The 211,476-nt window shown below is 46.5% G+C and overlaps 1 protein-coding gene across 1 annotated transcript; it reads left to right on the forward strand.

Moving 5' to 3' along the window:
* The first annotated feature begins 44,242 nt into the window (after positions 1-44,242).
* LOC115081071 (vomeronasal type-2 receptor 26-like) lies at positions 44,243-178,308 on the forward strand. The gene is made up of 6 exons (XM_029585584.1): positions 44,243-44,319; positions 44,892-45,183; positions 91,406-92,200; positions 121,054-121,281; positions 169,800-169,926; positions 177,404-178,308. The coding sequence occupies exons 1-6, from the start codon at positions 44,243-44,245 to the stop codon at positions 178,306-178,308; spliced, it is 2,424 nt and encodes an 807-aa protein (XP_029441444.1).
* Positions 178,309-211,476: the final 33,168 nt, after the last annotated feature.

The raw sequence follows: 211,476 nt of genomic DNA on the forward strand, positions 1-211,476 counted from the left end.
GTCAGCAAGACTTGTGCAGCCTCCCCCACCATGCCAACAAATTAACCACAGCCACAGAGCAGAAGGAGCAGCTACTTCACAACCTGAAAGATGGGAAGTCCTCCCGCTCTGATTTTACTGATAATTTATTCCGACCTGTGGAAGACGGCCGAGTGCCGATGTTCACAAGGATGGAAGCTGACTTCAGACCCAGGATACCACAGGGATGGGGACATCATAATTGGAGGACTCATAAGTGTGAGCATTTTATCTATAATGGAACCCATCTCCTTTTCATCGCCAAAATTCAATAAACACATCATGTAAGTAGCATTGTGGTTTTGCTCTTATCAGAGATAAACTTCTGCCTTTCTTTTTGAAAGGCTTCCAAAATGATCTGCAGATCTAGATGTGAGAGGGATACTTAGAGACTGGAGAATATATCTTGGGATTCAACATGTTTCTGCCTCTATTCTATGAGATGCTAAAGAGTTTAATATAGAGCTCAGGTTTTATTTTCCCCACAGAGATTCTGTGAATAAATTACTTGCTATTCAGCACATAATTGTTCATATAAACAGAAGAGAAACTAGAAAACATAAAGTCTTACCAACCACGTCATAAAATCTTATTGGCAGGTAATAATTTGTAGATGCTTTTGTCTTTTTTGCTGATCCATTTTTTGGCAATTTTTAAAATAACCATAGGAATTGCTGTCTGATGGGTCCAAAAACCTATTTTTAAGAAAACCTGAGTGGGATTTCCATTCAAAACTCTCAGTGCCCATGGACAAAGGATACAATATATGTAAAGTACAGGTAAAGCAGGGAAAAGATACAAATAAAGAGTACCCACAGGGCTGTCCTTTCCTCAACCTTCCTCTGTCCCGATTCCCCCCTTTGTCTGCTGTGCTTGGCCAGTGAGGTACCTTAACTTGAAGGGGGGATGGGCACATTTTAATGGGGGGGGGGGGGGGTTTATAGCTCTTTACCAATGGAAATAGTTTTGATAATATCCCTGCCTCTGAACTAAAAGTACCTGTGGTCTTCCACTTTTACCCAGACAGTGAAAATGCACTCCCCAAAGGTGAGTTATGTTTGGGCAAGGAAAACAGATTGTGTCCATGATGTTCCCACAAGAACACCCCACAAGAGTCATTGCAAAGTGTACAGCCATTCCTAATGCACCTTTATAGAGTTAGATGCTACCTGGGAGGTGGGTTAATTTGTTTCATGGTTTTGAAAGATCTTCAGAAGTATAGCCTGGTTAGTCTGGCATAGCAAAAATGACAGAGGTTGAGTGGCACCTTAAGTACTAACAATTTATTAAAGCACGAGCTTTCAAGGACAGAGATCACTTCAGCAGTTGCATGAATTGTGTTAGGTTTGTGGACACTTGTGCTGGGATGAGGTTGGCCCAACCTGCAGAGAAGGTCCTTTAGGTCATCTCCGCCAAGTGGCAGAACAGACAGTGCAGAGACTGAGCTGAAGCATCACCTTTACCAGACCCTTTCCACTCGGGTTGAGCCTTTGGGTTCCGGGGGCCAGCAGGTCTTAGGTAGCAGTCTTTCGGTTGTATGATGAAGAGTGGTTTTAATGTCAGGCTTTGGTTGAGGTGGGCGGCAAGCAAGGATAGTCAAGGCTAAGGCTTTGGTCAATATGAGAAATCAGTCCATGGGTAGGCAGTCAAGGAAGGAGAAAGTAAGGCTGAGCTGGCTGAAGACAAGGCTGGATGACAAAGGCAAAGATGGAAGATGATGTAAAGGTTGGGCAGGCTGAAGACAAGTCTGAAAGATGAATGCAAGGCTGGAGCACCAACTCACACAACTGGGAGGGTAGATAACCAATTGCTGAGGTGATGAGGGCAGCTAAGGTTGATGTCATCCAAGGGTGCCATGGCCTTTTCTCACTGCATGCCGTTTAAATGTAGGTGGTTTGGGAGCATGTGAGCCTAAGGAGATTGATGGCGGCATTTTCAGATGCATCCCACTGCACAGGACAAGGTGGCAGCAGCCACAGGATAGGGTCTGAGCGCCGGCATTGTTGGGGTGAGTGTGCCATCTCACGGGGGCAGCCCATGGGGCAGTGAACATAACAAGGTGAGATATACAAGAGATGATTAAAATATATAAAGAACAGAGAGAAGACAATGGATTAGACAGGACATGGTGTGGATAGAGTGTAAGTAGCATTATAGTATAGCCTACTGACAGCTGAGGTAAGTGTGAAAAGACAGAATAATTTGATAACAGATAAAATCGTAGATAGTTGTAGTGAGTCATGAAGCCATTGTCTCTGTTCACACCTAGGGTGATGGTGTGAAATTTTCTAATGTATTCCAATTCAGCAGTTTCACACTGGAGTGCTCCACTTTCTCTGTAGGAGTATGGCAACCCTAAGGTCAAATAGATAATGTTCTGGAAGGTTGACATTTTCTCTTACTGGTTTCTGAATGTAGCCATTTCTAATGCCAATTTATGTCCATTTTTTATTTTTTTCCATATAAATTGGCCTGCTTGACCTATCTAGATAGCAAAAGGACATTGCTGACAGGTTATGGCATTGGACAAAGAGCAGGTGAAGGAGCTCCGGATGCTATAGTTGATGTTCTTAAGTCCTGTGGTGGTGTTGTCTAGATAATATTTGGACAGAGTTGGCAATAGGGTTACTGGTAGGGTCTAGTTCCCGAGTTGGTGTCATTGTTGTATAATCTGTGGTTGCTGGTGAGTAAAGTATCTGTTTGAGGTTGGAGGCTGCTGCTAAGCCAGGCTAGGCTTGCCATCCATGGTCTGTGGAAGGGTGATATCATTGTTCAGGATGGGTTGCAGATCTTTGATGATATGTTTCAGTGGTTTCAACTTGGAGCTATTAGTAAGGGATTTCCTTTGTAGCAGGGAGAGGAGATTTGATTAGCTGGGGATAGAGTTTGTGATTGCTGTATGGAAGTACGGCAATAGGATATTTTTTTCCATGGGATGAAGGGATATGGATGACCTGGATTGGTATTTCTGTGAGAGGAAAGAGGAAAATCCCTACTGCTAACTGTCCTGTTCATTTCATGCATGTTAGTTTATTACATAGGTCCCCTTCTTTCTGTTTAAAGCATGTTTGAATTTTTTTTCACTATTTTGACTTTCACCACTCTGTGTAAAAAAATACTTTCTCAAATTTCTTATTTAACCTCCCTCCTTCACATTCATACAATGACCCCCTAAGCTTGAACTTTCATTCTATGATAAATGTTGCTTTATGGTACTTGACTGAAGCCAACTAATTGTTTATATTATATGTCTCTTTTTTTTATTTTTTTGAGCATCTTGAGAGCTCATCCTTTCTTCCATCCTACTCTGTATATACAGCTAATAAAAGAAGTCTTGCACCATATTGCTACTCTCCTTTGTACTTTTTCCACTGTATCACTCTCTTTTTGTACTTCGAACACTGTGTAATTTGTTACCAGAGGACATGGTGAAGGATAGTAATATGTTTGGTTGTAACAAAGGTTTGGAGAATTTTCTTTAGGACAGATCCCAGGTAAACTTGGAGGAATCACCATCTTTACTTCTGAGTAACTGTTGTTCATGATTGGGATCTGTCAGGTACTTCCTAGAGACCCAGATAGTCCCCTTTCAGAAACCAGATGCTGAGCTCAATGTACTATTGGTCTGACACAGTGTGGCACATCTTATGTTCTTTTGAAACTGCAGGCAGTCAAGAAGGGATCATAGACCATACAGAGCCTAACCCTCATACACTATTCCCAAATTCTTACTGTCACTGAATTTCTTTCAGCTCGCACTTTGCCCTATTTTGTAAGGCTTCCATAAATATTTTTTATGTTTTCTCTTGCCTAATATTCCCTACATGAGAAGAAAATCCTTTCCTACTCAATCACTAAAACATCTATACCGGGTAATGTTTGCCAAGTGTTAATCACTAAGCTTCTGTCATTTGATTTATTACATTGTTTTCATGTTGAAACGGAACCTTAGATATGCACCTCTGGTTTCCAGAATGCATCTGAATATCTCCTAAATGTAATAAATGGAATTCATTTTTCATCTGTATGTTCAGAGCCTGTTCCCCTCTAGTTGTGTTTCCAGTGTGTGCAAACTTCCAGTCATCTGTAAAATCTTGTATCTGAAGTATCTTGTAAAAAGGAGCTGCCTGGTTTTCTTTCATATCACCAGGATGCCAGAATTGTTTGATTTATTATGGGGGCAAACTCAATGTACTATTGGTCTGACACAGTGTGGCACATCTTATGTTCTTTTGAAACTGCAGGCAGTCAAGAAGGGATCATAGACCATATAGAGCCTAACCCTCATACACTATTCCCAAATTTCTTTCATCTCGCACTTTGCCCTAATTTGTAAGGCTTCCATCAATATTTTTATGTTTTCTCTTGCCTAATATTCCCTACATGAGAAGAAAATCCTTTCCTACTCAATCACTAAAACATCTTCTATACCGTGTAATGTTTTCCAAGTGTTAATCACTAACGGGCCGATACAGTAAAAATCGCAGGAGAGCGGTCGAGCGCCTGCTCTCCCGGAGCGTGCACAGGACACTCTCCTGTGCGCGTGATACAGTAAATTAATTTATTTAAATTAGGGTCCACGGCAAAAAGAGGTACTAGGGACACTAGCGAGTCCCTAGCGCCTCTTTTGGACTGGAGCGGCGGTTGTCAGCGGGTTTGACAGCCGACGCTCAATTTTGCCGGCGTCGGTTCTCGAGCCCGCTGATATCCACGGATTCAGAAACCAGACGCCAGCAAAATTGAGCGTCCGGTTTTCAACCCGTGAGCCGCGGCCCATTTTAAATTTATTTTTTTTAATTTTTTACTTTTTTTAACTTTTGGGGCCTCCGAATTAATATCGCCATAATAGTAAGTCGGAGGGTGCACAGAAAAGCAGTTTTTACTGCTTTTCTGTGCACTTCCCTGGCGCCGGCAGAAATTAACGCCTACCTTTGGGTAGGCGCTAATTTCTTAAAGTAAAATGTGCAGCTTGGCTGCACATTTTACTTAATGTATCGTGCGGGAATGATTAATAGGGCCATCAACATGCATTTGCATGTTGCGGGCGCTATTAATCTTGGCGGAGTTGGACGAGCATTTTTGACGCGCTATTACCCCTTACTGAATAAGGGGTAAAGCTAGCGCGTCAAACGCGCGTCCAAATGCCGGTTAACAGTGCGCTCCGTTGGAGCGCACTGTACTGTATCGGCCTGTAAGCTAGCACTTATTGCGTTTGTCATTTGATTTATTACATTGTTTTCATGTTGAAATGGAACCTTAGATATGCACTTCTGGTTTCCAGAATGCATCTGAATATCTCCTAAGTGTAATAAATGGAATTCATTTTTCATCTGTATGTTCAGAGCCTGTTCCCCTCTAGTTGTGTTTCCAGTGTGTGCAAACTTCCAGTCACCTGTAAAGTCTTGTATCTGAAGTATCTTGTAAAAAGGAGCTGCCTGGTTTTCTTTCATATCACCAGGACGCCAGAATTGTTTGATTTATTATGGGGGAAAACTTCAGCTGTAATGTCGCTTGGTTAGTAAGCCAAATAACCATATCTGGCTTACTCAGTCTGTATATTAAGAAAGTTTCACTGGCTAACTTTATGACAGTCCTGTGGCCTGGCCAGACTTATCTGGCTAACTATCTGAGATAGGTTGATAAAACAAGGAGGTAGGCAATCTAAAAAAGCTGTGGAGGCAACACAAAAGATAGATGCCGAGGAATGTCCGTTAAGATGCTTTATTTGGAGACTTGTTGATCCAATACAAAGACGCCTGACTCAGGCCGAGTTTCGCTCCCCACACGGGGGCTGCCTCAGGGGCTACAATAAACAAATGACGATTAGAACTTAACAATACAAGACAAACATGACTCACAAATAAACATAAATATAAAATCATATGAACAATTCAATGGTAACAAATGGAATAAAACATGTAAAATGAAACAAAAAAATTGAACATATTGATGAAGCATGTGTGATAGAAAATGTAGCTTACATTTAGAACCAGAATATGTAATGATGTAATGGAATAGATGATTTTACCTGTATAAGAAATATCTTATGTGTATGATGATTATCTTGTGCCCATGAATTTTCTAAAAGACTGTGAACCATGTAAAAAGTATACATAATTGTGATTATAAATCACACAAAATGCCAACTGGATCAAATGTTAAAAAAAATTAAAAAATGGCTGACAATTGTGAATGTAAAATGGCGCACTTATATTTAAATGCATCACAAAACCACTAAAAAACAAACCAACGAAACCAAAATGTGCAAATAGGAAAGGCTCTCACAATATACATATAACTATAAACCAATAAGCGATGTGATCAAAAAGCAACTAGTAAAAAAGTAATAAGTATAAAGAAGTTAATGTATATTGGGTGAACATGGTATATATGAACTTAGAGTGAACTTATTATTAAAGCGCGTGGGACTAAAACAAATACAGGTGCGGGTAAAATTGATATAAAAGCAACAGTGAAAATAAAAAAAAACTTAAGTTACTATGGTGTCTACGGCTGCATACATGAAATATAACAATGAATCTTACTTGGAGTGGTATATCAACAGCGTAACCGGTCTCCTGCAAGATGTGATTGAGACAGTAATTTTCAATGTGCTGTGATGCGCACCGAGGCTACTAACCCTCAAGGCTGTGGGCATATAGACTGATGAAATAAAAACCATAAAAATAGATTTAAATGAGAACCACAGTTTCAAAAAAAGGAGGGGAAGGCTGCCGGTCGGTGTGAACAAAAAACAAACAGTAATGTGAATATGAGGGACAAAGCGAAAATAAAATTGAAACGCTGTTGGGTAAAAACTGACTACAATCGCGAATGTCTGCACAAGGAGAAATGAAAAATAAAAAATAAAAATAAATAGAAGAGGGAATCATGGGATGAACCTAATCCTAGCAAGAATTGAATGGGAACCACAGTTTCAAAAAAAGAGGAAGGAGGGGAAGGCTGCCAGTTGGTGTGAATAGGAAACAGTGGTGTGACTATGAAGAACTTAGCGGAAATAAATTAAAGCGCTGTTGGGTAAATCTGGCTACAATCGCGAATGCCTGCACAAGGAGAAATGAAAAATAAAAAATAAAAATAAATGGAAGAGGAAGTAAAGCTGAAAATCATAATAAACGGAGTAATGGGATGAACCTAATCCTAGCAAAGCATAATTAAAAATGTAAGCGATGTCAACTTTAGACTTACTCAAAATAATATGTCAAGCGGCGCGCCGGTCTCCTTCTCAATGGAATAGAAAGCAAGAACTAAGCGTTGTGAACTTAAGACGCTGTGAAACGTGCCAAAACTGCTGTCAATCAAACCTGTGGGCGTGACCATGTCTATCCGTGTATACCAACTCAGCTTAATGGACCAGTGTTATTTTAAAAAAAGAAAAACATTGAAAATTACAAAAATTAACAATGCAAATAAATGAACAAAGTGTGGAGAGCATGTATCATGATGTGAATAAAATAAACTAAGTGAAAATGATTATGGACAAATGGAATCACTATTACATTGAAATAGATCCCAGAATGGGCAGTCTGATTGTAGATAGTAGACACAACGGCAGAACGCGTCAAAATAGCTGTCGCTCAGGGCTATGGTAATGCACACGAGCTCATATACTTGTGAATAACTAAAACAATTTAAAAAAATAAAATAAATAAAGTGTGAGCTCCTATGGATGTCAAATTGCAAATCACATAGAATGGCACGGAGAGCAGTCAAATATTTGTATGCCTATTTATTTATTTATTTATTTATTTATTTAGCTATTTAGCTATTTTCTATACCGGCTTTCACGACCAGGGGTCACATCAAACTGGTTTACAATTAACAGGTCGTGCATTAAACATAGAACTTGAACAACTAAACTAGTGCAGGAATTACAGTTACAATGAACAAGGAAGTATACAACTGGGAGAGGGGGAAGAAGAAGAAGAAGAAAGTATAACAATTGATAAAAATACATTTACAAAGGATCTTTACAAAATATGCAATTTAAACGCCCGGTCTGGGTGAAGTCCTGGGCTGGAATAGGTAGCGGATGATTAAGTCTTTATAATGGAAATATGATATGTTCTGAACTTGGGAAAAAGAAATTAAGGGATGATATTAACATGGGTTAATCTGGGATCTGAAAGGCTTTTCTAAAAAGCCAGGTTTTTAGTCTTTTTCTAAAAGTTAGTAAGCACGTTTCCTGGTGCAGCTCGGATGGGATAGAGTTCCATAAACGTGGTCCTGCTGTTGATAGTGCTCTGTCTTCAAGTGATTTGTGTTTGAAGGCTTTGGCGTGTGGAACCTGTAATGCTTCTTTGTAGCAATTCCTGGTTGGTCTGACCGTGGTGTGTTTTTCCAGGGGGATTTGTAGATTTAATGGTGCGAGATGATGAAAGACTTTGAAGATGGAAGTTATGGACTTATACATAATTCTGTATTGAATAGGTAGCCAGTGAAGGGCTTTGAGGATCGGGGTGATGTGGTCGAATCTCCTGGAGTTGGTCAGAATTCTGGCAGCTGTGTTCCGCACCATCTGTAAAGGTTTTGTATAAGAAGCTGGGAGGCCTAGTAGAATGGAATTACAATAGTCCAGCTTGGAAAATATAATTGATTGTAGAATTGTTCTGAAGTCGTGGGAATGGAAGAGTGGTCTGATTCTTTTGAGGATGTATAATTTGTAAAAACAGTCCTTGGTTGTTTGGTTGTTGAATGGTTTTAGGGTTAGGCGGTTATCGAGGATAGCTCCTAGATCTCTTACGTTTGTGGTTTGCAGGTTGGCTGGTGGGTTTGAGGTGATGTTGTTATTTCCATGGGCTATGATGAGGAATTCCGTTTTTGAAGCGTTGAGAATCAAGTTCAGACTGTTGAGGAGGTGTTTGATCTCGGTTAGGCAGCTCTCCCAGAATTCTAATGTGTTTGTAATGGATTTTTTTATGGGGATAACGATCTGCACGTCGTCTGCGAATAAGAAGTGTTTTAATTTTAGTTTAGTAAGGAGGTGGCAGAGTGGGAGCAGGTAAATATTAAAAAGGGTTGGTGAAAGGGAGGAGCCCTGTGGCACCCCTAGCGAAGACGGATGGTATTGAGATTCTTTGTTGTGGATTTTAACCTTGTATCCTCTGTTCTCCAAGAAGGTTTTGAACCAGTTCCGTGCAGTGCCTGAAACTCCGATGCTTGCCAGTTGGTTTAGTAGGATGTGATGGTTAATAGGGATGTGAATCGTGTCCTCGATCGTCTTAACGATCGATTTCGGCTGGGAGGGGGAGGGAATCGTATTGTTGCCGTTTGGGGGGGGTAAAATATCGTGAAAAATCGTGAAAATCGTGAAAAATCGTGAAAAATCGTGAAAAATCGAAAAATCGAAAAATCGCAAAACCGGCACATTAAAACCCCCTAAAACCCACCCCCGACCCTTTAAATTAAATCCCCCACCCTCCCGAACCCCCCCCAAATGACTTAAATAACCTGCGGGTCCAGCGGCGGTCCGGAACGGCAGCGGTCCGGAACGGGCTCCTGCTCCTGAATCTTGTTGTCTTCAGCCGGCGCCATTTTCCAAAATGGCGCCGAAAAATGGCGGCGGCCATAGACGAACACGATTGGACGGCAGGAGGTCCTTCCGGACCCCCGCTGGACTTTTGGCAAGTCTTGTGGGGGTCAGGAGGCCCCCCACAAGCTGGCCAAAAGTTCCTGGAGGTCCAGCGGGGGTCAGGGAGCGATTTCCCGCCGTGAATCGTTTTCGTACGGAAAATGGCGCCGGCAGGAGATCGACTGCAGGAGGTCGTTCAGCGAGGGTTCCGGCGCCTCGCTGAACAACCTCCTGCAGTCGATCTCCTGCCGGCGCCATTTTCCGTACGAAAACGATTCGCGGCGGGAAATCGCTCCCTGACCCCCGCTGGACCTCCAGGAACTTTTGGCCAGCTTGTGGGGGGCCTCCTGACCCCCACGAGACTTTCCAAAAGTCCAGCGGGGGTCCGGAAGGACCTCCTGCCGTCCAATCGTGTTCGTCTATGGCCGCCGCCATTTTTCGGCGCCATTTTGGAAAATGGCGCCGGCTGAAGACAACAAGATTCAGGAGCAGGAGCCCGTTCCGGACCGCTGCCGTTCCGGACCGCCGCTGGACCCGCAGGTTATTTAAGTCATTTGGGGGGGGTTCGGGAGGGTGGGGGATTTAATTTAAAGGGTCGGGGGTGGGTTTTAGGGGGTTTTAGTGTGCCGGCTCACGATTCTAACGATTTATAACGATAAATCGTTAGAATCTCTATTGTATTGTGTTCCATAACGGTTTAAGACGATATTAAAATTATCGGACGATAATTTTAATCGTCCTAAAACGATTCACATCCCTAATGGTTAACCGTATCGAATGCCGCCGAGAAGTCCAGTAGAATTAGAAGGTATGCGTGACCTTTGTCGATGCCGGCTAGGAGGAAGTCTGTGAGAGAGAGTAATAGTGTTTCCGTGCTTGCTGCTTTGCAGAATCCAAATTGATTGGGCGATAGTATTTGGTGATCCTCCAGGTAGTTAGATAACTGTGTTTACTAGTTTTTCCATAATTTTTGATATGAACGGGAGGTTAGAGATGGGGCGGAAATTGCCGGGATCATTGGTGTTCAGGTTTGGTTTTTTGAGTAGTGGCTTGATTGATGCTGTTTTAAGGTCATCTGGGTAGATGCCCTGGGCTAGGGAGCAGTTTATAATGTCGGCTAGAGTTTTAGAAATGGTATCCGGGATAAGTAAGAGTATTTTGGTAGGGATTTGGTCGAATGGGTGTGATGATGGTTTCATTTTCTTCAAGATCGTTAGTATGTCATCAGTAGTGATGGGTTCGAAAGTGTTGAGAGTGATGTCTTTGTTTGGATGAACATATGAAGTATTGGAAGGTCCGCTTGCATTTGGAGTCAGCTTATTTAGGAGGTCGGATATTTTTCTATTGAAGTAGAGAGCCAATTCGTCTGCTTTAGTCTGTGCTAGGTCCTCTGGGATTGCTGAAGTGATGGTTTTTGTGAGGCTGGACACGTAATTGAATAAAGCTTGAGAGTCAAATATGAGGTGATGAATCTTGCGGGCGTAATAGTCTCTTTTAGTTTTTAATGTGCTGTTTTTGTAGAAGTGGAGGGTGCGTTTGTATTCCTGTAGTGATGTAAGTGAAGAGGTTTTTCTCCATTTTTTTTCCTTCTGTCGTAAAGTCAATTTGAGTTTTCGCAGATCCTCGTTGAACCATGGTTGACTCTTAGGTGCATTATGTTTGAGATTTTTTGGTGTTAGGGGACATAGCGTGTTGGCTACTGATTCTGTTATTTTCATTAAGATTTTGCCTATCTTAATGAATCTAACATTCAAGATGAAGAAAGCAAGCAAAATGAATTAAACAGACGGAACAACTAAGGGGTAGATTTTAAAAGGGTTACGTGCATAAGGTACGCGCGTAACCCTTTTAAAACACCCCTGCGTGCGCTGAGCCTATTTTGCATAGGCTCGGCGGCGCGCGGAAGCCCCGGGACGCGCGTAAATCCTGGGGCTTCGCTAGGGGTGTGTGTCGGGGGCATGTTGGGTGGGCGGCGCAACGTTTGGGGAGTTCTGGGGGGCGTGTCGGGGGCGTGGTGCCGGCCCGGGGGCATTCCTGGGGCGTGGCCGAGGCCTTCAGAACAGCCCCCGGGTCGGGAGATGGCGCGCCAGCAGCCCACTGGTGCGCGCGAGTTACGCCTGCCAGAGGCAGGCGTAACTTTTACAACAACAGTAAGGGGGGGTTAGATAGGGCCGGAGGGTGGGTTAGGTAGGGGAAGGGAGGGGAAGGTGTGATACCAAGTTGGGGGCGGAGTTGGCCCCGGAAGAGGAGGAGTTGGGGCGTCACCAGGGCCGACTCCGCGAAGACACTGTGGACGACGAAAAGGTAATGGCCTTTTCGCGTCCTATTTCACGCCCAATAGCTGCACCTTCTATGGTGGTGCTATTGGGTGCGAAACCGGCAGCGATCGCACCACGGCTGTGCGATCGCTGCCGGCTAGTGCAGGACCGCCCCCCGTTTCGACCCCCGACCCTCATTACCTAAAGTATCGCAGGCCTGCGATACTTTAGAAAATGAGGCCCTATATATTGGTAAAACCATCAGACAATTCAAAAAACGCATTATTGAACATAAAAGCAGCAATATCAGAAAATAAGGACACCGAAGGATCTATTTCTATTTCCGTATTACTTCGTGTTCTTTTGGCATTCCTACCTAATTCTGGACTATCATGTGTTCTTTTTTCTTTATTATTCTCATTCATTATTGAATTGTCCTTGAATACTTCATTATTCCCTTTTGTTCTTTGAGTGGAATACTGAGGGAGCTCAGAGATGTGCTGGCAGGTCCGCTGTGTGACCTATTCAATAGATCCCTAGAAACGGGAGTGGTGCCGAATGATTGGAGGAGAGCGGTGGTGGTCCCGCTTCACAAGAGTGGGAACAGAGAAGAGGCTGGTAACTACAGACCGGTTAGCCTCACTTCGGTGGTGGGAAAAGTAATGGAGTCACTGTTGAAAGAGAGAATAGTGAACTATCTACAGTCGGGAGAATTGCTGGACCAGAGGCAGCATGGATTCACCATTGGAAGATCCTGTCAGACAAATCTGATTGACTTTTTTGACTGGGTAACCAAGGAATTGGATCGAGGAAGAGCACTCGATGTCATCTACTTGGATTTCAGCAAAGCTTTTGACACTGTCCCGCACAGGAGACTGGTGAATAAAATGAGAAGCTTAGGAGTGAATGCCGAGGTGGTGGCCTGGATTGCAAACTGGTTGACGGACAGAAGACAATGTGTGATGGTAAATGGAACTCTCTCTGAAGAGAGAGCGGTTTTAAGCGGTGTACCGCAGGGATCGGTGTTGGGACCGGTCCTTTTTAATATCTTTGTGAGCGACATTGCGGAAGGGATAGAAGGTAAGGTATGTCTTTTTGCGGATGACACTAAGATCTGCAACAGAGTGGACACGCCGGAAGGAGTGGAGAGAATGAGACGGGATTTAAGGAAGATGGAAGAGTGGTCGAAGACATGGCAGCTGACATTCAATGCCAAGAAGTGCAAAGTCATGCATATGGGGAGTGGAAATCCGAATGAACTGTATTCGATGGGGGGAGAAAGGCTGATGTGCACGGAGCAGGAGAGAGACCTTGGGGTGATGGTGTCTAATGATCTGAAGTCAGCGAAACAATGTGACAAGGCGATAGCTAAAGCCAGAAGAATGCTGGGCTGCATAGAGAGAGGAATATCGAGTAAGAAAAGGGAAGTGATTATCCCCTTGTACAGGTCCTTGGTGAGACCTCACCTGGAGTATTGTGTTCAGTTCTGGAGACCGTATCTCCGAAGAGACAGAGACAAGATGGAGGCGGTCCAGAGAAGGGCGACCAAAAAGGTGGAAGGTCTTCATCAAATGACTTATGAGGAGAGATTGAAGAATCTAAATATGTACACCCTGGAGGAAAGGAGGAGCAGAGGTGATATGATACAGACTTTCAGATACTTGAAAGGTTTTAATGATCCAAAGACAACGACAAACCTTTTCCATAGGAAAAAAATCAGCAGAACCAGGGGTCATGATTTGAAGCTCCAGGGAGGAAGATTCAGAACCAATGTCAGGAAGTATTTCTTCACGGAGAGGGTGGTGGATGTCTGGAATGCCCTTCCGAAGGAAGTGGTGAAGACCAGAACTGTGAAGGACTTCAAAGGGGCGTGGGATAAACACTGTGGATCCATAAAATCAAGAGGCCGTCAATAAAGAGTGGGTGGCTCGCCAGAATGACGGCTACTGCCTGGAGATAATACCCTTATTCAATAAACATACACATGGTTACTGTGACTCCAACATCGCTCTAAGCTACAACAGCAAGAGGAAATGTGGAAAAAAGGATTCGCACTCACAAAGTGGGGAGTAGCTGGCTTGTTACGGCGGTTACTACCCCAAACCAAATAAGCCTGATACTTCACTTTCAATGCATATCCAGCATAGCTCTCTGCTTCAACGGCAGGGGAGAAGAAAAACTGATACTTCACGCATATCCAGCATAGCTCTCTGCTTCAACGGCAGGGGAGAAGAAAAACTGATACCTCACCCATATCCAGCATAGCTCTCTGCTTCAACAGCAGGGGAGAAGAAAAAAGGATTCGCACTCACAAAGCGGGGAGTAGCTGGCTTGTTACGGCGGTTACTACCCCAAACCAAATAAGCCTGATACTTCACTTTCAAAGCATATCCTGCTTCAACGGCAGGGGAGAAGAAAAACTGATACTTCACGCATATCCAGCATAGCTCTCTGCTTCAACGGCAGGGGAGAAGAAAAACTGATACTACACGCATATCCAGCATAGCTCCCTGCTTCAACGGCAGGGGAGAAGAAAAACAACCAATAAGGGCTGAATAACACAGTCTGGGTATAACAAATAAGCATGGGTGTAGCTTGCTTATTGCGGCGGTTACTTCCCCTACTACCCATAACTAATCAAGCTTGATATTTCACTTGGTTGCAGCTCCATCACTGCTCTCTACATTAATGGTGGGGGTGGAAGGGAAATAGAACCAAAGAGCTAAGAGAAACAGATAAGTATGAGAAAAAAAAATGTGAAGCTTGCTGGGCAGACTGGATGGGCCGTTTGGTCTTCTTCTGCCGACATTTCTATGTTTCTATGTTTCTATATTATTATATGAAGATTTATTTTGCCAATGCCAATTGTATACTCTGTGATTCTTGTAATCATTCTCATCTCGTTTGAATTTGTCAAATTTTACATTTTTCAATTCACGTGTAAAATTATCTAAATTTTTTTTATAGTCCTCATGAATTATATTAAAACATTGATCATTCTTTTCTAAATATTCTAGTTGTTCATCTAATTTACATTTCAAAGTTTCTTCTCTCTTTTTTGAAGTTTTAATAATTAAAATCATCAAATCTAGTGAACCTTTATTTAAAATTGCTTCCCAAGCAATCATAAATTTGGTGTCTCCTTGAAACTTTGTTGGCGGTTTGTTGACCCATAGACCTCTAGGTATTCTTTTGTATCTACAGAAAGAAGACCAGAACTGTGAAGGACTTCAAAGGGGCGTGGGATAAACACTGTGGATCCATAAAGTCAAGAGGCCGTCAATAAAGAGTGGGTGGCTCGCCAGAATGATGGCTACTGCCTGGAGATAATACCCTTATTCAATAAACATACACATGGTTACTGTGACTCCAACATCGCTCTAAGCTTCAACAGCAAGAGGAAATGTGGAAAAAAGGATTTGCACTCACAAAGCGGGGAGTAACTGGCTTGTTACGGTGGTTACTACCCCAAACCAAATAAGCCTGATACTTCACTTTCAATGCATATCCAGCATAGCTCTCTGCTTCAACGGCAGGGGAGAAGAAAAACTGATACTTCACGCATATCAACCATAGCTCTCTGCTTCAATGGCAGGGGAGAAGAAAAACTGATATTTCACGCATATCCAGCATAGCTCCCTGCTTCAACGGCAGGGGAGAAGAAAAACTAATACTTCACGCATATCCAGCATAGCTCCCTGCTTCAACGGCAGGGGAGAAGAAAAACTGATACTTCACGCATATCCAGCATAGCTCCCTGCTTCAACGGCAGGGGAGAAGAAAAACTGATACTTCACGCATATCCAGCATAGCTCCCTGCTTCAACGGCAGGGGAGAAGAAAAACTGATACTTCACGCATATCCAGCATAGCTCCCTGCTTCAACGGCAGGGGAGAAGAAAAACTGATACTTCACACATATCCAGCATAGCTCTCTGCTTCAATGGCAGGGGAGAAGAAAAACTGATACTTCACGCATATCCAGCATAGCTCTCTGCTTCAACGGCAGGGGAGAAGAAAAACTGAAACTTCACGCATATCCAGCATAGCTCTCTGCTTCAACGGCAGGGGAGAAGAAAAAATGATACTTCACGCATATCCAGCATAGCTCTCTGCTTCAACGGCAGGGGAGAAGAAAAACTGATACTTCACGCATATCCAGCATAGCTCCCTGCTTCAACGGCAGGGGAGAAGAAAAACAACCAATAAGGGCTGAATAACATAGTCTGGGTAAAACAAATAAGCATGGGTGTAGCTTGCTTATTGCGGCGGTTACTACCCCTACTACCCCTAACTAATCAAGCTTGATATTTCACTTCACTGTTCTCTACTTTAATGGTGGGGGTGGAAGGGAAATAGAACCAAAGAGCTAAGAGAAACAGATAAGTATGAGAAAAAAATGTGTGAAGCTTGCTGGGCAGACTGGATGGGCCGTTTGGTCTTCTTCTGCCGTCATTTCTATGTTTCTATGTTTCTATGTATGGAGATTGCTTCTTATGAGACGTTTGCTAATGCTGATAGTATTTTCCCATTTCTTAAGAAAGTCCTCAAAGCCGTTATTGTCATCATCTTTAAAAAAAAGGTTCTTCAGGTAAAAGTTCATTTAAATGTCCGTCGTTAAAACTCAATATGTCTTTCCAAGGAGAGAAGGACATTGTCCTCAACAGTGATGGGTTGATAAAACAAGGAGGTAGGCGATCTAAAAAAGCCGTGGAGGCAACACAAACGATAGATGTTGAGGAATGTCCATTAAGATGCTTTATTTGGAGACTTGTTGATTCAATACAAAGACGCCCGACTCAGGCCGAGTCATCATACGCATATAAGATATTTCTTATACAGGTAAAATCATCTATTCCGTTACATCATTACATATTCAAGGATCGATTTCGGCTGGGAGGGGGAGGGAATCGTATTGTTGCCGTTTGGGGGGGTAAAATATCGTGAAAAATCGTGAAAAATCGTGAAAAATCAAAAAAATGTAAAATCGCAAAACCGGCACATTAAAACCCCCTAAAACCCACCCCCGACCCTTTAAATTAAATCCCCCACCCTCCCGAACCCCCCCCCAAATGACTTAAATAACCTGCGGGTCCAGCGGCGGTCCGGAACGGCAGCGGTCCGGAACAGGCTCCTGCTACTGAATCTTGTTGTCTTCAGCCGGCGCCATTTTCCAAAATGGCGCCGAAAAATGGCGGCGGCCATAGACGAACACGATTGGACGGCAGGAGGTCCTTCCGGACCCCCGCTGGACTTTTGGCAAGTCGCTGAACGACCTCCTGCAGTCGATCTCCTGCCGGCGCCATTTTCCGTACGAAAACGATTCGCGGCGGGAAATCGCTCCCTGACCCCCGCTGGACCTCCAGGAACTTTTGGCCAGCTTGGGGGGGGCCTCCTGACCCCCACAAGACTTGCCAAAAGTCCAGCTGGGGTCCAGAAGGACCTCCTGCCGTCCAATCGTGTTCGTCTATGGCCGCCGCCATTTTTTGGCGCCATTTTGGAAAATGGCGCCGGCTGAAGACAACAAGATTCAGTAGCAGGAGCCCGTTCCGGACCGCTGCCGTTCCGGACCGCCGCTGGACCCGCAGGTTATTTAAGTCATTGGGGGGGGGGTTCGGGAGGGTGGGGGATTTAATTTAAAGGGTCGGGGGTGGGTTTTAGGGGGTTTTAGTGTGCCGGCTCACGATTCTAACGATTTATAACGATAAATCGTTAGAATCTCTATTGTATTGTGTTCCATAACGGTTTAAGACGATATTAAAATTATCGGACGATAATTTTAATCGTCCTAAAACGATTCACATCCCTAACATATTCTGGTTCTAAATGTTTGTCTTGTATTGTTAAGTTGTAATCGTTATTTGTTAATTGTAGCCCCTGAGGCAGCCCCCGTGTGCGGGGCGAAACTCAGCCTGAGTCGGGCGTCTCTTTATTGGATCAACAAGTCTCCAAATAAAGCATCTTAACGGACATTCCTCGGCATCTATTGTAACTATCTGAGATAGCCAGATAAATTATATGGCTATGTTGGCTCCTCATCAGAATGCCCTAACCTAATCCACCAATTAACCAGACAACTGTTACGCATCCCGTCTGCGCTCACCTCCATGGTTCCACGGCAGGTCTTGGGTCAGCCTCCCTAGCAGCAACTGCAAATGCCTCCAGGCCTCGGCGTCCCGTGGCGGCGGTTGCTGGGCCTTCCACTGCGCAACAGGCCTCACGCCGGAGCTCGGCGTCCTCGGCTGTGTTGGCCACACCCCTATGCTCACATGCGCGGACCGCCCAGCATCTTGTAGGGCCAAGGGCGGATCCTAGCTCCGCAGTGCACCCTGATTGATTCCCTGTTATAAGGAAGTCCCTGCTTGTACTTCCTTGCCTTGGCAATCGGGTCGGCATTTGTGCTAGATTGTCACTGCGTTTGTATCTTGCTCCAGTCTTGTTCCAAGTCTCATTCCAGGATCCTTCTGTTCCAGTTCTGTTCCTGCCTTGTTCCTGCTTCCTTGTACTCCAGCGTCATTTTGTTCCTGTTCTTCTCCCCAGGTAGTACCTCCGGACTGTCTTACTGGTACTGACCTTGGCTTGTTCCTCTACCTGCCTGCCTGCCGCCTGCCTTCTGACTCCAGCCTACCTCTCGACCTGCCTGCCTGCTGCCTGCCTCCCGACCTCAGCTTGTTACTTGTCTGCCTGCTGCCTGCCTTCTGACCTTGGCCTGCCTGTGACCTCGTCTGACCTCTGGAACCTGACCTCTGCTTTGCTGACTACTTCTCGGACTGACTCCAGGACTCTGACCTCTGCCTGCTTGACCATGTCTCTAGATTCTGGCTCTGTTCCTAGCCTTTTCATTACCTACACTATGCTGATCCTCCTTGTTCCATCTGATCTCCAGTCTCGAACCTGACTGCAATCCCCTTCTGTCCGTGGGCACCCTGGACTTCCATTCTCCCTGGAGACCCTGCAATGCCCACCTAAGTCCAAGCGGCCCGGGTCCCTACGGGCTCCTCCTGGGGGGACCTCGGGCTTCCAGTGGTGAAGCTCTTCCTAGCCTCTGTCTCCTCCAGTGCTCCGCCCCCTGGGGCAGTTGTTTCCTGGTCTTTACCAGGAGGCAGTTCTCCACTGCACTCCCGAGTGCAACAGATTGCCAAGGCCATGGACTCGGCGGAGTCTCCCGCCTCCCGGTCCCTACTGGGTTTGGCCACCACATTTATACAACATCATCAAGCTTTGGAAACGCTGGTCTCTTCGGTGGAAGAACTTCGTTCCCAGCTACAATATACAGCTTTGGCCAACCCTGTGGGCCTCTTTGCCACCATGCTACCCAAAGCATCACTGGCACTTCCTGCACCTCATCAATATAATGGGGACCCACACTCCTGTCGTGGCTTCCTTAATCAGTGCTTTATGCAGTTTGCACTACAACCCTCATTTTTGAAGGAAATCACCAAGGTGACCTTAATCCTGTCTCGTCTGGAAGGGAAGGCCCTTGCTTGGGCCTCTCCGTTATGGGAACGTTCTGATCCCATCCTTTTCAAGTTGTCTGAATTCATTGCTCTCTTCAAGCAGACCTTCAGAGACCCAGGCCGCCAGGCTGTTGCCAGCCATAACTTACTCCACGTCCGTCAAGGGGCAAGGCCCTCTCCGAGTATACGGTGGAGTTTAGGACTCTGGCCACGGAGCTTGGGTGGCAAGAAGATTGTCTGCAAGCCATCTTCCTAGATGGACTCTCCTGTGCTCTTAAAGATGAGCTCTCTGTCCGTGAGACTCCCACGTCTCTAGAGGACCTGATATCCCTTGCCGGTAAGATTGATCATTGTCTCCGGCAAAGATGCCTAGACGTAAAGGCTCCACGCTGTTGCGGTCTCCACCGCTTCCCCCTTGCTAGCTGTGTTCAGGGCTCACCTCCAAGGCCAGGAACGCCGCCTCCGCGGCTCTGCTGAGCATTCAGGGCATCCGCCATTGCTGGGCCGTCTCGCTGCCGCCCCGCGCGCACGCGGGGACGCGCGTTATGGACGTACGCTCACCGGAAGCCTGACCCTGCCTGAGCTGATCACGCCACGCCCCAAGCCCGATATAACCGGCGTCCCTCAGTCCTCTCATTGCCTTGCAACGAGGGTCGCTACAGGGTGTAGTTCTTAGTTGCACTTCCGTTGTTCTGCTTCAGCTACCGACCTCTGCTCGTTCCTGACTCTGCTTCTGCCTGCCGCCAGCCACCGACCTCTGCTCGTTCCTGACTCTGCTTCTGCCTGCCGCCAGCCACTGACCTCTGCTCGTTCCTGACTCGACCGCTGCCTGCCGCCTGCCTCAGTCCACAGCTTCTCTGCCGCAGCTGCTACGCTCCTGTCCCCCGGACAGTGCCTCCTGCAGGCCTGGGCTGGAACTACTGCCAGACTGTCTTGAGTCCTGAGACCTTCTACTTCCTGCCAGGCTCTGGCCTACTCGCTGCTGGCTCCCATCTTGCAGCCTGCAAGTTCCAGTCAAGACATTACTGACTCTGTTCCTGCTTCCGCTTGCTCTGTGCTCCCTGGCCTATTGGCTCTTGCTACTGGACTCTGTGCTTACTCCTTGCCCGGGCCTTCCTAGAGAGACTAACTCTGTGCAGAAGTCCCAAGGGACTGGGACCCTATGGGCTCCTCCTGGGGGGGTCCTGGTTCCCGGGTGAAGAGCTTAGCTGCACTCCCAAGTCCCAAGGTTCTGGGACCCTACGGGCTCCTCCTGGGGGGTTCCCAGTTCCCGGGTGAAGACCCCTACGTGTGTCTCCTAAGTCCCAAGGCTCCAGGACCCTACGGGCTCCTCCTGGGGGGTTCCTGGTTCCCGGGTGAAGACCTGTGCCTGTGGCTCCGCCTCCCGAGCTACTCTACCCAGGGTGGTTCGGCTCAAGGGTCCACTCTCGAACCGCAGCTTCCCAGACTGCAACAGATTGCAAGGCCATGGACTCGGCGGAGTCCCCCAGCTTGCAGGCGATCCCTGGGATGGCGCAACGCCTGCAACAGCAGCAACTCTGCATTGACACGCTTGCTGCCACCGTGGATCAATTGGCCTCCCGCCTAGAGGCTTCTACTCGCCAAAGGTCGTCTGTATCTGGTGCCGCACCCAATACCCAGTTGACAGCTCCCAGCAGGTATGCGGGAGACAGTAAGACCTGCCGTGGGTTCCTGAACCAATGCCAAATACGGTTCACCTTGTTACCCCACCAGTTTCCCACAGAGGCAAGTAAAGTGGCATACATTTTTTCTCTACTGGATGGCAGGGCCCTAGAATGGGCATCACCTTTGTGGGAACGCTCAGACCCTCTGCTACAGGACCTCCAGGAGTTCCTCCTCCAGTTCCGTCTGGCGTTCGATGACCCTGCGCGGCGGTCTACAGCCGCCTCCGAGCTTCTGCATCTCCGACAGGGCACACGCCCTGTGGCTGAGTACATCATCCACTTCAGGACTTTGGCTATGGAGCTGGATTGGCAAGATGACTGTTTAAAAGGAATTTTTCTTGAGGGTCTGGCTGGCCGGATTAAAGATGAACTGGCGGGGTGAGAGATTCCTAAGGAGTTAAACGACCTAATGGATATTGCAGGCAAGGTCGACCGCTGGCTCCAACAGCGCGATAGGGAGACTCGGTCTAGTAGCAGGAGTCAGTCACGTGCCTCCTGCAGGCCTTCTCAACAGAGGCGTTCTCCTGCGGTTAACTCAACCCCCGAGCCCATGCAGCTGGGCAGGTCACCACTTATTCCAGACGAAAGGAGCCGTCGACGCTCGTTAGGCCTCTGCCTGTACTGCGGTGGTAAAGGACACTACCTGTCGTCTTGCACCGAGCGTCCGGGAAACGGTCGTGCCTAGGTTATACCGAGGAGCTACACCTAGGCGCTACCGGATCCGCTCCTCTTTGCACTCTGCCAGTAACCCTCAAGTACCCCGGTGGGGAGGTCCAGATCCGGGCCTTTATTGATTCAGGGGCCGAGGGGAACTTCATTGTGGCAGACCTTGTGAACCAATTGGGTTTGCCCACCGAGCGTAAGAATCCCCCCTTACGCATTTCCTCGATACGAGGGACTTTGTTACCTGGACATATCTCCTGCTCTACGAAGCCCATAACCCTTCAGACGGGGCTATTCCACACTGAGGAGATTTCTCTACTCGTCCTGGAGAGAGCCATGCATCCCTTAGTGTTGGGACTGCCCTGGCTCCGCCAACACTCACCCGTCATCAAATGGGATGACTTCCAGTTGGTTAGTTGGGGTCCTGCCTGCTTTGACCGGTGCTTGAAGCTTCTTCATCCTCCCAGCACTCTGCATCTCTGCTCCACGCCCCTTTTGCCCAAGGCCTATCAAGGATATCAGGACGTCTTTTCCAAAGAGATGGCAGAGATTCTTCCAGAACATAGGCCCTTCGACTGTCCCATTTATCTGGTTCCTGGCTCTACGCCGCCTCGTGGCCGGGTGTATCCCCTCTCTCTCCCAGAGACCAAAGCGATGTCACAATACATCTCTGAGAACCTAGCCAAAGGATTCATTCGTCCATCCCGCTCCCCGGCAGGAGCGGGGTTCTTTTTTGTGGGCAAGAAGGATGGGTCACTACGACCATGCATTGACTACCGTGGTCTCAACGCTATTACTAAGCGGAACCGCTACCCGCTGCCACTCATCCCTGAACTATTGGACCGTCTTCAAGGTGCCCGCATCTTTACCAAGTTGGACCCGAGAGGAGCTTATAACCTCGTACGCATCCGACCGGGAGACGAATGGAAGACGGCGTTCAACACACGTGATGGGCATTACGAATATCTCGTAATGCCCTTTGGACTTTGTAACGCCCCCGCCGTCTTCCAGCACCTCATGAATGAGGTCCTCCGAGAGATGCTTCACTCCCATGTGATTGTCTATTTGGACAACGTCCTTATTTTCTCTAAAGATTTGAACTCCCACCATCAACATGTCTGTCAGGTCCTTCGGGCGCTACGAGAGAATCACCTATACGCCAAGCTGGAGAAGTGTGTGTTTGAGGCGGACTCTCTACCCTTCTTGGGATATGTTATATCTGCTACCGGTTTTCGCATGGACCAATCAAGGTAGCCACCATTACCAAATGGCCTCAATCAAGGTAGCCACCATTACCAAATGGCCTCAACCCTCAGGTCTTAAAGCCCTCCAGCGCTTCCTGGGGTTTGCAAACTTTTACAGACATTTTATTCCCAGATACTCTCACCGTGTGGCTCCCCTTACCGCCTTGACCCGGAAAGGGGCGGATGTCAAGCATTGGCCTGAGACGGCCATCAAGGCCTTCTCTGATCTCAAGGAAGCCTTCCTCTCAGAGGTCTGTCTCCGCCACCCAGATCCGGCGCGGCCATTCATCGTGGAGGTCGATGCGTCCAGCATCACTGTAGGAGCTGTTCTCAGCCAGCACTCCGACTCTGGGCAACTCGTTCCGTGCTCGTATTACTCCCAGAAGTTCTCACCCGCAGAGATCAATTATTCCATAGGGGATAAGGAGCTGCTGGCAATCAAGCTCGCCCTCGAAGAATGGCGGCAGTGGCTCGAGGGCTCCTTACATACAACCACCGTTTACACGGATCATAAAAACCTGGAGTTTCTGACTCAGGCTCAACGACTGAACCCCCGTCAGGCACGATGGGCCCTGTTCTTCAGTCGATTTGATTTCATCGTGCAATATCGTCCGGCGGCTAAGAACATCCGGGCTGACGCCCTGTCTCGGGCCACCTGTGCCGAAGAGGAGGTTGACTCTCCGCAGTTCATACTGGATCCCTCCAAGATTCGGCTCTCTGCTCTGACTACCGTCTCGCAGGACCGCACGGCGCTCTCTCGCCGGGACCGGTTGACAGCACTATGATGGGCCCATGATTCCTTGGTTGGAGGACATGCCGGACGTGACAGGACGTTGGAACTGATTAACCGGTACTACTGGTGGCCTACCATTCGGCGTGATGTCGCCTCTTATGTGGCTTCTTGCCCCACCTGCGCTCGCCAGAAGCCCAGCCCTGGTTCTCCTTTTGGCCTGTTACACCCGCTTCCGGTCCCGACCGAGCCGTGGACCCATATAGCCACGGACTTTATCGTGGACCTGCCTCCCTCTCAAGGACACACGGTTGTATGGGTCACGGTTGACCGTTTTTCCAAGATGGTCCACATGGTTCCGCTACCTAAGCTTCCCACTGCACCAGAATTGGCCCTCCTGTTCACCCAACATGTGTTCAGGCTCCATGGCCTTCCACAGGACATAGTTTCCGACATAGGTTCGCAATTTGTGGCTCGCTACTGGAGAGCCCTCTGCAAGTGTTTCCAAGTGAAGCTTAGCTTTTCTACGGCATTCCATCCACAAAGCAACGGACAGACTGAAAGATGAACCGGACTCTTAAGGCTTATCTAAGGGCCTTCATTAATGAAAGACAGGATAACTGGGCTGAGCTTCTCCCCTGGGCTGAATTTGCCTATAACAACCAAGTTCATGCTACCACGGGCAAATCTCCATTCCATCTCGTATATGGAAAACCCCTACGACCACCACTTCCGCTAGAGGCTCCCAGTGCCTCTCCTGCTGCTCAGGTTACAGCCCAGCAACTTCAGGCCTTGTGGCATGCAACCCGAAAACAAATTCTACAGGCCAATGGCAGGGCCAAACGGACGGCCGATCGCCATCGTCGACCCGCACCGGTATTCCAGCCAGGAGACAAAGTCTGGCTCAGCACCCGAAACTTGCACCTCCGTCTACCTTCAGGACGATTCGCACCGAAGTTCTGTGGTCCCTTCCGAGTAGCTGAGCGAATTGGGCTGGTATCTTACCGACTTCGGTTACCTTCCTCGTTTAAGGTACACAACGTCTTCCATGCCTCCTTACTCAAACCAGTGGTTCTTTCCCGGTATCACCCTGCGCCTCCGGATCCTGTTACCACCACCATTGATGAGGACCCAACGTACCAGGTATGGGACGTCCTGGACATTCGATTTCATAATCGCCGATGGGAGTACTTGCTAGCATGGGAAGGATGTGGTGACGAGGATAACACCTGGGAGCCCAGCCGGAATATCTTGGATAAGGATCTCCTGCGGCAGTTTCACCAAGATCATCCTGAAAAACCCGGTCCTCTCAAGAGGGGCCGTAAAGGGGGGGGTACTGTTGCGGTCTCCACCGCTTCCCCATTGCTAGCTGTGTTCAGGGCTCACCTCCAAGGCCGGGAATGCCGCCTCCGCGGCTCTGCTGAGCATTCAGGGCGTCCGCCATTACTGGGCCGTCTCGCTGCCGCCCCGCGCGCATGCGGGGACGCGCGTTATGGACGTACGCTCACCGGAAGCCTGACCCCGCCTGAGCTGATCACGCCACGCCCCAAGCCCGATATAACCGGCGTCCCTCAGTCCTCTCATTGCCTTGCAACGAGGGTCGCTACAGTGTGTAGTTCTTAGTTGCACTTCCGTTGTTCTGCTTCAGCTACCGACCTCTGCTTGTTCCTGACTCTGCTTCTGCCTGCCGCCAGCCACCGACCTCTGCTCGTTCCTGACTCTGCTTCTGCCTGCCGCCAGCCACCAACCTCTGCTCGTTCCTGACTCTGCTTCTGCCTGCCGCCAGCCTCCGACCTCTGCTCGTTCCTGACTCGACCACTGCCTGCCGCCTGCCTCAGTCCACGGCTTCTCTGCCGCAGCTGCTACGCTCCTGTCCTCCAGACAGTGCCTCCTGCAGGCCTGGGCTGGAACTACTGCCAGACTGTCTTGGGTCCTGAGACCTTCTACTTCCTGCCAGGCTCTGGCCTACTTGCTGCTGGCTCCCATCTTGCACCCTGCAAGTTCCAGTCAAGACATTACTGACTCTGTTCCTGCTTCCGCTTGCTCTGTGCTCCCTGGCCTATTGGCTCTTGCTACTGGACTCTGTGCTTACTCCTTGCCCGGGCCTTCCTAGAGAGACTAACTCTGTGCAGAAGTCCCAAGGGACTGGGACCCTACGGGCTCCTCCTGGGGGGTCCTGGTTTCCGGGTGAAGAGCTTAGCTGCACTCCCAAGTCCCAAGGTTCTGGGACCCTACGGGCTCCTCTTGGGGGGTTCCTGGTTCCCGGGTGAAGACCTGTGCCTGTGGCTCCGCCTCCCGAGCTACTCTACCCAGGGTGGTTCAGCTCAAGGGTCCACTCTCGAACCGCAGCTTCCCAGACTGCAACACACGCTCTCCTATAGCACATCCCACAAGTGCCTCCAATCCTCCAGTGAAAACTTAAGCATCACCACCCCCCTCCGTGGTGGAACCTATGGAGGTGAATCGTGTGTGCTTGTCTCCGACCGAACATCTCCGTCGGCAGAAGGAGGGTCTTTGCCTTTATTGTGGCACATCTGTACATCGTCAGCAGTCCTGCCCAGTTCGGCCGGGAAACTGCAACGCCAGAGCCCGGCGGGGGTCCCGAGCTTGGGCGCAACTGTTACAGGCCCTCAACTCTTGCTTCCTGTATTCCTGGGTATCAAGGCCCACACCTTCGCTACCACTGCTCTTGCTGATACTGGAGCAAGCAGCAGCTTCATTATGGATGACATCGTCAAGCTCCTGAACATTCCTCTCCAGCCATTGGAGGTGAATCTCCGCAATGCCTCCATCCAAGGAGATCATCTTCCAGGACTCATCACTCACCAGACAGTGGCTGTTCATCTTACCGTGGGCACTCTCCACGAGGAGGAGATGTCCTTCTACGTATTAAAGTGATCAACCCATCCCGTTATCCTGGGATTGCCCTGGCTCCAGGCCCACGAACCCCAGTTCGATTGGCATTCCCTGCAGTTGGTACAGTGGGGCTCCAAATGCCAGAAAACTTGTTTGCATTCTATATCTCCAGTAGTTCCTGTCCTGAAGTCTGTTACACTACCTGGTTTGCCTCCACAGTATTCTGACTTCAACGATGTCTTCTTGAATCATAAAGTGGATACCCTGCCTCTGTTACGCAAGTTCAACTGTCCTATTGAACTCCTGCCGGGCACTACGCCTCCCAAAGGCAGAACCTACCCATTGTCTCAACCTGAGACTCAAGCTATGTCTGAGTATATTAAAGAGAATCTAGAAAAAGGATTCATCCGTCCATCTGACTCCCCTGCAGGTGCGGGGTTCTTCTTCGTTAAGAAAAAGGCCGGCAGTCTATGCCCTTGTATTGATTACAGGGGGTTCAATGCAATAACCCGCAAAGACCGATACCCGCTGCCCCTCATTAGTGAACTGTTCGATCGCCTTGAAGGGGCGTGGATCTTCTCCAAGTTGGATCTGAGGGGTGCGTACAATTTGGTACGCATTCAACCTGATGATATTTGGAAAACCGCATTTAATACAAGGGACGGTCACTACGAATGCACTGTGATGTCCTTTGGGCTATGCAATGTCCCAGTGGTCTTTCAACACCTTAGGAATGAAATCTTCCGAGATCTTCTGTATTCCTTCGTAGTCTTATACCTTGACGACATCCTGATCTTTTCTAAAGATCTTGAATCTCATCGAGATCACGTTCGGATCGTCCTCCAATGCCTGAGAGAGAACCATTTGTATGCCTAGCCTGTTTGAGTGTAATCACTTACCCTTCCTAGGGTATATCATTTCTGACCAAGGATTTTCTCTGGACCCTGAGAAAGTCCAGGGGATCTGCGACTGGCCCCAGCCAGTAGGCCTCCATGCCTTACAACGTTTTCTTGGCTTTACCAAATATTACCGGAGCTTCATTGCTAATTATTCTTCCCTGGTTGCCCCGCTCACCGCGATGACTAGGAAAGGGGCCAACACTCGGGTGTGGACACCCAAAGCCCCAGCCACCTTTCAGACGATCAAGGAGGCTTTCTGTTCTAGCCCTTGCCTGCAGCACCCGGACCCTAAATGTCCATTCGTCATAGAGGTCCATTCGTCATAGAGGTTGACACCTCTGCAATCGGCCCAGGAGCCATCTTGAGCCAGTTTTCCCCTAAGGGTAAACTGATTCCCTGCTCTTTCCATTCACATAAGTTTTCTCCTACGGAACAGCATTATACCGTTGGTGACCGTGAACTCCTCGCAGTCAAGTTGGCGCTTCAAGAGTGGCACCCCTGGTTGGAAGGGGCGCAACACAAGTTTACCATCTTCACTGACCATAAGAACCTTGAGCACCTTAAAGAGGCTCAACTCCTGAACCCTAGTCACGCCCGATGGGCACTTTTCTTCGAACGATTTAACTTTGTCCTCTGTTTCCATCCTGGTTCCAAGAACCTCCTCGCTGATGCACTATCCAGATCATTTGAACCTGAAGATGTCCCTGAAGTTCCTAGTTTCATCATTGATCCTGCCTGAATATCCCTTGCTGTTACCACTACAGTTCCTTCTGTGAAAACCGTCGTTCCGCGTAGACTACATGAACGAGTTCTGAAATGGGCTCATGATTCCAAGTTGGCAGGCCATCCGGGTCATGCCCTGACCTTAGAGATGTTGTGAAAACACTATTGGTGGCCCAATATGGTGCAAGACTTCCAAAACTATGTGGACTCGTGTCCCATCTGTGCCCAACAGAAACCACTTACTGGAAAGCCTTGGGGCTTATTTCAACCACTCCCAGCACCTACAGAACCATGGTCTAGCATCTCAATGGACTTTATTACGGACCTGCCTCCTTCCTAGAACAATACCGTGATTTGGGTAATCATCGACCATTTTTCGAAAATGGGTCACTTCATTCCCCTGCTGGGCCTCCCTTCAGCCCCGGAATTGGCGAAGCTGTTTCTGAAGAACATTTTTTGCCTTCATGGACTCCCCAAGGAGATCATTTCTGTTCGGAGACCAAATATTGGCGTTCCCTATATAAGAAGTTTAACATTTCCTTAAGCTATACATCGGCCTTTCATCCACAGGGCAATTGTCAAGCTGAAAGGACCAATTGGACTCTGAAGACATTCCTCCGTTCCAATGTAAATGATCAGCAGGATAATTGGGCTGATCTTCTTCCTTGGGCTGAGCTGTCGCACAATACTCATGTTGCTGCAGCCACCGATGTATCCCCGTTCTCTGTGGTATTCGGACAGCAGCCCTGATTGCCTCTTCCAGTTCCTCTGACAGTTCCCTCTCCAGTGGAACAATCCATGGCTCTCACCATTCATCAAGTATGGAACCAAGTAAAAGAGCGTCTTTCCCAAGCTGCTGAACACTCCAAGTGTAAAACTGACATCCATAGATGTCCTGCTCCACTCTTCTGTCCTGGCCAGAATGTGTGGCTAAGCGCTCGACACATATGATTCAGACTTCCCTCTCATCACTTGGCGCCGAAGTACATTGGACCATTCCCTGTAATCCGAAGAGTGGGAGCTGTTATGGATACCCATGAACACCTCATGCCATGGGTATCCATAACACGTTTCACGTGTTCTTGTTGAAGCTGTTGGTCCTCTCCTGGCCCTCACGTAGAGTTCCCTCTCCTCTACAGGTCTCTACAGAACCTGACTCTTCCCTCCAGGTAAGAGAGGTCCTTGACATTCGACGTCGTCGAGGAAAATGGGAATACCTCTTAGCCTTGGAGGGTTATGGGGCCGAGGAGAATTCGTGGGATCCTTCCCACAATATCCTTGATAAAGAACTCCTGAAAACCTTTAATAGAACTCATCCTGATAAACCACGGCAGTATAGGGGGAGGCCTAGAAGGGGGGTATGTTACGCATCCCGTCCACGCTCAGCTCGCAGACGGGCCTGCTCACCTCCATGCTTCCATGGCAGGTCCAGGATCGGCCTCCCTAGCGGCAGCTGCAAGCGCTTCCAGGCCTCGGTGTCCCACAGCGGCGGTCGCTGGGCCTTCCACTGCGCACAGGCCTGACGCCGGAGCTTAGCGTCCTCGGCTGTGTTGGCCACACCCCTGCGCACGCACGTGCGGAGCGCCCGGCCTCTTGTAGGGCCAAGGGCGGGTCCTAGCTCCGCGACATGCCCTGATTGATTCCCTGTTATAAGGAAGTCCCTGCTTGTACTTCCTTGCCTTGGCAATTGAGTCGGCGTTTGTGCTAGATTGTCACTGCGTTTGTATCTTGCTCCAGTCTTGTTCCAAGTCTCATTCCAGGATCTTTCTGTTCCAGTTCTGTTCCTGCCTTGTTCCTGCTTCCTTGTACTCCAGCGTCCTTCTGTTCCTGTTCATCTGTTCGTCTCCCCAGGTAGTACCTCCGGACTGTCTTACTGGTACTGACCTCGGCTTGTTCCTTGACCTGCTTGTCTACTGCCTGCCTTCTGACTCCAGTCTGCTCCTCAACTTGCCTGCCTGCTGCCTGCCTTCTGACTCCACTCTGTTCTTCGACCTGCATGCCTGCCACCTGCCTTTAGACTCCTGCCTGCCTGCTGCCTGCCTCCCGACCTCAGCTTGTTCCTAGACTGGTCTGCCTGCTGCCTGCCTTCTGACCTCGGCCTGCCTGTGACCTCATCTGACCTCCGGAACCTGACCTCTGCTTTGCTGACTACTTCTCAGACTGACTCCTGGACTCGGACCTCTGCTTGCTTGAACACGTCTCTAGATTCTGGCTCTGTTCCTAGCCTTGTCATCACCTACGCTATGCTGATCCTCCTTGTTCCATCTGATCTCCCGTCTTGAACCTGACCGCGCTCACCTTATGTCTGTGGGCATGCCAGAATTCCATTCCCCCAGGAGACCCTGCGAGGCCAACCTAAGTCCAAGTGGCCCGGGTCCCTAAGGGCTCCTCCTGGGGGGACCTCGGGCTTCCAGTGGTGAAGCTCTTCCTAGCCTCTGTCTCTTCCAGTGCTCCACCCCCTGGGGGTAGTTGCTTCCTGGTCCCTACCAGGAGGCATTTCTCCACTGCCTCAGGACAAGAGTTAACCCCTGAGCGCAACACAACTATTTGCCCAGATACCAGTTATCCAGCTAAATGTCAGCCTTTAAGCAGGGTCAGATATTCAGTCATAACCACTTAGCCAGAAAATTCCTAACTTATCCAGCTACGTTGTGCTGTATATCCCCCTCAAATTGTCTAAATGGCAAAAAAAAATAAAAAATTCAAACACCCCCTCCTCATTGTTCACTGGGGTTTACAGAACAAAGGTAATATGATTACTGCAATCACTGTATCTGTGTGGCCATCCAAGAGTCTCTGTGTCATTTGTCCATCTGTAGCATGTATCTGGAGTAGATTCATATATAGCAGATGGAAAATGAGATAGAGATGTAGCTGTTAGAGCCACATGTATGAAGCCAGGTTATCCATATGACCCAGATAGCATGAGAAATTAATATCTGATGATGAAAGTGCAAACCAATGGGAAAAAAAGAAGAACACTAAATGAATGCAACACCTGAAGGATGCACCTTCCAAACTCTTTATCAGATAAAATTTATGTTCTGGCTCACATAAAACATCCATGTTTTATTACCCAGGCAGCTAAACTTTCACCCCAATCAGTCCTCATGACAAAGATTCTGTAAAATCTGAAATTGTTTATTGCACAAGTAAACTTTACTTACAATTTTTGCACTTCAGATACAAGCCCCAGGCAAGAATCTTTGGTAACTGAAACTATGGCAGGAGAAAGTAGAATGGAGTTTCTTGTGTTGCAGGAGTTAGTTATTGTAGAGGTGGGAAGGATGAGAGGAATATGAGGCTGATTTAGCCTATAGAAGAAGGCAATAAGAGGGAAGGTGAAACCCAATCCATTTCAGGGGGTAACACAGAGCACAAACCTACTCAGAGGCAAGCATGGGGCAACTGCCTCGTGGCCGAGAGCTTCCAAAAGAAATGCCTCCACACAGCTAGAGGCAGACGACAGGGTCCAATGGCAGTGAGCCTAAGAACCATGTAACACAGGGGGAGCATGAAGGGCAGTCCTTTGAACCTATAAGGCACTCTGGAAAACTTAAGTTAGGTTGAATAGGATTCAAGCTCTCCCGATAGTGAGAGAAAGTGGAGGGAGGCCTCTTAAAGACAAAGGCTCACAGATTTTTATCATAGGTTACAAACAGTGCTTCATTATTAAGAATCCTCAGAAGTGAAGACTGCACTAAACACAGTTAAACTACAATACAGACAGATACAAACATGTACCCACTGCTGGGGACAGAACACTCCCCATCTGGTATCACAAGATACCACTATATCAGTTTATATCATTATGCAACAGTGCAAAGATCACTATAACTGGATCCTTTGACGTTCAGGGAGGTTCACGATCATCTCGGTCTCTCAGTCATCCAGGCGATGTCTTATTCAAAGCGTTTCACCAAAGCTGGAATGAGAGACAGACAACACAAAGAAAGAAAGAGTCTCTGAAGTGGACATCGGTCCACGGAGTTCAAGTCTCTTCATGTGGCATGAGAAGCACCACATCATTGATGGGCCTGTAGAAGGTCTTGGTTGTCCCTTGGTTCACAGTCTTTACTTCAATCTTGCAAACATGTCCATCATTTCCAGGATAAGTCTTGACGATGAGTCCCATAGGCCAGCTGTTGCGTTGGGCTTGGTTGTCCTTGAGAAGGACGAGGTCACCTTCTCGGATGTTGGGCTTGTTGGACTGCCACTTGCTCCGATACTGAAGAGTTGGCAAGTACTCCTTGTTCCAACGACTCCAAAGGGAGTTGGCAAGCTGTTGGACTTGTTTCCATTGTTGCTTGTAGAGCTCTTTTCCGTCAAAGTCTCCATGTGGCACAGGAATACTAGTAGTCTTTTGTGTTAAAAGCATGGCTGGAGTTAGGATCAGTAGCGACTCAGGGTCAGATGACACTGGAACTAGTGGTCTTGCATTTATGATGGCTACCACTTCTGCTAGAAAGGTGGTTAAGACTTCATGGGTGAGCCGAGTTGGCTTGGTTTCTGTTAACATAGCGTTAAGGATGTGGCGCGCCATGCCAATCATACGTTCCCTTGATCTTCCCATGTGTGAAGAATGGGGAGGATTGAATATCCATGTACATTTCTGATCACAAAGGTACCTTTTAATGGTAGGATAGTCAATCTTAACAGATGCAATGGTTAACTCTTTACAAGTTCCCATTAAGTTAGTTCCACAGTCGGAGCGGATCTGAGTGGCTGAACCCCTGATCACGAAGAATCTACATAATGCATTTATAAAACTTGAAGTGTCCAGAGATTTGATAACCTCAATATGCACAGCACAAATGCTCATGCAGGTGAATATCACTGCCCAACGCTCGTTATTCATCCATCCATCTCTGGTACGCCTGGACATAAATGACCAAGGTCCGAAAACATCTAGCCTCACATAGGTAAACGGGGGCTCAGTGCTGAGTCGATCTGCTGGCAGATCGGCCATCTGTTGTTGTTGAAGATTGCTGCATAATTTGCGACACTTAATGCATTTGTAATTTACAGAAGTGATGCATTGTTTCGCTCCCACAATTCATAATCCTGCAGCTCTGACCGCTCCCTCTGTAAAGTGCCAGCCTTGGTGCTTGACCTGTTCATGGTAGTGTCGCACGAGCAGGGTGACTATGTGGTGCGGACTAGGAACAACAACAGGGTTCTTCTCACCCCAATCTAGTTCTGCATGGGTAATGTGGCCACCAATTCTCAGCAGGCCATCTTTATCAATGAAAGGGTTCAATTTCCGAAGGGAACTTCTTTGGGGAAGTTTGTACCTCTGCTGATGCATCTACATTCTTCTGCATATGTTTCCTGTTGTACGCAGCATAAGATGGCACACTCTGCTCGGGTAAGCTCATTCACCGAGAGGGGTTCTGTGCAAAGGTGCCATCGATGACAGGTGTCCAGCCTGTCATCAGCTGATTGGTGTCTTGAGAGTGTCATATGAATAAGGTGCGCTATTGCTCTCCTCAGTGTCATCCAACTTGAGAAGCGAAAGAAACGATGAGCTTCCAAATTGCTTTCAGGAACAATACTGGTGAGAAGAGTAGTTGTGGTTGGGAGAATATCTGAGTCGGGGTCTAAAAGATCAAATGAGTGCTCAGGGAACCTGTGCTCTGGTTTCTGGAGAAAATCTGGTCCTGTAAGCAACGTTGTCTTCATTAAGTGGGATGCTGGTACAATTCTTGTAGCGTGATCAGCTGGATTCTGGTCAGTGGGCACATAATGCCATTGTTCTGGGCATGTTGACTTACATATACACTCAACTCTGTTGCTGTCATATACATGGAACCTTCTTGTCTGGTTGTAGATGTAGCCCAGTACTACTTTGCTGTCTGTGTAAAGATGGATAGCATAAATTTGAATGTCCATTTCAGCTGTTATTAACTCCACTATTTCCACTGCTAGCACCGCTCCACACAATTCCAGACGTGGTATGGTGTGGTTAGGCTGTGGTACTAACTTGGCTTTGCCGAAGATGAAACCCATATGCACTATTCCTTCTACGTCTGTCACTTTCAAAAAGGCTACCACAGCTATGTCCTTCACAGATGCATCAGACAAGATGCAGATCTCTTTGCGGCTGGTTGTATTAAGTGGTACTGGAACATAGGTGCGTGGTATGTGCAAATGTTCAAGCACTTTTAGGGAGCTCTTCCATTTTTCCCATTCTGGTTTCATTGCTTGAGGTAGTGGGATGTCCCACTCGGCAGTATTCAATGAGAGCTCTCTTAACAAGGCTCTTCCTTGTATCGTGACTGGAGCCACAAACCCCAGTGGATCATACAGGCTGTTGACTGTGGACAAGACACCTCGGCGAGTATACAGTTTATTTTGGGTTGAGACTTGAAACATGAAGACATCTCTCTTTAGATCCCAATTTAATCCAAGGCTTCATTGGAGAGGAAGTGTGTCCACTCTCAGGTCCAATTTCTTTAAGTCTTTGGCATGATCATCTGAAGGAAATACTTTCATTACTTCAGAACTATTGGAGGCTATTTTGTGGAGCTTTAGATTGGCATCTGCCAGCATTGCTTGTGTCATCCTTATTAAATCAATTGCTTCCTCTGCAGCAGGTAAGGACTTTAGTCCTTCATCTACATAGATGTCCCTTTCTACAAAGTGTCTGGCATCTGTGCCGTATTCCTTTTCTCCTTCTTGGGCTGTCCTTCTGAGCCCGTATGTAGCTACTGCAGGTGATGGACTATTACCGAAGACGTGTACTCGCATCCGGTATTCCACAATCTCTTTATTGATGTCGTTGTCATGGTACCATAGAAATCTTAGGTAATTTCTGTAGTCTTGCTGCATGACGAAGCAATAGAATATTTGTTGTATGTTGGCTGTCACATCAACTGCTGCTTTTCTGAAGCGGATCACTTCTCCTAACAAGTTATTGATCATCTCAGGTCCCGTGAGAAGCACATTGTTGAGTGAGATTCCATGAAACTGTGCACTGGAATCAAAGACGATCCAGATCTGGCCCAGTTTCTGCGGATGGTATACACCAAAGGTAGGCAAGTACCAACACTCTTCATTATCTCTTAAGGGTGGAGCTAGCTCTGCATGGCTATTGTTAATGAAGTTAATGAAGTGTTGCTTCATCTCCGGTTTCCTTTTCAGAGTTCTTTGCAGTGATATAAGTCATGAGAGTGCTTGCTCTCTGTTGTTAGGGAGTCGAGGTCTGGGTGTCCGGAATGGTAGAGGAGCTACCCAGCTATTTGATTCATCTATAAAGAACTCTTTATTCATAATTCTTAAGAATTCTCTGTCTTCTACAGAATGAGTAGGTTTGTCGTCATCCTTGGTGACTTGAAACACCGAGTCCCCTAGATGTTCTTCTATATCTCATGTAGAGGTGATATGACTGGTAGCTGAATTGAGATTCAGTTCCTCACAGCTTAGTATCTCCTTGGCGCTTAGATGGTTAGGACATGGTTCAAATAGAATAGGACGTCCATTCTCTAAGACACTCGTAATGTATACATGAACGCTTGGTCTCCTTGTTCAATTCAAGCAGACATCGTCGACTATCACTCATCCCAAAGCGAGTCAGTAAGCACAGGGAGCGGTTGGTGGACCGTCACATATCTCTAGGACCTTGATCAGTGCTGGTGTATCTCTGACCAATAACAGCAGGATTTCTGCTTCCGGATCTAATGGTGGGAGCTGATGCATTATGGGCTTTAGATGAGAATGGTGCCGAGTGGCTTCTGGTGTAGGAATCTCATCCCTGTTACCAAGCATCTGGTCACACTTCATTTTCTGCAGAAAGGGAGGTCTGGGCTGGTCTGGTGCCTCAGTGGCAGTGTTGTGACTACCATGCAGAGGGTCCCTGGTTCATGTCTCCCCAGCATCCCCACTCAACCCAGGATATGTAATAGAGGCTGCCATTATCGCCTCTATTACATATCCGCTTGCTCTCCTCCCTGTCACTAGGGTAACCCCTGAGCAGGTTTTGAGGTTGTATGAGGAGTAGTGATCATGGATATCAAACAAGTCAAAGAATTCTGGCCTTGCCATGGATCTGTTGCTCTGCTCATCTATGATGACATACATTTTGACTTCCTTCTCAGGCTGCTCCTTGGGATATACTCTAGCCAAGCATATCTTTGTTCAGGATTTTCTGTTGCTATTTCTCCCACACACTTGTGTGCATTTGGGGATCACTTCAGGTTCTGGAATTTGTTCTGCCTTTTCCTCCCCATGGTGGTTTGAACTAGGGTGTGAGGTTCCCGAAGGATGACATTTTGCTCCATCAGGGTGCAGGGCGCTATCATGTTGGTCACTCCCACACTCTGAACACTTAATGGCTATTTTACAGTCTTTAGCCATATAGCTAAATGAAGAACAACACCGGTAGCAAATTCTGTACTTTTTTAACAGTTCTTGGCGCTCTTTTAAAGGTTTCCCTTTGAATCCTCAACACTTTCTGAGTGGGTGAGGTTTCTTGAGTAATGGACACTGTCGATCTGGATCCTCTGCTCTATCCATACTAGGAAGTTGATCTAATGGAGGTGCTGCAGGTGACACTTCCGATTTGTGCACAGAAATAGGCTTCCTGCTGCTGCTATGCTTATGGTTGGCCTCTCATTTACTCGGTGGCTGATTCTGTGCATTTCATGTGTACTGAATGAGAAGCTAGGGTCGTTCCTATGCCTTGCTAAGTCTCGTATGAACTTTGTGAAGACATGGAAAGGTGGGTACTCTTTGTGGTCTTCTTTGTACCATGCACCATGAGATGTCCATTTATATTGTATATCACGTGTGTTGTGATCCTGCCCGCAAGGAGCGTGGGCAGGCTCTTACCTTCTCACAGCCAGTCGGGCTGTGGACGCTGCTGCTTGCTTTCTCCCTGAATCAGCTGGGGCTGTCCCCGCAGCTGTTCCCATGCGGTCGGCTCCTCTGTTCCTGCCTTCTCCCGACGTGCTGCTGCGATCCCGGGCCCTTCAGTCAGCAGGCCGTCTCTGCTGGTGCCGGCTACAGCCCGGGTCCTTGCCTTGCTGGGAAGCCGTCCCTGCCAGTGCCTGCAGCCTGCTACAGCTCTCTACTCTGCCTGCAGTCTTACCTCTCCTCCTGGAGCTGTCTTCACGGCATGGAGCCGTTCCTGCAGTCATCCCTTCTCCTGCTTCAGTCCTTGCAGCTCTCTGTTCTCTCTGCCGGTGCCTGCAGCCAGCCTTACCTCTCTCTGCTTCTTCCTGCTTCTGTCCTTGCAGCTGGGAGCTGCTCCACTGACCTGCCTTCACCCAGCTCCAGCCCAGGGCTGCTCCACTGCTTCCCTGGCCTTCCACGTGGCTGAGGACGCCACCAGCTTCCAGCTCTTCTCTCCAGCTCCCTAGGGCGCGCGCCTCTCTGCTCCTCTTCAAGGGCCAGCCAGGTGTGGCCCCCTGCTGACCCCTCCCTGGGCGTTGTCCACCTCAGCTCTACTAAAGGGCTCAGCTTTCAGTCTGTCTTTGCCTTCGCAAGGAGTTGGTCACTCCTGAGATCCTTCGCTCCAGGAAGTCGTCCGTGTTCCAGCACTTCTGCAAGGTCCTGTGTTTCTTGTTACCTGTCGGAGCTCCTAGTCCAGTCCTGATGTCTGCTTGCCGTTCCAGTCCCTGAGGTGTGTCTCCTGTTCCAGTATCCGTGTTCCAGTCCTGTTGTTCCTGCTGTTCCAGATGTCCTTGTTCCAGCACTGAGGTCTGTCTTAATCCTTGTTCCTGATCCTGATGCTTTAACCTGCCTTGAAGCTGCCAGGAGTGCAGCGTATCCTTGCCTTGAAGCTGCCAGGAGTGCAGCAACCTGCTCTTCCCTGTGCTCTCCCGCTCACAGGGTGGTCCATGACTCAGTCCCGCGGGTGGTCTGAGTAGGGCGCCCTGAGGGACAGTGCCCATGTCTTCCTTCAGCCCTCGTTCCTGACTCCACCTCTGTGCATCCAGTACCTCGACCTGAGTCCACGTCTGTGCCTGTCCACATCTATGCATCCTGCACCTCGTTCCTGAGTCCACGTCTTGCCTGAGTCCATGTCTATGCATCCTGCACCTCGTTCCTGAAGTCCACGTCTCTGCTTGAGTCTACGTCGTTCCTGAGTCTCGTCTGAATCCATGTTCCAGTCTTCGCTGCCCTGACCTCCATCTGGCCTGCCGCTTCGTGCCGTACCCTGCGGCAGGTCCGAAAGGGCTGGGAACGGTCGGAGGACTGTTCACAAGACCAACATTGCGTTGTTGGGTCTTCCGAAGCGTGCAGGTCCGGAGGAGGGCCTGTCAGCCAGTCTTCACTCCAGCTTGCTTCCTTCCAGCCCATGCTCGGGCATGCCACGCCTCCCGCAGCACCTCTTCAGACCCCTCTGGCGTCGAGCCGCGGCCCAAGGGCACACACATCTCCCAGGAGTGGGATCGCTCTCCTAGCGCTCCACAACAACGTGGCAGTTTGTTTATGATGGTCTTCATTAGGGATGTGAATCGTCTTAACGATAGAAATCGTGTGGCAGGAGAAGAAAATCGTGTTTAGCACGATTATTTCATTGAAAAATCGTTAAAAATCGTTTTTTCCGATTAGTGCGCACTAACTCGAGTTAGTGCGCACTAACTCGAGTTAGTGCGCACTAACTCAAAATGATACAAATAGACACTTTCCAGGTCACTGAAGGTCAGTTAGGAATGAATATGTGTTCCTATTGGCTGGCAGCCCTCTTATCTATTGATGTTACCAAGGTTTCCACTGAGGTGATGGTTGGGGGGATGGGAAATGGAACTGGAAACTCATGAACACCAACAGAAAATGAAACAAAGTGTTCACACTTCCCAGGTCAGTAAAGGTCACTTAGGAATGAATATGTATTCCTATTGGCTGGCTGTGCTCTTATCTATTGATGTTACCAAGGTTACCACTGAGGTAATGGTTGGGGGGATGTGAAATGGAAACAGTTGGAAGCTTGACATGTGATGATCAGCACTCACGTGACTAGAACTTCTTTGTTTATTATTTTTGTTAGCAGGCACCTGAAATGCTAGTGCATGTTGAATTTGCCAATCACTGTGCATTTTAGAAAGGTGGTCCTGGCTGGAAACTGTACACAGTTCAAATATATGTAATTGATTGTTGGTAAGTGTATTTTTTAAGTAGCCACACTGGCACAAGTATGTTTACTTTTCCTCCTACTTAACTCACTAGCTCAGCTTTGTAAGAAGGGCTTCTCTGCTTGAGTGAGGGTCAGTCAGCTCCCCCCTGTCTGTGAAGCCAGCCTCTCACTAGTAATGCAGGGAGGGAGCTGTCTCAGACTTCACCATCCTCCTCCCCCCCCCCCCCCTCACCCACACACCATTCACTAGCTGGGACATGGGGGAAGTCAGGAGTGAGGGTCAGGCAGCTCCCCCCTGTCTGTGAAGCCAGCCTCTCACTAGTAATGCAGGGAGGGAGCTGTCTCAGACTTCACCATCCTCCCCCCCCCCTCACCCACACACCATTCACTAGCTGGGACATGGGGGAAGTCAGGAGTGAGGGTCAGGCAGCTCCCCCCTGTCTGTGAAGCCAGCCTCTCACTAGTAATGCAGGAAGGGAGCTGTCTCAGACTTCACCATCCTCCCCCCCCCCCCCCTCACCCACACACCATTCACTAGCTGGGACATGGGGGAAGTCAGGAGTGAGGGTCAGGCAGCTCCCCCCTGTCTGTGAAGCCAGCCTCTCACTAGTAATGCAGGGAGGGAGCTGTCTCAGACTTCACCATCCTCCTCCCCCCCCCCCCCTCACCCACACACCATTCACTAGCTGGGACATGGGGGAAGTCAGGAGTGAGGGTCAGGCAGCTCCCCCCTGTCTGTGAAGCCAGCCTCTCACTAGTAATGCAGGGAGGGAGCTGTCTCAGACTTCACCATCCTCCCCCCCCCCCCCCCTCACCCACACACCATTCACTAGCTGGGACATGGGGGAAGTCAGGAGTGAGGGTCAGGCAGCTCCCCCTGTCTGTGAAGCCAGCCTCTCACTAGTAATGCAGGGAGGGAGCTGTCTCAGACTTCACCATCCTCCTCCCCCCCCCCCCCCTCACCCACACACCATTCACTAGCTGGGACATGGGGGAAGTCAGGAGTGAGGGTCAGGCAGCTCCCCCCTGTCTGTGAAGCCAGCCTCTCACTAGTAATGCAGGGAGGGAGCTGTCTCAGACTTCACCATCCTCCTCCCCCCCCCCCCCCTCACCCACACACCATTCACTAGCTGGGACATGGGGGAAGTCAGGAGTGAGGGTCAGGCAGCTCCCCCCTGTCTGTGAAGCCAGCCTCTCACTAGTAATGCAGGGAGGGAGCTGTCTCAGACTTCACCATCCTCCCCCCCCCCCCTCACCCACACACCATTCACTAGCTGGGACATGGGGGAAGTCAGGAGTGAGGGTCAGGCAGCTCCCCCCTGTCTGTGAAGCCAGCCTCTCACTAGTAATGCAGGGAGGGAGCTGTCTCAGACTTCACCATCCTCCCCCCCCCCCCCCTCACCCACACACCATTCACTAGCTGGGACATGGGGGAAGTCAGGAGTGAGGGTCAGGCAGCTCCCCCCTGTCTGTGAAGCCAGCCTCTCACTAGTAATGCAGGGAGGGAGCTGTCTCAGACTGGTATCAGGGTTAGGGCACTGTGTGCAGGAAGATCACAACACTCCTGGTATTAATAGGGATAGGGCACTGTAAGAGATGACTGTAGTAGATTGAATAAAGATCTGATGTTTCTGCTCTCCTCACACCAAACAAAAACAACACACAAGCAGAGAAGCCCTTCTTACAAAGCTGAGCTAGTGAGTTAAGTAGGAGGAAAAGTAAACATACTTGTGCCAGTGTGGCTACTTAAAAAATACACTTACCAACAATCAATTACATATGTTTGAACTGTGTACAGTTCCAGCCAGGACCACCTTTCTAAAATGCACAGTGATTGGCAAATTCAACATGCACTAGCATTTCAGGTGCCTGCTAACTAAAATAATAAACAAACAAGTTCTAGTCACGTGAGTGCTGATCATTACATTACTTTTTTTGTCAAGCTTCCAACTGTTTTCATTTCACATCCCCCCAACCATTACCTCAGTGTTAGCCTTGGTAACATCAATAGATAAGAGCACAGCCAGCCAATAGGAATACATACATACATATTCATTCCTACGTGACGTTTACTGACCTGGGAAGTGTGAACACTTTGTTTCATTTTCTGTTGGTGTTCGTTAGTTTCCAGTTCCATTTCCCATCCCCCCAACCATCACCTCAGTGGTAACCTTGGTAACATCAATAGATAAGAGGGCAGCCAGCCAATAGGAACACATATTCATTCCTAACTGACCTTCAGTGACCTGGAAAGTGTTTATTTGTATCATTTTCAGTTAGTGCGCACTAAATCGAGTTAGTGTGCACTAACGGGGAGTTAGTGCGCACTAACTCGAGTTAGTGCGCACTAACACGATTTAACGATTTTTAACGATAAATCGTTAGAATTTCTATTGTATCGTGTTCTATAACGATTTAAGACGATATAAACATTATCGGACGATAATTTTAATCGTTGAAAAACGATTCACATCCCTAGTCTTCATGCCTCGTGAGGTGTCCAGAAGGTTGAGACCTGGATAGATGAGTTCAGCCTTAGCTGTCTCCACCTCTTGGAGATCTCCCAATTCTTGCAACTTTCGGTTTTCTCTACTGGGTATTTCTGAAAAGTTTTCCATTTTCTCAAACAACACATTTTCTATGGCAACTGGGTCCCCATAATATTGCTCAAGCCTCTCCCATACTTCTTTTAGCGCTTTAAGGGGATCACATGGGTAGACGTTTTTTAATCCTTTCACGTGTTTGACTGATTCATGTCCCAACCATTTTACCATCAGGTTTATCTCTTCCTTTGGAGTCAATCTCATATCCTCCACAGCATCTTGGAAGTCAGATTTCCATGCCCTGTAACTCTCAGGGCGGTTGTTGAACTCGTAAAGCCCAGTGGTAATGAATTCCCGGCGGGTCATGTACCTTGCTAGATCCTCTCTTTCTGAAGACTCATTCTGAAAGGCAGTAGGTCTTGATGGGTGGGTGTCTTGTGATTGACTGTGCACGTCACTTTTTTTGAACATTGGCTCAGGATGTGGTTGCTCAATTGCCTCCTGTTTAGGCACAGGGTATTCAATTGGAGCCCTTCCTGAGTGTACTTGCCTAGTTATTTCTCGTTCCCAATCCCCATGGGATGCTGGGATCCATTGTTGCACTGAAGTGTTTTCCTTGGGGTGTGTACCTGGCACATGAGTTAGTTGCAATGCATCCATATGTTTCAGAGCCAGTGGATCACTGCAATGGTGTTTGGCATTCATGGCATTTTGCATTTCAGGTCCGATTTCTTCAGACAAGACAGCCATTGGTGAGGGGGAGTGTGCTCTTCGAAGATGCAAGGGTTTTTCTGAGGGAGGCGGTGTTTTGGTGCTGGTGTGTGTTAGAGGGTGAGCCATGACATACTCAAGTGTCCGCTGAGCCATATCCTGTTGGGCCATGGAACTGAGTGGCTCCTCCCCAACGTCTTGGTCTAGGGTCGCATCAAATACCTTAGCACCAGCTTCAAGGACTGCTGCCTATCCTTTCTGTCGCAACACGCCCAAGGTGATATCTAATTCAGCCTTTCTACGCACCTCAGCAGCAGCTGTAGCAGCGGCCTTCTGTTGCTCTTCTTCTATTCTGAGCCTTTCCATTTTAAGGGCTGCTTCTTGTTCAGCAAACTGCATGCGTATCATGGCTGCTTGAGACTGCTTTTTTTTTTGGATGGCAGCTGCGCTGAGTTGAGAATGGTTCGAGTGTCTTGACCCAGTGACGTTGCAGACCTTGTTGTATGCTTAGAGGTGCAAGAGTGCTGAGAGTCGATCTCGCTTGTTGAATCGCTTGCTTCTGCACTGTTAATGGTGTCCATTACCATTATCTGGCGTATTTGGTCTAAATTCTGTTGGTGGCTTTTTTCTTCAAGGCTTTCTGCAGTGTTAGTTCATATTAAGAACTTGAGATACTCTGCTGTGATGAGCTGATAGGTCTGGAAATGAAGCTTAAGCTGCTCTATATGGTGCTTAAGATTGACAGGGATTTTTGAGACCTTCTCCATTTCCAGTTCAACACTGTGCCACTCCTTTTCTACCCTGTGCCTATGCTCTTGTCTGCTTGCCTCATATCTCTCCATAGCTTTCTCTGTGGGTTTGCATAATCTCTTCAATTTACTGCTCTTGTCCTTTCTTTCAACATCCTCCCCCTTTTGCTCTGGTTCATCTCTTAGTTCAATGGTTTCAGTTAGCTGTTTTAAGGTGTCTTTCTGTGCTGCTGCATCAGCCATGTCCCTCTCTTAACAGCAAATCAGGTCTGCTGAGACTAGAACTTCTGGCAGTCACTGAGTTAAGAGGGATGAATTGTTGCAGAAGTAAGAGGACAAGAGCTAACTAACACCTCAGAAAGTTTGTCTCTGGGTGATTAATTGCTTTCTGCTCCCTGTCCGTTAGAGTCAGCAGAGATCTGGTATCTATGGCAACATTCAGTAGCAAAATATGGCAACATTCAGTAGCAAAAGAAGGGGGGACGTGCACAGCACACCAGAGAATCACAGTCACTGTGCTTCCAATCTTGATCCCCAATGCTGCGTGTGTTCAGCTTAAATTTAGCCTTTTCTACTCAATTCAAAGTCCTCACATTCACCAACTTCTTCTTCAAAACCCTCTAATATTTCTTAATGAAGTCTTCAAAATTCTTCAGTTCTTTATTTGTTTTCCTGCCTTGTCTTTGCAGCTGAGTGCAATGGGCTCATTCAGATACATGCTGTGCTTTTAGTGAATCATTCACCTTTAGGGAACCTGTCTGTTTAATATAGGCTTCCCTGTATGCAACTCTTTGGGGTTTCCACTTCACTGTTTTTTTTATTAGTTTTCACTATTTTCCTGTTTGCCATGAGTCTGTTCTGGCTCACATAAAACATCCATGATTTATTACCCAGGAAGCTAAACTTTCCCCCCAATCAGTCCTCATGACAAAAATTCTGTAAAGTCTGAAATTGTTTATTGCACAAGTAAACTTTACTTACAATTGTTGCACTTCAGATGCATACCCCAGGCAAGAATCTTTGGTAACTGAAACTATGGCAGGTGAAAGGAGAATGGAGTTTCTTGTGTTGCAGGAGTTAGTTATTGTAGAGGTGGGAAGGATGAGAGGAATGTGAGGCTGATTTAGCCCATAGAAGAAGGCAATAAGAGGGAAGGTGAAACCCAATCCATTTCAGGGGGTAACACAGAGCACAAAGCTATTCAGAGGCAAGCATGGAGAAACTGCCTCGTGGCCGAGAGCTGCCAAAAGAAATGCCTCCACACAGCTAGAGGCAGAGGACAGGGTCCAATGGCAGCGAGCCTAAGAACCATGTAACACAGGGGAGCACGAAGGGCAGTCCTTTGAACCTATAAGGCACTCTGGAAAACTTAAGTTAGGTTGAATAGGTTCAAGCTTTCCCGATGGTGAGATAAAGTGGAGGGGGGGCCTCTTAAAGACAAAGGCTCACAGATTTTTATCATAGGTTACAAACAGTGCTTCATTATTAAGAATCTTCAGAAGTGAAGATTGCACTAAACACAGTTAAACTACAATACAGACAGATACAAACATGTAGCCACTGCTAGGAACAGAACAATTTAAATGCTTATAAATGGATCCATCCATTTCACTCTGGTCTGTAATTGATGTCCATGTTTTATATTATTTAGTTTTACAATATCTGGCATTGAATGTCATTACAGGTATTTTCCAAATCACTTCTACAACTTCTTGGCCTTGGTTTCTGCAGTGGAGGAGATTAACAACAGCTCTGAGCTCTTACCCAACCTCACACTGGGGTTCCACATTTATGAGCCTTTCAACAATCCACTCCATATATTCAAGGTTGCAATGAATCTTATTTCAGGAATTGAAAACTGGATCCCCAATTACAGCTGCAAAACATCTGGCACACTGGCAGCTATTATTGAAGGTCTTCCAGCTGAGGCATCAGCTCAAATGTCCAATGTGTTCAGGATATTTCACTACCCACAGGTCAGGGGACTTCTCAGTTTTACTTTGGAATCTTCTACATAATCCATCCCTAAAAAACTTTATCTTTCATCAAAATTAATTCAAATTATTGTTAAAAAAAAGTGACATTTGTCAAAATACATACACCAAAAGATGGTAATTAAGAAGCAACCACTTGATAAAATAAATAAATACAAGTTAAGAATTTATCGGCTCCCCTAATAATTATTGCTATGCTATTTCCAATATTCTTAAAGAGTAATTGAGTTTGGAAGCAGAGTAAAATCTAATCCACATATTGCAGATTATGTTCAGTTCTGGTTTTCATCCAAATTTACCAACAAGGTTTAACCCATGTCCAGTGGGGTTTTTGTTAATGGAGAGAATAAAAGCTAAAAGAGATTCATAGAAAGAGGTTGGAATTGGAAGTGAAGGGAGAAGAAAATGAGGGACAGCCAGAGGAATGATAGTCCCTCAAAATAAGAGCAACGTGCATAGCATCCCCCTCTACTCCCCAACCCTAGCCCTAGACAACTGAATGCTGCAGGAACTTGATGACTAGTCCTATTAGCTGCTTATGATTCTAGTCATCTATTTTGGCCAGGGTGTGCCAATACTGATGCTAAAATTTCATCCCAATGGACATTCAAAGAAAGCCTTTCCAGTTCCTGGATTCAAATCCAAGAAGATAGTGATAAAGCTCTTTATCAACCTGCTCAAGTAGATTGAGTAGTTCATTTTATGTTACGAGCACAGCCTCTGGCGGCTGTTACGAACCAAGGGTTTGGAGGCCCTCGGCTATTGTCACGAACTCAGAGCCGCGGTCATCTGTAAAGCGGGTGTTGTGAGCCCTTGGGCCACGGCATGAGTCAGGGAGGAGCCCCAATACACACCGCGGGAGGTGAGCTAGTGTGAGCATGGGTAAAGAGGAACTGAACAAGGCTGAAGCGAAGATAAGGAGACAAGGTCTGACCCTCAACCGGACCTGCATGCCCCAGGATGACCAACAACGCAATGTTGATCGATGAACAGTCCTCCGACCGTTCCAAGCCCTTTCGGACCTGCTGCTGGGTACGGCAAGAGGCGGTAGGCTGGACAGAGGATGAGGGCAGATGGAGTCCTTAGAACATAGAAGACTTTGGACAAGGACTGAAGCGAGGACACTGTAGATGAGGACTGAAGCAAGGACACCGTAGACGAAGGCTGAAGCAAGGACACTGAAGACGAGGGCTGAAGCGAGGATCAAGAGCTGGGTCAAGACTGTGACACAGCGCGCCCTTCACAGTCCACCCGCGGGACTGGTCATGGACCATGCTGGGCTCGAAGCAGACTCCAGGAGGGATAGTTGAAGCTGATACTGGAACATGACGAAGGAACTGAAGAGGCCTGCACTGGGGCGCACCCTACACAGCCCCCCACGTGACCGGTCGCGGACCACACCGTACTCAGAGCAGGATTGAACAGAAACTTGACATGGACGGATGCAGGTTACAATAGGCTCTGAAGACCAGGACAAGACTGAAGCAGGATTCAATTCTCAAGGATTAAAAACAACGGACTGAAGCAGGAAGTCTTCCAGAGGGTTGTGCTGCAGAGATGAGGATGGCCTTGTACCGTGAGGCACCCTGCACAGCCCACCCGTGGGACTGGTAATAGACCATGACATCGGTATGCCAGGAAGGTGAACATCTGGGAACCAAGGCATGGAGGCAGAGATGAAGGCGAGGACATCAGGAAAATTGAGACAACAGAAGACCAGAACATCAGGCACCAGGAACACGAAGACATCTGGCCAAAGAACATCTGGAATATGGAGATGACTGAAGACCTGGACGAAGGACATCTGGAACATGGAGACGATGGACGAAGAACATCTGGAACATGGAGATGAATGAAGACCTGGATGAAGGACATCTGGAACATGGAGACAAAGCAGTCAAAGCAGAAGAAGACCACGGAAGACCTAGACCAATCAGAAGACACAGACGACTGTGGAACCCTATCCGAAGGCCAGGAACAACTGAAAAAGAGGCCCTCTTATAGGGCTGAAGCAGAAAGTTGTCATTGGAAGAAACCCGAGGCATATCCAGACGCAGGCCTTTAAATACCATGAAGAGGCACGCGCCGGTGCCTAAGGGGAAGCAGACAGGAACAGAAAGCACCATGGACAGCGGCACCCAGCCGCACGAAGGAGACATCGCAGGGAGGATCAGGCAGGCTTCAGGATGGCCTCCTACCGTCCGACGAGGACCCCAATGATGATGTCACGGCTCCCTGCTGCGGAGGCAGGCCGGCGGCGGCTCCAGGTCGCACGAGGAACTGGGGGGCAGCGGTACTAGGCTGCGAAAAAGACCGCTGGCTGGCACGATCTCCTGGCTGCTTAGGTGAGGCAACGGCAGCTGCTCGGCGGGGCCGATGCTGCCAAGCAGGGCAGGAACTGCTGCGACCTCCGGGCTGCATGGGATGGTGGCAGCAGTGGACTGCTGCGAAGAGCACAGGTGGGTGGAGGAACTGCCTGCGGGTCACTGTGGGCAGGACCGTAACAGTACCCCCCCCCCCCAAAGCCTCCTATCAACAGCTTGGAAGGGTGGAGGAGCACTCCATATCATCAGGGGATGATCAAGGATCCAAGGACAGAAGTTGAAAATTCTTGGCAAGGAACTGTAGCGATGGTAATACTGTAGCTGAAGACACGGTGCAGGATATAGATGATCCAGACAAGGCATAAACGAAATGGTGAGGACATACTGAAGAATATTGAAGATCCTGGCGAGACGTAAACAAGACACTGAAGAAATAAGCAAGGCATGAGATTGCAAGACAGCTGGCTTGCATCTCACATTCTAGTGATCAAAGAGGCAGAGTTCAAAGGCAAGACATCACAGATGAACAGAAGGCATAGACGAGTATTAACTTGTATTGAAGACCAGTTCTTGGTTCACAGTGGTAACATGAAGTGGAGTTCAGACTGGATTCTATAGCTGTAACGGTGGACTCGGAAGAATATCTAGACAACTTACGAGCTGACTTTTGAATAGCCGTGGTTTCAAGAGGACTCAAATGGAAGTCTGATGCACAAAGTTCAGATGCCGGAGATAATTCTAGAGGCAACTTGTCTAAAGAAGATGGTGAATACAATACCGAGGGAAGACTCTCAGTGAAGGTCATAACTGGGATACTCACAAGATCTTCACCATTGGAAGCTCGAGATCCCCCCAGGAGGAGCCCTTGAGGAACCGAGCCGCTTGGGCTTAGGAGTAAACACTTGGGAACTAGTGTGCGATGAAAGTTTCAAAGGACGTGAGTCGAGCAGGAAGTCGTAACCGGAGAGATCCATGTAATCTTCATCATTGGAGACCCGAGATCCCCTGGGAGGAGCCCTTGAGGATCCGAGCCGCTTGGACTTAGGTGAATTCTGCGGAAGGCGGAAGTCCGAAGCTAAGCAGATAGCAGAGACTAAGGAGCTCAGGATTGTTGCTTCCCGGTTGGCATGGCTAAAAGAGAAACGTCTTTACAGCTAGGTATGAGAGTGAGCGACTTGGGAAATCCATGAATATTTCAGGCACTCACAACGTAGTGAAGTCACTCTCAGAGTTGATGATCAGTAGGTGTCACTATAGTACTATGCAAAGGATTATTTGCTGATGATAATTGCTCCGATGACTGTGAAGGTATAGTCTCCTTAAGCTGGAACAAGTACGATAATAGTCTATAGGTGTCACTGAGGCACTGTACAAAGAGCTGTTAGTCAAAGGAAAATACTCTCTTAGGATGGAGTCAAGAAGCCACTTTGAGATGGACGGAGCTTCATAAGACTAGAGTCGAAGATGGCAATGGATTGGATTCCAATGGGTACGAGGAACCCCCAGAGACAGATGGTAAAATATAGGCACCGGTGAGCATACTTGCAGAAGTGAGTCACTGGTGACAAGCACTAAGACAATGCAAGCAGGAGCGGAGTCAGGAGCGAAGAGACGAAGATGCGTCTAGGGTGCAGGAGCCTCCTGCTGGTTGTAAAAACCCTAGGCATGGACTGTAAAGAGAAGCATCAGGCTGAGAAGACTCCAGAGCCAGCACTAGGCCAGTGCAGGCAAGGGCTGGATAGACTAAGAAGATGTGGAGACAAGTCATGGGTGACGGCACCTCCTGCTGGTCGGGAAAAGCCAAGACCTGGGGTGGTGTAGAGTACACGTCAAAGAGACGTACTCCCTGAAGCTTGAAGATTCTCATTGATGAAAATGCTGGTTGTTGGATGTGGAACCTGGGTGCAGGCGCCTCCTGTAAGTTGTTAGAAACCCAGGGAGCTGGACCATATCGGAGTGGGAAGAATGGAGACGAACACTGGAACCATGGCAGGCATCTCCTGCCGATCGAGGGAGTTCCAGGACGAGAGAATACAGAGATCGTCTGGATGCAGGTGCCTCCTGCAGGTCATGGGAACCAGACAGCTGAAGCGGGGAGATATCAACAACACAAAAATTTTTTTTTGACTAAAGCAAGCATTAAATGTCCAAAAAGCTAGGAGCAAAAATTCTCTGGGCAGAAGCAAGTTGAAGAAGATCCAGAAGCTGAAGAAACAATTTCCAGGAAAAAACAAGGCAAAAAGTCCAAAGAAAACTGGAGCCCGTCGGGCACAGCTCACCGAGCTCATGGCCTTCGGATTCTGTTACGCTCCAAGGCATGGAGGCCTTCGGATTCTGTTACAAGCGTGGCCTCTGGCAGCTGTTACGAACCGAGGGTTTGGAGGCCCTCGGCTACTGTCACGAGCTTGGAGGTGTGGTCATCTCTAAAGCGGGTGTTGTGAACCCTTGGGCCATGGCATGAGTCAGGGAGGAGCCCCAAGAAACACCGCGGGAGGTGAGCTGGTGCAAGCACGGGTAACGAGGAACTGGACAAGGCTGAAGAGAAGATAAGATCTGACCCTCAACCGGACCTGCACGCCCCAGGATGACCAATAATGCAATGTTGATCGATGAACAGTCCTCCGACCGTTCCAAGCCCTTTCGGACCTGCCGCTGGGTACGGCAAAAGGTGGCAGGCCGGACAGAGGATGAGGGCAGATGGAGTCCTTAGAACACAGAAGACTTTGGACGAGAGCTGAAGCGAGGACACTCTAGACGAGGACTGAAGCGAGGACACTGTAGACGAAGGCTGAAGGGAGGACACTGCAGATGAGGGCTGAAGTGAGGATCAAGAGCTGGGCCGAGACTGTGACGCAGCGCGCCCTACACAGTCCACCCACTGGACTGGTCGCGGACCACGCTGGGCTCGAAGCAGACTCCAGGAGGGATAGTGGAAGCTGATACCGGAACATGACGAAGGAACTAATGAGGCCTGCAGCGGGGCGCGCCCTACACAGACCCCCGTGGGACTGGTCGCAGACCACGCTGTACTCAGAGCAGGATCGAACAGAAACTTGACATGTACGGACGCAGGTTGCAATAGGCTCTGAAGACTGGGACAAGACTGAAGCAGGATTCGATTCTAAAGGATTAAAACAACGGACTAAAGCAGGAAGTCTTCCAGAGGGTTGCGCTGCGGAGATGAGGATGGCCTTGTACCGTGAGGCGCCCTACACAGCCCACCCATGGGACTGGTTACGGACCATGACAGCGGTACGCCAGGAAGATGAACATCTGGGAACCAAGGCATGGAGGCAGCGATGAAGGCGAAGACATCAGGAATATCGAGACAACAGACCAGAACATCAGGCACCGCGAATACGAAGACATATGGACGAAGAACATCTGGAACATGGAGACAACTGAAGACCTGGATGAAGGACATCTGGAACATGGAGACGATGGATGAAGAACATCTGGAACATGGAGACGACTGAAGACCAGGACGAAGGCCATCTGAAACATGGAGACAAAGCAGTCAAAGCAGAAGAAGACCACGGAGAACCTGGACAGGTCAGAAGACACAGACGACTGTGGAACCCGGTCCGAAGGCCAGGAACAACTGAAGAAGAGGCCCTCTTATAGGGCTGAAGCAGGAAGTTGTCATCAGAAGAAACCGGGGCATATCCGGCCGCGGGCCTTTTAAATACCATGAAGTATATAATTATGTGTGGGGAAAATTGAAATTGAATTTATTCATTGTGCTAGTTTAAAGGTAGCATTTAATTGAAATGTTTATATTTTGTGAAAAACTTTCACATAGCTGCAGTTACTTTGCTGCAAGCCAAGTAACTGCAGTAAGCCAAGAAGGCTTGGAAGGAAACTGAATCACTGGGTCTTTGTCTGCCGTGTTAATCCATTTGAATGCAGAGAAACAGAATGTCAAATACAAAAATTATATATTGTAGAACTCTGCCTGATAACTGAGACCTAAGGTCAGGCAGCATGAACTTATGTCCAGACTGTTGCGGTTCTGGCCGCAAGTGCCGCGACCAGACCCTTACCTCCGTGTTTCTGGGCCTGTTCCCGCTTTCGCTGGCCTAGTTCCTGTCCTGTTCGGCAGCGTCCCGGCGAGGGCTGCACCGCCGGGAAGCCTTCCATGGACGCCCTGTCTCTAGGCACGCGCGCGCACCACTTGGGCGCTTTTCTTGGCCGTTTCCCGCCAGTGGTGACTCCGCCCAATTCGTGACATCAGACGCTGCGGCCTTGATAAGCCGGCTGCAGCCACCCAGTCTTTGCCTTGCAACGGGCTTACCTACTGGATCCCTGTTGCGCTGTGCCCCGGAGCGTCCTGCTTTGCTAATCGCTCCGTTCCTGCTTGCCTGCTACAGTACCTGCTTGGTTCCTGCTTGCCTGCTACAGTACCTACCTGGTTCCATTACCCGAGTCTTGCTGTAGTTCCTGCCTGGTTCTAGAACCCGAGCCCCGTTACAGTACTGACCTACTGTCCTAGTCTGGTTCCAGTTCCCAGTCCTGATCCACTACCACCTAAGTCCCAGCGGTTGGGCTCCTACGGGCTCCTCCCGGGGGAGTACCAGCTTCCAGGGTGAAGATCACCTCTTCATCCAGCCTGAACATCTGCCTCCCGGCCTGTGGTAGACTAGAGACTTTTGAATACCCTTCCCAGTCTCCTGCAGGTCGGCCCAAGGGTCCACTAAACAGAGACTCTCGTAACAGATTGAAAGGCCATGGACTCGGCGGATGTGTCCGCTCCCTCGGACCTGCCCGGGATGGCCCGGCAGATGTTACAGCACCAGAGCTGCATTGATACACTGGCAGCCACGGTGGGAACGGCTATCCTAGCATCTGGAGTCCTTGCCTCCTGCTGGCAGGGTCCCCGAGGAACACAGCTCTTCTGTGACTCAGCTACCGGCACCCTCCCGTTACGCTGGAGATTTAAGGACCTGCCGCGGCTTTCTGAACCAATGTTTTGTACGGTTCTCTCTGCTGCCTCGGCAGTTCCCCTCGGATGCGGTGAAAGTGGCGTACATCCTGTCCCTGCTTGATGGGAAAGCCTTAATATGGGCTTCTCCCCTTTGGGAAAACAATGACCCTTCGCTAACGAACTTACTACAGTTCATCTCAAACTTTCATCAGGCCTTTGATGAGCCCGCCCGAGTACCCACGGCTACGTCTGATCTGCTGCAACTCCAACAGGGGGCTCGCTCCTTGGCAGATTATGCTATGGAGTTTCGGACTTTAGCCCAAGAAGTAGGTTGACAGGATGGTAGTCTTAAGGCCATCTTCTTGGAGGGTCTGTCCGGACGCATAAAGGATGAGATTGCCGCTCGAGATCTGCCGGAGGACCTCAATGCCTTGATAGAGATGGCTGCTCGCATTGACCGCCACCTACAACAACGGGCCAAGGAGCAGCGCTCCTCTCGCCATAGTCCTGCCCATGGGCCAGCAAGACCTGTATCCTCTCCCAAGATTTCTCGTCCAGATGCTCCCACCTGCGAAACTATGCAGCTGGGACGGGCCCCGCTTTCTGCTGAAGAAAGGCAATGTCGCTGTTCGTTGAAGTTGTGTTTATTTTGTGGTCAGAAGGGCCACTTCTTGGCACGCTGCCAGGAGCGTGCGGAAAATGCCAAAGCCTAGGAGGTCGGGAGGAGCTCCTCCTAGGCTGTGCTTCAGCTCCTCAATGGACCGTCCCTGTTACCCTGGAATACCCTGGAGGATCGATTGGCGTTCCTGGATTTGGGAGCCGAAGGTAATTTTATCCTGCAGGATCTAGTCTCTCTCAGTTGCGCATCCCTACGCAGAGATGGGAGGTCCCATAACGAATTACCTCTATCCAGGGGACGCTCCTTCAAGGACTTGTCCTGATGTCCATGGCACCCGTTACTGTCCGCACCGGGGAGATCCATTCAGAGGAGATAGCCTTCCTAGTGTTGGATAAGGCTGTCCACCCTGTGGTGCTAGGGTTGCCGTGGTTACAGAAGCACTCACCCACGATTCAGTGGGATACGTTACAGATTGTCAAGTGGAGTCCTTTCTGCTTAGCTAATTGTATGAAAGTGCCTAAGATGCCCGCACTTCCGTTGATGCACTCTGCCTTAGGTCCTCCTGCACCTTATGAGGACTTTACGGATGTATTTTCCAAGACCAAGGCAGAGATCCTTCCGCAGCATCGTCCGTATGACTGCGCTATAGACTTGTTACCTGGTACTATGCCTCCCTGAGGGAGGGTGTATCCCTTATCCTTACCTGAGACCCGGGCCATGTCCGAATACATTTCAGAGAATTTGGCCAAGGGGTTCATTCGCCCGTCCAAGTCGCCTGCAGGGGCAGGCTTCTTTTTTGTCAGCAAGAAGGACGGCTCGCTGAGACCGTGCATTGACTATCGAGGCCTAAATCCCATTACTAAGCGAGACCGTTACCCGCTCCCGTTAATCCCAGAGCTCCTCGATCAGCTCCAGGGAGCGAAGATTTTCACAAAGTTGGACTTACGAGGAGCATACAACTTAGTCAGAATCCGTCCCGGAGATGAGTGGAAAACCGCGTTTAATACCAGAGATGGGCATTACGAGTATCTTGTGATGCCCTTTGGCTTATGTAATGCCCCGGCGGTGTTCCAGCACCTTATGAATGAGGTGTTGCGGGACCTTCTGAACATCTGCGTAATCGTTTACTTCGATGATGTGTTAATCTACTCCCAGGCCCTGCCTTCACATCGTCAGCATGTCCGCCAAGTGCTCCAAATACTTAGGGAGCATGGTCTGTATGCAAAACTGGAAAAATGCAGCTTTGAGAAGACGTCCCTGCCATTCCTGGGCTACATTGTCTCTGCAACAGGTTTTCAAATAGATCCTGAGAAAGTGGTGGCAATTAAGAATTGGCCCCGGCCTAAGGGCCTTAAAGCGTTGCATCGCTTCCTCGGTTTTTCCAATTTCTACCGTCACTTTATTCCTAACTACTCTCGCATTGTGGCCCCGTTGACTGCCCTCACCCAAAAGGGGGCCAGCGCGGTGGATTGGCCTGTTCCCGCCTGCCAAGCCTTCGAGGCCCTGAAGGAAGCCTTCTTGTTAGACACCTGCCTTCGTCATCCGGATCCCAGCCGGCCCTTTGCGGTGGAAGTGGATGCCTCCAATGTGGCCATGGGGGTTGTGCTGAGCCAGTACTCAGATTCTGGGCAATTGCTACCCTGTTCATATTTCTCGAAGAAATTCTCTCTGGCAGAGAGCAACTACTGTGTTGGAGATAAAGAGTTGCTAGCCGTGAAACTTGCCCTGGAGGAATGGAGACAGTGGTTGGAAGGAGCTAACCATCCGGTTACGATTTACACTGATCACAAGAACCTAGCATTCTTGAAGCAAGCCCAACGCCTGAACCCAAGACAAGCCCGGTGGTCGCTGTTTTTTGACCGGTTTGACATAAGAACATAAGAACATAAGAAATTGCCATGCTGGGTCAGACCAAGGGTCCATCAAGCCCAGCATCCTGTTTCCAACAGAGGCCAAAACCAGGCCACAAAAACCTGGCAATTACCCAAACACTAAGAAGATCCCATGCTACTGATGCAATTAATAGCAGTGGCTATTCCCTAAGTAAAATTGATTAATAGCCGTTAATGGACTTCTCCTCCAAGAACTTATCCAAACCTTTTTTTAACCCAGCTACACTAACTGCACTAACCACATCCTCTGGCAACAAATTCCAGAGCTTTATTGTGCGTTGAGTGAAAAATAGTTTTCTCCGATTAGTCTTAAATGTGCTACTTGCTAACGCCATGGAATGCCCCCTAGTCCTTCTATTATTCGAAAGTGAAAATAACCGATTCACATCTATTCGTTCAAGACCTCTCATGATCTTAAAGACCTCTATCATATCCCCCCTCAGCCGTCTCTTCTCCAAGCTGAACAGTAGGGATGTGAATCGTTTTCCATATCGTCTTAACGATAGAAATCGTGTGGCAGGGCAAGAAAATCGTCTTAGGCACGATTTTTTAGTTAAAAAATCGTTAAAAATCGTTTTTTCCGATTAGTGCGCACTAACTCGAGTTAGTGCGCACTAACAGGAGTTAGTGCGCACTAACTGGGAGTTAGTGCGCACTAACTGAAAATGATACAATTTGACACTTTTCAGGTCAGTTAAGGTCAGTTTAGGAATGAATATGTATTCCTATTGGCTGCCCTCTTATTTATTCATGTTACCAAGTTTCCTACTGACAGTATATGGGGGATGGGAAATGGAAACAGTTGGTAGCTTGACAAAACAAGTAATGTGATCAGTCAATGTGACTAGAACTTGTGCCCTAACCCTGATACCAGGGGTATTGTGATCTTCCTGCACACAGTGCCCTATCCCTATTAATACCAGGAGTGTTGTGATCTTCCTGAACACAGTGCCCTATCCCTAATACCAGGGGTGTTGTGATCTTCCTGCACACAGTGCCCTATTCCTGATACTGGGGGTGTTGTGATCTTCCTGCACACAGTGCCCTATTCCTGATACCGGGGGTGTTGTGATCTTCTTGCACACATCCCGATATCAGGGATAGGGCACTGCATGCAGGAAGATCACAACACTCCTGGTATTAATAGGGATAGGGCACTGCATGCAGGAAGATCACAACACTCCTGGTATTAATAGGGATAGGGCACTGCATGCAGGAAGATCACAACACCCCTGGTATCAGGGATAGGGCACTGTGTGCAGGAAGATCACAATACCCCGGAGGAGTGAGGGTCAGGCAGCTCCCCCCTGTCTGTGAAGCCAGCCTCTCAGTAGTAATGCAGGGAGGGAGCTGTCTCAGACTTCACCATCCTCCCCCCCCCCCCTCACCCACACACCATTCACTAGCTGGGACATGGGGGAAGTCAGGAGTGAGGGTCAGGCAGCTCCCCCCTGTCTGTGAAGCCAGCCTCTCACTAGTAATGCAGGGAGGGAGCTGTCTCAGACTTCACCATCCACCCCCCCCCCCCCCCCTCACCCACACACCATTCACTAGCTGGGACATGGGGGAAGTCAGGAGTGAGGGACAGGCAGCTCCCCCCTGTCTGTGAAGCCAGCCTCTCACTAGTAATGCAGGGAGGGAGCTGTCTCAGACTTCACCATCCTCCCCCCCCCCTCACCCACACACCATTCACTAGCTGGGACATGGGGGAAGTCAGGAGTGAGGGTCAGGCAGCTCCCCCCTGTCTGCGAAGCCAGCCTCTCACTAGTAATGCAGGGAGGGAGCTGTCTCAGACTTCACCATCCTCCCCCCCCCCCCCCCTCACCCACACACCATTCACTAGCTGGGACATGGGGGAAGTCAGGAGTGAGGGTCAGGCAGCTCCCCCCTGTCTGTGAAGCCAGCCTCTCACTAGTAATGCAGGGAGGGAGCTGTCTCAGACTTCACCATCCTCCCCCCCCCCTCACCCACACACCATTCACTAGCTGGGACATGGGGGAAGTCAGGAGTGAGGGTCAGGCAGCTCCCCCCTGTCTGTAAAGCCAGCCTCTCACTAGTAATGCAGGGAGGGAGCTGTCTCAGACTTCACCATCCTCCCCCCCCCCCCCTCACCCACACACCATTCACTAGCTGGGACATGGGGGAAGTCAGGAGTGAGGGTCAGGCAGCTCCCCCCTGTCTGTGAAGCCAGCCTCTCACTAGTAATGCAGGGAGGGAGCTGTCTCAGACTGGTATCAGGGTTAGGGCACTGTGTGCAGGAAGATCACAACACTCCTGGTATTAATAGGGATAGGGCACTGTAAGAGATGACTGTAGTAGATTGAATAAAGATCTGATGTTTCTGCTCTCCTCACACCAAACAAAAACAACACACAAGCAGAGAAGCCCTTCTTACAAAGCTGAGCTAGTGAGTTAAGTAGGAGGAAAAGTAAACATACTGGTGCCAGTGTGGCTACTTAAAAAATACACTTACCAACAATCAATTACATATATTTGAACTGTGTACAGTTCCAGCCAGGACCACCTTTCTAAAATGCACAGTGATTGGCAAATTCAACATGCACTAGCATTTCAGGTGCCTGCTAACAAAAATAATAAACAAACAAGTTCTAGTCACGTGAGTGCTGATCATTACATTACTTTTTTTGTCAAGCTTCCAACTGTTTCCATTTCACATCCCCCCAACCATATTGGTAACATCAATAGATAAGAGCACAGCCAGCCAATAGGAATACATACATACATATTCATTCCTAAGTGACCTTTACTGACCTGGGAAGTGTGAACACTTTGTTTCATTTTCTGTTGGTGTTCGTTAGTTTCCAGTTCCATTTCCCATCCCCCCAACCATCACCTCAGTGGTAACCTTGGTAATATCAATAGATAAGAGGGCAGCCAGCCAATAGGAACACATATTCATTCCTAACTGACCTTCAGTGACCTGGAAAGTGTTTATTTGTATCATTTTCAGTTAGTGCGCACTAAATCGAGTTAGTGCGCACTAACGGGGAGTTAGTGCGCACTAACTCGAGTTAGTGCGCACTAACACGATTTAACGATTTTTAACGATAAATCGTTAGAATTTCTATTGTATCGTGTTCTATAACGATTTAAGACGATATAAACATTATCGGACGATAATTTTAATCGTTGAAAAACGATTCACATCCCTACTGAACAGCCCTAACCTCTTCAGCCTTTCCTCATAGGGAAGCTGTTCCATCCCCTTTATCATTTTGGTTGCCCTTCTCTGTACCTTCTCCATTGCAACTATATCTTTTTTTAGATGCGGCGACCAGAATTGTACACAGTATTCAAGGTGTGGTCTCACCATGGAGCGATATAGAGGCAATATGACATTTTCCGTTCTATTATCCATTCCCTTCTTAATAATTCCTAACATTCTATTTGCTTTTTTGACTGCTGCAGCACACTGAGCCGACGATTTTAAAGTATTATCCACTATGATGCCTAGATCTTTATCCTGGGTGGTAGCTCCTAATATGGAACCTAACATCGTGTAACTACAGCAATGGTTATTTTTCCCTATATGCAACACCTTGCACTTGTCCACATTAAATTTCATCTGCCATTTGGATGCCCAATCTTCAAGTCTTGCAAGGTCCTTCTGTAATGTATCAAAGTCTGCTTGTGATTTAACTACTCTGAATAATTTTGTATCTTCCGACTTTACCTTACGCTATCGACCCGGTTCTAAGAATGTTCGAGCCGATGCACTCTCGCGCTCTTCTGAGGTCGAAGAGACCCCTGACAAGCCTCAGTTTATTTTGGATCCTGTGAAGGTCAGTCTAGCAACAACCTTGGTGTCCTCCCAAGGGAAGACCGTCATTCCACGTCGCTCCCGGAGAGTAGTTCTCACTTGGGCCCATGGTTCCCTCACGGGGGGCCATGCTGGCTGTAAAGGGACTTTAGACTTGTTGAACAGATTCTACTGGTAGCCGACGGTGAGACAGGACGTCCAAGCTTTTGTGAGCTCATGCCCGACCTGTGCCATGCAAAAGCCACTCATTGGGAAGTCCAGAGGCCTGTTGCAACCATTGCCCATCCCGGTGGAGCCTTGGACACACATCTCCACCGACTTCATCATGGATCTCCCCATCTCAGCAGGCAATTCGGTCATTTGGGTAACCGTAGACCGATGCTCCAAGATGGCGCACTTTGTCACCCTGCCAAAGTTGCCTTCTTCACCTGACTTAGCTAACCTTTTCACCCAGCATATCTTCAGACTTCACGGTCTCCTGCAGGATATACTCTCTGACCGAGGACCACAGTTTACTGCTCGTTACTGGAAGGCACTTTGCAAACGCTTCAATATGCAACTTGGTCTTTCGTCTACATTCCATCCTCAAAGTAATGGGCAAACGGAACGAACTAACTTTTAAGAAAAAACTCAAAACGTGGCTGTTCCGCCTAGCCTTCCCAGAATCCTGGGATACACATTAGACGTTATCTACTCCTCTGATTACCTGGACAGCATGGATACCAACTCTAACATGTGGACTAACTCTAATCCGAACTATCTCTACTCCGGAATTTGTTATTTCTCCTTTTAACTTAACTTTATCTTTTTTCTTCCAGCTACCTAAGCTTCCAAGTTCACAGTCCTCGTTTAATGTAACTTTGTTTCTTCCTTTACCTAGTTATTTTTTACCCCTGTTCGATGTAAACCGTCCTGATATGGTATTTAACCATGAAGGTCGGTATAGAAAAATGTTAAATAAATAAATAAATAAATAAATAAATAAATAACCGAACCTTGAAGACTTTTCTCCGTTCGTTTGTGAATGAACTCCAAGATAATCGGGCCAAGCTACTCCCATGGGCGGAGTTCTCGTACAATAATCACACGCATGCTGCTACTGGAAGTTCATCTTTCTTGGTCATCTATGGGAAGCAACTTCGACCGCCCTTGCCTTCACCTGAACTTAGTGCACTCCCGGCAGTGCAACTTTCAGCCCGCCAGCTTCTTTCCTTGTGGACATTTATCTAGGGAAAGATCCGTAAAGCCGCCCAGTCCGCCAAGAAATGGGCGGATAGGCATCGTCAGCCAGCACCTATCTTCCTCCCAGGAGACCATGTCTGGCTAAGTACCAAAAATCTACAGCTACGTATTCCGTCTCAAGGACTAGCTCCAAGATTCTGTGGGCCTTTTCGAGTCACCGAACGAGTGGGAGCAGTCTCGTACCGACTACACCTTCCCTCCTCCATGCGCATATATGACGTGTTCCATGTGTCATTGCTGAAGTCTCTTGTTTTATCCAGGTACCACTCCTGGGCTCCTGAACCTTCGGACCCTTCAGTACCGGACGAGGTTACGTATCAAGTACGTGAGGTCTTAGATGTCCGGTTTCACCAACGCCGATGGGAGTACCTGCTTGCCTGGGAGGGTTGCGGACCCGAGGATAATTCTTGGGAACCGGCCCGTAACATCCTTGACAAGGACTTATTACGGCAGTTCCATCTGGACCACCCGAGTAAAACCGGACTAGCTAAGAGGGGTCGTAAGAGGGGAGGTACTGTTGCGGTTCTTGCCGCGAGTGCCGCGACCAGACCCTTACCTCCGTGCTTCTGGACCTGTTCCCGCTTTCGCTGGCCTAGTTCCTGTCCTGTTCGGCGGTGTCCCAGCAAGGGCCATGCCACCGGGAAGCCTTCCATGGACGCCCTGTCTCTAGGCGCGTGCCACTTGGGTGCTTTTCTAGGCCATTTCCCGCCAATGGTGACTCTGCCCAACTCCTGACGTCAGACGCCACGGCCTTGATAAGCCGGCCGCGGCCACCCAGTCTTTGCCTTGCAACGGGCATACCTACCGGATCCCTGTTGCGCTGTGCCCCGGAGCATCCTGCTTTGCTAATCGCTCCATTCCTGCTTGCCTGCTACAGTACCTACCTGGTTCCTGCCTGCCTGCTACAGTACCTGCTTGGTTCCTGCTTGCCTGCTACAGTACCTGACTGGTTCCAGTACCCGAGTCTTGCTACAGTTCCTGCCTGGTTCCAGTACCCGAGCCCCGTTACAGTACTGACCTACTGTCCTAGTCTGGTTCCAGTTCCCAGTCCTGATCCACTACCGCCTAAGTCCCAGCGGCCAGGCCCTTATGGGCTCCTCCCGGGGGGGGGCTTCGGCTTCCAAGGGTGAAGCCACCTAAGTCCCAGCGGTTGGGCTCCTACGGGCTCCTCCCGGGGGAGTACCAGCTTCCAGGGTGAAGAACACCTCTTCGTCCAGCCTGAACATCTGCCTCCCGGCCTGTGGTAGACTAGAGACTTTTGAATATCCTTCACAGTCTCCTGCAGGTCGGCCCAAGGGTCCACTAAACAGAGACTCTTGTAACACAGAGGTTCAATATGTAGAGATTTGTGTGGGGGTGAAGGAGAGATGCAGTTCTACAGGAGAAGAGGAACCAGAAGCTCAAGCAAGCAGCAGTTAGCATGAAGCAATTGCTCCAGGTGCCAGGGTAAATGGAGAACTACACAGAGCAGGCATGTATGTGGAATCAAGAAGAGGAACTATGCTGGGGAAAAGGGGAACAAAATTACTAGCAAGGCTTTAAAACCTAGTAACTGGAAAATTACAAGATGGTACTTGACAGAAGGAACAAAATTGGTCAGAGAGCACCAAGCTTATAGCAGAGAAAAATGAATATAAGAGAAGGTGTGGCAATATTTCAGGGAAGGAGCTGTATGAAGCAAGCTGACTCTTACCTTCTGATCTACTTGCTGTCTCCTTCCCAATTCTCTGTAGTTTGAAACAGATTCATTAAAAAAGCATCAATATATTGATCTATTTGTGGTCTTGAGTATAGTTGTAGCAGAAATAAGCACGCATGTTGGTGACCACTAGGGATGTGAATCGTTTTCCATATCGTCTTAACGATAGAAATCGTGTGGCAGGGCAAGAAAATCGTGTTAGGCACGATTTTTTAGTTAAAAAATCGTTAAAAATCGTTTTTTCCGATTAGTGCGCACTAACTCAAGTTAGTGCGCACTAACTGGGAGTTAGTGCGCACTAACTGAAAATGATACAATTTGACACTTTTCAGGTCAGTTAAGGTCAGTTTAGGAATGAATATGTATTCCTATTGGCTGCCCTCTTATTTATTCATGTTACCAAGGTTCCCACTGACAGTATATGGGGGATGGGAAATGGAAATGGCTGGCAGCTTGACAAAACAAGTAATGTGATCAGTCAATGTGACTAGAACTTGTGCCCTAACCCTGATACCAGGGGTATTGTGATCTTCCTGCACACAGTGCCCTATCCCTATTAATACCAGGAGTGTTGTGCTCTTCCTGCACACAGTGCCCTAACCCTGGCACCAGGGGTGTTGTGATCTTCCTGCACACAGTGCCCTATCCCTATTAATACCAGGAGTGTTGTGATCTTCCTGCACACAGTGCCCTAACCCTGGCACCAGGGGTGTTGTGATCTTCCTGCACACAGTGCCCTATCCCTATTAATACCAGGAGTGTTGTGATCTTCCTGCACACAGTGCCCTAACCCTGGCACCAGGGGTGTTGTGATCTTCCTGCACACAGTGCCCTATCCCTATTAATACCAGGAGTGTTGTGATCTTCCTGCACACAGTGCCCTAACCCTGACACCAGGGGTGTTGTGATCTTCCTGCACTGCCCTATTCCTGATACTGGGGGTGTTGTGATCTTCCTGCACACAGTGCCCTATTCCTGATACCGGGGGTGTTGTGATCTTCTTGCACACATCCCGGTATCAGGGATAGGGCACTGCATGCAGGAAGATCACAACACTCCTGGTATCAGGAATAGGGCACTGTGTGCAGGAAGATCACAACACCCCTGGTATTAGGGATAGGGCACTGCGTGCAGGAAGATCACAACACTCCTGGTATTAATAGGGATAGGGCACTGCATGCAGGAAGATCACAACACCCCTGGTATCAGGGATAGGGCACTGTGTGCAGGAAGATCACAATACCCCGGAGGAGTGAGGGTCAGGCAGCTCCCCCCTGTCTGTGAAGCCAGCCTCTCACTAGTAATGCAGGGAGGGAGCTGTCTCAGACTTCACCATCCTCCCCCCCCCTCACCCACACACCATTCACTGGCTGGGACATGGGGGAAGTCAGGAGTGAGGGTCAGGCAGCTCCCCCCTGTCTGTGAAGCCAGCCTCTCACTAGTAATGCAGGGAGGGAGCTGTCTCAGACTTCACCATCCTCCCCCCCCCCCCTCACCCACACACCATTCACTGGCTGGAACATGGGGGAAGTCAGGAGTGAGGGTCAGGCAGCTCCCCCCTGTCTGTGAAGCCAGCCTCTCACTAGTAATGCAGGGAGGGAGCTGTCTCAGACTTCACCATCCTCCCCCCCACTCACCCACACACCATTCACTGGCTGGGACATGGGGGAAGTCAGGAGTGAGGGTCAGGCAGCTCCCCCCTGTCTGTGAAGCCAGCCTCTCACTAGTAATGCAGGGAGGGAGCTGTCTCAGACTTCACCATCCTCCCCCCCACTCACCCACACACCATTCACTGGCTGGGACATGGGGGAAGTCAGGAGTGAGGGTCAGGCAGCTCCCCCCCTGTCTGTGAAGCCAGCCTCTCACTAGTAATGCAGGGAGGGAGCTGTATCAGACTTCACCATCCTCCCCCCCACTCACCCACACACCATTCACTAGCTGGGACATGGGGGAAGTCAGGAGTGAGGGTCAGGCAGCTCCCCCCTGTCTGTGAAGCCAGCCTCTCACTAGTAATGCAGGGAGGGAGCTGTCTCAGACTTCACCATCCTCCCCCCCCCCCCCCTCACCCACACACCATTCACTGGCTGGGACATGGGGGAAGTCAGGAGTGAGGGTCAGGCAGCTCCCCCCTGTCTGTGAAGCCAGCCTCTCACTAGTAATGCAGGGAGGGAGCTGTCTCAGACTTCACCATCCTCCCCCTCCCCCTCACCCACACACCATTCACTAGCTGGGACATGGGGGAAGTCAGGAGTGAGGGTCAGGCAGCTCCCCCCTGTCTGTGAAGCCAGCCTCTCACTAGTAATGCAGGGAGGGAGCTGTCTCAGACTTCACCATCCTCCCCCCCCCCCCCCCTCACCCACACACCATTCACTGGCTGGGACATGGGGGAAGTCAGGAGTGAGGGTCAGGCAGCTCCCCCCTGTCTGTGAAGCCAGCCTCTCACTAGTAATGCAGGGAGGGAGCTGTATCAGACTTCACCATCCTCCCCCCCACTCACCCACACACCATTCACTAGCTGGGACATGGGGGAAGTCAGGAGTGAGGGTCAGGCAGCTCCCCCCTGTCTGTGAAGCCAGCCTCTCACTAGTAATGCAGGGAGGGAGCTGTCTCAGACTTCACCATCCTCCCCCCCCCCCCTCACCCACACACCATTCACTGGCTGGGACATGGGGGAAGTCAGGAGTGAGGGTCAGGCAGCTCCCCCCTGTCTGTGAAGCCAGCCTCTCACTAGTAATGCAGGGAGGGAGCTGTCTCAGACTGGTATCAGGGATAGGGCACTGAGTGCAGGAAGATCACAACACCCCTGGTATCAGGAATAGGGCACAGGTTCTAGTCATATTGACTGATCACATTACTTTTTTTGTCAACTACCAACAGTTTCCATTCCCATCCCCCCAACCATCACCTCAGTTGGAACCTTGGTAACATCAATAGATAAGAGGGCAGCCAGCCAATAGGAATACATATTCATTCCTAACTGACCTTTACTGACCTGGAAAGTGTCAATAATTTGTATCATTTTCTGTTAGTGTTCCTGAGTTTCCATTTCCATTTCCCATCCCCCCAACCATCACCTCAGTGGGAACCTGGTTAACATCAATAGATAAGAGGGCAGCCAGCCAATAGGAACACATATTCATTCCTAACTGACCTTTACTGACCTGGAAAGTGTCAATTTGTATCATTTTCTGTTAGTGCACACTAACTCCCGTTAGTGCGCACTAACACGATTTAATGATTTTTAATGATAAATCGTTAGAATTTCTATTGTATTGTGTTCTATAACGATTTAAGACGATATTAACATTATCGGATGATAATTTTAATCGTTGAAAAACGATTCACATCCCTAGTGACCACAACATTATTCCCCAGGGGAGACGAGCCCTGGAATGGCCAGAAAAGACCTGTTTGTCTCTGCAGGATAGAAGGACCACAGAATAGCCTCAGATGAGACACATGGGAGGGAACAGTGAATGTAAGTGTTGTGGTATGAAGACAGTACCAGAGGATTGGGGATGGTAAGAATAATTTTTCATTGTTGTTTACAACATAAAACATAAGGCTTGTCGTACTGGGTCAGAACAAGGGTCCATCAAGCCCAGTATCCTGTTTCCAACAGTGGCCAATCCAGGTCACAAGTATCTCGCAGGATCCCAAGGGGTAGATCAATTCCAAGCTGCTTATCCCAAGAATAAGCAGTGGATTTCTACAACTCTCCTTTAATAATTAATGGACTTTTCCTTTAGGAACTTGTCCAAACCTTTTTTAAATGCAGTTATACTAATAGCTTTTATCACATCCTCTGGCAACAAATTCCAGAGCTTAATTATGCATTGAGTACAAAAAATATTTTCTGTTATTAGTTTTTATATATCACCTAGTAACTTCATTGTGTGTCCCCTGGACTATGTACTTTTCAAAGGAGTAAACAAATGATTAACATTTACTCATTCCATTCCACTGATTATTTTGTAAACCTCTATCATATCTCCCTTCAGCTGTCTCTTCTCTAAGCTGAAAAGACCTAACCTCTTTAACCTTTCTTTATAGGGAAATGGTTCAATCCCATTTATCATTTTGATCTCCCTTCTCTGTACCTTTTCTAAATCTGTTATATCTTTCTTGAGATATGGTGACCAGAACTGAATACAATATTCAAGATGAGAATCTATAAATAAATACAATATTCAAGATAAGAACCTATAAATAAATAAATAAATGAGGTTGTATCATGGAGAGATGCAGAGAAATAATGATATTTCTGTTTTATTCTCCATTCGTTTCCTAATAATCTCTACCATTCTATTTGCTTTGTTGGCTGCTACTGCACACTGAGCAGAAGATTTCAATGTATTTTCAACAATGACTCCTAAATCCTTTTCCTGAGTGGTGACTCCTCATGTGAAGCCTTGCATTTTGTAGTTATAATTTGGGTTACTCTTCCAAAGTGCATCACTTTGCATTTGTCTACATTCCATTTCATTTGCCATTTGCATGCCCAGTCTCCCAGTTTTGCAATGTGCTCTTGCAATTTCTCATAATCATTTTGTGATGTGACAACTTTGAATGATTTTGTGTCATCGGGAAATTTGATTACCTCACTTGTTGTTCCCATTTCCAGGTTATTTATAAATATATTAAAAAGCATCAGTCCTAGAACAGATCCCTGGGGCACTTCACTATTCACCTTTTTCAATTGGGGAAATTTACCATTTAGCCCTATACTCTGTTTTCTATCTTTTAACCAGTTGGCAATCCACAACAGGACACTTCCCCCATCCCATGACTTTCTAATTTCCTATGAAGTCTCTCATAAGGGACTTTGTCAAATGCTTTCTGGAAATCCAGATACACTAGATCAACGACTCATCTTTATCCACATGTTTATTTATGCCTTCAAAAAAATATAACAAATTTGTGAGGCAAATTTGGTTAAATCCATGTTGGCTTTCTCCCTTTAAACTATGCTTATCTATATGCATATCATATTGATATGATATGATACAGACTTTCAGATACTTGAAAGGTTTTAATGATCCAAAGTCAACGACAAACCTTTTCCGTTGGAAAAAAATAGCAGAACCAGGGGTCATGATTTAATAGAGATGTGAATCGTGTGATCGATCGTCTTAACAATCGATTTCGGCTGGGGGGGGGGAGGGAATCGGATCGTCGCGGTTTTGTTTTTTTAAATATCGTGTAAATCGTAAATCAGGGGAGGGCGGGAAAACCGGCACACTAAAACATCCCTAAAACCCACCCCGACCCTTTAAAATAAATCCCCCACCCTCCCGATCCCCCCCCAAAATGTCTTAAATTACCTGGGATCCAGTGGGGGGGTCCCGTTGTGATCTTCCACTCTCGGGCCACGGGTGCGTTGATAGAAATGGCGCCGGCGCTACCTTTGCCCTGTCATATGAGAGGGCAAAGGTAGCGCCAGCGCCATTTTGCTTCCTGTCCCCCGACGTCACGAGCATAGGAGATCGCTCCCAGACCCCCGCTGGACCCCCAGGGACTTTTGGCCAGCTTGGGGGGGCCTCCTGACCCCCACAAGACTTGCCAAAAGTCCAGCGGGGGTCCGGGAACGACCTCCTGCATTCAAATTGTGTTGCCGTAATGAAAAATGGCGCCGGCCATATGGCCGGCGCCATTTTGCAGTACGGCAATATGGCCATATGGCCATATTGCCGTCATATGACAGGGCAAAGGTAGCGCCGACACCATTTCTATCAACGCACCCGTGGCCCGAGAGTGGAAGATCACAACGGGACCCCCCCACTGGACCCCAGGTAATTTAAGACATTTTGGGGGGGTTCGGGAGGGTGGGGGATTTATTTTAAAGGGTCGGGGTGGGTTTTAGGGATGTTTTAGTGTGCTGGTTTTCCCACCCTCCCCCTCCCCTCCCCCTTCCCCCGATTTACGATTTTTGACGATAAATCGGGGGAATTCCTATTAAATATCGCCTCTAACGATTTTTGACGATTTAAAATATATCGGACGATATTTTAAATCGTCAAAAAACGATTCACATCCCTATGATTTAAAACTCCAGGGAGGAAGACTCAGAACCAATGTCAGGAAGTATTTCTTCATGGAAAGGGTGGTGGATGCCTGGAACGCCCTTCCAGAGGAAGTGGTGAAGACCAAAACTGTGAAGGATTTCAAAGGGGTGTGGGATAAACACTGTGGATCCATAAAGTCTAGAGGGCGTGAATGAAGAGAAGAGGCATGGGGGTGGCTTGCGGGAATGATGGCTACTACCTGGCGATTAATACCCTTATTCAATAAACATACACACGGTCAATGTGACTCCAACATTGCTCTATGCTTCAACGGCAATAGGAAATGTGGGAAAAAGGATTTGCATTCACGAATAAGTGTGGGAGTAGCTTGCTTGTTGCGGCGGTTACTACCCCAAACCAAATAAGCCTGATACTTCACTTTGAATACATATACAACGCATCTCACTGCTTCAACGGCAGGGGGGAATGAAGGAAAGAGGATTGATATTCAGACAACAACCAACAAGGACTAAATTGCATAGGCTGGGTAAACAAGTGTGGGAGTAGCTTGCTTATTGTGGTGGTTATTACCCCTAACCAATTAGGCTTGATACATCACTTTGATACAGCTCCAGCACTGCTCTCTACATCAGTGGTGGGGGTGGAAGTAAATTAGAACCAAAAAGTTACCAATAAGAGCCCTGACCTCAGCAGTCAGAGTAATAGATAAGTATGAGAAAAATAAGTGTGAAAGCTTGCTGGGCAGACTGGATAGGCCGTTTGGTCTTCTTCTGCCATCTGCGAACTCGGACGCGAAAAGGGCCTTACCTTTTCATTGTCCACGGCGTCTTCGAGGAGTCAGCCCCCATGACGCCCCGACTCCTCCGCTTCCGGGGCCGACTCCGCCCCCATTTTGGTATCGCACGCGATAAGGGACTTTTCGCTTGCGAAACGTCCCTTATCGCGTGCGATCCGGATGGAAAATGAGGCCCTTAGTGTAGTTGGGTTTAAAAACGATTTGGATATGTTTTTGGAGGAGAAGTCCATTTCCTGCTACTAATCAAGTTGACTTAGAAAATAGCCACTTCTATTACTAGCATCAGTAGTGTGGGATATACTTAGTTTTGGGTACTTGCCAGGTACTTGTAGCCTGGATTGGCCACTGTTGAAAACAGGATGCTGGGCTTTATGGACCCTTTCTATAACCCAGTGTGACAATTTCTTATGTTCTTATGTTCTTATCATTTCTGGCAATGGTAAATCTCGTTCATCTTCCGCAGTGAATACTGAAGCAAAGAATTAATTTAGTTTCTCTGCTATGGCTTTGTCATCCCTAAGTGCTCCTTTTACCCCTTTATCATCTATTAGTCCTCCTGTCTCCCTTGCCCACTTTTTCTCTCAAATGTACCTGAAAAACATTCTTGAAACAAATGAAAATATGTTTCAACATCATTCAAATCGTTTAAATATTTTGGAAAGTAATTACTTTTTGGTTAATACAAGTGGTGAACGTACAAGCAGTAAATACATCCTTTATTAAAGATAGTCTGGTGTTATCTAGACAACTTGAAGGCTTGGAAAATGTATTGAAATCTAAGAATCTCCGTTTTTTGAACTTTCCCATCACCAGACTCTTATCGGCTACTGAGCTACTATGGAAATACTTGAATGAAGTATTACAAATTTCCTCATATCAAGAAATGGTATTGTCTAAGATTTTTTATGTACCTAGATCTAGAGTTAGCTCCTGAGGTCCCGAAGAAGGAATAGATTTAATACAAGGAAACAGCCCCAATTTAACATCATTTTTAGAGGCTTCAATCGATGACATCCTAAAAAAAGCTACTCTTTTAATTACCTTTAACAGTGAAATAGACAAGAATTTGGTGTTACAAAAGTATTTCAAAAATAAGGATTTTTTTTGGGGGGGGGGAAATTTCAGATATTCCCGGACGTAGCAAAAAGCACTCAGATGAGAAGAAAACATTTTTTGTTGTTACAAGAGAAGGTTGTATCCTTAGGGGGATTAATTTTTCCCAAATCTCCCTGTAAATGTTGTATTACTGTACAGGGAAATACATTTGTTTTCTTTGATCCCACTCATTTGGAAACTTTCCTTCGAGATAAAGAGCAGAAACCTGAATGATCTAGAGTATTGCTGAGGTATTGATGAAAATACACATTTAAAATGTCTTTCATGATTTGTATTATATATGTAGAAAAGATTTGCTTGTTATAGCGCTCCCCCGAAAGTAATGTGGACTAGTTGAGGTTAATTGACATCAGTCAAAATTACTTTAAGATTTGTTTATTTTTTCTTTGCTGTGGTGTAATCCTGAATTCCTATGTTTTATTAATGTAAGAATTGATAAAATGTCAATAAAATATTAATGGGGAAAAAAATGTACCTGAGAAAGTATTTATTATGAGTTATTGCTTCCACGGCAAGCTTCTTTTCAAATTCTATCTTTGCCATCCTTATCAATGATTTGCACCTGACGTACCAGTGCTTATGCAGTTTCCTATATTCTTCATTCGGATCCCTTTTCCATTTCTTGAAAGATGTTATTTTAGATATTATAGCTTCACTCACCTCACCTTTCAACCATGTCAGTAGTCATTTAGCCTTTTTTCCACCTTTTCTAATGCGTGGAATGCAACTGTTTTAGACTTCCAGGATTTATTTATTTTATTTATTTAAAATCTTTTCTATACCGTCGCTAAGTTATATACCATCGCAACGGTTTACAAATAGGCACATAGACTAAGGTTGGTAAATCTAGGATATCGTACATTCTAACAGGTGCCAATAAAGTTTGGTTACAATTTCATAAATAAAATCATTATTTGAGTAATGTTGGTCAAGTCCAGGTATATTATTGAGTTACTATCTCTTTGAGATATTACTTCTTAAATGTAGGATTGAGTAAATTCATTCTCATCTGCATTACTCTGTACTTTCAATCTCTGCCCTCCACACTCTTTAGTGAAGGCTTTTTTAAAGAGCCATGTTTTTAAATTTTTTTGGTATTTTTAAAAAACATCCATGACTGAGCTAAACTCTTAACCTTTGCAGTTGCTCCTTTCAGTTTTTTTCTAACCATTTTCTTCATTTTATCATAGTCACCTTTTTGAAAGTTAAATGCTGTTGAAGTAGATTTCTTTTTTGTGCTCCCAAATCAAATTTGATAATGTTGTAGTCACTACTGCCAAGTGGCTCCAGCACTGTTACCTCTCTCACCAAATCCTGTGTTTCACTAAGAACTAGTTCTAAAATAGTTCCCCTCTTGTTGGCTCTTGTACCAGCTGCTCCATGAAGCTGTCATTTATTTCAGCTAGGAACTTTACTTCTCTAGCATGTCCTGATGTAACATTCACCCAGTCAATACTGGGCTAATTGAAATCACCCATTATTACTGTGCTGCTGATTTTGTTAGCTTCCCTAATTTCTTTTATCATTTCATTGTCTATTAGTTCATTCTGGCCAGGTAGATGGTAATATATCTCCATTACTGTTTTTTCCCTTTTTCACATGGAATTTCTATAGATAAAGATAGGAAAATTGGTTCTTACCTGCTAATTTTCGTTCCTGTAGTACAATGGATCAGTCCAGACTGCTGGGTTTTACCTCCCTTCCAGCAGATGGAGTCAGAGAAAAACTTGAGAAGCACCCCCTCTTAAACCAGTGTGCCATCTGAATCTCTTCAGTATTAACATTACCAAAGCAGAAATACACAGTTAAACAATGGTCATATCAATGATCAATGGTCAAATGGAACAAGGACAAGAAGAAAAAACAATCCAACTATGTACATGCTATAACCAGGATAAGGAGAAGTAAGATTCTGCAGTGCCTGGGAAAACAGAAAGAAATTGCTGTGAATAGAAAACAAGTGGACTCTCAAGAAAAAATACTGTTCACTCCTCCCCAATGGACGGGCATCTGGACTGATCCGTGGTACTACAGGAACGAAAATTAGAAGGTAAGAACCAATTTTCCTTTCCCTGTATGTACCCAGATCAGTCCAGACTGCTGGGAAGTACCAAAGCTTCCCTATCTGGGGTGGGACCTTGGGAGTCCCGCTCTAATTACACTACTTCCAAAACAGTTGACATCTGGAGCATGGACATCCAAATGGTAGTGTCTGCAAAAGTGTGCAGAGACTTCCAAGTCGTCACTCTACAGATTTCTTGCTGCAAGACCAACTGGCAGTCTGCCAAGAACGCAGCTTGCGAATGGATCAAATGTGCTTTTAATCCCTCTGGAACTGTTTCGCCCGTCGGTTGCAGATGGCTGCGACTACTGTTGCTCACCTTATGCCTTCATCCATCGACTCCTCTAGGGAGATTGGCAGCCTCCACCAGCTATCGCTGGCTTGCACATCCTAGTTCCCGGGCATTCCCGCACGGCATGGACGCTGCCAACTGCCATTTGCCCTGGGAGTTCCTTAGGCGTGTGCGCAAGCACTCTCGGGCCAGTCTTATCCACGTCATGGTGGGAACCTCGGGGGCGGGCGCCCCCCCCCCCCCCCGGATGATGTCATTGCTCATGGACATTTAAGCCGGCTGGCCCTGCCTGCCTTCGACTTGGCAACGAGTTACCTCATTGCTGAATCTGCTCACGTCAGACCTGCGTTCCAGCTCCTGCTTCCATGACGAGAGACATTCTGGGGTATGCAGGGTACACCGGCCCCTCCTCGGGGGCCCTACTTTGTCTCTGGCTATCCGCTCCTCAGAGGGCCTTGCACCTTGGACTGCTACTTGCCCCGTTCCCCAGGGCTTCCTCTGGAATTTTGCTCTACTACAGTGAGTACCCCGCTCTGCGGACCTTTGCCGTACCAATGCTACTGGGACCCTCATCGGTGTACCCTGCTCTGCGGACCATTGCCGTGCTTACGCTATTGAGGAACCCTCACCAGTGTACCCCGCTTTGTGGACCATTACCATACCAATGCTACTGAGGACTCTCATCAATGTACCCTGCTCTACGGATCATCACTGTTCATCTCTATAGAGGACTACTCCATCCGCATACCCCACTGCACAGACCAGTGACACCCCAACGTCCGTGAAACCTTCTGTTTCACTCCCCGCTCTGCGGGCAATTTCACTCTGTTTCTTTAATAAAGACTTAAGGACATTCTAGCTAGACCTGACGTCATCTCCCTGTGCTGACACTCTGTGGCTCCACCCATTGGAGGTCACTCTCTCTAGCTCTTCTGCCCTCTCCTCTTCACTCTTGCTCCAGTACCTGTTGCTCTGCGCACCCCTAGCTGAGACCTCACCTCCTGACGGTGAGGCTCACGGGGCTCCTCCCCATGGGTGGTACCATCTCTCACCTCAGCCCAGGGCCCACATACGCACATATCCTAACAGGAACAGGCTGTCCATGACAAATATAAGCTAAAACAATGGCCTCTTTCAAACAATGGGCTATGGTCGCTTTTGACTCTTTATGACCTGTCTTAGAGCCACTCCATAGAACAAAAAGATGATCCGAAACTCAAAAGGAGTTAGTGACTTCAAGGTAATGCAAGAGGACTCTTTTTACATCCAAACTCCTCAATTCTTTAGCATGAGTGGCATCCAGTTCGATATTCTGTAAAGCTGGAAGTGGCCTACATTGTCACATTGTCAGACAAAACTCGTACCGCTCTGTTGCAGACAAGAGGAAGAAATCTCTGCAACTCCTCGTTTCCAGGTGATTGATGGACCACTGTACCTCCTCCTGTGACCACTGGCCCTGGGCCGACTGGGATTGACACACTGATCCCCACCCGGAGAGTGTGGCATCTATGGTCACTGTTACCCACTGAGGAACCTCGAGATCTACCCCTCACCTCATATGGTTGAGGGCAAGACTGGACCTGGTGGACTCTGTGAGAGGTAAGGGAATCTGAAACTCCTCCGACATCAGATCCTAGTGGGACAGTAAAGCTCTCTGTAAAGGTCTCATATGAGCAAAGGCCCACAGGACCAACTCCAGGGTGGATACCATGGAGCCAAGAGCCTGCAAGTATTCCCAGACTCTGGGTACTGGAGCTGCCAAGAGGTGTTGAACTTGTGTCCTTAGCTTGTCGATCCATTCCTCCATGAGGAAGACTTTTCCAACTCGAGAATTGAACCATGCTCCCAAGAAATCCAGGACCTGAGAAGGAAGAAGATGGCTCTTGGACAGATGACCCAGCCGAGGGACCACAGATGGTGTAAGACCTTGCGTACCACCTGCCTGCAGAGTTCCTCTGATTTTGCTCAGATGAGCCAGTCATCCAGGTACGGGTGCACTAATACTCCTTCCTGAGAGCTGCCACCACCACAACCATCACCTTGGTGAAGGTGCGGGGAGAGGTGACTAAACCGAACGGGAGAGCCCAGAACTGGAAGTACCTTCTGGGGATCATGAATCAGAGGAACCTTTGAAGATCCTTGTGGATCCCGATGTGCAGATAAGCTTCTGTTAGATCTAGGGAAGCCAAGAACTCTCCGCTGCGCACCACTGCAATGACCAAGCTTAGGGTCTCCATTCGAAAGTGTGGTACTTTTAGGGCCCTTTCTTGAGGTCTAGAATGGGACAGAAAAAGCCTTCCTTCTTTGGTACCACAAAATAGATGGAGTAACACCCTGCCCTCCACTCATCTGGGGGAACAGGAATAATGGCCCTGAGGCACTCCAGCCTGTGTAGGGTCTGACATACAATTTGCTTCTTTACCAGTGATCCACAGGGAGAAATTAGAAACAGGTCTCAGAGAGGTCAAGCAAATTCCAAAGCGAAACCGTGTTCTATGATGTTTAGAACCCACTCATCTGATGTTATATTGACCCACTCCTTGAAAAACAGGGACAGCTGTCCCCCGATGACTGGGATGGAGGAATGGGTTGGCCTGATCTCATTGAGAGGATTTGGATTCTAGGGATCCCTGACTGACCCCATCATGGCTTGGTCTGCAGCCGCAAAAGGAGTGAGACCAGGATTGAGATCTTCCTGAGAATGGTCTCTGGCCCTGGGGAGGTGCCCTGCTCTGCCAGAAGTGTCTCTGACCCTTAAAATGAGAGCGGGTAGGAAGAAATCCCCTAGTTTCTTTAGGCTTATCCTCCAGAAGTGTAAGTACCTTATTCTCGTCTAGGGACTTTATCAGTTGCTCCAAGTCCTCACCAAAGAGGAATTTGCCCTTAAAGGGGAGCGTCCCCAGCTGCAACTTTGAGGAAACATCAGCAGACCAGTTGCGTAACCACAGGAGCCTCCTTTATGATACCACAGACACTATAGTCCTGGATGAGGTATGGAGGATGTCACATAGGGCGTCTGCCCCATAAACCACCGCCGCCTCTAGGTGCTCTGCCTGCTCCGAGTCCTGAGGGGAGAGATCCCTGGAAGTCAGAAGCTGCTGTACGAACCTCAGGCCCACTCGAAATATGAAGCTGCTAGAGCCTGCGGCCCTAATGCCGTGGGCTGACACCTTGAAGATTTGTTTGAGCTGGACTTCAAGCTTTCTGTCCTGTAGATCCTTAAGAGCTGCCACTCCTGCCACCGGGAAAGTCATCCTTTTCGTGACCACTGACACAGAAACATCCACTTTAGGAACCTTCAAAATTTCCAAGGTCTCCTCGGGCAAGGGATAGAGCTTGTCCATAGCTCGGCCCACTCGCAGGCCTGACTCTGGAATGTCCCACTTGCGGATCATTAGTTGTTCAACTATCCAATGGAAAGGGAACGTCTTAGCTGGACCCCACAATCCAGCCAAAACCAGGTCCACCATATCCTGGCCTATGTCATCCTGGGGGAGCGCAACGCCCAGTTCTATTAGAACATGAGGAATTAGAGGGTCCAGCTCATCCTTCTGAAATAAGTGAACGATCCTCAGATCATCGCCATCCAATGGCAAGGCCTTCTCCGGTTCCTTGCCCTGATCAACCCCGGTGAAGGGATGGGGAGGCGCGGAAGTATCAGGCCCTGGATGTTCTAAGGGGGGGTCACAGGGGCCCCGGATCTTCTGAATCCTAACTGCCCCCTGCGGCTCCAGCCATCTGGGGACCTTCGAGGCCGGTGGTCCGTCCATTAGCCTGCACACTGATGCTTTGTCCTGCTGAGACTGGCTCACCAGATAAGCTTTGTGCATCAATAGCACAAAGTCCGCAGTAAAAGCAGGTTGGCCCATAACATCCCTACCAGGGGTTCGGGGTCATCATCAAAGCAATCTTGAAATGAGCCCTGAGGACTCTCAGGATTCAAATCAGCAGGAGAAAGGTGAGGTGGGAGATCCCCTCCCCCTGCCACTCTATCTGATACAGCAGCAAAAGAACTAAAATGGCAGCTGTTCCTGAGTTCAGCAGGAACAAGTCAGCCGCGTTCTCATGCACCACGGGACTTAGCTGCTGTTTCCCTGGCCACGCCCTATGTCCCCTCCCCACTGGGGAGGCACCAGGAACACAGGCCTGCATGGGAGAGCTGCAAAGCCAGCTCCCTGCAGGCCGAGGACCGTGAGGCACACGGTATGGCCGGTAGTAAAGGAGTGCCGAAGAAGTAAAGACAACGGAGTCCAGGAGCTGAAAGTGCTGCCACCGAGGGTGCGGTTGCTGCGGTTGCTGCGGCAGAGCAGAAGAAAGGAAGCTTGCAGCTCGATTTCATCTCTCTCTTTTTTTTTTTTTTTTTAAAGGGAAAACACAAGAATCTTTACGAGAGGTATGCTGGCCTCTCTGGATCCGGGACAAAGGAGAGGGAGGGACCGGACCACCGGTATTCACCCCAGTGCCTCACTGAATCAAGGAGCAGGCAGGATATCCAACCCCAGCTCCGGGTATACCTGCTACCAGGGGGGAATGGTACTTCCAAGACCTGCCTACCCCCTGGGAGGATTAACTTTGTTGTCCTGCTTGATGTGCGGAGAAGAAAGAAAAACACTCTGTTCTTCTTTTTTTTTTGGAAGTTCAAGACCTCAGGTTTTGCACCACCTCCATCTGCTGGAGACAGAGAAATACTGAAGAGATGCAGATGGTACACTGGTTTAAGAGGGGGTGCTCTTCAAGATTTTCTTCTCTGTCTCCATTTGCTGGAAGGGAGGCAAAACCCAGCAGTCTGGACTGATCCGGGAACATACAGGGAATCAACATTGCATTGAACTTTTATCCTGTTTGACTCGATGTTCTCTGTAACATATAGTGCCACCCCTCCACCAGTATGATCCATCCTATCATTTTGATATAATTTCTACCCTGTTATCACAGTGTCCTATTTGTTAGCCTGCTTCCACCAGGTCTCTGAGATGCCAATTACATCAACCTCTTCATTTAGTTCTATAAACTCTAACTCTCCCATCTTATTTTTTAGACTTTTAGCATTTGTATATTTATATGTTTCTTGTTTATATTAATAACATGCACATCAATTTGGAATCTTTCTGCTCTTTACTTGAAGGCACCTGATCCTCTTTGTAACCTCTCTGTTGGGATGCCATATTTTCCCTGTTCTCTTAGTATCCTTCAAAGAAACATCATTCGAACCATGCTCTTCTGAGCAACTATCAGCTTTCCCCTATCATCTAGTTTAAAAGCTGTACTATCTCCTTTTTAAAGGTTATTGCCAACAGACTGGTTCCAACCTGGTTAAGGTTGAGCCCATTCTTTCGAAAAAGCAACCCCTTCATAAATAGAAGCCCAGCTCCTAACAAATCTAAAACCTGCTTCCTTGAACCATCATCTCATCCACGCATTGAGAATCTGGAGCTCTGCCTGCCTCTGGGATCCTGCTTATGGAACAAGTAAAAGTGTTTCTTTGGGCACCCTTAAATAAAGATACTTTAGTTACTTTGATTTGCTGTGGGGATGCCACCTCATTTTTAGGTTCTTTCAAAGATACTTAGGGAAAGCTTATCATAAGAACATAAGATATTAGGGATGTGCCGCCAAAAAATTTTCGTTGCATTCGTGATACTTATTCGTCGGGGGTCATTTCCGTTGCATTCGGATGTATGGCGCCCCCGATACGTTGATATGTGAATTTGTTTTCCAGTTCCCATTAAAGTCAATGGGGGAAGGATTTCCAGCCTATTTTTGGCTGCAGAATTGGGGTTTTAATGTCAATTTTGATGAAACTTCTGGGGAGCAATCATCACAACAACAAAAGAGCTCCAAGGTACTTAGACTGTGGCAAAGTGGCACCAAAGTGGCATGAATAGCCTAAGGCACTGTAAAGGTGCAAAGGGGTACCAGAAGTGGCAAGAGTGCAGTGAGAGTGTCAAAAACACACCACAGCTTCAATAGAGAGCACTGATAATAGATTCTTGAAACAGGGACCCGGACCAGGGAGTCTAACACGAGTGCTAGGACCTGAAACATGATGAACTATGCCTGGGTGGAGTGGAGCATCTGCGGGTGCCAATTTTGGTGGTAGTATCAAATATTCAAACAAGAGCCCTGGGGAGAGTTCCCTTTCCTATGAGCAGGAAAGGGCTCCCTAGAATGGGTTCGCCCCTAAACAGCGATTCAGCATGGGACAGAGGGCAGATACAGGCAGACTACACACGGGACCCCGAGGGACTGTAGTGTGAGAATATCCTTGACAAAAGACAGGTAGGCCGGAAAGCAGTCAGAGTACTGCTTGGCATAGAAAGAGGCTGATTTCAAAATTGAACAGCGGTTCAACATGGGTCAGAGGGTAGAAACAGGCAGGCTACACCAGGGGAGAGTTCCCTTTCCTATGAGCAGCAAAGGGCTCCCTAGAATGAGTTCGCCCCTAAACAGCAGTTCAACATGGGACAGAGGGCAGATACAGGCAGGCTACACACAGGACCCCAAGGGACTGTAGTGTGAGAATAACCTTGACAAAAGACAGGTAGGCCGGAAAGAAGTCAGAGTACTGCTTGGTAGTGAGGTGAATCGTTTTTTGACGATTTAAAACAATCGTCAGATAATTTTTAAATCATCAAAAATCGTTAGAGTGCGCGATACAATACAAATTCCCCCGATTTATCGTCAAAAATCGTTAAATCGGGCACGGGAATTATTTGGGGGGAGGGCGGGAAAACCGGAACACCAAAACAACCTCTAAACCCACCCCGACCCTTTAAAACCAATCCCTTACCCTCCCAAACCCTCCCGAACCCCCCTAAAATGTTAAATTACCTGGTGGTCCAGTGGGGGGGGGGGGGGTCCTGGCGCGATCTCCCGCTCTCGGGCCATCGGCGCCATTTTGGCTGCCACTAATATAAATGGCGCCGATGGCCCGATAAAAAAAAAACCCACCCGACCCTTTAAACCGACCCCTTAGCCTCCCCCACCCTCCCGACCCCCCCCCCAAAACCTTTTAAAATTACCTGGTGGTCCGGGGGGGCGTGGGGAGCGATCTCCCGCTCTCGGGCCATCGGCTGCCACTCATAAAGATGGCACCGATGGCCCTTTGCCCTTACCCTGTCACATGGCAAGGGCAAAGGGCCATCGGCGCACGCAGATTTACGTTTGCCTCCGGCAGGTGTAAATCCCACGATAAAGGTAGGGAGGGGGTTTAGATAGGGCCGGGGGGGGTGGGTTAGGTAGGGGAAGGGAGGGGAAGGTGAGGGGAGAGTGAAAGAAAGTTCCCTCCGAGGCCGCTCCGATTTCGGAGCGGCCTCGGAGGGAACGGAGGCAGGCTGCGTGGCTCGGCGCACGCAGGCTGCCCAAAATCGGCAGCCTTGCGTGCGCCGATCCCGGATTTTAATGGATACGCACGGCTACGTGCATATCTATTGAAATCCCACGTACTCTTGTTCGCGCCTAGTGCGCGAACAAAAGTACGCGCTCGCACAAAATTATAAAATCCGCCTCTTAGAGAATAGCAATGGTAACATGGAATAAACTTAGAGGCGGATTTTTTCAAGGACTTGAAAAAACTAACACCGACTTATCCTGGATCTTTCCTCAGGGGGAAACAGCCATCTGTGCCACCGTGATTGAGATTATTAAATCATGGAAATATTGCCAGACAGGGAGTGATACAGCCCCTTGAGAAAATAATTATTATATAGGACAAATTCTGCCAGAGTTTTAATAAATTCTACTGGCACTCGATTATTCAACGAATTTAATCGTAGAGTATTAAATATGATGTCACTCGCATCCCTTTGGGGTATATTTGTATAAAGTGCTACGACATCTATCATTGCTAATGCCAGGTTGTTCCCCAGAAAAATGTCCTTTGATACACTGTCAAGTTGTACTATCATATCCGAAGAATCCCTAACAAAAGAGGGTAACTTTTTAACTAAAGGTGCCAAAAATTTATCTATAAACACTGAGAGGGGCTCCAACAACGAACCTCTCGACGAAACTATAGGACGACCCGGTGGTTTATGTAAAGCCTTATGTATTTTAGGCAATACATATAATACAGGAATTTTCGGATAATCCACCATTAAAAACCTTCTCTCTTTAGATGTAATCCAGGATTGTAAGAACGCTTCTTCTAAAAGATCATCTATCATCGTTTTTAAACCCAAAGTTGGATCAAGGTTCAATCGCCTGTAATAAGTTTCATCATTTAATTGGCGCATAACTTCTTCTTTATAATCCACAGTGTTTAAAACCACAATAGCGCCGCCTTTGTCGGCGCTTTTGATTATTATCTGGGGATTATTCGCTAGTTCACTTAACGCCACTTTTTCTATATCAGATAAATTAATATCCATGGATGATGGAAAAATCTGAAGTTCCTCAAGATCTTTCAAAATCAATTCTCTAAATGTACTTATTACCGGATCTAAAGCCCCTGGTGGGTTCCAAATCGATTTTGGATACACAATCGATAGATCGGGTGACATACTGGGAATCCTAGAAAAATACAACCGCAACCATAATTGTCGGATGAATTTTTGTATATATTTTTCAATATCAAATTTATTGAAATTAACCGTGGGTACAAATGAGAGTCCTTTTTCAAGAACACTAACCTGGGAAGGTGTTAATGTTACCGTAGATAAATTAATCACTGTTGAGGATTGTCCTGCTGAGACCTCGTCACTGGTCTTGTACGTGGGTACGTGATTGTATTCGTAGCTCCTTCTGCATTCTTCTTGTCTAGAAATCTCACTTGTTTGTTTTGTTTTGGAGGCACAGAGTTTTTTGGCCGTTCATTTCCATTTCCACTATCCTCTCCAGAAGAGTCAGATGAAGAATTAGAATCATCAGAGGTTCGAGCTTTTTTGTTCTTATCCCTTTTATAATTTGGATTCATCCAATAATAAACGAACCCACTGGAATAATCCTTCTCATCTCTTACAAATTTTTCATACTTCATTTGTTTTACCTGCGTTGCAAAAGGTTTAATAACATTTTCTAATTCATTATTCTTTTGTTCAAATTCTTCCGTTGACATCTCTGTTTTGACTGTTCCCAACAATTGCTCAATCTCAGATTTAAGGGAAATGCTTAATTTATGTGCTTGATCTATTATTAGCAACATGAGATCTAAAGAGCATTTGTTTAAAATGCAATTCCACTTTTGAAGAAATTCTTTATCTTCAACATATAACAACGGCTCTTTATTAATGCGTAGTCCTCTTGGGATACACTGTGATCTACAATATTCAATTAGTGTTGAGCTCCGGGTGTGGATCCTTGGGCCGACCGGCAAGATGGGACGGTCGGAAGGCAGACACACTCAGTGAGGGATGGATCTTCACCTGGAAACCCGTGACCCCACCAGAGGAGCTGTTAGGGCCCGGGTCGCTAGGACTTAGGTGGCTTCGCCCTGGAAGTCCGAGGTCCCCCCAGGAGGAGCCCGTAGGGACCCGGACCACTGGGACTTAGGAGAGTCACAGGCGTGAAGGGAAACCAAGGGCGGACTGAAGTCTGGGCTGGCAGCTGAAGACAGGAACGAGGAGGCGTACCGGAGTCTGGGTATGCAGCAAGCAGTGGATCCGAGAAGCGAACCAGAGTCGGGGCAGGCAGCGAGCAGGCAGAGACGTAAAGCAAAACCAGGATCAAGACAGGCAGCAGGCAGGCAGAAACGTGAGACAAACCAGGATCAAGACAGGCAGCAGGCAGGCAGAATCGTGAGACAAACCAGGATCAAGACAGGCAGCAGGCAGGCAGAATCGTGAGACAAACCAGGATCAAGACAGGCAGCAGGCAGGCAGAATCGTGAGACAAACCGGGATCAAGGAACGCAGGATTGCAGCAACTAACTCTCTCCAAGGAGTGACCACGTTGCAAGGCAAAGCAAAGAAGAAAGCTGCGGGTTTAAATCCCCCTCCGGGGCTGACGTCAGAAGGAGGGCGGATCGGCACATCCGGGTGCTGGGAGCTCAAAAGGACAGCCCTCGCGCGCGCGCGTTCCCCTGCAGGGGGCGGAGCTATCCTCGGGCTTTGCCGGCGTCCCCACGAGGAGGACGCCGCTGCCATGCGGCCAGGCCGGCCCGGAATCGCGCGGGTCGCGGCGCAGGAAGGAGACCCGCGGGGAAGGTAAGGGCCCTGGTCGCTGCGTAAGCGACTGGGGTCGCAACAATTAGTGTGCTCCCATGCATTTCTGTTCTAACTAATCGTTTCCGGAGCTGTGTAAGTTGTACCCAAACATCTGTAACTACCAATCCACTAGTCGTGGTTGAAAAAAAGGAAGGTGTCTGTAACACGTCGTGTAAGTGAGATTGCGTGAAACTAAAAATCTCCTGCCACTCATTAGCCATTTTGCAGGCAAGCTTCCCAACTATAGATATTAAATCACTCAACAGAAGCTTTATATCCTCACCAGCCAATTCAATCAATACAAAGAAGGAGGATGTATCTAATCTTTTTAAATTCTTTTTTATAAAATATTAATTAATTACCCTCATAAACCAATTGATAGGAACATACACCATCAGTAGTAGTGCAAATAGGATTTAATCCATCGCCTCTCGCCACGCAATGGGCCGCAGGCAAATTCAGCGATTAGTCAAGCACTAGATCTATAATCATTTGGTGCAGTTCCTTATTTACTCAAAATTTTTTTAAATATTTTCTAATCAGTTTTAAAATGTCCTATTTTTATTTTACCCCAAAACCCAAAATTATTTAATAATTCCTAAGATCAACGCAATTAATTTACCGCTATCCCTCTCACCATTTTATTTTAATTGTCCACCATCATTGCTTGTTTCATTTAACCATTCAAAAGGGATGCGAGTGACATTCATTCAAAAGGGATGCGAGTGACATCATATTTAATACTCTACGATTAAATTCGTTGAATAATCGAGTGCCAGTAGAATTTATTAAAACTCTGGCAGAATTTGTCCTATATAATAATTATTTTCTGTTTGAAGATGATTATTATTTACAAACAAAGGGGATAGCAATGGGGGCCACAATGGCCCCCGATGTGGCTAACCTATATATGGGTAATTTTGAAGCTATATGGTTAGAACGGAATCCTTTCAAAGTACATATAAAAACCTGGAAGCGCTTTATAGACGACATTTTGATTGTTTGGCAAGGAGAGGAGAAAGATTTTGTGGAGTTTACACAATGGTTGAACACTCGGGATGAGAATTTAAAATTTACTACATCATTTAGTCGAGTTGGAATAGCTTATTTGGATATCTTTATTAAGATACAGCAAGATGGTTTTGAATATACATTATACCGTAAACCAACGGATCGGAACACCTTACTCAGATATGAGAGCTGTCATCCTCAACATTTGCGTTCTAATCTTCCGATGGGACAATTTCTTAGACTCAGAAGAGTCTGTTCTACTGTAGAAGAGTATAAAATACGGGCAAAGGAAATGACACAGAGTTTCTGTTCAAGAGGGTATCCTCCTTATGTGGTGAAAAAGGCTTACAAAAGGGCCCGGTGGGCTAATCGTGAGTTACTTTTGAAGCCATCACAAAGACAAGACAATATGGATCGGATGATCTGTGTCTTACCATATTCCCCTCAAATATACCGGATACAACGCAGTATTAAGCGTCATTGGCATGTCTTGAACTTACATCCCATATTTGAGAATGGCCCTCGATTTGCCCTCAAAAGGGGCAAAAACATCCGGGACACTATTGTACATTCTAATTTCACGGATGATATGACTGGAACTAAGAAAGATGAAGACTTGAGAGAGTCCGGACACTATCCGTGTAATAAGTGCTCGGTTTGTGAACAATCTTACAGTGGTCAAATATTACCCTTTTTTAAAGGTGGGTTGTTTAAATTCAAGACACGTACAGATTGTTCCACAGTGGGGGCAGTTTATGGCATCTGGTGCTCGTGTCCTTTACTTTATATCGGCAAAACTAAAAGATGCCTGAGGACAAGAATGATTGAACATAAAAGTTCTATAGTAAGACAAAAAATTGAAGCACCTTTGGTCCAACACTGTGTGTCAGAAGGACATGATTTTTCTGATTTCAAATTTGCGGTTATAGAACGACCAAAATATCCACAAAGGGGTGGGAATTTTGATTTAATTCTTCTACAAAAGGAGCAGAAATGGATTCATTACTTTAAAACAGTGACCCCTAGTGGGTTGAACAAAGAAATTGACTGGTCGGTATTCTAAGAGAAGTTTCATTGAAGAAGCTCTTTAAAGGTGATTGACAGCATCAAGTTCCGGGAGGGGAGGTATAAATACGTGGGCAGGAAGTGAAGATAAAATTGAACGCCGAGGCGCCATTAATGCATGGAAGGAAACTAGCAACAATAATCCTGTGAGTAAGATCTGGTTATAAACAGAAATTGTGAAGTGGGAAAGAAATTGGTTTAAAGATGTGAGATCTTTTGGGAAGTGTGTGTGGACATGAGCTTGTGGTGAAGGATATTTTAAAACTTTTTAACAACACTTTTATATGTCCTAGGTCAAATTGAATGACTAGCGCTGGAAAGGCAAAACTGATTTCGGAGTTGCAATTATAAATACAAGGCATCCCCTGAGGAAGACTGGAAACAGTCGAAACATGGCCCATGTCGGGACAGTTGTGAAATAAATATCTACAGTGGGGCTAAGTATAATTTATTCTAGGATTTCAATGGTTAAATGAAACAAGCAATGACGGTGGACAATTAAAATAAAATGGTGAGAGGGATAGCAGTAAATTAATTGCGTTGATCTTAGGAATTATTAAATAATTTTGGGTTTTGGGGTAAAATAAAAATAGGACTTTTTAAAATTGATTAGAAAATATTAAAAAAATTTTGAGTAAATAAGGAACTGCACCAAATGATTATAGATCTAGTGCTTGACTAATCGCTGAATTTGCCTGCGGCCCATTGCGTGGCGAGAGGCGATGGATTAAATCCTATTTGCACTACTACTGATGGTGTATGTTCCTATCAATTGGTTTATGAGGGTAATTAATTAATATTTTATAAAAAAGAATTAAAAAAGATTAGATACATCCTCCTTCTTTGTATTGATTAATAAAGTTGACCCAGGGAATAGCCACTGCTATTACTGGAATTAGTAGCATGGGATCTATTTAAGGTTTGGGTACTTGCTGTGCACTTGTAACCTGGATTGGCTACTATGGGAAACAGGATACTGGGCTCGATAGACCCATGGTCTGATCCAGTATGGCAACTTCTTATGTTCTTATATTTCAGACAACGTCTTATGGCCCTCCATTTTGAGAGCCATCCCATGCTGGCTGGCTGTAGCAATACTAATACAATACTATGTGACCATACCTTAATACTAAAGCAACACCCTTTTTCCTCCCTTTGATCTCATCACCCATTTCATGGACAAGTGCAAAGTGATGCACTTATCCATGAAATGCTGTAGTTTACACGATGTTAAGTTCCATATTAGGAGCTACCACCCAGGAAAAAGATCTAGGCATCAAGGTGGATAATACATTGAATTTGTTGGCTAAGTATGCTACAGCAGTCAAAAAAGCAAACAGAATATTAGGAATTATTAGGAAGGGAATGGTGAATAAAATGGAAAATGTCATAATGCCACTCTATCACTCCATGGTGAGACTGTACCTTGAGTACCCTGTACAATTCTGGTGGCCACATTGCAAAAAAGATATAGTTGCACTGGAGAAAGAAGAGAGAAGAGCAACCAAAATGATAAAGGATTTGAAATGACTTCCCTATGAGGAAAGGCTAAAGAGATTAGGGCTATTCAGCTTGGAGAAGAGACGGCTGAGAGGTGATATGATATAGGTCTATAAAATCATGAGATGTCTAGAACGAGTAAATGTGAATCGGTTATTTAATCTTTAGGATAATAGAAGGACCAGGGACACTTCATGAAGTTAGCAAGTAGCACATTTAAAACAAATCAGAGAACATTGTTTTTTACTCAACACACAATTATGCTCTGGAATTTGTTACCAGATGATGTGGTTAGGGCAGTTAGTTTAACTGGGTTTAAAAAAAGGTTTGGATAAGTTCTTGGAGGAGAAGACCATTAAGTGCTATTAATCAAATTGACTTAGGGAATAGTCATTGCTATTTGTGGCATTAATAGCATGGGATCTACTTAATCTTTGGGTTCTTTCCAGGTACTTGTAGTCTGGATTGGCCACTGTTGGAAACAGGATACTAGGCTGACCCAGTAAGGCAACTTCTTATGTTCTTATCTTTAAAGCGACATGAAAGGCCCTCCATTTTGAGAGCCATCCCATGCTGGATGGCTGTAGCAATACTAATGCAATACCTTGTGATGCTTTTAATTATAGCCAACAGCAAGCACTGCAATATTCATTGTGTCTAAGGGTGCAGGTGCAGATGCAAAATAAAGGAAAATTGGTTCGTACCTGTTAATTTTCATTCCTGTACTACCACAGGTCAGTCCAGATTCCTAGGTTTTGCCTCCCTTCCAGCAGTTGAAGACAGAGTAGGTGTCGCTGACACTGGCATATAACCTGGTGTGTCACCTGCAGTCTGCTAGTATTGACCAGTACCAAAGCCTAGATGCTACTGAAACTAAAAGCACCTAACTTCGCATAACTTCACATAACACATCCCCTGTAAATGAGCATTAAGATGTGGAAAACTAAACTCTCCACCTTTGCCCATCTTCAGACTATGTACAATGACAGATTGAGCGGACTCTCCAATCCTCTTTACTCTAATGGGCAGGACTCTGATCTGATCTTTGGTAGTACATGAATGAAACTTAGCAGGTAATAAACAATTTTCCTTTCCCTGTATGTACCCAGATCAGTCCAGACTCCTGGGAGGTACCAAAGCTCCCCTAAACAGGACGGGACTGTGAGAGTCCCACTTAAAGCACACTTTCCCCAAAGACCATGGCCTCTGGAGACTGGACATCCAAACAGTAATGTCTGGCAAAAGTGTGCAATGACTTCCAGATAGCCACTCTACAAATGTATTGTAGTGACTCCTACTGGCATTCAGCCCAGGATGTTGCTTGTGACTGAATAGAATGAGCTCTCAACCTGATATGAACAGTTTGGCCCTGATATATGTATACTGAAGCTATCACCTCCTTCAACGACCACGCTATGGTGGATTCCGAAGCCTTCTGACCTTTTTTTTTATTTTTGCGCCACTTCATAGCCCAGAAAAAAAAAGAGGATCGGACAACCTAAAGTTTTTAGTGACCTTAAGATAATGTAACAAGGTTTGCTTCACATCCAAACACCTCAACTCTTTCACGTGAGGCACCATTGCATCCAGGTCTCGAAAAGCCGGCAGCTCCACTGACTGACTGAGGCACCATTGAGTCTAGGTCTAGAAAAACTAACATCTCAACTGACTGATTCCAATGAAAATTGACATTACCTTTGGTAAAAAGAAAGGAAACTGTATGCAAGGAGACTCCCATCTCCGTAATCTCCGTAATCTGTCAAGCTCTGCTTGACTGAGCTTGTATGTCCGAGGTTCTTCGAGCAGAACAAATTACCACCAGAAAAAAACACCCTTTAAGGTAAGATCCTCCATAATCACCCTTCGAATTGGTTCAAATGGAGCTGAAAGCAACCCCTTGAGAACCAAATTTAGATTCCGGGGGGGGTGGCAAACTTCTTCAGTGTCTTCAGTGGAGGCTGCAAATGCAATCTTGAAAAAAAACAACCATACCTCCTCGCTCTTCTTGACCTATCCGCCGCATTCGACACAGTCAATCACGCCATCCTTCTCGAGCGGCTATCCGATATAGAAATTCAAGGAGAAGCTCATAGCTGGTTTCAATCATTCCTGGAGAATAGATTCTATAAAGTTAAAATCAATAACGAAGAATCGCCTCCTATCAAATCAACACGAGGAGTACCACAAGGATCATCCCTCTCCCCTACGCTATTTAATATTTACCTGCTTCCACTCTGCCACCTTCTCTCCAACCTCAAGCTAAAACATTATATTTTTGCTGATGACATTCAGATACTCCTTCCCATCACAGAATCACTGCAAAAAACTTGGGCACATTGGATTAATTGCCTACAATCTATCAACACTCTGCTATCCAGCCTGAACCTTATACTCAATTCAAACAAAACAGAAATCCTCATCATCTCGCCAGATGAAAACCATACTCTCATCAACTCCCATAGCGCAACACAATTCACAAAATTATCTATTAACCACTCCCCTTCTGTCAGAGACCTAGGGGTGCGTCTCGACAATAAATTCAATCTTAAATCCTTCATTATCAACACAACTAAAGAATGTTATTTCAAACTTCAAGTGCTAAAAAATCTGAAACCACTCCTCCACTTTAGTGACTTCCGTCTAGTAATCCAGTCTATAATTCTGTCTAAGTTAGACTACTGCAACTCTTTACTGCTAGGTCTTCCGCTCTTATCTACAAAACCCTTACAGATGGTGCAGAACGCTGCGGCGAGGTTACTCACCAACACAAATAAAAGAGCCCACATCACTCCAATTCTTCACAGCCTTCACTGGCTTCCTATAAAAGCCAGAATTACCTTCAAGACACTATCAATGATCCACAAGGATATTATGGGCATCGCCCACCTAAATCTAAACTCGCAACTCCGCCCTCACACATCACAAAGACCTATCAGATACAACTACAAAGGTTCCTTATATGCTCCCCCGATGAAAACTTCACTAACAAAACGAGCACTCTCCACAGCCGGGCCCACCCTCTGGAACTCATTACCGCCGGATCTACGCCAAGAGTCTTGTCATCTAACCTTTAAGAAAAACCTAAAAACATGGCTCTTCCGGCAAGCCTATCCAGAATCGCAGGAACATTCTGACACCAGTCAAAGAGCAAAATAGTCCACTATAAGCTCCTCGACCGTCCATACCCCCTCTAGGCCCAATCACGCCTGATCTGGACAGCCCACTTGTTTTGAAAATACTCTTTTGTTGATGCATTAGTTCTTTGAACTCATGCATTACTCATGTTTTTGCCCATCAACACAGTTTTCTGTTAACTGTATATCCCAAGTTACACTACCCCTTTTTTAGCCATTCCCTGTATTTATTCACATTATTTTGACGAGTTATTGTTGTCTATGTAATATTTATTTATGTTCTTATGTTCAGAAACTCTGTTTATTGTAACGCCTTAACCGCGACAGTTTTGTTCTATGGAAACTGACCTGATTTGATACTTGTATTGAGAAGGTCGGTATATAAAAATCCTAAATAAATAAATAAATAAATAAATAAATAAATGCATGCATGCTTCACCCCCTAGAGAAAACGCACCACATCCGGATGTGCAGCTAGAGCTTCCCCCCGCACCTTGCCTCAAAGACAGTCCAAAGCCACTACCTGGACTCTGAGAGAGTTAAAGGCCAATCCCTTCACCAACCGTCTTTGTAAGGACAAAATGTGTGCCACCAATCCATGAGTAGGATCAACCTTCTGCTCCTTGCACCAAGTCTCAAAGATTCTCCATACCCGCACATAGGCCAAAGATGTAGAAGACTTCCGGGCTTTCAACAGAGTAGAAATGACATCCACGGGATATCCCTTCCACCTTAAACATTTCCTCTCAAAAGCCAAACCGTGAGACAAAAGCGAGCCACCAGATCTGAAAATATGAGACTTTGGTGCAACAGGCTGGGAAGATGAGCGAGACATAGCGGCCCATCCACCGTAAGACTGATCAAATCTGCAAACCAGGGCTGTTGAGGCCATTATAGTGCCACCAGAATCACTTCCCCTGAATGAATCTCTACCCACAGTAAGACCTTGCCCACCAGTCGCCATGGTGGGAAAATGTACAGGAGAATCCAAGACAGAGGGAGTACCAAGATGTTGACTCCTTCCATGCTGAATTCCCTTCTGCAGCTGAAGAAATGTGGAGCCTTGGCAGTCTTCTGAATTGCCATCAGATCCATGCAGGGGATGCCCCACCTGTGACAGATAAGTTTCACCGCTTCTTCCGACAACTCCCACTCTCCAGGATTCAGCTTGCCTAGTGTCCTACAGGTCTCCTATAATGCTGCCTTTTAGCCTCTATGTTCTTTGTTCAGTGTTGTCTAGTCCAATCCTGTCTGAGTCTAGTTTAATCTTGTCTCTGTCTAGTCCAGTCCAGTCTGTACCTGCACCCAGTTTCAGTTCACTACCCAATCCTGTCTGCATTTGCATTCAGCTCCAGTTCAGTATCCAGTCCTGTCTGTATCTGCACTCAGTTCCAGATCCCAGCCTGTTACCAGTTTGTTTAACCTAGTCCAGTGTCCAGCCCACCATGTTGTTCAGCTACCACAGACAAGTCCAACTGGCTCCCAGACCCCAAAGGCTTAACCTACGGGGGAGGGGGATGGCTAGGCAGAAGACCAACCTCATTCCAGCCCCGTGGTCTTGTCCTGCTCCAGAGTTGGTCTCTCCAAATTCCAGCTTTTGTGATAGCTGGAGGTCCCTAAACCCATCGTTGGCTGGGAAGGGCAGGGGAAGAAAGGGCAAAGACCCTCAAAACCTCCCTACATTTATATTTCCCACTTCTCCTTAACATCCATTCACATGAACCCAAAAATTAAAGGGGACACATACCATTTTCCCAAATACAAATGCTTGCTCATATAAACACCAACCAGATGACGTTTAGTGGTATTAAAGTATAAAACATTCAAACACTGTTCTAATACATGATAGCCATAATAGTTCCCAGGTCTCTCCCACCCAGGTCTCTGGTACTCTCTAACCCTAAAAGAGATAAATTGACGAGGGTCCCCACAGTAGGTTTCCTTTTTAACATAGAAATACAGAGGGTGAAAGCCTGTCAATGCAAATCTATCCTTCATCTTCTACCTTAAGACTGTCTATGATGATGTAGTCATAGAGAAGGCACTCCTGGATGGACACTGTCTTCCTTTGAAGGAATATCTGCATCATGGAAGAGAAGAGGGCATTCTTTAGGCTGCAGAGGAGCTTTAGCTTCTTGGATGGCTCTTCAATTGCATTTTTTTGGCAGCATTCAGTACAGCAGAGACTGAAGGGTCAAATATTTCCTCTGGATGTAATCACTGAATTCTATATCTACTGCCTTCCATAAATCTTGCGTGGAAGGAACTCCCAGAATCAGTAAGCTGTTTGTTTCTTGTGCAGTGCAAAACCTCATGCAGTGCCTGGACTTGCAGAGATCCCTGTTAACAAAGGACCTTCAGGCCTGCAAGCTCAGTACAGAGTATGAAAGTTACCCCACTATTGCTCCTTGCTGGTTGACTAGCCTACTTCTCCCTAAGAGTTTAACACAGCTCCAAGTAAGATGAATTTGTCATCTTGCCCTTTCTTCTGGGTATAATACTATTTTAAAGTTATTTGAGATTTAAAATATTTTACAATGACAAGGCTGGTGATGAATTTATTATTATTTTCTCAACAGATCAGTTTCAACTCACAGAATCTCTTTTTGAGTGACACTGTTAAGTTTCCTTATTTCTACCGAACTGTCCCCAGTGAACTGCACCTCTGCTCTGGGATAATCAAGTTACTGAAGCAGTTCAGCTGGACTTGGGTTGGTATCATTGCATCTGATGATGACAGCAGCATGAGGACTGTCCAGATCCTGAAGGAAAGGATAGAGCAGAATGGATACTGCATTGAATTCATGGAAACATTCAGTCACATGAATGTTATGTCAAAAAAGAAGATACTTAAAATATTTCAGAGTATCTCTTCTTCATCAACTAATGTGATCATTGTCTACTCTAGTAAAGACTATGTATGGAATTTATATAGCAACATAGATATTATGCAGATTCCTGGCAAGGTTTTGATAACCACAGATGACTCGGACCTTAGCACAATTTATCCACTGGAAATGGATTGGAAGAACAACACCTTGGCATTCAATATGATAAAGAAGAACATTCCAAGCTTTGCAAAATTCATCCGTGAGGTGAATCCTATCCTGATTCCAGATGACTACAGTCATTTTTGGTGGAATAGCTTGTGTGACAGTCAGTGCCCCAGTAGCATCAGAAGAAACTGCAGTGTTAATGAAACATTCCTCGTTATGGAGCAATGTTACAACAAATACTTTGGAAGCAGCTATAATGTATACAATGCTGTGTATGCCCTGGCACATGCACTGCATAACATGGTAATGTTTGGCTCTGGAAATTACACCATATGGAGAGGAGAAAGTCAGAGACTTTTGGATTATTTGCCATGGAAGGTAATTTATTTATTCATTTATTTAAAAAGCATTTATCAATGCTGCTCCAATGATTATACATTTATAAAATAATCAAATTATAAAAATACAAACATTCATATAAAAACTTTTTCCAAAATTACAAACAAATCTAAAAAACATGCAGCAATATAAAACCAAATAAAAAATAAGAAAAATAAAATCTATTAAAACTTTAAAAAAACAAAGTCTAACCCAAAAGTACTATTTGATTTTTTGTTGTTTCTTCTAAAGACAATTTGAATAACCAGGTTTTTAGTATTTTCTTAAATGTTTTCGGGTCAGTTAATAAGCCTAAATGTTCTGACATCTTCCACATTATCCGCCTTGCAACTGTGCGATCTCTCACTTCCCCTAGGTGTGGTTGGGAAATACTTGGAATTACCATAAGGATCTTATTAGATCATTTCAGTGTTTGCTGGGTGGGGGGGGGGGGGGGCGTGTAAACATGCAATGCTGCTCCTAACCAAATTGAATCTTCACTGTTAATTAGTTTGTGAATCAACGTCAGTATCTTGTAATGTATCCAATATCGTATCAGCAACCAATGAAGCATCAATATATTAATGTTATATGATCATACCAGTTAGTACTCTCGCCACAGAGTTCTGCTAAAGTTGCAGATTTCTTAATGCATTTGCATGTATTCTGAGGAGGAGGAGGAGTGAATTACATTAATTCAGTACAGAAAATATAATGAATTGGAGCACTGATCTGAAATCACCTGGCTCAAGTAAAGGATTTAACTATTTTAATTTAATAATGTTAACATATAATAGCCAGTTTTTATTAAATAGGAGAGGTGTGCCTTCATATTAAGCCTTTTGTCTAACAGAACTCCCAGATCACGTACACTAGATGAAATTATCTCATGTCCAGAGAAAGTGAAAGGGGGAAAATGTTCTATAGTTGTCATTTGTTTGGGGAAATTTTAGTTCAGAAGAAAGGTAATGTTATACCTTGGCACAGTGGGAAAGGAAAGCTTTCAATGGAGATGAAAGTTCAATCCCCATGCGCACAGAGTGTTGCTCGGCCTTGGAAACTTTGTCAGAAGATGAGCTGAGGTGGGGGTGGGGGCAGAGGAGAAAAAAATTTTTTTAAATTATTTTTTATTAATTTTGAAAGTATACAAACGAACAAAGAACCAGAACATCCATATTGCTTAATCAACTGCTGAATCCCTGCTTCCCTCCCCCTCCTTCCCCCCTTCCCAATAAGTTCAATGGGTAATAAGTCTCCTTGGTGACGATTATTCAAGTTGTCCCTTGTAATTCTTGTTCAGTTGTGTCCTCTCCATCATCCAAGTTCGCTGTCCATGGGTCCCAATTGATGCCTGTGCTAGGGGCTAAATACTGAATAAAAGCAGACCAACGTTTTACTGTGATTATAGACCTCCTTGGCATATCAGGTATTGGCCATAGAACAGAGATAAAGCATCTGTCGGAACCAGTGCTCATAGCTAGGGGTACTTGTCTCCAACCAATTCTTAAGAATGACCTTTTTCCCTGTCAGGCCTGCTTTAATAAGAAACCACTGCTCATGCGGTGATAAACTAAGCCGGGCCATAGAGTCAACCCCAAATAGCCAAAAAGTGGGGTCTAATGACAACCTCCGTTTTAGTATGTGAGCACAGAATCGACGTATTCATCTCCAAAAGCGAGTTATGTTTCTACAGTCCCAGAAACAATGAAAGAAATTGCTATCTTACTTCGAACATTTTGGGCACTGCTTGGATTGTGTAATCCGCATTTGTTGCGCCTGTAGGGGGGTAATATAGCTCTGCCAAAGAAATCTATAACCAGTTTCCCGTAATAAGATATTGTCCGACACCAACTTCAGTTCTGAAAAACAATTCTGAAATTCAGTAATCGTTAGTGAGAATAAAGGCCATGCCAGCCATTTTTTATAGATGGGTTCTAATACCTTTGTATCCTGCAGATGAACAATCTCTTTGTAAAAATATGATGTGGAAGGCCGTTTACCTTTCCCCGTTTGTATTAAATCTTTTAACCTTTGGATTTCTACAGTCTCTGAAAGCTTGGGGTGTAGCGCCCTTATAAAGTGGTGTACTTGGAGGTATGCATAATGGCCCGTATGCGGCAGGGCATAACGTTGTTGGAGTATGGGGAAAGTAAGTATATCTCTTGTTGCTCTGTCATACAGGTCAGCTATATGGGTCAGGCCTTGTGCAGACCACCGATGGAAAACCCTTTGCTTCCCTGGTAAAAACAATTCATGACCTGTGATAGAGAGTAGTGTAGTCAGCCGGGTTGGGATTCTCCCAACTTTACATAACTGCTGCCAGGCGTTTCTACACGTGCGTAATAGTTCCTGTTCTTTAAGATAATAGGGAATCAACCTTATATCTAATTGTAATAAGGGATTTAAGGAAGTCACTCCATACCATTCTCTGATATGATTATACGGTGTGAAGGTTGACGTAGAAAACAGCCAGTCCCAAACGTGACATAAAGTACAGGCTAGATTATATACCATTAGATCCGGGCATTCTAGGCCCCCTCTCTCCCTAGGGCTCTGCAGAATGTCCAGTGTTAAGCGAGCCCTCCTGTCCTTCCACAGAAAGGATTTCAGGGCTCGATGCAACCGGACATGATCTTGCTTTGTGATCCAAAGCGGCGCCATTTGCAAGAGATACAACCACTTTGGAATCAAAATCATTTTAAAAAGTTGTATGCGACCTATCAATGACAGTGGTAGTGTCTTTCATCTTTGTAATGTAGTTAAAGTGTGAGTAAGTAAAGGCTGGACATTAACTCTATACAAATGGTCTATATTGGTGGGGATTTGTACTCCTAAATATTTGAGATTTCCTGTAACCCAACGAAGAGGAAAAACTCCCGGCCACGCTGTGTGCAAATGCCCCGTAATGTCTATAGCTTCAGACTTATCCGGATTGATCTTGAGGCCTGCAAAATGACCAAAATCTTCCATAATCTCTAGTACCGCTGGAAGGGAGTGTACAGGTCGTGTGACAAATACTAAGAGGTCGTCCGTGAAAGCGGCTATTTTAAATATCTGTGTGGGACCGCCAAACCCCCTTACCACTTTGCAGGCATCTATCTTTCTCAAAAGAGGATCTATATAGAGTGGGGCGGATTTTAAGAGCCCTGCTCGCGTAAATCCGCCCGGATTTACGCGAGCAGGGCCTTGCGCGCCGGTGCGCCTATTTTACATAGGCCTGCCGGCGCGCGCAGAGCCCCGGGACTCGCGTAAGTCCCGGGATTTTTCGAGGGGGGCGTGTCGGGGGCGGGGCCGATTGGCACGGCGTTTTTGGGGGTGGGCCCGGGGGCGTGGTTTCGGCCTGGGGCGGTCCGGGGGCGTGGCCGCGCCCTCCGGAACCGCCCCCGGGTCGCGTCTCGGCGCGCTAGCGGCCCGCTGGCGCGCGGGGATTTACTTCTCCCTCCGGGAGGCATAAATCCCCCGACAAAGGTAGGGGGTTTTTTAGACAGGGCCGGGGGGGTGGGTTAGGTAGAGGAAGGGAGGGGAAGGTGAGGGGTGGGCGAAAGCGAATTCCCTCCGAGGCCTCGGAGGGAATGGAGGTAGGCTGCGCGGCTCGGCGCGCGCCGGCTACACGAAATCGGCAGCCTTGCGTGCGCCGATCCAGGATTTTAGCAGATATGTGCGGCTACGCGCGTATCTACTAAAATCCAGCGTACTTTTGTTTGCGCCTGATGCGCCTACAAAAGTACGCGAAGGCGCCCTTTTTTAAAATCTACCCCAGTATGTATAGTAGGGGGGAAAGCGGGCATCCTTGCCGGACCCCTTTTTGAATCTTGAAAGCCTCTGATAGACAACCATTGGCGAGTATACGGGCCAACGGGGAGTGATATAGAAGAGAAACGTAACTCATGAAATCTCCTTTTATACCATAACGGTGTAGTACTGAATGTAAGTACGGCCAAGCCACTCGATCAAACGCTTTTTCTGAATCGAATCCTATGGCCAGAGCTGGAATATCCTGATATTGACAAATATGATGGGCCGTTAAAAGTTTTATTATATTAGCAGTTGGTTTTCTCCCCCGGACGAACCCCGTTTGATGATGAGAAATTAAAGTGGGGTGAAAAACATTCAAGCGCTCTGCCAATATTTTTGTTAGAATTTTTAAATCACAGTTTAGCAGGGAAATTGGTCTATAGGAGGAGGGTTGTTGTGGGTCCTTACCCAGTTTTGGGAGAACTGTAATATGAGCCTCATTAAACGAAGTTGGGAAATGCTGTTGTTGTAACCCAGCTATATAATAGCTGGTCAAGGGTATGCTAACTTGGACCTGCAGTAACTTATAGAAATCATATGAGAATCCATCTGGGCCTGGGGATTTCCCTGTTTGAGCCGCCGTGATAATCTGCATAACCTCATAGTTCTGAATCGGTCTATTCAAAAATTCGAGTTGGGGGGCTGTTAAAGTGGGCAATCGGAGATCCTGGAAAAAAGTATCCTCCTCTAATTGGTTTCCTAATTGGTCTGGAGAATACAAAGTATTGTAATATTGTTGTAAGATTGGGTTTTTAATGTAAATATGAAAGAGCCTTGTCGTCTGCACTTCGTGAGATTTGCCATGAGTCTACTGGGTTTATTGCCAAATTTAAACAAGTTTTGTTCCCCTTTTTTCAAGTACTGACGAGCCTGGTTATCTAAAAGTGTATTCAATCTTCCTAATATCCCATAATACTCAGTTCTATGTTTATCTGTGTTCTGTCGCATCAACTGCTCCTTCGCCTGACTGAGCAAACTCTCAAGGTGTAATATACTCTTATTAAGTTGTGTTGTACGAAAATGCATATAGGCTATGACCTCCCCCCGGATTACAGCCTTACCCGCCTCCCAAAAGAGAATGGGATTATCTGCGTGTTGTTGGTTGTTTTTTGCATAATCTTTCCATTTTTCTCGAAGCATAGTCTTAAATGCCACATCCTTTTTAAGGAAACTCGGAAAGCACCAAAGACGTGCTTTCGCCGTATGGATATTAAAAGGTATGGTGATAGATATTGGAGCGTGATCCGATATTGCAGAGGAGAAATTTAAGCCACTCTCTTCTGGCAGGATAAAAAATGTGAAGGCACTTCCATGTTGCAGAAAGTTGTGAAGCAGTGACAGCACACAGGTTGTAAGGAAAAGAAGGTCTGTATGTATTTATTTGTAACTCCTCTCTGGTTTAGGGGCCAGAAGCTCAGAGGCACATGAGGGTCCCGGGGCCAATTCTTTAGCTTCTCCCACTTCGACACAGTTCAATAGCCCTGGACAGGATTATTTTCAATGTGGGTAAGGACAAAATCCTCCAAGGACCAAGATGGCTGGGGTGACTCTCTAGTTGCTGCCCTGGAGGGTTAATAGTTCTCGTTCAACTTTATGGGTTTGTGAGTGCCAACAAACTACACTGGAGGTGCAGAGTGATTGTCCAAAACTAAATCTTTACTGTCAGAGCAAATGGCACTGTCCACATCAGTTCTTGGCTTAGAACATAAGAACATAAGATATGCCATGCTGGGTCAGACCAAGGTTCCATCAAACCCATTATCCTGTGTTCTACAGTGGCCAACCAAATCATAAGAACCTGGCAAGGACTAGTCATTACATGACTAGATCCCAAGCTACTAATACTTATTGATTAATAGCATTTTATGGACATCTGCTCTAGGAACTTATCCAAACCTTTTTTAAACCCAGTTACACTAACTGCAGTAACCACATCCTCTGGCAATGAATTCCAGAGCTAACTATGCATTGAGTGGAAAAATAATTTTCTCCACCAGCTACCCTAGTTCTTCTCTTATCTGAAAGAGTAAATAACTGAATCACATTTACCCATTCAAGTCCTTTCATGATTTTATAGACCTCAAACATATCCCCACTCAGCCATCTTTTCTCCAAGTTGAACAGCCCTAAATTCTTTAGCCTTTCCTCATAGGGGAGCCATTCCATTCCCTTTATCATTTTGGTCTCCCTTCTCTGTACCTTCTCCATCACAACTATATCTTTTTTGAGATGCGGCAACCAGAACTGCACACAGTTTCCAAGGTGCGGTCTTACCATGGAGCGATACATTTTCCGTTTTATTCACCATTCCCTTCCTAATAATTCCTAACCTTCTGTTTGCTTTATTAACCACCACAACATACTGAGTCACCAATTTCAATGTTTTATCCACTATCACGCTTAGATCTCTTTCCTGGGAGGTAACTCCTAATGTGGAACCTAACATCGTGTAACCACAGCAAGGGTTATTTTTCCCTCTATGCAACACCTTGCACTTGTCCACATTAAATTTCATCTGCCATTTGCATGCCCAATCTTCCAGCCTCACAAGATCCTGCTTGAAAAGATAACATGTATTTCTACTATTGTAGCAGCAAACATAAACGCTAGTGTCCCAAAAGTTTAGAATATTATATAAACGTGAAATCACAGCATCATATAGAATGTATCTCAAGGAAGACCTCATACAAGGCATACATTGATCAGTGCTGATTAGCATCAAAAGTACACCGCCAATATAATCATGGGTCTGTGATGTGCTGATCAACTTTTTTTCTTTTTTTTAGCTCAAGTGAGTGTGTGGTCCATTTTAGACCCGTATTTCATTATGCATAATAGCACTTAACTTAATGAAGTCGAGGAACGCCAAGAACATGGTCGCGAGGTCGTATCCAAAGCCAAGCCCGACACGGACCGCGTTTCGGCTTTACAAACCTTCTTCAAGGGCTGGAAAACTGTGACAGTGCGGTAGTGGCATACTACAGCTAGTAATGTTTCTCCTAGCTGTAGTATGCCACTACCGCACTGTCACAGTTTTCCAGCCCTTGAAGAAGGTTTCTCCTAGCTGTAGTATGCCACTACCGCACTGTCACAGTTTTCCAGCCCTTGAAGAAGGTTTGTAAAGCCGAAACGCGGTCCGTGTCGGGCTTGGCTTTGGATACGACCTCGCGACCATGTTCTTGGCGTTCCTCGACTTCATTAAGTTAAGTGCTATTATGCATAATGAAATACGGGTCTAAAATGGACCACACACTCACTTGAGCTAAAAAAAAGAAAAAAAGTTGATCAGCACATCACAGACCCATGATTATATTGGCGGTGTACTTTTGATGCTAATCAGCACTGATCAATGTATGCCTTGTATGAGGTCTTCCTTGAGATACATTCTATATGATGCTGTGATTTCACGTTTATATAATATTCTAAACTTTTGGGACACTAGCGTTTATGTTTGCTGCTTTGTTGACCCGCTATCCCTGTCTTATTTTTAGTGCTATAAGAGATCAGTTTTCTATTTCTACTATTGTATCCATGAAGCATCTCTCAGGGTAGGGAATCTTTAGTTGGGATGGAACAACCCTTCCAAAAATACTGATCTTTGCACAATCTTCTCAAAGTGCATCTCTTTCTCAGGATGAAGACTCCAAATGAGTGTCCTCTGAATGGGTTTTAAGGTCTTACTCACAGTTATCTTCTTCAGAGTTCTCTTAGGAAAAGTCTAACAGCATCTTTCTACAGATGTCCATTCTTCAGGCAGGAAGGCTGGGCCAAACTTTCTCTTGGGAACGCAGAAAAAATCTTCACAAAAAGGGCAAAAAAGTACAGCTCTGCAGTGGGTCACTATTTGGAATTTTCCCTACCTCCTGACCTAACCTTAATTGGTGGATACCCCGAATACCTCAAATAGGAAAAAAAAAAAAACAAATCAAAAGTCTCAATCAAAACTAGGACTAAAACCCATGAAGGCACTGGTCCACTTCCCACTTTAGCATTGGCCTGGGCTGTGAAATCCTGTACTCAAGAAGGGAACAAATCAAGAAAAATACTCCTACTCTCTCTACCTCCTACCCAAAATGCCACACCTAGATATGATTCAGCCTGCTTTTATAAGCAGCAGGGGACTGGTCATTCCAGCAACCTCATTGGAGGAGCTGTTCAGAAATGAAGCTGCCCTCCCTCTACTACTTAACTCCTTATCCTAGCTCAGAAGGTTTAAGAACTAGGGCCACTGTTGGTAATAAATCCCAAAGGGTCATTACATATTTATGTATTTGCAAAATGTAATGACCCACTCCACTACAAAGGACAAATCAATATCACACATAAACTAGGCCTGAACCTCAGCACTCACATGGGACTATTTAAAAGACAGCAGGTCAATGAAGAACAGAAGAGTAAAAAACATATGTAAGATCTGACAAGTCCCATGAAACAAAATTAGACAACATAAAAGAAGAATATAAGAATTGCCATACTGGGTTGGACAGAAAATATATCAAGCCCAGTATCTGTTTCCAACTGTGGCCAATACAAGCACCTGATAGAATCCTAGACAATAAATGGATCCCGTGCTGCTATCATGCAATAATAGGTAGTGGCTATCCATAAGTCTAATTGGTTAATATCAATTTATGGACTTCTCTTCCAGGAGACTATGCATACCTTTTTTAAACCCAAATACACTAAGGGGTAGATTTTCAAAGGGTTATGCGCATAAGATACACGTGTAACCCCCGAAAACCTACCCCTGCGCGCGCCAAGCCTATTTTGCATAGGCTCGGTGGTACGCACAAGACCTGGGAAGCGCGTATGTCCCGGGGCTTTCAAAAATGGGCAGTCCGGGGGGCGGGAGCCGGGGGCATGGCAGCGGGCCGGGGGCAGGATCAAATCCTCCGGCACAGCGGCCTGTGCTGGGGGATGGTGAGCCGGCGCGGTCAAGTTACGCCTGCCAGAGTTACGCCTGCCAGAGGCAGGCGTAACTCAGTGAGATAAGGTGGGGGGGGGGGGGGGATTTAGGTAGGGCTGGGAGGGAAAGGTGGGGGGGAGCAAAAAAAAAGTTCCCTCCAAGGCCGCTCCGATTTCGGAATGGACTTGGAGGGAACAGGGAAAGCCATCGGGGCTCCCCTTGGGCTCGGCGCGCGCAAGTTGCACAAGTGTGCACCCCCTTGTGCGTGGTGACCCCGGATTTTATAACATGCACGCGGCAGCGCGCGCATGTTATAAAATCGGGTGTACATTTGTGCGTGCTGGGTAGCGCGCACAAATGTACCCCGCGCATTTAAAATTGGCCCCTGACTGTCATAACCATTTCCTCTGGCAATGAATTCCAGAATTTAATTATGCGTTGAGTGAAAACAATTTTTCTCTGATGTGTTTTAAACATGCTACTTGCTAACTTCAAAAAGTGTCCCCTACTCTATGTATTATTTGAAAGAGTAAATAACTGATATACATTTAGTTATTTGGTTCCACTCATGATTTTATAGATCTCTATCCTATCCCTCCTCAATCATCTCTTCTTCAAGCTGAACAGCCCTAACCTCTTTAGCCTTTTCTCCAAGGGGAGCCATTCCTTGCCTTTTATCATTTTGGTCACCCATCTCTGTACATTTTACAATGCAACTACATCTTTTATGAGTCAAGTTGACCAGAACTACATACAGTAATTCAGGTGTGGCCTCACCATGGATTAATATAGAGGCATTATAATATTCTCCACTAAGAATTGTCCAGCATGACTTCCATATCCTTTTCCTAAGTGATAACTCCTAATATAGAACCTAGCATCAAGTATCTACATTGTGCATCACTTTGTACTTGTCCACATTAAATTTTATCTGCCTTTTGAATGCCAGGTTTTCCAGTTTCACAAGGTCCTCCTGCAATTTTTCACAATCTGCTTGTGATTTATCAACTCAGAAAAATTTTGTGTCATCTGCATTTCTGATCACCTCACTCATTGTTTCCTGTTCTAGATCATTTAGAAATATATTAAAAAGCACCAGTCCCAGTACAGATCCTTGAAGCACTCCACTGATTATCCTTCTCCACTGAAAAAACTGACCATTTAGTCATGCTCTCTGTTTCCTATCTTTTAACCAGTTTGCAAGAAGTGCAGAGTCATGCATCTGGGATGCGGTATTTCAAAAAAACTGTATGTCATAGGGGTGAAAGACTGATGTGCACAGACCAAGAGAGGGATTTTATGGTGATAGTGTCTGGCAATCTGAGGGCTGCAAAGCAATGTGACAAGGCAATAGCTAAAGCCAGAAGAATGCTGGGCTGCACAGAGAGAGCAATAACCAGTAAGAAAAAAGAGGTAATAATGCCCTTGTACAGGTCCTGGTGAGTCCTCATCTCTAGTACTTTGTTCAGTTCTGGAACCCGTATCTCAAAAAGGATAGAGACAGGATGGAGGAGGTCCAGAGAAGAGTTACCAAAATGGTATGGGTTCAGTATTGGAAGACTTATGAAGAGAGGAGGTGCAGGGGAGATACGATACAGACCTTCAGATAACTGAAAGGTTTTAATGATGAGTGAACTTAAAACCTTTTCCATTGCAAAGAAATCAGTAGAACAAGGGGTCACACAATAAAATTCCAAGGGGGACAACTGAGATCCAACACCAGAAAATATTTCTCATGAAGAGGATGGTGGATGCCTGGAATGCCCTTCAGGAGGAGGTGGTGAAGATGAAAACAGTCAAAGAATTCAAAGTGGCATGGGATAACACTGTGGATCCCTAAAGGCTCGAGGATGGAAATGAAGAAAAGAGTGCATGGGGTAACTGGCTGGCGTGGCGGTTACTACCCTTAACCATTAAGCCTTGATACAGTTTATGCAACTGCAGCATTGCTCTCCGTTTCAATGGGGGAAAGGATAAGGACATTAAAACATAAGAAATACTATACCGGGTCAGACCAAGGGTCCATCAAACCTAGTTTTCTGTTTCCAACAGCGGCCAATCCAAGTCACAAGTACCTGGCAAGTACCCAAACATTAGATAGATCACAAGTTACTATTGCTTATTAATTACCGTAATAACAGTTTATGGATTTATCCTCTAGGAACTTATCCAAACCTTTTTTAAACCCAGTTACATTAACCGATGTAACCGCATCCTCTGGCAATGAATTCCAGAGCTTAACTATGCACTGACGGGTAGATTTAAAAAAAATATGTGCTACTTTCGCGAGGCGACGCATCGCTGCTTTCCCCACTTCCATACCCCCTACTCTACCCTCCCTTACCCTTACCCTCTCCTCCCCAACCCTAAATTATTTTTTTTTTTTTACCTTTTTGGGGCAACTTACTTCAACTCCCGAGCTAAAGTAAGTTGTGTGTGCCGGCAGCTGCATGGTGTGCGAGGCTTCGGGACAGCGAACAATGGCACTGTCATGGCCTGCCCCCCACCCCGACCCTCCCTGTCCAAAACATGCCCTCCAGCCCGCCCCTTCCAAGATGCCTGGCACTTGAGCAAGTACCGGACTTTTCGTGCATGGCCGGGCCTCTTGGAAGATTCGCTCGGCGCGTAAGGCCAGCCACGTGCATAAAGGCTAGAATTTACGCGTGCCGGGCATTTAAAATCTGCCCTTGAGTGAAAAAGAGTTTTCTTCAATTATATTTAAATGAGCTATTTTATGCTAACTTTATGGAGTGCCCCCTGGTCCTTCTATTATCTGAGAGAGTAAATAACTGATTTACATTAACTTGTTCAAGTCCTTTCATGATTTTGTAGACTTCTATCATTTCCTCCCCTCAATCGTCTCTTCTCCAAACTGAACAGCCCTAACTTCTTTAGCCTTTCTTCATAGGGCAGCCGTTCTATGCACCTTATCATTCTGGTTGCCATTCTCTGCACTTTCTCCAGTGCAGCTATATCCTTTTTGAGATGCGGTGACCAGAATTGCACACAGTATTCAAGGTGTGCTCCCACCATGGAGCGATACAGAGGCATTACGACATCCTCCATGTTATTTTCCATTCCTTTCCTAATAATTCCTAATATTCTGCTTGTTTTTTTGCTTGCCACAGCACACGGGACTGGGTTCAGACAACGACCAATGAGGGCCCAAACGTTTATGGTCTGGGGACCTGATAAGCATGGGGTAACCTGCTAGGAACAGCGATTACTACCCTTAACAGAAGGCAAGGTATTACCAACCCTTAACCAATAAGTCTTGATGCTTTTGACACAATTACAACATCACTCTCCGCTTTTATGGTGGTGGGTGGAAGAGGGTGGTGGAAGAGCAACTGGATTCAGACTACAACCAATACGGGTCCTGACTTTTACAGTTTGAGGTACTGATATGCACATATTAGTGAAAAAGTACAGGATTGATTCTAATGCCAAGTCCTTAAGCAAAACACGTCAGAATTTCTGAATTTTCAAAAAGGTCCCATCACCAAATAAAAATGTTGCTACCAGTAAATTTTTTATGGGTTATCATAAGCCTTGTGAAAAACTGCATGGCGTAGCAATTGCAACCATTAAGAGAAACATGTGGATAACCAGCATGGCGCGGCAGATACAGACTGGCAGACTGGATGGACCATTATTACTATGTTTATTTATTTATGAACATTTATTACCGGCCCTTCCTATGTTCAGAGCGGGGTACATTATGAAGAATGAGGGGGTAGGCCAATAAGAGGAATATTAGGGAGGGGGGAATAACAAAATTTGTCATAGGAGGAATAATGAAAAGGCACCTGTGCAGGACATTAATTTGGGATGGGTGCCAGTCGGTTAGATAGTGCCCTCAGGGATGGGGCATGTTGGTAGAGGGCCATTGTCCCTTGGGTTTGGGAATGCTTTCTTAAAGAGGAAAATGTTTAGGACCTTCTTAAAGAAAGTTCACTCTTGTCTGCATCTTACTTCTTTGGGTAGACTGTTCCAGAGGAGTGGTCCTGCAGAAAAGAGGGCATGTTCTCTGGTTTCTTTGAGATGGGTGAGCTTTGGGTGTGGAGAATCTGAGAGGTTGGCAGGGAGGGTGTATTTTTATTGTTGAGGAGATCCATGGAGAGTGAAGATTGTGGATCATGGAGTGTTTGGTCATGGCAAGTTTGTATTGTACTTACTATATTGTACTCAGTAAGAGATTGGGAGCCAGTGTAGGGCTTGAAGTACAGGGATATGTGATCATGCATAGGGCTGCTAGTAAGGAGTCTTGCTGACGTATTTTGTATGATATGTAGGGGATGGGTTGCGTATAAAGGGAGACCTGTTAGAAGGGAGTTACAGTAGTCTATCCCAGAGAAAAGTAGGATTGAAGGACCAATCTGAAGTCAGAGGGTTTAAGAAGGGACTTAAGGTGTTGGGACAGGTGTAGTTTGTAGAAGGAGGTGTTGGTAATAGTTATTATGTTACTATGTTACAATAGGACATTGCCTCCTATCCCTTGACATTTTTAATTTTCTCATTAATCTTTTACGGGGCATTTAGTCAAAAGCCTTCTGAAAATCCAAATACACTGCATCCACCAGCTCACCATTATCCACAGGTTCATTAACCCCATCACAAAATTGTAAGAGATGGTAAGGCAAGATTTCCCTTGAGTAAATCCATGCTGGCTGTGTCCCATTAAAACCTCTTTCTATATATTCTGTGATTTTACTCTTATGATTAATTTTCATTATTTCCCAGGCACTGAAGTCAGATTCATTGGTCTACAGTTTCCTGGATCACCCATGGAGCCCTTTTTAAAAATTTGGATTACATTGGCCACCCTTCATTATTTGGGCACAGAGGACAATCCCAACTAAAGGTTTCAAATTACCAGTAACAGATCTATAATTTCATTTTGAGTTATTTCCAAACTCTGTGGTGATACCATCTGGTCAGGATGATTTGCTACTCTTAATTTGCCTTTTTACATCTTCCAGTTTCACTGTGATTTATTTTAGGGTTGTTTTTTTTAATCATCACCATTGAATACTAGGGATGTGAATCGTTTTTTGACGATTTAAAATATCGTCCGATATATTTTAAATCGTCAAAAATCGTTAGGGCCACGATACAATACCAATTCCCCCGATTTATCATCAAAAAATCGTAAATCGGGGGAAGGGGGGAGGGCAGGAAAACCGGCACACTAAAACCCCCTAAAACCCACCCCCGACCCTTTAAATTAAATCCCTCACCCTCCCGAACCCCCCCCCCCCCCAAATGCTTTAAATTACCTGGGGATCCAGCGGTGGTCCGGAACGGCGGTGGTCCGGAATGGCCCCCTCAATTGAATCGTGTTGTCTTCAGCCGGCGCCATTTTGCAAAATGGCCGCCGCAAAATGGTCGTTCAGCGGTCTGGAACCCCCGCTGAACGACCTCCTGCAGTCGATCTCCTGCCGGCGCCATTTTCCGTACGGAAAACGATTCGTGGCAGGAAATCGCTCCCGGAACCTCGCTGGACCCCCAGGAACTTTTGGCCAGCTTGGGGGGGCCTCCTGACCCCCACAAGACTTGCCAAAAGTCCAGCGGGGGTCCGGAACGACCTCCTGCGTCGAATCGTTTTGGTCTATGGCCGCCGCCATTTTGCAGCGGCCATTTTGCAAAATGGCGCCGGCTGAAGACAACATGATTCAATTGAGGGGGCCGTTCCGGACCGCCGCCGTTCCGGACCACCGCTGGATCCCCAGGTAATTTAAAGCATTTGGGGGGGGGTTCGGGAGGGTGGGGGATTTAATTTAAAGGGTCGGGGGTGGGTTTTAGGGGGTTTTAGTGTGCCGGCTCACGATTTTAACGATTTTCACGATAGTTTACACACCCAAACGGCAACAATACGATTCCCTCCCCCTCCCTGCCGAAATCGATCGTTAAGACGATCGAGGACACGATTCACATCTCTATTGAATACAGTTTCCATCATGAATATCTTCCCACTAACCTTTTCAATAAACTCCAAAGCAAATAATTCACTTAAGAACATAAGAACATAAGAAATTGCCATGTTGGGTCAGACCAAGGGTCCATCAAGCCCAGCATCCTATTTCCAACAGAGGCCAAACCAACCCACAAGAACCTGGCAATTACTCAAACACTAAGAAGATGCCATACTACTGATGCAATTAATAGCAGTGGCTATTCCCTAAGTAAACTTGATTAATAGCCATTAATGGACTTCTCCTCCAGGAACTTATCCAAACCTTTTTTGAACCTAGCTACACTAACTGCACTAACCACATCCTCTGGCAACAAATTCCAGAGCTTTATTGTGTGTTGAGTGAAAAAGAATTTTCTCCGATTAGTCTTAAATGTGTTACTTGCTAACTTCATGGAATGCCCCCTAGTCCTTCTATTATTCGAAAGTGTAAATAACCGATTCACATCTACTCGTTCAAGACCTCTCATGATCTTAAAGACCTCTATCATATCCCCCCTCAGCCGTCTCTTCTCCAAGTTGAACAGCCCTAACCTCTTCAGCCCTTCCCTTCATAGCGAAAATCCTTGAAAAAATTGTAAACACCCAGCTCACTGAACACCTAGAAAAATTTAAAATTCTTTCACCATTGCAATATGGTTTTCGAAAATTTATGAGCACTGAAACTCTGCTCATCTCTCTAATCAACACCATACTTACTGGATTCGACAAAGGTCAATCCTTCCTACTAGCCATGCTTGACATTTCCGCAGCCTTTGATACTATTAATCACAACATTCTCATTACATGGCTCAAGAAAATCGGCATAGCTAACACACCACTGCAATGGTTTGAAGCCTTCCTACAAGGACGGCAATACAAAGTCAACTTCGAAAACCATGAATCGCAACCGTACAATATAAATCACGGACTACCACAAGGATCTGCCCTCTCCTCTACTCTCTTTAATATTTATATCCTCCCTCTTTGTCACCTACTTACAGAACTTGGCCTTATGTACTTCATCTATGCAGATGACGTACAAATTGTTATCCCCATCACTGACTCCCTTAATGATGCTCTTAAAACATGGGATACTGCCCTCGCAGCCATTAGTAACCTCCTTACTAGCATCAAGCTGGCTATTAACCCTGATAAAACAGAACTTATGGTCATTTCCCCACAGAATCACAAAAACACAATTGCTGCCACTCACACATCACTCACTCCTCCTGACATCACTAACACTGTTAAAAACCTTGGAGTCCCATTAGACAACCACCTTAACTTTAAAAAGCATATCAACAACACCATTAAAGATGGGTTCTTCAAACTACACACTCTAAAGAAATTAAGACCATTACTCTACCAACATGATTTCCGTACTGTACTGCAATCCCTCATTTTCTCAAAAGTTGATTATTGTAATGCCCTTCTTCTAGGCCTTCCCAAAACTACCACCCTTCCACCACAAATGCTTCAAAATGCTGCAGTACGCATACTCACCAACACCAGAAAATCGGAACATATTACTCCCATACTCAGAGATCTGCACTGGCTCCCCATTGCGCAGAGCATCATGTTCAAAACCTTATCTCTAATACATAAGACCCTATTCAATGAAAGCATGACATGGTTCAATAATGATCTTTACTTCCACAAACACTCCAGAACCCCTAGAACACAACATGCAGCCACATTACACACCCCCACACTTAAAACCACCACTCTTGAGTCAACTAGGAAGCGTGCGATAACCATAGCCGGGCCGAGCTGCTGGAACAATGACACCGGAGCTACGGCAAGAAACATGCCCAATAAAATTTAAGCAAAAACTGAAAACATGGCTTTTCCTACAGGCTTATACTTAACTTTACACTCTCCTTTCTCTCTTACTCCACAACCTTGCCCACTAACTTACTTAAGTGTACATCCCCGTTCTCTCTCACCACACCTATCGTCTTATTGGCAACTACTCATATCTATTGTATTTCAATTGGACATAAGACTTCTATCCTACTTCTTTCTCTTAGGCCCAGCTTCTCTCTTTTCCAATTGTGTTTTATAAAACTCATTCTATTTATTTACAGACATAAATTCAGCGAGAATTTGCTATGTACCACTATTTGATTTTTCCCTTCCATTGTTTCCATTGTTACCCTCTCCTCCCCCCCCCCCCCCCCCGGTTAAATAAGTTTATTGTAAAACACTGTTGCATATTTTCGTTAACAAGTTTATTGTAATGTTTATTGATTATTGTAAATGTTTATTGTAAAGCATATTTTCGTTGCATATTTTCATTAACAAGTTTATTGTAAAGTTTATTGATTATTGTAAATGTTTTTTGTAAAGCACTGTTGCATATGTTTGTTCTAGTTCGCACAGCTGCAATGCTTCTGTTATCTGTGAACCGATGTGAGGTTACTAAACAAATGTCGGTATATAAAAACTGCAAATAAATAAATAAATAAATAAAATAAATAGGAGAGCTGTTCCATCCACTTTATCATTTTGGTTGCCCTTCTCTGTACCATCTCCATCGCAACTGTTATGGGAGTCTCAGTTTTAGTGGACCCTTGGGCCGACCTGCTGGAGACTGGGAAAGATGGACAATGTCTCTAGTGTATAGCAGGCCGGGAGGCAGATGTTCAGGCAGGACGTAGATGCTCTTCACCCTGGAAGCTGGTGCTCCCCCGGTAGGAGCCCGTAGGAGCCCAACCGCTGGGACTTAGGTGGCTTCACCCTTGGAAGCCGAAACCGCCCCGGGAGGAGCCCGTAGGGGCCCGGCCGCTGGGACTTAGGCAGGATGTGGATCAGGAAAGGTAACTGGAACCAGACTAGAACAGTAGAAACACTGTAAGCGGGCTCGGGTTCTGGAACCAGGCAGGAACTGTAGCAGGACTCGGGTACTGGAACCAGGCAGGAAGTGTAGCAGGACTCAGGTACTGGAACCAGGCAGGAACAGTAGCAGGTAAACAGGAACCAAGCAGGTACTGCGGCAGGCAAGCAGGAACCAAGCAGGTACTGTGGCAGGCTAGCAGGAACCAAGCAGGTACTGTGGCAGGCAGGCAGGAACGGCGCAACGAAGCAAGGCGAATCACTCCGGGGCACAACGCAACAGGAAACCAGGAAGCTAACTCGTTGCAAAGCAAAGACTGGCTGACCGCGGCCGACCTAAGAAGGCCGCGGCGTCTGATGTCAGGATCTGGGTGGAGTCACCAGTGGCGGGAAATGGCCTAGAAAAGCACTCAAGTGGCGCGCGTGCGCAACTAGGGGCTGGGCGTCCATGGGAGAGCTCGCCGCAGCGCAGCCCCAGCAGGGACGCCACCAACCAGGCCGCGGATTAGGCCTCGGGAGCCGGGAGCAGGTCCGGGAGACTGGAGGTAAGGGACTGGCCACGGCTGTCGTGGCCAGAACCGCAACATATATGTACTTAAAAGTTATAGGACTGGAAAATGCTGCAAAACACTTGGAATGTAGGGACTAATAAAACCTGCATCAACTCAGACTGTTATCATTAATTTGGAAATCTAAATAATGGCATCTGTAAATAGGTACTTAACCAGATATTGACTTGGTATATCATAAAAATATTTTTGTTATAACAATCAGTTATCACATGTCAAATAAGGGTACACTGACTCATAAAAAGCAAAGAAAACAGCATCTAAGTAAGGCATAGAACAAAACAAACATAAAGAGAAAATCAGGCAAGAAGTGTAAACATTTCAGTTCATATAATGAAGGATGCAAGATGGCTTCTGTGGCAAAAGATGGGATGATTTCTGAAATTCAGTTCTCTCAGTATGGTGCATTTCTTTGACATCAAAGCATAGCCTCTTAATTCATTATTAAGTGAGATGTGTATGTTACGAATCAAAACCCTAATATAAGCATAAAACAAATTCAAATTAATCAGTGAAAAGATTCCATCATGGATAGAACTTCCTGATCTAGTAATCCCTACATATATATTATTACTATAGAATTCCCACTTTATTACTAGGTAACATGCAATAGAACTACAAAGAACTTAGGTGTTCAGACAGTACATAGAAACATATATTTCACTGAACTGACATATAAATTCATGCATTGCATTCTTCAGGTATCATGACACACAAAAAACAAACAACAATTAACACATGTTTGAGCTCAGAAATTAGACCAAAACGTGTTTGGGAAGTGTTTGGATTGACCCAAAATAAAACCAAAGTCAGAATTAAAATAATAATTAAAAATAATTAAAAAAAATGAAAAGAAATTAAACTAGGAAAAATGTCATCTTCAAGCATCACATCTTTCATGGCAGAATCAACCTGGAAAAATATAAGCCTGGCATACAACAAAATAAAGGTAATGGTTACAGTTAAAATTACAGTTCTATTAAAACTAAATATTCTAGGGATGTGCAGCAGGGACGGATTCGTCCCATTCGGTATTCGTATTTGTCGGGACCCAAATCCGTTGCATCCGTTCTTGGGGGACCCCGATCCGTTCATTAGTTACATATGTATTCGTTTCCCAAAAAAAAAAAACACATCCCAACCCTTTAAATTTAATTTACAACAACTCCCCACCCTCCTGACCCCCCCAAGACTTGCCAAAAGTCCCTGGTGGTCCAGCAGGAGTCCTGGAGCGATCTCCTGCATTTGGGCTGTCGGTTGCCGGTATTCAAAATGGTGCCGATAGCCTTTGCCCTTACTATATCACAGGGGCTACTGGTGCCATTGGTCGGCCCCTGTCACATGGTAGGAGCAATGGATGGCCAGTGCCATCTTGTGCTCCTACCATGCGACAGGGGCCGACCAATGGCACCGGTAGCCCCTGTGACATAGTAAGGGCAAAGGCTGTTGGTGCCATTTGGGATACTGGCAGCCGACGGCCTGATTGCAGGAAATTGCTCCAGAACCCCTGCTAGACCACCAGGGAGGTCAGGAGTCGTCCCCTCCCCCCAAAACTTGCCAAAAGTCCCTGATGGTCCAGTGGGGGTCCTGGAGCGATCTCCTTCACTCGGGCCGTCGGCTGCCAGTATTCAAAATGGCGCCGACAGCCTTTGCCCTTACTAAGTCACAGAGGCTACCGGTGCCATTGGTTGGCCCCTTTGACATAGTAAGGGCAAAGGCTATCGGTGCCATTTTGAATACTGGCAGCTGATGGCCCGAGTGAAGGAGATCGCTCCAGAACCCCCGCTGGACCACCAGGGACTTTTGGAAAGTCTTAGTGGGGGGGGGGACTCCTGACCTCCCCAAGACTTGCCAAAAGTCCCTGGTGGTCCAGCGGGGGTCCTGGAGTGATCTCCTGCAATTGGGCCGTTGGCTGCCAGTATTCAAAATGGCGCCGATAGCCTTTGCCCTTACTATGTCACAGGGGCTATCGGTGCCATTTTGAATACTGGCAGCCGACAGCCTAAGAACATAAGAACATAAGGGTCCATCAAGCCCAGCATCCTGTTTCCAACAGTGGCCAATCCAGGCCATAAGAACCTGGCAAGTACCCAAAAACTAAGTCTATTCCATGTTACCATTGCTAATGGCAGTGGCTATTCTGAGTGCAGGAGATCGCTTGAGGACCGCTGCTGGACCACCAGGGACTTTTGGCAAGTCTTGGGGGGGGTCAGGAGGGTGGGGGTTTATTTGTTAGTGATATGTTGTATTCGTGGGGGTTCGCCATATGTTTCGTGACCCCCACGAATACAACAAATATGGCATATACGTTGCGGATTGCCAATACGTTGCAAAAGAATGCACACCCCTAAAATATTCTAATATGCCTTAATTCAGCAAATAGCGGTCATGAAGCTACTTTCTTGTTTCAATTGTTATGCCACTAGGAGGCACTACCACAAGTTGTGGTGTAGACTAATACCAGTTCTAGTTTTTAACCTTGGAATAAATTCTTTCAGCAGAATCTTAGATAACTGTCTTCATTGCTGGGAAAACCTCCTCCACTCTGAGAAACAGCAAATCATTGTTAGTGCGTACTTGTAATTTTTGACATAATGGCAATTCATAAACAATTTGATAAAATCAATTTCGATTTGCAATAAAAGGCCTAGGGGGTGCTTTAAGTGTGCTGGTGTGATGATCAAATCCTTGGAAACTTTATAATAGCCAGAAGCCTGACTGCTGAGACCATCCCCCACCAATGATACCATGCCAAGGAATGCTCCTAACTTTTTCAACATCCCAGGGATCTGTACTTTCAAAACAGTCTCAATCCATTTCCTTTTAATTAACATTACCATGCCATCACCTACTCCATCAGATTCACTTACGCATATCTTCAAAACAACTTACAGTAATAACGCTCTTTTTAAACAAACAAAACTCTTTTAAAAAGGAAAAAGCTCATTCAACTCTGCATTCTCTGCACTGACAAGACACAGATTTCCACTCACTGCAAATTAAATTAAACATTCTTGCCAAATCAAGGTTATTATTATTATTATTATTATTATTATTATTAATATCTTTAAATTCCTCACCAATCGGTTTTTTTAAATTGAAATATTAATTCATTGAATGGAATTTTATTTTCCTTCATTTGTTTTCTTCTGAGAAACATTTTCCTGCATTCCCCCACTCACCTCCCTTTCTCTCTGCTGTTAACCCCTTAACTGCCTGTGTCCTTTCAAATTCTAAACTTTAACACTAGTAATTGCTTTTTCAGCAATCAAATTGTCAATCTCCCCAATAGAGGAGCCCCGATGTTCTCCAAACAGTTCTGTTCCTGACATTTGCCACCCTTCTCTGGACAAGACAGTTAACGCTCTCTGAAATCAAATCAGAATTTGCAAAAGAACTAGTATTATTTCTTAATAAGCTTTCATTAAGTATGATGGGCAATTAGACAAAGAAAATCTTTTTACTTGCTAACAACTGTTGTAAGAGACAGGGGCTGAGAAAAACTACAGTCTTCAAACAAAATTAGCTTACTATGGACAACATACAAATCTTATTACAAACAAAAAAAACCAGACAGTAAATGTAAGGTTCCTTGTACTATGGCCTAACCAAGAGTTAAATTCTGATTATTTGCTCTCATAAGGGGGAGGGGAGCACTGATTATGAACTCTAGGAATCTAATCTGGTGCCTATAAACATGTTAAAATAATGCAAATGTTGTGTTAAGGATTTTCCTCTCTTTTTATACTTAATGACTTGCAGCAATTATATAGAACCAGGGCTGTAAAACTGTCGTCTTACAATGCTTAGTAATGATTTTAACTTCATGTGGGAATAATTCACAAACTAATGCTAGAGAACCTGGGGATCCTGTACCTTGTGACATAATAAATTCAAACTTAGAATGCTTTAGAAAAACAAATTGCCAACTTTAAGCTACTATGTAACAGTCAATAAGTGATATCAACCATAGGGCAGAGGGGGTTGGTTAGCAGGGACTGGAGCTTTAAAGGAAGCATCTCAGAACTAGCATGCACTGTCAGAGTTCAAATAAATCTTAATCATAAGAAAAAAAATAAAGATATAGAACTTTGCAATAGAAAGCAGCTTAATAAAACAATAAGCAGGGTGCACATGTTTATAGCAACAATATAAAATGAGAAAACAAAACTGTACTTATGGCAAGTGCTATTTCTTCAATTTTTTTGCTTACCTCAATCTCATCCCATAATCACGATGGTACCATATCTCATCTGATCACGTCGTGGTCACCAATAATGTTCATTACCTGAGCACTGTGTTACTCAGGGAGATCAAATCATTACCTGAACTTTTCAGGGAGTTCACTATCTGACTAACAGTGGCTTGTTTCAACCATCCTCTATTACTAAAAATGTGAAAATACCTTGAAACTTACCCCTCCTTCTCCTCCCCAGAGTTACCAGTGATGAAACAGACTTTCAGTTTCAAAAGCATAACATTTAATAAGTAGCTTAGAAATCTTATAAGAATTGGCAGTATCTGTTTATTTCATACATGCATACAAAAATCAAGACAGCGGAAACCGAAGGAACAAGATTGTGTTTCCTTTAGGAAGTAAACAGAGACGATTACAGAATATACTGCTTCTCGTGCCATGCTGTTTGCTCTCCATTTTAAATTTGCATTACCTTTTTATACACTGTTAAACATGGCTCTCATGCGCCTCTCAGACATCACACATTCTGCTTACTTAGTACTTTGTTTCTTGTTTAACTTTATTGGCACCTTATCTCACATTCATTTCTGCACTCTCACGCCATTCCCAGCCTTGAGCTGACAATTACATTTTTTTCCTCTTCAGGCCTTGTAGTTCCAATTACTAGTCAATATGAGGCATTTTTCTTAAAGCAATAATAAACCTAAATTTATTTATTTATTTATGTATTTATTTAAAATCTTTTCTATACCATCGTTAAGTTATTTACCATCACAACGGTTAACAAAAAGGCACATACAGTAAAAAATAGGTAAAAACTTGATAGAAGTGCCAACAATGATCCGGTAACAGAGAATTCCAATATAAAGACTATTTGATGAGCTTCATATATATTGTCCTTTTAATACATGTTTCATGGCTGGATTACATGTAATTCTTTCTTACAATTTCAAATTTTATCTAAGGTTAACAATGGGGTAAAAAATAATTAACAGGTGAGCACATGGAAGCTATGTGCTGGGTGCTGATTTACTGACGTTCGCTTTTACTTACTTACTTTCTCCGTTCTCTTTATAAAAAGCCTGTTTAAAAAGCCAGGTTTTCAAACTTCCTGTGAATAGTTTGAAATTTCTCTGTAATCTTATTTCAAGAGGCATTGTAATCCACAAGATGAGTCCCACTAGTGACAATGCTCGCTCCCTGACTTGGGTGAGACGTGCTGTTTTAACCGATGGAACAGTTAAGAGTGCTTTATTCGCCGACCTTCATAGTACAAAGTAGTTTGTAATTGGTCACCTTGGATGAGCAGAAGATGTGGTAATAATCACGGGTCTATTAGAGGAGTATTGGGGATACAGGATAGCAAAAGATGTATTGAAGTAAGTAAGCCAGGTGGTCTGATGGTCAAATACAGATAACCAGTGAGATAAACAAGTCTCAGTCACTTTCTTTGTCATAGTAGAATCTGAGGAAAGCCTTGCCAATTGTGAAGCCTTGACTTGTTTTCCTGAAGGCAAGATTGTGTGGCTGGATAATCTGTAACTTAACCAGAAACCTTCAAAAGATAATTGGCTAACTGGCATTGTTTGGGGAGGGAAATAAAGAGTGAGCCTGTGGCCCTATTCCCATTTCCCTACAAATATTTAAGAAATAACCTTCCTGGACCAAGCATTCCCCATTCCCCAACCCCTCTGATTGCACATTTAAAACATATGGTGGGGTCAGAAACTCACCTGCCACCTTTACCCTGCTCCTCCCCATTTCTTCAGAAAATCCTGACTGCCATTCCTCTCCCTCCTCGTAACTTTCATCTCTGCCCCTCCCACCCTACCAGTACCTTAAAAAGTAATAGCTTTAGCTCCTATTGTGGCTCAGCCCAGTGTTTCTGAGTGATTTGCTAGAGACATTCTGGGGACAGCAGAGCTAAATCAAGGGTTAGTGTTACGGCTGTGGCTGCTGTGCTACCGCCTCACCACCAGGGGTCCCTCTAGTGCTGGCTTTCCTGACAGGCCCAGTCCATCTCCTATGTCCACTCTATGCTCTGGGTGTGCCCTCTTAACCCTGCCTGACAGTTGCCTCGGTGCTTCGGCATCGAGCTCACCTGGGCTCCCTGCTCTAGCCTGCCTTGCGCGGCCTTCGGGCCTATCCTTGCCTTGCCTTGCGTGGCCTTCGGGCCTATCCTTGCCTTGCCTTGCCTTGCGCGGCCTTCGGGCCTATCCTTGCCTTGCCTTGCCTTGCGTGGCCTTCGGGCCTATCCTTGCCTTGCCTTGCCTTGCGTGGCCTTCGGGCCTATCCTTGCCTTGCCTTGCCTTGCGCGGCCTTCGGGCCTATCCTTGCCTTGTCTTGCCTTGCGTGGCCTTCGGGCCTTTCCTTTCCTTGCCTTGCCTTGTGCGGCCTTTTGGCCTTCTTCCTTGATTTCCATACCTGGCCTACGGGCCTTCCGTGTGTGTGTGTGTGGCCTACGGGTCTTCTGACCTGCCTTGCCCCGCTATTGGTGTGTGGCCTACGGGCCTTCCGTGTGTGTGTGTGTGGCCTACGGGCCTTCTGACCTGCCTTGCCCCGCTATTGGTGTGTGGCCTACGGGCCTTCCGTGTGTGTGTGTGTGGCCTACGGGCCTTCTGACCTGCCTTGCCCCGCTATTGGTGTGTGGCCTACGGGCCTTCCGTGTGTGTGTGTGTGTGGCCTACGGGCCTTCTGACCTGCCCTGCCCTGCTTACTGTGCCCTGACCCAGCCTGGACCCAGACACTGCTGACTGCCGCCTGCCCTGACCCAGCCTGTACTTGACACTGCCACTTGCCGCCTGCCCTGACCCAGCCTGTACTTAGACACTGCCACTTGCCGCCTGCCCTGACCCAGCCTGAACCCAGACTCTGATTCTTGCTGCCTGCCCCGACCCAGCCTGGTACCTGACTCTGTTCGAGCTTCCTGTCTCTCTCCACCTGGAGCCACCCTGCTGGGTGGTGTGCACGACTCCTGTCCGGAGCCCAAGCGTAACAGTATGCCGAAGCCATCACATTTTCCAGGGGAAGAGATAGGTCTGTGTCCTGCCGGTGAGTCAACTTTTCACTAATTCAAGATGCCTCCTTCTTTAAAGTTTTATACCTGCCATTCCTGTCAGACTTTGAATTATCCAAGCTATCAGAACTGTCTTGCCTGTGAACTTGTTGGTCAGGAACACTGGTCATGCAATAACTGCAACAAGAAAAATGTCTCTGTCTATCAGGAGTGTTTGAACTGTCTGGCTCCTAAACCAGGGTGGTGGAAATGCTCCTGTCTCCCGTGTTTGTTACCTCCAGGCAAACCCTGCCCCTGTTGTTCTGCTCTAGGACCAGCTGTGCAATTAGAAAAAGCTATCAGCTCTCCTAACCAGTTTTCTGTTTCTGGCTCGACTAAAACAGACATTTTTGCTGGCAGTTTGTGGGTAGAAAAACCCAGGACTTACCTGGCCAAGAAGGCTTCTGTGAGACCAGTGCTAGAGCCTCGGGAACAGGTTTCTCTACAACGGAGAGAGCTGATTAACTCTAGCAGGGCTCAGCTTCCCACAGCTGCCAAGTAGACACTAACGAGCACCTTCCCTAGACGTCCTAGAACTGCCTGTGCCTTCTCTAAACTGCTCCTCCAGAAACAAAATCAGGAGCATCAGACTTTGGCTCGAGGTATCAAGCCCACGGCAGTACAATCTGTGTCTTCCATGCACACCACCTTTAACCATGCTACTCTGCCATCTGAACCTGCTGCACTACCCCGAGAAGAGCCTGAGTCTGCTGAACCGGCCCTGCTGCCGTCCTCGGAGGGGTCCGCACCAGCCCTGCTGACAGACTTTCTACCTCTGCCATCTGAGCCTGCCGAACCGGCCCTGCTGCCGTCTTCAGAGGGGTCCGAACCAGTCCTACTGACAGACTTCCTGAGTCAGCCATCGGAGTCTGCTGAACTGGCCCTGCTGCCACCCCGGGAGGGGTCCATACCGGTCCTGCTGCCACCCCTGGAGGGGTCCATACCGGTCCTGCTGACGCCCCGAGAGGGGTCCGAGCCTGCTTCATCGCCCCGAGAGGGGTTCGAGCCTGCTTCATCGCCCCGAGAGGGGTCCGAGCCTGTTACAACGCCCCGAGAGGGGTCCGAGCCTGCTTCATCGCCCCGAGAGGGGTCCGAGCCTGCTACAACGCCCCGAGAGGGGTTCGAGCCTGCTTCATCGCTCCGAGAGGGGTCCGAGCCTGCTTCATCGCCCCGAGAGGGGTCCGAGCCTGTTACAACGCCCCGAGAGGGGTCCGAGCCTGCTTCATCGCCCCGAGAGGGGTCCGAGCCTGCTTCATCGCCCCGAGAGGGGTCCGAGCCTGCTACAATGCCCCGAGAGGGTCCGAGCCTGCTTCATCGCCCCCGAGAGGGGTCCGAGCCTGCTACAACGCCCCGAGAGGGGTCCGAGCCTGCTACAATGCCCCGAGAGGGGTCCGAGCCTGCTTCATCGCCCCGAGAGGGGTCCGAGCCTGCTACAACACCCCGAGAGGGGGTCCGAGCCTGCTTCATCGCCCCGAGAGGGGTCCGAGCCTGCTACAAACGCCCCGAGAGGGGTCCGAGCCTGCTACAACGCCCCGAGAGGGGTCCGAGCCTGCTACAACGCCCCGAGAGGGGTCCGAGCCTGCTTCATCGCCCCGAGAGAGGTCCGAGCCTGCTACAACGCCCCGAGAGGGGTCCGAGCCTGCTACAATGCCCCGAGAGGGGTCCGAGCCTGCTTCATCGCCCCGAGAGGGGTCCGAGCCTGCTACAACGCCCCGAGAGGGGTCCGAGCCTGCTACAATTGCCCGAGTAGGATCCGAGCCTGCTGTACTGGCCCAGCTGCCGCCCCTGGAGGGGTCTGTACCCGGTCTTAATGCCGACCTTGGAAGGGTCCGGACCGGTCCTACTATCGCCTCAAGAAGGGTTACGGACTATTTCTCTCTCTGCCCCAGGTGGGGTTTGTGTTCCCCTTGTCACCCCAGGAGGGGTTCTGGAAATCTGCACCGCCTCTGCTACCCCAGGAGGGGTCTAACCCTGCCGCCTTGTCCCAGGAGGGGTTATGGTGACTATTTTTCTGCCCCAGGTTGGGGTTGTGTCTGCCTTATCACCCCAGGTGGGGTTATGGACTGCCTTATTTCCTCGGGAAGGAGTTGACCCTGCCGCATCACCCCCGGAGTGGTCTCCCGTTATTCTTGATTACCTCCTGCACAGATGGATCCAGGAGGAGGGGGAGGCCCTTGAGGGGGGGGGTACTGTTACGGCTGTGGCTGCTGTGCTACCGCCTCACCACCAGGGGTCCTCTAGTGCTGGCTTTCCTGACAGGCCCAGTCCATCTCCTATGTCCACTCTATGCTCTGGGTGTGCCCTCTTAACCCTGCCTGACAGTTGCCTCGGTGCTTCGGCATCGAGCTCACCTGGGCTCCCTGCTCTAGCCTGCCTTGCGCGGCCTTCGGGCCTATCCTGTGCCTTGCCTTGCATGGCCTTCGGGCCTATCCTTGCCTTGCCTTGCCTTGCGCGGCCTTCGGGCCTATCCTTGCCTTGCCTTGCCTTGCGTGGCCTTCGGGCCTATCCTTGCCTTGCCTTGCCTTGCGTGGCCTTCGGGCCTATCCTTGCCTTGCCTTGCCTTGCGCGGGCCTTCGGGCCTATCCTTGCCTTGTCTTGCCTTGCGTGGCCTTCGGGCCTTTCCTTTCCTTGCCTTGCCTTGTGCGGCCTTTTGGCCTTCTTCCTTGATTTCCATACCTGGCCTACGGGCCTTCCGTGTGTGTGTGTGTGTGGCCTACGGGTCTTCTGACCTGCCTTGCCCCGCTATTGGTGTGTGGCCTACGGGCCTTCCGTGTGTGTGTGTGTGGCCTACGGGCCTTCTGACCTGCCTTGCCCCGCTATTGGTGTGTGGCCTACGGGCCTTCCGTGTGTGTGTGTGTGGCCTACGGGCCTTCTGACCTGCCTTGCCCCGCTATTGGTGTGTGGCCTACGGGCCTTCCGTGTGTGTGTGTGTGTGGCCTACGGGCCTTCTGACCTGCCCTGCCCTGCTTACTGTGCCCTGACCCAGCCTGGACCCAGACACTGCTGACTGCCGCCTGCCCTGACCCAGCCTGTACTTGACACTGCCACTTGCCGCCTGCCCTGACCCAGCCTGTACTTAGACACTGCCACTTGCCGCCTGCCCTGACCCAGCCTGAACCCAGACTCTGATTCTTGCTGCCTGCCCCGACCCAGCCTGGTACCTGACTCTGTTCGAGCTTCCTGTCTCTCTCCACCTGGAGCCACCCTGCTGGGTGGTGTGCACGACTCCTGTCCGGAGCCCAAGCGTAACAGTTAGATAATAAGCATATTCAAAAGTAGCCGTTGTTTTAGTCAAAAGAAATACTCCCAGAAAAAGAAGGCATATATCCCTAGGTTTATTTGTTTTTTCCCCCTTCCCCCCCCCCCCCCCCTTTTGCAGCCTTCCATGTCTACTGTCTTTGTAGCTATGCAGGCAATATGAAACTGCCTTCTACAAAGGAACAAAAAGAGGAACATTGTTTGATTTTATGTATCCTTGAAATGAATTGTGTAAACTGAAGGTTAGAGGCACTACTGAAGATCTTCCCTTCCTTCTTCAGCTCCATCATTATCTGAGGAACATCCACTTTAAGAACGTTCTGGGGGAAGACATCTTTTTTGATGAGAATGGAGATCTCGCCATTGGCTATGATATTATAAATATGGTCTTTCTGCCCAACGGGACACAGAATAATGAAATTGTTGGAAACTATAACCCTTACAATCCCTCGGGGCAGGATTTCACCATCAATGAGAAGGCAATCGTGTGGGAGAGCACATTCATTCAGGTCAGAATTAAGTGACATTAGAGCATGGGCAGGGGCTTATCAATCATGAATCATATTATAAAATGGTGAAAAGAATTGCTGCTCAGAATTGGCTACCATGAGTTCAGCCCTATCTGAATACAACAGAATTATAGCGCCTAGCAATGTGGATTGAAATCAATAACTGGGCAGATTAGATGGACCAAGAGGCCTTTATCTGCTCTTATCTACTCTGCTACCATGTATTTTTTTAATTAGGAAGAATAATGGCAAGAGTACAAAGGAGAGCAGAGATCTTCTTATGTTGCTGATTCAGGTCATAATATCCAATGTTGCAGGATCCTTGGACTGAGGTGGAGTTGGCACAACCCACAGGGAGGAGCCCTGCAGGTCCCCACCATCAACTAATGGAGGCTGCTGTGGCAGAGGCCCAACTGGAGCTTCACCTGTACTAGTCCTCTGTCCCCTTTAGGATGAGTCCTCGGGTGCCAGGGCTGGCAGGACTTAAGTGCGGGTCTCTGCTGTAGAGATGTTAGCTCTGTGGACCCTTGAGCCGGCATGAGAACTGGAACCACCACCAAAGGACAGCTCCCTGTGGTCCTCGTTGCCAGGAGGCAGTACAGGACCAGAAGACCCAGCTGGAGCTTCACCTTTACCAACTCATGTTCCCCTCAGGTTGAGCAATTGGGTACTGGGGCTGGCAGGACATAGGCGCGGGACTCCTGGTGAAGATAAATCCAAGAGAAGAAGCAGCATTGGGGAGAAACATCAGAGCCTGAGCTTGGTGGGGGTCCCGAGCTTGGGCACCACTGTTACTGGCCCCCAATTATTACTCCCTGTATGCCTCTTGGGAGTCATGCTCCTTTGCCACTACTGCCCTTGTGGGAACCGGGGCAAGTGGTAACTTCATTCTGGACGACATCGTCACGCTCCCCCAGATTCCTCTTCAACTTCTGGAGACACCTCTCCGCATCACATCCATCCAGGGAGAACACCTCCCAGGATGCATCACTCATCACACCGTGGACTTCCGCCTCACCGTAGGAACCCTCCATGAAGAGATCTCCCTATTTGTCTTGAAGCATTCTACGCACCCAGTAATCCTAGGACTTCTGTGGCTCCAGGAACACGCTCCCCATTTTGACTGACAATCCCTGCAGTTGATCCAGTGGGGACCCCAGTGCCAGAGCCGCTATCTACGACAAACGTCTCCAGCGACCACCGTCCTGAACACCACAACTCTCACCGGGTTATCTGCTCCATATTCTGACTTCCAAGACATGTTCTCCAAAAAGAATGCTGACATTCTGCCTCTGCTCCGAAAATTCAATTGTCCCATTGAGCTCCTCCTGGGCACCATGCCTCCCAAAGACAGAATCTATCCCCTCTCGCTTCCAGAGACCAAAGCAATGTCAGAGTATATCAAAGAAAACCTGGATAAGGGGTTCATAAGACCTTCAGACTCCACAGCAGGAGCCAGATTCTTTTTCATGAAGAAGAAGGACAGCAGTTTACGTCCTTACATCAACTACCGTGGGCTCAATGCCGTGACCCGCAAGGATCGCTACCCTCTGCCACTCATCAGTGAACTATTTGATCGCCTACAAGGAGCCCAGATCCTTACTAAGTTAGATCTCCGAAGGGCATACAATCTTGTAAGAATCCAGCCCAACGAGATTTGGAAGACCGCTTTCAATATGAGAGACAGCCACTATGAGTACATAGTCATGCCTTTTGGGCTTTGTAATGCCTCTGTGGTCTTTCAGCGCTTGATGAATGAGATCTTCCAGGACTTACTATACTCCTTTGTAGTAGTATATCTGGACGATATACTGATCTTTTCCAAGGACCTGAAGACCCACCGCTCACATGTTTGAACTGTCCTACAGTGCCTCCGAGACAATCATCTCTACGCAAAATTAGAGAAGTGTATCTTCGAGCAGACCCATCTTCCATTCTTGGGCTACATCATATCAAATCGTGGTTTCACCATGGACTCTGAGAAATTTCAGGGTATCCGAGATTGGCCCCAGCCAGTAGGCCTTCATGCCTTACAAATATCCCTGGGATTCACAAACTATTACAGAAGCTTCATTGCCAACTACTCGATGCTAGCGGCTCCGCTCATGGCCATGACCAGGAAAGGCAGTCACCTTCAAATTGGAGCCCCAAGGCTCAGTCCACTTTCCATGCCTTGAAAGAGGCCGTCTGCACCGGACCATGTTTATGCAATCCAGATCCTTACTGCCCCTTCATCATCGCCTCCGCCATTGGGGCAGGGCGGTCTTGAGCCAGTATTCCTCCAAGGGGGTCCTGGTACCCTGCTCCTTCTACTCTCTTCCTTGCTGGTACCGTGTTGGTCACTGCGAGGGTTATGCATGCTGGGTCGATGATGTGTCTTGGGACCTCGGGGGTATCTTCAGGCTCAAGAGAGCGAGAGAGAGCATCCGCTCAGGCGTTCTTGGCTGCTGGGCGATAGCGGAATTCAAAATGGAAACGTTCAAAGAATAGCACCCAGCGGGCCTGTCTAGGATTCAGGAGTTGAGATTCTTTTAAATGTTCGAGATTCTTATGATCCGTGATTATCGTGAACTTATGCTGTGCATCTTCTAACCAAAGACGCCATTCTTGAAGAGCCAATTTCACGGCTAAAAGTTCATGATCTCCGATCGTGTAGTTTTGCTCTGCTTTGCTTGGAGCCGTGAAATTGGAAGTAATGGTTTGAAGTAATGGTTTGAAATACTACCTATGAAACATTCTTTCAATATGTTTAAATATTTTTTGAAGAGATGAAATTTATCGGGAGACTTGAGAATTTAAGGGTTTCAGCAGTGTGAATGTATGGGCGTTGTGGAAGGTAAGGCTTAAGGTTTGAATGGGATATAGATTGTGGGTGTGGTTCTTGAGCAGATATTTTAATTGTATTGTTTGTTGCTTTAAGTGGAATTGTTGGCGAGTACAGTTTTGGCGAGAATTATCCTGAAGAAGCCCGTTGTTTTCGGGTGAAACAAGGATCCCTTGTCGGATGAGTCCATTGGACAGTGCTGATTCTATACTTGGACACTGGATATTGGAAGAATTTATTGAATGCATCTACATTTAAGTGATGATATATATTATAGATCTGGTGTCCTATAACTTTTTGATGGTGTGATTTGCTCAATTTTTGAATTAAATCATTTAGGATATCTGCACAGAACATTGTTTACAATTTAGTGTTTTTTATTGTAATTTTGAATTGTAATTCCATGTACATTCTTGTTTAATGGATGAATATGTAACTAAATGTTTGGGGGCATTATATAATATATTATGTGTTGTTTTAGTGGTTGTGGTTGAATTGTATGGTTGTGAATGAGTGTATGAGCTAGTCAGTATTTACTGTCTAGTTAGGATTTTTATTATATGGTCTCATTAATAAAAAATGTTTGCACGAATGGATGTGTAATGTGTTACAAGAATTGTGTGTTCTCTAGTTTGCCTTCCCAGCATTCCAGTGTCTTCTGTTCCAGCGTTTCCTGTTCCATCATCTCCTGTGTCTCCTGTTCCAGTGTCTCCTGTTCCAGTGTCTCCTGATCCTTCATCTCTCCATCCCTGGTAGTACCCTTTGGACTGTTCTCACAGTACTGACCTTTTCTCGTTCTTCGACCTCGCCTGTCTGCTGCCTGGAACCTGACCTCTGCCTGACCTGACTACTCTTGATCGCTGCCTGGAACCTGACCTCTGCCTGACCTGACTACTTTTTATCGCTGCCTGGAACCTGACCTCTGCCTGACTTGACCAATCCCAGATTGACCACAGGTACTGACCCCTGCTTCGGCTGACTATTCTGGACTTATACTCTGGCCTTGAGCCTTGCTATCCACTCAGAATCTCTGTTCTGGCCTCCTGTGATCTCTGAGCCCTCCTGCCTGGACATTGACCACCCTTGTTCATGGTGGGCACTCCCCTGTGCTTCATCTCAAGGAGACCCTGTGAGGCCCACCTAAGACCAGGCGGCCCAGGTAACCAAGGGCTCAACCTGAGGGAACCCAGGGTTGCTAGTGGAGAAGTTCCTGTTAGCCTCTGTCTCCACCTGTGCTCCTCCTCCTGGTGGCAGGCACTCTCTGGGTCCAACCGGAGGGCCATACCAATCTTGCACCAGGCCAAGGGTCCACCTCCAGCGCAACATTATATTTCTTGATTTTATTATTTAATGTTTTATGAAGAATGGTAATGTTTCTGTTTTTCCTTGTCGCCCTACATATAGAGACTGACTTATTTTGGGTTCCAGTTCAGTTCTTCTCAGCACGTTTCTGTTGATACTTTCTGATCTCTTTATTCTGTATTTGGTCAGGATCTGTCTGTGGTTGGCATATGTGACTGAGGTGAGGCATGTTGTTTCTGTGTAGGGATCTATAGAGCATTATTTGTTCTGTTTTCCTAACAGGAGGTGTATTGGTGTTCTAGGGCTTGGTGTAATATGTTGTTTCTGTGTAGGGATCTATAGAGCATTATTTGTTCTGTTTTCCTAACAGGAGGTGTATTGGTGTTCTAGGGCTTGGTGTAATATGTGCAGTGTTGCCTTTTCATAGATAAAGTTGTTACTGTTTGAGTGCTGGCAGTTAGGATTGTTTTAGTATGGAAGGTTTACTATATTGTAATAGAAATTATGTTTATTCATGGCTTTCTGAGGGCCAAGTACACATCCAACACGCATTACAAAAGGTCTAATTCCATATGAGTTTGAAATGACTTTTTTGCAGAATTTTCCAGTTGGCACCACAACAGTGCATGAAAATACAATATGCATGTTGTAAATTATATTTTTGCCTCAGAAAACCATATGTTTGAATGTTGTTTTTATGTAAAATTTGTTATAAATTCATAATTTAATTGTGTGTGTCTGTGGAAGGTGTGTGTGGAGGGGGGTATTGTGTGTGTGAGGCTGTAAGGTTTGCCTAGGGTACCTAATACCCTTTTCTTGACCATGAGTTTAATCAGTTTTTTAAAATTTTGATTGATGGAGGGAGCTGGGTTTTATTTGATGGGCCTGAAAAAGAGAGTGAATGAATTGGGGGGTGGGGGGGGAAATAGAAAAATAATTTTTTATATAGGGCAGCAAAAAAGCTAGTACTTGCTATAGACTGGAGCCAGCATGTGTGTGTGTGTGTGTGTGTGTATGTGGAGGAGGGGAAATGGAGCCTGTGTGTGAGAGAGAGAGAATGAAACCAGTCTGTGAGTGTGTGTGTGGAGGAGAGGAATGGAATCAGCTGTATGTTTGTGTATGTGGAGGAGAATGTGTGTGTGTGTTTGTGTGTAGGATAAAGAGTAGAACCAGCCTGCGAGTGTGGGTATGGAGAACAGTGAGTGGAGAACATAAGAACAAAAGATATGCCATACTGAATCTGACCAAGGGTCCATCAAGCCCAGTATCCTGTCTCCAACAGTGGCCAATCCAAATTAAAACTACCTGTCAAGTACCCAAAATTTAAATGAATCCTTTGCTACTAATGACGGCAACAGGCAGTAGCTCTTTCCTATTGATTAATAGCAGTATATGAACTTCTCCTCTAGGAACTTATGCAACCATTTTCTAAACTCAGCTACACTAGCTGCCTTAACCATATCCTCTGGCAACGAATTCTAGAGCTTAATAGTGCATTGAGTGAAAAAGAATTTTCTCCTATTGGTTTTAAGTGTGCTACTTGCTAACTTCATGGAATGTCCCCTAGTCTTTGTATTATCTGAAAGAGTAAATAATGGTTTCACATCTACTCATTCAAGTCCTTTCATGATTTTTTAGACCTCTATCACATCCTCCCTCATCCGTCACATCCTCCCTCATCCGTCTCATCCGCCTCATCTCCATGCTGTTCAGACCTAACTTCTTTAGCCTTTCCTCTTAGGGGTGCCATTCCATGCCCTTTAACATTTTGGTTGCCCTTCTCTGTACTTTCTCCAGTGCAGCTATATCCTTTTGAGATGCGGCAAACAAAATTGCACACAGTATTTAAGGTGTGGTCTAACCATTGAGCAATACAGAGGCATTATGATAGCCTATGTTTTATTTAACATTCCTTTTCTAATAATTCCTAACATTCTATTTGATTTTTTTTGCCACCACAGCACACTGAGCCAATGATTTCAATGTAATATCAACTATGATGCTCAGATCTTTTTTCCTGGGTGGTAACTCTTAAAATCGACCCTAACATTGTGATTCTACAGCATGGATTATTTTTTCCATATATGCATCACCTTACACTTGTCCACATCAAATTTGGTCTGCCACATGGACTCCCAATCTTCTAGCCTCACAAGACCCTCCTGCAATTTATCACAGTCCGCTTGTGATTTAACTATTCTTAAAAATGTTGTGTCTTCTGCAAATTTGATCACCTCACTCGTACTTCTCTCCAGTTCATTCATAAATATAGTAAAAAGAACCGGTCCAAGTAGAGATCTCTGAGGCACTCCACTGATTACCTTTTTCCACTGCGAAAACAGACCATTTAATCATACACTCTGTTTCCTGTATTAACCAGGTTGAAATCTGTTGCGCACCCTGTCCGCGTCCGGCCCGCACACGGGCCTGCTCACCTCTCTGGTTCCACCGTGGGTCCCGGGTCGGCCTCCCTAGCAGCAGCTGTGAACTCTTCCAGGCCTCGGCGTCCCACGGCGGTGGTCGCCGGGCCTTCCACTGCGCACCAGGTCTCACTTCGGAGTACGGTGCCTTCCATGTCATTGGCCACGCCCCTAAGCGCACGCACGCGGACTGCCCAGCCTCTTGTAGGGCCAGGGGCGGGTCTTAGCTCTGCGGCACGCCCTGATTGATTGCCTGATATAAGGAAGTCCCTGCCTGCATTTTCTTGCCTTGGCAATCGCGGTTTATTCTGTGCTAGTGTTGCGGGACGGGGCCGTGCCCCGGTCCCTCCACCCACCTTGGGGCCGGCCTGGCCCGCGCGAGTCCGTCTTCGGCCTCCCAGGCCCATTCTGCAGCCTGCCGCGGCGTCCCCACTGCGAGGGAGACGCCACCGATTCCCCGTCGCTGGCTCCGCTTCCTAGGCGCGCGCGCATGCAGTGGCTCTTCTCTTAAAGGGGCCAGCGTGGGAAACTAAGGACAGCCCTAGGATGACGTCAGCTGGGATGGGATTCTCGCCTTGCAACGAGGTTCCTGGTTACCTGACTGCTAGTTGCTGCGTTCCTTGGATTACTCTTCGTCTTCGACCCGGCTTGACTCCTGACTTGTCCTCCGTCTTGTCCCTTGGTTCTGGTATCTGCTTCTGACCTCTGGTTCTGACCCGGCTTCGTCCACGACTGTCTTCAGCTTCAGTCCCTGGCTTGACTTCCTCTGACCTCTGGTTCTGACCCGGCTCCGTCCACGACTCCGTCTCCTGTCTCACCCCGGGCTTGGCTTCTCCTCTGACTCGGCTTCGTTCCTGGACCCCGTCCTTGGCCTTCGTTGCTCCTCGGGTTCCTGGTGTTCGCTGGCCCAGAAGATTCGCCTAAGTCCCAGCGGCCGGGCCCCTACGGGCTCCTCCTGGGGGGGGCTCCGGCTTCCAGGGTGAATCTCCAAAAGTCCCAGCGGCTGGACTCCTACGGGCTCCTCCTGGGGGAGTACCGGTCTCCAGGGTGAAGACTCTTCAGTCGCCAGGGCCCAACGTCGTCCATCCTTCCTCCTGCTGCCGAGTCCTTGGTCGCATAGGACTCTGCCTTATTCCAGTGCCCAAGCCTTCTTCGAGTCCTCCGAGCCGCCTCCCGGTTGGGACGCTTGCTGTGGTACTCCACAGCGTTCCATCCACCATCCCAACTGGCCCAAGGGTCCACAATCGCAACAGTTTGCAAAGCCATGGACCCGGCAGACCTAGCCGGCCTGAAAGCCATTCCGGGTATTGCCCAGAGGCTGCAACAGCAGCAGACATGCCTCGATGCTCTGATGGCGACGGTACAGAGGTTAGCTGACCGTGTCGATGGAACCACGGCTGCCAGCTCCACTGTACCAGGAACTGGGGCCACTTCCGCCGCTACAGCTCCCATCCAGATGCCAGTACCTTCGCAGTATTCAGGGGATGCGAAACTATGCCGAGGGTTTCTGAACCAGTGCTACATTCGCTTTAACCTGCTTCCGCTTCAGTTTCCGACGGACCGGGTCAAGACAAGTTTCATCATTTCTCTGTTGGACGGGAGACCCCTGGCGTGGGCCTCCAACCTTTTGGAACGCCAAGATCATCGCCTGGACAACCTGGTGCACTTTGTCTCCGCCTTCAGGCGGGTCTTTGATGAAGCCTCCCGCAAGTCCACTGCTTCCTCAGAGTTACTCCAGTTACGCCAGGGGAACCGGCCTCTGGCAGAACACGCCATAGAGTTCCAGACTTTCACCGCCGAACTAAACTGGGGGAGCGACAGCCTGCACAGCATTTTTCTGGAGAGTCTCTCCCCAAAGCTGTAAGATGAATTGGTGGCCCGAGACCTCCCTGATGACCTGGACGCTCTGATTGACCTCGCAGGCCGTGTGGACCGCCGCATCCAGCGCCGGTTTCGAGAAAAAAGGCCGACTCTTAGGCTGGGGCTCGTTGGATCTACTCCTCCCCGCAGAGAGAGTTCCCCGCCTGGTACTTCTGGGGTCCAAGACATCAAACCCATGCAGGTGGGTCGGGGACCCCTCTCCCAAGAAGAAAGAAGGAGACGCCGGTCGCTCGGTCTATGCCTGTACTGCGGTGGCAAAGGCCATTTCCTTGCCTGTTGTAGTGAACGTCCGGGAAACTCTCAGACCTAGGGACAGTCGGGGAGCTAACCCTAGGTCATACTGCTTCCGACTCCCCATGTTTTGTGCCGGTGACTTTACTCCTCCCGGAGGGGAAGTTCGACACGCAAGCTCTGATCAACCCGGGAGCAGGGGGTAACTTCATACTTCAGGAGCTGGTTCAACAACTCCAGATCGGAGTTCAACCCCAAAGACCCCCTCTCCGCGTGTCCTCCATTCAGGGGAGAATACTTCCTGGTGTCATCACTACCCGCACCGAGCCTCTCGTTCTACACACGGGCGTTCTGCATCAGGAGGAGATCTCCTTCTTCGTTTAAGAGAAGTCCATGCACCCGGTCATCCTGGGCCTACCTTGGCTTCGGAAGCACTCGCCAGTAATTGCGTGGGATTCCCTTCAACTGGCATCCTGGGGACCCGTGTGGTTTAATTCCTGCCTAGCCATGGTTACTCGGCCACCGATTCCTCTCCTGACATTGACTCTGGGCCTGCCATCTCACTATCAGGATTATCTCGATGTGTTCTCCAAAGAGAAGGCTGAGATCCTCCCGGAGCGCCGCCCCTTTGACTGCGCTATTAATCTTCTCCCTGGTACCACACCGCCACAAGGACGGGTCTTCCCGTTGTCTCTCCCGGAGACTCAAGCCATGTCGGCATACATCCGGGAGAACCTGGATCGGGGGTTCATCCAACCGTCTACGTCTCCAGATGGGGCAGGTTTCTTCTTTGTGGCGAAGAAAGACGGGTCCCTCCGACCCTGCATAGATTACCGGGGCTTGAACAGTATTACCCGGCGGGATTGGTATCCTCTGCCCTTGATCCCAGAACTCTTGGACCGACTGCAGGGGGCCAGAATATTTACCAAACTAGACCTTCGTGGAGCATATAACCTAGTGAGAATTCGGCCGGGAGACGAGTGGAAGACCGCATTTAACACAAGGGACGGACACTATGAATACCGGGTCATGCCCTTCGATCTCTGCAACGCCCCAGCAGTGTTTCAGAACCTCATGAATGAGGTTCTACGAGAGATGCTACACACCTCAGTAATTGTTTACCTAGATGACGTGCTCATTTACTCCAAGGATCTACAGACACACCGCCAAGACGTTCGTCGGGTGTTTCAGAAGTTACGTGATAATCGGCTTTACGCAAAGTTCGAGAAATGTTTATTCGAACAGGAATCGTTACCCTTTCTAGGGTATATTGTGTCCTCTACGGGGTTCCATATGGACCCAGAGAAGGTCGCTGCCATCAAAGATTGGCTTCAACCAGTGGGGGTGAAGGCGCTGCAGAGGTTCCTCGGGTTCGCCAACTTCTACCGGCAATTTATCCCACATTACTCCCAGATGGTGGCACCCTTGACGGCCCTTACCAAGAAGGGATCAGACGCAAGGAATTGGTAAGCGGCAGCCATACAGACCTTCCAGAAACTGAAGGAGGCATTTCTCCAGGATACATGCCTGCGGCACCCCGATCCCCAATGACAGTTCGCCGTGGAAGTGGATGCCTCCGACATTGCTGTCGGGGCCGTTCTAAGTCAAGTATCTCCACGGAGGGAGCTCCTGCCTTGTTCCTACTTCTCCCGGAAGTTCTCGCCGGCAGAAAAGAACTATGGAATGGGGATAAAGAATTACTAGCCATTAAATTGGCATTCGAAGAGTGGCACCAGTGGTTGGAGGGGGCCCAACAGCCGGTGATTGTATACACAGACCATAAAAACCTGGAGTACTTATGCCGTGCCCAGCGCCTCAATCCCCGGCAGGCTAGGTGGTCTCTCTTTTTCAGCCGCTTCGATTTTCTCCTCCGCTACTGGCCGGCCGATAAGAATGTTCGGGCGGACGCTCTCTCCCGTACAGCTGAAATGGAGGATGTGCCAGATCCACCTCGGTACATCCTTGATCCAGCCAAAGTGCTCCTCACGGCCTCCAACACGGTCCCGACGGGGAGGACTGTGGTACCTCTCCAACTGCAGAAGAAGGTTCTTTCCTGGGCACACGACTCTCTAACAGCCGGCCATCCGGGAGTAACCAGGACCCAAGAATTACTCTCGGAGTATTACTGGTGGCCCCAGTTTAAGAGGGATGTTCGCCTCTACGTTAACTCTTGCCCGACCTGCGCCCGACAGAAGACTCCCGTCAGCCGCCCCTGGGGCCTTCTTCAGCCTCTGCCAGTCCCCGCAGAACCATGCACCCACTTATCTACGGACTTTATTGTAGATCTGACTGCTTCAGAGGGGAAGACGGTGATTTGGGTTGTCCTAGATAGATTTTCTAAGATGGCCCACTTTGTGCCTCTCTCCAAACTGCCCTCAGCAGCTGAACTGGCGAATTTGTTTACGCAACATATCTTTCGCCTTCATGGGCTCCCCCTACACATCACCTCGGATAGGGGTTCTCAGTTTACGGCGAAGTATTGGCGAGCACTGTGTGAGAAGTTCGGGATCCAGCTTGACTTCACCACCACCTTCCATCCCCAAGCTAACGGTCAAGTAGAACGGGTAAACCGGACCTTGACGTTTCTTCATTCCTTCGTGGGAGACCTGCAAGATGACTGGGTGACTCTGCTCCTGTGGGCAGAATTCTCTTATAATCACCAAAAGCACTCTTCCACCGGCAAGTCCCCCTTCTACACGGTTTACGGCAGATGTCTGCGGCCCCCTTTACCCATACTAGTAGATGTGCCGTCTCCAACCGTACAAACCACCGCCCGACTGTTACGCCAGATATGGCAATCCACCCGGGAGAGACTCCAGCATGTAGCGGTTATTATGAAGAAAGTGGCCAATCGTTTGCGACGGCCAGCCCCAGTGTTCCTTCCTGGAGAGAAGGTGTGACTGAGTACTAAATACCTCCGCTTACGGCTTCCTTCGATGAGGTTGGCTCCTAAGTACATTGGCCCCTTCGCGGTTAAGGACAGGATTGGGGCAGTCTCCTATCGCCTTCATCTTCCACACACGCTCAGGATCCACAACGTTTTCCACGTTTCCTTGTTGAAACCCTTGGTCCTCTCTCCGTATCACAAGAAGTCGCCCACACCCGCCATGCTTGAGGCACAGGAGGATGCCATCTATCAGGATAAAGATGTGCTTGATGTACGGTTTCATCGCAGGCGTTGGGAGTACCTTCTTTCTTGGGAGGGTTATGGTCCCGAAGACAATTCCTGGGAGCCCGCCGTTAACATCCTGGACAAGGGCCTCCTCCGTCAGTTCCATCTGGATTACCCAGGCAAACCCAGGCCCCCAGGAAGGGGGCATAGGAGGGGGGGTACTGTTGCGGGACCGGGCCGTGCCCCGGTCCCTCCACCAACCTTGGGGCCGGCCCGGCCCGCACGAGTCCGTCTTCGGCCTCCCAGGCCCGTTCTGCAGCCTGCCACGGCGTCCCCACTGCGAGGGAGACGCCGCCGATTCCCAGTCGCTGGTCCTGCCCCCTAGGCGCGCGCGCACGCAGGTGCTCTTCTCTTAAAGGGGCCAGCGTGGGAAACTAAGGACAGCCCTAGGATGACGTCAGACGCTGCAGGGTATATTACCCTGCAGCTGGGATGGGATCCTCGCCTTGCAACGAGGTTCCTGGTTACCTGACTGCTAGTTGCTGCGTTCCTTGGATTACTCTTCGTCTTCGACCCGGCTTGACTCCTGACTTGTCCTCCGTCTTGTCCCTTGGTTCTTGTATCTGCTTCTGACGTTTGGTTCTGACCCGGCTCTGTCCACGACTCCGTCTCCTGTCTCACCCCGGGCTTGGCTTCTCCTCCAACTCCCGGCTTCCGACTCGGCTTCGTTCCTGGACTCCGTCCTTGGCCTTCGTTGCTCCTCGGGTTCCTGGTGTTCGCTGGCCCAGAAGATTCGCCTAAGTCCCAGCAGCCGGGCCCCTACGGGCTCCTCCTGGGGGGGCTCCGGCTTCCAGGGTGAATCTCCAAAAGTCCCAGCGGCTGGACTCCTACGGGCTCCTCCCAGGGGAGTACCGGTCTCCAGAGTGAAGACTCTTCAGTCGCCAGGGCCCAACGTCATCCGTCCTCCGTCCTGCTGCCGAGTCCTTGGTCGCAAAGGACTTCTCCGAGTCCTCCGAACTGCCTCCCAGTTGGGACGCTTTCTGTGGTCCTCCACAGCGTTCCATCCACCATCCCAACTGACCCAAGGGTCCACAATCGCAAAAGCTAGATTGTCACTGCGTTCTGAGTCTTGTTCCAGTCTTGTTCCAGCTTCGTTCCAGGATCCTTCTGTTCCAGCCTTGTTCCAGTCTTGTTCCTGCATCCCTCCGTTCCAGTGTCCTCTTGTTCCTGTGTTCGTCTGTCATCTCCCCAGGTAGTACCTCTGGACTGTCTCACTGGTACTGACCTCGGCTTGCTCCTTGACTCTAGTGCCTGCTGCCTGACCTCTGACCTCAGCTTGCTCCTTGATTACTCTGCCTACCTGCCTTCTGACCTCGTCTGCCTGTGACCTTGTTTGACCTCCAGAACCTGACCTCTGCTTTGTTGACCACTCCTCGGACTGACTCCAGGATTCTGACCTCTGCCTGATTGATTACGTCTCCTGATTCTGGCTCTGTCCCAACCTTTGTCATCGCCTACACTGTTCTGGTTCTCCTTGCTCCATCTGACTTCCAGTCTCGAACCTGACCACGCTCCTCTCCTGTCTGTGGGCATGCCTGTCTACCATCTCTCCAGGAGACCTGCAAGGCCCACCTAAGTCCAAGTGGCCCAGGTCCCTTCGGGCTCCAACCGGGGGGACCGCGGGCTTCCAGTGGTGATGCTCATCCTAGCCTCTGTCTCCTCCAGTGTTCCGCCCCCTGGGGGCAGGTGCTTCCTGGTCCCTACCAGGGAGCTGTTCTCCACTGCTCCAGGACAAGCGTCCACCCCCGAGCGCAACAGATTGCCAAGGCCATGGACTCGGCGGCTTCTCCTGCCTCCAGGGCCTTACCGGGTTTGGCCGCCACAGTCAAAGAACATCACCAAGCTTTGGAATCGCTGGCTTCTTCAGTGGAAGAGCTTCATTCCCAGGTATGAGATACAGCTTTGGCCAATCCCGTGGGCCTATCATCCTCCATGCTTCCCAAAGCATCGTTGGCACTTCCTGCACCTCCTCAATACAATGGGGATCCACGCTCCTGTTGTGGCTTCCTCAATCAGTGCTTCATGCAATTTGTACTGCAAGCCTCATTGTTTCTGAAAGAAATCACCAAGGTGACCTTCATCCTATCTCACCTGGAAGGGAAGGCTCTTGCATGGACCTCTCCCTTATGGGAACACTCTAATCCCATACTTTCCAAGTTATCTGAATTCATCACTCTCTTCAAGCAGACATTCAGAGACCCAGGCCGGCAGGCTATAGCCAGCCATACCCTACTCCACCTTTGCCAAGGATCACGGACCCTCTCTGAGTATATGGTGGAGTTTAGGACTCTGGCCACTGAGCTTGGGTGGCAAGAAGATTGTCTGTAAGCCTTCTTCCTAGATGGACTCTCCTGCACTCTCAAAGATGAGCTCTCTGTCTGGGAGACTCCCATGTCTCTAGAGGACCTAATTTCCCTTGCCGGGAAGATTGATTATCACCTCTGGCAAAGACGCCTAGACGTAAAGGCTCCCTGCTCTCCTACACCACATCCCACATGTGTTCCCAGTCCTCTAGTTAAGACTCCAGCACCACCACCCTCTTCCGTGAAGGAACCTATGGAGGTGAACCAAGGGCGATTGTCTCCGACCAAACATCTCTGTCGGCGGAAGGAGGGTCTTTGCCTTTACTGTGGTACTTCTGTACATCGTCTGCAGTTCTGCGCGGTTCATCTGGGAAACTGCAACGCCTGAGCCCGGCGGGGGTCCCGAGCTTAGGCGCTACTGTTACTGGCCCTCAACTCTTGCTTCCCGTTTCCCTGGGCATCAAGGCCCACACCTTCGCCACCACTGCTCTTGTCGATACCGGAGGAAGTGGCAGATTCATTACGGATGACATTGTCAAGCTTCTGAACATTCCTCTTCAGCCATTAGAGGTGAGCCTCCGCATTGCCTCCATCCAAGGAGAACACCTTCCAGGGTTCATCACCCACCAAACAGTGGCTGTTCGTCTTACCGTGGGCACCCTCCACAAAGAGGAGATGTCCTTCTATGTATTGAAACGATCGACACATCCAGTTATCCTGGGGCTGCTCTGGTTCCAGGCCCATGAACCCCAGTTCGATTGGCATTCCCTGCAGTTGGTGCAGTGGGGCTCTAAATGTCAGAAGACCTGCTTACGTTCTGTATCTCCAGTAGTTCCTGTTCTGAAGTCTGTTACCTTACCTGGTTTGCCTCCGCAGTACTCTGACTTCAAAGATGTCTTCTCGAAGCAGAAGGTGGATACCTTGCCCCCGTTACATAAGTTCAATTGCCCTATAGAACTTCTGCCGGGCACAATGCCTCCCAAAGGCAGAATTTATCCACTGTCTCAACCCGAGACTCAAGCTATGTCTGAGTATATGTGTGGCGAGGAGAGATTGAAGAATCTAAATATGTACACCCTGGAGGAAAGGAGGAGCAGGGGTGATATGATTCAAACTTTCAGATACTTGAAAAACTTTAACGATCCAAAGACAATGACAAACCTTTTCCAACAGAAAAAAATCAGCAGAACCAGAGGTCACGAGCTGAGGCTCCAAGGAGGAAGACTAAGAACCAATGTCAGGAAGAATTTCTTCACGGAGAGAGTGGTGGATGCCTGGAATGCCCTTCCGGAGGAAGTGGTGAAGTCCAAAACTGTGAAGCACTTCAAAGGGGCATGGGATAAATATTGTGGATCCATCAGGTCCAGAGGACGCATATAAAGAGCAGGTAGTAAAATACTGCATGGAGCGGCAGTAGCCACAGAGGCATTCACGGAGCGGGATGCCAGTGGCCAGTGGTAGGTGTCCACCTTCATGGAGCGGAAGGATGTAGGGCTGTCATCTCCCAATTAAATAAAAAACAAAAACAAAAAACAAAACAGGGATGGGATCCATCAGGTCTAGAGGACACATATAAAGAGCAGGTAGTAAAATACTGCACGGAGCGGCAGTAGCCACAGAGGCATTCACGGAGCGGGATGCCAGTGGCCAGTGGTAGGTGTCCATATAAAGAGCAGGTAGTAAAATACTGCACAGAGCGGCAGTAGCCACAGAGGCATTCACGGAGCGGGATGCCAGTGGCCAGTGGTAGGTGTCCACCTTCACGGAGCGGAAGGATGGAGGACTGTCATCTCCCAATTAAATAAATAATAAAAAAACCCAGGGATGGGATCCATCAGTTCTAGAGGACGCATATAAAGAGCAGGTAGTAAAACACTGCATGGAGCGGCAGTAGCCACAGAGGCATTAACGGAGCGGGATGCCAGTGGCCGGTGGTAGGTGTCCACCTTCACAGAGTAGAAGGATGAAGGGCATCCATCTCCCAATTAAAAAAAGAAAAGAAAAAAAGAAAAAAAAACAGGGATGGGTTCATGGGCTTATAGGTATTACCAATTATTAGGCTTTTCAATATTTGATGATAGTTAATGTGACTTTCAAGGCATTCTTCACTTTCGGTGCATGTCCGGCATGACTCCTTGCTTCAATGACAGGGGAAAAGAAAAACTGATACTTCACACATTTCCAGCATTGCCCTCTGCTTCATGGCAGAGAGCTATGCTGCCGCTTACCCAACTAATCAAACTTAATATTTCACTTGGAAGCAGCTCCAGCACTGCTCTCTACATTAATGGTGGGGGTGAAAAGGGAATTAGAACATAAGGTTACTAAGAGCCAAGAGAAACAGTTAAGTATGAGAACAAATGTGTGAAGCTTGCTGGGCAGACTGGATGGACCGGTTGGTCTTCTTCTGCCGTCATTTCTATGTTTCTATGTTTCTATGTATATGAAAGAGAACCTAGAAAAAGGGTTCATTTGTCCTTCTGAATACCCTGATGGAGCAGGGTTCTTCTTCATTAAGAAAAAGGACAGCAGTCTACACCCTTGTATTGATTACAGGGGGCTCAACGTCATCACCCGCAAAGACCGATATCCCCTGCCCCTTATCAGTGAGCTGTTTGATTGCCTTGAAGGGACACAGATCTTCACTAAGTTGGATCTGAGAGGTGTGTATAATCTGGTACGCATCCAACCCGAAGATATCTGGAAAACCGCATTCAACATGAGGGACGGTCACTACGAATATACAGTGATGCCCTTTGGGCTATGCAGTGCCCCAGCGGTGTTTAACGCCTTATGAATGAAATTCTCCGAGACCTCTTGTACTCCTTCATAGTCGTATATCTTGACAACATCCTCATCTTTTCCAAAGACCTTGAATCTCATTGAGAGCATGTTCGGATCATCCTTCAACATCTGAGAGAGAACCATTTGTATGCCAAGCTGGAAAAATGCCTTTTTGAGCGTAATCGCTTACCCTTCTTAGGGTATATCATTTCCGATCAAGGCTTTTCCATGGATCCAGAGAAAATCCAAGGGATCCGAGACTGGCCTCCACCAGTAGGCCTATGGGCCCTACAACATTTCCTTGGCTTTACCAATTATTACCAGAGCTTCATTGCCAATTATTCTACCTTAGTTGCCCCACTTACCACCATGACCAGGAAAGGGGCTAATACTCGGGTATGGACCCCTAAAGCACAAGCCACCTTACAGATGATTAAGGAGGCTTTCTGTTCTGGCCCTTGCCTTCAGCATCTGGATCCAAGACGTCCATTTGTCATTGAGGTTGACACCTCTTCAACTGGCACAGGAGCCGTCTTCAGCCAGTTTTCTCCCAAGGGTAAATTGATACCTTGTTCATTCTACTCACACAAGTTCTGTCCTATGGAACAACGTTATACCGTTGGTGACCAAGAACTCTTCGCAGTCAAGTTGGCACTCCAAGAGTGGCATCCCTGGTTTGAAGGGGTGCAACACAAGTTTACCATCTTCACTGACCATAAGAACATTGAGCACCTTAAAGAAGCTCAACTCCTGAATCCCCGACAAGCCCGATGGGCGCTCTTCTTTGAATGGTTCAACTTTGTCCTATGTTTCCGCCCAGGTTCCAAGAACCTCCATGCTGACGCACTGTCAAGATCATTTGAACCTGAAGTATTCCTGAAGTCCCTAGATTCATCATTGATCCTACCTGTATATCCCTTGCTGTGACCACTACAGTTCCTACTGGAAAAACCATCATTCCACATAGATTACATGAACGAGTTCTGAAATGGGCTCATGATTCCAAGTTGGCAGGACACCCGGGTTGTGCCAGGACCCTAGAGATGTTACGAAGACACTATTGGTGGCCCAACATGGTGCAAGACTCCTGAAACTATGTGGACTCGTGTCCCGTCTGCGCCCAACAGAAACTGCCTACCAGGAAGCCTTGGGGCTTACTCTAACCACTTCTAGCACCTACAGAGCCATGGTCCAGCATCTTGACGGACTTTATTACAGACCTGCCTCCATCCTAGAACAATACCGTAATTTGGGTCATCATCGACTGTTTTTCGAAGATGGGTCACTTTATTCCCTTGCCGGGCCTCCCGTCGGTCCCAGAATTAGCCAACATATTTTTCGCTGCCATGGACTCCCCAAGGAGATTATATCCATCTGGGAACCACAGTTTGCTGCCAAGTATTGGCGTTCCCTATGTAAGAACTTTAATATTGCCCTGAGTTTCACATCGGCCTATCATCCACAGGCAAATGGTCAAGCTGAAAGGACCAATCAGACCTTGAAGACATTCCTCCGCTCCTATGTAAATGATCAACAGGATAACTGGTCTGATCTTCTTCCCTGGACTGAGGTGTCGCACAATACCCATGTCGCTGCGGCTACTGATGTATCTCCATTCTCCGTGGTATTCAGACGACAGCCTCGGCTGACTTTTCCTGTTTCTCTGACTGTTCCTTCTCCAGCGGCACAATCCATGGCACACACCATTCGGCAAGTGTGGAACCAAGTAAAAGAGCACCTTTCTCAAGCCGCTGAACGTTCTAAGCATACTTCGGATGCCCATAGACGTCCTGCTCCACTCTTCTGCCCTGGCCAGAAGGTATGGCTATGGGCTCGACACATACGACTGAGACTTCCTTCTCACCGCTTGACTCCTAAATACATTGGTCCATTTCCTGTAATCCAAAGAGTAGGAGCTGTGTCGTATCAACTCCAGCTACCTCATGCCATGGGTATCCATAACACGTTTCATGTGTCCTTATTGAAGCCGTTGGTCCTCTCCTGGCCATCACGTAGAGTTCCCTCTCCTCCACAGGTCTCTACAGAACTTGATTCATCCCTTCAGGTAAGTGAGGTCCTCAACGTCCGTCGGCGTTGAGGGAGATGGGAATACCTCCTAGCCTGGGAGGGTTATGGGGCCGAGGAGAATTCGTGGGAACCTTCCCACAAATCCTTGAAAAGGAACTCCTGAAAACCATTCATATGACTCACCCTGACAAGCCACGGCCGCGTAGGGGGAGGCCTAGAAGGGGGGCTACTCTTTGCACACCCCGTCCGCATCCGGCCCGCGCATGGGCCTGCTCACCTCTCTGGTTCCACTGCAGGTCCCGGGTCAGCTGTTAGCTCTTCCAGGCCTCGGCGTCCCGCGGCGGCTGTCGCCGGACCTTCCAGGCCTCACGTCGGAGTACAGTGCCTTCCATGGCATTGGCCATGCACCTACACGTGCGCTTGCGGACCGCCCAGTCTCTTGTAGGGCCAGGGGCAGGTCTTAGTTCCATGGCGTGCCCTGATTGATTGCCTGATATAAGGAAGTCCCTGCCTGCACTTCCTTGCCTTGCCAATCGGGTATATTCTGTGCTAGATTGTCACTGCGTTCTGAGTCTTGTTCCAGTCTTGTTCCAGCTTTGTTCCAGGATCCTTCTGTTCCAGCCTGGTTCCAGTCTTGTTCCTGCATCCCTCCGTTCCAGTGTCCTCTTGTTCCTGTGTTCGTCTGTCATCTCCCCAGGTAGTACCTCTGGACTGTCTCACTGGTACTGACCTCGGCTTGCTCCTTGACTCTCCTGCCTGCTGCCTGCCTTCTGACCTTGGTCTGCCTGTGACCTCGTCTGACCTCTGGAACCTGACCTATGCTTTGTTGATCACTCCTCAGACTGACTCCCGGATTCTGACCTCTGCCTGATTGGCTACGTCTCCTGATTCTGGCTCTGTCCCTAGCCTTGTCATCACCTACGTTGTTCTGGTCCTCCTTGCTCCATCTGACCTCCAGTCTCGAACCTGACCGCGCTCCTCTCCTGTCTGTGGGCACGCCTGTCTATCATCTCTCCAGGAGACCCTGCAAGGCCCTCCTAAGTCCAAGCGGCCCGGGTCCCTACGGGCTAAACCCGGGGGGACCGCGGGCTTCCAGTTGTGAAGCTCATCCTAGCCTCTGTCTCCTCCAGTGCTCTGCCCCCTGGGGCAGGTGCTTCCTGGTCCCTACCAGGGAGACATTCTCCACTGCTCCAGGACAAGGGTCCACCCCCGAGCACAACAGTATTAATCACAACAGAAAAAGAAAAAATAATTTATTAACTTCAATATTATTTCTAGGAAAAGGGGGTGGGGAGACAAATAGGAAAAATATAGGTCGATTTTTAGCAAGCAATAATAAAAAATAGGCATGCTGAGATAACGCCAATAAAAAATTTTTAGCTGGTGTATATATAACTAAAGCGAAGGTGAGTCAAGAAGCACTCGCAGTTGAGATGGCTTGAAAAAAACATTATCTGAATTTGAATATCTAATGGAGCATTTGCAAGGGTACCGCAGCAAAAATTTCCCACCCTTAGCAAGTACTTCAGATTGCATAGACAAAAATTTCTTACGACGCTGCTGGGTATTCCTTGAAAGGTCGGGAAAGATCCAAACCCTCTGACCATAAAATAAGAGGGATCTATTACAAAAAAAAATACATAATACATTATTACGGTCAATAGGAAAAGCAAATGTCACAAGCAAATTTCCCCTAGAAGATATCACAATCGATTGAGAGTTTTCTAAGAAATTTGCTAGATTTTGTTTATTGTCAGATGATATAGTTTCTCCTTGAGCTTCTTCAGATATAGCTTGTGGAAGGAAATTAGCGTTAGTTATTACAGGCATAACTGATTCCAGAACTTTTATAGTAGAGGAAACATAGTTACGGAAGAGCTCTACAGGTGAAATCTTCTTAACTATAGGAAAATTCAAAATCCTTAGATTCAGAATTCGTAATGCATTTTCCGTATTCTCAATTTTCTTAGATGTTATCAAATCCGACTGAAGTAATTGATGTTGACTCTTCTCGAGAGATAAAACTCGAGTGTCCAAAGATGAAATTTTAGTATCTTGAGAAGAAACTAAGGCCAGGATTCATCATTCAACGCAGAATGATGAATCCTGCGAAAACGGGGGGCGGGGGGGTGAAGGGGGGGGCAGGCCTGCGAAAGCGATTTCAACAGCCACAGTGCGCCGGCTGCTTGCTTTCGCACCAAATAGCACCACCGTGAAAGGTGGTGCTATTCGGTGCGCTACTACCGACGATAATGTTAGAAACATTATCGCTGTCAGTGAAGCCACTGCCGACTCCGCCCCTTCCCTGCCCTGACTCCTCCCCACCCCTAATTTGCATCATATCGCATGCAAAAAGGCCCTTTTCGCATGTGATATGGCCTTATCGCGTGCGTTAGGGCCCTAACGCAAGCGATAAGGGTTTAGAAAATAACCCTATAAGTTAGCATTATACAAAGACTGATTATTAAGATCCATAACCTCTGTTGTTAAAGAGGTTATTGAGGATTCCAAAGTCACTAATGCATTCCATAAGACATCCATTGTAACTACAGAAGGTTTTAAAAGTCCAAGTTTACCAACCTCACTATAGCTTTGAGTTACCTTCTCGCCTTCACCACCAGGAATGACCGGTATCATGGCCAAAAACGGAGGGGGTATCGCTCCATCTCCCTCACCAGCAAAAAGCTCTGTCCCAACAATTGCCGATTTCGCACACGAGGGATGACACTGAAGGATCTCCCCTCTCTCCATAGATAAGAACATAAGAACATAAGAAAATGCCATACTGGGTCAGACCAAGGGTCCATCAAGCCCAGCATCCTGTTTCCAACAGTGGCCAATCCAGGCCATAAGAACCTGGCAAGTACCCAAAAACTAAGTCTATTCCATGTAACCATTGCTAATGGCAGTGGCTATTCTCTAAGTGAACTTAATAGCAGGTAATGGACTTCTCCTCCAAGAACCTATCCAATCCTTTTTTAAACACAGCTATACTAACTGCAAACACAGCTATACTAACTGCATTGTCGGGACTTCTCTAACCCCACTTATAGGGGATAGAGATCCTGGTGTAGTTGGTAAACCATGGCAAGGAGGAGTGAGTGTAGCCAGCACTCCTGGGCTAAGAGAGATCTCCTCGGCCTGCAGAGGTAGGTTGCGCCCCTCCCCAAACTCTGAAATGGTCATCACAAGGGGAGTGAGAATTGGCGTGTGGTAAAGAACTCCTCAATCCGGGGTTGAACAGAGGCAGGAGAGGGAGAACTAGTAATGTTCTCCCTTAAACTAGCTTTGCGCTTTGTATGAAAAATTGATGTTGAGGCAATCCGTAGCAGAGAGGAAAAATGGAGAGAGAGGTTCCGTATATGCATCTCAGCAAGTGGCCATCTTGTCTCCCCACAATGGATGATTTTAATCATAGGTTACAAATTACTTGTAAAAGGTCTGAAATTTCATTTTTTAGTTCTTTCAGAATACTGGGATGCATACCATCCAGTCCAGGCAATTTGCTGCTCTTCAGTTTGTCAGTCCGGCCTACTTCATCTTTTAGATTCACCATGATCTGGGACACTTCATCTGAATCGTCACCCTTGAAAGCCATTTCTGGAATTGGTATCTCCCAAATATTCTCCTCAGTAAACACCGAAACAAATAATTCAGTTAGTCTTTCCTCAATGGCCTTCTCTTCCCTAATTGCCTCTTTAACCTCTCGATCATCTAATGATCCAACCAATTTCTTCACAGGCTTTCTGCTTTGAATATATTTAAAATAGTTTTTATTATGAGTTTTTGCCTCTATGGCCAACTTCTTTTCAAATTCTCTTTTAGCCTGTCTTATCAATGTTTTACATTTAACTTGCCAATGCTTATGCTTTTTCCTATTTTCTTCAAATGGATCCTTCTTCCAATTTTTGAAGAAAGATCTTTTGTCTAAAATAGCCTCTTTCACCTCACCTTTTAACCATACTGGCAATCGTTTGGCCTTCCTTCCACCATTCTTAATGCATGGAATACATCTGAACTGCACTTCTAAGATGGTATTTTATAACAATGTCCATGCCTGTTGTACACTCTTAACCTTTTCAGTTGTACTTTTCAGTTTTTTCTAACTATTTTTCTCATCTTATCAATGTTTCTCTTTTGAATGTTTAGTGCTAGAGCGGTGGATTTACTTATTGTCTGTGTTCCGGTCATTCATTCAAATTTGATCATTTTATGATCATTATTCCCAAGTGGCTCCACTACGGTTACCTTTCTCACCAAATCTTCTGCTCCACTATGAAGTAGATCTAAAATAGTTCCCTATCTTATAAGTTCCTGAACCAATTGCCCCATAAAGCTATTCTATCCAGGAACTTTCTTTCTCTAGCACATCCTGATGTTACAATTACTCAGTCAGGATCGGGGTAATTGGAATTTTTCCTTATTAATGCACTACCAATGTTGAGGCGCCTGGCTGTGGCAGCCACCGATCAGGCACCCCTACCTCCTGCGACCACCCGGCACGGCGCCTCCCTAGCCACGGCAGGCCGCGAACGGTCAGCCGAGTGGCCCCTCTAGTATCCTCCCTTCAGCCAGCATCTGGGCCTCCCTTGACGTGCGCACATGCGGGAGGCCCCGCCTCTTAAAGGGACCACAGCGCGAAAACCAGCCCGGCCCCAGAAGATGACATTCTGCTCACAGGGGTATTTAAACCCCACAGCTGATTCTGGGGATTGCCTTTGCAACAGGTCTTCTCTGTTGCTGCCTGGCTGTTCTTCCTGTCAAGCCTTGCCTCCAAGTTCCTGCCTCGCCTTGCCTCTGAGTTCCTGTCCTGCTCCAGTTCCTAGCTTCGTTCCTGTATCCAGTCTTCGGCTTGATCTCCAGGTTTGACCTCGGCTTGTATTCTTGTCTCTGATCATCTGCTGCCCGTCCTGACCCTTGGCCTGTGACTCTATCCGCCTCTTCGCTGTCTGCCCCAGATCTTCTGCCTGGACTCCATTCCGCTTTTCATGGAGGTTCGGTTCCTGTCTCGCTGGGTGAATGCTCTGAGTACCCACTCCTCGGGGGTTCTTCCATGTTCATAGACTATCTGCTCCTTGGAGGGCCGTCCTGCCTGATCTCTTGGAACCATTCTGTGTGAGTCCTTCTCTTCACCAGCTCCACCTCCCGGAGACGAGTTCCATTGGGGTCAATCCCTTGGTGGTCATCACCACTCGCTCCGGCTCAAGGGTCCAAAACCATAACAACCAATTTGGTTAGCTTCCCAAATTTCTCTTTACATTTCATCATCCATCTCATCATTTTGGCCAGATGAATGGTAGTATACCCCTCTTTCTATACTCTTCCCCGACATTCATCAGATTAAGAACATAAGAACTTAAGAAATTGCCATGCTGGGTCAGACCAAGGGTCCATCAAGCCCAGCATCCTGTTTCCAACAGAGGCCAAACCAGGCCACAAGAACCAGGCAAGTACCCAAACACCAAGAAGATTCCATGCTATGATGCCAGTAATAGCAGAGGCCATTCCCTAAGTCCACTTTCTTTTAGTTTAAATCTTTTTTTATTGAAGAGTGTCAATGAAATGTACATAAACATTATCAAGATACACAAATTATGACATTTAAGAAAAATATATAAGAAAGAGAATAGAAATAAAAAGTGGGCAGAAATCAGATTTGGGGGGGGGGGGAGGGAGAAGGGTAGAGAGGAAGAAGTTGGCTGCCATCAGTAAACATAGATAAATGTTAATATAGAAACATAGAAACATAGAAATGACGGCAGAAGAAGACCAAACGGCCCATCCAGTCTGCCCAGCAAGCTTCACATTTTTTTTTTCTCATACTTATCTGTTTCTCTTAGCTCTTTGGTTCTATTTCCCTTCCACCCCCACCAATAATGTAGAGAGCAGTGATGGAGCTGCAACCAAGTGAAATATCAAGCTTGATTAGTTATGGGTAGTAGGGGAAGTAACCGCCGCAATAAGCAAGCTACACCCATGCTTATTTGTTTTACCCAGACTGTGTTATTCAGCCCTTATTGGTTGTTTTTCTTCTCCCCTGCCGTTGAAGCAGGGAGCTATGCTGGATATGCGTGTAGTATCAGTTTTTCTTCTCCCCTGCCGTTGAAGCAGAGAGCTATGCTGGATATGCGTGAAGTATCAGTTTTTCTTCTCCCCTGCCGTTGAAGCAGGATATGCATTGAAAGTGAAGTATCAGGCTTATTTGGTTTGGGGTAGTAACCGCCGTAACAAGCCAGCTACTCCCCGCTTTGTGAGTGCGAATCCTTTTTTCTTCTCCCCTGCTGTTGAAGCAGAGAGCTATGCTGGATATGCGTGAAGTATCAGTTTTTCTTCTCCCCTGCCGTTGAAGCAGAGAGCTATGCTGGATATGCATTGAAAGTGAAGTATCAGGCTTATTTGGTTTGGGGTAGTAACCGCCGTAACAAGCCAGCTACTCCCCACTTTGTGAGTGCAAATCCTTTTTTCCACATTTCCTCTTGCTGTTGTAGCTTAGAGCGATGTTGGAGTCACAGTAACCATGTGTATGTTTATTGAATAAGGGTATTATCTCCAGGCAGTAGCCGTCATTCTGGCGAGCCACCCACTCGTTATTGACGGCCTCTTGATTTTATGGATCCACAGTGTTTATCCCACGCCCCTTTGAAGTCCTTCACAGTTCTGGTCTTCACCACTTCCTTCGGAAGGGCATTCCAGGCATCCACCACCCTCTCCATGAAGAAATACTTCCTGACATTGGTTCTGAATCTTCCTCCCTGGAGCTTCAAATCGTGACCCCTGGTTCTGCTGATTTTTTTCCTATGGAAAAGGTTTGTCGTTGTCTTTGGATCATTAAAACCTTTCAAGTATCTGAAAGTCTGTATCATATCACCTCTGCTCCTCCTTTCCTCCAGGGTGTACATATTTAGATTCTTCAATCTCTCCTCATAAGTCATTTGATGAAGACCTTCCACCTTTTTGGTCGCCCTTCTCTGGACCGCCTCCATCTTGTCTCTGTCTCTTCGGAGATACGGTCTCCAGAACTGAACACAATACTCCAGGTGAGGTCTCACCAAGGACCTGTACAAGGGGATAATCACTTCCCTTTTCTTATTCGATATTCCTCTCTCTATGCAGCCCAGCATTCTTCTGGCTTTAGCTATAGCCTTGTCACATTGTTTTGCCGACTTCAGATCATTAGACACCATCACCCCAAGGTCTCTCTCCTGCTCCGTGCACATCAGCCTTTCTCCCCCCATCGAATACAGTTCATTCGGATTTCCACTCCCCATATGCATGACTTTGCACTTCTTGGCATTGAATGTCAGCTGCCATGTCTTTGACCACTCTTCCATCTTCCTTAAATCCCGTCTCATTCTCTCCACTCCTTCCGGCGTGTCCACTCTGTTGCAGATCTTAGTGTCATCCGCAAAAAGACATACCTTACCTTCTATCCCTTCCGCAATGTCGCTCACAAAGATATTGAAAAGGACCGGTCCCAACACCGATCCCTGCGGTACACCGCTTAAAACCGCTCTCTCTTCAGAGAGAGTTCCATTTACCATCACACATTGTCTTCTGTCCGTCAACCAGTTTGCAATCCAGGCCACCACCTCGGCACTCACTCCTAAGCTTCTCATTTTATTCACCAGTCTCCTGTGCGGGACAGTGTCAAAAGCTTTGCTGAAATCCAAGTAGATGACATCGAGTGCTCTTCCTCGATCCAATTCCTTGGTTACCCAGTCAAAAAAGTCAATCAGATTTGTCTGACAGGATCTTCCAATGGTGAATCCATGCTGCCTCTGGTCCAGCAATTCTCCTGACTGTAGATAGTTCACTATTCTCTCTTTAACAGTGACTCCATTACTTTTCCCACCACCGAAGTGAGGCTAACCGGTCTGTAGTTACCAGCCTCTTCTCTGTTCCCACTCTTGTGAAGCGGGACCACCACCGCTCTCCTCCAATCATTCGGCACCACTCCCGTTTCTAGGGATCTATTGAATAGGTCACACAGCGGACCTGCCAGCACATCTCTGAGCTCCCTCAGTATTCTGGGATGAACTTCATCAGGCCCCATGGCTTTGTCCACTTTCAGTTTCACCAGCTCTTCCCATACATTTTCTACTGTAAATGGAGTTACATCTACTCCATTCCCCTCCAGTTTCTTGTTAACTAGTGTCGGTCCTTCTCCAGGGTCCTCTTTAGTGAACACAGAACTGAAGTATTCATTTAATATTTCTGCCATTTCTTCGTCTCTCTCCACACATTGATCCTTTCCACCTTTCAATTTCACTATACCACTTTGAACTTTTCTCTTTTCACTGATGTATCTGAAAAATGTTTTGTTACCACTCTTTACCTCTTTGGCAATCCTCTCTTCCGCTTGACTTTTTGCCATCTTGATTAATTTCTTCGTCTCCCTCAGTTCTACCAGATATTCTTCTTTGTGTTCCTCCTTTTGGGATCTTTTATATTTCTTGAACGCTGTTCTTTTAGCCTTTATTTTGTCAGCCACCTCCTTTGAGAACCAGATAGGTTTCATTTTTCTTTTGCTTTTCTTTACTTTTCTAACATATAGATTAGTTGCCTTGGTGATTGCTCCTTTTAGATTGGTCCACTGTTGATCCACATCTCTCTCGTTTTCCCAGCCTTTTAGTTCTTCCTCCAGGTACTTCCCCATTTCATCAAAGTCTGTATTTTTGAACATCAAAACTTGGGTTTTTGTGCTTCTTTTCCGTGTCCTTTTTGTGATATTAAACCATACCGTTTGATGATCACTGGTGCTGAGGTGGGCACCCACCTGGACGTCTGAGACATTATCTCCATTAGTGAGCACTAAGTCGAGTATAGCTCCTTCTCTCGTGGGTTCCATTGCCATTTGTTTGAACAAAGCTACTTGCAGGGCATCTACTATTTCTCTACTATTCAATATATGTCTCAAGTGGCTTCCACACCTGCACCCATGTAGTCAGTCAATTATGCTTAACCGCCATTGCCTTTTCATATTTACTATACAAACATATAGAGTTCTACCAGAAATGGACAGATAACAGATCACTATGCTTCTAGTTAGCAAGGATGTTTTGTAAAGCTATTACTAGTAAAAAATCAAGTAGTTTGCAATATGGGGGAGGGAGGCTGAGAGATGGAGTTGCTCCTTGTAGTATAACAATACAGTAGGTTATGGGGTGGGAAAGTCCTAATATCACCGAGATCGTTACCCAAATATATTGCCAAAAAGTAAGCACATTGGGACAAAAAAAATAACATGTGTGACAAAGTAGCATTAATAAAAGAGCAGGACCAACAAGCATGTGAGTTGAGTAAACCAGCTTGATAAAGTTTCCAGGGGGTCCATACCGCTCTATGTGACACAAAAAAAAAGAGGTTTGGGTCAAACTGGAACATAGTGCTATGCGAACAGAGATATTTAAAAAATGTTCCTAATTCACACGTCCTGAAAAATCGGTAAGCTCAGATAACCACAACATATGAAGACCCCTCAAGGACTGCGGGGAAGAGGAAGATTTCAGAAGTTTGTAAAATCTAGAGGCAAGATGCCCCAGAGAGTCTTAGTCCTGATAATTTGTGAACAGAAAGGGTGAATCGTCAATAGTCATAACAGGTAGAGAAGCAGCATGCAACATACTTCGAAGTTGTAGCCAGGCATAAAACTGAGATGCAGGCAATGAAAACTTATCTGGTAATGTGGAGAAAGTTGGCAAGGCACCTCTATGTATTACTGAGGAAAGGAACCAAATCCCCTTACGCTGCCAAACCTGCCAATTGAGCGAATGGCCTCCCACTAAGATTAAAGGGTTATGCCACAGGGGGGCAAATCGGGAGAACCTCCATTGGGAGGCTTTAGGGGGGCAACATTGTTCAAATTCTGAAAAAGCTCGGTGTAAGGACCACAAAATGGAGTAAGATGAGTGGAGAGGGATAAGTGACATTCCTGGAAAACTTTCGGGCGAAAAAGGGAGAAGGAGTAACTTTTCAATGGACAACCAACGGGGGCAATCCAGAGGGATAAACCAATGTGTAAATAAATGATATCCTTGTTGTAGCATAAATGCTTTATGATATAAATAAAAATCTGGGAAATTGACTCCACCAATCTTATCTGCTTTTAATTTGGATAATGCAATATGGGGTGCCTTATTGGGCCAAAGGAATTGTGATAAAAGCCTTTCCACTTGATGGTAAAAGTCTCTGGAGAAGAAAATGGAGATCATAGAGAGCACATAATTTACACGAGGTGCAAGTACTGTTTTAATGGTATCAAGTCTTTCCCACCAAGATAAGAGCAAGGGAGACCATTTCAATGAAGCGTCATGTAACATCTGCAATTTTGATGATTCACATTGAGTAATTGTGGTTAAAATATCCATGTAGAAATGTATACGTATGAGTCACTTTTTGTATAGGGTACATGGAAAGATCTACCAGAGCTCCCAAGGTGTTTAAAGGGAGCATCGCAGTTTTATGCCAGTTAATTTTGTAACCCAAAATAGCAGAATATGTAGATATTAAAGCAAGTAAATTAGAAAGCGATGACTCGGGGTTTTCTAAAAAGAGGAGAACATCGTCTGCATATGTGAATAGTTTATAAGTTTCTTTCCCTATAATAACTCCTTCGATATTACTCTCTTGTCTTATAGCTAGCAGTAGGGGTTCCAAAGCCAGGTTAAACAACAAAGGGGAAAGAAGGCAGCCTTGTTGTGTACCTCTAAACAAGGAAAAACTGTTAGTGGCACGATTATTAATATATAAAAAAAGCTGACGGGGATTGATAAAAAAATTGAGCCCATGACAAAAAATTGGGGCCAAAGCCGAACCAGGAAACATATCCAATAAGAAGCTCCACTCCTCTCGGTCGAAGGCTTTTTCCGCATCTAGAGAAAGAGCCACTATTGGGGTGTTGGCTAAGAGGGCTTGCTCTTGAATATGAAAAAAGATGCGTGTGTTATTGGCAATGAGTCAATTCTTGATAAAACCAGATTGGTCTGGATGTATTAGTGAACACATGATATGGAATAACCTTGTGGCCAAATTTTTGCAAAGATTTTATAATCTGTATTTAACAATGATATAGGCCTATAGTTAGAAACAGATTTGTCATCTCTCCCCGGCTTTGAAAGAACTACTATTCAAGCTTCTGTAAATAAGGAAACAGCGGCAGGATGAGATATCATTGAAGAAAAAAAGACATGTAAATGCAGAGTAAGTTCCTTCTTAAATGCTTGATAGAAGTCAGAGATAGCCTCTCCTGCTGGAGATAGCCTCTCCTGCTGGAGAGGCAGGAGATAGCCATATTTATTTCTTCTGAGGAAACAGGACTGTCTAAAGATGATCTTTGTGACTCGGTGAGAGAAGGGTGAGAAAGATTTGAAAGAAATTCACTGATGACACTGCTTGAAGTTAATGACTCTGATCGGTACAGGTTTGAATAAAACTTGTGAAACGCATGTAATATTCCTTCATTTGAGGTAAGGAACTGATAGGGATGTGAATCGTTTTTTGACGATTTAAAAAAATCGTCAGATATTTTTTAAATCATCAAAAATCGTTGAGTCATGATACAATAGAATTTCCCACGATTTATCGTGAAAAATCGTAAATCGGGGGAGGGGGGAGGGCGGAAAAACCGGCACACCAAAACAACCCCTAAACCCACCCTGACCTTATAAAACTAATCCCTTACCTTCCCCCACCCTCCCGAACCCCCCTCAAAACCTTTTACGAGTACCTGGTGGTCCAGTGGGGGCGCGGGGACCGATCTGCTCTTGGGCCATCGGCGCCATTTTGGCTGCCACTCAAAAATGGCGCCGATGGCCCGATAAAAAAAAAACCCACCCGACCCTTTAAAAATGACCCCTTAGCTTCCCCCACCCTCCCGAGCCCCCCAAAATATTTTAAAATTACCTGGTGGTCTAGTGGTGGTCCTGGGAGCAATCTCCCGTTCTCGGGCCATCGGCTGCCACTCATAAAGATGGCGCCGATGGCCCTTTGCCCTTACCATGTGACAGGGTATCCGTGCCATTGGCCAGCCCCTGTCGCATGGTAGGAGCACTGGCATCGTAAAGATGGCAGCACCCATCTTTACGATGGTGGCCGCCATCTTTAAAGATGGCGCCGGCCAGACAGTGCTCCTACCATGTGACAGGGGCTGGCCAATGGCACGGATACCCTGTCACATGGTAGGAGCACTAAGGGGGAAGCTAATGGGTCATTTTTAAAGGGTCGGGTGGGTTTAAAGATGGCCACCACCATCGTAAAGATGGCGCCGGCCATCCAGTGCTCCTACCATGTGACAGGGGCCAGCCAATGGCACGGATATCCTGTCACATGGTAAGGGCAAAGGGCCATCGGCGCCATCTTTATGAGTGGCAGCCGACAGCCCGAGAACAGGAGATCACTCCCGGGACCACCACTAGACCACCAGGTAATTCTTGAATGTTTTGGGGGGGCCCGTGAGGGTGGGGGAAGCTAAGGGGTCATTTTTATTTATTTATTTAACACTTTTTCTATACTGACCTTCATGGTTGAAGACCATATCAGATCGGTTTACATCGAATAGGGGAACTGTAACTAAAACCATAGGTATAACAGGAAGAATAAAGTTACATTTAACAAGGATAGTAAACTTGGAAGCATAGACTGCTAGAAAAGAAAGGCTTAAGGAACGTAGTGATTAAATAGTATAAACAGTTGGAGAATCAGGGGAGGCTCTTATTCAGAACTTGAAGGTAATACGGAGATCCATTGTTCATGAAGGATATTCGGTCGTTTAGTGTGTATCAAAGGAATCTGAGAAGGCCTGGCGGAAAAGCCAGGTCTTCAGTTTTTTCCTAAATGTTAAGAGGCAGGGTTCTAGTCTAAGTTCTGATGGGATGTTGCTCCAGATAGCTGGTCCAGCTGTCGAGAAGGATTGATCTTTGGTCGAGGTGAGGCATGTGGCTTTTGTAGGTGGGGCCTGTAGGGTTCCTTTGTATATTTCTCTAGTCGGTCTGTTGGTGATATGGAGATTGAGAGGGAATTTGAGGTCCAGATGCAGGTGATTGTAGATGGATTTGTGAATTAAAGTGAGTGATTTGTGGAGGATTCTGTATTTTACCGGGAGCCAGTGTAAGTTATGGAGGATGGGTGATATATGTTCCGCACGGTTGGTGTTGGTCAGAATTCTTGCCGTGGCGTTCTGTATCAATTGTAGGGGTTTGGTGGTTGAGCTGGGGAGACCCAGGAGGAGAGCACTGCAGTAGTCTATTTTAGCAAATAGCAAGGCTTGCAGAACTGTCCTGAAGTCATGGAAGAATAGTAGAGGTTTGAGTCTTTTTAGGACATGGAGTCTATAAAAACAATCTTTGGTTGTGGTGTTAATCATTTTCTTTAGGTTTAGGCGGTTGTCAAGTAGAACCCCGAGATCTCTTACATGGGTATGCGTGAGCTGGGTGTTGAGGATGGTCTGCGGGAGAGGGTTATCTTGGTTGGAGGAGACGAGGAGGAGTTCGGTCTTAGATGCGTTAAGAACCAGATTAAGACTGTTGAGAAGGCTGGTGATCGATTTTAGGCAGTTGTTCCAATGCGTGAGTGATTTTGCGATGGATTCTGTTATCGGAATCAGAATCTGCACATCATCTGCAAATAGGTAATGTGTTAGGTTAAGGTCTGTTAGAAGCTGGCAGAGGGGGAGGAGGTAGACGTTGAAGAGAGTGGGTGATAAAGAGGATCCTTGAGGTACGCCAAGTGATGATCTTGTCGAAGGTGATTCTTTATTATTAATTTTAACTTTGAAACTTCTATTGCTAAGGAAAGATGTGAACCAACTGAGGGCTGATCCGGATATACCTATGTCTGCTAGGCGAGTCAGGAGGATGGAGTGGTTGACGGTGTTGAATGCCGCCGAGATGTCTAGGAGTACTAGAAGAAAGGAGTAGCCCTTGTCTAATCCCATTATGATATGGTCTGTTAGTGATATGAGAAGCGTTTCTGTACTGCGAGATTTTCGAAATCCGTATTGGGATGGGTATAGGATATTGTGTTCTTCTAGATATTCTGAAAGCTGAGTATTAACCAATTTTTCTGTTAGTTTGGCTAAGAAAGGGAGATTTGAGATGGGGCGGAAGTTAGAAAGTTCGTTGGGGTCTAGGTTGTGTTTCTTGAGGAGGGGTTTAAGGGAAGCGGTTTTTAAGCTGTCTGGGTACCTCCCTTGGGTTAACGAGCAGTTTATAATGTTTGCTAGAGGTCCAGATATCCTGTTTGGAATCAGTAGCAGGAGTTTGGATGGGATGTTGTCCGCTGGATGGTTAGATGGTTTCTGTCTCTTGAGGAGGGATTCGATCTCACCGGGGGACGTTGGTTCGAAATTGTTGAGCTCGATTCCAGTGTGGGTGTGAGTGTTGGTGAATGTAAAGCAGGGGGTAGTCTTGGTTGGTAGGAGTGCCAGGGTGTTAGCAGTCTTCTGCTGAAAGAATGAAGCAAGCTCATTGGCTTTAGATTGTGCCTGATCGTCAGGTATCGTCGGTGGGGATGACTTTGTGATTTGAGACACATAAGAGAAAAGCGCCTTGGCATCATATTGGAGATCATGGATTTTGTTTGCAAAGTATTCTCTTTTTGCCTTTAGGATTGAGGCTCTGTAATGATGTAAGGTTCCTTTGTATGTCGATAGTGTTGAGGAGTTTGGAGCTTTGCGCCATCTGTTTTCTTTGTGACGAAGGGTCACAAAGGGTCGGGTGTTTTGTTTTTTTTTTATCGGGCCATCGGCGCCATTTTTGAGTGGCAGCCAAAATGGCGCCGATGGCCCAAGAGCGGGAGATCGGTCCCCGCGCCCCCACTGGACCACCAGGTACTTGTAAAAAGTTTTGGGGGGGTTCGGGAGGGTGGGGAAAGGTAAGGGGTCAATTTTAAAGGGTCGGGCCTCACTAAAAAAAAATTAACGATGTGAATCGGAACCGATTCCAATTCAAATCACCACCTATCAGATTTTTTTCTCCCTCTAGCCGAACCCGATCGTTAAGACGATCGGGCACACGATTCACATCCCTAGTAACTGACCAGAGGAGGATGACACCCTTGCTATCCGTTTCTTATGTTTCCGTCGCTTAAGATATAATGATAATAAATGACCACACATTGTTTTCAGCATAGTAATGGGCCTGTTTATGAAACATATATAGGTCTGCTTGTGAGCTTAGTAATTGATTATACTTGTATCGAGCTTTAAGAAGACGGTTATAAGTAGTAGGTGAAGGTGATGCAATATGAGACTTTTCAAGAGAGGTGACTTCGGTCTGCAAGGTATTTAAAGCAGATCATTGAACTTTTTCTGTCTGATACTAAAACTGATGATCTCACCTCATATAGTAGCTTTAAAAGCAGCCCATACAGAAGAGAGAGAGAGACATCTGGGGTGTTGTTGTGTAGAAAATATTCTGAAATTTTGTCCTTGAGAATTTCCAAAAAGGATGTATTAGCCAACAAGGCCAAATTAAATCTCCACTGGTGGTCCACTGTCACAGGATAGGTCAATCGATACGTGATTGATACTGCAGTGTGGTCAGCTATCAGAATAGGGCAAATGGTGGCAGACTGCAGCGAAGGCATCACTGAACAGGAGATTAGAAAATAGTCAATTCTTGAGTATGATGAATGCGGAGAAGAATAAAAGGTAAAGTCATTATCTGTAGGATGGATCAGGGATCTGACAATCTGAAGGAATCCATGTCTGCGTAAGGCTTTGCAAGATTTAGATATGATGGTCCTAGTGGTTGACTGCTTGTCTAAAAATGGATCCAAAGGTTGATTAAAATCTCCTCTGACAATGTAATTTGAAGAATCTGTATCCAGAAGCTGAGCAAATACTTAGTGAAAAAAGTCTGGTTCGTCCACATTCAGGGCATATAGATTAAGAAAATTAAGAGGTTCATTGTTGATTATGGTCTGCGCTGAAACACACCGGCTATCCAAATCAGAAACGTGATGAACTATCTGTGCCTCCAGATTTTTATTAAACAAAATGGCCACCCCTCTTTATTTGTGTATAGCGGGGCTATAAAGAACTTGCCCTACCCACAGTTGTTTCAATTTAAGCAATTCAGAGAAGGAAAGATGTGTCTCTTGAATAAAGGCCACATCGGCATGGAGGGATTGTAAGTACGTAAGTACTTTCTTACGCTTAATAGGGTGTGAAAGTTTATCTACATTCAGTAAGACCACTTTGATGGAACTAACAGATGATGCCATAGTAGATAAGTAAAAAAAATTAAATGATCGTTAGTGGCAGCAGCTTCTATCCTCTTCATAACAACAAAGGTTGGTATAACAAAATCATATCCTTGACATATAAACTTAAAAGAAAAGGAAAAAAAGAAAAAAATATCACAAAATATAAAAAATTTAAGAATCAGTATAGTTAGCATACAGAATGAGGTCAATAGAGGCACCATATAACAAAATGAGCCTCAGGGCAGGCCAGAGGCCTAAAAAAATCCTGTAGCTCAACACACACAACATTATGATTAAAACCCGTTTACATAGGACCTGTGGGTTGTAGTTGCGGCCACATCACTAATAGGGATATCAAAAGAATGTATGAAATTTCCAAAAAGGAAAAGGAAAAAAATCCTGCAAGCAATGACAAAACTGGCAGGAATCATCTGCAAACTTCTCTGAAAAAGGTTTAGCTGAAACTAAAATAGTGTTCAGGTAACCATGCTTTGTGCTTTCTCCAATGATGAAATAAACTCATCCAATTCTGCTAGAGTATGGAATAATTTGGTTTGATTGTGGCAAGTAACTCTCATTTTGGCCAGGTAAAGCAATCAATATCTTGCCTCAAGGGCATGTAAATGAGGTCATAAGGCCAAAAAAACCTTTCCGCCTAACAGCCATGGTCTTTGCAAGATCAGGGATGAAAAGAAGTGAGTTACCTTGATAAATAATAGGTGACCTGCTTCTTGCCGCAACGAGAATGGCCAATACTTTAAAGATAATAGGTCTAGGTAACTTTGCGTTGTGAAGCGGCCTGGATGGCACTCTATGCGCTCTTTCGATTTCAAAGGGGTGGTCAAAAGTTACCTGCAAACACGATGGAACCAATTTTGAGATAAAGCCATCAAATCGGTACCTTCGGCTCCTTCCCAAATACTGAGGATTCTAATATTGTTGCGGCAATTACAAAATGAGAGATCTTCAGAGATCTTCAAAGTCCTGTTGTAATTTCTCTACTGAGCGTGATATTTGGGGGAGAGAGGCAGTTGTGAGTAGTAACGAAGAATTTTGCGATTCAAAGTCATCTAATCTCGATTGAAAATCCGACATCTGCTGAGTCATAGATTGTAAGTCTCCGCGTATGGCGAATGTCGCATCAATATTAAGTTGAATCATTTCTCTTAATTGTTTTAATTCTGTCAGCACTAAATCCGCCGACGCCATTAAGAACATAAGAACATAAGAAAATGCCATACTGGGTCAGACCAAGGGTCCATCAAGCCCAGCATCCTGTTTCCAACAGTGGCCAATCCAGGCCATAAGAACCTGGCAAGTACCCAAAAACTAAGTCTATTCCATGTAACCATTGCTAATGGCAGTGGCTATTCTCTAAGTGAACCTAATAGCAGGTAATGGACTTCTCCTCCAAGAACTTATCCAATCCTTTTTTAAACACAGCTATACTACCTGCACGAACCACATTCTCTGGCAACAAATTCCAGAGTTTAATTGTGCGTTGAGTAAAAAAGAACTTTCTCCGATTAGTTTTAAATGTGCCCCATGCTAACTTCATGGAGTGTCCCCTAGTCCTTCTACTATCTGAAAGAGTAAATAACCGATTCACATCTACCCGTTCTAGACCTCTCATGATTTTAAACACCTCTATCATATCCCCCCTCAGTCGTCCTCTTCTCCAAGCTGAAAAGTCCTAATCTCTTTAGTCTTTCCTCATAGGGGAGTTGTTCCATTCCCCTTATCATTTTGGTAGCCCTTCTCTGTACCTTCTCCATCGCAATTATATCTTTTTTGAGATGCGGCGACCAGAATTGTACACAGTATTCAAGGTGCGGTCTCACCATGGAGCGATACAGAGGCATTATGACATTTTCCGTTTTATTCATCATTCCTTTTCTAATAATTCCCAACATTCTGTTTGCTTTTTTGACTGCCGCAGCACACTGAACCGACGATTTCAATGTGTTATCCACTATGACACCTAGATCTCTTTCTTGGGTTGTAGCACCTAATATGGAACCCAACATCGTGTAATTATAGCATGGGTTATTTTTCCCTATATGCATCACCTTGCACTTTTCCACATTAAATTTCATCTGCCATTTGGATGCCCAATTTTCCAGTCTCACAAGGTCTTCCTGCAATTTATCACAATCTGCTTGTGATTTAACTACTCTGCACAATTTTGTGTCATCTGCAAATTTGATTATCTCACTCGTCGTATTTCTTTCCAGATCATTTATAAATATATTGAACAGTAAGGGTCCCAATACAGATCCCTGAGGCACTCCACTGTCCACTCCCTTCCACTGAGAAAATTGCCCATTTAATCCTACTCTCTGTTTTCCTGTCTTTTAGCCAGTTTGCAATCCACGAAAGGACATCGCCACCTATCCCATGACTTTTTACTTTTCCTAGAAGCCTCTCATGAGGAACTTTGTCAAACGCCTTCTGAAAATCCAAGTATACTATATCTACCGGTTCACCTTTATCCACATGTTTATTAACTCCTTCAAAAAAGTGAAGCAGATTTGTGAGGCAAGACTTGCCCTGGGTAAAGCCATGCTGACTTTGTTCCATTAAACCATGTCTTTCTATATGTTCTGTGATTTTGATGTTTAGAACACTTTCCACTATTTTTCCTGGCACTGAAGTCAGGCTAACCGGTCTGTAGTTTCCCGGATCGCCCCTGGAGCCCTTTTTAAATATTGGGGTTACATTTGCTATCCTCCAGTCTTCAGGTACAATGGATGATTTTAATGATAAGTTACAAATTTTTACTAATAGGTCTGAAATTTCATTTTTTAGTTCCTTCAGAACTCTGGGGTGTATACCATCCGGTCCAGGTGATTTACTACTCTTCAGTTTGTCAATCAGGCCTACCACATCTTCTAGGTTCACCGTGATTTGATTCAGTCCATCTGAATCATTACCCATGAAAACCTTCTCCATTACGGGTACCTCCCCAACATCCTCTTCAGTAAACACCGAAGCAAAGAAATCATTTAATCTTTCCGCGATGGCCTTATCTTCTCTAAGTGCCCCTTTAACCCCTCGATCATCTAAAGGTCCAACTGACTCCCTCACAGGCTTTCTGCTTCGGATATATTTAAAAAAGTTTTTACTGTGAGTTTTTGCCTCTACAGCCAACTTTTTTTCAAATTCTCTCTTAGCCTGTCTTATCAATGTCTTACATTTAACTTGCCAATGTTTATGCTTTATCCTATTTTCTTCTGTTGGATCCTTCTTCCAATTTTTGAATGAAGATCTTTTGGCTAAAATAGCTTCTTTCACCTCCCCTTTTAACCATGCCGGTAATCGTTTTGCCTTCTTTCCACCTTTCTTAATGTGTGGAATACATCTGGACTGTGCTTCTAGAATGGTATTTTTTAACAATGACCACGCCTCTTGGACATTTTTTACTTTTGTAGCTGCTCCTTTCAGTTTTTTTCTAACAATTTTTCTCATTTTATCAAAGTTTCCCTTTTGAAAGTTTAGCACGAGAGCTTTGGATTTGCACACTGTTCCTTTTCCAGTCATTAAATCAAATCTGATCATATTATGATCACTATTGCCAAGCGGCCCCACCACCGTTACCTCTCTCACCAAGTCCTGTGCTCCACTGAGAATTAGATCTAAAATTGCTCCCTCTCTCGTCGGTTCCTGAACCATTTGCTCCATAAAGCTATCATTTATTCCATCCAGGAACGTTATCTCTCTAGCGTGACCCGATGATACATTTACCCAGTCTATATTGGGGTAATTGAAGTCTCCCATTATTACTGCACTACCAATTTGGTTGGCTTCCCTAATTTCTCTTAGCATTTCACTGTCCATCTCACCATCTTGACCAGGTGGACGGTAGTATACCCCTATCACTGTAGTCTTCCCTGATACACAAGGGATTTCTACCCATAAAGATTCAATTTTGTATTTAGTCTCATGCAGGATGTTTATCCTGTTGGACTCTATGCCATCCCGGACATAAAGCGCCACACCTCCTCCCGACTGCTCCTCTCTGTCATTGCGATATAATTTGTACCCCGGTATAGCACTGTCCCATTGGTTATCCTCTTTCCACCATGTCTCTGAGATGCCAATTAAGTCTATGTCATCATTTACTGCTATACATTCTAATTCTCCCATCTTACTTCTTAGACTTCTGGCATTAGCATACAAACATTTCAAAGTTTGTTTTTTGATTGTATTTTTATTCTGCTTTTTAATTGATAGGGATAAGTTAGAATTTTTTAGCTCAGGTGAGTTTTTAGTTACAGGCATTTGGACTACTTTTCTAATTATTGGAACCTCACTGTCGGGATGCCCTAATTCTAGTGCATCATTAGTATCCTTTAAAGATACATCTCTCCGAACCATGCGCTGCTGAGCGACTGTCGGCTTTCCCCTTTGTTCTAGTTTAAAAGCTGCTCTATCTCCTTTTTAAGGGTTAGCGCCAGCAGTCTGGTTCCATCCTGGTTAAGGTGGAGCCCATCCCTTCGGAAGAGACTCCCCCTTCCCCAAAAGGTTCCCCAGTTCCTAACAAAACTGAATCCCTCTTCCTTGCACCATCGTCTCATCCACGCATTGAGACTCCGGAGCTCTGCCTGCCTCTGGTGACCTGCGCGTGGAACAGGGAGCATTTCAGAGAATGCTACCCTGGAGGTTCTGGATTTAATCTTTCTACCTAAGAGCCTAAATTTGGCTTCCAGAACCTCCCTCCCACATTTTCCTATGTCGTTGGTGCCCACGTGTACCACGACATTGTTTTGGGTGGTAGCAGCTTCTCCGGAGATGACGAATCTTGCTTGGCTCTTTTAGATAGGGATGTGAATCGTTTTTCAACGATTAAAATTATCGTCCGATAATTTTAAAATTGTCATAAATCAGTAAAGAGTGCGATACAATAGAAATTCCCCCGATTTATAGTGAAAAATCTTTTTTTTTGGTTAGTGTGCACTAACAGAAAATGATACAATTTGACACTTTTCAGGTCAGTTAAGGTCAGTTTAGGAATGAATATGTATTCCTATTGGCTGCCCTCTTATTTATTCATGTTACCAAGGTTCCCACTGACAATATATGGGGGATGGGAAATGGAAACGGTTGGTAGCTTGACAAAAAAAGTAATGTGATCAGTCAAAGTGACTAGAACTTGTGCCCTATCCCTTCAAGCAGACTTTCAGAGACCCAGGCTGCCAGGCTGTAGCCAGCCATAGTCTACTTCACCTCCGTCAAGGGTCACGGACCCTCTCTGAGTATACGGTGGAGTTCAGGACCCTAGGTACTGAGCTCGTGTGGCAAGAAGATTGTCTGCAAGCCATCTTCCTAGATGGTCTCTCCAGCACTCTCAAAGATGAACTCTCCATCTGTGAGACTCCCACGTCTCTAGAGGACCTGATTTCCCTCACCAGTCAGATCGACCATTGCCTCCGGCAAAGGCATCTAGAAGTAAAGGCTTCCCGCTCTCCTACACCGCGTCCCACACATGTCCAGATATTCTGGCACCACTGCCATCTTCCGTAGTGGAACCTATGGAGGTGAATCGAACATCTTCGTCGGAGGAAGGAAGGTCGTTGCCTTTACTGTGGCACTTCCGGACATCTTCGGCAGTTCTATCCAGTCTGTCCGGAAAAACTGCAACCCTTGAGCCTGGAGGGGATCCTGAGATTAGGCGCTACTGTCACCGGCCCCCCCAACTCCTGCTTCCCGTCTCTCTGGGCATCGAGGCCCACTCCTTCGCCACTACTGCTCTTGTCGATATCAGAGCAAGTGGCAGCTTCCTCATGGATGACATTGTCAAGCTTCTGAACATTCCTCTTCAGCCATTAGATGTGAGTCTCCTCATTGCCTCCATTCAAGGATAACCTTTCCCAGGGCTCATCACCCATTGAACAGTGGCTGTCAGTCTTGCCGTAGGTACTCTCCATGAGGAGGAGATGTCTTTCTATGTATTAAAACATTCTATACATCCAGTTATCCTAGGGCTGCCCTGGCTCCAGGCCCACGAGCCCCAGTTAGACTGGCATTCCCTGCAGTTGGTGCAGTTGGGCTCCAAATGCCAGAAGACATGTCTATGTCCAGTATCTCCAGAAGTCCCTGTTCTGAAGTCTAACACTCTATCCGGGTTGCCTACTCAGTATGCTGACTTTGAAGACGTCTTCTTGAAGCAGAAGGCGGATACCCTGCCTCCGTTACGCAAGTTCAATTGTCCCATAGAACTTCTGACAGGCACTATGCCCCCAAGGGCAGAACTTATCCACTGTCTCACCTGGAAACCCTAGCCATGTCTGAATATATCAAAGAGAACCTAGAAAAGGGGTTCATTCGTCCCTCTGATTCTCCTGCTGGAGCGGGTTTTTTCTTCGTTAAGAAAAAGCACGGCGGTTTACGCCCTTGTATTGATTACAGAGGACTTAATGCCATAATCTGCATAGACCAATATCCCCTGCCCCTTATCAGCGAGCTATTCGACTGCCTTCAAGGGGCACGGATATTCACCAAATTGGATCTAAGGGGTGCGTACAATCTGGTACGCCTCTGACCCGAAGACATCTGGAAAACCGCATTCAACACGAGGGATGGTCACTATGAATATACAGTGATGCCCTTTGGGCTATGCAATGCCCCAGCAGTCTTTCAATGCCTTATGAACGAAATCCTCTGAGACCTCTTGCACTCCTTCGTAGTCATATATTTTGACAAAATCCTGATCTTTACCAAAGACCTTGAATCTCATTGAGATCATGTCCAGATTGTTCTCCAACGTCTAAGAGAAAACCATCTTTATGCCAAGTTAGAGAAGTGCCTCTTCAAGCGAAATCGCTTACCCTTCTTAGGGCACATCATATCTGATCGAGGTTTCTCCATAGATCCAGACAAAGTCCATGGAATCCGAGACTGGCCCCAGCCAGTGGGTCTACTGGCCTTACAATGTTTCCTTGGCTTTACTAATTATTACCAGAGCTTCATTGCAATTATTCTACCCTAGCTGCTCCGCTTACCGCCATGACCAAGAAAGGGGCTAACACTCATGTGTGGACTCCCAAAGAACAAGCCGCCTTTCAGAGGCTCAAAGAAGCCTTCTGTTCCGGTCCTTGTCTTCAGCATCCAGACCCAAGACATCCATTCATCATCAAAGTCGACGCCTCTGCAATTGGGGCAGGAGTCGTCTTAAGCCAGTTCTCCCCCAAGGGTAAATTGATACCTTGTTCATTCTACTCACACAAGTTCTCTCCTACAGAGCAGCATTACACCGTTGGTGACCGAGAACGTCTAGCCATCAAGTTGGCACTCCAAGTGTGGTGCCCCTGGTTGGAAGGGGCGCAACACAAGTTTACCATCTTCACCGACCATAAGAATCTTGAGCACCTTAAGGAAGCTCAACTCCTGAATCCTCGACAAGCCCGATGGGCACTCTTCTTTGAACGGTTCCACTTTGTTCAATGTTATCGCCCAGCTTCCAAGAACCTCTGTGCGGATGCACTCTCAAGATCCTTTGAACCAGAGGATGTCCCTGATGTCCCTAGATATATCATAGATCTGGCCTGCGTATCCCTTGCTGTGACCACTATAGTTCCCGCTGGGAAAACCATCGTTCCACATAGATTACGTGAACAAGTTCTGAAATGGGCTCTTGATTCCAAGTTGGCAGGACACCCGGGTTGTGCCAGGACCCTAGAGATGTTACGGAGATACTACTAGTGGCCCAACATGGTGCAAGACTCTCGTAACTATGTAGATTCATGTCCCGTCTGCGCCCAACAGAAGCCGCATACCGGACGGCCTTGGGGCCTACTCCAACCACTTCCAGCACCTACCGAGCCATGGTCCAGAGTCTCCATGGACTTTATCACAGACCTGCCTCTGTCCCAGAACAATACCGTAATCTGGGTCATCATCAACTGTTTTTCGAAAATGGGTCACTTTATTCCCTTGCCGGGCCTCCCATCGGCCCCAGAATTAGCCAAGTTGTTTCTAAAACACATTTTCCATCTTCATGGACTTCCAAAGAAATTATTTCCGATCGAGGACCACAGTTTGCTGCCAGGTACTGGCGCTCCCTATGTAAAAAGTTTAACATTGACTTGAGTTTCACGTCGGCCTATCAACCACAGGCCAATGGTCAAGCTGAAAGGACCAATCTGACTTTAAAAACATTCCTACGTGAATGATCAGCAGGACAACTGGTCTGATCTACTACCTTGGGCTGAGCTGTCACACAATACCCACATCGCCGCTGTCACCGATGTATCTCCATTCTCCGTGGTATTCGGAAGACAACCTCAGCTACCACTTCCAGTTCTGCTGACTGTTCCTTCTCCAGCTGCACAATCCATGGCCCACACCATTCGTCAGGTGTGGAATCACGTCAAAGAACGCCTTACCCAGGCCGCTGAATGTTCCAAGTATAGCTCTGATGCCCATAGACATCCCGCTCCACTCTTCCGTCCTGGCCAGAAAGTGTGGCTGAGAGCCCGACACAAGATTGAGACTTCCCTCTCATCGTTTGGCTCCCAAATACATTGGCCCATTTCCGGTGATTCAAAGAGTGGGAGAAGTATCGTATCAGCTCCAGCTGCAGCGTGCCATGGGTATCTATAACACATTCCATGTTTCTCTGCTGACGCCTTTGGTCCTCTCCTGACCATCACATAGAGTTCTGTCTCCTCCATGGGTCTCTACAGAACCAGACACATCTCTCCAGTTAAGAGAGGTCCTCGACGTCTGTCAGCGTCAAGGAAAATGGGAATACCTCCTAGACTGGGAAGGTTATATGGCCGAGGAGAACTCGTGGGAACCTTCCCACAACATCCTTGATAAGGAACTCCTGAAGACCTTTCATAGGACTTACCCTGACATGTCACGGCCGCATAGAGGGAGGCCTAGAAGGGGGGGTACTGTTGCGCGCCCCGTCCGCGTCCGGCCCGCACATGGGCATGCTCACCTCTCTGGCTCCTCTGCAGGTCCCGGGTCGGCCTCCCCAGTGGCAACCGCAAGCTCCACCAGGCCTAAGCGTCCTGTAGCGGTGGTCGCCGGGCCTTCCACTGCACACCAGGCTTCACACCGGAGTTCGGCGTCTCCCGTGGCCACACCCCTACCCACGCGCGCTCGTGGACCGCCCAGCATCTTGTAGGGCCAGGGGCAGATCTTAGCTCCATGGCTCGCCCTGATTGAAGGAACTACTTAAGGAAGTTCCTGCCTGCACTTCCTTACCTTGGCAATCGGGTCAGCATTGTATTGTGTGCTAGATTGTCACTGCATCTTAAGCCTTGTTCCAGTCTCGTTCCAGCCTTGTCCCAGGATCCTACTGTTCCAGCCTTGTTCCTGCATCCTTCTGTTCCAGCATCCTTCTGTTCCTGCGATTGTCTGTTCATCTCCCAGGTAGTACCCTCGGACTGTCTCTCTGGTACTGACCTCAGCCTGTTCCTTGACTTTCCTGTCTGCTGCCTGCATCCTGACCTCTGCCTGCCTTGTGACCTCATCTGACCTCTGGAACATGACTTCTGCCTCATTGACTGCTCCTCAGACTGACCCTCAGATTCTGACCTCTGCCTGATTGACCACGTCTCCTGATTCTGGCTCTGTCCCTTGCCTTGTCTTCTCCTATGTTGTTCTGGTCCTCCTTGCTCCATCTGACCTACAGTCTCGAGTCCGACCACACTCCCTTGCTGTCTTTGGGCACGTCTGCTACTATTAGAACGGGTAGATGTGAATCGGTTATTTACTCTTTCGGATAGTAGAAAGACTAGGGGGCACTCCATGAAGTTAGCATGGGGCACATTTAAAACTAATCAGAGAAAGTTCTTTTTTACTCAACGCACAATTAAACTCTGGAATTTGTTACCAGGGGATGTGGTCAGTGCAGTTAGTATAGCTGTGTTTAAAAAAGGATTGGATAAGTTCTTGGAGGAGAAGTCCATTACCTGCTATTAAGTTCACTTAGAGAATAGCCACTGCCATTAGCAATGGTTACATGGAATAGACTTAGTTTTTGGGTACTTGCCAGGTTCTTATGGCCTGGATTGGCCACTGTTGGAAACAGGATGCTGGGCTTGATGGACCCTTGGTCTGACCCAGTATGGCATTTTCTTATGTTCTTATGTTCTTACTTCTCCAGGAGACACTGCGAGGCACACCTAAGTCCAAGCTGCCCTGTTCCCTACGGGCTCCACCTGGGGGGACCGCGGGCTTCCAGTGGTGAAGCTCATCCAAGCCTCTGTCTCCTCCAGTGCTCCACCCCCTGGAGGCAAGTGCTTCATGGTCCCTATCGGGGAGCCATTCTCCACTGCTCCAGGACAAGGGTCCACTCCCGAGCGCAACATGTTTTTGTTTTAATCCTTATTGATTTTAATTATTTTATGTGTGTGCTGTTTTGAAATATTGTATTGGTGTTTGGAAATTTAAAAAAAAAAAATATAATTTGAGTATTTAATTATTGGATGTTATTCTGTTTATCCATGGTTTTGAAATATGAATTATATTTATTAGTAAGGTTTAACTATTATGATTGATGCTTTATATTTCTTGATTTTATCGTTTGATGTTTTCTGAGGAATGGTAATGTTTCTGTTTTTCCATTGGTGCACTACATTAGGAATCTGACTTGTTACAGTTTCCAGTTCAGTTTATGTCTTTTCCATTTATATTGTATGGTAGAGGTGGAAATTTGTTTGCAATGAAAAAGAAAATAAAGATGATATTTGTTGCGCTGGAGGTGGACCCTTGGCCTGGTGCAGGATTGGTACGGCCCTCTGGTTGGACCCAGAAAGCGCCTGCCACCAGGAGGCAGAGCACACAAGGAGACAGAGGCTGGCTGGAGCTTCGCCAATAGCAATCTGGGGTTTCCACAGGTTGAGCCCTTGGGTACCCGGACTGCCTCTGATGGTCTTCCGGAGAAGTAGCGGAGTGGTGTGCCTATCACGAGCAAGGGTGTGCGGCTGATGCAGAGAGAGTGGTCCAGACCTGGACTGGAATCCTCAGAGCCCCCAGGGAGGACACAGTTCAGAAGGGCTCTCCGAGTGATGCAGGCAGGGCCTGTGGGTCTGGTCAAGTGAAGGCCGTGGATGGATCTAGGCAGGTTGACTGGGTAGTCACGGAAGGCCAGAAGAGAGTGTCCGAGTAAAGCGCAAGGGTCAAAGCCAGAGTATCAGTCCAGAAGTGGTCAGCCAAAGCAGGGGTCAATTCCAAGGTCAGTCTGAGCATAGTCGAGGCAGGCGAGGGTCGGTTCCAGGCGGCAGATGAAAGAATGGTCAGGCAGGCAGAGGTCGGTTCCAGGCAGCAGACAAGAGAATGGTCAGGCAGGCAAAGGTCAGTACCAGAGATCAGTCCGAGAAGGTACTACCTGAATAGGGACACAGGAAGGACCACACAAAGGAACAGGAACAAGGAGATGCTGGAACAAGGAGACACTGGAACAAGAAGGCAAACTCGATACACCACGGTGTTGACCCGATTGCCAAGGCAAGGAAGTGGTGTGTGACCACTTCCTTATATTCAGGAGTCAATCAGGGCACGCTGTGGAGCTGGGAACCACCCCGGCCCTTTAAGAGACCGGGCAGTCCATGCGCGCATGCCTAGGGGCAGGGCCGGCGCCACAGAGGATGCCAAACCCCGTCGTGAGGCCTGGTAAGCGGTGGAAGGTCCAGAGGGCACCTCCGCGGGACGCTGTGGTCGCATGAGGCTGGCAACCGCAGCGGGGGAGGACGGCCCGGGACCCGCCAGAGCACGGATGAGGTGAGCAGGCCTGGGCGTGGGCCAAACGTGGATGGAACGCGCAACAATATTTCCTATTTCCTTGCATTTCGGGAATAACAAAAAAACAATAGGAAAAAAATTGAAATGTGTGTTGTTTTTTCTATTTTTTTTTCTGTGGGGAGTCAAAAATGTTTAAAAATATAAAAAACCTAAACTTGCCTCAACCCTTCTGATTTATTAAAATAAGGAGCCCCCTCACTCCCACCGATGACTCTCCAAAATCCCTGGTGGTCTAGTGGGGGGCTCAGAAGTGACCTCCCATTCCCAAGCTGGCAGTTTCCATTAGTCAAAATGTCACCAGCCACCATTTACCCCTACCATGTGACAGGGGCTCCTGGTTTCTTTCGGCATCCCCTTCACATGGTAGGGGCAGAGGTCGGCTGGCCCCCTACTAGACATCCAGATATTTTTGGTGATTCCTGAGGGAGTCATAAAAGTGGATGGGGGGGGGGGGGGCTATGCTGGTCGAGAGGGCTCCTTTTATTAATAAATGGGAAGGGTTGGGGCATTTTTTTAAACAAAATTGAGAATGAAAAGAAAATCAATGATCTGGGAGTGGACTTGAAATAGCTCATCACCAGAACGAAAATGAAAATGAGCCAAACAATTTTGGGGGTACCACCCCTACTGTATGGTCACTTTTCTCTATATTTGGCGAGGGTCTGTTTGTGTTCTCCATGTGTGATTGAGGTTAAGTATTCTGCTAATTTGTCATTTCTATGCATAGAAAATTGGTTTGTTCTGTTTTCCTAATAGGAGTTATATTGGTGTTTTAGGGTCACCTTTTCACAGGGTTGTAACTGCATGCTGGCAGTTAGTGCTGTTTTTGGAATGGGAGGTTTATTATATTGTAATTGTTTTTTTTAGTTTGCTCATAGCTTTCTAAGGACCAAGTCCACACCTTACATCCACTGCAATATTCCTAATTCCTTATGCGTTCCAAGTGTCTTTCTGGCTTTTATGCAGGGTTTTCTTTTTGACACCACAGCAGTGCATGTAAATATAATGTACATGCTGTTGTGATATTTTTATTTCAAAAGTCGGTACTTTGACTGTCCGCTTTCATGTAAAATCTTTTATTATAAGTGCATAATTTGGAATTTGTATGTGTAGAAGGGCTGTGGTTGGGAGAAGGCTGGGCACAAAACTGTGGAGGAGTGGGGTTGGAGCCTAATACCCTTGCACTGACCCTGATTAGAAAAAGAATACAAATTAAAAGTTCAAAAAAACAGAATGAGGAGGGGCCAGCCCAGTAATTGTTCACACAGGGCTGCAAAAAATGTTAGCACTGAGCCTGCATGGTGGCACCCTGTGGTGACACGCTGGTGGGCTTCCAACACCTCCCCAGTAAAAAGAGATTCCACATGGTGGTGCCATGTGTTGATGCACTGGCGGGTGATGGTGAGGGATAAGGGGGGAAAATACAAATGCATTGGCCTCCAGGTGCCAGAGGCCCTCACTCCACCTCTGAGTATGGGTGAACTGGGGGAGTTCAGGGTGAAGCACTAAGAGGTCTAGAACTGGAGACAGTCTGGGTGAACTGGCAAACGAAAGGTCAGAAAGGTAACACTTATTTTAATAATTGTACAGCTTTTTATTTTTTTTTCAATCTTCAGAAACCTCCACAGTCCAAATGCAGCTTCAGTTGCCCTCTTGGCTACTGGAAGTCAACCAAGAAGGAAAAGCCTGTCTGCTGCTATGACTGCATTCCCTGCCCAGAGGGAGAGGTCTCTAACAAAACTGGTGGGTGATATCATGTAATATGTAGCACGTACATTTTGGCCCCAGCTATGTGACATTATGCAGGATGCAAATTTCCAAGAAACATGACTAATAGGGATGTGAATTCATATATAACAAGAAAGCAAATTAGGCAGATTCATTTTGGTTCATGAAAAATGAAATACAAAATCGACAGTGCCAAAAAAATTCTCATCTACATTTGTTTTTAATTCTTATTAAAATCTATGTGCTTTATTTGATCTTTTACCTTTTCAAATACTGTATATATGGACAAAATGAAATGTGTGCTATGGAACTGAGCACTGTCATTGCAGAGTGAATCATGAAAAAGTAAACCTTTGAGGCACTTTATTTTTGTTCAAGTTGAACAAAATGTCTCTTCTCCAAGTTGTTCAGCCTGGAGAAGAGATGGCGGGAGGTCTACAAAATCATGAAAGGGCTTGGATTTGTAAATGTGAAATGGTAATTTACTCTTTTGAATAATACAAGGACTAGGGAGCATTCCATGAAACTAGCAAGTAGCACATTTAAAATAAATTGGAAAAAAATACTTTTTACTCAATGCACAATTAACCTCTGGAATTCAATGCAAGAGAATGTGTTTAAGGCAGCTAGTGTAGCTGGGTTTAAAAAAAAAGAGTTGGATAGGTTTCAAAAGGGAATAGCCACTGGTTGTTCTTGGCAATTTGTACCATGGGATTTAATGTTTGGGTACTTGCCTGGTACTTGTGACTTGGATTGGACAGAGACAGGATACTTGGCTTGCGTCTCTGGAAGGGACAACAGGTATACCCGTCCCCGTGGCGGCGTGGTGCCCGGGAGCAAATTGATCGCACAGTCGAAAGGGCAGTGCTCCAGGAGAATCTCAGCCTTTTCTTTGGAAAAGACATCAAGGTAGTCTTGGTAAGGTGGAGGCAAGGCCAATGATGTCATCAGGAGAGGTACTGGTGGTCGAGGAACGCCGACAAAACAAGAGTTGAAGCACGATGGCCCCCAGGCCGTCACCTGGAGGGTATCCCATGAGATTACAGGAGCATGCCGCTGCCAAGGTAGTCCCAAGATGACCGGGAGCATAGACCTCTCCAGGATGAGGAATGAGATCCTCCATGTGCAAAATACCATTGTGTAACGTGAGGGGCCTGGTACGGGTTTCGATGGTTCCTGGAAGGAGTCTTCCCTAAATGGAGGACACCCGGAGTGGGGGCTTTTGGGGTTGAACCGCAATCTGGAGTTGCTGAACCAAATCCTTGAGGATGAAGTTTCCCCTGGCTCCAGAGTCGATCAGGGCTAGCGTATCGAACTCTCCTTCAGGAAGGAGTAAGGTCACCGGGACAGTGCACGGGGAGGCAGAGGTGGTGTGGCCTAGGGTTAGCTCCTCGACTATCCCTAGGTCTGAGCGTTTCCCGGGGATACAATACAATACAATACAGGCACAGGCCCAGGGACTGATGTCTTCTCCTCTCTTCTTGAGAGATAGGCCACTGGCCTACCTGCATGGGTTCAGGATCTTGAGCCCCCAGAGAGGCAAACTGAGAACTCCTGCTTCGGGAAGAAGTGGTTTCAGAGGTTCTAGGCCTAGGAGCCGACCTCCTCTCCCGGAACCGGTGTTGGATGTGGCGGTCCATGCAGCCCGCTAGATCAATGAGATTGTTCAAGTCATCCAGGAGATCTCTGGCCGCCAATTCATCCTGAAGTCTTGGGGAGAGACTTTCCAAAAAGATACCATGCAAGCTGTCACTTCCCTAATTCAATTCGGCAGCAAGAGTCTGGAAGTCCACAGCGTGTTCCACCAAAGTCCGGTTACCCTGACGCAGCTGGAGCAGTTCTGATGCGGCAGTGGGTCTATGGGAGGACTCCTTGAAGACACGCTGAAAGGCAGTGACGAACTGTACCAGGTTGTCCAGATGGGAGTCCTAGTGCTCCCAGAGGTTGGAGGCCCACGCCAGGGGTCTCCCGTCCAGCAGGGAGATAATAAAGCTTGTCTTGACCTGGTCTATCAGAAACTGAAGTGGGAGGAGGTTAAATCGAATATAGCACTGGTTCAGGAACCCTCGGCAAAGTTCGCACCTCCCGAAAACTGCGAGGGTACTGGCATCTGTATGGGTACTGTAGATCCGGAACTGGTCCCAGTTCCTGGTACTGAGGAAATGGAAGCAGTGGTTCCACCTACACGATCAGCTAATCCCTTCACTGTCGCCATCAGGGAGTCGAGGCAAGTTTGCTGCTGTTGCAGCCTCTGGGCAATACCCGGGATGGCTTTCAAGCCTGCTAGGTCTGCCGGGTCCATGACCTTGTAAACTGTTACGTTGTGGACCCTTAGGCCGGCTGAGACAGTAGATGGAATGCTGTAGGAACCCACAGAAAGTGTCACAGCCGGGAGGCGGCGCTGAAGAGATCCTGGAGAGTATATTAGTAGCAGCCAAAATGGCGCTGATGGCCCGAGAGCGGGAGATCGCGCCGGGCCCCCCCCCCCCCCCCCCCACTGGAACACCAGGTAATTTAACATTTTGGGGGGGTAAGGGAGGGTAAGGGATTGGTTTTAAAGGGTCGGGGTGAGTTTAGGGGTTGTTTTGGTGTGCCGGTTTTCCCGTCCTCCCCCCAAATAATTCCCGTGCCCGATTTAACGATTTTGACGATAAATCGGGGAATTTGTATTGTATCGCGCACTCTAACGATTTTTGACGATTTAAAAATTATCTGATGATTTTTTTAAATCGTCAAAAAACGATTCACATCCCTAGTTGTGATTCTCTGAAATTAGATACTTAGAGCTACTAGCTGTAGAGAAATAAAACTTCTATTATTAAAATGCTACAAAATAATGTAAGGTATTCCTTGGAGAGAGAGGCAGTGTGATATGCAAAGCACCATTATAACACTCTTTCTCAAGTGATTTTACTAATAGCAAGACTATTTATAGGATTACTACATTTTTTAATCCACCCTTATGCTAGATTACATACTTGCCAAATTCTATGTGATTGGTTTTGTATTATAAACAAATAATCTGAATGGACATATGGTAATTTGCTCTCATCTTCCATGCTAATTTTTCTTGCTTCGAATGTAAATTACATTATCTATGGCTTGCAATTAGATGGAATGGAAACTGGCCTTGTTTCTGTTCAAAAATGTTCTAATCTTATACAGTGGTTTTGTCTAGGAAAACAAGTGCAAGATTATAATGTTGTTAGCATTTACAAAATTTCTTATGATCAAAAATCAAAAACTGAGAACAAACAAATAATGACTTCATGTATGACGTCAAAAAGTGTGTATCAGATTCTTCATCACTTTCATGTCTATAATGGGGGGCTTGTAGGCACTACAACAATCCCTTTTCATCATTTTCATGACAGATCTGCATGCTTAACTTTTGATGTTTGTGCATATAATGTGATTTGGATTTAATATTCCTCTAGCCTTACAAGTAAAAGCAACAATTTTGCACTTATATTTGAATATTATTGGATTTCATCAGACCGCTATACCCTCAGAGCATACATCTGCATTTCTAGAGAGATTAAATGCACACATTTCATAGTCAGGTGTATATATATATATATATATATACACACAAATAAGTTGAAAAGTTAAGGTAAAAATAGTAAAGATAGTTTCATAAGTAGTTTTTCTAAAAAAATATTCTAGTCTATGTGCGAGTAAAAATCTTTGTGTTTTTCTAAACTTATGAATGAAATAAAATGATGTTAGTAAAGTATAAACTTTGTATATGCTGTAGGTATATGTGTAGGTGTAGTACCATTATAAAAACAGTCTGAGTCTTTGTCATTGTCCTGGTACCACTGGAGTACACCTTAATAGTTTTAAAAAATTTCAGTTCAGTAGAAGGTTCTTTTGCTTGTGACTTGATTCATTGAACACATAAGTCTGCAGGGCAGTCAGGAAGCTGTAGTGGGAAATATTGGCACTGGGTAGCATTTAGGGATGTGAATCGTTTTTTGACGATTTAAAAAAATCGTCAGATATATTTTAAATCGTCAAAAATCGTTAAGAGTCGCGATACAATAGAAATTCCCCCGATTTATCGTGAAAAATCATAAATCGGGGGAGGGGGGGATGGCGGGGAAAACCGGCACACCAAAACAACCCCTAAACCCACCCCGACCCTATAAAACAAATCCCTTACCTTCCCCCACCCTCCTGAACCCCCCCAAAACTTTTTACGAGTACCTGGTTGTCCAGTGGGGGCGCGGGGACCGATCTCCGGCTCTTGGTCCATCGGCGCCATTTTGGCTGCCACTCAAAAATGGCGCCAATGGCCCGATAAAAAACCCCCCCACCTGACCCTTTAAAAACGACCCCTTAGCTTCCCCCACCCTCCCGATCCCCCCAAAACATTTTAAAATTACCTGATGGTCTAGTGGTGGTCCCGGGAGCAATCTCCCGTTCTCAGGCCGTCGACTGCCACTCATAAAGATGGCGCCGATGGCCCTTTGCCCTTACCATATGACAGGGTATCCGTGCCATTGGCCGGCCTCTGTCACATGGTAGGAACACTGGAAAGGGAGAGTAGGGTGCCTTGTGGCATAAGGCCTGCCTTCTCTCCAGCAGCACAAGCCTCCAGAGGGTCATCCTTGCTTGAAACCAAATCCCGTCTTGGTCCGGTCTCTTGAATCTTGTTCCAGCCATGTTTTAGACGCTGCATGTACCTGTGCCGCATCAGCGTGGTCCGTGACCAGCCACAGGTGGCTGTGTAGGGCACGCCCCGGTGCAGGCCTCTACAATATCAGAGACATGTTACTCGCACTTGCTTCACTTCTCGTCTGGAGTCTGCCCTGCATCCAGCATGGTCCGTGACCAGCCCCGTGGGCGGGCTGTGTAGGGCGCACTGCATCACAGCCTTAACCTAGTACTTGATTCTGAGTCCTCGCCTTCAGTACCTTGATCCTGAGTCTTTGTCCAAGTACCCTCGTCTTCGCCTAAGTACTCTCGTCTTTGCCTGAGTCTTCGTCCCAGTCTTCATGTTCTGCCTCAGCCTCCGTCTGGCCTCACGCACTCGTAATTCCCAAGAAGTGGGTCCGAAAGGGCTGTCGAGTGGCCGGAGGGCTACTCTCGTGACCAGTATTGCGTTGCTGGGTCACACTGGTGCATGCAGGTACAGCGGAGGCTGGGCCCAGCCTTGTTCCTGCTCCGGATTCCTTTGTCTTCAGTCCAGCCCATGCTCGGGAATGCCTTGCCTGCCTCGGCACCTCTTCGGAGTTCCTCTGGGTTCGAGCCATGTCCAAGAACACACAATCCCCTGGAAAGTGGAACCGCTCTCCTAGCGCTTCGTAACAGTCAGCCCTTACAGATAGTTAATAATCTAGGATTTTAGAGGCTACTGCAGCTGTTATCCATTATTAATAAAGTTCTCTTCTTGACAACACTCAGCAGGTACATTATCTCTAGCCTGTACACACAGTGCCATACAGGCACAGGTGACAAGGTGAAGAATAGAAGAATCCAATTCAGTTGGAACAGCTGGACAAGCCAGAATGCTACACATGTATATCTTTCCCTACCAGAACACTTGTGGCTAATGTCTGGAACAGGAGCATAAAATAGCTCACATCTGAATCATGCAGCAGGATACAGAAGGGTTGTGCTATATACTCAGGTGATGAAAAAGAGCCATACCTCGGTGAGCTTCATAGTATCAATAAAGAAGATAGAGGGCTGGCAGCCAGAGATACATAACTAGTTTGTATTTTCATGACAGACAGTGGTAAATAATGGGGTGGGAAGAAGAAAACAATTTTTTTTTTCGTTTGCTTTTGGGGGGTTTCCCCGTGAATTTCATTTTGTTTAATGTTTATCTTATTTCATTAAAAAAATAAAATAAAATAAAACAAAAAAAGAAACAGGGCCTCCTGAGTCTTCCTGTCCACACCAGCCATTCCTCCCACCCAAAATAATGCATGGCCCAAGATCCTCCTCAGCACCCACTTACCCAGTCAGGGGGGGGAATCTGATGGTGAGGCTTAGGCCCAGGCTGAAACTTTGGCCTTGTGTAGGACTAGGACACAGTAGGTTGCCATGACTTCAGCCTAGGACCTAAGCAAGGACCAGGCTTTGAGGCCTGGTCCTGACACCCGGGTCCTAGGTGCAGTCCAAGTAGTGGAGTTTGTTCCAGAGACCAGGTCCCAATGAACCCAGGCCCGATTTGGAGGCCAGGTCCCAAAGCTTAGTTCTTGGCCCAGCCCAGAGGCTGGGTTCCAATGCTCAGGCCTCTGCCCAGGGTCAGGTCCAGGCCAGGTTCCCAGGCTACAGGGGGTCTTCTTTCATCTGTCTTCATCATTGAAATGACGTAGTCTGTATGGGAGGTGCCGGAGTTAATTAAATCCAGTGCATCCTCTCGTGGATGGTGCCATTTTGATGTATGGCAGCCTGGGTCTGGGCTGAGGCCCCGGCATCGGGACCCTGCCTCCAGACGGGGCCCCAGTTTTGGGCCTGGCAGTGGGCCACAATGTTGGATCCCCAACGGAGCAGGTAAGTTTTGACAATTTTGGGGATCTCAGCCTAAACCCCAGCATTGGGCCCAAGCCATGGCCGAGAACAAGGTATTATGCTTAGGACTAGGCCACAGCACCTGCATCAGGCCATGGCCTATTGCAAGGTGAGGCCCTGGCCTCGAGCCTAGGAGCAGGACCTTGCTTTGGTCCTCGGCCTATTCCCTAGATGAGGTCCCAACTTTGGGCCTGGGCTTAGGTCCAATGGATCACTTTTTTGTTTTGACAATGAAACGTGAAAACCAACAACATTTTGTAGGATTTTAAATCATTTCTCTATGAAAAGGAAAAGAAATAGGAATTGTTTTCTAATTTCCTATTTAATTTCTCCCAAATGCCTATCCCTAATAAATATATGAAAAAGGCAGTGAAAAATGTAGGCTATGAGGGGATCCATGGCATTGCACACTTGCTGCACCTGGCAATAAAGAACACCTGGGGGACCAACGAAGAACACTCCAGCTTAGTTCTGAAAGAATAGATCAAGTGGATTAGAAAAATAGTAGGGCACTTTCACAGCTAAAGAAAGTGAGTAGCTTCTACTTGTATACCTTACCTCTATGTGCACAGTTATACAATTAAGTTCTTGCTCTCCCCTGCCCAGCACCAGCTGTATGTGTGTTGTTCACATTTAGAAATCAAACTGATTAAAAATATACATGCAGTAATGGCTGAATTAAGGAGGCAACTCTGACAACTTTTCCAGAATTAGGTTTAGTGTAGTGAAATGGATAAATAAAATATCCTCTGACATGTACATATCTATCTGCCATAACTGATGAACTTGAAAATATTTAATCCAAAGATTCATCATTAAAATATAAAAAGAATTGCACCTTCTGGCACAGGCAATGCTAAAGTGAAAAAATTATCAGTAAATATACGAGAACATGTTTTCAAACAGCTGTAAAACTTTGAAACTAATGCTATCTGTGAGATACTGAGCCAATATTCTTTATTCTCAGATATGGATACCTGTTGGAAGTGCCCAGAAGATCAATGGCCCAACCAAAAGAGAAATGCCTGCATTCCAAAAGTGGTAATCTTCCTGTCCTATGAAGAACCTTTGGGGATAACTTTGATTGTCATCAGCATTTTCTTCTTTCTTAACACTGCTGTTATTATAGGAATATTTATTAATTACAGAGACACTCCCATAGTGAGAGCAAACAACCGGAACCTCAGTTACATTCTCCTTGTCTCTCTCATGTTCTGCTTCCTTTGCTCCTTGATATTCATCGGCCGACCTGAGGACATGACCTGCATCTTCCGACAAACTGCCTTTGGGATCACTTTCTCCATCTCTCTCTCCTCCATACTGGCAAAAACCATCACAGTGGTCATGGCCTTCCAGGCTACCAAGCCAGGAAGCAAGCTCCGGAAATGGATGGGTTCCAGGGTCTCAAACTCTATTGTCCTTTCCTGTTCCCTTATTCAGGCTGTTCTGTGTCTTTCCTGGTTGGGCACTGCTCCCCCATTCCTATATCTTAATATGCAATCAGAAACTGGAGCAATTCTAATTGAATGTAATGAAGGGTCAATAACTGCATTTTACTGTGTTCTGGGTTATCTGGGATTTCTGGCTGGTGTCAGCTTCATTGTGGCTTTCCTAGCAAGAAATCTACCTGACAGTTTCAATGAGACCAAAAACATCACCTTCAGCATGCTGGTGTTCTGCAGTGTTTGGGTGTCCTTCATCCCAACATACTTGAGCACCAGGGGCAAATACCTGGTGGCAGTGGAGATTTTTGCTATCCAGGCCTCCAGCGCTGGACTACTGGGCTGTATCTTTATCCCCAAATGCTACATTATTCTGCTGAGGCCTGATAGGAACAACAGGAAGTGCCTAGCAAAAAATGCAATAACTTAAAGGCCTAGAAAAGATAATATTTTCATATACTAAAAAAAAGATATAAAAAATAATTATTGTATTGTGCTGCAGTTATATTTGATCTCTCATATTCTGCAAACAGTAAGGCAAATTTAACAGTTACTACTTATCATTCATAGGAAGGGTTGGGATATTATAATATTGAGTTGCCTCATTATTCTCTTCTTGTTTTTCAGACCTATCCAATTTTGCTCTAATCCCTATTATATGTACGGTTTCTTAAACTGTCCCCAGACTTGCCAGTAATAAAGGTTTCCAAATGCAAAGGGTCTTGATAGGTAATCAAGCACTTGCAGAGAAATTGAAGGAAAAATAGCACCCAAAGCCTAGACTATGGAGTTTAACAGAAGAAATTGTTTCTTCTGTGCCTGAGTTACTCTGGAGACATCAGGAAAAGTTCTGACCACGAAGGAAAAATATGTGGGGCGGATTTTCAAAGAGTTACACGCGTATATTATGCGTGTAACCCTGAAAACCCGCTCCTGCGTGCGCCGAGCCTATTTTGCATAGGCTTGGTGACGCGCGCAAGCCCCGGGATGTGCGTATGCCCCGGGGCTCGAAAAAAGGGGCAGGGAATGGGCGGTTCGGGAGCGTGGCCAGAGGGCTCCGAAGGCCCTCTAGGTCGGGGGATCGCGCGCCGGCACTTGGCCAGCGCGTGCAACCTACGCCTGCCCAGAGGCAAGCGCAACTTATTTAACAAAGGTAAGGGGGGGTTTTAGATAGGGCTGGGGGGCGGGTTAGGTAGGGGAAGGGAGGGGAAGGGAGGGGAAGGTGGAGGGGAGCAGCCTCGGAGGGAACGGGGAAAGCCATCGGGGCTCCCCTAGGGCTCGGCACGTGCAAGGTGCACAAGTGTGCACCCCCTTACGTGCGCCGACCCCGGATTTTATAACTTGCGCGCAGCTGCGCACGCATGTTATAAAATTGGGTGTAGATTTGTGTGCACCGGGTTACGTGCACAAATCTATGCCCGCGCGTAGTTCTTAAAATCCGGCTCTTTATTGTTACAATATTTTTCGAAAAGAAGGTTCTTATTTTGTTCAGAGCAAAAAGAATCATAAAAGGGAGCCCTAGTTGGTATAATATTAATAGAAGCTTCTATAAAAGTAGAGATCCCCAGACTTTCAACATTAAGAAGTCAAACATACTCTCCTAAAAATGCACAATTTTCTGTCTAGTCAGGTAGTACATCCTTGACAAAGATGGTGTTTTTTCTTCTGAAATTTTTTAATAATTTCAGTTGGTGATAATCTAGTAAACAGGAAGTTCAAAAATCATCTGATTATCTAACATCTCAATCTGACTGTGGATATAAAAAAAACTATCCATAAAATTTATATACCTGCATTCTGTGAAGACTGTAGTTGAGGATAAACAGAACCTACTGAGTTTTCATGTTCCTTTAAACGATTCCCATGCTCAGTTAATTTGGACCCAAATTCAGAAGCAAAATAACTCATCTGGGAGTCAGTATAAACAAATATTTTTTTCCAGTATAAGTAGCTCTGCTCCCCTTTTATTGGGTTTGTTTTTTTGCCTTTTGGTTTTACTTGTCAATGGCTTTCCCCTAACTTATCGTATATACTCGTGTATAAGTCAATCTCATGTATAAGTCAAGGGTATTTTTGGGCCCCAAAATTAAGAATTATCTGTGACCTGTGGATAAGTCGAGGTTAAAACTTAGGAAGCTTATGAAATGGTGAAATCAAACAAAGAAACAAAACTGGTAACTTAAGAAAATTGCTTTTATTTATTTTTTAAAAGCTTAATAAAATGTCTCGAAAGAAACATTATCATTTAACCACTTAAGAAAATCTCTTTTATTTAGTTATTAAATGAAGAATAAAGTGCCTCATTCAAATCTGATTCTTCATCATCAGAATGCCTGAATAAATCATGGAACTGTTCTTCGTTGATGTCATCAGCGTAAACATTGTCTTCGCTGTCTCCATCTGTTGAATCATCTTCCGATGCTGATTCATCTTTATCTTCATAAATGGTGTCATCTTTTGATCCATCCATACCATAGCTAATGCCTCATCACCCCACCAGCAAATGTGAATTCAGAAAACGAGGATAAGAACAGATGTGAGAAACTTGCCTCCTACTTTCACAACAAAATTGATACGCTCATGGCACGCTTTACTACATCACCATCTACCACCATGCCTACATCCACCAACACACATATCAACACTCCTACCCACAGTGCTCCCACACACAACACTAATCAAACTTTACACCTCCCAGCTACCCTTACAAACTTTGAAACCACTAGTGCAATAGAAATAGAAGCAATTCTCAAGAAGATCAAACCAGCAATGCACCCTTTTGATATCATGCCCACAAAAACTCTCCTCGCTATTCCTACTAGGATAGCTAAACTGATCGCAGAGATTATCAACAAATCTATCACCTCTGGGCTGGTGCCTTCTCAACTCAAACATGCCATAATAAAGCCGACTCTCAAAAAACCGGACCTGGACTCTACTGAACCATCTAACTACCGCCCAGTATCAAACCTCCCTTTTCTATCAAAAATAATAGAAAAAATCATCAACAAGCAACTTACAGAATTTCTAGATGAACATCAACTACTCTACCCCTCCCAGCATGGATTCCGCAAGAACCTCAGTACCGAAACACTCCTACTATCACTCTCAGATGCCATACTAAAAGCCCTTGACTCTGGACACTCTTACATTCTAGCGCTACTAGACATATCATTGGCTTTTGATACCGTCAACCACAATGCCCTTATCACACGCCTTGCACAAATTGGCATAGCTGGTTCTGCTCTATGCTGGCTTCAATCCTTTCTGAGTGATAGGAAATACAGTGTAAGAATTGGCCCCCATGAATCCAAAACTAGAAATCTGCTACAAGGAGTACCTCAAGGATCTTCTCTCTCATCAACTCTATTCAATATCTACCTCACTCCTCTTTGTCAACTCTTGACTAAACTCGGTTTCCAGCACTTCATATACACAGACGATGTGCAAATCCTAATCCCCATTAAGGACTCGCTACCTAATGCCCTGAAAAGCTGGGATGCTGCCCTCGCAGAAATAAAGAATCTCCTCACCGAAAACTTCCTGGCAATAAATACTAGCAAAACAGAACTACTCGTCATCACACCACAAAACATTTCCTCCCTCAACCCTACCCTTCTCTCACAATCAAGCCCTCTCATTGTACAGCAGGTACGCAGCCTCGGCATAATCATTGACAACCATTTCTCTTTTAAAAAATTCATAGCTGCCACTGTTAAAAATGGATTCTTTAAACTACATACTCTGAAAAGAATTAAATCTCTCCTACACCCTCATGACTTCCGAACAGTCCTTCAAGCCACTATACTGTCCAAACTTGATTACTGCAATTCTATCCTCTTAGGACTACCTAAAAATTCTCTACAACCCTTACAGATGCTACAAAATGCAGCCGCCCGCATTCTCACTAATGCACACCGCTACGAACACATTACCCCCGCCCTACAATCCCTCCACTGGCTACCGGTAGCTTCCAGGATATTATACAAAGTCCTTACCCTCATACACAAGTCCGTCTATAATCGAGATATGCAATGGTTCTCTGAACATTTCACCTTCCACAAACCAAATAGACCAACAAGAACAATTTACCAAGCCAAACTCCAGACTTCCATACCCAAACATATCAAGCATGTTTCGACGAGAGAACGCTCATTTACTATTGCTGGAACCAACATTTGGAATAAAATGCCTATCGACCTACGCCAGGAGCCATGCCATAAGAAGTTCAAACAAAACCTTAAAACCTGGCTATTCGAACAAGCTTACTCATAATGGAAACTTTACTCTTCTGAAACCCCTTTTGCCCTCTCCCCCACTGTTTTTCTCAATACCTCAAGAAATTTTCTCTGGCAACATCCCATTTATATATATTTCTCCCCGTCAATACATGACCCTACTCCAAATAGAATACAATCTTCTACTCAATGGTCTACTCTTATGTGATAATTCCTAGTTATTTGATAATACCTAGTTTTAAATAACATCCATATTAAGCTTGTATTACTTGTGTTATATGTTACTACTATACTACTATTTTACATTGAGTTTCTTTGTTACATGTTCTTCTCGATGGTCTATAGATTGTAAAGCTTGTTGCTGAATTATTGTTTATTGTAAACCGAGGTGATGTTCTTACGTGCCGCGGTATATAAAAAATCTCTAAATAAATAAATGATAAATAAATAATAAATTTCAGGAATGACTTCTTGACCATTTCTGGTGGAATTGATGCCTGAGAGTCAATTCCACCAGAAATCAATTTCTGGTTTCATCTGGTTTCCTCCTTTCATTGTGCATATTGAAGTGTTTGTTACGGCCCCGGTCGCCGCGTTAGCGACCGGGTCCTTACCTCCTCAGCGGGGTCCGGGGTCCTGCCGCGAGCCGCGGGATCCGGGGCCGGCCTGGCCGCATGGCGACGGCCTCGCCTCGTGGGAGACGCCGACAACACCGCCGAGCCCCGCGGATGACTCCTTCCCCGGAGGGGAACGTGCGCGCGCGAGGGTCGGGCTTTTGACAGTCCAGCACCCGGATGTGCTGAACCGCCCCCTGGATGACGTCAGCACCGGCGGGGAATTTAAGTCGGTCCCAGCCCTTCCTGCTTTGCCTTGCAACGAGGTCACTTCTGTGAGTTAGTTGCTGTTCCAGGTTCTCCTGTTCCTGCTTGCCAGTTTCAGCGTTTCTGTCTCTGATTCTTGCTGTCTGCCTCGACCACGGATTGTCTCTCGCTTCTGATTCCTGCTGCCTGCCTCGACCACGGATTGTCTCTCGCTTCTGATTCCTGCTGCCTGCCTCGACCACGGATTGTCTTCCCGCTCCTGATTCCAGCTGCCTGCCTTGATCACGGTTCGTCTTCACTCTCTCTCCTGCCTTCACTCCTGTTCCAGTTCCGGTCCGGGTTTTCTCCCACGCCAGCCTCTCTCCTAAGTCCCAGCGGTCCGGGTCCCTACGGGCTCCTCCTGGGGGGACCTCGGACTTCCAGGGTGAAGTCACCTAAGTCCTAGCGACCCGGGCATTCACAGCTCCTCTGGGGGCGTCATGGGTTTCCAGGCGAAGATCTTTCTACGGCTGTGTGTGTCTGCCTCCCGACCGCTTCCCAACGACGGTCGGCCTAAGGATCCACTTCCGGATCATAACAGTTTGCAAGGCCATGGATCCGGCAGATCTCGCCGGCCTACAGGCCATTCCGGGCCTGGCCCAGTGTCTGGTTCAACAACAACAAGTGTTGGACTCCCTGGCTGCCACCGTGGAACGGTTGGCTGCGCGCATGGATGCAGAACCTCTCGCACCAGTCCCTGTACCTGCACCCGCACCTGTACCAGTGGTAACCCTCCATTCGCCTACGCAGCTTCCGGCTCCATCCCGATACTCTGGGGATTCCAAGGCTTGCCGCGGTTTTTTAAACCAATGCTTTGTGCGATTTGCTCTCCTGCCCAATCAGTTCCCATCGGATGGCATCAAGGTGGCTTATATCTTTTCGCTGCTAGATGGGTGGGCACTGAATTGGGCATCTCCCATGTGGGAGAAGAATGATCCGGCGTTGAGTGATTTGAACCGGTTCGTGGAGGATTTCAAGTCAACCTTTGATGAACCTGCACGTCAGACTTCTGCAACCTCAGAGCTGCTCCAGCTTCGGCAGGGAGCGCGGACCCTTGCAGATTACGCTTTGGAGTTTCGCACCCTCGCCCTGGAAGTAGGCTGGCAAGACGATGCTCTCCGAGGCGTGTTCCTGGAGGGTTTAGCAGCCAGGATTAAGGACGAGTTGGCAGCCCGCGACCTCCCGGAGGATCTTAACTCCCTCATCGACTTGGCAGGGCGCATTGATCGGCGCCTTCAACAAAGGGCTAAGGAGGGGCGTCCTCCTCGACGGTTGGCCTCCTTGTCTTCTGCGCCAACCAGAACAGCTAATTCAGGGTCTCGTGGTACCAACACTCCAGCGGAGACCTCCACGGAGGAACCCATGCAGCTGGGGAGGTCATCCTTGTCACCCGAAGAGAGGCAGCGCCGCCGTGATCTGAGGCTGTGCCTGTACTGTGGCGGTAAGGGTCACTTCCTCGCACAGTGCAAGGAACGGGCGGAAAACTCTCGCGCCTAGGTATAAGAGAGGACTGCTCCCTAGGCTGTCTCAATGCAGCTCCTCAATGTACAGTACCGGTAACCTTGAAATATCCCGGTGGTTCTTTCCAGACGCAAGCCCTCGTCGACTCTGGGGCTGGGGGGAACTTTATTACGAAGGACTTGGTGCAACAGCTACAGCTCACCACACAGCTTCGGGAACCCCCCTTAAGGGTTACCTCGATCCAGAGTACACCCCTGTCTGGCAGCATTTCCACCTTTACGACACCACTTACCCTCCAGACTGGCTTGTTTCACACCGAGAAGATTTCACTTTTGATTCTGGAAAAATCGGTACACCCTGTGGTCCTTGGATAACCCTGGCTCCAGCAACACTCTCCTGAAATCCGCTGGAAGGACTTTCAAATTACCCGGTGGAGTCCCAAATGTTTCCGCTCCTGCATCCAACCTAAGAAGGGGCAACAGATTCCGCTGGCACATGCCGGTCCATTATTACCGGCTCCGTATGCAGACTTCGCGGATGTGTTTTCCAAGGAGAAGGCAGAACTGTTACCACAGCATCGCCACTTTGATTGTGCGATAGAACTGCTTCCAGGCTCCACCCCTCCTCGGGGAAGAGTATATCCCTTGTCTCAGCCCGAGACCAGGGCTATGTCGGACTATATCACTGAGAACCTCGCTAAGGGGTTCATCCGGCCTTCGAAGTCTCCCGCAGGGGCGAGTTTCTTCTTTGTTGCAAAAAAGGATGGTTCTTTGAGGCCGTGTATAGATTACCGTGGGCTCAATGCCATCACTAGGAAGAATCGCTACCCGCTTCCTTTAATTCCTGAATTATTAGACCGACTCCAAGGAGCCCGGGTTTTCACTAAACTAGACCTCCGAGGGGCTTACAATTTGGTTCGTATCCGTCCCGGGGACGAATGGAAGACTGCTTTCAACACCCGGGACGGGCATTATGAATACTTAGTGATGCCATTCGGGCTGTGCAATGCCCCCGCGGTGTTTCAACACTTAATGAACGAGATTCTTCGGGAATTACTGCACACATGCGTAATTGTGTATTTGGATGATGTCCTCATTCACTCTCCAGACCTGATCTCCCACCGACAACACGTTCGACAAGTGCTCCAGATCTTGCGGGATCATCATCTATATGCAAAATTTGAGAAATGTCTCTTTGAACAAGAGTCTTTGCCCTTCCTAGGGTATATTGTCTCAGCAACCGGATTTCGTATGGATCCCAGCAAAGTGTCCGCCATCAGGAAATGGCCCCGTCCGGTGGGATTGAAAGCTCTGCAACGATTCCTGGGGTTTGCAAACTTCTATAGACACTTTATTCCTCACTATTCCCGATTGGTGGCACCACTAACTGCCCTGACCAGGAAGGGCGCAGACATTCGAGCATGGCCTAAAGAAGCTAGTAAAGCCTTTGAAGACTTAAAAGAGGCATTCCTCCAGGACACCTGTTTACGACATCCGGACCCGACAAGGCCTTTCTTTGTCGAGGTGGACGCTTCTAATATAGCCGTAGGGGCAGTCCTATCTCAGAACTCTAGTTCCGGACATCTACTACCCTGCTCCTACTTCTCCAAGAAGTTTACCCCAGCTGAAGGCAACTACGGAATAGGAGATAAGGAGTTGCTAGCGATTAAACTGGCGCTAGAAGAGTGGAGACAGTGGCTGGAGGGGTCTCGTCACCCTGTAATCATTTACACGGATCATAAGAATTTAGAGTTCCTGAATCAAGCCCAACGACTTAATCCCAGACAGGCACGTTGGTCACTTTTCTTTAACCGGTTCAATTTCGTCTTGAAATATCGTCCAGCCACAAAGAACGTCCGGGCGGATGCCCTGTCCCATTACGAAGTATGGGAGGAAAAAGAAGATTCCCCTCAACACATCATCGACCCTGCCAAGATCCAAGTCGCCAGTACCACAGTATCTGCTCTAGGGCGAGTAGTGGTTTCTCGCAGAGATCGCAAGAGAGTCCTCGCCTGGGCTCACAATTCCCTCTCCGGGGGTCACGCCGGAAGAGAAAGGACACTCAATCTTCTTAACCGCTACTACTGGTGGCCCAAGGTACGACAGGATGTACGCCTGTATGTAGATTCATGTCCGGTCTGTGCAAGACAAAAACCTCCTAGTGGCCGGCCTTGGGACCTTCTACAGCCACTACCCATTCCCACTGAACCGTGGACCAACATCGCCACGGATTTTGTTGTGGATCTGCCGCCATCTGAGGGTAATTCAGTGATATGGGTCACCGTGGACCGTTTTTCTAAAATGATTCATTTGGTACCGTTGCCCAAACTGCCTTCGGCGCCTGAACTTGCGATCCTATTCACGCAACACATCTTTCGGGCCCATGGTCTTCCGCAAAGTATAGTATCCGACAGAGGTCCGCAATTTACTGCCCGTTTCTGGCGTGCCCTCTGCAAGAAGTTTGGGGTACAGCTAAATTTGTTCACTGCATTTCATCCTCAGAGTAATGGACAAACTGAGCGCATGAATCGCTCACTGAAAACTTTCCTTCGAAGCTTCATCTCCGAGAAAGGGACTAACTGGGTTTCCCTTCTTCCCTGGGCCGAGTTCGCCTACAATAACCATACCCATTCGGTTACTGGACAAACACCTTTTCAGATAGTGTTTGGGCGCCATCCGAGGCCTCCGGTACCTGTTCCAATTACCGTTCCTTCACCAGCTGCACTGACAGTAGCCCATCAGATCCATCGTCTCTGGAAAATAATCCAACAAAGACTTTCCACTGCCGCGGAAAGAACTCAACGAAGCGCCAATCGCTATCGACGTCCAGCGCCAGTGTTTCTACCGGGTACCAAGGTATGGTTAAGTACCAGAAAGCTCCAGCTACCTAACCGATCCCGTAAGTTGGCACCTAGATACTGCGGTCCCTTTCAAATAGCAGAGCGAATAGGATTGGTATCCTATAGACTTCGTCTTCCTTCTTCTCTTCGCATACATAACGTGTTCCACGTTTCCCTACTGAAGCCTGTGGTGCTCTCACGCTTCCATCGACCAACTACTGATGCACTTTCTTCTTCTTCCACTGGAGAGCCCACGTATCAAGTACGGGAAGTACTGGACGTACGCTTCCACGCCCGTCGCTGGGAGTACCTTTTGGCTTGGGAGGGTTGCGGCCCCGAGGAGAATTCTTGGGAGCCGGCTCGGAACATCCTGGACAAATCACTGCTAACTCAATTCCATCAGGACAATCCCGGAAAGCCAGGCCCTCTGCGGAGGGGGCGTAAGGGAGGGGGTACTGTTACGGCCCCGGTCGCCGCGTTAGCGACCGGGTCCTTACCTCCTCAGCGGGGTCCGGGGTCCTGCCACGAGCCGCGGGATCCGGGGCCGGCCTGGCCGCATGGCGACGGCCTCGCCTCGTGGGAGACGCTGACAACACCGCCGAGCCCCGCGGATGACTCCTCCCCCGGAGGGGAACGCGCGCGCGCGAGGGTCGGGCTTTTGACAGTCCAGCACCCGGATGTGCTGAACCGCCCCCTGGATGACGTCAGCACCGGCGGGGAATTTAAGTCGGTCCCAGCCCTTCCTGCTTTGCCTTGCAACGAGGTCACTTCTGTGGGTTAGTTGCTGTTCCAGGTTCTCCTGTTCCTGCTTGCCAGTTTCAGCGTTCCTGTCTCTGATTCTTGCTGTCTGCCTCGACCACGGATTGTCTCTCGCTTCTGATTCCTGCTGCCTGCCTCGACCACGGATTGTCTCTCGCTTCTGATTCCTGCTGCCTGCCTCGACCACGGATTGTCTTCCCGCTCCTGATTCCAGCTGCCTGCCTTGATCACGGTTCGTCTTCACTCTCTCTCCTGCCTTCACTCCTGTTCCAGTTCCGGTCCGGGTTTTCTCCCACGCCAGCCTCTCTCCTAAGTCCCAGCGGTCCGGGTCCCTACGGGCTCCTCCTGGGGGGACCTCGGACTTCCAGGGTGAAGTCACCTAAGTCCTAGCGACCCGGGCGTTCACAGCTCCTCTGGGGGCGTCACGGGTTTCCAGGCGAAGATCTTTCTACGGCTGTGCGTGTCTGCCTCCCGACCGCTTCCCAACGACGGTCGGCCTAAGGATCCACTTCCGGATCATAACAGTGTTATTCATATTGAAATTATTCTTTGCTGAATAATGAATTAGTGGAACGAACAGATCATTTCATCACGCTCTTTAGGCAGTATTGTGAAATCTTAGTGCACTGATGAAGGCACAATCCTATCAGTTCACGAACCATGAACACCAACCAGATGATACTGTGAATTCTTTCAGACCTTTGGTCACTGAATATTTTATTTCTTTTACCATCTGAAGGGCATGAATCCTAATGCTTGAGTGAGTCACAATGTAACCATTCTGTTTGCATTACATTATCCAGACATTCAAATCCTTTTCCATTCCTTCAAAAGGCGCAATTTTGAAACATAAGGCTTTCTTTGACTTTGACATTTCTAGCAGCTTTTTCTCATTTTTTCTCCAATCTCTGATGAGTTTTTCAATAATGTCAAATTCTCTAGCAGCTACACAATTATTTGCCTCCTTTGCACATTCAATAACCTTCAGTTTCAGCGATGCAGTATATGATGTTCTCTTTTTCTTCTCAGAGATCATTTTCCTGAGGGTAAAAAGTCATTATTCTAATGGCTATCCCTCCTGTTTGAATCCTTCCCTCCCTCTCCCATGGCTGTCCCTGTTGTATGTATCCTTCCCTCTTTCCCCCATGGCTACCACTACTGTTTGAATCCTTCCCTCCCTCCCCCATGTCTGTCCCTGTTGTATGAATCATTTTATCGCTTCCTGTCCTGATCCCTTAACTCACCTGATGCTATCTGGACAGTAATATCACTTGCAGTTGCTCAGGAATGTCCTTTCTCCTTCCCCACAGTGTCCCAGTGTAGTGGTAGGCCAATGTCTCCCCCACAACTCCTCTGGATCCTTAGCTCAATCACTCACTGCTGTTATGAAGACAACGACAAACTTGTGGTTGCTCAGGTTCATCCTCCCTCCTCCTCCCCCCCCCCCCCCCCCCGGTGGGGTCCCAGTGGTTCTAAGTGTGCCAATCAGACCCTGGCTTGGGCAACCTCAAGTCCTGTTGTTGTTTTGATAGCAGCAAGCGGGTGAGTTAAATAGGGAGGGGTGCAGAGGAGAAGCTGTCCGAATGCCTCAATGGAACACCGTGGGGGAGGAAGGAGGACGTGCCTTAGCAACTGCAAGGGCGGTCATTGTCCTCATACAAGCAGTTGAGTTAAGGGATCGGGAGGAGGAGCGTGTGAACAATCCAATCATGCATCTTGAATTACCAGCAGTAATGTGGATTGACCCATGGGTAAAACATTGCGATTTTAAGGATCGATTTTTCGGTTAAAATTTTTCAACTTATACACGAGCATATACGGTATGTGGATTGATAATGATTTGCCTTTGATTCATTTATTGAGTTAATTCATGCTTATTTCTTTTCTGTAAATGTATATATCCTTAAGAGTTATTGGATTTATTGTTAAATATTTCATGAAAAGTAAATTTTATATAATAATAATGTAATGCTATTTTACATTACTTCTTTAGTTGAGTTACATTAAACTAATTCTTTCTCTCTTAATGATCCCAAATTTATACTCCCTGTTTATTGTAACTTTCTTTCTTCTTGTTAAATGGTTTCCCCTGGTTCTGCTGTAAACTGGTACGATAAGACTTCGTCTTCAGCATCGGTATATTAAAAGAATTTAAATAAAATAAATAATGAAATAACTGGCCAAGGTGGCTGAAATACTTACTTTAATCTGCAGCGGGAATGTGGGTGATATCAAAATATCTTTTTATGCAGATAGAAATGCAATCACCTGCATACAACATTTTGATTATTACTCCATTAATGGCCTTAGCACACATGGAAATCATTAGTGCAAATGTTCCTGAGTGTTGAAAATATATACAGTTTCTCAGGTCCTGTGCCACAGTGCTCTCAGTGGCATATCCTGATTTCTGGAAACATCGAAACATCATGGCAGAAAAAGACTTTATGGCCAATCTAGTCTGTCCATCCGACGCTGTGAGAGCTGAGTTTTGTATCCCTGACTTCTGGAAACTTTTGAAAAGCTTATTTTTTACTCAGTTTCAACGACCTAATTTAACAATGGCATTGAAATGTATCTTTGTGACTCCTTGATGATGCTTTAGCAGTTTTGGGAGGGCTGTGAAGATGCCTGGTTTGAGTCATAATTTATCAGGCAAGCTATTTTTGTAAAATTCTTGTTTTTGTTATATATGCTGTTTGTTTATTTTTAATGGAGTGTTTAATTATGTATTTATATGCTTATATAACCCCAAGACAAGTAGTCCTGAATTTAAGGTCCCAGAGGCCATATTTCACACATGGAATTTAGCTTACATCCTTCCATGATGTTGTTAGATATGAGTGGTCAGGATTCCCTAAGCAGAAGGAAGACACATCTTCCTGGCTCTGTGCATTGCATGTCATTATTTCCCAGAATAAAGTTCTTGTATACTGCAGAGTTGAGTGTTGACATATCTAAGTATTAGAAGACACATTGAAAGCTGATTTGATCTCCAATAATACTTTTACTGAATTGATGCACTATGATGAAATGATCTTTACACCTGTACTTTCATGTATAAAAGTTACGATTAAGTTTCTTAGTACATTTTTGATTCTCCAGTCCTTTAATTTATTAATGGATGTAAAAGCCAATTATCGGAGTTCTTGAAATTTATCTTTTCTCTCCTTTCCCATGGTAAGGGACAGTTGTAAGCTTGTCTCCAATAAATTTCATAATTTAAGGGCCCAATAGTTGCTTTCACTTCTCTTTCTCTCACAGTATTTATTTTTATTTATATATTTAAAATTTATTTAAAATATTGCTTCATTGATAAAATCTCCCTAAGTGATGGACAACATTAAAAACTACAAAGAAATTGTTGGGAAAGTGGACCCTTGAGCCGAGCCGAGGTTGTTGCTACCTCCAGGGGGTGGCCCCTGGAGGTCCTCATTGTCGGGCGGCGGTTCTGGGAGGGAAGACCCAACAGTACCTTCACCTATACCAGCCCTGGTTCCCCGCAGGTTGAGCCCTTGGGTACCGGGGCCGGCAGGACTTAGGTGTAGGTCTTACCAGGCGTGGAATCAGTAGGAGAGGATAGAGGCGGCATCAGAGGAGTCCAGGTGTAGAGGCCAGCGGTGATCAAGAAGAGTCAAGAACCAGGCAAGGAGTCAGGGCAGGCGGAGATCAAGCAGAGTCAAGTACCAGGCAGGGAGTCAGGGCAGGCGGAGATCAAGCAGAGTCAAGAACCAGGCAAGGAGTCAAGGCAGGCGGAGATCAAGCAGAGTCAAGAACCAGGCAAGGAGTCAGGGCAGGCGGAGATCAAGCAGAGTCAATAACCAGGCATGGAGTCAGGGCAGGCAGAGATCAAGCAGAGTCAAGAACCAGGCATGGAGTCAGGGCAGGTGGGGATCAAGCAGAGTCAAGAACCAGGCATGGAGTCAGGGCAGGCGGAGATCAAGCAGAGTCAAGAACCAGGCAGGGAATCGGGGCAGGCGGCAATCAAGCAGAGTCAAGAACCAGGCAAGGAGTCGGGGCAGGCGGCGATCAAGCAGAGTCAATAACCAGGCATGGATTCAGGGCAGGCAGAGATCAAGCAGAGTCAAGTACCAGGCAAGGAGTCAGGGCAGGCGGAGAGCAAGCAGAGTCAAGTACCAGGCATGGAGTCAGGGCAAGCGGAGATCAAGCAGAGTCAAGTACCAGGCAAGGAGTCAGAACCGAGAAAGCAATCCAAGGGATGAGGAGCAAGGCAGGAACCGGAGGCAAGGAACAGGAATGCTGGAACCAGGGATCAGGAACAATGCAAAGCAGAGACAGGAACGCAGGGATCAGTAATGCAGACAACTCACACTCTCAGGAGAGCAGGACAAATTGGAAACAGAGGGGCAGAGTTTAAATACCCGCCTAGCCTGACGTCATCAGTCCGGGCCGCGGGGAACTTTCCCATCGCTGGCCCTTTAAATCCCATGAATCGGCGCACGAGCACGCCTAGAGAGGAGACCACAAACAGGTGAAGTTGGCGGCATTCGGGGCACCGCAAGAGCAGGCCGCGGGCAGAATCGGCAGTCGGGAGCGGCAGCGGCAGAGCCGGGCCTCAGCTGGCGCTGGTGAGGGGACCCAGTCATGAGCCAGCGCGGCCAGGGTTCCTAACAGAAATAACAAAATAAAATACAATATGCTTACTATACCGTTCATTGCAAAGCTACTTCTTCATTTACCATCAGACTGATTTCAGACACTTGATGACATTAACCATGTTTTCAGTTGCTTCCGGTACCTTAGTAAATCCTGTTCTTCCCTCAACTCCTTTGGTAGGTAATTCCACAGAACTGGGAGTGTGGCTGAAAAGGACCTACTCTGCAGGAATTTTGAACATAAGATCTTCACCCTTGGGAGCTGTAAAAGATGTTTATTAGCCGAATACAGGCTCCTGAGAACTTCATACCACTTTAATCCCCCCTTTAAATGGTGACATATTCCTCTCAACATCTTAAATGCTAGCATCAGGTTTTTAAATGTGCAACATGCATCTACCAGCAACCAATGTAACTCAATAACAGTGGACCAGCTGATGTTCTTCTGGAACAGCCCATCACAATACGTGCGGTTGTATTTTTTATTAACTGCAAGTTTTGTGTCCATTTCATGGGAAGGCCCAAATATAGGACATTACAATAATCTATATGTGAAGAAACCAGTGCATAAGCTACTGATTTCAATGAAAACAGTATCCAAATAGGGTCATAGCTGCAGTATCATTTTTACCTTACCATCAAAAAGCTTTTCCATATTTAAGTTGGAATCTAGTAAACTCCCTAAGTTTTCACTCTTAAGGGTCAAATCAATCCCTTTTGAATTTAAGGCCTTTAAGATCTTCTCACCAGCCCTCACATGCAAATCTCAGTTTTAATAGCATTCAAAACCAAACCATTCCTCCCAAACCAGTCAGCTACAGATTCCAAACACTGTTTTAAATCACAGTAAAACCTTTATAGGTTCCTGCCCCCATGGTGCTAATATCTGAATATCATCTTCATAAATATATGGGATAAACCCTACTATAAAGATATTGAAAAGCAGGGGGGAAAGTGAGTAGCATGGGGCTGCAGTTACTACTCTTAACAGAAATCATGGGGGTTGCACGGCAAGGCAGTTATTACCCTTAACAGAATGCATGGGGTTAATCTGGAAGGAGCGGCAGTTTTTTCTGAGTAGACTAGAGGGACCATTTGGTCTTTTTCTTCCATCATTACTATGTTACTATGTTATGCTTACACTATCAAAATCTCTAAAATATATTTCCATCTGTTGGAATGGAAGATCTGGAGAATAATACCATAGAGATGTAACCACAGGAAGAGCAAAATCAATTTTAAACAACATTCACATCCCTGAACTGATTCCATAAAAAGAGATTTAAATGGGAGAAACTTCTTAAAAATAATTTCTCAGTCTCCCCGCCACCCTCCCTATCACATGAAACACCACCATATCCTTTAGGATAAATCTGAGATTTCACTATACAATTGAATCGGCAAGTGTGAGCATATAAGAGATAAGCCTTAGCGATTTGTAAGATTTTGGCGTTTTCAAAAATATTTTATTCTGTCGGATTTGATGTGATATAACTCCCTTCCCGCTAAGCCACAAGATTTAAGTCCTCAGACCAAGCAAATATTTAAAAGTCTCTAATGGTAGAAAGTTTCAACGAATAAGGAAGCCGTTTGATTTTTGAAACAAAACATTCTAGAGACATTGAAGGACACAATTTTTGGTGAACTTAGGAATATGGTGAAGAGGACATCACATTTTATAATAAATTGAATCAAATAAAGTATTTCATAAGAATTCAAAAAAATTGCATAAAACAAAGCGAGTGGGAGGGAGGTAAGTTGATGATTATATCACAAAAAATGAGGCAAGGCCGTGGAGGCATGCGTCTAAATATATGAAACTTACCCCATCCCACAACTAATTATTTTTTAATTATTATTAAACACATTGCCAGTTTATAAAAATGAAAAAAATAGGGTGAGATTATTATTTTTTTGACCTATGTTATTTAAACAAACATTGTAAGACATCTCTGTTTAAAACTTTCCTTTTTTCTCCCATTTACACTGTACATTCCCATAGGACCATATTTACCCCTACCCCAAACAACATCTATTAATTATTCTCGCATTATCTCTCCAAGAGGTGGCCCTCTTGGGTTCACCTCTTCAGCGATCCACAGCAGCAAACAGCAGCAACAGCTTGACTCTGCAGCTCAAAGAGTCCAAATGGTGACATAGCCAGTAGGCAGGTTTTTATTTAAGCCACAACAGGCAAAGAGAAGGTGGAGCCACCACCCCAATGTTTCAGGGGCATTCTCTGCACTAACCACCAATGTTTTAGGGAGCCAGGTGCTCCAACACACAACCCCAAGGACTGAAAAAGTTCTTTCTCCATGGACAAACATGCAAAGAGCCACATAAGTGGTTGATGTCAGCTCCCGGTGATGAATCTGGGCATGTACTCCTTATATAGCCCATAAAATTCTTGAAAGTCTCTCTGAGCATGCACCAGCATTCCTGCCAAAGGTCATCTGTTCTCACGTAGTCAGTTTTTTCTTTGTCTGCTTCGTGATCAGTTGGGTATTTATTTATTTATTTAAATTCTTTTAATATACCGATGTTCAAGACGAAGTCTTATCGTACCAGTTTACATCATAACCGGGGGAAAACCATTTAACTAGAAAGAAAGTTACAATAATCAGGGTGTACAATTCAGGGCCATTAAGAAAGAAAGAATTAGTGTAACTTAACGCTATTAAAGGAGTACTAAAGGGTACTACTCCACTAAAGGAGTACTAAAGGAGTACTAAAGGGTACTACTCCACTCTCTCATGATATCATCTAGAAAAGGAGAAAAACCTTTTAAACTCTGTAAACAATGCAAAATAAAGATGGCTAGTAGAGACACACATCTCAAAAGTCTGCACTGCCTGGGACTGGATCATGATTCCAACAATTGTAAGTCATGCAGCAGTTTGATGCCTAGGGCTCGAATTTATAGAGAGCATAAACTTCGGTACAAATTGGAAGATTTTGTCAGAAAAGAAAAATCAAGTAAAACTTCTTCCAAGTCAAAAACTCCAAAATGAAAATTGATCGTTCACTCCCCACCCTGCAAGTGGGATAATAGGGGTAGGAGAAGAGGCCATTCTCCTCAAAATTCGGAAACAAAACGTCAACATTCGCCATTGCTGAAACCCATTATTGTTAAGAGGGTTTGTCAAGACGTCTCGAATCCTCCCAAGAAAACCTCAATGCCAATTTCAGTACAGATTTCACCGAGGCATAAGTCGCATGATGGCATGGATTCTGAACACACCAAGAAGCCAGGAGCCTCTGCGCACAAAAACTCGGCACCAAGCACAGCACAGAAAATACGACACCATGTACAGTGAGGAAGGACATGATGCCGAGCAAAGAGAACATGGTGTAGACGTACGGCACGGATCCATATGGCACCGAGCACAGCATGAAAAGATTCGGTGCCAAGCACCATGGCACACACAAATACTGCATCAACAGTAATAATATCTATACCTATTCAAATCACAAAGAAAGACAGCTTATTTCCTCACACTTCAAAAGGAGAAGATTCAGTTACAAAACCATGAGAATTCAGCTACAAAATTTAGCCCTATTGCTCGTAGTTCCAATCTTCTGTCATAGGGGATTCTTCACAATCTGAAATTCACAAAAAAGCTATGGCAAAATGTCATCACATAGTTAAACTATCAGACGCTATCTCTGAAACTCCTGAAAGAGATAATAAGGCAGACTCAACAAAAAGATAATTTGACCTAGAATATGATTCAGAGGGTAATTTAATACTCCTTTTTCCAAACAAAGAGGATCATGCCTTCGTTTAGAAGATGTGGTTGGACTTTGTAAAGGGTTACATGAAAGATGAGAAGAAACGACCTTCAAAACAAGCCCCAAAACAGGCAAATAAACACCATCAGGAAAATACACAGACAATAGCATCTACACATATTCCTTGGACCCATCTACTTCATCATTAGACACTCTTGAATGCCCTATACCAAATGTCTCCCCAGACCTACCAGTAGCTCCATCACCAGATATCCCAAGGAGTATAACACCAATGGAAGACCATATCTACACTTCCTTTATAAGGAAAATGGCAAAAACAAATAACTTGGCAATAGATGAGGAGAAGTAAATGCCAGGAGATACCGGAATCCTACAATTCATTCAACCTCAGAAAACTCATACCATCAAATCCATGCTCACCTCATTTCTGGAGGTTCAAGAAAGTAGATGGGCTATTCCCCAAAGAGTAACTCCTGCACCTAAGAACTTTCTAAAAGAACAAACTCCATGCTAGCACCCCTCCTGGAAGGGACCCAAGGAGCTTTTACAACATGGGATAAAAAGTATTCACCACAGCAACTCTGCAAGCCAGAATTCAAGTCCACCAAGTACAGATAGTTCAATATCTCTACAACACCATCAACAATGTTAGAGACTTCACAAATTAAATTCTAGATGAAAAGAAAGAAGAATACGCTTCACTCTTGAAGAACTCAGAAGAATCTATAAAGCACCTCAGCAGATCAAGACTATGATGAATTTGACATAGCTATAGCTATTGCAACTAGAAGACTGACATGGCTCCGGGCCTCCAGTGTCAGAGAAGACATCCATGAAAAATTAACTGACACACCGTGCAAAGGTGAAAACTTGTTTGGTTAAAAACTTGAAGAAGCTGTTGAACTATTGAAAAAACAAAACACAGCTCTTCAGTCCATATCTTCTACTTTGACTGAATAGCATCAAGTTAGAAGAGGAAATTCCTATTCCTAAAAATGGTCTTATTATGTCTCCTCATACAAAGGCAGATATCATCATTACAATTATACACAAAAACAATCTCAGCCTTACCATACTTTACACAACAATTGAACCAGGGAAACAGAAACCAAAGATCATGTCATGGTAACAGCTCAAAAAATGTGTCAACTAATCATTGCTCCCAGCTAAGTTTTTGACATGATCCCCAAGGGAAACCTTATGCACTCAATACTGACTGGAGGACATCTAAAACATTATTTAAAATACTGGAAGAAAATAACTTCAGATACCTGAGTGTTCTCAATAATCTGGAATGGCTATCACTTAAATTTCAAATGGATTCCAAAAAATCACTTTTGCAAAACGATCTTGGACTCCACTCAAAAATCAATGAAATTGCACAACAATATCACGCTCCAAATTCCCAAGAAAGAAAGGGATTTTATTCCATATACTTTCTAGTACCAAAGAAACAGAGGACTTACAGCCCATATTAGATCTACACCAATTAAACAAGCACCTAAAAAAGGAGAAGTTCCATATATATACTCTATAGACTAGACTTAAAAGACACATACACTCATATCCCCATAAAACAAGAACACTGGAGGTTCCTTCATTTTTCTATTCAAGGAATGTGTTTCCAGTACCAAGTCCTATGATTTGGACTATCCTCAGCACCCAGGGTCTTCACAAACGTTTTTTCTCCTGTAGCAGCCTATCTTCGAAAACAGAATATCTTAATTTTTCTATACATGGACGATTGGCTAATTTCTGCTATGACAAAATCAGAATGTGTCCACAGTACCAACAAAGTACTGCACCTTCTTCAAGGTTTTGGTTTCATAGTAAACTTTCAAAAAACACAACTAAAGCCATCCCAAAATTTGGAATTTATTGGAGCAGTCTTTGACACAAAAAGATGACAGTTTTTTACCCCACAGAAGAGCAAAAACTCCACATGCAGTGATATCACCACTCTTGATAATGAAAGCGACCACTACCAAAAAAGTGTTAAAGTGGCTTTCATGCTACATACTGTGCCAAATATGTGCCTCAAAATGAGAAAAATACAATGGCATCTCAAGTTCCACTGGCAGCAATCCACACAAGACATGAGTCGCAAGATACCTCTTATCAAGCACATAAAAACAGCATTGCAGTGATAGACAAATTCTTCAAATCTAACATGCAGTCAGCCAATGCAACTTCTAGCCTTGCAAAACATAAACTTGGCTGTGGTGCCCAATTCTGGAAAAAAAGAACTCAGGGCCAATCACATGACTCTTCACATAAACCATCTGTAACTCCTGGCCATTTACAATGCCCTAAAAGTTTTTCAGACTTACAAAACAAACTTGAATGTCCAAATCAGGATGGACAACCAAGTCACCATGTTTTAGGTCAACCAAACAGGAAGGCAAAGTATTTTATACCCTCTGCAAATTACCTACCCAGATACGGGACCTCGCGATATCATTGAACATCACACTGATGGCAATTTATCCCCCAAGCAAGGACAACGAGCTTGTGGACTAGTTAAGCAGACAGCTTCTCCAACATGAATGGGGAATTCTTCTATCAGTGTTCAAGGCCTAGGGGATACCACAAATAGATCTATTTGCATCACCCTACAACAAAAAACTGCCAAAATACTGATCAAGAATACATTTGGCAAAAGCGGAAGCACCAGAATGTTTGCAATAAATTCTCCAAACCTGTTCATGTATGCTTATCCCCTGATTCCTCTCAATGCAAAAACAATATTGAAACTAAGATTAGATGGAGGGACAATTATTCTGTTAGCTCCATAATTTTTGCACTTGGAGGTGGACCCTTGTCCTGGAGCAGTGGAGAATGGCTCCCTGGTCGGACACAGGAAGCACCTGCCACCAGGTGGTGGAGCACAGGAGGAGACAGAGGCTAGCTGGAGCTTCACCAATGGAAACCCGCGGTCCCCCCAGGTGGAGCCCTTGGGGACCCGGGCCGCTTGGACTTAGGTAGCCCTCACAGGGTCTCCCTGATAGAAAGTAGAGAGGTGTGCCCAACAGGATCAAGGGTGAGTGGTCGATGTCTTGACTGGAGGCCTGATGTAACAAGGAAGGCCAGTACAGTGTCTGCGATGACAAGGCTAGGAGCAGGGCCAGAATCAAGGAGGCGTGGTCAAGGGTAGCTGAGGTTGAGTTCCAAGGATCAGTCCGAGAGTGGTCAGCCAAAGCAGGGGTCAGGTTCCAGAGGTCAGACGTGGTCAAGGAGGCAGGCAAAGGTCAGAATCCGGGCAGCAATCAGCGTGGTCAAGGAGACAGGCAAAGGTCAGTACCAGAGAGTCAGGAACACAGGAACAGACAGACGCTGGAACACGAGGATGCTGGAACACAAGGATGCTGGAACAAGGCTGGAGCACGAGGATGCTGGAACAAGGCTGGAACAAGACTGGAACAAGACTGGAACAGGCTATGAGACACGGAGGCAAACTCAGTACACACACACGGTGTCGACCTGATTGCCAAGGCAAGGAAGTGCAGGCAGGCACTTCCTTTAGTAGGACATTTAATCAGGGCGCGCCACAGAGCTAGGTCCTGTCCCTGGCCCTATAAGGGACTGGGCGGTCCGCGCGCATGTGCCTAGGGGCGGGGACGACACCACGGAGGATGCCGAGCCCCGCCGTGAGGCCTGGTGCGCTGAGGAAGGCCCGGCAACTGCCGCCGTGGGATACCGAGGCCTGGAGGAGTTAGCAGCCGCTGCCAGGGAGGCCACTGCCAGGGGACCTACAGTGGAAGTTGAAAGGTAAGCAGGCCCATGCGCGGGCCGAGCACGGACAGGGAGTGCAACAGTAACCTTCCCCCCCCCCCCATTCTAGGCCTCCCTCTACGCAGGCGAGGTTTTTCAGGGTGAGCCCTGTGGAAGGTTCTAAGGAGGTCCTTATCAAGAATATTGTGGGAAGGTTCCCACGATTTCTCCTTGGCTCCATAACCCTCCCAGGATAAGAGGTATTCCCATCTGCCTTGACGCCGATGGACTTGAGGACTTCTCTTACGTGGAGAGTTGTATCAGGTTCAGTGGAGATCCGGGGGTGGCGATGGATCTCTCCGAGAGGGCCAGGATAGGACTAGCGGCTTCAACAGGGAAACATGGAAGATGTTATGAATGCTCCTTAGGACTGGGAATGGGCTTCAGTGCCAGCCGGTGTGAAGGGAGTTGCAGTCTTATATGACGAGTATTTAACCACACTTTCTGGCCAAGACGGAAGAGTGGAGCAGGACGTCTGTGGGCATCTGAAGTCCATTTGGAATGTTCGGCGGCTTAATTGAGGTGTTCCTTGACTTGGTTCCACACCTGACGAATGGTGTGGGCCATGAACTGGGCGGCTGGTGAGGAAACAGAGAGAGGTACTGGTAGCGGTAAGCGTGGTTGTCAACCAAACACCACGGAGAATGGTGATACATCGGTGGCAGCCGCAACATGGGTATTATGTGACAGTTATGCCCAAGGCAGCAGGTCGGACCAGTTGTCCTGTTGGTCATTTACGTATGAGCGGAGGAAGGTCTTCAGGGTCCTATTAGTCCTTTCGGCTTGACCGTTGGCCTGGGGGTGATAGGCCGATGTAAAATTCAAGGTGATGTTATTTTATTTATTTATTTGAGTGTTTTTTGTATACCGGGATACGTTGGGATCATCATCTCGGTTCACAGATAACTAAAAATAGCAACAAGCTTTACAATGAACAAGGAACAAAGTGAAGGTTAATAATAAAAGTAACAAAGAGAAATTCGAACAGGTAACACAACAGGTTTTGTAGCGAGCTATTTACAAAGTGTACATTAATATGAGGTCATCATGACTGATTGGAATAAGTAACAGGGTGAGTTTTGCAGTGAACATATTGTAACGTGTAAGTTAATGGTAGTTGATATTATTGGAAATCCCCGCCACTCTAATAACAACCCCTTTGGCGACACACTGCTAGTATGACCTTCATAATAGGCATCATTGTGCGGCAACACGTACCATTTATCACTCTGCCTTATTTTTAATCATTGGTCAGTCCCATTTTTTTCTGAATTTTTTGTGCTTAAATCATAAGTGCTCCGTGTTTTTAAAACTCATTTCTTGCCACGTATATCTATTTCTGCATTATATTCAAATTCAATGTGGGAATGTTAGAATCACTTAGCTTATAAATCCAGTATACATGAATATTATTGCCCAAATTTCTTCACATCCGATGATATAGCAATGCGATCTTGCTTCACACTGCCATACTGTGTCCGTGCCCAACACTGTACAATGTTTCGGACGTTGTTGTCCTTCCTCAAGGGCCAAATTCTGCGCCATGAATAAAACAATCATTACCTTACATATTATCTTATTTCACATGGAGACATTATTCTAACGTGCATAGCTACTTACTCAGCATTCCACCATTATACCTCTCCGCGTTTTTTTTAACCTTCTCTTCCGGTTTCCTATTTCCCGCCACCACTTTTAAACCCCTGTCTGACGTGACGTACCAACCACGTCACTTCTGGTGTTACAAAGAATACCACTCTATCATGTTATTCAAACCGGTTGGGCTCACTGTGTGCATCCAAAAGATCCATTGTTGCTCCTTCAGATTTAACAACACATTGGGATCGCCGCCCCGTTTATTCATTGTGACTACCTCCAACACTCGCCATCGTAACTGTTGGAAATCATGCTGTTGTTCTTGGCAGTGTGTCACCATTGGGGCCATGGTTTTGCCCGTAACTATGCAGCTGTGATGTTCAATTAGTCGCACTCGTATCTGCCGTTTTGTGCGACCTATGTAATACAGATCACACGGGCAAACGATAATATAAATCACTCTAGATGTATCACAGGAGGAGTATTGCCGTGCTTTATGAATTTTCCCATATTTATCGGTCCAAGTTTCACCCTCTATGACCTGACTACACACTGAGCAATGTGTGCATGGCCAATGCCCAATCTTCTCATCCGTTGTTATAGGCATGAAGGAGTGTGTCACTAGGTCCCCCACATTCTTCCCTCTACTGTATGCTATAATTGGCGGATCCTTAAAGATATCATGAATCTTTAAAACTGACCAGTGATCATGTATTAGCATGGCAACTTTTCGTGACAAATTTGAATATGGTATAGTACAAACTATCCGTGATTCTCCACTATCGGTTGATTTATCAAGGAGCAACCATTGGCGCTCGGCATTATACGCTCTCTTGTAAGCCCTTTTTATATATTTCGCCGGATAGCCTCGTTCAAGTAATCTTGTTTTAAGAAAGTCTGCTTGATGCACGAATTCAGCTCGTGTGCTACAAATTCGCCGTATGCGAAGAAACTGCCCTATCGGCAAATTATTGCGTAACTGTTGTGGATGGAAACTGGTATAATGTAAGAGGGTATTCCTCTCACATTCTTTCCGGAACAACGTAGTTGTGCATCGACCATCGACTAATTTAATAGCAATATCCAAATAGTTAATATCTGTTTGATGATAGGTACTGGTGAACTGTAGGTGCCCATCTAATGTGTTATCCATCGTAGAAACTGCTGTAATGTATTTATATCTGCATGCCAAATGAAAAAAACATCATCTATATACCGCGTCCAATCTGACACTGGACTAAACTCTGCCTGCGAATACAGTTTTTCTTCTTCAAATTGGCGTACATATAAGTTAGCCAAACTAGGGGCCATTGTCGCCCCCATGGCGGTGCCACTGATTTGCTTGTACCAGATATTCAAAAACGTAAAGCAATTCTCACATAGCGCTAATCGCGCTATGGCCATTAAGAAGGATGTTGGAATGCGATGTGGCCGTTCTCTTTTATCCAAAAATTTTTCCAAAATTAGTAAAGTGTCTTCCTGCGGTATCGATGTATACAGCGATTTAATGTCTAAAGTCACCAGTACTACTGGTTCTTCTACCTGTATTTGCTGTAATTTTGACAACATATGTTTTGTATCTTTACAATAAGATGCTGCATCTACCACCATGGGATGTATAATCAAATCTATCAAAGTAGAGAGTGGTTCTAGGAGGGAACCTATTGTAGTTATAATGGGGCGTCCCGGAGGATTGTACAAATCTTTGTGCACTTTTGCAAGGTAGGAGAGGTCGGGAATTTTACCCGTAAGAATTTAACTTCTCTGTTGGTCAAATAGCCTTCTGCAAAGGCATCTTCAGTTAACTGCTCAATTTTGGATTGGAGTTGTTCAGTCGGATCTTGTGGTAATATTTCATACGTGGTAGCGTCTTGTACATGTTCAGTGACCATCGCCACATATTTTGCCCGATCTAAAATAACCACGATGGCGAGTGTTGGAGGTAGTCACAATGAATAAACGGGGCGGCGATCCCAATGTGTTGTTAAATCTGAAGGAGCAACAATGGATCTTTTGGATGCACACAGTGAGCCCAACCGGTTTGAATAACATGATAGAGTGGTATTCTTTGTAACACCAGAAGTGACGTGGTTGGTACGTCACGTCAGACAGGGGTTTAAAAGTGGTGGCGGGAAATAGGAAACCGGAAGAGAAGGTTAAAAAAAACGCGGAGAGGTATAATGGTGGAATGCTGAGTAAGTAGCTATGCACGTTAGAATAATGTCTCCATGTGAAATAAGATAATATGTAAGGTAATGATTGTTTTATTCATGGCGCAGAATTTGGCCCTTGAGGAAGGACAACAACGTCCGAAACATTGTACAGTGTTGGGCACGGACACAGTATGGCAGTGTGAAGCAAGATCGCATTGCTATATCATCGGATGTGAAGAAATTTGGGCAATAATATTCATGTATACTGGATTTATAAGCTAAGTGATTCTAACATTCCCACATTGAATTTGAATATAATGCAGAAATAGATATACGTGGCAAGAAATGAGTTTTAAAAACACGGAGCACTTATGATTTAAGCACAAAAAATTCAGAAAAAAATGGGACTGACCAATGATTAAAAATAAGGCAGAGTGATAAATGGTACGTGTTGCCGCACAATGATGCCTATTATGAAGGTCATACTAGCAGTGTGTCGCCAAAGGGGTTGTTATTAGAGTGGCGGGGATTTCCAATAATATCATGTGCGATAACTGATCCCCATCTCAAATACAAATTGAGTGTCAATGATAGTGTTTCTACTGTTTGCAGTTAATGGTAGTTAACATGATTGTAACAAATGACACAGGAAATCGTGCTTTTATAGGGAGGGGGAGGCAAAGTACAGAGAAATACACCAGGAATAGTTCATAGCAGTTGCAAGAGAATGGTAGCTGGGATTATAGATTTTGGGTAAGAAGAGCAGGGGGGAAGGGAGATGGCTGCGGGGGACTAGCTGGAACATACTGAATAATTCGGTAAACTTCAAAGGAGCGAAAAGGTGGTAATAAAGAGATTATGCGGGGGGCTTAGGTGAATGCCTGTTTAAAGAGCCAGGTCTTTAGGTTCTGTTTGAATCTTTTTTGACAAGATTCTAAGCGAAAGTTTGGAGGCATTCTGTTCCAGAGGGCGGGTCCGGCTAGGGAGGGGGCACGTCCCCTGGTGGATTTAAGCTTGGACAGCTTTGGAGAGGGGGTGTGCATTGTGGCTAGGTGTTGAGCCCTGGTTGGTCTGTTATGGGTGCGGATTCAGAGGTGATCTTTGAACCAGGACATGTCATGGTTGTAGGTGGTTTTGTGGATCAGGGTAAGTGTTTTGTAAATAATCCTGGAGTTGATTGGCAGCCAGTGTAAGAGCTAGAGGACGAGGGTGATGTGATCACCTCGGTGGGCATTGGTGAGTATACACGCTGCTGAGTTTTGGAGCATCTGTAGGGGCCGGAGGGCGTTTTTTGGGAGGCCGAGGAGGATGGCATTACAATAGTCAAGCTTGGCAAGGATGGTAGCTTGCAGGACTGTGCGGAAATCATTGATGTGGAGCAGGGGTTTCAATATTTTGAGTGTGTGGAGCTTGAAAAAACCCTCTTTCAATGTTGAGTTAATGAATTTCTTCAAATTGTGGTGGTTATCAAGGATGACACCAAGGCTTCGCACTTGTTATTTATTTATTTATTTATTTATTTATTTATTTATTTTTAATTTTTATATACCGATGTTCCTGTAAAGAATACATATCGCACCGGTTTACAAGGAACTGAACAGTCGCCTCCAGGGCGGAAATACATTAAAACAGTCGCCTCAAGGCAGAATACATTAACACAAGTATACAGGAAAACTATTAAAAGAGAACTTTCATAAACTCAATTAAATGTAACTGTGAACCATAAATCAGGAACCATAAATCAGGAACATATGTACAGAGGTAGGTATATCGTCTGTCGCTTCACCAGATTTTAGCTCTCAGGGAAAGCTTGAGTGAATAGCCAAGTCTTTAGCTTCTTTTTGAATGTCGGAAGGCATGGTTCTTGGCGTAGGTCCGGTGGGAGCAGGTTCCAAAGATGGGGACCTGCAGTGGACAGAGCTCGTTTCCTCAATGAGGTTTTTGTTGGCTGGGTGTGAAGCATGTTCTGGTATGCACTTCTGATCGGTCTATTGGAGACTTGTTGAGTGAATGTGGAGGTGGGAAGGGGTGGGTTGAGGGTGGAATAGTGGTTGATGTGGGGGGGGGGGTGAGATGAAGAGGAGCTCCATTTTGGAGGTATTGAGGGCTAAATAATTGTTGGCGAGCAGGGAGCTGATGGCTGCAAGTACGGTTTCCCAGGTTTTTTTTTTTTTTTATTATTTAAATTTTTTATTAATTATTAAATCGAATACATCGAAATAACATAAGAAATCCGAAGAAAATACAACATAACATTCCATTTAAACAATTCATCAATTCAGGATACCTAGCCCACATCTAGGAGGGGAGAAGGAAGCATGTTGGTCATGCCCATATCTATTTTAGCACCCTAATACCAAAACATCACATATTAATCATGTATCGGAGTCTTATCCCTTAGGAAACGTTCTAAATGTAAAGGATCTATAAATATAAACTTATTATTTTGAAACATTATCTGGCACTTGCAGGGGAATTTCAAGAAAAAACTTGCCCCTATATCTAGAGCAGCTTGCCTATGTACCAAAAACTGTTTTCTACGTGCCTGGGTTGCCCTCGACACATCGGGAAAGACCTGAATTTTTTGTCCACAAAAATTCATATCTTTCACTTGGAAATATTTAGAAAAAAATTGATCCTTCTCTTGTTTTAAAGAAAATTGTATAAGCAATGTTGCTCTAGATAAAATATTATCCATTGAGTCCTCTAAAAAAGTTGAGACTCCCGGACTTTCCAATATATCTATACCCCCCGGTTGTGTTAACAATGTTTTCCCTTTAGGTAGGTAATATATCTTCGATAACAATGGGATTTTCTCAGCATCAAAGGATAATATCTCAACAGCATATTTCTTATATAACTCATAGGACGACAGTAATCTTGATATAGGAAAATTCAATAGCCTAAGATTGGCAGAGCGAATTTCATTTTCCAATATCTCAATCCTATTATGCTGAATAATACTATCCTTAATGAAGGCTAAATTTGAAGCTTGCAAATTATTAACTGATGGGTTCAGATTCATCACCACTTGTTCAATTTTATTTGTTCTACTTTCCAAATCCACAAACTTCTCTCTCGTCTCGACCGAGAAGGTGTGGATTTTGGAAATAGAACTAGATAATTTCTTATCAATTTTAACATTCAATTTCCATAAATCTAATAAAGATACATTCACTGGTTCCACTTCTGTGTTTTTTTCTTCATTAACTGCGTCAAAAATCACAGCTGGACATTTAACTTTTCTAATATTAGTGGCGGTCACATTTCCCATATTATTCACATTAGAATTTATATTCCCCTCGGCAATATTCTCCCCTCCTGAAATATTTGGGGGGGGTAATTACAGAGGGATCTATAATTACATTCACTTCATTAATACCTTCCTGTGGTTGTTCTGGGGGTTGCGAGGACCTGGGACTTAAGCTAACTCCCAAGGGGGAACTAACTTCTAAATTGTCCCTTACAATGGACTCACCAATGTGTATTAATTGGGAGTCCATGGGTCCAATCCTTCTCTGTGTTGGAGTAACTGGCGATGAGGTATAGTTTTTTGCCTTACGTTTTCTTCCCATATTAAAAAAAGGAAAAAAAAGAAAATTACCCAGGGGCGCGCCCCTTTGGCGCGCGGCTTTGGCAGCGCGCCGCTGGGACTAGATTTTATACAGTTCCTGGGGGCGAGTACCGATGACGTCACTGGGGGCGTCGCCTACCCGGTCCGAGCCTCGTCGCACCTCGGTCAGGAGTCAGGTCTTTTTTCTCTCAGCTTAGTCAGCACTGATACCGGGGGCCTCCAGGCACTGCAACCGCTTCCTCCTCTCCTCGATTGCAGCACCGCTGGGGCTAGATTTTATACAGTTCCTGGGGGCGAGTACCGATGACGTCACTGGGGGCGTCGCCTACCCGGTCCGAGCCTCGTCGCACCTCGGTCAGGAGTCAGGTCTTTTTTCTCTCAGCTTAGTCAGCACTGATACCGAGGGCCTCCAGGCACTGCAACCGCTTCCTCCTCTCCTCCGTTTCCCAGGTTTTTAGGGCATTGGGTATGGTATCATTTATGGGAATGAGGATCTGAACATCGTCAGCATATATGAAGTGTGGGAGGCCGAGTCTTGATAGCAGTTAATTTTTTACATAACGAGCACCAGTACTTTGCAGCGAACTGTGGAGATATTTTCTTTTGGAAGACCATGGAGGCAAAAGATGTGTTTTAGAAATAGCTTCGCCAATTCTGGGGCCAACGGAAGACTTCACTGTGGGATGAATTGACCCATTTTAGAGAAACAGTCAATGATAATCCAGATCACGGTATTGTTCTGTGATGGTGGAAGGTCTGTGATAAAATCTGTAGAGATACTTGACCATGTTGCATCTGTCGGTCACAGATGGCTGCGAGTGATCTGCCTCACCTCTCTTCTACCCTTTTTCTCCTCCCTTGGAAGGATGGCTGCCTCCACTGCTGGTTGCCGAAACCCTCGGCGTCTCTGAGACAGCATGGGCGTTCCTGTCCACCATGCTTCTTCCTGAGGCCTCCAAGGGCACGCGCGCGCGCGCACGCTGCCTACGTTTTTGAATACGTCATGGCAAGAACCTCGGGGGCGGCCCCACCGCATGACGTCAGTACCTCCGGGTATTTAAACCTCCACTCGCTCCAATACAACAAGTTAGCAAGGACTTCGGTTTTGCTACTCTGACCGCTTCTAAGCTGTTCGCTTAGATTCCTCTCTACCCTCCGGGGTATTTCGCTCCTATGGAAGCTCTTGATACCTGCTCCTCGGGGGCCTCTCGCTTCTACCTGCCCTTCGGGGTTCAACTGCCTAACCTTAAGGACACCCACTCCTTGGGGGTCCTCTCTGCTTTCTTTCAGGAACCCTCAGCGCTCCTAGGTACTCGCTCCTTGAGGGCCTATTCTGCTCAGGGTATCGTGCACCTTGGACCATGGGTCCTTCTTTTCATTCCACTACCGAAGGAAGTTTATCAGCACTGCCACTCTGTGAGTATTACTACGCTCCAACTCTTCCTATTCTACCCTTCAAGTTCACGGCCTATCCCGCGCTGCGGAACACTACCGGACCTTTGCTACATCTGGGTGAGACCATCTACTACAGAGACTGTCTGAGCTTACTGTGATATCACTGGACTACAGTACTGTCCATTCCTTGGGCAAGATTCAACCTTATCAACAGCAGTATAATAAAGCTTTCTTTCCTCAGTGTCTGCTTACTAAGAGTCTAGCCAATCATTGTTGTTCCCCAAGGGGCCCCTCCCCGTGGGAGGAGTCATCGCCACTTTGACCAAGAGTCCACAAATATGCCACAAACCCAACAGACTGCTAACTTCATGGACTCGGCTCAGCTCGCAGCCTTGCAGGCCATTCCTGGCCTAGCCCAGCGGATCACTGAGCAACAAAAGTCTCTGGAAAGCCTGGCTGCTGCTTTCAATCAGTTACATGCACAACTGAAAACTTCAGCAACTCCAGTGAAAGAATTGCTGTCTCTGGTGGTGACTATCAAGACCACTGTACCGTTATGCATGCCTACCCACTTCACGGGCGAAGCATGGATGTGTAGAGCGTTTGTCAACCAATGCAGTATGCATTTTTCTTTACAACCTACCCTCTTTCCCACAGAAGCTTCCAAGACCACCTATATCCTATTTCTACTTGAAGGAAGAGCCTTGGCTTGGGCTTCACCATTATGGGAACCTGAAGATCCTTTCCTGAATGACCTATCAGGATTTCTGAAACTTTTCAAGTCTGTCTTCGATGACCCAGCTCGCCAGACCGTCACTGGATCTGCTCTGCTTAATCTCCAGCAAGGTAATAAGCCGCTTACAGACTATGTGATCGAATTCAAGACTTTAGCATCCGAACTACACTGGGACACTGGATGTTTACGTGCTATCTTCATGGAGGGCCTCAACTCTCGCTTAAAGGACGAACTGGTGGCTCGCGATCTGCCTGATACCCTTGAGTCTATTATGGAACTGGCTGGGAGAATTGACCGCCATATTCGAGACTGAACTCAAGAGGTTAAGAGTCCTTGGAAACCCGTCCCGGGAGCTAACCATCCTAAACCTGTGCCAATTGCCTCAAGCCTACTGTCTGCTCCCTTAGGAGAAGATGAGCCTATGCAACTAGGACGAAGTCATTTAACTTCTAAAGAAAGACGTTTTCGCAAACGCATGGGGTTATGCATGTACTGTGGCCAATCAGGCCACACTGTCCAAACCTGTCCCATCTGTCCGGGAAACTGACAGGCCTAGGATCTGCAGGAGGACTCCTCCTAGGCCTCACCGCTCCAACTTCTCCATTATCTCTACCAGTCTCACTTCTCTGCAGAAGCCTTGAATTTCAGACCCTTGCCCTCATAGACTCCGGAGCCGAGGAAATTTCATCTTAAAACGCTTAGTAGAACATCTACGGATTCCTACCACACCAATAGCTAAGCCATTGCTATTATCTTCAATCCATAGGGAACCACTTCCTGGAGAGGTTTCATTGATTACCCAGGCCATTGGCCTGCGCACCGGAGCTTTACACTCTGAATCCATCTCCTTCCTCGTATTGGAAAAGGCCATGCATCCGGTGGTACTTGGACTGCCCTGGCTACAAGATCATATGCCATAGTTTAATTGGGCAATGCTAGAATTATCCCGGTGGGGACCTGGCTGTCATGGCCAGTGTCTCGTGGAAGTCTCGCCGCTAATATGCATGCCCACTACACCTTCCAGGATGTCTTCTCTAAGCAAGCAGCAGATATACTTCCATCGCAGAGTTTTTGACTGCGCTATAAATCTGAAACCCAATGGAGAGCCTCCAAAAGGAAGAGTTTACCCTCTTTCTGCAGCTGAGACTAAGGCCATTTATTTATTTATTTATTTATTTATTTAACTAACACTTTTTCTATACCGACCTTCATGGTTAAAAGACCATATCAGATCGGTTTACATCAAACTGGGGAACTGTAACAAAAACAATAGTTTGAACAGGAAGAACAGAGTTACATTCAACAAGGATAGTAAACTTGGAAGCATAGACTGCAGGAAAGAAAGAAAGGTCTAAGAACGCAGTAAACAAAGAGTATATACAATTGATGAGTCAGGGGAGGCTCTTATTAAGAACTTGAAGGTAGTACGGAGATCCATTGTTCATGAAGGATGTTCGGTCGTCTAGGGTGTATCAGGGGGAACTGAGAAGGCTTGGCGGAAAAGCCAGGTCTTAAGTTTTTTCCTAAATGTTAAGAGGCAAGGTTCCAGTCTAAGGTCGGAAGGGATGTTGTTACAGATAGCTGGGCCTGCTGTCGAGAAGGATCGATCTTTGGTCAAGGTGAGGCGTGTGGCTTTTGTAGGTGGGGCCTGTAGGGTTCCTTTATATATTTCTCTAGTCGGTCTGTTGGAGATATGGAGATTGAGAGGGAATTCAAGATCCAGATGCAGGTGATTGTAGATGGATTTGTGAATTAAAGTGAATGATTTGTGAAGGATTCTGTAGTTCACAGGGAGCCAGTGTAAGTTACGGAGGATGGGTGATATGTGTTCTCCACGGTTGGTGTTG

The sequence above is a fragment of the Rhinatrema bivittatum genome, chromosome 19, assembly GCF_901001135.1.
Source record: "Rhinatrema bivittatum chromosome 19, aRhiBiv1.1, whole genome shotgun sequence".
Taxonomy (NCBI): Eukaryota; Metazoa; Chordata; class Amphibia; order Gymnophiona; family Rhinatrematidae; genus Rhinatrema; species Rhinatrema bivittatum.

Excerpts from the sequence above, each read along its gene's own strand:
- LOC115081071 (XM_029585584.1), top strand. The coding sequence starts at position 44,243 with ATGGCAGGTGAAAGGAGAATGGAGTTTCTTGTGTTGCAGGAGTTAGTT. Across the intron at positions 44,320-44,891 it reads GTGGGAAGGATGAGAGGAAT|GTATTTTCCAAATCACTTCT; the intron begins GTGAGGCTGATT and ends ATGTCATTACAG. Across the intron at positions 45,184-91,405 it reads GGATATTTCACTACCCACAG|ATCAGTTTCAACTCACAGAA; the intron begins GTCAGGGGACTT and ends TTTTCTCAACAG.